The 276,163-nt window shown below is 38.3% G+C and overlaps 5 protein-coding genes, 1 long non-coding RNA gene and 2 pseudogenes across 10 annotated transcripts; 4 read left to right on the top strand and 4 right to left on the bottom strand.

The window, feature by feature from the left end:
- Positions 1 to 37,547: 37,547 nt before the first annotated feature.
- On the bottom strand, positions 37,548 to 65,701 carry SLC40A1 (solute carrier family 40 member 1). Its single transcript, XM_067741228.1, has 8 exons — positions 65,329 to 65,701; positions 64,771 to 64,838; positions 58,963 to 59,122; positions 56,616 to 56,731; positions 51,072 to 51,198; positions 44,550 to 44,792; positions 43,086 to 43,739; positions 37,548 to 41,946 (listed from the first exon to the last, which is right to left on the bottom strand). Exons 1-8 carry the CDS (start codon positions 65,369 to 65,371, stop codon positions 41,633 to 41,635), a joined length of 1,725 nt encoding a protein of 574 aa, XP_067597329.1. The 5' UTR covers positions 65,372 to 65,701; the 3' UTR covers positions 37,548 to 41,632.
- An 8,457-nt stretch (positions 65,702 to 74,158) lies between these two features.
- On the bottom strand, positions 74,159 to 161,870 carry LOC137226414 (uncharacterized). 2 transcript variants are annotated; one of them, XR_010944343.1, is made up of 6 exons: positions 161,756 to 161,870; positions 85,818 to 86,050; positions 84,293 to 84,472; positions 81,712 to 81,837; positions 80,703 to 80,923; positions 74,159 to 75,113 (listed from the first exon to the last, which is right to left on the bottom strand). It is a non-coding gene; the product is annotated as an uncharacterized lncRNA (long non-coding RNA). The 2 variants fall into 2 exon arrangements; XR_010944342.1 differs by having other exon boundaries at positions 161,611 to 161,843.
- Positions 90,276 to 91,623, bottom strand: LOC137225811 (non-histone chromosomal protein HMG-14 pseudogene; annotated as a pseudogene).
- LOC137225948 (mitotic-spindle organizing protein 1 pseudogene) lies at positions 93,670 to 98,466 on the top strand (annotated as a pseudogene).
- An 84-nt stretch (positions 161,871 to 161,954) lies between the features above and the next one.
- Positions 161,955 to 169,584, top strand: ASDURF (ASNSD1 upstream open reading frame). The gene is made up of 4 exons (XM_067741226.1): positions 161,955 to 162,207; positions 167,471 to 167,524; positions 168,643 to 168,718; positions 169,368 to 169,584. Exons 1-4 carry the CDS (start codon positions 162,118 to 162,120, stop codon positions 169,436 to 169,438), a joined length of 291 nt encoding a protein of 96 aa, XP_067597327.1. The 5' UTR covers positions 161,955 to 162,117; the 3' UTR covers positions 169,439 to 169,584.
- Positions 169,460 to 174,450, top strand: ASNSD1 (asparagine synthetase domain containing 1). Its single transcript, XM_067741219.1, has 3 exons — positions 169,460 to 170,923; positions 171,218 to 171,399; positions 173,975 to 174,450. The coding sequence occupies exons 1-3, from the start codon at positions 169,460 to 169,462 to the stop codon at positions 174,258 to 174,260; spliced, it is 1,932 nt and encodes a 643-aa protein (XP_067597320.1). The 3' UTR covers positions 174,261 to 174,450.
- On the top strand, positions 171,260 to 259,590 carry ANKAR (ankyrin and armadillo repeat containing). The gene is made up of 24 exons (XM_067741227.1): positions 171,260 to 171,399; positions 178,063 to 178,698; positions 184,872 to 185,309; positions 186,850 to 187,013; positions 187,653 to 187,756; positions 192,603 to 192,783; positions 193,926 to 194,145; positions 195,563 to 195,598; positions 199,736 to 199,937; positions 202,726 to 202,934; positions 205,566 to 205,670; positions 207,023 to 207,264; positions 212,167 to 212,335; positions 224,789 to 225,030; positions 225,202 to 225,355; positions 225,440 to 225,601; positions 238,034 to 238,140; positions 239,815 to 239,937; positions 249,887 to 250,045; positions 250,752 to 250,869; positions 253,237 to 253,346; positions 255,139 to 255,335; positions 257,669 to 257,715; positions 259,208 to 259,590. Exons 2-24 carry the CDS (start codon positions 178,098 to 178,100, stop codon positions 259,450 to 259,452), a joined length of 4,335 nt encoding a protein of 1,444 aa, XP_067597328.1. The 5' UTR covers positions 171,260 to 171,399; positions 178,063 to 178,097; the 3' UTR covers positions 259,453 to 259,590.
- Positions 259,591 to 260,739: 1,149 nt separating this feature from the next.
- Positions 260,740 to 274,522, bottom strand: OSGEPL1 (O-sialoglycoprotein endopeptidase like 1). Of its 4 annotated transcripts, none has more exons than XM_067741221.1 (9): positions 273,284 to 274,501; positions 271,731 to 271,971; positions 267,405 to 267,792; positions 266,408 to 266,612; positions 266,183 to 266,331; positions 264,928 to 265,058; positions 264,733 to 264,804; positions 263,171 to 263,277; positions 260,740 to 261,637 (listed from the first exon to the last, which is right to left on the bottom strand). In XM_067741221.1, the coding sequence occupies exons 2-8, from the start codon at positions 271,949 to 271,951 to the stop codon at positions 263,199 to 263,201; spliced, it is 1,245 nt and encodes a 414-aa protein (XP_067597322.1). In that variant the 5' UTR covers positions 271,952 to 271,971; positions 273,284 to 274,501; the 3' UTR covers positions 260,740 to 261,637; positions 263,171 to 263,198. The 4 variants fall into 4 exon arrangements, 3 of the variants coding, with proteins under 3 accessions (XP_067597322.1, XP_067597323.1, XP_067597324.1); XM_067741222.1 differs by having other exon boundaries at positions 266,408 to 266,435; positions 273,284 to 274,498; XR_010944341.1 differs by lacking the exon at positions 264,733 to 264,804 and having other exon boundaries at positions 273,284 to 274,515.
- Positions 274,523 to 276,163: the final 1,641 nt, after the last annotated feature.

Below are 276,163 nucleotides of genomic sequence, written 5' to 3'. Positions count from 1 at the left end.
ACACACACACACACACACACACACACACACACACACACTTTCTAAAACTGTAACACTTTCTTCCATTCAACACTGGCTTCAGTTCTGGACAGGTACCTTAAGAAACACAAGAATCAATCTTGGAAAAGTGCAAAGATGAGAACTGTACATTCTCAAGGGAATTAAGAAGTTACCAAAAGAAGGTGTAAGCAAAGATTAGACCCTCAGTCTAGAAAAATGAAAGCTGACAGTGAATCATTTTTAAATCGTGACTAAAATAATATTATTTTCTCAAATATGGAACATAGAAGCTGAAAGAACAACTTTCTAGGAAAAATAAAAGATAATACTGCATAGTAAGTATAAAACAAAATTATAAGGAGCTTATACAGGTTAAAGATAAATAGGTTCTTTGACGGCTTAGATAAACTTGATAAATGAGATAAAATGGGTTTTTCAGAAAGAAAAATTACTTAACATTTGGGGGGGAACTTTATCAGTTTTTAAAGTACTTTCATACACACACATGTTTTTATTCAAGTCTTAAAAAAATCAGAAGTTAGAGCTGTTCTGAGAACATTCTGAACATTTTGAGGCCAGTATTACAAAGGTATCCAACATCTTCCACAAAAGCTCCTTTGAGATGCTGTCTGATACTGGGCTGGCCAGATATTCGCTCTAGAGGCATTTCTATTCTTTATGACCAGAGGTGGATTTACCATGAATCTAATGAAGCTTTAAGCTTTAATCACTTCTCTTGCAAGGGTTTTTTCCCAGTCTTAATTGGAGCCCTGACAGTAGGTTCCCATGGTTGTATGTTTTTGTCAAATAGCAAAAGTAAGTTGTTATCATCTGTTGTGACTTTTTTTCTTCATTCTGAATATTTATTTTCGAACATACTCTGTATTGGAAACTTTATATTCTTTTTCTTAAATATGGAATGTGGTGCCCCTCCTGCTTATGAGCTATTATTACTAAGTCATAGCATCCTGGTACCCACTGCAAGATCATAAATATCCTCTTCTTTGTCTTTTAACCTTCCTTCTCCATCAACACTCAGCCTTTGAGTTTCAGCTGTTCCTTGCTCTCTCCTCGGTCATATTTCTCCTTTCTGATGACCGTCTCCTCACAGGGAATGTCTTCCCAAGGAAGACTCAGAGTATCAGGTAAAGCTTTCCAGTTATTCCCTTTCTCTTCCCTGGACCAGCTCTCCTCCTTTTCCTCAACCTTGGAGAAGGTTCTCAGTCTGAGAGAACTCAGTTTCTACTTGGAACTCTGTCTGCTGTGTCCTCCCAGCTTTGCCCTTTCATTTCAGTCACTCGCCCTTCTCCTGTTCCTCAGAACCTTTCTTGCTGCCTTTGCCCACACTCAGCACCTTCAGCAGTTATGGTCTCCTTTAGTGGTTTCTCTCTTCTAAATTTCCATTCCTTCCCCAAAAGTAAAAAATACACTAAAGACTGAAAATGTCTTTTATCTTGAGTTGTTTTGGCACAAGTGTCCCAGAAGGAAGGGAGAGAGAAGATGTGTGGCAGTTACTCCTGGGCCAAACTTGGGAGCAGTGCTTTCCCCTGCTGTGGATAAGTTGCCAAAATAGACACTGGGAAATGAAAAAAAAAAATTTTTTTTTCCTTCCATGAAGTGTGGTTTCCCGCACCTGGAGCCTGAGCGAGGCAGAAAGTGTGGGGATGTGCGTCACCTGAGGTATCCATTTACACACATGCACACAACCATAGAACATGGGTCAGAAGTGTTAGGACTGACTTCAGGAGCTCAGCTACGAAATAAAGATTCCACTGTGTCTACCCTAAACTACCCACCCAATATAGAAAAAGGGAAATTTTTATTTTACAAAGATTTTAATAATGCAGGATTCAGCTCAAAGAACTGTAATACTTTGAAGTTTATCTAGAAGATATAACTAAAACATAGACTATCTCAGTCACTGAATATTTTAGTTATCATGGTTTTTTCTGGTTTAAGCAATACTAAATAGTGATTCTGAAAAATGTTTAAAATATGTTACAGTGTTACAGTGTCTTAATTTTTCCTCCCAGAAAACCGTCTAATGGGTTAAATCAGATTTAAGTAAAGACTTTAATAAAGAAGCATTTAAATGAGAGTCCAGGGCAGGATCAGCATTGTGGTTTAATGGAAACACACAGAGTCTGCCAAGATAAAAAGAGGAAGGGATTTGACCTTTGCCTTAGATTTCAGTCTAGGAATTTGCAGTACTTTAATGCTACATATTTTGTTCAACCAACAAAAAGCCACAATGTTTATGGAAGCTCAGGAAAGTCAACTTCTTCTCACTAGATATTCTCAGTACAATAAAATATTAATGCTGTGCTAAAATTATAAATTTTCATATATACAAGAGCAAACTGTGCTGATTTCCTAGGTGCAAAAGATTTAGTAATTAAAATAAGTGAACTTATGGGTAAACACATGCCCCTAGATATTTTTTCACATCTGTCATTTGCTAGCTTCCCAGTGTCAATTTGAGTGCCCCTGTACTGGGATATCTCTTTGGGGAGAAGAAAACTACAGCCTACACAGAGTAACAAAATCCTGTGAATTCCTGACAGTTCTAACATTTTTGACATAAAGATTTTTAGTTAAATATGTATGCCTTGATTTTATCCTACCCATTATCACCACCTTGTTCATTCACTCACTTTCAGTAGCTCAACAGTATACATTCACTGAAAATGCTGAATCACAATGCTATGAGGTATTCATGCAATCTCCTGCTTAGGATTACCCATAATGAAGAAAGCTCAATGATGATTGGCTAAATAATGACCAATATAGAATTTAGTCCACTATTTATATTGCCTATCTTTCACTCCATTCTTGGCTGAGTTCCATAAACCTACATTGCCTCAGGCATGAGGAAACAAAAATACAGGTCAGAGTCTGCAATATTAGACCAGGGCTTACACCATAAAAAAAAAAAAAAAAAGGAAAGAAAAAGCTGAAGCCAATGACAAACATGAAAACAGTTTCCCAAAAGGGTTGGACTAGCTTCTTTGAGTCATCACAATAAAAATGGACTAACATTCAGCAGAGTCATCAATGCCACTTACGTCACATGCAGACTAAAAAAAAAATCATAGCCCAAACATCATGGAACACAAAGCAGAAAAAGTTGGGTACATCCACCCTCTTCATAGCAGTGGCCACAGCAATCATCTTTCAAATCTCAGAGAAATATCCCAGCAAACTGATACTCAAATGAGTAAATATTTATTCTACGCATTAAAAAATAGTTTCATATAACCTTATGTGTCTTTTCTCCTCACTGTACCTTGCTGTCCTTTTACTCTATTACCTCTGTTTGGCATATAGTTGAATTTTACATATGAATAAACAAATGATGGAAAGAAAATTTAATATCTTGGGATATGATACCTAATTCTAAAAAATAAGAATTCTTAAGTATGCTTGAATTGGGAGAATTTCCTGGGGCAGTGGGGTGGGGGGCTAAAGGACGATGTATTTTTAGTGCACAAAAAAGTTTTCATTAGATATTTGATTTCTTCATTTATTCAGCAAATATTTTTTGTCTATCATCGGCACACCAGGAATTGTTCTAGGTTTCTGTGATTCAATGATCAACAGCACAGGCTTGGACACTGATCTCATAGAATTTACATTCCAGGGTGGGGGGGAATAGTTAAAAAATAAAAATGAGCACAAAACTAATGATATAGCTATGATTGTGATTGGGGCCAAAATGGTACTTTTTGGAGAAATGGAAAGGTGAGAGCCAGATTGTACAGAGCCTTATATACCATGTTAAGGATTTTCTGTTTTATCCTAAGATAAATGGTAAATATTGTGAAATTTAAAGCAGGAATATACCATGATTAAATTTTCATTTTGAAAAGAATACCCTAGGAGTCTAAAAGTAGAAAGGATTAGAAGAGATGAGAAAAACACGATTATGGCAAGAGTGGGTGAGAGTAAAGGTCCAGCTGGGAGGCTACTGCTGTAGTTTAGGCAAAAGATGATGGCAGTTAAGCCACAGGAGTAGCAGTGGACACATGGAGATGTGACCAGATCCAAGATTCATCCGCAAAGTGCAAGATGCTTATCAAGTAGATAATAGTCAACAGTAACATCAGCATTTCTGTCATGAGCAACTGGAAGGATGGGGGATGGGAAGACTGAGAATATTAAATAAAGATTAGGTTTGAGGGATAAGTAGGTTTGAGGGATAAAATCCATGAGAGGTAACCAAGAGGAGATAGCAAGTAAATGTTGTACATACAGTTTTGTAGCTCGGAAGGGAGATCTGTGACGGAGAAAGCAATCTCTGAGTCATGGTGAATACATAGTATTTTTTATAAGCTGTGGAAGTGAATGAGATTTCATGGGAAAAGAATGTGGGGTAAGAAAGAAACAGGGTCCAAGACTGATCTTTGAAGAACTCTAATTGCTAAGTAGAGGATGAGGCTCTACCAAAGGTGAATGAAAAGGGTTGGCCAGATGGGGTAGAAAGAACACTAGATTGTGTGTTACACTAAGTTGTGTGTTACAGAAGCCAAGAAAAGAGAGAATCTCAAACAGATAAAGTGATCACGCAGGGAAGTCAAGTAAGAGGAGGATTTTGCAATGGGGCCACCATTGAGATCTTAGCCAGGACAGTTTGAGTGGCATGGTAGATTGGAGAGAACTGAGCTATGAAAGGGAAGTGAAGGCATTAGGAAAATGTGCATACAATAACCCTTTCCAGAGGCCTGATCATGGACAAAATTTTGAGGTTCTATTCTTGGTTATGTAGACTGCATTTCTCCATTTGTGAAATGAGGGTGTGAATATAATCATATTCAGAAAATAACTCAGAAATGCAAGGGAAAAGCCCTGTGATTGGCATCACTCAATTCAGTTGATTTCAAATAATATTTATTGAGCATATGATAGATCCTGGGACACAGAGATGAATAGGACAAGGTGCATTCTTGCCAAGAGCTTATGATTCAATGGAGGAGACAGAATAAAACCCATAAATTTTTTAAAATGCAGTAAGTTTGAAGATGAAAGTATGCGTGATGTGCCATGAGAGAAAAGAAGAGGGGCATATAGCCCAACCAGAAAATCTGAGAAACTTTCTGGAAGGGAAGACACGTGAACTAAGCTGTGGAGAAGCAAATAGGAATTAGCCGAGTGGTAAGTAAAGATACACCACGGAGGGAATGTATGAACATAAGCAAAGGCCCAGAGAGGTGGAACACAATTTAAATTCTGTGTACACCCTGTCCATGATTTGCTCAGAGCATCTGCAAACACGTCAGCTACTAGAATGTAAAGAGGAGTGTGAGAGTTAAGTCTGGAGAGGTAGACAGGCCAAGCTCATGATGAACTTGTGTGCCATGTTAAGAAGAGTTGACTTCAGTAACTATCTGGATTCAAATTTAAGATCAACCATCTATTAGTCCTGTGACTTTGGACTATTTCCTTAGACTCCCAGAGCTTCAATTTCCTCAATGAGAGTTTTTATTTTTAATTTCCTTAAATGAGAGCTTAAATAGTACCTACAACCTAATATGAAAATTTCATGAACTCTCAATTAGGGTTAAAAATTATCTGAGCAGGAAGCAGCCTTAGACTCACCCAATCTACTTATTATATATATACAGAAACTGAGTCCCAAGGAGATGAATAACTTATCCAAGTTCATGCTTCGAAGAAGCAGCAGAGCCTACGGCAAATCTAAATTCTATTATATGACACTACGGAACATTCCTTTCTTCCAGGAGTTAAAAAGAAGTTTGAAGCAACCAAAAAATCAAAGGGGTGGCAGAGGACAGGATTTCAAATGCCAAAGTGTCAGTAGAGATGACATTTTCTGATGATGAGCAACAAACTGAAGGTTGAGAATTAAGACAGGGACAAGGCTGGGATGTGCTAGTCACTTTCTTTCTTCCTGGTGCAAATCACCATGAACTCACAGCTTGCTACGTATATCGCAAGAGGCATGGGTTTTGACAGAAGCCAGGCTAGGTTCATATCCCTGTTCTGCAATTTATTAGCTGTGAGACTTGAGTCATCTCTTTTCTGTATCTGTAAAATCTGAAAATTATGCCTCACTGATTCTTTGAATAAGTTAGTATATATGGACATGCTTAATATATTGCCTCACACAAAGGAGGCACCTGAGTATTTGTTTTCTTTATTCCTTCTGACAAAAATACAAGGCAGACCACCACAGGTACAAGATGAGCCCATTTAATGACATATACCCAGACAATTTATTCTCAAGATCCCCCAGGGAATATGGACGTGGATGATAGACTATCTTATAGACTATTCTCTATCTTCTAGGTTTCATACCAATCTACTAAGTCCTGGACAGCTGATGACAGATTAGTCAACAGCTCAGAGACCAAAGATCAGAGTCTGAATTGACTTGGTGGAGCTTTTAGCTAACAAGAAAGGGACATGTGATGGGTTAGTAGGACAGGTGTGGTGTCTACGATAGAAATAAATGCAACTGAAGGTAAGAAAATGAAAATGGGTGAAGTAGAGAAAGAAGTTGTCAACCAACACGTCATGGTCTCAAACATAAAAATGCTCTGTGTGGGCAGCCATAAAATGTTCTCTCTGTAATTATTAACAGCTATGGCCTGAAAATTATTTTGAGTTCATTCCAATGTAAATAGTAAGACAGGAAGAGTAAGCACTTTTCTTTTACTGCATGACCTTTAAGGAAGAAAGCATAAAGATTTGCTTAAAGTAGCCATGGAACTAGTTCCATCAAATTCACATGACTGGGTACACTCCAGCCCTCTGATGAACACAGCAGAGAACGAACCCTAGGCCGGGGGTACGTGAGGATTTGAACCATGTTTCATTGCCGCTTCTTTTCTTCCCTGAAACTAGCTGACTTCTCTGTTTGGGGCATGTGGTAACATACACACTTCCTGTTGAAACAGCCAGGCAAAAACAAAGGCAGACTAACCTCTCCCCATGCTCTTAATCTTGAGCCTCACAAGTATTTTATTTGCCAAAGTCATACCACATATCAACTCTCTTCACATTTCCCAGTCTACAGTTTTCTAAACCTTTCTATCACAGGCTAGGGGAGGACAAAAATGAATCTCTCTATAACTCCCTCTCCCTTTTTCTGCTTAAGAAATTCTGATAAGAAAAAATTAGGAAATATAGATGAGTCTCATTTACTTTTCAGCTATTCACTGAGTACCTCCAATGGGTCAGGTGCTCTGCTAGGTACAGGAGACACAAAGATAATAAGACATGGATCTTGCCCTCGGGTACTCAGCCTAGTACAGAGACAGACAGGAAAACTAGTCATTGTACTGCAGTGTAACGAATGTAATGAAAGAGGTAAGCAAGGGATTAAAGGGGCTCATCAAGAAAACATTCAAGGCAGATCAAGAAAACATTCATGAAAGAGTATTTTGAGTTGAGTCAAGATGAAAGAACAGGACTTTGCCAGAGAAAAGGGCATAAGGTCAGATGTAACAACACGATAAACACAGGGATGTATGAAAGGACCTGCCAAATTTGAGTATCTGCTAAAAGTTTGTTATTGATGGAATAAGGGTACAATAGAATGGAGTAGGATTGGGGAAATGAGGCCAGAAAAGGGGGCAGAGGCTAAATTATGAAGGGTTTTATATGCCATGATAGAAACATTTTAACTCTATCCAGAAGGTCATAGATACCCATTGAAAGGTATTAATCCAGGGAGTGAATAACTAGATTTAACCTCTAGAAAGGTCATCCTCAGCAGGGTGGAGGTGGAGACAGGATTGGATGCGGTGGAGAGTCGAGATAGGATTTCCAGTGAGAAAGTCACTGTGTTGGTTCATGTGAGTTATGATGGGAACCAGAACTAGAGGACTGGCAATGGGAATGGAGGAGAGGAGGCATATTTGAGAAGTATTTAAGATTAGCCAACTAATTAAATGTGTAGATGAGGGCAAGGGAGAAGTAATGGTAGATGAACACCAGACTGGGGGCTTTGGCTTCTGGGTAGGTGGTGGTAAAATTAGCTGAAGTAGAAACATGAAAGGACATTAAGGGGAAGATTTGTGTGAATTTATTTTTTAAATTTTTATTTATTTATATTTTTATTGTGTCAAGAACACTTAGAATGAGATCCATCTCTTAACAATTTTTTCAATGTAAAATACAGTATCGTTGACACTATATGTACGATGCTGTACAGCAGATCTCTGAAACTTAAATCATCTTGCTTAACTGAAACTTTATGCTTGTGGAATAGTAATTCCCCATCTTCTCCTCTCTCTAGCCCTGGCAACCACCATTTCACTCTTTCAGTCTATGAATTTTACTATTTTAGATCTTTCATGAGTGGAATCATGCAGATTGTGAAATTAGAATCTCAAAGAGATATTAGCACTCCCATGTTCACTGCAGCACTATTCACGATAGCCAAGATGTGGAAACACCCTAAATGTCTATCCACAGATGAATAGATTTAAAAAAATGTGGCATATACATACAATGGAATTTTATCCAGCCTTTAAAAAGAAAGAAATTCTGCTATATGTGGCAATGTGGATGAATATTGAGGACATTATGCTAAGGGAAATAAGCTACTGTGAACTTCTCACAGGATACTAAGTTGATGCTGTCCAATAAGTACTTAGATATACATCAGCTGAATCTTCAGCTGAAGTAGAGAAATTTCTGAAGAAAATCAAGACAAATCATAAAGTTAAGGAGGCAATCAAAAAATTGTACATGACATTCTCTGCCTCTAGAAGTCAGATTTGCTTAGGAAATCAAGTAGTAACTAAAGAACTTTAAGAAACATGTTTTCATTTTATTATCAAAACAGGAACAGAGGAAGACTGGAAACAAAATTGAGGAAAACACTGTATGTTATACATGAAAGTTAAGAGTGTAAATCCTGAGTTCTCATCACAAGGAGAAATATCTTTTTCTTTTCCTTTTCTTTTGTAGTTATTTGAGATGATGAGTATTCACTAAGCTGACTGTGATAATCATTTCATGATGTATATAAGCCAAATCATTATGCTGTACACCTTAAAAATATAGTACTGTATGTCAGTTACATCTGACATACAATACATCTTCCAAAACAATTTGAAGAAGATAGGCTGATTAACCTGGAGGATGAGAAAGATTTCCTAAGACGAAAGACTGAGATCCTAGTGGACACCTTGACAGATTTAAATGAAGGCTAATAGGCCAGGAGAGACTAATATGAGAAAGGGTGCTCCATGTCTAACTGCTCTTTCAGAGGGTTTTAGAAAGGGGGAAGATGGGTCAACTGCTATCAGATCAGAAATTGTGCCCTCCTGTAACAGCTCTGAGAGGGCAGAAAACGATTGAGAAGCATCTCCTTAAAGTCACAGAGACTGCAAATCAATTGGGGAACTTTAAATATTTAGAGAAGTGTACACAGTGTTTACAGAATATCTGGACGGGTATGATGGGGGAAGATAAGGAAGATCAGCGTAAGATGCTCAGGGCATTACTGGGTAACGAAGCAGAAACAATGAATAAGCAGAAACTCTGGGCATGTATGAAGTAGAAAAAAAGTTAGGGTTAGAGGTAACATAGTTGATCGGTAGTGACAAGAGCAGTAGAAGCAGTCAACAAGGAGCTGAGTCACCATTATCATGGGCTCAATATTTCATACTGAGGAAGCCACAAAATAACCCAGTCCCCAAGAGTGTTTCACCTCCATGTGGGCCACTTACAGGGCTATTCCTCTTTCCATGAAATTTCTATTACATTATTTCTACAAATATATTTATAATTAAACTCCCTCAGTACCTGGGGGTAGTCTGAGATCATACTGTTCTCTCTTTTTCTGGCAGCCAAAACTGCATAAGATACCGCTCCAACTTTTTTAAGCAGTTAACTACACACTTCTTTTAGTGTGACAGCCAGAAATGAGTGAAATAGGTCATAATGTCCAACAAGAAGTCAAGAGAAATGATCACCCTCTCCACTCTGAACATCATCCCCTTTTGCTGGCAGCCTCATTGCACTGCTCGTAATGACTTTTCTGTCCATTAAAAGCCTCAATTCTTTTATTATTTATTTATTTATGAAACATACACTTATGGAACTTCTATCATCTACCAAGCACCCTATACGAAAGGAACTGGAGGATGTAAAAGAGAGTAAAAGCAAACACAGTCCCCTGCCTTCATGTAGTTTAGCATCCAATGGGGGAGACAGGCACTGAGCCAATAATCACACTCATGAAAGTATCATCTATCACACATGAGGGAGGAGGTGGCCCAGGACCACTCATGCTCCCCGTAAGACTGCCTTCCCTTGTCTTCAATCCCTCCAGTGGCACGAAAGAAGAGGGTGCTGCACAGCTCCCTCCCAAGAGAGGCTTATAATCTCTCTACCACTATCTACAATTTATCCCAGTTTCCTGCAGTTAGCACAAAAGGTCCAGGTCTCTCAGGAGTTCCCACAAACCCAAACCCCCTAACTCCTTAAGGCTCTGACTTCAGCCCCACCCTAACTCCTACTCCTCAAGCTCTTCTGCTCTCCCCTGAAGAATGCCCAGTCCAATATCAATTCAAATCCCCCCAATAAATACATAAAGAAAAATAAAATCCCCAATGTCCTCAAAATTTCCATGAATGTTCCTATCACCTTTGTGTTCCACCCCAAATCTCCCGCTCCCCTGAGGAATCTGCTTTCCCTGCAGTCGTCTCTGGTGGTGGCTCTTCTATCTCCCTGGGCCTGGAGGGGCGAAATGTGTCCTCCTTGCTCCTCTTCTAAATCTTTTTCTTTCTCTCATTCCTAACCCCTCCCTCCTCCCCCCCCCCCCCCCAGGCTCCCGCTTTGAAATTCATGTCATCAGATTATACAACCTATTACCTTCCTTACAGGACCCTTTGGCTCACCTGCCCCTCTTTCTTCTCACCTTTAAGCTTCTTCCAACACCATAACCCCACCCCGCTCTCTTCCCTGGACCTAGTCCAATCAAAGTTTTGGCCCCCATCGCTCCATGGCAACTGCCCTTTTCAAGATCGCCCATAACTGCGGCAGTGCTCAATCCAGTGGTCAGTCACAGTCCTCATCTGGTTTTGCTTGTCCTCAATATTTGGCACAGGCTGACCGCTACTTTCTTGCAACATTTCTATCACTTGACTTCCAGAACCTTATACATCCCTGGTTTTCCTTCTAATTCACTGGACCCTCCTTCTTACTGTCTCCTGCTCATCCTTTCTCAACTTCCTCACTCTAAATGCTCGGGTCACCTTGGACATTTCTTCTCTAGTTCACTTGCTCTCTGGATGATATCATCTAATATTTTTATTTTAAGTGATGTTTACATGCCAAAGACTCACACATTTATATCTATAGTCCAGACCTAGGGTAACCAACTCATCCCAGTTTTCCCAGGACTTTCTTGGTTTTAGCATCAAATGTCCCATGTCCCAGGACCTCCTCAGTCCCAGGCAAACCAGGATGGCTGGTCACCCCACCCAGACTTCTCCCCCAAACTGTAGATTCGTAAATCCAGCTACCTACTCTCTAACTCCACTTGGATATGTACTAGGCATCTTAAAGTTGACGTGTCCAGACTGACCCTTAACCTTTCCTCTCAAATCTGCTTCTCTCATAGACTTGCCCATCTCAGTAAACGGTGACTCCATTCTTCAGGTTACTTATGCCATTAACCTTAATGTAATCCTTGATTTTTTTCTTTCTTCTGTAACTCATCTTCAATCTGTCAACATATTCTGTTGGCTTTCCTTCAAATGTATCCAGAATCTGACCACTTTCCTCAATTCTACTGTTATTACCTTGACCAAACCACCATCATATCTTGTCTGGATGAGCACAGACAAGTTTAAAACTGACATCTCTGCTCTACTCCCCAACCCCCATCCACACAGAGTGTTTATTGCCCAAACAGTAGCCAGTGCAATCCTTTGGAAACGTATGTCAGATCACGTCCTTTGCTTAAATTGCGTAATTACTCTCCACCCACTCAGGCTGAAAGCCAAAGTTCTTACATTGACCTTTCAGGTCCTGCTTCACCTGACCCCTCTCTGTCTTCATCTCCTGCTATCTGCATGTCCATTTACTCTCTTCCAAACATGCTGGCCTTATGGTTGCTCTTTAAACACGTCGAACATGCTTCTATCTCAGGGCTTTTGCCCTTACTCTTCCCTCTGCCTGGCGTAGTCTGCCTTCAGGTATATGCAAGCTTCACCCTCTAGTTCAAATGTTGCCTCATTAGTTCCTCCCTGACTATTTAAAATAGCGTGCACTTGTGCACACACATGCACTTCCTATCTTCTCTCTCTGATGTACTTTTCTCCATAACGCTTAACACCAATGGACATCCTTTATATTTCACTTGTTGATATCTCCTCCATCACTAGATGACGATCCTTAGGAAGGAACTGTTTTATTCACCACTATATCCTCAGCACTTAGAACAGAGCCTGGCACACAATAAATATTCAACAAATATGTGTTATGTAAACAAATGAATGAACTATAAATTGAGATAAGAGCTCCAGAGGGCAGGACTGTACAGACTATGTAATGTGTAACAAAGGAATCTCAGCCTAGAGAGTTAGGGAGGGCTTCCCTATGGAAACACACCTTGAATGGAGACCTGAAGGATGAGTAGGTATTAACCAGATGAGGATGAGAAACATTTCAGACAGAAGGAACAACCTATGCAAAGGTTTTGTAGCAGGAGACTTCAAAGTGTGTTCAAAGAACTGAAAGAAAACCCATATGCCTGTGGTACAGAGAACAAGGAGGATATTTCTAAGACTAAGCTGGGCAGGTATACAGGGGCATGGTTTTTATCTTAATGTCTTAATAAAAAGACATTAGAGGAACTTAATCTGGGGGTAGATGTGTATATGACCCAATCATATTTGTGTTATGAAAATATTTACTCAGGCTGTTGTGTTAAATGGGGTGAAGGGGGCCAGAGTAGAAACACTGAGACCAGATGGACCATAGCAATAGTATGGGTGAGAAATGATGGCCCTATAGACTAATAAGGTAGTAGTGGAGATGAATGAGGGACAAATTCTGAGATTCTAGGAGTTAAAATGAACAAAGTCTTGAGAGGAGTTAGAGATAGGGAGGAGGGAGAAAGAGGTATCAATGATGATGCCTAAATTGACTAACAGAAGAGAGAGTAGTAATATTTGCTGATTGGGGGGTACTGGAAGAGGAACTGGCTTGAAAGGGATGGTTTAAGAGTTCCATCTTGGACATGCTAAGTGTGAGGAGACTTTCAGACATCCAACTCCAAGAGAAATTTGTTGAGCTATTGGACACACAGCACTGGAGCTATGTAGAGATCTGGGCTGGAGAACAGTGTTTGGAGACTATCATTGTTAAGATGGTAATGAAGCCTTGAAATTGATGAGACAGCTGATTTTTTGCATGAGTTCCTACTAAGCCACATCTTTCCACCTCTGTACTCACACAGATAACTTTTCAGATAAAAGCACAATTATAATTTTACTCTTAATTTCGTTGTGTTAGATTCAGATTATTGCTGTCACCTGTTATAATTTTTTTAAGATTCTCATTCTTGGTTTCCCTCTCCTCTTTCAGCCTTGTATATCCTGCACTACTAATGATAATCAGTAGCAGCAGCAGCATGGCATGAATGTTTCTAATCCATTAATAACCACATGGAACCAAACAAAATGTAAATGTTGTTTTTGGTACCCCACTTGGGACCTCCCTCCAGAGAGGCACTAATAGAGGCAAATCCATGTCAGATCAGTCACAGCAACAGTCCAAAATTCATCCAGCTATTCAACAGCCCATGATGTCTCCCAAGGATAGCATGAGAGAACTTGTAAAATTATTTATGCGTCAGGCAACTTCAGAAGCATTACAAGCATACTCTTAAACCTGGTGCTTAAATCCCAGTTCCTTTGTTTGTGACAAGTTTGAGCAAGTTGCTGAAACTCTCTGGGTTATAGTTTCCATTTATAATATACTGATCACAATATCTGTCCCACAGATCTACAGAGAAGATTAAGTGAGATGATGCATGCAAAACACCTGGCACCTAATATATGTACACAGACAGGAGCTTGTTTACTTTTGTGTTATTATTACTACTACAATTTCCCCCAAATCTATGTGCATCTAATTTACTACCAGGTTATATCTTTTTTTTTTTTGATAACTTAGTGGGCTCAAGGGAGGATCATAGCCTTATTCCAGCAGATAATAGCAACATAAGAAATCATATTTGTGCAAAGTTGGTCATAAGATGGGTGAAAAGAGTTGTCCAGGAATAAACTACCACTGAGGAATATTTTCAGATACAGCATAGGGGATGGAAGGACATTACTGGTTGAGAGTGAAAATCAAATTTAACAAAGTTTCTTTTTGTTCAAATGCTGGAAAGCATAGACACGTACCTTTATTATCAATTTAATGCTGAAATATTTACCACTAGCTAAATGTCTTAGGTACCTAGAAAAATAGGGTACTTACAGAAATTTACATTGTACAAAATATTGAATTTTAGTGGAAAATAAAACTTATAATGGAATTTTACTGAAATCTGGTCTTTTTCTAAGAAAGTATGCACAGGGAAAGCCAAAAGGAAGAGCACAGCTTTTGGAGTCAGACCTAGGCTGGAAATCTAGCTCCCTACTTACACACCGGGTTGCCATTAGCAAGCTTTGCCATGTGTCTAATCTTCAATTTCCTCATCTACCAAATGTGAAAACTAATGTCAGCGTCATAAGGTTTTTGAGTGCATGAAATGACTTACCATATGCAAAGTGCTGTATACAAAATAAGCATTCAATAAATGTTAGTTCCACCTTCCTAAACACTGCTAGCTACGCAAAGGTAAACAATAGGGAAATAAAAGCCTTATTTTGTTCAAATGAACTGCACTGCACCCAAGCTATTCTAATAATACACTCTACAAGCTTCTTACTATCTTTCATTTCCAGCACTTATCTTCACAAACCTATCTTGGGGATCCCACCATTCATTACAGCCAAGAGAAGACAATGAAACAGTATCTATTTTAAAACACTTGCTAAAAGCTCCAGAAAGGAAAATCTATTTCTAACGATTTTGTGTTTAATCCCATGACACTTGGTAGATGAAAAATGAATCTCATTCTTTGATTGTAACTGTTCTTAGAAGTCACTGCATTTAAATATATATATATATATTAATCAGTATAATACATGCATGTGGTGACAAAGCAAAAAGGACTCATGATGAAAGCAAAAATAACATTCTCATCCTTCTCTTCTCACCTTCAGTACACACCCTAGAGACAAACTCTTTCAGTTGTTTCTGTTTCTAGTTTTGGTGGTTGCCTCCCTAATTCTAGATATCATGATTTTATCTCTGTTTTGATTCATCCACTTTAGACATAGTATCTAGTGAATCCCGTATATGAGAGCTTAAAATTTAGGTCACTTACTCATCTCTATTCCTCTCAATGTATGTTATCATTATTTATAGTTTTTCTGTTGGTTATCTTTACATCTTTAATAATATATTTCAACTCTAGTTTTTATTCCAACAGCTTTGGCAGTATCTGTGGCAGCTACATGTCCTAAAAGCATAACGTAATGTAAGCTCCAGGAAGGTAAGGAGTTCTGTCTTATGTTTTTCCTTCTGTTTCCCAAGTGCCTAGAACAACACCTACACCCAGTAGGTTCTCAGTAAATATTTGTCAAGTGAATGAATAAATGACTATGCTAATGGTATCAGTGTATTAACATCCTTACCTTTCCTTCTACACGTCCTTTCTCCCATCAGCTCACTTAATTTTTTACATTGTAAAATTATTAATATTTATATATTGTCCTGTAAACACAGTAAAGCCTTCTACATTTTGTCCATAAGTGACTTAGGGCTACTTGTCTTTGCTTTCCCCAAACGTTGTTCAGTTTATTTAGTAAGGAGGCCCCTACACACCAACTGCCTACGTATTGGTTTGGGGAAGGGCGAATGAAGTACCCACTGGTGGCTATGGTTTCATCACAGACCTCCAGTGAATCCCTTGGTTTCAACTCCAGTTCTCGCTTGCTTGTGGTTGATCCTGAGGCCAGAGACTCTGGGATTCTGAAGAGCAGATCAGCTCTTATCTCCTTATAGTTCCTTATCTATAAAACTAAGGCTCTTCCAGCCTGTTTCATTCACCAAGACATTCCTGTTCATTTTCAGTCTCCCAGAAATTTGTTAAAATCATTTGCTTGGGAACTTCCCTGGTGGCGCAGTGGTTAAGAATCCACCTGCCAATGCAAGGGACACTGGTTCGAGCCCGGGTCCGGGAAGATCCCACATGCCGCAAAGCAACTAAGCCCGTGCGCCACAACTACTGAGCCTGTGCTCTAGAGCCCGCGAGCCACAACTACTGAGCCCACGTGCCACAACTACTGAAGCCCACGTGCCTAGAGCCCATGCTCTGCAACAAGAGAAGCCACCGCAATGAGAAGCCCACGCATTGCAACGAAATATAGCCCCCGCTTGTTGCAACTAGAGAAAGCCTGTGCACAGCAACAAAGACCCAATGCAGCCAAAAGTAAATTAAAAAATATATATATTTGCTTGTTGAATTGGTTCATCCGCACCTTGATTTTCTTTATTGCTAGTGGCTTATTTCTTTTTGTGCTTTTCTACTTTTATTTCAGTAGATGTTAATATGAAAATGTGTACCTCATTTGTCATCTTAAACCAGAAATGTTACAAGTAATTTCTTAATGTTTTATTTCATTTGTGTGTATGTGAAAGGGATGATAGAATACACATGATTTGCTGTAGGCAATTTCTTTTTGCCTTTCCTGCTCTAAGTGCGACTGCCCACGTGAACAATAACATAGTCAATATGTGATTGTTGAGTCTCTTAACTTTTCTTTCTTATTTTAAATTGAACTCCGAGATTTATGTTAATTCCATGATTCATCTTTTTAAGCCACGTTAAAATCTTTTTTTTTACCAAAATGCATTTAAAAATAAGAAAACGCATTTAAAAAAGAATATCTCTTTCCTCCCACGCACACTATGGATGAGGACAAATCCTACTTCAGAGAGGAATAGACAAGAGGAGAAGGGAGGAGGGGTGAATGAGCCACTGTGTCCTAACTTCCTGCTTATGTGGCCATAGAGCCAACGTACTGACTCAGCCAATATTTTCCAAAAGGGGATGAGGCTGGAGAATTCCAGAAAAAGAGGTCCAAAGATCACCTACACTTATCACACTTCCACCTGAAGAAAAGCAGTTCTCTTACCAAATACATTCTTTCATCTAACAAACATTAGTTTGGAAGAAAGGAGTCTCATATTTATTGATCATACCATGTTCTAACTCTTCTACCTGTATTCCTTTTTTTTCATGGTTACAAGAAACCATGAAAAGGAAATAGGTATTACAGCAGACTCTTGTCATTTGAAGATTTAACATCGGAGATTTTGGCTATTTGCCAGTAACTCCAAAAGTTTAGGACTTGGCATTTTTCTAAAGGATTCACTTGAAGCTGATGCCCCCGTGGAGGCTGAGGTTGCAGAGCAAATGATAAACCAGTGAGTGAGATGGGATTATTGGCGAGCATCTCTATTTCACTTTGAGTTTGCTTTTCTCACATCTCTTTCCTATCTGTGTAGCTCTCCAGAAGCGTTCCAGTAGTCTTCTTGCATTTAAGGCTTGCATGTCTCAAGATTATCCCTTGAGTATTTCAAGGGTCTATTATAATCAAGACATAAATTAATGTGACAATGTTTACCCAGGAAAAAATGGCAAACTGGGACTCGAGACCATTTTTCTAGACTCTAAAATTCATGCTCTTCCTTAGCTCACCCACTGAGCTTCCTCTAATGCTGGGGACAGAAATGCAGCAATAACTTTTGTCCCCACCAAGTCTGAGGCCCCATAAGGAAGGCTGCACCTCTCCCAGCAGCAAACTGGGCTTCAGGCAGTTTATGGGTCCTGTGAAGTTCAACCTGTCAACAAGGAGGCTTATCTTTTCTTTGTTTGCAGGAAGATACAAAGCTAACTCCCTCCTGAGGACCAACAGAATAAGATGAGCAAACACAAGTCATTCAGTTGAATCAGTCAAATGACCAATTTAATAACAGGTAAAGATGTGTGACCTGAAGAGAATATGTATTAATCGTGAAAAATTGACAAAGAAGCCAAAATCGAGCTCAAAAACAATGGTCTTAAGTTCTGCCAAATTCAGAGGGAGCCCATGACTTAGGCAGCCCATGGTTCACCAGCTGCATGACCAGCTGGCAGAGTTTTCTACAATTCCAATGTTCTCATCCATAATAAAGTGAAACTTAAAAGTCTTCCAGTTATTTTTAGCAATCACTAAACCAGTGTCTTTGGGCATGGGAAATATTTTGTCAATGACCAAATCTGCTTCTCTCTCCAAAATATCTCATCAACATGTTTCCTTCAAACCAATTAGCTCTGTTTCAGTAAGAAGAAGTTTGCCCAGAATCTCTTTAAAGAGATTAATGAGATCAATTCTTCCATAAAACTACCAGCGTATAATAGGGCCCTAAGTGCCCATCCTCTGACTGAGGCTCCAACAGATACTTGTGAGTTTTTCTTACTTTGTGTGGCATACTCTACTTGATATGAATGTTTTGGTTTGGTTTGCTTTGGGGGATTTTTTTCCTCCAAGAAAAAAGTTCAAAAATAATTTCTTAAAACCAGATAGCATCTGGGCCTCAGGCAGCTTAGTTAGCTGAGATGCCCCTAAATAAGTATTATAATCATTTAGAAAGTACCTAGGCCAGATAATCAGTGAGATTATTAGTGTTTTCTCCTAAAGAACACAGTACAAAGAAAAAATAAAATCTAATTCAATTTGCACAAATAACAACCCAGTACATTCATGAGACACTTCAGAATTACAGAGTAACTTCACATCCATTACTTCATTTAGTCCTTACGAGGTTCTTGTGAGATAGATATTATTCTCTTATTTAACAAGTCAAGTAACTTTCCTGAGGTGACACAGATGCTATATGACCAAACCCAACTCCATTTATTATATATATTATTCCTTTACTGAGGACAAACGTGGTGCCCATACTAAGTGAGGTGCTGGGGTTACAACAATGAGTGAGACAGTGTCTTTCTTCACACTGTGTTTGCAGTGTGTGTACACATATTCTCAGTAAAATGTCTAACACTTGCTGGAATGAGCTAGAAAGCAGTCTTTTTGCCAGCAGACAAGAAAACTCCAGCCAGGCATGGTTCCAATTCAGCCCACCTGCCCTGCTTGGGCTTTGACCTTGATAGATCATAAATCATGTGAAAAGATGCTCAGGGCTCCCCTGGTGGCGCAGTGGTTGAGAGTCCGCCTGCCGATGCAGGGGACACGGGTTCGTGCCCCGGTCCGGGAAGATCCCACGTGCCGCAGAGCGGCTGGGCCCATGAGCCATGGCCGCTAAGCCTGTGCGTCCGGAGCCTGTGCTCCGCAACAGGAGAGGCCACAACAGTGAGAGCCCCGCGTACCGCAAAAAAAAAAAAAAAAAAAGATGCTCAGTCACGGTGCCAATTCTGTTCAGATCCATAGAAGTTACCAAGAAAGCTTTTCAGCAACCTGATTTATCAGATTGTTGTTATGAGAGCAGTTAGTGTCACATCCATTGTGCCAGGTTACATCAGTGTCCAAGCTCCGCCCTAGGAAAAAGTAAGGGCAACTCTTGAAGTTGCAGTCACTAAGAGGAAATCATGACCTGAAAGAGGTCACATACAACCACTTATACCAGTTAGATGTGAATAAACACTTTTTTCTGCCAATATCTAAAATGGGATATAGTAACATGAACTAGTATTCACTCTGATGTCCCCTAAATTCCACTGAAATATTGTCAGAAAATCAATATGTAAAACTTTCAAACCATTGGCCAAAGGCACAGATAGCGGTCTGATTAGTGGAGAGTTATGCCAGCAGGACATGTAAAACCTTACAAATGACCGGGACCTGTGTCAGCTTCACCCCTTCACCTCTTCCACCTGCCTGCTTCTCTGCACTGAGACACCCTCCTCTGGTATATTCAGGAACAGGTTCCGTCCCCCTATATCTTTCCTGAACTATATACCCAGGAGTTGCTCCTCCCTACTCTTTCAAGTTCTGGCATCTGGCATGATTCATTTTGCAGCTGGGAATCCTCTAGAACTTGCAGTCAGAGTCCCCTTTGAGGGAGGCTGCCACTCCTTCCCATGGGACCAGCAGACAAGACAGGCCTATCTTGTTTCTGCTCAGCCCACGTGTGTGTCACGGCCCCAGCCCCACAAAGCTGTATGATGTATCAGTCTTATCCAAACTGCCTACATAGCTAAAAACACTGGGCCAAGAGAGGAGTAACCTAGTTCAAGAGAAATAGTCCAGGAGAAAAGTACCCCAAAATTTTAAGCCCTTATAGCAATTCCTAGATGGACGCTCCCCAGATCCTCACCCTGTTGCCCAACCTGCCCCTATCTGGTGTAATCTCTGCACTTTACATAACCTCTACTATGCAAATCGCCACCTTTGGCAAACCCCACTCTTAACCACAGTGGTTACCCTTCCCTCACTGTTCATTACCCCCAAATCATTCCATCCAAAATAAATCCCCGAGGTGTTCCAGCTCGACAGTCCAGAGTGGCATGTGGAAGTCTCCATCACGCAAAGCAATCCAGGGTAGATGTGGACATGTCACATCCAGGTCCACCCTGAGAATTTCCCATTTATGAGAGCTACAGACACTCCCCTTCCTTCAGATATCCAGGAAATGGCTGTTAGCTCAGATACACACATCTCTAAAGGACAAACTTTCACTCTCAGAGATGGTATAGCCAGAGTTTAACCAGAAATCACAGAATAGTGGCCACAGACATGTTTTATTTAAGCCCTTACGTTAAAAAAATTAATCAGTTTCTGGAGTGGACAGAACAACCCCCTGCCCCCAAGCTGTGCATGTCCTAATCCCCAGAACCTGCGAATATGTTACTTTCCAAAGCAAAAGGGACTTTGCAGATGTGATTAAGTTAAGGATCTTGAGATAGGGAGGTTATCCTGGATTACTCAGATGGACCCAATACGATCACAGTGGTCTATACCAGGGAAAGAAGGAGGCAGAAGTGTCGGAGTCAGAAAAGGAGATGTGATGAAAGGAAGCAGAGGATCAGTCCGAGAGATATTAGAAGATGCTATGCTGCTGGCTTTGAAGGTGGAAGAAGAGGCCACAAGCAAAGGAAAGCAGGCAGCCTCTAGGAACTAGAAAAGGTGAGGAAATGGATTTTCATCTAGAAATTCTGGAGGGAGCACAGACTGCCAACACCCTGATTTCAACCCACAGAAACCAATCTCACACTTCCAATCTCCAGGACTGGGAAATCGTAAACTCATATTGTTTGTACCACTTCGTTTGTGGTCATTTGTTTCAGCAGCAATAGAAAGCTAATACAGTTTCCAACATTTAAAAATCAGAAGTTTTGACATTTAAAAAAAATACTTCTTGCCTTTCTTAGAAATGAAGACATCTGTCTACGCTTGGCCTACTTTCCATGGCAGAAATCAGCTGAGGAGCAGCTGCCTCTTTTAGAAAGAGAATGGGGCGTAGAGTCCTCCATCATCCCTCCCTTCCCTGCGTTCCCAGATGCCGAGGCTAAGAGCCAGGTGTGGATTACCATCCTCAGGTTGCTTTCGTGAGTGATGGCTGGTCTGCTTCAATCAATGCTCAGGCATCGCTGTGGTCACACCGTTCTTCCTCTACCTTTTTACTGACTTGAACAGTCGCTTAAACGGACAGCCATTCCAAGTTTAAAAACCTGCCGACGGAAGGCTACTGCTTTTATCTTCACCTCTGAAAAACACTGTACAGAGAATTGGAACAAACCAGGGAAAGGAGGTCAGTGTATCCGCAGGCAAGCCAGAGAGTGGAGCAGAATCATCCTGGTGACACCAGTGAGGCCCCATATCTTCTTGGGTTCAGACAGACTTATTTTGACAATTTTATACATGGGCGATTCATAGGAATTGCACACACACATAAAGATTCTGCAGACTATGATCACTTGAAAGCCCTGGCTTTGTTTAGTTTGAGAGAAAAGGAGTCTAAATTCGATTTTAGAATTTTTGGCCAGTGACGGCTACCATGTTTTATAAAATCATATTTTAAATCCAGTGGATGTCAGCCAGAACCTAGCTTGTTTTCTCTGGGAAGAAAAGCTTTGGCCACAAACAACTCCTAAAGGTCTTGCAAATAGAAAGGCATAATTCTGAATGTACCTAAAAGGGTAACCAAAGTATCTCTGCCTTGGAAGCACCCACTCAACAACTTGACTCCCCAAAAATGTTTCCACTGTATAGGGAGAATATTTTGCCAAGCCTGGTGCAACCATGATGAGCTGTAAATGTCTAAAGTTATTTTTTAAAAGGCTACTTTATAAAATAGTAGTGGAATTTTTTTGCAATAACACTGAATATCAAAAGTCAGCACAAACAGTACCTTTCCAGAAATCAAGATCACTTCCTCCGTCAAAAACCCCTATTCAGAGCCTTCCCTGTGAACGGGTAACTTCATCTGGCTTTGTTTTTATAACATTTTATAACACCTCTGACGGTTCAACTATGGAAAGGCCAATGATTGTGAACTGGCCAGTTCTATTATTAGGCTGGTTGAAAAGAGTCTGCAGTCCCGAATAGTGGCAACAGTGGAAGAGATTTATTCTCCAAAACTGGCTGTTCCCTCTCAATGTAAACTCTGGTCAAAGAACTGCTGTCTCTGGGAAATGAAGCAGATTTGAAATATGAAGCAGATTTGGAAAATGAAGCAGTTTTAAATTGCTTATGTGAATACATTTTTTTTTCCAGAGTGAACTAAGTGGTACATGAGATTTCAAAGTACAAGCCCTGAGGAAACACACTGTTGACCTATTTGCTTATGGACCTGGAAGAGCTGTAACAAAGTACACAAACTAGGTGGCTTAAGCAACAGAAATTTATCGTCTCACAGTTCTATATCCTAGAAGTCTGAGATCAAGGCGTTGGCAGGGTTGGTTCCTTCTGAGGGCTGTGAAAGAGAATCCATCCCATGCTTCTTTCCTAACTTCTGGTGGTTTGCTGGCAATTTCCGTCATCCCTTGGGTTTGGCTGCATCACCCAGATCTCTGCCTTTATCTTTACAGGTATTCTTCCTGTGTGTATTTTTGTCCAAATCTCCCCGTTTATAAGGACCCCAGGCATATTGGTTCAGGAGCCCATCCTACTCTAGTATGATCTCATCCTAACTAATTACATCTGCAGTAACCCTATTTCCAAATAAAGTCACATTCTGAGCTACTGCAGGTTAGGATTTTAACATGAATTTTGAGAGAGCACAATTCAACCTGTAACAGGACCAAATCCATATTTTATGTCAATTGGACCAATCGTTTAGAAAATCATACTAACAGAAAAAGAAGTTTTAAACTAAGGCTTTTCTCTCACTTTTCTCTTATATGCCATCCTCTCTGTTCTTGGCATTTGGAGGAAGGATGTATATTTATGAATAATAGGCCTTTATCAGGGTAAAAGCTATAGAAAATTTTGTTCAATATTTAGATGTTGTAATTAGATTTTATCAGAGACTCATTTCCAAGAACTGGAAATTAGTATTATTAGGCTTTATTTTAAGAGCTAAAGTAAAAGAATGAGAACATTTTGGATAAGATAGTTAATGTTGTTTCTTAAAATGGAGATAACTTGGGCTTCCCTGGTGGCGCAGTGGTTGAGAGTCCGCCTGCCGATGCAGGGGACGCGGGTTCGTGCCCCGGTCCAGGAAGATCCCACATGCTGCGGAGCGGCTGGGCCCATGAGCCATGGCCGCTGAGCCTGCACGTCCGGAGCCTGTGCTCTGCAACGGGAGAGGCCACAACAGTGAGAGGCCCGCGTACCTCTCTTTGGTACAAAAACCTGAGAGACTTTCGCCCCACGGTGTAACCTTTGCCATTGTTGCCCTTCCTCCTTGAACCTCCTTGGCTCCCCTGCCTAGCTCTCCAGTTTTGATTCTCTTCCTGCCTTATTCTCACTCTTTGCCATCTTCAGTGTATCACACTCGTTTTTCCAGCCACTAAGTGTAGAATTTTCTCCATATTATACTCCAATCCTGTCCCCTTTCCCTGCTCTATCTTGTGAGTGCATTTACTCTTTGGCTTAAGTGATCAATTTTAGGTGCCTGATTCTGAAGCTGGTATTTCTAACCTTGACTTCTCTACCTCGCTACAGACTCACATGTCCAGTTGTTTACACCTGAAACTCAATACCACTCCAACTGAAAGCATCATATCATCCTCTGCCCTGAGCCATCTTCTCTCCGTCACATTGTTCCTGTTAATTTCTTATTCTTCTACTCAACCAGGCTTGGAAACTTATGATCATCATATATGTCTGTTCCAATTCTCCTATATCCACTCTTTCTAGAAATCCTGTTGTCTCTACCTCTGATTTGTAAATGATCTTCCTCTGACTTGTCCTAGTTCAAAGCCCTCATCCTTTTTCACCTGAGTGGTTTAAATGGCTTCCTGTTATCTCAGACTCTCTCTGCTCCTTTCTAAAGTATACCCTGCTTCCACTTGCAAAAGTTCAGCTGAAAACAGTAATTGATTCCCCCATTCTCTATAAATCTTAAACTGAGGCCAAAGTTGTAAACTGGCATTTGTGACTGCTCTACTATGGGTATACTCTTCTGGTTTCCTTTATTTCCAGCCAATGTTGTACAGGTACCCCCTTCTTTGGCCAAACTAGACTACTTGCTTTTTATTAAAATGGATTTGACAAAAGTGGATCTTTCCAAACAGTGCATTCTTTAAGGCCAAAGACTTATTTATTCCATATTTCCATGAAGTCATTTTCTGATAATCCAACAAGGTCTCTGAGGCTTAGCAATTTATTTGGAACCTCTATTGTTCCACTTAACACAGCCCTGACAGAGGGATGGACTCATGGTATATGACAAACGTTTTAACTGACTTTCTTTCCCAGTAGGTCTTGCCTTAGAGTTATGGGCATGTTTGTGTTATCCTGTCTACTAGATTACAAGGCTAAGAAAAGTGAGGATTTTGTTTTATCCATCTCTCTTTGCCCCATATGCCCTTCCAATGTCTTGTTCTGGGCTTTAATTAGACAACTAATTAAAGACTATTAATTTAAACTATAAATGATACTGGAAAATCAACTTGACATACCAAGAAATTGTGTTATAAACTTCCCAACCAATAGATGAGCAGAAGTTTGAAATTATTATTTGACCTAAAATCTGTTTTGTTAAGTTTACATTGATTACTATATTATATAACCTTATCTTTGAAATACAGATTTGTGCAACACTCTTATGAAGCTTCCATGGGCTTCTAATGACTGAGGACTTAGAAGAGAGGGATGAAGAACAGCAGAAGGAAACTTCATGCACCCCTGAGCCCTGTTGAAAGTGAAGGAGAAGAAATGATTCTAAATCATAATCTCAAGAATGTCCCCATGGGGCTTCCCTGGTGGCGCAGTGGTTGAGAGTCTGCCTGCTGATGCAGGGGATGCGGGTTCGTGCCCCGGTCCAGGAAGATCCCACATGCCACGGAGCGGCTGGGCCCATGAGCCATGGCCACTGAGCCTGCACGTCCGGAGCCTGTGCTCCGCAATGGGAGAGGCCACAACAGTGAGAGGCCCACATACCGCAAAAAAAAAAAAAAAAAAAAAAAAAGAATATCCCCATGACAAAATTTTCACTTGTACCTGTTTCTGCTACTCTTTCTCTTTTTGTTTGTTTGTTTCTGCTAGTCTTTAGTACAAGATTTCCTGCAAGAGAACAAGGCTTGGTTTTTGTCTCCTAATTACTTAAGTTGAACATTCAATAATAATAAAAGTTGTTCTCCCTTGTATTTCCTCACAGGCTCACAGTAAATCATCCAAGTCTATTTTTTACTTATCCTGGTGGCTGAGTTCATCTACAGAGGAATGGGAGGCTTTGCTTTCTCCTCCAACATGATATCCTTGGTATCCCCTGAGCTGGTGTGATATTCAGTGATAATGATGTTGGAATTTCTAAAAATGGAGAGAAATTTGACACAATGGCAGTTTTCAGATACCTTGCTTGAAAGAAATGCAGTCTAAAACTACAAGTTTACAGATATGGACAATATTCACCATTTTAATTTATTTGTATAAGAGGCATAGGCATAGCTTTCCACAGTAAGCTGCTATAACCCTGGATACTTTAAAATGTAATTCAAGTTGCAAAACCTGACACTTTTTTTCAGAAATGTCTATTAAGTAAAGATTACTGAGAAGCTATTGTATGTAAACAACTGTTTTATAGATCCTATTGCATAAGATTACCAGCCACAACTAGAACCGGTTGGGCAAAAGAACTTGTCTAAGTCTTCCGGAGACTGATACCAGCATTTAGGATAACTGCAGTTTAGAGCAAAGGACAGTCAAAACCAGATCAGTCCTGGGTGCTTGGATTAGCTCAATGCTTCAGAGGCTGAGCTCTAGAGACAGACGACTAGGCTTCAATCCCAACTCCATTCCCCACTAACAGCACAGCTTTAGCCAAGATATTTAACCTCTTTAAGCATCAAATTCCCACGTGTGAAATAAGGATAATAAGTGTTTCCTTCCTCATAAGTTTACTGTGAGCATTAAGTGAGACTGTATAGAAAGTGCCCTCTCCAAAGAAGCCACTCAAGCTGCTTTAACTATTATTATTCATAGCAGTAACTGTCAAATTAAACCGATAATTATGGTTGGGTTTTTTTGGTTTTGTTTTTAGGCTATAAATTATCTGGATTTCTTTGGCTTTTTAAAAACAGCTATATTGAGATATAATTCACATACGTTTCACCCATTTAAAGTGTACAATTCAGTGGTTTTTAGTATATTCACAGACTTGTGCAACCATTACCACAATCTGATTTTAGAACATTTTTTGTTTTTTGCCTAATAAGTTACCACGTCTCTTTCTTTTTAATTTTTATACTCTAACTACCTTTTTAGAATTCTTTCTACAGTCCCTGTAAGGCTATGGTTGAAGAGTAGAAGGAACCATTTTATTAAGGGAACTGCTAGGATTTTTGAAGTTGGAGAGGTGTAAAAATTTAATCAACATGAGGACAATGCTGGATGATGTCTGTGTCCCTGGCTGTCTCACAGGAGATCTAAGATCAGTTAGGCTGGTAGGACAGAGAAAAGCAATGGCCTAATTATTATTTTTTTCAAGTTAGGTTGTAGGTTGGCATGTAGGTTGGACTCATGCCCTGAGAATGAAATGAGTTCCCTTACGCAAATGTACACGATATTGTTGAGGGCTTAGAGAAAGGGAGTATATAATTTTATACCCCTCAGTGGTGTAGAGGGGAGAAATAAAGTGTCACAGGATGGGGCATCATAAATCTCTTTAAAATTCTGAGCTCTGAAGAACAGCTCTGGATTAAAATGTGCTTTCAGGTACATGCTTTAGGAGAGGAGCACATTGTTGTTTATTTCATCACTTGGCTAAATGCAGATTAAATAAGACCAACTATTCATGACTAGGTATTTGAGGGAGAAGGCTCTGCTTAGTGTTAGCTTGAACAGGGCACAGAATGTAAATACCTGAGCAGAAAATTAAACCCTAGTGATGGTATTCCAAGGCCATGCTTCTGAAGTTGAGGTGAGATGGGCTGAACATGAGATTAAATGGCAAATGAAGGAAAACTGGAACCACTTCACAAAATTGCCTAGTTCCTCCTCTGTTCAAAATACCCACAAACACACATCAATCCATATTCAAACTCCTTGGTTCATACACACAGACTGAAAGCATATTAGACTTTGGATTTTTTTAAGAATTTTTTTAAGAGTGAATAGGTTCAGAAGAAGCTGAACATGTATGTTGTTGCCAGACGGCAGAAGTTTCTTGGATTAGCTCAGGCAACAGCTGCATAAATATTTATGTTGGCTGCCTGTCCCATTCCACTTCTTTGCAGGAAAGAGTACATTTTTTTTCCAGTTTGGTTTATTGCTTGTATCTTATGTGGGTTGACTGAAGAACATTATTTCTAAAACTAGAAGTGTTCCAAGCATAACTATGGCTTCTGGCAGCAAAAGAGTACCCACCAATTTTTCTCCATTTCTGTCTGGCTATTCCTATTCATCCTTCAAGACTTAGCGCAGAATATTCAGTATCAAAAAATGAAAAGGACCTGTGTGAATAAAACTATAAGTCCTTATTAAATAACACAAAGAAACACTTGAATAAATAGAATGATATACCTATTTAATGGAAAGGAAAATTCAAAATTATGAAGAACTCGATTTTTCCTAATTGGATCTATTCTCTATAATGACAGTCAAAATCTCAGTAAGCTTGTTAGGAATTCTCAATATGACTCAAGTTCATCTAGAAAAAAAAGAAACGCTAGAAGAATCAGGAATATTCTGAAAAAGAATGAGAGAACTTGTCTACGCATAAGGTAAAGCTAGAATTGGTACTGCCCCATGAATTTCTAGACTCTAGTGGGTGTAACAGAATAGTCTAGAAATAATCCCACATAACATGTGAATTTGGTATCCAATAATAGCTACTATTTAGTGAGCTATTATTATGTGCTATGTATTCTTCTAAACCCTTTAATATACTAATATGCAGTTCTGACAGCTCCAGGAGGTAAGTACTATTATTATACTCATTTTACATATGAGAAGTCAGGTTCACCCAGTAAGTAAACAGTGAAGCCAGAATTTGGACCCAGGCAGCCTAACTCCAAGACCTATTCTGTTAATCTCTGTACTATGCAGTATTTTAAATCAACAAGGGAAAAAGATCATTCAACATAGGCAACTAACAGAAACCCTACTCCACTTTTGATATTACAGCTAATTCTAACTGTATTTGTTTGTTTGTTTGTTTTTGGCCGTGCCACAAGGCTTGTGCGATCTCAGAGTTCCCCAGCCAGGGATTGAACCCAGGCCACAGCAGTGAAAGCCCAGACTCCTAACCACTAGGCCACCAGAAAACTCTCTTTATAGCTGATTCTAGATGGCTTAAATATTTAAAAATAAAAATATAAAAGTAACAGAGGAAAATTTGGGCTTTTATAAATCTCAGTGTGGAGAGGTCTTTTTACAGCCCCCACAAAAGTCAAAATCAAAATAGAAAAGATCGATAGACCTGACTCAAATATTTTAAAACCATAATTAAAGTCAAACAAAGAAGTGAATTAAGGGGGTCAAAGGTAAAAAAAATAATAATAATGCCAGCCACAAAGGGTGAGAAAAAAAGAATGTGAATTGAATAAATGTATATATGACTTTGGAACCTACATGCTTAACACTCTAATATACTGGGAAAAAATTAAGGGGGGCGGGGAAAAGAGGAGCTTAAAGTTAAAAAAAAAAGAAGTGAAATAATAATCATAGTATGCATGACAGGCAAACATTAACATTCCTAGCATACAAAGATCTTTTACAAATCAACTAAATGGTGATAAACGTGCCAATGAAAAACATACACAAGTAATTCACAAAATAAGAAAAATAGGTAAAAACATGTAAAAAGATGTTTAAACTTATTAATGATTGAATAGGTGCACATTAAAAAGAATTTTTAATTTATCAGATTGGCAGAGACATAAGAGATAAAATTCAATGTTGACAAAAGCATAGGAAAACATGGAATTTGAATTGGTACAACTTTTCTGGAGAGGAGTTCAGCATTTGTGAATCAAAATTTCAAATGCGTATAACCTATGATCTAGCAATTCTTCCAGAGACCTATCTGTGGAGATCATTGCCCAAGTACCAAAGCTATATATACAATGGTGCTATGTTCAGCATTATTTAAAACAGCAAGAAGTTGAAAACAACTGTACTTTGATAAGCAACTAGCTAAATAAAGAAATAAAATATATGGAATACTATATAGCCATGAAAATTTGTGATGTAATTTTAAACTCATTGATCTGGAGTAATATGCAGGGCATATTATTGAATGAAAAACAAATAAAAATACTGATTAACAATTGGAATATGGCCACATTTATATAAAATTATGTCTATAAACACACACACCCACATACCACATACACATCACACACACACATATATGCCTAGAAGGATACCCACCAAAATGTCAATGGTGATTATCTTACAGTGAAGAGATCTGAAGTGAGTTTTACTCTCTAGTCTATATTTTCATGTATTATTTGGATTTTTTTTTTTGGAATTTTTAAACAAGCCAATAAATACCACTAATCAAAGAAACAGAAGAGACACAAATAAAGCACTACCTTTCCCAGGAAGACTCCAACCCAGGTTGGTCTCAGTGTTGCCCTCTGACCTCTCATAACACCCAATGCACATCTCAACCACAGAAAATCCACTTGACAATACAAAGATATTTATTGGTCTGTGTTACCCCTCCCCACTAAATCATCAGCTCTTGACTATCCCTGATATCCTATTTATGCTGTTCTTCCTGTATTAAGCTCAGAGGTTGGCAAGGGCAGGCACCCAGTTGCTCAACTATTTGGGAACTCAAACAAACATTTTGTAAAGTAATATATTGTTCAGGACAGTACTGTGAATTTTATGAGATTAAGATATGGCTTTTTCCTTTGGTTTTTATGAGATAAATAGATTGTGGAGAAATGCAAAGTAATGCCCTTTTTTAATGGACCTCTACCTTTGAGCAAGATACAGGGTCTCAATGAATTAACCAACATCCTTCAGAACCCTTCTTGTGAGTACTGCTGTTTAAGTTGTGACAATGCCTGACACTGATTTGCTACTGGGAACTTGTCTACTTTTCTGGAACTCTCACGTTCTGCATCTGCAAACTGGAAATGAGGATAATTCACCCAGCAACAGACATCTACCTCCAACGACTGTGGCGATGAGGAATTGCTAACAGCGTCTGCTCGAGGACCCTGCCTTAGGCATGCTTTATTTCAGCTCCAAATTTTCCAGTGAACTCTGTTGCTATTTTGACATTGAAAAACAATGTTTTGGCACTGAGCAACACTCAAAAAAGTTTCACAATAAGCTCCTCTTATCAGCTTGTTGACTTCGTCATGTGAGGCTTTCCTCTAACCAGATTACAAATACATTCTGGGGTTAGTGCTTTTGAACTATAGTAACAGATATGAATTGCAGGTAGACATAGTCTCTAATAACTATTATCAGATATACATGACATTTTAAATACATGAAAAGGGGAGTAGATAACATATCAGATACCCCAAAGGAGCCCTCTAACTGAAATTAGTTAAAAACAGAGATTCAAAAAGTCCACATCTGGGCTTCCCTGGTGGCGCAGTGGTTGAGAGTCCGCCTGCCGATGCAGGGGATGCGGGTTCGTGCCCCGGTCCAGGAGGATCCCACATGCCGCGGAGCGGCTGGGCCCGTGAGCCGTGGCCGCTGAGCCTGCGCGTCCGGAGCCTATGCTCCACAACGGCAGAGGCCACAACAGTGAGAGGCCCGCGTACAGCAAAAAAAAAAAAAAGTCCATATCAAAAGTGTTACTGTATTCATGAACATATTCTAGAGGACGGTGTTAGTTTTGGTGCTGATGGTGCTACTGTTGCTTTAAAAAGCAGCAGACAGGACAGAATGGAAGTAAGTAAAAAGTTACAGCTTTAGCCCTCAATACACCAACTAGAGACAATCACTTCACATTATTCTCAGGTGTTCAGATAGTTACCTCATCATTGGGCTTGTTTTCCTGTGTTTAAGGTGGGTGTGATTTTCACACGCTCCTCCAGCCAATGAAAGTACCAGTTTTAATGATCACATGAAAACTATGACTCTTATTTTATAAATTGTGACACTGAGGGGTGAGTCAAGGTCTTTCTTAGTGTTTGTTTACTTAATCTTTTGGAAATTAAGCTTGGAATTTCAACAACGTGTTATGCACGTGTCGTCATTTTAATCTTAACATATTACAGAAAAGTTTATGACTTATGCACTGCTAAGCCTTTATTTACTTAAAATCAATGGTCCAAAAGTTTTAAGAAATGTAAAACATTGGGGACTATGAATGATACACTTCCAGGAAAAAGAAAGAGAGAGGAAAAGTTAAAGAAAGGATGTTTAGAACTAAGAAGAGTGAAAAAGGAATTCACTTTGCTGTACAGGAGAAACTAACACAATATTGTAAAGCAACTATACTCCAAAATTGAAAATGAATGTAAAAAAAAAAGCGTGAAAAAGGAGTACCAGATACAAGTAACCTACAAGCTGTAGTCAACAGAATTGTATATGATAATTTATAGCACATTATGGCACATATTTATAGTATAAATACGACAATTAACTTAGATATAGTTCTAAGGTCACACAGTCTTTTCCTTCCACTTTACACAAATATACTTTTCACTTTCAAAAGAAGGCACTCTGTTACATATTCAGTCAAGTCAATGAGCGTTAGCACATCACAACAATAAACTTTTGAAAAAGTCTGCTCATGCCTTCCTAAACTTGTATGCTCAAATCAACAAATTAGTCTCTCGAAAATTCAAACAACGGGCTCACTGGGAATTGTATTTGAGAAGAATGCGCTTATTAATAAATGTGTAGATAAAAGACTTAGGTAACTACTAGAATCTGCTAGAGAGGTCGACGGTAAGCCAGCTACACCTAATTCTCCATAGTGATATGTCTCTATTCCTCGATTTCGCAACCTAAGACGCTAACTCTCAAAGACCCACTATGATGGATAAGTAATTCACCTCCCATTACTCCCTGCTTTTTCCCTACCCCTTCTCCCAGCTTTTGTTGGTTACTCTGTACTTCTTAGCTCTTTTATTGGTTACATAATTCATATAATAGGAATTATTTTGTAATTTCATATAATTGCAAATAATATAATGCATATAATTTCAAATAATATGCTTAAATTCCCTTTATTTTTCCATTATTTTAGACAGTATCTTAATTCTCTTTCTGTATAATGGGGGACTAAGAACGCTACACTATCCTTTACCTCTTCTTTACCCCCATCTCCCAGCTTTGCCAACTACACCAGGGCTTTCGAATTATAGTATTTAGAGCATTTACATTTACAGCCACCCTGTCCTTGTTTTATAACTTGTATTTAAGATTCTGAGCTTTGTTTAGAGGTTAACTCTAAACATTAACAACCAACAGCCAATAGAACATTATTATTATGTCAATATTATTCATTTCAGAATCAAGTACTGTGTTTGAACCTCAGAAGAAAGAAATGTAATCCTTTGTAAGGAAAACTTTGCCATTCAAAGAAAATGATTGAAGAATCAAAGTAAAATTAATTCATTGGAATCATGCAGAGTTTACTTTGTTTCGTATATGGAAATGACTTTATTGCACAAGTTTTTTTCTGAGGTTTCTAGTTGCCTTTTCTTTCTATTAGCTAAGAAACATATGAACCCTTCATCATATTATTAAAGTAATCCAGCTCCTTTTCCTTCTCCTCGCTTCTCCTCTCCCATTCATCTCTTCCATTTTTCTGCTACTTCTTACTTGATTTCTTGATAGAAAGGTATTTGACATCCTGGATTAATCTTTAAGGTCACCTGTTTTTCTCCCATTCTATATTTTTGTCTCATTGCTCTACTTTTAAATTCATCTTTTTATTGTATTTAGGGGGGCAATATTTTAAATTTCCAATCATTTTCTCCTGTTCTCTTTTTGCATACAACCTTGTGCTTTCTTAATAGATATCATCCTTTTTTGAATCTCTCTGAGGATATTAACTAGAATTGAAAAAAATCATTTTCTTACCTGAATTATCACTCTTTCTTTTTTGGTCCGTCACTTTCTTTATTCATCATTGTTCTATTTTTTCGTGCTGTTGCTTTCCCCCTTGTATCATCAGTGGTTATCTGTTCATACTTACAAAAGAAAGTCTAGGTTGACGAATTCAAGGAGCCTATGTCGATTCCCTTCACTGTTAGTAGGTTGTTTTTCCTCAAAAGATATCACTGACTGAAGATTTCAGGGCAAGTGGGCGTCATGTTGATGGGTAGGCTTCTTTAAGATACTTGGGCAAGAACAATCTGGGTAAGAGCAGGAGGTTTTTTCCTGGAGCCCACACCCCCACTAGGAGCTCTCTCCAGGGCTAATTAGCACTGCATACAAGCTCAGCATTGGTGGGAAGGAGCAGCTGTTTTATATACAATCCTCCTGGCCATTCCCCTCACTGGAAACCCAAGCTCTTCCAGGAAAGGTGGCTTGCACCTGTGCTGCAGCCTTTTGTGCTAGGGCTTATCTGTCAGTACGTTCTCATTTGCTTTCCTTATGTTAGAAATTTACCTTTGATCTGCTAATGATTCCAGCCTAGCCTGTTTTCAAAAGAACAAGCTGAAGTGTTTTGGTACTCTTTTCCTGTCATATCAGTGGTATTTGAAGAGGAAGAATGGATAAATATATGTACTATCCTGTTTACTATCTTTGACTAAAAACTTGTGCTGTGAATTCCTTCCCCACTCTCCCCGACACCCTTCATTCCTTCTCTCCATCCTTCTGTCCATCTTTTCCTCTATCCTTTTCTTTTACAGGTAAAAGAAACTTTCCTAGAAAGTTTCCTAGACTTTCCTAGAAGTCTAGGAAATGATATTAGAATTTAAAACAATGATAAGATATATACCCAGGAGTGGAATTGCTGGATCATTTGGTAGCTCTATTTTTAGTTTTTTGAGGAACCTCCATACTGTTCTCCATAATGGCTGCACCACTTTACACTCCCACCAACAGTGTGTGAGGGTTCCCTTTTCTCCACATCATCACCAACATTTGTTATTTGCTGTCTTTTTGACAATAACCATTCTGACATGTGTGAGGTGATATCTCATTGTGGTCTTGATTTGCATTTCCCTGATAATTAGCGATGTTATGCATCTTTTCATGTGCTTGTTTGGTCTTCTTTATGTCTTCTTTGGAAAAATGTCTATTCAGGTCTTCTGCTCATTTTTTAATCAGGTTGTTTGTTTTTTTGATGTTGAGTTGTATGAGCTGTTTATGCTCTTGGGTATATATCTGAAGGAAAAGAAAACACTAATTTGTAAAGATACATGCACCCCAGTGTTCACAGCAGCATTATTTACAATAGCCAAGATAGGGAAGCAACTTAAGGTCCATCAACAGACGAATGGATAAAGAAGATGTGGTACATCTATACAATGGAATATTAGTCATAAAAAAGAATGAAATTTTGCCATTTGCCACAATGCAGACAGACCTGGAGGGTACTATGCTTAGTGAAATAAGTCAGATAGAGAAAGGCAAATACTGTGTTTTCACTTACATGTGGAATCTAAAAAATAAAATAAATAAATGAATATAACAAAACAGAAACAGACTCACGGATATAGAAAACAAACTAGTGGTTACCAATGAGGACAGGGATGAGGGGAGGGGCAAGATGGGGTAGAGAATTAAGAGGTAGAAACCATTATGAATAAAATAAATAAGATATAAGGATGTATTGTACAACACAGAGAATATATCCGATACATTATAACAACTTTAAATGGAGTTTATGCTATAAAAAAAATTGAATCACTATATTATATACCTGAAACTAATATTATATTGTAAATCAACTATACTTTAATAAAAATAAAAAGCAGTGATGGGAATTTTCCTCTTTTTTTTCATAGAGGTTCTTTATAATGTCCACAATAGAAACTTCAGCTATTTTCCAAAGAACTGAAACTAAACTTAATTCAGTGTTTTTTTTTTTCTCTCCTAAACAGGTCTCTCTGTACACTCCTACTATCAAAGAGAATATGTCACATTTGAAGAAAAAAATTAACAGGTAAAATTAATTGGTATATTTAACTAAATAGTTCATCCAACATGACACATTTGTATAAGAATAATTCATGTAACAATAAATTATGTCAAAACAGAAAATATCCTTAATTATTCCTCATATGAATTTAAGAAACACTTTGTTTGGGACTATATATTAGGTACTGGGCTAAGAGTGCTAATCCCCTATAAGATAGGTATTAATATTCCCATTATGCAAATGAAGAACAGAAGTTCAGGGAAGTTTAAAAATTTGCCCAGAGCACAGAAGCTAGTAATTAGCAAGGCGAAAATTTGAACCCAGGTCTCATTGCAATTCCTACCCATCACCCTGTTTCACCTCATATAGGTATTAGGAAAGCCCCAAAGTATCGTAAGCACTGCCAAAGGACCAACCAAGACATTTAAAACAGGTGTGGCAGCTGTGAATATTGGAAAAACTTTAGCTGTCTGTAAACACAATCAGAAATTTTCATGTTTAGTCAGTCAATTAACAGAGTTATACCCACTTCACTATGTAAGTTAAAATCTGTTTGCCATAAACAAATAGACCCCCTTAAGGATATTAAGGATTTTCTGACCTTCCCCATTAGGGAAAAAAAAAAAAAAAAAAAGCTTGTGCTAGGGTTGTGTGGTATGGAGGAAAGAAGACAGCCTTTGGAGACAGACAGAAATGGTTCTAGATTCTATTCTGACACTTACTAGCTATGTAGGTGCATGACACATCCTAAGACTCAGTTTCCTCATCTATAAAACAGATAATAATATCTTCTTCACTGAGTTATGGTGAGGATTAAATGAATAAAATGCTACAAATAACAGATGTTTAAATATTATTTCTTTTCATCATAGTGTCTTTCACTTAAATACCTTAGAATTAATAAATAAGAAGATATGTATATATTTGGTCAATACATAGTACTAAATAAAAAGTAAATCTATCATAGGACAACCCTTCTTTCTGGAATACATATGTACATTAAGCTCAAATATTCCTTTATGTATGATTTACTATGTGACTATGTCCTGTTTATTAGGGATCGTTTATCATAAGGTCTATAGTTCTTCAAAACATATATTTCTCCTGAAGTGTTTTAGTCACTATGAAACATATTTATCCTCTTGCAACTTCAATCTGTTTAATTAGATTACTTTTGTATTATCATCACTACAACTGCGTACATATTAAGGATAACCACTCTCTAAGACAATTTTGAAAATAACTACTTCAGGAACTTTGCAGTGCACTTTTATCCCAGTAAAATGCAATAAGGAAAATGTTCAAATAGGAGAATATGTAATAACTTACATAGAGCTCAGGGTGAAGAACCTGGAAAAAAGTACTTGAACTTTGATCTCTCATTTGCCCATTGTTTAGATAAAATACTTGCTCCCTTTTGGACTTGGAAAATGTAAACAAGTATCCATATAAGGGTTAAAAGTCGTTTAACTTTCAAAGTGTGCCTAAATGCAGCCAGTTCAGACTTGTTTTTGATAAAAGTATATGTGTTGTCACAAGGTTCTTCTAACGTTTCAACTCTATTCTTGAATTGCTATCTTGTAAAACAAAAATGTTCTGGTAGCAAAGATTACTCTGAATGGTGGATCAAGAGAAGAAAAAGGAGACATTATAAAAGGAGAAGCAATGTTTAAATGAACTAATAAAGAGTTTCAAGTAAGTGTCATTTGGGGAGAAAAGGTAAAACTCCGTGGTCTTTTGTCTTGGCTGAAAGAAATATCAGATAAATTTACTTCTCAATCACAATAAAATTAGACTCTGTAATTTGTATACCTATGTCACTGTTTTTAAAGTTTTTAATTACTATGTCAACAGCCTTAATGCAAACATGACTTTAATATAACGCTCTGAACTTGGGGGAAAAATATACATTGATTGATCAATCAACAGATATAGACAGAAAATGATATAATCTTGGTGAACATACCAAATGATGATATAAGAAGTTATTTTTGAAAATTTCATTAAAAAATTATATGGAAGTATACACTAAACTGTTCACGGTGGGCACTGAGGATTTGGGGAGTGGGGTAGGAAGAGGGGAGTTAAACAATTTAAAATTCTGTGCTTTTTCTTTTTTTAAAATAGGAGCACATTATGTTTATACTTCAGACAAACTTTAAGAGTGGTTTTTAATTAGATTGTCATTATCCTTTAACCCAACTGTATAAACAACACATGGAATACGGAACTATGGGGCAGAATTCTCACTGACATCAATATGGCAGGTAATAAATGCATAGGTTATTTGATCTTAAATGATCTCCAATAAAAGATGTCTAATCGCCTAATGTTTTTCACCATAAATGTTTGCTGAGTTCTCTCTTGTTCTCTGTACTCCGTCACTTTTGTATATACACCTCCTTTTATCTACACTTTTTCAAATACCATTTTCTTCCTCACAAACTATTCTCTTAGAGAAAAACTTTTAAAAATGGCAGCCCATGGGTGGCTTATAGGTAGACCACAGATGTATTTGGTTTGGCTAGAAAAATGTTTTCAGCATTTTTAAATTAGTTGCCAGTTTTGTGTGACGCCAATTTTGTCACACAAAATTCCAGATTCCCAGCTTCTCTTGAAAGATAAAAGATATGACAAGATAGACCCACATTCCGAGTTGCTTAGCTGTTCCTTTGGCCTGGGTGTGTGCTCTTCAGCTCGCATACCCTGTGACCTCCCCAGCAGCACGTCCAGGGATTTGGCTCACCTCTTGCATTGTTTTTATGTCTTATGGTGAACAGGAAAATTATTTCTTACTTATACCCTTCTTTTTCTTTTATTTTTTTAAGTTGGGGGGTGGGCAATGAAAGAAACATCAAGGAAGCCAGATGTTTCAAGGGAAAATAAAATGGGAGAAGGCATATTTCTTTATGGAAATGAATACAGCTTTAGGGCTTCCCTGGTGGCACAGTGGTTAAGAATCCACCTGCCAATGCAGGGGACACGGGTTCGATCCCTGGTCCGGGAAGATCCCACATGCCGCGGAGCAACTAAGCCCGTGAGCCACAACCACTGAGCCTGCACTCTAGAGCCCGCGAGCCACAACCGCTGAGCCTGCGTGCCACAATTACTGAAGCCCATGTGGCTAGAGCCCGTGCTCCACAACAAGAGAAGCCACCTTAATGAGAGGCCTGTGCACCACAACGAAGAGTAGCCCCCGCTCACTGCAACTAAAAAGAAAGCTTACATGCAGCAACGAAGACCCAACACAGCCAAAAAATTAATTAATTATTTTTTTAAAAAAATGAATACAGCTTTTCCTGTGCAGACAAAGGATGTCTATGTGGAAAGAATCAACTTTAATAACCACAAGAAACCTGCACAGGAATAGAGAAGAACACGAAAAAATGTAATAATTTGTTTTTAAGTGGGAAAAAATAAGTGATACTTTTGTGAAATGCAATTACACATTAAATGAAAGACTGTTTTCCTACATCTATTCACTTCACTCATTTGTTTTACCTATTGACCCTGTAGGTATTTGAGTTTGTTTCCCCATTTAGAAACACACCCAGACAGACGCACATCATCTACCCAGCCCTACGATGCCCTGGGGCAGTACACAGCAAAGGCTGTCCAGTCCAGCAGTGATTTTTCCCCCATCCCCCTCCTCCTCCTGCTCTGAACTGCACTTTGCAAAGATAAGGGAGCGCCTGTAAAAATTTCTATTAACTAACTCCATTTTCCTTCCTTCCACACAGGGCCTCTCTCAGTAGCCCCCCAGTTTGGCAAAACATCCACATTAAGAGCTGAGACCCTCCTTTGCTAAGATGGTTCTACTCATTTTACAAGGTCACAGGCCTTCAATTATAGCTGCAAACACTCAGGGCAGATCTCCAACCCTAGCTCGACCCCTGTGGGAGGAAGCGGATGACCTGTTCAGGACAGCAGCCAGACCTAACAGAGGCACCTACTGTCTGCTCAAAAGTCAGCAGCAGATAAGTAGCTACAGGGTGATGGCAGAAGTTCTCAAGCTCCCACATTTGGGGGGAAAGAAAAGGAGCCTCTGATCAACCGTGTTTGAGTCAAATCTGCATCCCCAAGACCAATCAGTTTGGGACACAGATCAAGTGTTCAGGAAACATTTGCTGAACACAGAATGTGGCTCTACTCTTTCTGGCCGATCATGAGGAACCTATCTTTAACTCCCTGTCATTAGTTAGATCCAACTTCTAGTAATACTACAACTTTGTCTTATAGCCCACAAAGTGCTTCTACAAGAATTATCTCACTTGACTCAATCAGGGAAGTTGGGAGGTAGGTAGGGTTGGTTTTATAATATCATCTCCAATTTACAGAAGAGAAAACAACTCAAGAGAGCTTAAAGTGACCTCTTCAAAGTCAAAGAATGAGTCCTGGGCCTCGTGTTTACTATACTTTTATCCAAGCCACCATAAACTAGACATATAAGCAGGGAGACAAATCTAAAACTGTGAATTATTATGAAACCGTAGGCCTTTAGAGAGAAACAGATGTTACCCAAAACAGATGCTCTGTAACAAAAGCCATATTAAACAAATGGGGAATGCAATTAAGGAAAAAGAAATCAAGATTTTTTAAAATGTTTTTATACAGAAATATTTTACAAAGATTTTACAACATAGCAAATCATTATGTCATACTATAGAAAGGAGAAAAAGATTAAACCTCAAGGATAAAGAAAGTGCTCAGAGCAACATATTGCAGTCTCCATGAAAGTGCATGAACAGTTAAGGCAAAGTACCCCACTGGTACTGGCATGTTGCAAAATGACTTGTAAAACAGTTTTTACTTGTAAAATATATATACAAAAGGGTTTTTTTTTCCTCCATTTTTCTCAAAGATGTTTGAAAGGGATACATTTATGAACAGTCTTGCTCTACAACTAGGTAAAAATAACTCCTGGGTACAAAAGAGTAAAAGTAAAAATGCTCTACCAAGCATGTTAAAAGTAAATCAAATGATTTATAAAACAAAACCTTTCCAAGTTTGGGCTTGCTTTCTACATTTAACTTGCCAGGCTGAAGGCTAATTCCCTCATATTCCACGACAGAGATCATTAAGGATAGCAACGTGAGTTAAATCCAGAACTCGCCCTTCGTGTGACTTTTAACTTCTAGTTTCTATGGCCGAACCACTGGCATGTTTGAAGTCCTCATGCATTCACTGCGTTATAAATCTACTCTACAGCTTTGCTTCTATCTTCAGCTTACACAATAGCCATTTTATGAAGTGTTACATATGCTTAATACAATATTTTGCCCTAGCTGATAAGAAAAATACAAAGGTGGTCTCTAAAGTTAAACCATAAACCCTATTAGAGAATTCTAGTTAACTATTTCATTTTTCCACATAGAGGTAAATCCCTTAACATCAATCGGATCAATAAGGATAATACTGGTTATCAAATTTTAATCTTCAAACTTGGAAGAGAATTTGTTTTTATAATATAACTGAGAATAAGATTTTTTAAAAAAGTAAATTAGCTAGACTTGAACAAGAGTGTTAGGGAAAACTGACATACCTGAATTCTAGTACAGATAATAAAAATCTGCCAAAGAATAACTTAATTCACATGACTAATCACTCTTTTATATAAAATTTTACCTACTCATGAGAAATAGGGAAAATCAGTGTTACTATTTTAGTCTCCATATTTAAACTGAGTTTTCCTTTCTCTATTTTTTTTCCACCCTTAAATATAAGGGAAATTAACCAGCTCATTTCTGCTGGCTCAAGTTTCCTAACTAGCTTTTAGCCCTCAAGGTATAGCTGTGGTAAAACCAGAGAGAGACACCGAGCCATTTATTGGAATTCTGAAGTACAAAATAGGCACATGTGCTCTACATAACCTAGTAACAGGGATAGCAACAGTTAAACTGTCTTACACATCCGATGTATTAGTTTGATTTGCATCTGTAACTTCTTTATCACTATGACCACAGACAAAAAGTTGGGAGCCCAGACTTTTCTGGGCAAATCGGAAATACATGATGTGGCCCATTGCCACAAAAGAGACTGAAATCAATACGAGCAAGCCAAAAGCTTCAGGATTTGGAGCCAGGATGACCATGATGAAATGCAGAAGATCAAGAAGATAGTTCATGGAGTTCTGTACACCATTTATAATGCCTCTCTCAGATTCGACTACATTTTCTTGCAGCAACTGTGTCACAGTTAAATCAAAGGACCAAAGACCTATAATAAAAGATAGTTTTTAGAGACTTAATTTTAACTTATAGCTGTACATTTCAGATTTACAGATTAAAAATCTGTTGACATGTGCAAAATACATACTTAACCCTATTACCTTCAAGTCACCATATGTATATTTATCATAGCCTAGCCTTAGAGAATTATTTTTCATTAATAAACACTGAGTTAAATTGTTTCAAGAAATTGTTTTTACAGCCACAAGACAAAAATAAGTCTAAAATACAAACTTCTTAATTCTGTTTTTCTGTGATTATTCATACTGTGAAAGCAAAACTCTGAAATCAGAGACATAATAAATCCTATTAAAATTACTAGTATTTTTAAAGTTTAAAATGAGTAGACCTAATCTATTGTTATCGTTGAAGTGTAAGGAAACTTTAAACCATTAATACATTTACTGTTTGGGTTCTAAAGCCCCTACAATAAAGCTGTCTTGCTTAAATATTAATGTCTTTGATAAATTAATGAACTGCTTTGTATCACAGGATAAATATGGTTTCATTTCAAGAACGATTTCAGGCAGAGATAATTCATCAGTACTCTATTAATGATTCCTTAAATTTTACTTTGTAAGAGGTCTTTACATTATGTTTCCTTCCAGAGCTATAAAATCCATTTGTTCGGCAAAGTACACAATAAACAAATGTCAGCTAGAGAAGACCTTTGAAGGATTTTTTTTTCCCCTAACTACTGTCTTATTTTTTTTTTAATTTAAACCCCAACCCCTTTTTTTTTACCTTGTCCCATTGACATATTTGTTAAATTACAGTCCTTTTGGTAAAGTTATAGCAACATAAAGACTCTAAATTACTAAAAGTATAATTATTATTGATAATATCTTTTGAAAAATTAAGTAAACTACATTAGAAGATATCCATTTAGTAAAAATTTTCAAGGCCTAACCATGTTTTAAGAAGGTATACACACACACAAATATAGATTTTTTTAACTATAAAATAAAAATTTCATAATAAGTGACTGGATTATACATAAGGATAAATAGTGGATCTTGCTTAAATTAACATTCAGGGAATACTTTAGACCACTTACTGTTGAATTATCTGAAACCACACTGCAAAAAGACACTTTAGTTCATTAATACACAAAAAGAGATTTCTTACCGATTCTAGCAGCAATGACGCCTGCGAACAGCAGACTGACAGAGATTATAGGCACAGATTTAGGACTCATCTCTGGGACAATGTTAGCAGGATCAGATCCGTTTGACATGTGCATATCAGTTGTAGAGATGATTTCAGATATTTTTGTAGGTGTAATTGAAAGTGGTTCTGTTTGAATGAACCTAGAACGGATATCTTCAAAAGGAGAAACAGACAAGTCCAAGGGGCTTCCAGGCATGAACACGGAGATCACACACAAGATCAAACAGGAAAGCTGTGCAAATCCTGAGATCAGACCAGTCCGAACCAGGCCATATCTGTGACGTAGCCATGTAAAAGCCACAGTTCCCATTATTCCAGTTACGGCTGACGCTCCCATCAAAATACTGAGGATGGACCCGCTCAGCCCCTGAGTGTAGGCGTACCCTGTAGTGATGCAATCAAAGCCCAGGACAGTCATATAGAGGAAAGCAAGACCCATGCCTGCCAGGAACACCGGCTGGTTGTAATAGGAGACCCATCCATCTCGGAAGGTGCGGAAGGGCTCAGCCATCTGGGAGGCACAACTTAGCTCTTGCTCATGTTCAAGTTCATGGATGTCAGGGTCTTTCTCACCCATTAGATGAGTTCCTTCCAGGGATTTTGGCTCAGTTTCTGTTAATAAAAGACATTATTATTTGAGGGAGGGGACATGGGGGAAAAAGCCAACTATCTTAGTATTTTTTCTTCTCCCCTCTCCCTCACCCGTGGAGGGTATCACCCTTGGATACCCTTGGCTACTACAATATAAAATGTATTTTCTTTTACTCATCTAAGAATTCCAGCTGAGGAACAATCTCCAAGTATTTGTGTTAAAGAAACAAAATACTATTGATACTTCTCCCCTCCTCTCTTCCCCTCTCTCTCAGAAATTATAATCCCACCAAAGTAAACAGCAGGAAAACAGATCAGATAACATATAATAATTGTCTGGGGAAACACAGAATCTTATTTTCTGGGACCATTTTAAGATTACATTTGTTCAGAAGACCAACTTCCTCTTCTCTTCTTGAAAAATGCCCACCTCATGTCCTCACTCCCTTCCACTGTCTTACAAATGGCGTGTTAACTCCCTTCTTTATAGACGCCTAGGAATTCTCTTGTTCTCTTTCTCCCACTGTTCTTCCCATTCCTATGGCTCAATTTTGCCCAGCCCTCCCTCAATGAATTGCCCCTCTGTGTCTGCTGTTCCTGTTAAGGAAAAGGGTCAGGGGTCCCATTCCAACTCCTTGAGGTTCAACCCGGAGTTGCTCCTCGGACCGTCAAGAGCCTGGGTTCTGACTTACTACCACATTGATATATTTAACCTCATGCAGGCCTTCAGTGGCAACTAAACGTGATATAAATTCAAAATTATTTCGGCCTTAACCAATGTTTAAGGTCTGAAAATAAGAATAAAGGGATTAAACATTTTGTTGAGTTTACCTTTGTATACATTCAGCTGTTTCAACTCAGTTTCCTCTTTAGGAGCAGCTTTCACAGCTAGAGCAGGGGTTTTCTGATAAACTTTCCAGAGCAGAAAGTACTCCACACACATGGATACCAAATTCCATCCCGAAATGAAACCACAGCCAATGACTGGGGAGCCAAATGTCATAATCTGGCCTACAGCCATGGGGGCCAAGATGTTGGTTAACTGGTCAATCCTTCGTATTGTAGCATTCATATCTACAGAGGTAGGCGAAAGAGGCAGATAAGTGTGCAAATCTATCAAAGAGAGACTGCCCACTTGCATAGTACAACTCATAAACTAAGAGTATAGACTCCTAAGATGTAAACTTCTAAAAGCATTCTGCAAGCAAACCATTTTGTTAGAAAATCATTTGTTGTTTGGATCAAGTCATATTAAATTTGCCTCAAAAATCGTGATTCCCTTGGGATTATATAAATGAGCCTGACATCAGCTTTTAAGAAATGAATTCGATAGTAACTCTACATTCATTTATTTCAACAAGCATTTATTAAATGCCTATTATGAGCTAGGCACCATTCCGGCACCATAGCAAAAAATGAAGAATATCCTTCCCTGTCTTCATGAAGTTTACACTCCCAAGGGAAAACAAAAATAATAAATCAACAAGCATGTAAATACAGAGCATGTCAGATGTTCATGAAATATTGTAGTGAAAAATAAAGCAGAAAAAAAGGGCATAGAGAGTGCTCAGGGGAAGGGGGAAATTTCAGTTTTATATATGGCAAGGTCAGGGAAGAACTCACTGAAAAAAAGAGAGCATCACAGCAGAGGCGTGAAGCAGCAGGAGGCAAAAGAGTGAGTCATCCGGATATCAGGGAAAAGACGATTCCAGACCAAGGGAAGTGCAAAAGTCCTGGGGCAGGAGGAGTTTGCCCAGAGGAACAGCGAGGAGGCCAGTAGGGCTGGAGCAGAGTGAGGAAGGGAGAGGATAGGAAGAGATGTGGTCAGAGAGGAGAGAAGATTGGCCCAATCATGTAAGGTCTTAGTCTATTACTCAAACTTCAGTTTTTACACTGAATGACTCAGGAAGCCTTTGGAAGTTAAGGTACAGAGAGGTGGTATCACAGGACAAATTTTTAAAGGTTTATTTTGGCTGCTGTGATGAGAAAACAGTGTAAAGTAAGTGTGTGTGTGTGGGGGGTGTAGACAAACACAGAGGCAGGGAGACAGGCGGGAGATGACGTGGCATGGAGCAGGACAGTAGCAATGGAAGTGGAGAAGTAGATACTGGATGTAATTTAAAGCAGAATCAAGAAGCCTTGAAAACAGATTAGGTATGTTATGTGACAGAAAGAGAAGTATTAAAGTTTTTACCCTGAGCAACTATTGGAAGGACAGAGTTTCCACTTACTGAGAAAGACAAGACTTCAGAAGAATCAGGTTTTGGACAAAAGAATAAGCATCTGGTTCTAGAGATGTTGATACATCTCTAGAGGCCCCGTCAAGCAGACAGTTAGTCATATAGGTCTGGGGTCTAGGGAAGAAGCATGTGCCAGATTTGGGAGTCATCGGCATCTTGAGTTTTGAAGCAATGACACCGGATGAGATCACCAGGGGAGTGAGGGTAGATGAGAAGAGACAAGGTCTGAGGACTGAGTCCTGGGCATGCCAATGTTCAGAGGTCACAAAGATGAGGAGGAATCAGCAAAAGAGGAGAAAAAACAGGAGAGCAGGGTGTCCTAGAAGCCAAGAGGTAAGAGTGTTTCAAAGAGAGGGGAATAATCAACTGGTAAGTGACGCTGGTAAGTCAACTTACTCCTGTCAGGAGCACTGACAATCAGCTCTAGATAGGTCACATGGAAGGTACTGAGGACCTCAAAAAGAATAGTTCTGGTGGAGCAGTAAGGGCAAATGCCTGATTGAAGTTGGTTTAAGAGATTGGTGCCAACTCCAGGGGACACCATTTCTATTATATTTTAAGTGAGTGGCACCCCCTGGATTCACAATGTGAATGTTGCCCCCCTGGCATTATGGAAAGCAAGGCCCTGACCAAGGAAAGAAATTGGAAAGAGTGAGCAAAGATATTTCTTTTTGTTAAGTTTTGTTCAAAAGAAGGACAAAGAAATGGGGTGACAGAGGGGTAAAGACAGGGATTTTTAAGATGAGAAAAGTTATAGCATGTTTATATGCTGATGCAAATGATACAGTAGATGAGAAGGGATGGAATCTGAATCTACTGCACAAGTGGCAGAGCTGTTCTTAGGAACGCAAGCAATTCAACAGTGTAGGTCACGTAAACGGTCTCAGGTACAAGTAGGAAGAGTGATGTGAAGGTGGGAGCACACGAAAGTTCTCTCCTTATTTTTCCATTTTCTCAGTAGAATACAAAGCAACGTCATCAGTGAAAGTGAGGATGGGAGAGGAGGTACTGAATGTATGAGGAGAAAGGAGAAAGTGAGAAATAGTGCTTTAGGAAAGTGGGAGAAGGAAGGGACCAAAGAAAATAGTATGATCATCTGGCAGCATGAGAGGGCCAACTTGAACCCAATGGTCATGAGCTTTAAGAGACAGCAAAGTTGTACGTTTTTTACCAGCCATGTGCTACTGTGGAGAGCTGGATTTAAGCAGGGTCTTATGAAAGGAAAGTGACAAAAGGAGAGGAGGCCAAGTGAGCTGAGGGTATACACTAGGAGGCATTCAAATGGGTGGAACAACTGACCTTGGAATTTAAGCTGGGTAAGGAGGAGAGACAAGAAAGGTCATGAGCAGTAAAAAGGTCGTGGAATTAATGGCTTGTAGGTGCCAACCAGGTTGGAGCATGGCTGGGGTACCAGGAGGAGTGAGCTGGAAAGACAGGAGGTATAGTTCAAGTCTTGGATGCTGGAGATTGAGATTATGAAAAGGGAGGGTTTAGTGGTGATACCAAGGTCTAGGGTATGACCATGGGAATGTAGCTGAGTCAGAGTAGAGGACAAGATGAATAAAGGAGAGGAAGTCAAGAAAATAACCTACTTTCTCATTCTCTATCTCACGGAGTAGAGTGAAAATTATTGAGACAAGTCCTCATCAATCATGTGGGGTGCTTTAAGGGAAAAGCAGTATGTGACTAATAAGTACATTAATAGAAAACTGCCATTATTCTTTCTCTAGTTCTTCCTGGTCCTCAACTGCCTTCCAATTAGTCCTATGTGTGCAGAATGCTTATATGATAACAGGAGAACTTTGACATATTTCACCTTTCGCTTGAGAGGCAAAGGCGGTTTTCATTGATCTTACACACAGCCATTTTTTGCCATGGCCTCATTAACTTCCATCTGCCCCTACTAATAAGTTCCTAACAGGGAAGTGTAGAATTGATCCAAATAACTCAATAATCTGAATCCAAAAATCAAGTACTAATGAAAATATACTCTTGGATCTGAAGGCCCCAGAACAAAAACAAAATTTAGTTAAAATGATTTGTTAATCTTTCACTACCTCCATTTTCAAGTGCTCATGAAGCTTCCTAATGCCACAAATTTCTATCTTTTATTTAGAATTTAGAAATTTCTATCTCAGGAAGCTAATAATGTTTAGATGTAATGTAGTGTCAGAAAACAGATTTTATTTTTCTGAAGCAGAATGAATGAAATAATAATTTTGAAAAAGACCCAATCATTTTACTGTTAACAGCCTAGAGAAGAAATGGTCCTCTGAATGTGTAAACATATTCTTTTTGCAGGTTTGTATTTATTCTTACACAAACACACAAATCTGTGCTCATTTAATTCCAATTTAACTGTTTTCAGCTACAGCTGTGGCACAGAGCATGACATTCAGTAACTACTTACTATTATAAAAGGTATATTACATCTCATAGAATAATAATAAAAAACAGATTTGCTGAGCAAATAGTAGCTAGCAGGTTTGTCTACCTCAAATATGAAATCAATTTTCAGTCAATAGAGTTCAAACAAGAAAGTTATCTGTCGTACTTGATCAAGCCAACCAGTAGATGTTTCATTAGAATGGTGGACAAGAAAATCCTCAGAAGCTATTAATAAAAAGTGATTAACAAAGGAAATGAAGAAGAAAATAAAACAACAGATGGAATAAAAACTCAGGCAAAGGAAATGAGTTTCAGAAAGGTTTGACAGGTTAAGGGTCATGGCTCCAAAGAATGTTTTAATAAAACACTAAATCAAGTACCTAGACAAATTAGTTAACAGATTAATTAACAGTATTCATGTGGGAAACGAGCATCTTTCCTGGAGCTGTCTAAATTAGATGGTAACAGCTATATTTTGACCTGATGCTACTGGAGTCATAAAACTTTTCAACCTTCCAGGGAAAATTTCTCTTGTTCTTTACCCTCGGTGATACAACTTCCAATTTTAAAAACTACTCTGAAATCAAGAAACATTGGGATGAGGAAATGGGAGCAATTAGCATCCAGCTCACAACCTTCCCTCTTTATGGGCACACCCCTCCCCCATTACCCCCCCCCCCCCCACACACACACACACCTCACAACGCACACCCTGCCCCGTCTCCTGCTTGGTTTCTAACAGTCTTTGCTGGCAACCTCAAAAATTTCTCTTCTACTTTTCCTTTACCCTCCTCCTTTTTTTCTGTTCTGTAACTCTGCCTTCTAACAGGAATGGTACCAAAAACCCATGGTTAGAGCCTTGCTGACCCTCGGGATGGAAGAAGTTTCTGTTTCCTGTTTTGAAGCATGGTTTTTAATTAATTTTAAAACAAACATGGAGGTCAAAACCTGAGGAAAAACAACATGGAGGTTTTCCTTCATTAGGCTACTGACCCGTTCTAGGGGTTGGATTTGAAACAGCACCGCTTCCTAAGCTAATTCGCAGTGGACAAGAGTTCAACAGGCAGCTTACTTCCTTTCTTAAATTTGAGAAACTCCAGAAGGTTAGAAAATAGACTGGTTAGCCTGGATTTTTCCACTCTGCAATAATTCCTCAAATAAAGAAGGACAGCTGAGAAATGGCCAGTCATATTTTTGTTATTTTTCTGGAATATCACTTTGTAGTCAGAAAGATCCCAGAAAGTTATGTGAGAAAGAAAATCATCTTAAAAGCCACTTTTTTCCCCAAATACATTTCAACAGATATATATGTGATCTGTTTTCAAAATATATCTTTTTTGTGCCCTTTGAATTTTAAAACATGGACATGTATTACATCTGTAAAATTGCACACTAAAAGAGAAAGTAAATAACAGGGAAAAAACACCAAAAAAAAAAAAAAAAGGACAAAGTCTTATCTTTTAATTCCACGTGACAAAAAAGAGAGACGGAATTATTTCCTATTAGTAAATGATCACAGGAAGAAAAATCAGTGAGAATCACTACTTTAGCTCCAGAGAGAATTTCCTGCAATCCAGACTCACATGTGTTAATAAATTCATCTTCCACACTCACCATCCTCTAAAATCACTGTGGTATTTCTATCTGGAGCAGTATTATTACTGCTACCACAAAGTGATGACTTTTAAGCAAATCCTTCATTTTCTTCATTTAGACCTTCCACAGATTTTGTACCCTTTCTCTCAACCTCCTTTCTACCATTTTTTTTTTTTTTGAAACCACGTGTCTAGTCAAACAAAGTTGCTTGCTGACCCCCGTACTCAATCTTGCCTCTGTGTCCTGATAAGCCACTGAAGTCATCAGGAATGGTTTCCTTGTCAGTCAGGATGGTTGGGAAATGTGTTTGTGATACCCATTATCTCAATGACCAGCAGAGTTGACTCAGCTGACCTGATCGGTAGATAGGTGTAGCCTTCCTCCTTTACTCTGTGTAATTTCAATCCAAGTTGTGTCTGGGTGCTGTACTGGGGGGCAGGTGGGGAATATCGAGTGAGGTAGGTCATTCTGAGCCCAAGTAATCTTGAGGTAATTGACGTGTTGCTTTGTAAGCACTCTTCAGACTTTCTTTGCTCCTCTTGTATATGTTTCCAATGGACAACTAAGATGCAAGCTTTTTAAAAACCCATGTTCTATCCTGTATTTCTTTAGTATTCATAATAGCAGTTACATAACACCACACATAATGTAATAAAAGTTACCAATTATGGCTTTAAAGTTGAAGGAATTCAATTCTAGAGTCTCTCCTAGAATTAAGTTGTTTCCATTTGTTTGGATAAACACAATATCCATAGTATAACCAGTAAGTACGGGTAATAATATCCACAGTATGACTGTTAAAATCACAAGTCAGATTTTCACTGTTCTAAGTATTAAGAAAACATTTAGAAACAATTAACAGAATTTCAAAGAAAGAGCTCAAAAGAAATGTTCTTCTATTTCAGGTTTGCATAGAATAAAAGAGAAGGTCACTATCCTATAAATTAGCTTCATAACAGTGAGGTAAATCTTTGCACTGAGACAGATAATGTTGTAAGAAAAAGACTATGACTTCAATTTATTATTCTTAAAAAGTACTCGGAGAAAAAGGCTTAAGCTTCATTTACTACCACTGATTTAAAGTGAATCCTGATAAAACCCATTTGGTAGAAAGAGAAAAGCAAATTACCTGCTAGTTTGCTTCTGTCGTTTCCTGCAACAACAACAATCCAATCCCTTTGGATTGTGATTGCAGTAGCAGTACTGGCCAGGTTTGCAATATTTGCAATAGTGATGATCAGGATATAGCATGAAGTCTAAGGAATTACAGGAAAAAATTATTAAAATGTCAGTTTTACCATACTGTACCTACCTCACTGTACAATATAGTTTAAAATGGTCTTTGGTAACATAATAATAAAATTTTTATTTTAATTTCATTTCATAAAATCATAAGAAATCATTCTACTTTGTACACATGAAACAATAAACACCAGTTGTCAAGTTAAAGGGCATAATGTCTTTCTAATCTGTATCATGTGTGGTACGCATAATACAAAAAATTTTAATAGTCATATGCACATTTATGTCACATAGTTATCATAAAGTGTTAACATAGGGGTGGTTTTTAATTTTCCCCACAAATATGTCCTTTGGAAAAAACAGTGACGGGGAAGTGAGAAGACTTGAATTTAAATCAGAGTTCTGACACTTTCCAGTTGCATGACAATGGGCAATCAGCTATCATCACTTTGTCTTACTTTTTTCATCAACAAAATGAAGGCAATACACTAGAATATTTCTTGTCCTACCTGGCTTTGAAACTCTACAATATCAATCCAAATATACCTAAGCAGATTAAATAGGAACATCAAATTCACTGCTTTCCACTACACCCATCTCTCTCCTCTTTTCCATCAAGCTATCATGAAATCAGAGTGTGGGAAGTTATCTAGTCCACGTCCTCAAACAGAAATACCACTTATTATTAGGAGAACACAATCATGACTGATTTATATACATATATATATACCATTTCTTAAATGGTGTGAAAAAATTACAGGTTAATACTACTGAGCTTAAAACTAGCAACTGATTTATGTAATAAACTCTTAGAACTGCCATTAAAAAACAAACAGGAAGGGGCTTCCCAATACTACTGAGCTTAAAACTAGCAACTGATTTATGTAATAAACTCTTAGAAATGCCATTAAAAAACAAACAGGAAGGGGCTTCCCTGGTGGTTCAGTGGTTAAGAAACTGCCTGCCAATGCAGGGGACATGGGTTCAAGCTCTAGTCCGGAAAGATCCCACATGCCGCAGAGCAACTAAGCCCATGCGCCACAACTACTGAGCCTGCGCTCTAGAGCCTGTACTCCACAACAAGAGAAGCCACTGCAATGAGAAGCCCATGCACCACAACAAAGAGTAGCCCCCGCTCTCCGCAACTAGAGAAAGCCCGCACACAGCAACAAAGACCCAATGCAGCCAAAAATAAATAAAAAAATAAAATAAAACAAACACGAAAACAACCAATAGAATGAAATTTAAATTCAAACAATACTTAATGAAAGCCTGTTAAGGGCCAAAAGACAAAACAAGACAAAAATGGTAGGGGATATTAAAATAGACACAGAGATAAAAATTAACAGGCCCTAATTCTTAGAAAGGTATAAACTTCCAAGACTGAACCAGGAAGAAATAGAAAATATGAACAGACCAATCACAAGTAATGAAATTGAAACTGTGAATAAAAATCTTCTAACAAACAAAATCCAGGACCAGATGGCTTCACAGGTGAATTCTATCAAACATTTAGAGACGAGCTAACACCTATCCTTCTCAAACTCTTCCAAAACATTGCCGAGGAAGGAACACTCCCAAACTCATTCTCTGAGGCCACCATCACCCTGATACCAAAACCAGACAAAGATACTACAAAAAAAGAAAATTACAGACCAATATCACTGATGAATATAGATTCAAAACTCCTCAACAAAATACTAACAAACAGAATCCAACAACACAATAAAAGGATCATACACCATGATCAAGTAGGATTTATCCCAGGGATGCAAGGATTCTTCAATATATGCAAATCAATCAATGTGATACACCATATTAACAAATTGAAGAAGAAAAACCATATGAACATCTCAACAGATGCAGAAAAAGCTTTTGACAAAATTCAACACCCATTTATGATAAAAACTCTCCAGAAAGTGGGCATAGAGGGAACCTACCTCAACATAACAAAGGCCATATACGACAAACCCACAGCAAACATGAATCTCAATGGTGAAAAACTGAAAGCATTTCCTCTAAGAACAGGAACAAGACAAGGATGTCCACCCTCACCACTATTATTCAACATAGTTTTGAAAGTCCTAGTCACGGCAATAAGAGAAGAAAAAGAAATAAAAGGAATACAAATTGGAAAAGAAGTAAAACTGTCACTGTTTGCAGATGACATGATACTATACATAGAGAATCCTAAAGATGCTAATAGAAAACTTCTAGAGCTAATCAATGAATTTGGTAAAGTTGCAGGATACAAAATTAATGTGCAGAAATCTCTTGCATTCCTATACACTAATGATGAAAAATCTGAGAGGAAAATTAAGGAAACACTCCCATTTACCATTGCAACAAAAAGAATAAAATACCTAGGAACAAACCTACCTAGGGAGACAAAAGACCTGTATGCAGAAACCTATAAGACACTGATGAAAGAAATTAAAGATGATACCAACAGATGGAGAGATATTCCATGTTCTTGGATTGGAAGAATCAATACTGTGAAAATGACTACACTACCCAAAGCAATCTACAGATTCAATACAATCCCTATCAAATTACCAGTGGCATTTTTTACAGAACTAGAACAAAAAAATCTTAAAATTTGTATGGAGACACAAAAGACCCCAAATAGCCAAAGTGGTCTTGAGGGAAAAAAATGGAGCTGGAGGAATCAGATTCCCTGACTTCAGACTATACTACAAAGCTACAGTAATCAAGACAATATGGTACTGGCACAAAAACAGAAATATAGATCAATGGAACAAGATAGAAAGCCCAGAGATAAACCCATGTACCTATGGTCAACTAATCTATGACTAGGAGGCAAGGATATACAATGAAGAAAAGACAGTCTCTTCAATAAGTGGTGCTGGGAAAACTGGACAGCTACATGTAAAAGAATGAAATTAGAACACTCCCTAACACCATACACAAAAATAAACTCAAAATGCATTAGAGACCTAAATGTAAGACCAGACACTATAAAACTCTTAGAGGAAAACTTAGGAAGAACACTCTTTTACATAAATCACAGCAACATCTTTTTTGATCCACCTCCCAGAGTAATGGAAATAAAAACAAAAATAAACAAATGGGACCTAATGAAACTTACAAGCTTTTGCAAAGCAAAGGAAACTACAAACAACACAAAAAGACAACCCTCAGAATGGGAGAAAATATTTGCAAATGGACAAAGGATTAATCTCCAAAATATATAAACAGCTCATGCAGCTTAATATTAAAGAAACAAACAACACAATCCAAAAATGGGCAGAACACCTAAATAGACATTTCTCCAAAGAAGACATACAGATGGCCAAGAAGCACATGAAAAGCTGCTCAACATCACTAATTATTAGAGAAATGCAAATCAAAACTACAATGAGGGGCTTCCCTGGTGGCGCAGTGGTTGAGAGTCCGCCTGCCAATGCAGGGGACATGGGGTCGTGCCCCGGTCCAGGAAGATCCTACTGCCGCGGAGCAGCTGGGCCTGTGAGCCATGGTCACTGAGCCTGTGCGTCCGGAGCCTGTGCTCCGCAATGGGAGAGGCCACAACAGTGAGAGCCCCGCGTACAGAAAAAAAAATACAATGAGGTATCACCTCACACCAGTTAGAATGGGCATCATCAGAAAATCTACGAACAACAAATGCTGGAGAGGGTGTGGAGAAAAGGGAACCCTCTTGCACTGTTGGTGGGAATGTAAATTGATACAGCCACTTTGGAGAGCAGTATGGAGGTTCCTTAGAAAACTAAAAACAGAATTGCCATATGACCCAGCAATCCCGCTACTGGGCATATACCCAGAGAAAACCATAAATCAAATAGTGCATTGCAGCACTATTTACAATAGCCACGTCATGGAAGCAACTTAAATGCCCATCGACAAATAAATGGTTAAAGAAGATGTGGTACATATATACAATGGAATATTAGCCATAAAAAGGAATGAAATTGGGTCATTTGTAGAGACATGGATGAATCTAGACTGTCATACAGAGTGAAGTAAGTCAGAAAGAGAAAAACAAATATCATATATTAATACAGATATGTGGAACCTAGAAAATGGTACAGATGAACCGGTTTGCAGGGCGGAAATTGAGACACAGATGTAGAGAACAAACGTGGACACCAAGGAGGGAAAGCGGTGGCGTCAGGGGTTGGTGGTTGTGGTGTGATGAATTGGGAGATTGGGATTGACATGTATACACTAATATGTATAAAATGGATAACTAATAAGAACCTGCTGTTAGAAAAAAAAAAAAAGAACAAACCAAGCAAAAATCTAAACATCTTATAAATGTCTACTAGTTGCATTAAGTCAATTATGTAATCTGTTCCCTGCATTACCAAATTCTGTATATCAGTTTTAAATCAAATGCAGCACATTGTCTCTACACTGCATTCCATACTCTATTTTACACATGAACATGTTTCTGAGAAATTGCATTTAAAAAATGAAAAATGTAATACTATTTTTATAATTTCTTATATTACAAAAACAAACATACACTCTCATAGAAAAACTTGGTCTATAGCACAATATTATTTTCATAATGTATATAAAGTCCAAGTTCAGTCTGACAATAGAAACTCTCCTTCCTACACTTTTCAAACCTTCTCTGTGTGTTGCATACATCCATCACTCAGAGAAACTGTGCTTCCCCTATTTTCATGCCTTTATGAATGCCAGTCCATCATTCCAAAAATAAATTTTAAAAACGAAGAGGGATTGATGGGAAGATGGATGTGCCAATGGATAAATATATGATAAAGCAAGTATAATAAAATGGCAGAAGTAGAAACTAAGTGGTACGTATATGGGTGTTCAGTGGAGAATTCTTCTAACTTTGCTGAATGTTTGAAATATTTCATAATGAAATCTTGGGAGAATAACATCCTATTTTCAAGGCCCACCTAAATGGCCAACCCAGAACTCCATTTTTCTCGAAGGCACTTAATCATGCTACCATGTATCATAGTTATTATGTGTCACATCTAATCTCCCTACAGGATCCACACTTGAATCATTTTTCTATCATTCAAATGCATCTAATACAACTTACACACAATAATCATTCAACAAAGCGGAAGGAAATACTTTGATTACAGACTGAAAATATCACTGTTCTTTAGTAATACTACTAATAAAATTATCTTCAAATATTACAAAAAAAAAGTATCCTACTGGTTTTGACATGCTATGTTTAAATTTTAAAAATTACCTTTCCATTCTGAACATGTTCTAATTTCCATGCTGTTTTTTTCTCTGACTTCCATTTATTTCTGGTATCTTTAAATTTGTAAATATACAGTTATTAAAAAAAAAATTAACAGGCCCTATTTGTGAAAAGACACTCCCTCAAAGAGTTTTCACCTTTTACCACTAACAGACATTCAATTTTCTACCATCAAGAATCTTGTTGAGAACTTACAAGAACCCATCCATGGTACATGGTCAGAAGGTCTTTTTTATGTAAGAAAACCATCATCAGGATGATTCCACACAGGATGACCGAAACATTCTGGATCACCAGTGAAGTCTGGGCCACTATACAGAGAGAGAAACAAAGTTCATACACCAAAACATCTCAAAGGAGATGTTTTTATCCATACATCACTGTTCTACTGTATTAATACATGTGCAAATTACTATAAGAAATAAAAATATTCCTGAAGTAAATTCTGCCTCAACTATTTCCAGTAGGGCCCAGCATACCACATCAGACCAGTAAAACTTGCAGACAGAATAAAGAACTACCCCTCATTTTTCCTGTTAGTTGAAGCCATTCATAATGACCACATTTTCATTTTCACAGTTTATTCACTTTAAAGTTTACTGTCATAAACAGAACTAATTAACTACATAAACAAGCTCCACCTTTCAGGGCTTTGTAGCTTAGGCAAAAATAAGAACATGTAGGAGGTTATGGAGGAGGTTAAGTAAGAGGTCATGGAATCCATAACCTCCTAGAAGGCAGGCTGAACTTGGTAAGATCGTATGGATAAATAGGAAGGACATATAAAAAATTGCCAAGAACAAAGCAGCAGTGTGTACCTTTTACTAAAGTTATTTGCATTGTGATGAAATTCTAAACTACACCTTTTCTCACAGAAAATGCCAACTTCCTGAGACTGAGGCACCCATGTAGATAAAGGGCTGGCGTAAGGACAGGTTAGGATACCAGGTAAGGACACCTTGTAGTCTTTTCTCTGCCACTCACGAGGGAAGATGATCTAGGGAAGAATACTTAATATCTCTTATGGCTGTGTCTATAAGGCGGGGATATAATACATACCTGCCTTCCTTACTTTACGGGGTCATTTTGATGCTCAAATAAAATACTTTGAAAGCACTTTGAAAAATACAGAGGGTTGTATATGTAAGGTATAATTACAGCTCTTGCCTTTAAGGACAGTAAAGCTCATTCTGGCTTGGAACATTATATCAAAGCCTTGAGACAAAACAAACTGCTTTCTGAAATTAATTTGAAATAAAATCCCAACATATAACTCACTCATTCATTGCACAAGGCTATTAAATATCAACTGAGTGAGGTTCTTGGCTTTCAGGACCCCACAGACCAGAGGAAAGGTAGACATGTGAAAGGATAATTATAAGAGCATAAGTGCAATAGCAGAGGTATTAACAAAGCTTCATGGGAGTGCAGGAAAAAAAAGTGTCTCTGGTTAACTCAGCCTAGAGACATCAAAGAAGATTTTCATGGAGGTTGTCCCATGAGTTGATTACATAGGATAAGTGCAAGATTGCTATCCCACCACACTCTTCTTCATCCAACTCAACATTCTATCCTAAACTACAATTTCAGTGCTCAACAGTCATAAGGTTAAAGGTCTCTATGTATAACATTCCCACGTTCCTCTGTATAATGATGTAAAGAAGTAGAAATTGTTTTTCCAGGATACAAAACCTTTTTCTATATGTGTTTTGGTCTATCGATTCTCAAAATAGAAAAATGTCCATCTTGGCCATTTTACTAACAGCATCAAGTCCTGGAATATGATAATCCAGTCGCTCTCTATCCGGGGGCAGTTATCCCGCACTGAAAGAAACAGATACCTCAGTCTCTCCCCAGTGTCTAGGATAGACATGGCCAGGTCTTAGCATTATCAACTGAGGAACTAAGGAAAATTTTGCCCTGAATTAATATACAAATTGCCCTTATATTCTGAATAATTAAACTGTTCATTCACTTTCTCTCTTTCCTATACAATACTTAATGATTTCAGTATTAATGCTCTAGAATAAATGTTAATATATTATCACTTCTTCTTTTTTCTTCAAAAATGTATAATTCAGCTCTCTGTGATCCAGACTCAGGTATTCTTTTCTGAATCCATTGTTTTCACTTCCCCTACATACTTGCCTATATAAAACACAGTAACCCAGAGGATAGATGTTAAAGCTGTCCCAGGAACGTCACATTAAACGAACTCCAGTGCAAGTCATGGTTAAAGGATGCCAGAGTTAGGTAAACTCTTAATGTTTAACATGGTTCGCAGAAAAGTGCCACAGTGTTAATCATTAACATTTGTAATTTACGAACAGCCAAAAAAGATACCCCACAAAATCTATAAACTCAGTATCCTGGCATCCCAACTTTGGGCAGGAGCCCCAGGACCCTCCATGCAGAGGTGCTGCCACTGAGCACCCCATCACTCAGGTGGCGGCTGCAGACGTAAAGTGGGTTAGTCACAGAGGTTTCTCTCTAGCTCAGGCACTAGTCCCACAAACACAAAGGCTTTTATAACACCACTCACCTTTAAGTCTGGCATTCTTATCCACCCAATCACCAATGATGGCTCCTAGGACCAGAACAGACCCTGCCACCACCAGCCCGTAGACTGCAGTCAAGAGAAGGCTGTTTCCATAGAGCTCTACCAGAAACACAGACACTGCAAAGTGCCACATCCGATCCCCCTTGAATAAGAGAAGATAAAAGGTTCTGATAAAACGTTGTACATTGCTAGTCAATTATACTCAAGAAGTTGCTTCCTTAACAAAAGGGCACTTTCCGGCTACATTATGAGATTCTCAAAGTCAACAATTCCTCTATGGATTGAATGTAGTCAGGTGTTAAAACTGTTTGTCCTGGCACAATGGAAAATATTCTTGCCCAGATACTAAGTAAACCCAAAAAAAGCATGATGTTAATGAAACAAACGTACTCCCTATCATTCTAGAAAAAAATACAGTTTCCAAGCCCAAGGAGGTTTTTCTGAGATAAAACCTGTTCCTTTTTGTATCAGGTTTCTAGCCAGGCCTGGGATTTACCTATCCTGATTTGAAAGGCATAAAGGAGTTTGCTATTGAACCAGAATGAAACAAGTATAGTTTACAAATATCAGTTATGCCTTGAATGTCAAGAAAGAGCCAGTTTCCCAATTTGTAAAATGGTAAGAATGGACTATATGACCTCTCAAGTTTCTTTTATCTCTAACATTCTAAAATCTATGTTCTATTTTCATAAATAAATTTCAAAGTCATAAAACAGCAGAACAATCAGAAAGATGAAGTTAATATGCGCAAATTCTGGCACCATATGAATGAAGATGTTAGAAATCAATACATAAGTAGTTATTTAGTTATTTTCGACGCAGTAGTTATTTTCAACACAGACGAGTTTTGAAAGGGGAAAAAAACTATTTCTTCACTCCAGAGTATACAGGGAATTTTGGAATTCACTGCTGCAAAATGTGGAATAACAGAAGCTTTTAAATGAGTCAGGCAAATTAATGTGTAAGAAATCTATAATGGACCTTGTTATGAGCTTTTAGGCTCCATTCCTGACTTGTTAGGTTAACCTAAAACAGGACAACAATGTTCTATCATAACCTATCCCTAAGAAATCACTACAGGAAACTGAATTCCCAGGCTAGGCTCCTTATGGATTGGAAGAAGTACTACACTCCTAGTTCCTTCCAACGTCTCTTAACATCCTCCTGACAAATTTAATGCGTAAGGAGCAAAGTATTATCCTAGTATGGCAAATGCTTTTAAGCATTTAATAGAGGCAAGACAACAATCTTATGCATCCGAAGTTAAACTGATGTGCATATTCTGTAGCAATCATTTACAATAAACTTCATGTACACCAGTATTTCTCAAGTGGGGGGTGATTTTACCCTCTAGGGATCACTAAGCAATGTCTGGCGCTATTTTGGGTTGTCCCATCTGCGAGGATAGATTTGCTACTGGCATCTACAGTGCCCCACAACAAAAAATTATCCAACCCAAGATGTCAATAGTGCCAAGGTACAGAAACTTTGGTGTAGAGGATTATGAACATTGTTTAGAACCACAATTTAAAATTAACATAAGATTAGGGCCTTGAGGGAGAGGGTGAACATGGCCAAGTAAACGTTAAAACAGACACTGGAAGCCAGTGGAAATACCATACTTGAAAGACTGATTCTCACTCGATGGTCTGGAATGTGAGCTCTAGAACCTTCTGCACTCTCAACCCTCAGCACAGTGCACAGCCCAGAGTAGAAACACAACAAATAACTGCGGAATCAACAAAGGAGTGGATGTGCAGTGGATCCCGGCTGTAAATGAGTACAGAATGAGACTTATTTATGAACTATATTGTTCTGCTACATTAGATTTGCTCCATGAATGTTCAAGAAGTCTGACGCTTAATCAGTACCATACTTCATCTTTCTGGGACAGCTTTTGAAAGTTTGCTTTGAAAATAGAAATCTTTTCCATTTACGTTGGAATTCCATTTCAAATACCCTTGTACTAAATGACTAAAAATATATATACACATACAATTTGTAACCAATAAAAAGACAAGTTTACACATTAAGATAAAAATGTCAATAAGAATTGGGGCTTCCCTGGTGGCGCAGTGGTTGACAGTCCGCCTGCCGATGCAGGGGACAAGGGTTCGTGCCCCGGTCCGGGAAGATCCCACATGCCACAGAGCGGCTAGGCCCGTGAGCCATGGCCGCTGAGCCTGCGCGTCCAGAGCCTGTGCTCCGCAACGGGAGAGGCCACAACAGTGAGGCCCGCGTACCGCAAAAAAAAAAAAAAACATGTCAGTAAGAATAACAAATTAAGCTATTTTCTTAATCTTTAACATGAGAAACAAATTTAGATTTGATTAGAATAAAATGGCATGAGGTGAGGGGAGGTACTTTATCCTAATCTCTATTCCTCTGAAAAGACAAAAACATATGAATGCCTCAAATGATAGGCTGCCTCCCTGAGTGAATTTCCTCTTTCTTAACATAAAGAATAAGAAATATTATCCCACTACTATTGCTTCTTCCTTTTTGAAAAAAATTTATTTTTATTGAAGTATAATTGATTTACAATGTTGTGTTGGTTTCTGGTGTACAGCAAAGTGATTCAGTTATGTGCTCTTTTCCATATTCTTTTCCATTATGGTTTATCACAGGATATTGAATATAGTTCCCTGTGCTATACAGTAGGTGCTTCTTTCTTTCTTTGTTGTTTTATTTTTTCGCTTTAAAGCAGGACTTGAAACAAGTGCTACGAAATGAAAGTTTTCTCTCTTGCTTATGCCCTGTATGGCATGCCTCCTCCTTGATGGACAGGAATAAAACTGCTCCACTTGGGACTTCCCTGCTGGCTCAGTGGTTAAGAATCCAACTGCCAATGCAGGGGACAGAGGTTTGAGTCCTGGTCCGGGAAGATCCCACATGCCACAGAGCAACTAAGCCTGTGTTCCCACAAGCCACTACTACTGAGTCCACGTGCCACAACTACTGAAGCCTGCGCACCTAGAGCCTGTGTTCTGCAACAAGAGAAGCCACTGCAATGAGAAGCCTGAGCATCGCTACAAAGAGTAGCCCCCCCTCGCCGCAACTAGAGAAAGCCCGTGCACAGCAACAAAGACCCAGTGCAGCCAAAAATAAAATAAATTAATTAAAAAACAAATAAACAAAAACTGCTCCACTTGCCCCAATTTCCAAAGGGTTTAGGCTTTAAGAAGTAACAGACTCTACACTCACAAAGCCCAAGAATCAGGTAAACTCTCTGTAAAGGTTGACTAAGTGCAATCTCAGGCCCACCCAGCCGTTCCTTCCTAACATCCATTTCCTGTCCACCCACAAGCTCTCATCATACTTTGAAGATTTGTTTACATGTTCATCTACCTCCAGTGCACTGAGAGCCAAAGGCCAAATGAATGTCTGTGAATGAATGATCACAGTCATTAATGCACTGAATACTTTTTGAGAGGCTACTATGTACTCAGCAATACTGCAGGCACTAGAGATTCAGCAGTGCGCAAAAATCAAGATTCATGCTTTCATGCTGCTTGCATCCCAGTGAACAGAGACCAAAAACAAATCTAGAATAGGTCAGGTGGTATAAATGCTATGAGGAAAAATGCAGTAGGGTGGGGCAGGAAGGTGGCATTTTGCATGAAGTAGTTAAAGACCTATGAGAGAAACCCAAGGAAGTAAGATCGGGTACCATGCAGACATATGGCGTATAAATGGAGACAGTCCATAGCATAATGCAGAAGATATCAGCACTGGCCACCCTTTTTCACTGCCTTACACTGTTAGTTATTCTTTTGTAATTAGGTATATGTTTTTAAAGCCCAACCTGAATTATATTATAAGCTCCTTGATGACAGGATCCACTTCTTATCATACTTTGTATTCCAGTAGTATAGAGTAAAATATATTGATCCACTGGCAGAAAGACATGAAGTCAGAAATAAAAAGTATTCAACCTCACACAAACCTAATGCAATATAACCTTCTACCCTAACACCTCTATACTCAAGTGTATAGGAAACCATGACTCGGCAGAGTCAGTAGGGTAATGCCTAGATAGGCATGCACATGTATGTATATACATATATAATAAATAAGCAGACCTCTTTTGTTGTAATAAAATCAGGCAAAGTGTCAAACAGGAGACAAAACTCAAAAGATTGAATTAGAGAGCAGTCCTCTTTTACACTCCTCCACAATAAGTGAAAATCCACTACAACTTACACGACTACAATTGCTGTGTTTTGTTTTGTTTTGTTTTAATCCAAGTTTCCCACAAGAACTCCTTTTGCTCAATTTACTGTAAGACTGGAGTAAGCATCTGTCACTTTTCTTGTGTTTTCCATTCATGACAAAAAAGATCCTCCTGGAACAACCACAGTTCCACTCCTTTGGCAAATCTGACCTGCCAACCTAATAACGAAAGGTCGCATAAACCTTAAACTTAATCAGTGTTTGGAAGTTAGGCACCTTCTTCCCCTAAGAGATAGGTCCAGACCACAAGGTGAGAATTTCAGATACTATCTCCATCACTTACTGGGTTTTCTAAAATACTTAATACTTACTGAATTAAATTGGAAGAACAATTTAATTGGATTTAAATTAATTAGGGGTAGTTTCACTCAATTTCTATTCAGAATCATCAGTTATTGGAAATGAAACTCACGCCAAGTCCACCTTGTTTACATGTATTTTCAGAGTCATCCCTGTCTAAGCCTCTGGGGAGAAAGAAGCTGGCCTTTCTAAAAAAGCCATCTTTGAACTGCTATTTCTTAAAGAGCTGATAACTTAGCTTAATAATTTCCCAAGGGCATGGGTACAGATTTCCTCATACAATAGTTTGCATTCATGTCTTAAGAACGATCCAAAAGAAGTTTCCAGTTTAAAAAGAAAATAACATTCACAAAATTTACTCTCAAAATTCTTTCCCCTTACTTACGGTTCTTTTAAATTAAATATCATACATGAGGCATGAATAGAATTTACACAGCTTTATTGCTTTTAAACAGTAAGACCAATTGTTTAATTTAAAAGATTCTAATCATCATTAATTAAATACACATCTAGCATCCCTTGGGGATTATTCTTTTGGGTTGAGGAGTGTTGATGGAGGAATCCAAGCCCACAGAAACACTGGGACTCTTCCAAGACCATGGAAGAAGTCAGAGGGAGACTTATGAGTCAGTTGCTGATTTTCGTTGGATGATGGTTTTTAAGATAGACTGAGATGTCCCACACATATCTAGCTACAGATAACATTTTAAAAGACCAGAATTTACACCACTCAGATATTTGTTCTTGGGGTCAATTATATTTAAATTAACCTTAGAATGCTATTTTTAGCCTAACTCAGTCACTCCCCTATTCTACTGTATTTTCATAGCACAGTAGGCTGGAACTTATAATTTTAACAAAAGAAGAAAACAGAGAAATATCTTAAAATGTGAAAAAATAGAAGGTCCGTGAGACATCCATCCATTCTTAGTAGCAGATATTACCATTTATTAACCCTTGTAATGCAAAATACAATTTACAAACAATGCAAATAGTCCTGTCCTTGTTAATCCTGTTTTTGGATAGCTGCCAGTCTACATAAAGTATGATAGCTCAATAATTAATAGCATTTACTAACACCTATGGGAAAATATCTTCGGTGAAAATAACTTTTTTGTTAGAGCATGTATGTTTGGTTGATTTATTTCTTTAGCTGCATGACAAAACTGCAAGATGGCTTAATACAACTGGCCCAAATGAGAGGCAACAAGAAATTGTGCAAGCATGTTGTAAGAATTACTGTAGATTTTCACTTACCCATGTAGATAGAGAATGACCAAGGTAGAGAAGGAATTTTGCAGAGGTCAGGTAGTTTGCTAAGGATCCTGCAAAGACACACAGTAGGCAGATAAAAAGCGTATTTAGTCACTTGAGTGAGCTGAGATTGGAATGCTTACTCATTTGTCCTTATTAAACATAATTATTAAAAACTACTTTGTGGGGCAAACCATGTACATTTCATCAAGTCACCTAGAAATTGATGGGTCGATGAAAAATTCAGCACGACCTCTTGGTCAATAACTGCATAACTTCACATACAGTGAAAAAAGCTCTTGTTTCAACATTCTTTAACTCCATTTTATTTTTGACAAGATAATCCAAACTACCCAGTCTACTTCTCCATCCTTGCCTGTGTGCACGCCCCTTTCCCCATACCTTGAAATGCCTTTCTTCCTTAACCCCCAACAAAATATGAGTCGAACGAGCTACTAATCACACTGGTTAACAGCTGAGCCACATTCCTCCAAAACCTGCGTGGAGGTGCCGGTCTCCACTGCGCAACCTGTTTCTACCACATGCGTTCGGTCCACTCACCACAGCATCTTCCCAGGCGGTTTTGCTCTCTTGCCCTGGTCATGACACCAGGCGCCCCCCGCTTGCTCTTCTGCTGCTACGGCTGCCGCTCCTGCTGAGGTGCTTGTTAAGAGGAGTGCAAGGAACTGAAGAGAGCACCGTTGAAAACACAACAGCTCTGTGCAAAAAGCCTCCGACGACGACTATACCAAAAAAAACCACAAAAAAACAAAAGGAAAACGGCCCGGGGGTCTTCTTTTGGTCTTCCTTCCAAACTTAGCCAACACTGTAGCTGAAGTTGGAAAGGCAAAGCCTTATGGAAGCGGGTGGGAAGGCTCAACAGGCCGGCCGAGCTGCGTCGGGTGCCCTGTTTGTGCTGCCGCCACCGCCGCCACCTCCGCCGCCGCCGCCGCCGCCGCGGGCCCGGCTCAGGCCGGCCCTTATACGAGGCCTGGGGCGGAGCTCCGGCCGCCGCCGCTCGGGCCGCCCCTCCCTCTCAGGGCCATCTGGGCGTCCTCGCAGCGCGAGGCCAGGGGCCCTGCCGCCCTCCACGCCCTTGCCAGGAGTCGCCGCCCGCCCGCGGCGCAAGGGTCCGACTGGCCGCGAGCAACCCGCGAGCCTGCGGGGACCGTCGCCGGACGAACTCTGCTCGCCGGGTTTTCCGCCCTCCGGGAGGCCGCGAAAAGAGATCGGGGAGGTCGGGCGGCCGGGAAGGGCAGGACCGCGCGCCCAGCCGGCGGGGCGGCGGGGAGAGGCGAGCGGCAAGGCCGGGGCCGAGCCGCGCTTCTTTGCACCAGCTGCCTGGCCAGTCGGGGAGAGGGCGGCCGCCAACGGTCGTCGTGCAAAGCACCAGCCCAGGCTTGGGGGTGGGGGAACATCCTTTTTTTTTGTTTTGTTAACGAAAATCATTTTTAATATAGGTATCTAAATAAATATAATCCGTGTCACAGTGGCCGCTTTCCTGGCCTTCCCATTCCGGCCCGCCTGCGGCAGAGAATGTCTTTTCTTCCCAGGACTGCATAGCGGGGCTTCCCTCAAAGAGCTAGAATCAAAGGGCAGGAAGGGGCGCAAAGATCAGAGTACAGCCCTCTTCAGAGGAGTAAACGGAACCTTGGAAAGGTTAAGTCCCGCAGCGACTCAGGCACCCAGCTCTAGCCCAGAGCTAGGGTCTCCAAATCCTTCCTGAAGATGCAACCAGGAGGAAGCAGCCCAAGCGTTTCCTTTACCAACCTTGCTTCTCTCTCAGCGCCCTCTGGCCCTCGCCCGCACCCACGCGTCCCTTCCCCACCTCTCCTCCAAGTGGCTTAGTATAGCACAGGCAGTTACCAGGAATACCGGTTATCCCAGTTGTGTCCCTGTCCAGATAAAGCCATTCGGTGGCCTCCCGGAGGGGCCAGTGAATGACTCTGAAGAACACCAGACTTGAACCTTCCTTGACTCTTCCACCTCCACCCCTACCACCTCTGTGCCAGAACCCCTGGAGTCCCTATAGCCCCCTGGTTACCTTACCCTTCTCAATCTCCTCAAAACCGGGGGACTGGATCCTACACATTGAAACTCCAACGAGATTCCACACCCTGAGCACAGGCCGGACTGACACCCAGTAGTGAAAGGAGACACACGGGAATATATGCCCTGTTATCTAGACTGGCAATTAGGAGCCGCAGAGTTCGAGGGGCGGGGTGCAGCTGGATTCAGTTGGGATGTGGTCTGGAGGTCAGAGATAGGGGATTTACAGTTTAGGTACTGCTGTTAACTGCCTTTGTCCTTTTCAAGCCTTCTTTTTTTTTTTTTCCTTTCTTTCAAAACACTTTCAAGTCCTTTCTCTTCTCTCCTGGAGAAGTTTGGTTTGTTGTCTGAAGTTGGAGAACAGGGTCATGTAGCCACATGTCCTTGAGAAGTAAACCAAGGCACACTCATATGAGGCACCTGCAGAAGGAGGGAACAGAGGAATCAAACCCCTCCACATTATGGCAACCTCTTACTGGAGATGAATTTTGTGGACAGGTCCTCAAGCAAGGCACAGAAGATAATATTTGCCACAGAATATCTCAGCAACAAGGACCTCCAAGCGCTTTACATTAATTTTTACTTGCCATAAGGGGAGCGCTGTGCTGCCTCCAACTTCCAGGTAGCTTAAGGGAGATTCAGTTCGTTAAAAAAAAAATGTCTTCCGGTCCACACTGTCTGAGAAATGTTTGTGGGAATAGTAGCTAAGTCATGTATATCTCGAAATGTACTGTGGAGACTCTGTTTTCCATTGTCACCAAGGAGTCCTCAGAAGCCAAAACTGAGAGAATGGCGGCAAAAAGAACAGGTGGGAGACTATAGTGAAGCTTGTGGAAAAGAAAATTTGGAAAGAAAACAAGCAAGATCCATAACACCAAACCTAGTAATGTGTTTGCGCTTTGGCAGGGGAATCCTAAGTCCTTATTAATGGGAAAAGTCAAGATATATTAGTTGGGGCTTATAAAATGGAAAGGAATTGAAAATGAAAATGGAATAAAAAATCCTCAAAATACACGCAAAATGCAAAATGACAGTAATCTCCTGGCCTTGACAGTCTAGATTACAAAGCACCACTTAAATCACAAGACCCAACTGGCTATTCCTCCTTCTGAGGAATGACTTGGCTGGCTGAAAATTAAGATTACTTTCAAAAGTCATATGTATTTTTTCCAGAACTCAGACAACACAACCTTCCCGTCAATGTAATCATAACTAAGGAAGCCATGCAAGTTTTAAATCAGTTTACAAAAAAAACAGATGCCCTAAAAACCATTTTCTAGTTCATTCTCCAAGTTTTTAAGTTAAATAGGTTAACTAACTTTTTAAAAATTACAGCCAGAATAAAATGTGCATTTTAATTTAAAATTAATAAGTATTTATGGTTGCAAAATAAAAGAGGTTTATTATTTCATTTTTAAGTTGCTTTTTCACTTACCCATCAGGCATCCTAAGTTTCCTCTGCTGTATCTGATGTGCTCACCAGGACAAATAAATGCGGATTAAGCAATGGACACCACTACACTGCTCTAAAGAAAAATAATAGGGTTATCATCAGCTATTACAGGAAGAGCTCAGATCCAGGACAGAGCTTCTGTTGGGTCTGAAACTTTTTAGCCTAACATAGGAGTGATAAAGCCACGTTGCCATTCAAAAGCCTTTCTCAATGCTGCAGGCATATCTCAAGAACTGTTTGACGATTCTCCAACCTGTAATTTACTGGATCCTTGAGAAATTTACCTTCAGACATCTAATTTAAGTTATGGACATCTAATTGAAAAATAAGTATCCTTCTACGTTTGCATTTTGTTTGAATATTTCAAATAGATTTGACCTTGCAAAGGTTCTCATGAATGCTGACCTCTCATCTCTCTCTCCGTCTCTCTCCCTTTCTCTCCATTTCCCTCTCTCTGTCTCTCTCATACACACACAGAGATACACTCAGTAGTCTGCAGCCTCTAGTTGTAAAATTAAATGCAGAATTCAGAAGATTCCAAAAGAAATATATTCCTAAGGCAAATCCATAGAGACAGAAAGCATGAGTGGCTGTCAGGCGCTGGGGTTTGGGGAAGAGGAGAATGGGTAGAGACTGCTTAATGGGTGTGGGGTTTCCTTCTGGTGTGATGAAAATGTTCTGGAACTAGGTAGTGGTGATGGTTGTACAACATTGTGCATGTACTAAAAGTTACTGAAATGTATACTTTCAAATGGTGAATTTTATGTTATGTGAAGTTTACCTCAATTTCTTAAAAAAATAAATGTATTCATATATGGAAAGTTCGCCATTTTTCAGTAGTAGTATTCATTGGGATAAATGTAGATAGAAAATCTTAAAAAAAGAAAGGATTTGGAAAGAGGAAAAGAGATATCTGGTCCATCACACTCACTGAAAACTCAAAAATCATGGCACAAAATTTACTGTTTAGTTTCTCCACGTGCAGCCAGAAAATACCTACAAATTTCATTTAATAAATGTTTCAGTCTCTCAACTTTTGCCATATGTAGTTTCTTTTGCTGTCTAATCTAATTCTCTCATGTTACAATGTAAGGCCCATTCTCTTGTATGCTGTCTTTAGAAACAGAAGGCAGACACTTAGCATCACCACAATATTACCTTCACATTCTCCAAACCTTGATTGGCCTTACCCAGCCTTGCCTTCCTCAGGCTAAAAAAACAGGGATGGATTTCTCTGATTTCTCAAGATTTTAATTGATCTTCTTGGAGCCCGTTTCAATTGCACCATTTGCTTGCAAGCCCCTCACAGCACGGAGGGCCTCACCCATCTGAGCAGAGTTCCCGGGTCACACACGCTCATATCCTTAATCATCTGTCTCAGACACTCCACACTGCATCCCTGTTTCTAAGCAGCACCTTGAAGATGATTCCCACTAAGCTGGCCATACACTTATGCATGACGCTTGCATTCTGGACTCTTAGCAAAAATTTCAGAGTTCCTTAATGTTCCCTTTGTGACACAGTCCATGTGTCCAGTGCAAGAGTCCCTGTTTTCCAGCCCCCTCCTCACTCCAATCTTTTACTGATGTGATCGTTGTCCTGCTCTTCTATTTTGTTTGTTTGTTTCAGCAAATACTATTTTCATACTGTTAATTTGTTCCTTAAGAGTTTCGTAAGATGCCCAATTGTTAGAACATGTCAATTATGAGTGCAGCATAGTAAAAGATAATGGTGTCTCACAGCCATAAAATCCTGACTAATGGTATCTCTCATCTTGGGTCCCTTGAATTTGTGCACACACAGACCCCGTAATACGGAAGACCCTAATATGATAAAGAAGACCTTTATCATGCGCCCTGGACACAGCCCTCTTTTTTGATGCAATTAGAAAATACTGACCAGAGTTATTATTTCATCATTTAAGGATAATTTAAAATACAGGGGCTTCCCCGGTGGCGCAGTGGTTGAGAGTCCGCCTGCCGATGCAGGGAACACGGGTTCGAGCCCTGGTCCGGGAAGATCCCACATGCCGCGGAGCAACTAAGCCCATGTGCCACAACTACTGAGCCTGCACTCTAGAGCCTGCGAGCCACAACTACTGAGCCCACGTGCCACAGCTACTGAAGCCCGTGTGCCTAGAGCCCGTGCTCCGCAACAAGAGAAGCCACCGCAATGAGAAGCCCGTGCACCGCAACAAAGAGTAGCCTCTGCTTGCCACAACTAGAGAAAGCCCGCGCACAGCCGCGAAGACCCAACACAGCCAAAAATAAATAAAATAAATTTATTTAAAAAAATAAAGAAAGAAAGAAAGAATAAAATACAATAAGAAGGTCCTCCCAAGGATGTCTGCCAGAAAAGTTTCACTGCGTTGTTATCTGCATTGAGCTGCATGTATAACAAAAGGCGCCATGTATGTGGAGCACCGTGGCAGATATTAAACAAGGGGCTTATGAGATATTATCTTGTCTCATCTTCACAACACCGCTATGAAGTAATACTATTGTTATTCCCATCGTACACATAAAGAAACTGGAGACTCGGAGAGGTTAAATAACTCACCTAAGGTCACTCAGTTAGAGAGGGGTAGAGCTAGGGTTCAAGCCTAGACTTGACTGATTGCAAAGCCCTTGCTCTTTCCACTTTGTTATTCTTCCTGTCACCTCCTAATAAGCTTGGGACAACACAGGTGATGCCAATAAGCATAAATAGGCCTTTTTCTTCTTTTTGGCTCCCTTAGAGATGATGGGGACTCAGGCACCAGTAGAGACTTAGAACTAAGCATTGATGGTGGAGGCCACTGTAAAACTGTGTGTGTGTGGGGGGGGGTGAATTGGGGGTAATTCCATCTCTTTGGTGGGGTGTGAACCGCCTAATACCAGGAGCTGTTGGATTCCTTTCGCATGGTGCCCATTGCCCAAGTCCAGCTGATAGTACAGCCCCCCTTTCAGAGCACTGTGTGGCTATAAGATGGATAAAATAACATTAAATAGGTTGGTGAAAAGCTCAGTTTTATACTTTTAGGCATGAAAAGGGGAGACTAAAATAAAAATAAAATATTTGGGGGGGTTCCGTTTTTATTTTTAGACTGCGTACTGCTGAATTTTGTAATCAGTATTGAAAGTCAGGGCTTTATAAAAATGTTTTGTTATTTCAAAAATAGTCTAAAGGAGTTTCTTGGAACTGTGAAGGGAAATGGAATTTTAAAAGGGGGCTTAATCAGTATAGATTTTACATGATTAAAGAGGTTATTTTTAAGCTACTTGGAAAGCAACATAGATACAGATTCAGTATCAGGTATAGGAGATTGGGGTTTTTCTATAGTGTCAGAAGAAATGCATTTTTGAGAATAATTTTTCATATTTAGAAAATGTTCTACCTAGGGGAATAATAATATTTGCATAGGTCTCTTTAGTCTACAATGTGCTTTGATGTTTTCTTACTTAATCCTCTAATAACTGCAGAAGGTTTTTGATCCCAGTGATCATGGACGTCATACATCAAGTCAATCCCAGAAGTCCATTGCCTATGTACACACACACACACACACACACACTGTACATGTCCCTCTGGAAGTAGGAAAAGTTTTGAGTGATGGGGGCTTGTAATGAAGGATATCATGGGTTTGGAAAGGGGACTGGGTTAAGGAGAACTTAAGGGGCTGAAGATAAAAGTGAACAAAGAGAGGAAGAGAGTAGGCAGCATGGTACGTCAGAAACAAGGTTCCGATTAGACATCAGAAGACAAAGTTGCTAATAGCAGCTTTGTGTCCTCGGGCAACTTACTTTACCTCTATCTAAGGTCTGTTTTCTTATTTGTAAATGAGTGCTTTAATTGATATCTGAGATCAAATTCATCAAAATTGTCTGTGATTCAATAACAGCAGTTAGCTTTAGTGATTTTTATTTTCCTCTCAATAATTTTCCATATAATGAGCATGTAATTACTTACATACTTTTATAATGAGCATGTATTTCCTATATATCCAGAAACAAAAAGATTAAACTTTCTGTGGTTTAATTCCTTCAACCACAGGAACGTTTCCTTTTATCAGTTTATGCCTCTTCAACCTTTGAACAGGACTAACTGTAAATTACCTTCAAGGACAATGATCCATAAAATACTAATTAATAAAGCTTTTAAAAACTCTTGAGTTGCAATAGTGCGTTTAAAATAAATCTCAATAAATTTTTCTGCCACATATATGGTATTATTTTTTAAGAGGAAAATGGATGATAGTTTTCTTTTTTTTTTTTTTTTTTGCGGTACGCGGGGCTTTCACTGTTGTGGCCTCTTCCGTTGTGGAGCACAGGCTCCGGACGTGCAGGCTCAGCGGCCATGGCTCACGGGCCCAGCCGCTCCGCGGCACGTGGGGTCTTCCCGGACCCGGCACGAACCCGCGTCCCCTGCATTGGCAGGCGGACTCTCAACCACTGCGCCACCAGGGAAGCCCTAGTTTTCTATCTTTGATATTTCACTTGAATTGATTTCATTATCATACCTCTGGGGAATTTTGAGGTATTCATTAAAGGAACATATGATCCATGTTTATTTGTAGACTACTTTATTTATCTACTAGGTCCAAATATTCATAAGCTAGAAATAATATCACCAAGTAAGAGACCTTAGTTTGGTAACTCTTTTGGTGCTCTTCACTTAATTTTTTTTTTTGAATTGTTTAGTCCATCAGCTATCTGAAATGTAACAATGGGTATTTGAAGTTTTGCTTCCTGAGGAACATTGCATTTACATGTGAAGATTGGTTTTCAAAAATATATAAAATATGCTGCTAGAACTGGTGGACAAAAATATTTTCAAGGCTATCACTCTCAAAGAATGGGTCCTTGAACTTTTAGTTTTCATTTGATTTTGGAAGTCCGGCTTAGGCTGACTTCAGCTTCTTCAAGGATTGTTTTCTTAGTTTCACCTGACCCTCCGTCAACACTGACTGTGAGTCTTCCCTTTTCCATCCCCACCCTTTCCTTCTGATAGACATTAATGGCCAATTACTGTGCTGTGGCAAGCTCAGCATCCCATTTCTTGTGGTCACAAGGTATGTACTTTTAGTAATTTACTTTGTGTTCTTAGCATTAAGATGCATCCCTAAGAAGTCACATTAGAAGACATTAATGTTTTGACTAATTTGAAACTGCAAATGAAAAACACCTAGGCCACAATTATCAGTTTATGAGAATCTAGGTATCATTAAATGAGTTTAGTTGTTTCTTCTTAGTATCGATTACTTAGACATGCCTAATTTGTTTTTCTTTGTATGAGCAATCGATTGCCCTTTAAGGTAAAGTGGACTGATGTAGAATGATGATTAATTGTGTCACCTCTTCATAGGGTGGACCATCTACACTAAAGTCGAACAATAAGGATAAAATGGTTTAGGAAAGGTTCAAATTTGTGTCATAGGAATCTCTTCAGTCTACTGAAAAAAAAAGTCTCATTAAGTAGTTGACCAGCTCAAACAAGACTGTAATCATAGCAAATTAAGTGTATTCATTTACCTATTGTGAGCTTATACTAAGCTGATGAATAAATACTTAGGAAATAATTCCTCACTGAAATCTCATGAATTATATTACATTGGTATTTATCTTTATTTGATTGTGCTATATGGCCCCAGGGAAAATCTGGCATATTTTCTCTTTCAAACTGTTGACACTTTTTAAAGTAAAAGTATTGGGTGGGCCAAAAGGTTCATTTGTTTTTTTTCTGTAAGATGGATAAAGTAGCACTTAATTGTCGTTAACTTCATTCGAAACAATTTTGTTAGATTGTATGTGACAGCTGTCATATCAGTGTGCATTTTAAAAAAAGACTTATCAAAATTGGTGAATTTTTGTGTAGCCATTTTAATACTGAAGATGGAAGAAAAAAGCAACATTTTCGGCATATTATGCTTTATTGTTTCAAGAAAGATAAAAACACAACTGAAATGCAAAAAAAGATTTGTGCAGTGTATGGAGAAGGTGCTGTGACTGACGGAATGTGTCAAAAGTGGTCTGTGAAGTTTCGTGCTAGAGATTTCTCGCTGGACAATGCTCCACAGTCGGGTAGACAAGCTGAAGTTGATAGCGATCAAATCGAGACATCAATTGAGAACAATCAACGTTATACCAACGGGAGATAGCTGACATACTCAGAACATCCAAATCAAGCTTTGAAAGTCATTTGCCCCAGCCTGGTTATGTGAATCGCTTTGATGTTTGGGTTCCACATAAGTTAAGCAAGAGAAAACTTCTTGACCGTATTTCCGCATGTGATTCTCTACTTAAACGTAATGAAAACATTCCATTTTAAAAACAAATTGTGATGGGAGATGAAAAGTGGATACTGTACAATAATGTGGAACGGAAGAGATCATGGGGCAAGCAAAATGAACCACCACCAACCACACCAAAGGCCGGTTTTCATCCAAAGAAGGTGATGTTGTGTATATGGTGGGACTGGACGGGAGTCCTTTATTATGAGCTCCTTCCGGAAAATGAAACGTTTAATTCCAACAAGTACTGCTCCCAATTAGACCAACTGAAAGTGGCACTCGATGAAAAGCAACCAGAATTACTCAACAGAAAACACATAATCTTCTATCAGGATAACACAACACCGCATGTTTCTTTGATGACCAGGCAAAAACCGTCACTGCTTGGGTGGGAAGTTCTGATTCATCCGCCGCATTCACCAGACATTGCACCTTTGCATTTCCATTTATTTCGGTCTTTACAAAATTCTTTTAATGAAAAAAATTTCAATTCTCTGGAAGACTGCAAAAGGCACCTGGAACAGTTCTTTGCTCAAAACGATAAAAAGTTTTAGGAAGATGGAATAATGAAGTTGCCTGAAAAATGGCAGAAGGTAGTGGAACAAAAGGGTGAATACGTTGTTAAATAAAGTTCTTGGTGAAAATGAAAAATGTGTCTTTTATTTTTACTTAAAAAAACCAAAGACACTTTTTGGCCAACCCAATATATGACAACTCTCCTGATTTCTCCTGTTCACTATTTCAGAGACTGCTTGGCTCATCAATGCCATTTGTTCCAAACTGCTTTGCAAACCATAATAGTATATAAAGACCCCATGGGACAAAAGTCCCAGAAGTTCCCTAACTATGCCTTTTGGTCAAATTAAGTAGCTATTATCTTCATGTAGAAAAAGATCATAATAGTTGTTTTGATACTTCCAGTTCAAAATACTTTCATGTCTGTAAAAAGACAGTTAGGCTTACACAACTAAACCTGAAAGTCTAGCCTTATATATAAACTGATGGCTCAACAAACAAAAGAGTGGGTAACCATTTCTGGGGTGTTTATAAGGATTACCGGTCAAAACATTTCTCTGATAAATTTCCCTTTGTCTATATATGTCCAGGTCAACTCTGGGTATAAATACTGTTCAACTTATCCCTGTATAACTATCACCTCCTCAAGGGAAAGGAAACATCTCTACTGAAATCCATTTATTTTGAAATTAAAAGAGGAAAGAAGATCCTTCTGATATTTAGTCCAGATCTTTGAACTTAAATTTTAATTGCTGGCTCTGCTGTTAAGAAGTTAGACACTGTTTTTTAAACTATTCCCAAGAACAAGACTCTAAATGCCAGATGGAATTAACCTAATGGTCCATGGATCCAAGATTCAGTCTCCAACTTTGGGACAAAAGGATAATTTGTAGAAGATGATAGTGGCTTGCCTCTTTGTCTTTAAGGAAGTAGTAAGGCATAGCAGGAGGACACGCTGTTCCACACTAGACAAACCTGAGTTCAGTCAACTCTACTTCTTATTAACTATGTGATGAGGTTACCTAACTCTCTGGACCCTCAGCTTCCTTTTTGGTAAAATGGAGACAGTAATGTCTCTTTCCATAGTCAACGTAGGGCATAAATGAGATGCAACAGACATACTGCCTGGTACATGGTGAGCCTCAATTACTTCATCAGAACTTAGAGACAGACACCTTAGAAACCTGTTAGATCCATCTCTTCACTGGTCTCCACATTTCCTCAATCTGTGTTTTGATTTTGTAACATGAATTTATCATCACTCCCTATCTGAAAAAATACTCCATTTGTTTACACTCAGTATTTTATTTGCTTTAAAAGTTCATTTTCAAACTTTCAGAAAAGAACCCTGATTAGAGTCCCCAAAAGTTCTTAAGTTCATGCTCACTTGATCTCCATCCTCTATAATTTCATTGTCTTCAATCATTCCTCCTTTAAATCTTCATGTTTACATATTAAAGTCCTAATTTAGGGGTTAGAAATTGTTGAAAAATTTTGGACCAAGCTTCCTCCTGATCTTTTAAGGAACTGGGTAGTGCTGACTGGCCAAACTTCCTGGATAACTTCACAAACAGGAACTGGGGTGTAAAACACATACACACAACCTGTCCTAAAAGCAGGGGTGAGAAGGGCGGTTTATACGTTAGCCACTGAGTTGAATAACTCATGCCATTTCACCCAAACTGCAGGAAGACGTGTCTGTCTTGCTTAACATTGTGTTTCTGGTGTCTAGCACAGTGATTATCACATGGCAGCTGCTTAAGAAATGTTTGTTGATGGAATGAATGAATGAATGGGCAAATGGATGCCATTAAGAATCCCATGTGTATGCTTTGGTAATGTACTGTCTGTTACAAATGCCTGGTTATATCAGTTAGTAATGCTTTCAGCTGCCAAGTCAAAATACTCAGAATACTACCCAATATTGGCTTAAATAAATGAGGTATTTTCCCCCCTACAGTTTGGAGAAAAGTTGTTGCAGGTATGTTGGCTCAGCGGCCCTATGATGTCAGGTTTAGAGTCTCTGAGAGCCTCTTGGACTTTTCTGGCAGGCAAGATTGTTGGAGGAGTCCCAAGCATCATGTCCTCGCATGACCATGTTCAAGAACAGATGTAGCCAATGGTACAGGGCAGAGAGCTTCTCTGAGTACCCTGTCTCTTATCAGAGAGGAAAATATTCCACAGGAGACCCCTAGGGAATTGCCCCTTATACTCCATTGGTCAGAACTGAGTTTCCTGCTCACTCCTAGGCCAGAAACTAGAACCACTTTCCCTGAGATCATTGGATCTCCAACTAATATCTAAATAGGGATTCTGTGAGCAAGGAAAAAGAAATAGGATGAAAATGGCTTTTGCTATCCTCAAAATTACTGTAGTATCAGAACCATTTTCAGGGCTTGTTAAAACTCAGTGTTTTGTTGATATTCCTTGGCTATAAGTAGACATAAAATTGGTGCTTTTAGTTACCACTGATAGAGCTGAATGGAAAATTAAGGCAATTTTAATTAATTTGTTAATGTTAATTACATAATTTAATTAAAATGCTGTGTATAATTCAAAGAAAAGGAACTAATAATCCTTCAGATTTTTCATCAGTACCTGTGATATTGCTAGCATTTCTGAAGAAGTGTATTTCAATGGCTTTTTGCCTTCATAAAGGGAATGAAATCTATTCCAACAAATAGAAATAAATTAAGATCTGAACTGATTCTGAAAACTTGTCTTTTATTGTGAGCATAAGAATATCTTGAGTTTGTGTTTGCCCTACTAATCAGTGACCACGAGAATAAAATCATGAATCAAAAGGTGAAAAATTCAAACAGTTTTCTAGTATCGTAGAAGCTTTAGATACTATATCTAGTATACAGTATCATAGAAGCCCTCAAAAAAGTGGAATCCAACCTTTTGAAATTTAATTTAGTTAAACTGTTTATGAAAATACAAGCTTGGTCTCAAAATACTGTTTTCAGTTTAAACCAAAAAGTACAGAGTTTTAGAAATTAGTAGTCCATGTAGTAGCTATGACTTAATAGGGTTTTACTGCTTTGTGAGATTCTCCAGACTATTATTACTAGTGAGAAAAATGTTGCATAGTTTTCAGATATACTGTTTTAGGTGATAGGTATCAAACATCAAAAATACTAAAAATTGCCTGTGTTATAGTAAGATGTCTCAGAGTAAGATGTCTCCTCAGGAAAAAAAAAACCCACCTGTTTCCAGTAATTTTTAATGAGTGTTAAAGATTATAAATTGGATAAAAGGATAAAAAAACTTAATTTGTTAATTTCCCATTATAACTGTGCTTCCAAATGTATCTGTATTTAAATTTTATTAAAAACAGACATATATCAGAGTAAGCCTGGCTATCGAACCAAAACACTCATCTCATCTCTACCTTTTAAAAAAAATAGCCAATTCAAGGTTATTTACTTTTAAATGTTATATGCTGTAAAAGGCAACTACTAAAAATATCTTCAGTTATTCATCAGTAGACCTTCCACTTTTTACACTATGTGCCAGGCAAAAAGGAGGTAGTAATATAAGTCACCATCAACCATTGACTTGTTTTACCACTCCAGTACATACTAAGCATGCACTAGATATGAACGTTAAGATATGAAAGTTATCAGAAACTTTTCAGATATGAAAGTTAAGTTTACAAAATATAAGATTTTCGTGGATGGGCTTCCCTGGTGGCGCAGTGGTTGGGAGTCCGCCTGCCGATGCAGGGGACACGGGTTCGTGCCCCGGTCCGGGAGGATCCCACATGCCGCAGAGCGGCTAGGCCCGTGAGCCATGGCCGCTGAGCCTGCACGTCCGGAGCCTGTGCTCCGCAACGGGAGAGGCCACAGCAGTGAGAGGCCCGCGTACCACAAAAAAAAAAAAAAAAAAAAAAGATTTTCATGGTAAGACTGGAACAATTCCACAGAATACAGGATGGGTGACACTCCTATAGTTTCCTAGCAAGTAGATTATATAAAATCTGAAAAATTTCAAATTTGGTTCTTTTCTATCTGTTTACTCATTCTTTTTTTAGAACTTATTTTTCACACTACAACGTACTGGGTGTTAGATCCTTGTAAGAACGTAAGAGAATGTCATTTCTGAACCTGTGCTTATAAAATGATGTCTATCTCAATCAACTTGTCAACTGAGCTTTAAAATCCCTGGCTGGCAGTGGGTGGGTTCATTTGTTTATTTTTGGTTGGTGAATTTTTCTTTATATAGTTTTTAAGTAAGGCACAAACCCAAGGAACAGGTCCCATTGCATGTGAGCATTTATAAATGGGATCTGAGGATCATGATTGCTATGGGTTGAACTGTCGTCCTGCCCCGCACCACCCCCCCCTGCAAAATTCCTATGTTGAAGTGCTAATCCCCAGTAACTCAAAATGTGACCTTTTTTGGAATAGGGTTATTGCAAATGTAATTAAGATGAGGTCATACTGGAGTAGAGTAGGCCCTTAATCCAATATAACTGGTATCCTTATAAAAAGGGTAAATTTGGACATAGACACACAAGAAGAAGAATGCCACCTGAGGCATCTACAAACCAAGGAACACCAAAGATTGCTAGCAAACCACCAGAAGCTGGGACAGAGGCATGGAACAGAGTCTCCTTCACAGCCTTCAGAAGGCCGCAACCCTGTTGACATTTTGATTTCAGACTTCTAATCTCCAGAACTCTGAGACAAACAAATTTCTGCTGTTCTAAGCTACCCAGTTTGTGGTATTTTGCTGCAGCAATCCTAGCAAGCGAATACAATACGTAATCATAATTAATTAGAAACATCTGAGGCTGTCTTAGGGGTGGAAAGGCTGTTGAGGGAGATTACACCCTCCTTGGAAAGGAGTTGCCCCTGCTCAGGGGAGGAAGGAAGGAAGGAAGGGAGGAAGGGAGGGAGGGAGGGAGGGAAGAAGGGAAGGAAGGCGGGAAGGAGGGAAGGAGGGAAGGAAGGAAGGAAGGAAGGAAGGAGGGAGGGAGGGAAGGAAGGAAGGAAGGAAGGAAGGAAGGAAAAGAGAGATTGATTGTCAGCACCATCTAAGGAAAAGAGAACTACCTGACTGGTAGCCCAAGAAAGATCACAATAGTAGATATGAGAATCATTTGCCTTTGCCACATTTACTCAAAAAATCCTTTAAAGCCATCCAATTCACTTTCCTTTCACTTAATTCTCACCACATAATCTAGAATTTACTAATTTAATATCACAGATCACATAGTGCTGGACAGAGGGAGTAATAGGGAGTATTCTTTTCCCTAGAAAGGATATGCCTCTCTGCAAATTAAAACAGTGGTAGAAACCAGCATCTCTTGAGTTTAGCAAATATAACCTACTTATAATAATAAACAATAATAATAGGTAACACTGAGCACTTGCTATGTACCTGACACTCCTCTAAACACTTTACATATACTAATTCATTTAATTCTCACAGTAAACCGTGAAGTAAGCATGATTATTATACCCATCTTACAGACTAGGAAATTGAGGTTTAGATCTCTTGGGGAGCATTTTACTAAATTTCTAGACCTGAGTGCTAAGAAACTAAACGCTTGACCAGTAATGATCCCCTAATATGCTCTACCTTCTTATACCTGGCTTGAAATAGACATTCTCACCAATCATATCACCACACAGGTAGTACCTGCACAATCTCAGCAACTCTGTACACAGTTCAGTTCTCTCTTGAGAATTAAGATAGCAAAAAAGAAATGCAGGGTTTCCCTGGTGGCGCGGTGGTTGAGAGTCCGCCTGCCGATGCAGGGGACACGGGTTTGTGCCCCGGTCCGGGAGGATCCCACATGCCGCGGAGCGGCTGGGCCCGCGAGCCATGGCCGCTGAGCCTGCGCGTCCGGAGCCTGTGCTCTGCAATGGGAGAGGCCACAACAGTAAGAGGCCCGTGTACCGCAAAAAAAAAAAAAAAAAGAAATGCAAACAGAATCTGTTATATCTTCTCAGATCACCTATGGGTGAGTGATTCTCCAAGCTGTCATCTACCTAGCATCCACAGAGTACAGATAGTATGGAATAGCTTAACTATTCAGGGTGCACAGATTTTGTGCAATTTTGTGCTCACACTATTATATTACTGGGTTAGAAGCAGTGTTGTATACCCAAGATATCAGCTTTGCAAGGGTGAATTTCTTTTGCAAGTGCTACATATTTGGATTGCAAGTAATTAAAACTCACCACACAGTGTAATAAGAGTTTTCATGCATCCCTTGGAACCACTGTAATTCCACAGAGTGTATGACTAAAAGTTAAATTAGAGGTGCCTGCTTCTCTTCTATAATCCTCCTGATCTTTAATAGATGAACTGAAAATAAACACCAACAAAGTGTAAGCACAGAACAATTCCCTATGGTTAACTTTTATCTTTGACCAACAAGACATTTAAATTTTGTTACTCCAGTCAGAAGAAGATTTTTTAGGAGCTAAGACTATGGAATGAGGCCTCGAGTATTCCATTATATTATCAATGTTAAAGAAATAAACATAAATTAATCAAAACAGAGAGCAATGAAACAAGAGGTAAACTGAGGAAAAACGTGAGGCATGGCTTGCCAATCTCACTATAAAGAGTAGTTTTTACCTCATAAACCCTGAGGCAACCAAAGAACCTAGGAGAAGAAAGAAGAGGAGCTGGTGCTTACACTGAGGTGGAGCGGAGGGGAGCGGAGAGCTGCTGCCACAGGTCCTGAGCAGCGCTGCGGAGGGCCATCCTTGCTGCCTGTGGACACTCAGGCAGCTCCTACTTGATGGCAGGCATTCTCCAGGTTCTGAAATACAGAAGTGAATAGAGTAGACAAGCTCTATACCCCCATGAAGCTTACATCCACTATGACAAACTCAGGGTTTGGGATGCTGATCCCTTATACTTCCCGAGAAGAAAAGTGTGGAGGGGTGGATACAGATAGAGAACTAACATCTACTGAGCACACACTACGTATGAGGCTCTGGACTGTACCCTCAGTCCAGAAAAATCCCGATCTCCTGCCTACTTTGGATCCTAAATAGAAAAGACTACACTATGGACTATAATCAGTAGTCTATTTAATTAACAATCATAGAAATACTTAGAATCTTCAAACTGAGGCCGTCTGGGCACATGGAAGACATTCAATACTTTTTTTTTTTTTTTTTTTTTTTGCGGTACGCGGGCCTCTCACTGTTGTGGCCTCTCCCATTGTGGAGCACAGGCTCCGGATGCACAGGCCCAGCGGCCATGGCTCACAGGCCCAGCCGCTCTGCGGCATGTGGGATCCTCCCAGACCGGGGCACGAACCCGCGTCCCCTGCATCGGCAGCGGACTCTCAACCACTGCGCCACCAGGGAAGCCCTCAATAAATACTTTTAGAATGAATGCATGATTAATCATAATTTTTAAAACTGTCAAATACTCAGCTTCGTTATTACTATTGATATTTATTGTATGACAAGAAGTGATCTGAAACTGTATAAAAGACACTGTTTGTCTTTCCCTCTTAAAGGGAACAATACCTAGATATTGCCTAAATAAAGAAAACACTTAGAGAATTTAAAGTAGTCCAAGGGGCTATTTTAAGCAAACACTTCAGTTTCTTACATCCATGAGAATTCCTTATAAACAAACAACATGAAGTCACATGAGGTACTTCACCTGAGCAGCATCAGTTATCACAGCATAGATTCCAGGGGTGGCTAGCTGCCCCTTATCTTCAAAACGAATGATGTTGAGAATCTAAGAAATAAACAATGGGGATTGTTCTCCTTTCTGAACTCAAAGGATATACACTTTGAAGAGACATAAAGGGGAAGAATTTCATTTGCTTAGTGAAAACAAATGAAATTGTCCAGTGTATTTATTTGCCTTCTCACGGGAATAAGTGAGCCATGTCTAGACAGGCACAGTATAGAGAAAAGTTTGCTGACTGGTTAGATAATTTCAATGGAAGAAATTTAATACTGAGGAAAAGGGCTTCCCTGGTGGCTCAGTTGTTGGGAGTCCGCCTGCCGATGCAGGGGACACGGGTTCGTGCCCCGATCTGGGAGGATCCCACATGCTGCGGAGCGTCTGGGCCCGAGAGCCATGGCCGCTCAGCCTGTGCGTCCGGAGCCTGTGCTCCACAACGGGAGAGGGCACAACAGTGAGAGGCCTGCGTACCGCAAAAAAAAATAAATAAATACTGAGGAAAAGAAATATAGTTGCAAAATCCTCTGTTCAAACATGAAGAATACTCAAATATAGCATAAATTTGTGATTAAAGAATATGAATAGATGTTAACTGTTCCTATTTTTGATAGTAGTACACATTTTTTCTTTCCACAGCTTCATGATACTATATTGCTGCTTAATTGCTTCCTCAGTAGTCTTCTTTACAGCCTACCAAAAACTAAGGGAAAAAATTTTAATTACCACTATTTAGAGTAAAAATTTTGATTAACCTTCCTAACAAACATGGAAGGGGGAACCAACAGCAAGTCATCTGGATGGGAGTGGAGGAAATCATCTCTGCTTAGGCTGATGTTTCTTTAGACCAAGTGAAGATGTTGGTCATCCGGAACATGAGGTAGAAAGCAAGGAAATAAGCAAAAGCCCATGTCATGAAAAGTGGGCAATTTCTGTATGTTAGGAGTCATAGCTTCATGGTAAAGCTTTATTATTTTATCTGAATTGTTGTAGATTTTCAGCAAGAAATATTCACAATAAAATATAAGTTCAAAACACATTCCAGAGACATGTGTAACTATATAATCATCTCTCTTAATTATCCCTGCTAATAGGAAACAAAGTGGTAAAGATCACCCCAAATATCTTTGTTTGAACACTACTTTTCTGTGGATTTAATGGGGTTTGAGGTATAACTGACATACATTTTACTAGTTTCAGGTGTACAACATAATGATTTGATATTTGTATATATTGTGAAATGATCACCACAATAAATCTATTTAACATCCATCACCATATATACTTACAGAATTTTTTTCTTGAGGTGATAACTTTTAAGATCTACTCTCTTCAGAACTTTTAAATATGCAGTAGAGTATTATTAACTACAGCCACCATGCTGTATATTATGACTTACTTATTTTATAACTGGAAGTTTGTATATTTTGATTCCCTTCACCCCTGCCTGTAGCAGCTACCAATCTATTCCAAATATCTCTTTAAAAGCCATATTAATTGGGCTATGAATATAGTATAGTATCAACATATAATATGAAAAGTTGATGAGCAATAAGAATTACTACCTTGGGATTGTTGCTTGTTGCTGTTTCTCTCATTCTTTTGAGAAGTTTATGCCCAGTGTGAATGGAAACTAAAGAGACATAATGCATCCTTAGGAATGAATTTGGGTCTGAGGGAATATGAAAGTTGAGAAGTTTCCATTTCTAGGGTCTCTTTCACTCTCAACATTTAGGAATCTGTGTCTGGAAGACAAAGAAGTTAACAGGTGATCACTGGATTACTTATTACACAGAAAAGTGAAAAGAAGTTTTCTAAGAACATTTGATCTTCAAAGTCAGAAGCAAAAATAAAATAAATTTATGAGAGGAAGCCAACCGGGGGAGCACACCAATGGCAAGTACAAACTGGCTTAGAACTAACTGGCTCAAGAGCAGAGGAACATTTGTATTTCAATGAAAAGAAGAAAAGAAAGTTTAAAAGAAAGGTGATAGTATATTTGATCTGCCAATAATTTAATATTTGAAAACTTCCAAAAGGGCATTTCTATATATTCACATCAAAAAAAGTCATGGTCTCACCCAAATATCCATGCACAATTGTATTTTTATGTACAATACACAAATAGTCTAAACAAGTCTAGCTCTAAAACATATTTCTCAGGTATATTTCATGACAAATTCCCAGGCTGAAGGCCAGGGTAAAACCGAGGAGGCCACTGCCCCTTCCACGATAATCATGTGAGTGGCTGCAAGATGATCAGGTGAACACAGAACGTCTATGAACTTCTTGTAGGCAGAACTAGATATTATTCATCTTTAGAAACTCAGCACCTACTACAGTGCTTGATACACAGTCACTACTGGATCAATGTTGGCTGATTAATTAATAAATGCATACCTTATAGGTGAACAATCATAGGCAGATACCTGGATTGGGAATAAGTCACCGACTGAAATTCAAATTATGTTGGCAACTTGTTCTGTGAACTTTCATGAGTCAGCTTCTCTCCATTCAGTTATCTAGGAAAGAGGCTGCCTATTGGAATGTTTAATGTATCGAATATGCATTGAAGTCTTCATATAAAAGTACCAAATTACTCTTTATTAACTAAAGAACTCATTCTTTGTACTTACCAAAGTGCTTTTAATCTTGAAAGCACTTCCAGTAATGGCAAATTACTCCTAATATTTTTCTAAAACCTTGACACATTTTAAGGACTAAAAATATATCTATAGCTCTCATTTGGAATTATTACTTTACCCAGTTCCAGATGGCTTCACTGTAATAATTTTTAAAGCCTTTCTCTGGTCTCTTACCTTTTTCAGAATTAATAAAATATTTTCATCAAAAGGACTTCTAGATAAAAAGGAATAATGTAGAGGCCCTTACACTCACTATTAAGTTCAAGGTCAATAAGACTTTAACTCTGTTCATTGTATCCAGATTTAGATAAATCTGAAGAAACCTTTTGCCATTATCCAGAGATTCTCAATCTCTGGACCATTACTAGCCCTGGCGACATAGGTCAATTCTAGTACTTAGGTGGCTCAGAATCACCAGGGGACATCCACACTCAATGAAACAAACCTGAGTCCTCGGGAATCACTGAACTCATTCAGTTCTTCTAGCACCTGAGAAGTCAGGGGGGGTCCATCAACAGGACACACTCAAGGACCCCTTGTACTTCTGCTGCTCAAATACAGGCCAGTCTTGGCTACTGGTACTTCAGCCATTTCCAGGCATCCCGCTGAGGGTCGTTTGTTACGATAGCACACTGAGGTCCAGTTTCACAACTGGTGCAAATCTACCTGTCTTCAGTGCTGAAAAGAGGAAAAATGTTAAGAGAAAACCAAAAAAAGCAGAAAGCAGGAACCAATAACAGATTCAAAAAATGGTTATGTCTAACAGGCCCTTTACATGTAAATATATTAGTATTGTCTTCCCAGCTCTGTATTTAACATAAAACAATGATCATTTTGAAAATGAAACACCTATATTTAAAGCATATAACATGAGGACATTAGCTGGAAAAGAAAAAAGTTGACAGGAACTTTTGTTGGAAATTTGAAAAGGACTAAATATAGATCTTCATAACTGTTGTAAAAATATTTAAAATTGTATGATTGACAAAAACAAAAATCAACCTCTCTTTTCCTTCTCTCTGTCTCATACATCAAAATTAATAAATTCCCCCCGAAGTATAAATTATTTCAAAATACAGACTATTTGTAAACTTCTATTTACAAATAAAATACTGAATACATGTTTTGTTATGTTGTTTATTGTTTATTGATTAAAATGCACTTTGCTGGATTAAAATTTTATTTTGTTACACATACATTAATTTAGGGAAAAAAGAGATGAATGCTTTACCTCCTCTAATTATTGCTTCTTCTTTCTTAGCCTTCCAAAGGAGGGAAACATAAAGGATGAAACTTAACAAGATCAAATGCAAAAATAGCCTGTACTTCATCAAAATCGCTTATGAATACCGCATTTATGAATATTTATGTGAATGTTCATAGGAAGCTATGTTTTCCTTGTGATTCCTTAGAACATTTCCAGAACTATTTTTTGTTTTATAGATATTCAATTAATATTGATTAAACACCTTCAATCAACATAATATGAATTTTTCCTAAACTTCAATTAACTTATCCCAAATAAATTAATAAACTTTAAAGTGTTTTTGAAAAGTACATGGTTCTTATACAAAAATAATTTACCTCAATAAATAACAGTGGAGTGACGTCTATAGGTAGGATATATATCAGCAATACAGAGATAACAAGAGAGACTAAACACAGATTACCATCCATGACAGTTATTCTTGGTTCCCAACCCCCTTATTCTTTACCACAAAGACAAAAAAAGCTAAAGACTCATTTTCCCAAAGTCCCTTACAAGGAGATGTAGCCATGTGACACAGTTCTGGCCAATGAAATGTAAGGAGTCTGTAGGGTGTGTTTAGGAAATTATTCCTTTTCTAATATAAGGAAAGCCAGATATGGCTAGCAGCTGCCCTTCCCCTCCTTCCTGCACTGAAAGCTGAAGTAATGGCTGGAGCTGTGGCAGCCATCTTGGAATCAAATGGGAAAGAATAAGAAAATCACAGTGATGCTGGTGCTGACATCACTGAGATGCTGACATATTGCCCTCAGCCACCTCCTCCCAGATTTTGTGTCATGTGAGAGAAATAAAACCCTATCTTTTTAAGCCACTATCAGAGTCTCTGTTGCTTAAAATTGAAAGCCTTTGTAACTGATAAAGCATTAATAAAAGTATTTTTTAAGTACACAAATAATGACTAGAGGTTCAAAGAAGGAAATTACATAAAGTAGAAAAATATAGGAAAGGCCTTGAAAAAGACTTGGCATTTGTTAAAAGCATAAGAGGCTGGGATATGAAAGTAGGGTGAATTTCAGGTAAAAATTATGCTATGGGCAAAAGATTTGAGGAAAATGTAAAAATTATTCTTCTTTTATTAAGCCATCTGTTCACAAGGTCATTTTGCTTAGTTTTATTTAAGGCTAAAGATTGATTTATATATTTAATGCTGCCAAATATTAACACATTCTCAATAATACTTGCAATATCACAAAAATAACTGATTTATTTTGGCAATTTGGTGAAAAAATGTCCCCAAAAGTATAAATAATGAAGCATTTTGCAATTTTAAATTCCACATGAACTATTTTAAATGCTTTTTGAGTAACTTATACTTATTAGAGTTTATTTTACATTTATTTTGTTTTTCTTTCTTAACTGTGTTTTTATAAACTAGGGAAACAACATCCTAATCCCATTTAATCATGATAAATTATTATTTATTACAAAAAGAAACTATCAGTAGCCAATGAATCACTGCATTCTTCATAAACCTGATTATTACATATACATTCTAAAAATAAATACAATAATGAGCTCCTTGCCTCTGCATAGATATGGGCCTCATAATTATAAAACTGTGCAGGCTTCAGGTCAAAGCAGTAGGTCAAAGTTCTGATCCTAACCAATCCAGGACAAAGCTGCTGATTAAAAGAAAAAATTAAATAACAACAAAAATCCTATCCCGGTGCAAGGGAATGCACTTGACAAATTGTTTATTAGATTCAAATGTCTTTGCTCAGCATGGGCAAGTTCATTAAAAGATGAAAATGAAAGCCCGATGAGCTTGTAAAAATGAGAGCTCTCCAAATTTAGTTCAAGGTTGAGGATGATCAATTTGGTTATTTGTTCAGTGTGTAAGAACACTAGATAATTGGTGTTAGAGGGAAAGATTGGTTTTTATTCTCTGAAACAATCTCTATATACATAATTTTGGAATTACTCCAATTTGTACATTGTCATATTTCTGGAAGTATGCTTAATTATGCAATAGTAATAACTATGGATGCTTTGTGAGAAGACATCAAGACCAAAAAGTCTGTTGTGTATCGGTCTTCCCAAGCAAATTAAATAATCTTAATAAGTTATTTTAGTACAAGTTAAATATTAAGATGAGTTATATAAGACAAATAAACTGATGCATAATGGCCTCTAAGACAGATATGTATTTTTTAAGTTCTGAAGAGTTCAAAACAGAGATGACATTAAACATGCTAACATAAACTCCTTGTGCAGAGTAAAGCTGCAAAATGTTATGTGAAATTATTTTTAATAAATCAAACTATTTTTATACTGAAGTACTAAAAGGGTACCTGCTGGAAAGATGCTTAATTTTACTATGTTAACTAATGGGAATATAAAATAATTTAAACAAGAAAATAGCTACGTATTTGTCATTTTAATTCATATTTATTTTAAAATCCTTAATCCTGGAACATATACAGATGTGTATATATGTGTGTATGCACATATGTATGTGTGTATGCATGTATTGGTTTTATTGTCCATTCATAGCTTCAGAGACCTGATCTATTTGCAGCTAAAACACATTGGTCTTGGGATCTGACTCTCAATAGTATCCTAGGGTCAAAGACTAACTTATTTTACTTTTAAAACATGTTTAAGCTTCTGAAGATTATCTGTATTTGCTTGTGTCAGTTACATATTGAATCTTATTCAGCAAACACTGCACAGCTGAGAAAAAGTAGCCCAGACATACAGGACATACATATCGTTCTCAAACCTCCCTGACTGCCAAACTTAACTACCACCAGAAACACCCTATTTTTAACAAAACCAAGGAATCATAGTTTGTTTCTTTCAAACTTTCTTTACCAACAAAAACAAATGGTCCATGTTCTGAAGAGAAGCTGGCAAACCTCCCAACAAGGCAGCCAGCAGCAAGAGAGTATCCTGTCCCCATGAAAGAAGCAGGGGGTTTTCTGTCCACCCCAGGCTGACAGGTATGGGGAAGGCCAGGCAGAGCCAGACAGAGCAGATCCAAAATCTATGCATGCCCATCTCTCTCTCTCTCTCTCTCTCCCTCTCCCTTTCTCCCACTCTTTCTTTTCTAAGTGGCCATCTATCTTTAGTAATCTGGACCATGAGGTAAAACTGATTTCAGTATACATGAGGGAAAACCTAGTAAATTAATGAATTCTATTTTGATACCTAAAGAGTTTACCCAGACATTTCTAAGCTTTCCTCATCAACTGCAAACATTACTTTTCTGTTTTATTTCTCTCAACCTAAGGATGCTAATCTTTCACATACCATCACTTTTGGCGGGGATGGGGAGATTTCCATTATCACTGCCTCCTTGGCGAGAAGTCCACACTCTGAAGTCCAGCCTTCTTCTTTCCTTTCTTTTCAGTAGACTTTATTTTTTAGAGCAGTTTTAGGTTCACAGCAAAATTAAGCAGAAGGTATAAAGATTTCCCATATACCTCCTGCCCTCACACATGCATAGTGGTCCCCATTATCTACATTCCCCACCACAGTGGTACATTTGTTATAACTGATGAACCTACATTAATACATTATCACCTAAAGTCCATAGTTTATATTAGGGTTCACTCTCGGTGTTGTACATTCTGTGGATTTGGACAAATGTATAATGACATTTTAATCCTCAGAAACTGTACAAGTTATTCTCCATTACAGAGAGAAATTTTTATAAATATATATATTTTTTAAGAACTAATTCTTAAAGCCAAGTTATCATAATCAAATTGCTTCACCTCTTGGTGGATTCACAAAACTTCACATTGCTGTTGCCAATAACCTGTTTTCTTTCTTTTTTTCTTTCATAATTGAGATTTTATTGGTTGTTTTGAGGATCAGTACACAGACATTTCAATTTGTACACAATTCTCAACATACGTACCAAAAATCTAAAAAATCATGCAGTTGTGATTCTTTTCTGAACAGTTATTCCAGTGACTTTCCAGCTTAAAATTTAGGGGCAAATTTTCCTTCACAGGATATCAAGTACCAATATCTTCAAATATTGATATGCTGTTACATCGTAAGTTCCACTAATTCACATTTAATATCATATACACTACATACTCAAATTGTCAATCGTTCACAGCACATTAACAGTTACTAGAAGAACAGGACTACCACGACCAAAGATGTTACAGAGTGCACAAAATTCTGCCCAGGAGAGCCAAGATCAAGGGGTGAGTGGTTTGCTTTAGGAAACAATTCTACCAAAAACCACATCGGAAGAGAAGTAATTTAAAGTGTTTAAGACATTAAGTGCACCACTGACTCCAAACTGCCATTTAGTATGCTTTGTATTATAGGATAGAAAAGCTACCCTCCATCTGTGGAATGTTAAGCTGACACCCAAAACAATCAAAGCCTCCCATATTCAATATCCCACTATTTTCTGGTTGTACCAAAAAATAAACAACCAGCAAATGATTTCACCTCTTAAAAAAAAGCATTTACACTTAAAAAAATGGAATGAGGTGGGATTCCCTCCTTTTAAAAAATGTTTCTAGAGCTACTAAAAAACCTGCATTTACAAAAGAGTTGATAAAAATATTCCTCTGGACTGTACAAGAAGGGAGACAGGGGCCCCTGATAGGACCAGGTGTGTGATATTAATCAGACTTGGCTTCTTTCTCTCCTGCTTCGTCAGAAGCTGGGCTCTCCTCATTTTTAGTCTCTCCATTTTCTGCAGGTAAGTCGTTTTTAGTCTCTTGGTTAACCACTTCAGCCTGTTTTCCCTTTGCTCCCCTTTTCCCTTTTGTTTGCACTTTTTTGTCGGAAGATTTATCCTTTCCTGCCGCCTTTTTTGGCTTCGTTTTCACTTTTGCAGGAGCCGGTGTAAATGACAACCTCGCCGACCTCCTCTTGGGCTCCTCCTTCGCCGTCCCCTCGGCGCAGCTGACCTTCCTCTGGGGCATCGTGGCGGCGGGGCGGGCGCGTGCCCGGTGCCTGGGGGCCGCGGCGCGCCGAGAGCCTTCGCGAAGCTGGGGGGCTTGGCCGCTGCCGCCCCAATAATCTGTTTTCTAATGCCTCAAATTTTTTTGACAGAGTTAACTGGAAGGCTTAGTATTTATTTGGGATTTTGGTTTTGTTTTGGCTTATTTTGTTTACATTTTTTTAAGCAACAGAATAAAATAGCCGAATTGAAATAATATTCTACTAAATTAATCATTTGTTTGGTTGAATTAATTGACCAATTTTAATCATGACAGTGTTATTAAATACAGTGTAAAGTGCCCTGACTGAAAATTAAACTTGCTCGAAATATGGAAATTTTCGAGCTCGAAATATGGAAAATGTAATTATATGCATTACCTGTATACAGCAAAATTTGCATATCATTAATATACCCTCATCAGACAAGAAGGTAATGCCATGCAGGCCGTTTAAGTAACCTGACAATACAGTGCGCTTTTAAAAGCTTTGAATACATGGAACTATACAGAATAATATTTATGTTACTAAACAGTGTGTAACGATGCGTGGCTCTTGAGTGCCACATCAATTGTTATTTAGGTTTTTAGCTTGTTCAGATACGATTTCTTACAAGGATCAGGAAAGAAGCCAGACGGAGATCATGTTAGGCTGATGCTTGTCCCGGCAGATGGTCAAGTACCTTGTGTTGGTTTTCAGAGCCCCCTTCCCTTTGCCTGACCTTCCCTAGGTGTATTCCCCATATGTGCCTCCCTAGTGCCTCCCACCATACAACTTCTCTCACTATCAAAGCAGCCTCCCACCCCTCACCTAAACCTGCTCCAGGAAATGATGGCATAGACTCACTTTCATGTATAAATAGCTGACAAAGCTTCACTTGTTATCATTCCTGAGTTATATAAATTTTAGGTAAACAACAAATAAGCAATGAGCATATTTGCAAAGATAAGCAAATAAGCATATTTAATTCTTAAATTTCAGGGTCCTGGCAAGTGAAAAAAGGATTTTTGCAGGATGGTGTGGGAACAGGGCGGGCGAGGGGTGGGTGTCTTCTCAGCGAAAAGGATAGGGGAAGCTTAGTAATCTCAAATTATTTTCAGAATTGCAGTAAATATTCCTATGTACTTAGGTCAGGTGAAACATTTCCCCATAAAATGTGACTGCTGGTATTTGCTTATATCAAATAGCTGAACAAGAGTCTGACCTACAGCTTGATAACTTAAACCATAATTATTTACCAGCCTCATTTTATCCTGAGTCACACCACCCCCCAAATTACGGCAATCTAGAGATAAATATTTGGTTGTCCACTGCATGTCGATGTTCATCTGTCATCTTTCACTCTATCCCTGTTGCCTATTTTACCCTGTCAACCCGATGCCTTGGCTCATACACGAAAGAGAAGAATTCCATTTTCTCATCCTAGCATTAAAAGAACGAAAATAGTAACTTTGTACTAGGCTAAGCAAGGAACAGGTCGAGAGACAAAGGGCCGGAAAATATGTGAGAATTAAGAGAACTGCCAAGAAAGTACTGAAGTCTCCTGATATGATGAGGCTGTTTGCTAAATCCTTCCAATGCTTGATGAACTATATAAAGAAAGAGCAACTTCCAGAGCAGCATTAGCCAAAATTCCAGTTCCTGTCTCTTGTCTCTGGCAATGGACCCAGAAAACAGTGTAAGATGCATCCACCAGGTCTGACAGCAGCTGTACAGCTAATGAGAGATGTTCACTATGTTTAATCATATATGTTCAGTTGTGAGCACCAAGGGTCACTGGCATTTTAGGCTGCATTCCTCCCATGTAGTTTCCTTCCTCCCTCCCTCCCTTCCTCCCTCCCTCCCTTCCTCCCTCCCTTCCTTCCCTTCCTTCCTTCTTTCCTTCTATTTTAAAAATATTTTCTATTTTCTTGTTTTCTATCACTTCAACCCAGTGGCCGTTCAGTGACCCCTACTGTGGTTCTGTTTTCCAGGAAAGGCCACATAAACAGGGCAAGAGCTCCCAAGAATTTATGGGGAAAGAGGAGCATTGCCTTGAATGGGTAGGAAGTTTTAAAATAAGCTGTGTCTGGGAGAGTCTAAAGGGTTCTCCCTAACCCAATGCCACTTCATTTCCATGACGGAGGCTACCACAGGTTGCAGGTTAAGAATTCAGATGAACCACACATGGGCAGACCTCCTGGATGAGGTAAAGAAAGACATCTTTTTTTCTGACAAGCCTCAATAAACCAGAATAAAGTTGTAGGATGTCCTTCACACAGACTAACAGAAACAAACAAAAACAACGTTTAATAGAAAGCAGCATAGTGCAGCAGGAAAAGCAGTTGCTGCGGAAACAGGAGGTGGGATTCTAATTGCTAGTGAGCTGTATAGCCTCAGATGTGTTGCTTACTCTGTGGCCCTGTTTCGCCAACTGCAAATCAAGTGAGCTGTGTTCAGGGATCATGGCTTTTTTATTGTTTAAACACTTCATGATACTAAGACTAGAAAAGTTGATTTAAACATCCTATGTGTATTACATTTCTATTGCTGCGTAACAAATTACCACAAATTTAGCAGCTTAACACAACATACATTTAATATCTCCTAGTTTCCACGGGTCAGGAGTCAGGACTCAGCAAGGCTCTACAGGGCTGCAGTTTAGGTATGGACTGGGGCTCAATTCTCATCTAGAAGCTTAGTTCTCATATGGAAGCTCAGCTGGTGATCTGCTTCCAAGCTCATGAGGTTGTTGGCAACATTCAGTTCCTGTGGTTGTAGGACTGAGGGTCCTGACTTCTAGCTGGATGTCAGCTGGAGGCCACTGTCAGTATCTAGAAGCCAGCTACAGTTCTTTGCCAAAGGGCTTTCTCCAGAGGCCCTCTGATAGCATGGCAGCTTGCTTTTTCAAAGCTAGCAAGGGAGAAAGAGAGAGAGCCTACTAGCCAGATGGAGTCTTATATGATGTAATCACAGAAGTAACATCCCATCACCTTTGCATGTTCTGTTGGTTAAAAGTTAGTCACAGGTCCCAGCCACACTCAAAGGGAGGGGATTAAGCAAGCACATGAACACCAGAACGCAGTGGTCAGGGGGACCACCTTAAAGTCTGTCAGCCACACTTCTGTATTTTTCCCACACTCTGTCCTTCAGCAGATCCTGTCAGTTCAACATTCAAGACACACTCCAAATGTGCCACTTTTCATCGCCTCCATTTGCAACCCAGCCTCCCTAGTCTACGTCATCATTTTCTGTCATTAACATTACTGCTAAAATCTCTTAAATTGTTTCCCTCTCTCTTGCCCTATTAGCTTAAAACCTTCCAGTGGACTTCCTGTTATATGTGGAATAAAATCCAAATGCCTTACTTGCATGACCTGGCCCCTGACCACTTCTGTGATCTCATCTGCTTCTGTTCTCCACCTTTTCTCACTCCACGTCTGCTACCACCAAGCCCATTCCCACCTCAGGACCTTTGCACATGCTTTCTCCTGACAGAAATATTCTTCCTTTAGATCTTTACTTGGTGGTTCCTTCTCTTCATCCATTCCTCACTCAAATGCCGCTTCCTCACAGACCTTCCTAACCACTCTATGTGAGTTAACCAACCCTTGCCCTATTCCAGGCATTCTCTGTCCTGATACTCTGATTTATTTTCTGCATAGAACTTACTGGTATGTGAAATATGTGTTTTATTGTTCAAAATTTGTGTCCTCCACTTAGAATGTAATGTCCATGAGGACAAGTCACTGTATCTCCAACAGTGCCCAGTATCACAAATACTGAATGAAGAAAACATAGAAAAACCAAACTCAAATTTTTAAAATTGAATAATATTGGTTATCTGGAAGTTTACTATATTGTCCTTAATTTTTTCAGTTTGCCATGGACCAATGACAGGTTTATCAGTAACTGCCTCCTATTTCTGCCCAGCTTTTTGAAGACCATTACCTTATTTTATCAACTCCATAGCAATCGTTTCCATGAGGAAGCCCCTGTACTGAGTCCCAATAGCTGGTGAGTGCTTGGGAAATAGATATCTTGAGTGACGGACTCACAAGCTTTCAATCAAGACGTACAGCAGGCAAGCGCGAGGGGCGGAGCCTGCCCGGCGAGCGCGGAGAACGCGCGGTGTGAGCGCCCAGGAGAAAGGAAGGCGCTCCAGTTCCGGGTCAGGCCCTTCGCCCTCCTCCCTCACCCTCTGGCCTCCGGCAGGGCGAGTAACAGCGGCGCCGGGGCGGCGGCGGCGAATCTGAATGCGGTGAGGGAGACCATGGAGAAATCTCTGCTTGAGATTTCAAGAATTTTGAATACTGGATTAGATATGGAAACTCTTGTCTATATGTGTACGGCTCTGTGAACAAGGAATTAACCCAGAAGCTTTATCATCAGTTATTAAGGAATTTCTCAAGGCCGCTGCAGCATTAAAGGCTGCTGAAAATACGACGAGCTGACTTTCTGAAGAAATCCTGATGAGATATGTCAAGCTCTGCAGGAGGACTGAAGATTGCATTGTAGTTAAGAATGTACAATGAAATCACTGCATGTAGCAATGTGGAAACATTGTCCTTTTTAAAAGAATGATAAAACCATAGCTTTATAAATCAGTGGAAAGTGGCTTACGGAGAAAACTATCAGTTGTGTTTACACCACATCTTATTTTCTTTTAGCAGTTCTAATGCTTTGGCACTGCTGTGTTCATATTCATGTGTTCCTTATTTATAGCTCTGATAGCTTTAATTTTCTAAGCAGTCTATCAGATGTGCACATCAGCTGTGCCTGGTTGAAGTATAGTGAAACCCATCCGTAGTAATGTTGTAGTTATGACTTGTTGACATTTCCATTATAAACTTTAATTTTGAATTGTTTATGCAAAATAACTGGATTTATGTTGTATTAGGCTGAAAGTTGACAATTTCAGCTACCGTTGTGGATTTTGACTTAGATTCAGTATGCATATCAGAATCTTGTTTTTTATAAGAGTATGGAAAAACATTTGTAAACTGCACTTTAACAAAGAATATTTAGTTTTTTTAAACATAAAGTTTGACTGGCAGTTAATAGTGTGAAGCAGATCATATTTGTATTAATTGGAAAATGAAACTTAGAAACTTAGATTTTAAAAGTAATAACAGTGCTTAGCTTACCATTATCATTTGAATCATTTAAATTTAGTGAGAATATTAATTGAGAATGTTTTTCTTTCTAATTTTTATACTCTGTAAATAACGGCCTTAAAAATAATAATGCATAATGAAACAATTCCAACATGAAAAGTCTTTTTTACTTTCAATACATAAAAATAATTTGAGTGCTAACTTAATATACCTTGAGTGGTTATCTAGTAAATCACTAAATAGATGGTGTCACTCAATGAAGAATGTTATTATTTTCTGAAGGAATAAAGATTTCCAGTAATTAAACATAAACTAAATAATCAAGTGTTCTGTATCAGGAATTCTAAATGTGCCTTTCTAAGATCATTTTTATGTGTCATTATTTTTACCCTTAAAGTTTTAACAAATCGAAGTGATGGGTCAAAGTAAATTTTAGAAAACTTAGCATGGATTCTGTTCCTATAACAGAATCTCAGTGGAATATTTTTCCCAAGACTAATACAAATTTAATCTGATTTTTTAAGACTTTGTTAGCTTCCATTTAAATGACAGTATAGAGACTTTCCCGGAAATCCAGTCCAGTGGATTTAAATGATAGTATAGGGACTTCCCCGGAAATCCAGTCCAGTGGATTTAAATGATAGTATAGGGACTTCCCCAGAAATCCAGTCCAGTCCAGTGACTCCACCTTCCAATGTAGGGGGTGCGGGTTTGATCCCTGGTCAGGAACTAAGATCCCACGTGCCGTGGGATGCAGCCAAAAATTTAAAAAAAAAAAAAATGATAGCACAAGCATATACTCTTTGGTAGCATTTTTTGTTCTTCAGACAAACCAAAGTGATTTTAATAAGGCTTAGTAATATTTAATGGCAACCTTCTGTTCTATTTAAAATATCTAGTCTTTTGACCACTTTGACTTTTTAAATACATGACATCTTAACCAAATGCACTGAAGGTCTATTATAGGGAGAACTGGTTGGGAGACAATAAAAGTTTTGATTGTAAGTCATTCGTTTAATTAAAAAACATTGCAAATACTGCATGTTGTTATTTATATAAAATCAGAAAAAGGACATTCTTGTCAAGTTCCAAAATTTGTATATACTTTTAGGTCATAAGAGTTAATAGTTTTATTTATGACTTTGTGGATTATGTTATTTATGTGTGAAACAAAGCAGGAAAATATACTGAAAAGGAGTTATGTTTATAGAGGACTTTTTTAATGTGTTACATTTCTTAAATGTAAACATATATTTCTAATGCGTACTTAAGTAATGTTTAAGGAAACCAAAGTAATGCATTGTTGTGCATGTTGGCAGTGTCAAAAATAAAACCATTTTGGTGGTAAAAAAAAAAAAAAGACGTACAGGAGGCAATGACCCAGGCATTAGGAAGAGACACCTCTTCCTCATTTAGGAGAAACTCCTAAAATCAGTCATTTCTATCTTTAGTGAACAACTGATATGCAAAGGAGGTAGGATGATATGGTGGAAAGAACACTGGTCCAGGAGCCAGGAGACCTGAATTCTAGACCTGATTCTGTAGCAACAAAAAGCAATTTAGCATGTCACGTATTTGCCCCGAGCCTCATATTCCTCATCTATAAAAAGACAGAGTTCAGCTAGATGACTTCTAAGATCCTCTCGAATATTAAAATATTTTTTGAAATCTATGAGTTCCACCAATCTATAAGATTCTATAAAAGGGCAGCTGCTGAGTTGAGTTACTGAGCAAAAGTCTGACCAACTAATTACAGCACCTGTAGAAAGGAAGAAAAATGACCAACAATGACAACAGTAACAGCAACAGCAAAGATGGTTCATCCTGTTCCTCAGAAATTTGTCACACTGTCTTTCCATTAACAGTCCTGTTATAGCTGCTGACACTCGTCTTCCAGCCTAGTCATATGTTACCATCTCAACAATAAACACCTGAGCCAAAGGACTAGTAGTTGCTTCAGTTATCCACATCATATTCTAAAAGCTCCTTATACTCCAGCTACCCAGTTTGGAATTCTGGCAGCACAGAGGAAAACCTTCTTTTATCTAGTCCACAGAAATAATGTATTAAGACAGAAAACAGATTTACCAATTTGAGGGCCAACAAACTAGTTGGATGACGTAGACATGGCTTTCTAGAAAGCTTTGGGAATCTTAATTTTCTAGTAATGATATGTGGCCTATATACATAACACTTCAAAGTGATTCCACATGCCATGTCACTTGTCTTTCCTATTTAAGCTCATTTGCAGTCCATACTAACACATTGCATGATACTCTAATAAAAGCAATAGTAAAAGGTTAAAGTTACTTAAGAGGAAATTCATCTTTTTTTTTTTTTTGGCTGTGTTGGGTTTTCGTTGCTGTGCACGGGCTTTCTCTAGTTGCGGTGAGCTGGGGCTACTCTTCGTTGCGGAGCATGGGCTCTAGGTGCGCAGGCTTCAGTAGTTGTGGCTTGTGGGCTCTAGAGCTCAGGCTCAGTAGTTGTGGTGCATGCGCTTAGTTGCTCCACGGCATGTGGGATCTTCCCGGGCCAGGGCTCGGAGCCATGTCCCCTGCACTGGCAGGCAGATTGTTAACCACTGTGCCACCAGGGAAGCCCCGTTTTTTAGTTTTTATGGGTTGCGTAGTATCCATGTGAATTAAACAAATGCCCTCCTAAAGAAATTAACGTTCAATTTGATTATGCTTAATTTGCTTGAGTTTAGACCAGTTATAAAGACAGCCTAGGGTAGGTTCCTCAAAGATAAAACTATCAAATTTGGCCTTCTACTTTAGATAGCACTGTGGTTTGACATAAATAATGGACCTGAGAAAAACACACAGGAGCAACTGACACAAAAAGACTTACAAAATCTGGCAGACAATGCAAAAGTAATGCTTCTTGGAAAAATAAACTTGCTTTTTAAAAAGCCCTTGAAATCAATTCTAAAATAAGAAACAAAAAGGCAAATATTTTATTTCACAATCTTCAAATATTTCATGACTGCGCCATTGGAGTTTCTGATTCATTCCAATGACCATCTTCCTCTGCCTTTGCCCTCACTTTGAAAGGCTTCAAAATGTGTACAGACCACCCAGGCAGAGTTGATGTTGAAGTTGGGAAGACCACACTTCCCTGCAGGCCGCTTCAGTCTGCCATCCACATGCTAATGAATAACTAAAACAAAGTATATGAGGCCTGAGAGAAAAATGCAAGAAAAGTTACAAATATAACACTTTCCCATGTAATTCAGACAACAGAGAAAGAAAGAGAAGGGGACTGATGTGGCGAGAAGGCATAAATGTGAACTGACCAGGTCAGAAAGACCTGTGTTGGCAGTGAGAAGTGATGTGAAGTGTGTGTGTGCTTTAATCACTATCAGGTGAGTAGATAACAGCCTCCATCTTCTTGTTCATTTTACCTGCGTGTTCACAGATTGGTAACTGAGAGTGCAAGACAGATGTTCTCTTCCAGAGGATCATTTTCAAATCACAGCTTATTCATCACATGGAATGATTCTAGAACACTCTAAAAGGTGTTCATCAAATTAAAATGCCTCAGCTCTCTCATAAGGGCATCAAGCACTGTTGCCATGGCGACAATGCTAATGTTGGAGGTGGGGGAACCCCACTGTGATGATGTGGTTAATTTAAGGCTGTAGGAATTCACTGTGATCATGTGCCCCAAAGTGTCTGGATGTTAAGATTATTTTGAAAGCTCTAGAACGTGCTATTGTAAAACTCTCAATTTCTGCCTTCTAGATTGAAGTCCTACAATTGTTTTTGGCCAAAAAGAACCACTCCCAAGAGTCTTTTACTCACACAGCTGAAGAAATTTCCTTCATCTTTCTCTGGGGCCTGGATTCCAAGGCATGGAGATGCCAAGGGGCAAGGGTGAAGCATACCTGAGATCCAGTCATTTAATCAACTTTGGGCTCATGCTTACACCAGTGACCTGACAGCTTGACTGTGTTTCTGAGAGAAGAGCTGAGGGAAGGGACAGTAGTGTTCCTTTCCAAGGCCACAGCAATGGTGTGAGCAGTGATTCCAAAGGACACCTGAGGCTGCTGGAGCAGTGACCTTCACAAAAGCCACTGGTGGCAAGGCAGCAACAGACTGTGATACCAAAAGGCTGATGTGGGAGAACCTGAGTTCTTGCTCTCAGGCACATTTGATGTGGGGCTTTGAGACTCTCCCAGTGGTATTTGCAGAAAGAAACCAGGTGAAGGTTGGACTTGGGGCAGTCACATAGGCTGGAAGTTTGTGTCATAATAATTTGGATATAAAGGGGGAATTGTGACCTTATTTTAGTCATAGGCTACAGAGACCAGGGACATACACTCCAACATCTATATAAGCTCCTTGAGGGCAGAGGTCTCTGTGGCTTAGTTTATTTACAAATATGGGTAAAAGTTGGGTTTGAGGATTAAATTCATGTATAATTTATACAAATATAGTTTTATATTTGTATCATATAAATTTGTTGTATTTATATATTACTGTGTTTATTATATATTTATATAAAATTTATATACGATACTTCTATAAGAAATTAAATTACAGAGATATAAAAATCATTAAGTATCTGGCCATAAGAGATCAAGAAATAAGTAATAGTGTACAAATTTATATATTTACTCCCCAGGAGAGAAGGAAGAAAGGGAGAGAGGGAGAGAGAAAGAAAAAGAGAAAGAAAAGAGAGGGATGGGGCTTCCTGGTGACGCAGTGGTTGAGAGTCCGCCTGCCAATGCAGGGGACACGGGTTCGCGCCTCGGTCCGGGAAAATCCCGCATGCCACGGAGCGGCTGGGCCCGTGAGCCATGGCCGCTGAGCCTGAGCGTCCGGAACCTGTGCTCCGCAACGGGAGAGGCCACAACAGTGAGAGGCCCGCGTACAGCAAAAAAAAAAAAAAAAAAAGAAAGAAAGAGGAATGGAGGGACAGAAGAAGAAAGAATGACTGCATGAACAAGCAAATATTCCCCTGATGTGTCTAGAGAACAACAAGAATCCCTGAATATGCAGGGGAATGTTATTAGAGAAATAGTACAGAAAGTACCCAAGTAAATAAAACAACTCCATATGACACACATAAATCCACCCCCTATTTTAGTTGTTGACACTTAACACTTTAGTTCCTACATCCACAAATAGTACGTGACTGACGGAGCCGCGCAACAGGAGCAGCCGCAGGTCATCCCAGATCACAAGACCTTCCTGGGCCTCTCACTGGGGCATGCCTGTGTTTCCAGCCTTTGACACGGCCCCGAGGAGGCAGCTAGTGGGAGACAAGATGGTGGCTCAGGCTCACGTACATAGCAAGGCAAAAACAGACTACCTTCCTCTTGTCCACTGCCATTCCTCTGAGTGCTCTGTGGAAAGGTGGTGTCCTGATCCTACCTATAACAGCAGGGTTGAGCAACGCTGATGTGACACAGGGTCTGCCCTGGCCCTGCTCCACCCCCATGATATCCTGTCATACATTCAGTTAGAAATGCTGGCTTCCGGTCTCTCTCCTCACTACACTACCCTGCCCACCTCTTCTCAAAAACACCCAGATATCTAAATTCTATTAAACTACAACCATATGTATTTCCCCTATGTCATAATATATAGAAAACCACACCATGTATTATCCGGCACCGAACTGGTCTAATTCTCCAAAGTGTTGGTCAAAAATGGATGTGGGGACTTCCCTTGTGGTGTAGTGGTTAAGAATCCGGCTGCCAATGCAGGGGACTCGGGTTTGAGCCCTGGTCCGGGAAGATCCCACATGCCGCAGAGCAACTAAGCCCGTGCTCCACAACTACTGAGCCTGTGCTCTAGAGCCTGTGAGCCACAACTACTGAGCCCACATGCCTACACTCTGTGCTCCGCAACAAGAGAAGCCACCGCAATGAGAAGCCCGCGCATCACAGTGAACAGTAGCCCCCACTCGCCACAACTAGAAAAAGCCTGCATGCGGCAACAAAGACCCAACACAGCCAAAAAAAAAAAAAAAAAAAGGATGTGGATCAAGGGCTCCTAGTGGAAATTCCTCACTGTGTTTATACTGAGTGGGAGAATCATCTCCCTGCCATTGTCATTCTGGAAGAAACGTAGTAGTCACCTAAGTAGAGCCAAAATAGGAAAGGGAGAACATTGGTATTAAAGAAAAACTGGACTTATGAGGTCACTCCTGGCTGGGACAGTGCTGGCCACAGAGCACACACTCATCCAATGTGGGGTGAGTTGCTCAGTTGATCCTGGCTGTGGTCTTGACTCTACTATTTACTAATTGAATCAACCTAGACAAGAATCACAACTTCTCCAGTACTCAGATTCCTCACCTATAAAATAAGAAAATTAGGGCTTCCCTGGTGGCACAGTGGTTGAGAGTCCGCCTGCTGAAGCAGGGGACACGGGTTCGTGCCCCGGTCTGGGAAGATCCCACATGCCGCGGAGTGGCTGGGCCCGTGAGCCATAGCTGCTGAGCCTGCGCGTCTGGAGCCTGTGCTCCGCAACGGGAGAGGCCACAACAGTGAGAGGCCCGTGTACTGCAAAAAAATAAAAAACAATAAAAAATTTTAAAAAAATAAGAAAATTAAACAAAACTTTTTTATTTTTCAGAAATTGAATCTTTTCTTCAAAAAAAAAAATCTTACGTGTGAAATCCAGCTGGGTAAACTGATACAGGAGTACCTGCATATGTGTAGGGATGTTGGGGTGAAAGGGAGCAGAACCTCTTCCACCGATCCCCTCGTCCTTCTGCCATCACAGAGTTTGAGGATAATTGTGACCTCTCAGCTATTCCTCCAGGAAATCTCTAATATTTGATGTGCACTTGCACCCTCTTTGGTGATGCAATTATAATGTTGCAACAGAGACAACTACAGAGCAATACAGACTGTGTTCTTCCTGCTGCTGCAGGGCTCTCCAGGGTAAGGAAACCCAGTCATTGGGGTTCTGTAACTTTCCCATTCCCACCCCTCACCCTTTCGCCCAGAGCACCTGTGCTTTACCTATTTTACCTATTTCAGGGCCCTGTAAAATTTCTTTTGAAAAAAAGATTCTGTTGCTTTAAAAGTTCAAAATCCTCTATTTTAAAGCAGTGGTTCTTAAGCACTTTTTCACCTTAAAGCACAAGAAAGATGGCATTGCCATGCACCTCACAGTCCCCTGAACATGCCCAGAGTGGCAGGCAGCATCTCCACCCCTCCTCCCACTCAAGGACACAGAAAGGCTTGCGAGAGGGTGAGAGTGATGTTACTACAGGGTTTGTCTTGAATATATGTATTTGTTCCTCCTCTGTGGCTGACATGATTGCTGTCCCCACCACTGTAAACAAGAAATATATAGGACACATTAATATTAACTTTACAATTCTTTCTAAATGATGGGGTTTAAAAGAGATGAGAATCACCAATACTTGGAGGAAGATGAGGGGACAATATGCAGGATTTAAAGAGATGATTTGATGTGTCTTTGTTTTTAAAGCCTGTTATGTTTAAAATGTGTGTGTGTGTATAAACACATATATAAAATACTGATATTTTAGTCATTACCTATGACCAGTAATAACTGAGGTTTTTCAAATAAAATTGCTCATATAAACACAATCTGCATAATCAATAATCAAACTTATAAATGAATCAGAGTAAAATCACTCATTACTATATTTGGGGCAATGCAGCCTTTCCTCTGCCCCACAGTTCTCCCCAATACTTTATGCACTCTACACAGTACTGGGGTGGGATGTACCCCACCACCCCAAACCCAGAGAGTGTGCCTGTTGGCTCGGAGAAGCTACAGCTTGGAGCTAGAGGGAAATATCTGTGTTTGAGGCACCTCCCTGACCCACCTGGAGTGTGAGGTGAGACCTGGTGCTCCACTAAATTCTCCTTTATAACTTAAATGTGAAAAGGCCCATCAGGTGTGTCAACAGGGTGACTTGGGTTATGATCCAGGTATTTTATTCAAATTCTTTCTTATAACTTCAAACCTTACATAATATCAATTCTGGGTAAAGTATGATTATCCACATGCCCAAACAAAGACAACCTGATCTTTTTCTTTTTTTTTTTGATGGGGGGATATCATGGAAATTTAATTTAAAATCAACTCATTACAAATGTATTAGAAGTAAAATCAGTTATTTTTACATCAAATATGCTACTGAAATTTATATACTTACTATAGTAACATATATACCTCCCTTCCTTGCCCCTTCCAAAATAATTTTTTTCAGAAGTAAAATATCTCCTACACTGGGAAAAGAGTACAATTAATTTTATTGGTATGTGCCAAACTTTCCATGTAAAATTAGAGATGAAATTACAGTAGCTATACTTAAATTTTTGTAATTTTTAGTAATTTCATTATTAAGCTTACATAAAAAGTACATGAAGATAATTTCATTGTAATGTATGTGATTTTTAATACCAAAAAGGTGCTTTTAGAATAAAATAGAATCTGAATTTGCAGGAATCATGGAGATCATTTTGTATATTTTTTAAAACCACTTTACTGAGGTATGGTCAGCATGCAAAACGTTGTACCTATTTAATGTATACAATTCGATGAGTTTGGAGTTAAGTGTATACCCAAGAAACCATCATTATAACCTATGCCATAAACATATCCAGCACTACCAAAAGTTTCCTACTGCCCTATTTATTTCTTTATTATGATTAAAAAAAACACTTAACTACCTCCTGGCTCTCAACTCTACCCTTTCAGCAAAAATTTAAGTATTCAGTACGGTATTGTTAACTACAGGCAACGCGTTGTGCAGTAAATCTCTAGGTGGATCTTTTATAACTGAAACTTTGTACCTTTTGACTAATACCTCCCTGTTTTCCCCTCCCCCCAGCCCCTGGCATCTACCATTCTACCCTCTGCTTCTAGGATTTTGACTATTTTAGATTCCTTATATAAGTGGAGATCATTTTATATTCCCCCACACATACCTGCATCTCCTACAACCCTCACCTCTATTCCTGCCAATCAAGCCCCAATTCAATGAAATTACAGTATAGAAATAAGCAGTGACTAAAATTTGTCAACTAATTGGCATTAACAGAATTGGGACCCAGATTTGTGTCACTGATATTTAGTTTGGGGATGTTTCAGCTTTAAAGGTGTGAGAAGAACACTATAACATTCTTTGGGGGGTTTATTTATTTTTTGTTTTGCTTTATTACAACAGTCTTTATAGAGATCTAACTATTTTGTTTGAGATTTTTGGGTAAAGTAGTGGGGGATTGAGGCCCAGGGACTTGGGGGAAAGAAAGCAGGGGAAAATGTATCAAATTTGAAGGGAAGCTGAGCCCAGCAGCTGGGACCCAAGGAGAGAGAGCCAACTGGAAGACCTCCTGATGGAACATGGGCAGGGAACCTAGGGGCAGGGATTTTTGACAGACAGCTTTCAAGTCCTTTAACTCTTCTTATTAACAACTGTAATCTAACATCTGCCCTTTTTTAAACTGAAGTATAGTTGATTTACAATATTATATTAGTTTCAGGTGTACAACATAGGGATTCAAAATTTTTATAGACTGTACTCCATTTATAGTTATAAAATATTGGCTATATTCTCTGTGCTCTACAGTGTATCTTTGTAGCTTATTTATTTATTTATTTTTATAAGCTTTTCTCTGATTTTTTTTTTTTTTTTTTGCTTATTTATTTTATATACAGTAGTTTTTACCTCTTAATCCCTTACTCTATCTTGCCCCTCTCCCTTTCCTCACACCACTGGTAACCACCAGTTTGTTCTCTATATCTGTGAGTGTGTTTCTGTTTTGTTAAATTCACTAGGTTTTTTAAAATTTTGTAGATTCCACATATAAGTGATAACATACTGTATTTGTCTTTCTCTGACTTATTTCACTCAGCATAATACCCTCCAAGTCCATCCATGTTGTTGCAAATGGCAAATTTTCATTCTTTTTTTACGTAGTATCTGCCAAACAGTAACAGTTGCTTAGAACATGAAGGGAGTGGTACTCTCCCATGAAGAAGAGGGAGAAGGCTCGACATGGAGTATGGTGACCAGATGACCAGTGACAATCAAGAACTGAGAAAGTAGTTAAATAAAAAGTGACAAATGACAACACAACAGGCAAGACTCCAGGGAACTCTCAAAAATACCCATAAGGGAAATGAGTTTCACGTGAGCAAGCAAATGGGTGTTCGCATAATTTTTATTTGGATATTAATAGAAAGGACAATCGCAGAAGGCCAGAAAATATAAGGCACTCCAGTTACCCTTGGATTATCTAGAACATTCTACTCACAACTAGATTCCTTCTTAATGACTCTGGAGTTACATCATGACTAAGTATAACTTTCTAAAAGCCTGACAAGTGGCAACAACTTGCTAAAACCGGTCTATTTTCTTTACTTGAGGAAGAGAAGGTAACTATTTGTAATTGGAGTCCTTACATCTTTTGTACCTCTGTGTAACCTCAGGGAATGAGGGAAAGGAGCTCAGAGAGAGATGAGAACTAACATTTACTGTCAGTAAATGTTACTCAGTAACATTTACTGAGCACCTAAGTCCCAAGTACTTTACAAACGCTGTCCTCATTTAATCCATAGCAACCTTCTGAAGGAGTCCTTATAAATCCTATTTTATAGATCAAGAAATTAGGGTTCATGGTTAACTCACCTACCCGAGATTACTGTGTTTCTCATGCTTGAGTAAAGAATAGACCCCTTTTATAAGAATCATCAAGAATATGCCAAGTCTCTGGTTTAAAACATATTGATCCAAAATATGTTTTTTGCTCTTTTTTTTTTTTTTGTGTTACGTGGGCCTCTCACTGCTGTGGCCTCTTCCGTTGCGGAGCACAGGCTCAGCGGCCATGGCTCACGGGCCCAGCCACTCCGCGGCACGCGGGATCCTCCCGGACCGGGGCACGAACCCGCGTCCCCCGCATCGGCAGGTGGACTCTCAACCACTGCGCCACCAGGGAAGCCCCAAAATATGTTTTTAAAGGATCTTTTGGTTATAAATTGTAACAAAAAAAGAAAAAACCTTTTACTCATGTACGGGTAAACAATAATTTAAAATATCACCATTGAACTGAAAACACACGCTTCAAAATACAAGGACCTGAAAATAATTTCTTCAGACCCCTAGGTATCCACAGATTCTTGAGAAACATTACTCTTCTACCATACTCTCATTTCAGGTATCAATAAAAGGATTGGACAGTGCTCTATATCATAATAAGTAGAATGTTCGATCATTAGAACTAATTTTTAAGCTTACAGTTGGCCACTAGACATAAAAATCCATATTCCTGATTTCTAATTTGCATACACATTTCTACAATGTATACCTGCAACTTTGCAAAGCTTTGTCAAAATGAGTCAGCCTCAGAAGATCAAAGTCACCCTCCTGCTATATAAGGCCATTACTTTTGGACCTCGTTTCCCCCAGGGTGTATCCTGCTCCCGTGAGCTTGTTCATCAGCTTTGAACAGGCTGAGACTCTTGTTACCAAGCTGATCTGGCCTTTCCGCCCCTCCCTTCACAGATCTGCCTTGTTCTAGGCTCAATTTGAACAAACCAGTTACAACTGGCTCTCTATATATCCTACCCTTCAAGAGCAATTACATATACAAATTCCAGGGTTCAACACACATGATGCAAGCTAAGTCTAAGAACAAATAGGACCCTTCAAGCAGGAACTTCCTTTATCCCAGAAACTGCGCCAACCACCTCAACAATGATGTGATTTGGCAGTCTTCCAGGGCTCCAATATGAGCCCTCTTTGCACTGCTAGAGACGGATATCACAGCTAAAAGCAAAAGATCTACAAGTACAGATGGAAAACACATTGTGTAAAAGAAGCACCAGATCAATGCCTCCTTCTTAGGAATTCAGACTTTATCATCTTCTTGAATCTCTCTTCTAGATATAATTTTTTAAAAAGATCTATGCTACCTAGATGTTAAATACCATTAGACATAACAAAGGGAGAATTATTTCTAGTTGGGAACTCCGGACGCTTTTCCACTTGGGATTTCATTTGCTCCCCTTTTAGATAACATAACTAATTTCAGTGGATTCAAGGACCTGATCTATTAGTGGATATTTGAATTACAGAGAAACTAGGTGAACTACCCTACAAAACTAACATTTTTAACACGAACTTATGGCCAGTCAGGGACTAGGCTGGATGCTTTACCTACTTATCTCATTGAATCCTCAGTAGCTATGTGAGGTAGCTATTACTGTGCAATCCTAAAATCTCCATTTCACCTAGACAACCAAATACCGCAGGGCAGTGGGGCCTCTGGAATCTGTCTATGTGGCCTTGGGAGGCACAATATAGGGGAATTTATGAAACTGTCTTGGAACTACACAGCAAGCACACTGTTTCTAGATTGGATATTTAGTTGCTGTAGTTGGGAGAGGTGGCTGACAGTGATGTGGAAGGACTCAGCAGCCCCCTCCCCAGTCCTCCAGACTGACCTGCTTCTAGTACTGCTGCCTTGTGAAGACAGTGGGAACCAGCACTGTAGGAGGAAGGATTCACCTTGCATCTTAGGTAACTGCAGGAGTGAATGCATAAGCTAAAAATACATTTGATAACTTAAAAAAAAGGAGGTAGGGGAAAGTCTAAATTGCATTTTCCCTAAAGGAAAGAGCCGGTCATGAAACTATAGAGACGTGAGGTTTTCATGGCAAAAGGGGAACTGTGGTTCACACCGCCCAAGAGTATGTTTTCAGTTGCTTTCCCTGCATTACCGAAGGATTGACTTTCTGACTTAGGACGTCTTTTCCATCTAAAATGTCAAAACATACGGGTTCAATTCATGGTGTCAGCAGAAAACGAAATCCAAACTATTTTTCTTCTCTTACTATTAAGAGCTGAGCCAGCTGTTCTCATGTGCCCACTTGGGCAGGGAAACTGGAAACAAGTGTGTGGGAAAAAAGGACTGGTGTCAAGGTTCACACAGGCCTGCAGAGGCCATCGTGCTTTCAAGTTGCATTGATTCCCATGTTAATACTGGAAGCCTCCCTAAATGATTTAAACTGAAAAAAAGAGTTTGGATTTTACATGATTCTTTGACCTCTATCTAGGGAAAATAATAAACATTAAATCAGTTCTACATGACATTTCATTTCTTGTTGTAAATGCTGGCAGAGCAATTTACCAAAAAAAAAGCATAGCTAACAGGTTTCTTTCTTCCCCTCCTTCCTTCCCTCACTTCTTCCTTCCCTTCTTCCTTTCTTTCTTCTTAACAAACAGGGACCCAAACAATAAATTTGTTTTCCGATACCCATGTATTGGCTATTAAGTTAGTTAAGAAAGATGAAACTGACAAAACGTTTTTTTTCCCCTAAATACTGAACTCCAGTCAGTGACTGAGTTGCTTTCCGTTCGGGGCGTGTTTGTTTTCGACCTGTGTGAGTCTGCAGTCTTTAGGACTGATATCTGGCACACGTCACTGGAGGTGTTAGTGAGAGTCCCGAGCCTGTAGAAGGCTGAAGCATGCAAGGCCGGGATCGCCTCTCTGCTCTCCACCAGCCAGCTCCACTTCCTGCAATTCTTTTCTAACGTGCTTCTTTGTTGTTCTGTAAGTGTTGACCAAAACTGTCAAGATTGTTTGCTATCTCAAATCCCAAAATATCCATGACCTTAAACAGAACATACATGATTTCTAAAAGGGGAATGGTAGCATTGATGGCAAATTTTTTATACAGTCTTTTCCTCCCAGGGAATCAGAGCTACCTTGAAAGAACAACTCAACAAAAAATGTTATGTTTTACTGGGGAGTCAGAGAATTATAATTTGAATAAGACCCAGTTAAATCAACCAACTGACAGATATCAAGTTCACAACTTCTAGGCTGAATTAGAAATTAGATTTCTACCGTCCCTTCCCCTCTCCCCCAATAGTAAAATGAGCCAATAATAAAATGAGAAACTTACAAACGTTTATCACCTCAAGCAAAATCTCAAGGATAGTTTAAACTTTTACCAGAAAAGGCAGACAAATCTGATGTGAGAAAGATGAGGCTGCTGCCCACTTAGAAATAAAATAAGGTATCAAACCAGGAGCTGGCCCCAGAAAAGATTTTGAAATGTGCATATTTTGTGTGCTTATTTCCCCAGTGTTTCCGGTCTGCACTTTCCAGCCTCTTAATAGCAGCCCTTCCCCCTTGCCCAGCTGCTGCGTGGTATGCACCAGTTTCCTGCACACCACTCAGCCCTCTCCAGAGCTATACTCAAGTAGGGACCATGGAAGAAGGTTTCAGCCAGTGTTTCACCACTGGGTCAGTTTGAGTAAAGTTGTTAATCTCATGAAGTGTGTTTTGAAGATAAGAGTCATATCTAATTTAATTACGGAATAAAAGACTTTTCTTTGTTAAAAAAAACTTCCGGCCTCGTTGTCCAGGTTTGGGATTGTGGTGGAGGTGCGGGCAGACAACTCCCTATACTTCTCTCCAGACTGACTTCTGTGCTTAGGTGGATCCAGGCCCAGCAACAGCAATGAGTCTACATAAACATGTCTCATTCCATCTGCATTTGAGAGAACTGTGTGTGTTTTGTGACACTGGTACTTTGCAAGCTCCATTTCCCTGGCAGAGTAAAAACACCTTTTGTAAACTGTCTTTTCTTGAAAACAGTAATAGTAAAGCATTCCACCAAAATGCTTTCATACTCATCAGCCTCACAACAGCCTGGAAGGTGGACAGAGTGGGCCTTGTTTCCCCATTCTACAGATCGGGAAATCAATGTCCAGAGAAACGGAGGACCACGGTAAGTGTCAAAGAACCCTAGTATTCTCAGAATTCTTTCCTCTGCACCAGTCGGTCCCAAACATAACATCGGAATCAGATTCCTGGATCCCACCTCTAAGAGGTCTGGAATAGGCCCGGGAATCTGCATGATTGCAAAGGGTTCCCCAGTGATTCTGGTGCTCAGACAGGTTAACCCTAATGAGGCAATAATAAGCAGGCAGGTAAGTAGAGGAAATGGTGAGATAGCATGGCGTCTCCTGCAATCATCTCCGCAATCAGCTCTGTGTTCAGTTGGATGGGGTCTTCGACAGAGCAGAGCTCGAGAGGGTAGGATAGAGATATAAAGAAAGCAGAGAATCCAGATTTGAGAAAGAAGAAAACGGAAGATTAACTCCAAATTCATAGTCTAGAGTCCTATCTACACAAAACATTGATTCAGATTCCCCCAGCACACAAAAGGAAGGAGTCCAGACTTGCTGCTGACTATGTTGATCCCTCACACAGAGCTAGTGTAGAAAACCTGTGGGAAAGTGCTTCCAGAAACCCAGAGAGTCACCTTGGAGGACTGAAATCCCTCCTTCAATTCACTGCAGAGCCACTCAGTGTCTGGAAAGCACAGAATGTTCTTCTTCACACCAACGTTTTAATAAACATATAACTTTAAATCATCTGTTGGATTGTGTTAGATGTGAAATGTAAAGATTATCCTCAGAATAAAAGGCACTCACTCAACAGCAGGAAATCACCTGCAGGGTGGCTTTTTCCATCAATTAGCAGGGTGTCTATTGTCCCAAGGAGAAATCTGATGAAGAACAAGGAACTTGGCGCCAAACTGCCTGGGTTCAAATCCCAGCACCATGACTTAATAGTGTGTAAACCAGACCGAGTTACTTTACCCCTCTGACCTTCAGTTTCTTCATGTCATTGGGTTACTGTGAGGATTAAATAGGCTAGTCTACAACAAAGACAGGGACTTAGTAAATGTTATTTATCAGCTAGTACAATTACTGTGCTTAGTTTTAACAGGCAATGAATAAACAATAGAGTATTTGTTATTTCAATTTTAATGAGACATATATATTCACCAAATCTATCAGTGTTCTCTGGGTACAAACACTATAAATCTACTCTGGCTAACAAAAGGAAGTGTTTTGGAACTTGGAACAAATTGGAAGTCACAGGATGGCTCACAAAATAGAAGGAAAGTTGAAGAACCAGGTCTCAAGGACAGACCCACACTGTTATGGAGATGTAGGTACCCGGGAACCAGATGACAGTCTCTTCAGAGCCCTGACCTTGGGATGAATGAATCACAAGTCATTATTTCAGATGGTGTGTTACTCATTTAAGATTCAGATTCCAGAGCAACTATTGGCCCAGTTGGGATCATGTGCCATCCCCTGCCTAGGAAACAATGGGACATTCTAATTAAGACTCCCATTAAGACTCCAAGGGAAAGTAAGTAAAATCAGAGTACTGTTACTAGGTGGAGAGATGCATGCTGGGCAGGCAAAGAGGACGGATATCCATCATTTTACCATCTGGTTATATTCAAAAGTCTTTTATACAATGGTTAGTTGGCATCTGCCTACATTTTGCAACAGATACCAAGATATGTGTGATGAAGTCCTCTGGCTGGCCCCCAAAGGAAGCCAGTTTAACTTACAATGTGCCAGAAACATTAATAATATTCTTTAGTCAAAGCTCCCCAAGGATTCTTAAGCCTGACCTTAAAATCTAAGCCCTTCCCTTTCAAACCTATGTAAGGGAATAAAGACACAGACCTACTGGAGAATGGACTTGAGGATATGGGGAGGGGGAAGGGTGAGCTGTGACAAAGCGAGAGAGTGGCATGGACATATATACACTACCAAACGTAAGGTAGATAGCTAGTGGGAAGCAGCTGCATAGCACACGGAGATCAGCTCGGTGCTTTGTGACCACCTAGAGGGGTGGGATAGGGAGGGTGGGAGGGAGGGAGACGCAAGAGGGAAGAGATATGGGAACATATGTATATGTATAACTGATTCATTTTGTTATAAAGCAGAAACTAACACACCATTGTAAAGCAATTATACTCCAATAAAGATGTTAAAAAAAAAAAAAAAACCTATGTAAGTATGGAGGAAAACAGGCTTAGGAGCACATGGACCATCTGAAGGTCCTGGGGGCTAGCTATATTAATTCCATATTGATGTAGCGAGGAAATAATACCCCAAAAAAGGGGTGGGCAGGGCCTGGATTCTGTGGCTCATTGGAAATAGCAATAGGTGCTTCCAAAGGGATATAAAGTTTTCAAAAAGTTGAAACTTGACTCATACAAATAAAAAATTAATATGTTTCAAAGGTTTTATTCAATGCATTAATTAATGAGAGAACGAGGAAAATGGTAAAACTGGTACACAGACCATTTTGAGGATTAGAATATGATTTCTATGTTAAATATTAAACTGGTGAATATTTTACTGAAAAATGACATTATAATCACCATAATCACTGGATTGTCTTTTACACCAGACAAAAATCATTTGCATTTCTACTGGAAACAAATCTATAAATTATCATGTAACTTCCTAAAGTCTGAGCCTTTAATCAATAGAATAGTGAGCCTCAAATACAGGTGCATGCCTCAGAGATAACTGAAGAATCCTTGATGTGGACAAGGGCTGGAGGAGGAGACATGCTGCACTCTCTTGGCTTTGTTTCCAAGCCCTGGATAATTTTTTTTTAAACAAGGGGATGTCAGCAGGGAATGCAAGAATTCAGTGGCAAGGAAAGTGCTCTGACTGCGAGGGTATCACAGGTAGAAGAGGTCTCTGCCCAGTGTCAGGGAATAAGAGGGGAGGCCTTGCTTTATACAAGGAGTTCCTATGTCAGGTGTTCTTGAAGAAAAAACCCATAATTAACACTTACAGTAGTGACAAGTCGTGGTGGGTACTGCATGAATAAAGAAGACCACCAAAAGGTTTGTGTGGATTACATACTAGAATAATTGTATTATTAAAATGTTTTGTTTGATTAAATACCCTTATTGTCTGTCTGATGCTACACAAATTTTTACTGTCTACTAATGAATTATTTAGGCTTCTGTTCCTTTCTGGATGTAGAAAGCATTTTTCTTTCTCAGCTCCTTAGTTTTTGAAATTCCCAAAAATCAATCTTTTGTCTTTTAAGTCCTATAGCTGAAGGACAAAGCAGCAGAATTCCAACAATATCTGTTTTAAAACTACCATTATAAGTTTATTATCCTAGAACTGAAATGTCTTCATTTTTAGGAAGTCATATTTCTCAGGACATCAAAATGGAATGGATTTTTATTTTCTAGAATTGCTTTCTTCTGCTACTATCTGACACAGGGAATGGATTAGATGACCTCTAGTATCCCTTTATATTATTGCAGTCCCAGGATTCTATAGTTACTAGATTTCCCAATAGTCATATAACACATTTCAGTGCCAGATCATTAAAACTATACATTGTGGCAGATTCTAACAATTCATCTTTTAAATTTCCTGATATCAACACATTTAAAATATAAAATATGTGCTAAGAACACTTACCATACTTTGCCAGCTAAATTACAGGTACCTTAAGAGCTGGGATCCTGTCATCTTGTGCAAATATAAGTCTAACATGGTGCTTAGCATATCATAGATGCTCAATAATTATTTTTAAGTGAATCAATGAATATTGTTAAGTTAAATATCCAGAGGTAGAGATTCTGATTAGAAAAAGTAAAATTATTGTGTTGGTCTCCAACACAATAACTGAAAATCAAAAATTGAAAATCACTCTGTGAGAGTATTGACAAACTGCACATTTAAAAAATTATCTTTGCCCATTTAAGAATAGTTTATATTTTAGAATATGTAAAAGAAAAGACAGAAAATAGAATCTTTTGCTATTAATTGCTACATCACAGGTAAATCAACGACTCAAATATTATCTATCTATCTATATGTATGTAACTGAATCACTTTGCTGTACATCTGAAACTAACACAACATTGAAATTAACTATATTTCAATAAAAATTTTTAAAAGAAAAAAATAAAATAAAGTAGATAAACAGCAAGGCCCCACTGTATAGCATGGGGAACTATATTCACTATCTTGTAATAACCTATAATGGAAAAGAACATGAAAAAACTAACACAATATTGTGTTAGTTTCTGCTATACACCAGAAACTAACAAAATATTGTAAACTAACTATACTTCAATAAATAAATTAACTTTAAAAATATTGATAAGGGGCTTCCCTGGTGGCGCAGTGGTTGAGAGTCCGCCTGCCAATGCAGGGGACACGGGTTCATGCCCCAGTCCGGGAGGATCCCACGTGCCGCGGAGCGGCTGGGCCCGTGAGCCATGGCCGCTGAGCCTGCGCGTCCGGAGCCTGTGCTCCGCAGCGGGAGAGGACACAACAGTGAGAGGCCCGTGTACCGAAAAATATATATATATTTATATTGGTAAGATCAGAAGTCTATATAGTAATCTTTTCCAAGATGTTTCTTCAGCATCTTTTGGAGCATCTAAATTATTTTTTGCTGTGTTCGTATCTCATTTCCTTCTGATCATTATCTGCAACTACCACAAAATGATGAAGCTTTTTGTGTTTGTTTTGCTGTGTTTTTGCCAAAAAGCAGTAAATAATTAATTTCCAACCTTCTGGGTCACAGTTTTTGGGGAAAACATTATTCTCCTCTTCTAAAGCTACCTAAGTTCTGTTTCAATGTGTTTTCAAATGTGTGTCTTTTGGAGAGCCCTTTCAAAATGAAAAGCAGATGGTGAAAAAAGTTCTTTGTCTGAGACCAAACTATAAAACTGCTGGAAATCTAACTGCGGTTAGGTAAAATAATAACATTTCATGTTAAAAGCTGACTCTCAGGAAAATGATTCCATTTTGTTTGGAAAACACTGTCAGAATTCATACTGATGGGCTCAGGCAGTATAATTGCTAACTATCTCTTTTCTTGCTTTTGCAAGGGGTCATAGAGAATGAAATTGGAAAAAAATACATTTTTGGATCTACAGAAAAGTTACTAATCCATTCATCCAATAAATGCTATTTCCATCTTCTCAGACACTGTTCCAGGTGCTGGTGATAATTAGTGAACTAGATACACACAAGTTCCCAGCCCTGAAGACTTTATAGTCTCATAGCTGAGACAGACAATAAACAAGTAAACAAATAAGTCAAAAATATAATTACAGATTTTGGTAAGTAACATGAAGGAAATAAATGGGTTCATGATAAGTAGTACTAGGGAGAGGGAACCACTTTAGACAGGTTCATCAGGAAAATTCTCTCTGGACAGCTATATTGATCAGAACTCTGCGTGTTCTAAATAACAACTCCAAAAACAAACAAACAAACCAAAAAACAAAACAACACAAAAAACTGGCTTAAACAATAAAAAGAATGTAATGACTTGTCTGGGTAAAGGTCTAATTTCCTGCAGAGTTTGGTCTAGCAGCTCAAAGTCCTTCCAGAGGATTTTCAGCCTGCCACCCATCTGTGCTTTCCTCACTGATGAAGTCATCCAGAGGTTCCACACAGTCGCTGCTCTATACTCCTTACCCCAGCACCCCCTTCCCCTCACGAATACACAAATATGCCCCCATTCATGACCATAACTACCGTTCAAGAATCTAGGGAAAGAGGGAGGTCTCTTCGAAAAGCTCTCAATCAATAGAAAGGAACTTTTTTTTCTCAGAAACCCTAATAAATGTCTTCTCACATCTCCTTGGCTCTGAGTGTGTTACAGGCCCATCCCTAAACCCATCACTGTGGCCAGGGTAATGGAATATGCTTACTGACTTAAGCTAATTGGGACCACACCTGGAGTTGGACATGGGGTCCATCCCACCTAAACCACAAGCTTAAAAGTGGAGTAAGGTTGGAACTCCAGAGGAAAATTGGGTCACTCTTTTACCAAAAGAGGGATGGATGGATGTTGGGTGCAGAACAACAGATGCCTCTATAAGGAGGTGAGATTCAAGCTGAAAGCTTAAGAAGCCAGCCATGTGATAAGTCAATGAAGCAGGATTCCATGCACTGAGAATAGCAAGTGAAAAGATCCAAGACAGAAGAGGAAGTGGCATGTCAAAGCACAGAAAAGTATAGGTATTTATAAGATAGACAAGCTATGATAATTTAATCAAGAACTCGTCTAACCACAAAAGCTAACTGCATTGAGTCTGCTTTCCCATAATCAGATATTATCCCTCATATAGTAAATAGCTTCACATGAGCCATTTTAATAATATAATATGGCATAAAATGTCACACAGCGTATAGCTAAATAATTCTATATAAATTCCATATTTGAGAGTTATTCAGGCAAAATTAGGGTATGTCTGAGTGAGAAAAATCTCGAGCTACTTGGTTAAGATTTGTTTGAATTATGGGGATAGCAGCAGCAAATCCAATTGCTCTTCTAATACCTGTAGTAAACTGAGAATAAACTACTGTAGTAAACTATCTCAAGTCTCTCTTTAAATCTACTGAAGCTCAATGGAAAGAGTTGCACTAAATTTGACATCAGATGGGGCCTCAATTCAGCTCAGCCACTTAGTGGTTGTTTAAGTCTGAGCAAGTTGCTTAAACCTTCAGAGCCTCATTTTGATCATCTGTAAAGTGGTGAACTAATACCCACCCTTCAGAAGTATTCTGAGACTCACACATAATGCACATGATAGCATCTGGCACAAAATGCTCAATAAATGTGATAGTTTCCTCTTCTTCCTTCCTTTGGAAATCTTAAGTTGAAATAACAGTCACTGAGTAAAGAAAAACTAAATTAAGTAAAATGTATTTCTTCTGGCAAGAAGACATTAACTACAGAATAGTTTTAAAACTAACTTAGCTCTCGGGGCACATACTGATGAATTTCCCAAGAAACAATGTACAAATACTTGACTCTACCAATTTTTAAAATTCAGTTGTACTAGTGTAATTGGTGCTGAGATTTATTAAGTCCTTAATGACCCATACCTCAAAGTAGAGACCCACAGACATATAAAACAAACTTATGGTTACCGAAGGTAAAAGGATAGGGGGAGGGATAAATTAGGAGGTTGGGATTAACATATACACACTATTATACATAAAATAGATAACCAGCAAGGACCTACTGTATAGCACAGAGAACTCTACTCAATATTTTGTAATAACCTATAAGGGAAAAGAACCTGAAAAAGAATATATATATATATATATATATATATATATATATCACTGAATCACTGTGCTATATACCTGAAACTAACACAACACTGTAAATTAATTATACTTCAATGTTTTTAAAATTCCTATAACCTGAATTACTTTCTGCAATGATAACAATAAAAACAAAACACAGATAAATGAGATAACAGTGGATAACAGAAAAAAAATTGTATTAACTTATGTACTTTTTGGAAGAAACAGAGTTTCGTAGAAATTTGCCACCTCAAAGCTCTAGGAGAGATTATTGGGAGTGAAGTGTTGGAAGAAGGCAGGCGAATGCTTTCAGTGGACTGTTGGAAATACATAACTTCTAGATCTCGGTTCAGCAGCCCTCCTTCCCAACCCAACCCCGCGCCAACCCTTCTGAGAACCAGCCTTCACTGGAAGCCTCTGGAAAGGCAGGATGAGAGAAAGGAAGAAGCAAGCATCTCTATCTCTTCCCATGAGTCTAGAAAACTGCCCTTCCATTGATGCTTCTGGCCAAGCCACTCTCTGTTTCCATTTAGGCCTCCTGAAGAGAAGGAGGGCTCTATTTTTTTTCTTCATTTAAAAAAAAAATTACATTAGAAATATATCTCCCATACACGCCCATCAGAAAAAGTGTATCAAGTAGAAAGTTAAAGTCCCACCTAATCTTACCTCCCAGAAAAATCTATTTGAGGCAGGACTTTTTGGTCTTTTTACTATGATTATCATAAAAAGATAGATGATAGGTAGACAGAATAGATATAAAATATGTAGTTATAAGGAGATCAAACTGCCCTATAGCCTACATTTTTTTCACTTAAGAAAGCAAAGATATTCTTCTATATCAATATTCATTCATTCATTTAACAAAAATTTATTGAGCTACTACACACTAGATGCTGTTCTGGGCACTTGGGATAACATACATTTAGATGACGAAATCATCATATCTAATAAAAGGAATTTTTCTAATTCAAACTGATGACTTAACTATGCCTTATGTAAACTTTGTTTTGTTGACTTCAGGGACTTGAATATTCTCACCTGATATGGGCCAGTACAGTTCAGAAAAGAAAGACTTCCTCAGAGGTCCAAGTGTCAAACAGGAATCTAACAGAACCACTGTCATTACACCCTCAGAAACAGTTTTATATTCTTGCATATCCCACTTCCAAGATCAAATTGATCCTGTGTTGTTACCACCTTCCCCTAACTGGAGGGTCGGGGGGTAGACAGGGCAGATCCATTGTAGCACGCTCAGCTCAGAGACCTTATTTGTCATAGGATTTCCTGGTCCACCTCTGAATTCTAGAGACAAATAGGAGAGGAAGCACAGTATAAATTAAAACACGTAACTTCAGTGCTAGAGGAGATATAAAAACTCAGTTCCTGACTTTCATTTTCTATATAAGGAGACCCACAAATGACGCCAGAGATACTGACAATCTGCATTCATTTAAATTGAGTACTTGGCTTATATTAAATTATTGAATCATATTTCCTCACTTGCCTTTATGCTTAAGATTACAGAGCAAGATAACGGAGACAGCCTCTAGCAGCCCTAACTAGATCCGCCTCTTACACAAGCTATTCGATGGCGGAGTCAGGACTTAAACCCAGACAATCCAACCCCAGAGACAAAGCTCTTAATTACAACCTTCTATTACCACTTAAAAATGGTGACCTTTGCAAATTTCACCTCCCTAAATCTGTTTCCATACCCTACCCCATATCCCTCGTGGGGTTTTTGTAATTATTGATCAGGCATGTATAGTACTTTATCTAGAACTTTAAAGAATCTGAGATTTCACCCTACTTCCAAGCCAAGAAGTTAGTCATGGATGGCAGCAGAAGACATGAGACTCCTGAGTCAGAGCAATGAACGGTTTATTTCTCACAGCAACAGCAGTGACAGAATATCAGCATTAGCAAAAGCTCCCTCAGCTCTATTTCTGCAGGGTAATGCAAAGAAGACCAGGTGTCACCTATATATGCAATGGGCTGTGTTACAGAAGAGAAACCTCAAGTACAGTGAACTCAACTATTTTATGATGGTCAATAAACCTGATTTCTGCTCAGGTTTTTGTATGAACATTTGCTTCCATTTCTCTCAGGTTAAGACCTAGAAGTAGGAGTGCTGGATCACGTGGAAGGTGTATGTACAAATACCCTTGAAGACAGTCAGGAACAAAGGCAGGCAGTGCCTCTGCTTGCAAGACCTGCACAAACTTGAGAGACCAGTTAGATGGTATACAGTGTTTAATAAAGCATATTCATTATTATCAAAAACATTATTGCCTGAGACCAGCTCTAGACAAGCTATTAGGTCATTTATTTATTCCAGGGAAAGAATCAAGGATCCTGAAGGGTTGTTACTTCCTACCTGCTTCCATTCCTCTAAGTTTAAAGCATCATTCTAATGGGAGATATCCATTTTGGGTAGAAAATAAAACCTTCTAGGACATCACAGATAGAGAGTCAATAGGTAATACTTCGTTGATAGTGGCTGCTTTCCTGACACTTAACTTCTATAATATTTCCCCACATAGAACTATTTAGTCAAGTGAAAAAGTTGAGGATGTCTATGATTACAAGCTTCACCTCAAGCCATACTAATAATCTTCTGTTCCCAAGTACCTGTAGACAGCAAGCTTCTGTTCGTGCCCGTGAAGCTCCAGCCTACTCGTGACCTTCCATTTCTGCCCTACAAGTTTTGGGTATGCTTAGCCAGTCCCTAGAGTTGTGTAAACCGATTTCTTACAAAAGTCCATGTATAGGCATATCCACATCCGTACATAAACATACACCCTACTAGTTATGCTTCTCTGGCCAAACCCTGAATGATGCATAATTTAGTACCAGAAATGGTTCCAGGGGAACAGAATTTAAGGATGGGTTCTCTGAATCAGTCCTGGGTTTTCCGGAATTGGTTCTCTAATATGATTAGGTTTAAAGGTGCTAATGATCCTGCTTCCAGTGGTAAAGTGGGCATGGGGAAAGGAGAGGGCCAGGTAACTGGGCTGTTCAAGGTATGAGTTGGAAACTGGACTTTCAACTTTTCACACAGACGTTCAACCAGTTCCTCCGTACCGGATTCACGCCTCACCCCACGTTGTTCCTCCTCTGGTGCCCGCAAATCCTGAGTCTATTGAGGTTTGCAGAGTGAAGACCTCCCTGCAGGCCCCTAAACTGGTAACTCTCCCACTCTGTTAAGTCAGTTACCATTCCCCTATCTGATTTCCATCTCCAAAAACTGGCGAAATCTCTTGTATCTTCTTCCACTCTCATTAGCCTCTTATTATTCATTTACTTTTAGTGTCATTTGGGAAGACAAAAAAGTTAAAATGTGCATTCCATCAATGGTGTTTAAGTGGAACCCCAAATTCTTATTTTAGGTGTATGTCAAGACTAGATCCATTTTCTCATCAACATTAGAAAGTATTTATACAGAGATGTGAGGTTTTAACCACATTTCCAGTTGCTTGCTTGTTTTGCATGTTGCAGTTACTAGGTGACTGAAGGATTATGCTATTGTGCATTGAAATTACTCCTGTTGGATGGCTTCCTTGTATGTTTTGTGAAGAAAATTAATTCAAAATAGACCCCAGAGCTGACTAGAGAGCAAGGCAGACCCACACCCAGAGCCTCAAAAGGTCAGAGTGCCAAGCATGAACTCTGTGGAAATCTGATGTGGAAAGTGTGTTTGTCAGGTGGTGAAGGACGGGGAGAGCTCTAGCGGGTCAGTGAGGTTGGCCTGAGGGAACTTAGCACTGCTTCCAAGAGACGCGGGACACGAAATTCAATGGGACTGCTCCTCTACTTTTTTAAGGTGGTATTGTCGCCAATGGCAAAATGACAATAATTTTAAGGTAGGAGGTGACTATATTTTTCCTCTGATGTGTATGTTAGAATTTTTCCATAATAAAAATTAAAATAATTTTAATAACAATTAAAAGATGATGTGTGTCTCCTGATGAGAGGGAGACAGAGCCAACTGGCCATTGTTTTAACTTGGGAAAAATATTAAACCTAAAGAAAAGTTGCATGAATATATATCCATGACCCAGATTTGCCCTCTTTTAACATTTGTCTCTTGGACTCCCTTGCTCTCTCATACTCGTTTTCTCTTTCTCTGTCCAGATAGATGGATAGAGAAATAGATTTTAAGGGTAGGTTGCAAATATCACACCCTTTAACCTATAAATACTAGAGTTTCCATCTGGTTAAAAAAAAAAGATATTCTCTTACATACACATAGTTTACATAAACTACAAAAAATTTAACGTTGCTACAGAATTTTATCTATTCTTTTTATTAAAATCTTGTCAATGTGCACAATAATGTCCACGAAGGTATTTTCTTTGCCATCCAGAACAAAACTGTCAGAATCGTGGATCAGCCACCGTCCTGGGTCACCCCATTCCATGAGTCCCTGTGTCCCCAGTCAGGCCCTGCAGCACAGGTGAAGGAAGCCGGGTGCCTCAGGCCACCCTCCCCACCACCCCAGGCTTTGTCTTTAGGGATGTATTTCATTGAGTCAGCAAGAAAGCCTTCCCTCTCCTCTGAGAAGGAAAATTTCTATCCAAGAAATGTTTCTGTACAATTAGAGAAAATTAATTATTCCACATGCTACCACATCCACTGAAGAGGATGGTCCCTGGTCTCTGTTTCTTGTAACCGAGGATGTTTATTCCTTCTAAACATATTTGCTCTTCTAGTAGCCAAGTTCTCTCTTCTGTTGGTGTTATGTTTGGGGTTTTGTTTAGGGAATCTCAGAAGTCTGGGCTTTGAGGAAGGAAGGAGTCCGCTTCAGCCCTTACTGAGTCCTGTTCTGGCCTCTCAAAGGTGACCAGGGTCTGGGAAAGAGGCTGACCTTGGCTTGGCTCTCCCTGCCAGTTCAGAGGTATGTAGACAGATAGCAGAAAGCAGGGAGGCTGCTGGGTCTTGTTCACCCACCTGGATCAAATGAAAAGAAACTAGTTCTCAGCGGCCCTGTTCACAAGTGAAAGACCTTCCCTTTTTCCCTCATAGCAGAGAAGGTAAAAAGAGCTCTGTGTGAGAGATACATGTGTGTGAGTATATGCATGGTAACCTTGGCTACCTGACTGTAGGATTCTCTGTACTCAGGGTGGAATGAGCGTGGTAAAACCATATCCACATCTCCTTTCCTCTCTCTGTCAGGAGGAGGCCAAAGAAAGGGACCAACAGTCTGGGAGGCAAAAAAGAAGACTCGGACAAGCAATCTGTATATAGTTTCATATAGCACTCAGCTCACTTTTCACCACTGGAGTGTGAACTGGACTCCAAGACTGATACATAAAATTGACTCCTGGCCTGGGCCGGCTCTCCCCACCTCCTCTCCACTCCCCCACCGCACACCAAGTCAGCCCAGCTCTGAAGTGGGTCAGGGACAGGACATTCTTCCTGAAAACTGTGGCTTCTGCATTTTAGAGAAGGTCCCCAGTATCACTGGGCCCAGAGCTACGTACACACCTGGCGGGGGGTTTGTGTGGTGGGCAGTACTGCTATGTTAGATTTTGGGAGGGCTCAGGGCCCAGCCTAAAATTAAGGTAAACTCACTTAAGATTCTGTGAAGTTTGTAGTGTTCATCTGCCTGGGAAGCAAACTTTAAACATGACAAATAGGACTCCCTCTGAAATGGGCACCCTAGAAAAGGAAAGCCCCTCCCAGCGGAAGCTGTTCAAGATGCCCGATTTGATGCCACATGGCTAGGTCAGAGTATCACTCTGCAGAAGTGTTCACGATACAGCCTCTCTACCTGGGGGAAAATGAGGCAGAGAGTGAAAATATGGTTTGGAATTTAGTAAGTAAGGAGGAAGGAAGAAGAATAAAAAGAAAATAATCCAGCTGGTCAGAGGAATGGGAATGTTCCCATTATCCCCAGTCACGTCCCTCCCCATACACACACAACCGGAGCCAGGTCCCACCTCCTTGAGCCTCATCAGGCACTGTGAGCATTCTGATGCCATTCTGGAGGAAATGTACAAGGGTCTTATCTTTGATCACAAAATAATGTATATATAGGAATATCATCAGGCGTGGCATGGCCCTCTCTCCTCTCTGGGGAAGGTGACCTTAATGTGTTCCTTCCAGCTACGCTTGACGACAACGTGCAGGGCATGCACACAGTTTGATCACCAGGGTTGAGGCACTGCCTTGTGATTTTCAAGCTCTTGGTCAATCTCTAGTAGATCTCCAGAGACACCTACAATTCATGCAGGACTGGGAAGTCCTACTCCTTGCTCCCAGGGTTCAGTGGTTATAAGGTTGCCTTGGACCCCACTTCAATGCTTTGAAGCCAAAGTAGTCAAAGATACCAAGCAAGTCCTCATTTTAATGCATATCCATGTCATCTGGATCAAAGCCACAGAATTCCAAAGGGACTGTCTTCAGGCAAAGAAGATATCAAAGGGATGGAACCTTAAAGAAGGAGGCGAAGGTAACTTGCGGGGCCAATGAAAGGTAAAGTCAAAGGATCTCCTTAAGCCACCTGATGTACCACCACCAAAATGCAAGCCTGGGGCGAGGAGATGGGGCAAAGTGCATCATCCTGTCTCCATCCCAGTCTCATCACCCTGCCCAAGCTCCCAATTCATGGGCCTAGAATAGCAACCTTTATCTTTCACAGAGACAGCCAGTCTCATAGAGAAAGTAAAGCCTACAGATGGCAAGATTAATTCCAACTCTTAATAATATAGCAAATAATACTGCACATCCCTCATTTTATTTGATTCTCATAATCTGAAGTTCAGAGAGACTGAATTACCCAATAAGTGAAAAATCTAGTACTAGAGAAACTCAGATGTGACTGACAGTCTTGGAATCTTTGCCATGGACCCACAGACCCTAACGAAGGGCTGAATGACTGGTCTGGGGACACATCCAAAGTCATCCCTAGTCCCCAGGTTTTTTCTTATCTCTAGAGATACACAGGAGATGAAGCAATCAGACAGGACTGAAAAACACAGGAGGCTAGTAAGGAAGGATTCCCTAATGCTACTCTGCTTCTAGCACTGTTTCTCCTTTCCAGGATCCATCCCATATGAGAAAACAGGAGGGCAAAACTCATTAGCTGAATATTGGTGGGAGAGATGAGGAGCCATTTCTCTTTTGAAATAAAGTTTTCAAATGCTTCATACTCACACCTAGGGCTCATAGTGTTGCTCAATTCCAAGGGTCATGGTTCACTTTATATAGAGTTGCACTCCAGGAGGTGATATTGACATAGAATATGATGGGAATGGGGCTCCCTGGAGTTCAGGATCCCAAACCTGACATCCCACACCTTATACGAAGCCAATCAAAATGCATGAATGGGCTGGCAGCTTGGGATGAAGTGACTCTGGTCTACACATTTTGGGGGGTTGGTGTTTTAATGTTATTATTTGTCATAAATTTAATGGGCAAGAAGTAGTATGTTGGTGTTTTAATTTATAGTTTCCATAAGTTTATTAGCCATTTATATTTTTAATGAATTTCCTGTTCACTACCTTTAGCTTCTTTTTTATAGGATTTCTTTTTCTTTCTTTCTTTCTTTCTTACTGTTGATTGGCAGAACTTTTAGAATTTTAAACTTTTGTCTCTTATATGTTTCAAATATTTTTCCCAGTGTTATTTGTAGTTTACCTTTGTTTTGGGGTCTTTTACCATACAGAAATTTTACAATTTTATGTATCAAGTCCGCCAAACATTATCTTTTTGATATTGTTAAAAATTCAGACGGTTTTAAACACCAGACAGCTTAACAACAAATAAGTGGCCCAGGAGAGGACTGGGTGAACTAGAAAGCATTTTTTTAATAGTAAGGAGCATTACTTCTTTTAAAAATGGAGGAATCCTCTAGATTATGGATATGGCTGAGCTGATTTTCATGCTCTCTCTCCCAGAGCTCTGGCCAAGGTGCCACAGGCCTTGATGGAAGGGTATGTGCAGTCGTGCTGGGCTCGAGGATTCCTCAAAAGCACACAGAAGCTCTGGAAGGAACTTTAATGACTGAATCGTAGAAGATGTGACTTGCACAGGCTGAAAGTGGCCATTTCTCACCCGTCCACTTTGATGCAGAAGTACTAGTTCATCCAGCTTTGATGCTTGGATAGCAAGTAGTGCAACGTGAAGATATCTCATCAGTAAATATCTCTAGAAACTGAGAAATTGCACTGAAATCCATTTGTGGTGATTGTGAGTAAATACCTTAATTCTCCCTCTCTTGTACCCACTCTCCCACCCTTTGCCCAGCTCACCTGTACTCCCTCCAGTCTCATCTTAAAACTTCCTTTAATTTCCCTGACCTCTCCCTGTCCACCTCACTCACCCCTCATCTGCTTTGATGCTCTTCATATGTGCTTCCACAGCAAAATGCACCTTCCATATCGTAGCATTTATCACTTCAGAAGACAACTGGCTGCTTACCTGTCTACCTCTCTAACTACATCACACGCTACTTAAGGTAAAGACAGATGACTGCCTTGTTCACTGTTATATTCCCAGCACCTAGCCTAGCACAAAGTAGAAGCTGACATTTATTTGGGGCATGAAGGAATAATGTGTGGACGGCTCTATGGGAAGTACTGAATCTGCCTCGTATTTTCAGTCTGCACAGGAATTTAGAAGGCATGCTGGATGAAAAGTGGTCTTCCAGGCTGGGCCAAGAAATGCCTTCTGGTTTGGCAGTGACTCAGCCTATGTCTCTAACAGAAATCTGAGAACTATGAAAACAAACATGTGGTCATTTGAATCTCTCTCCCTGTTAGCTGGGGAGGGCTCAATTTTCATTCCAGAGGATTTTACATGTCACTCTTATTGTTTATTTTGGGTTAAAAAAAAAAACTTGAAAAGGAATCAAATCTCTAATATGGAACACAAACTGCTAAAAAACATCAAGAGGCCGGGACAGGGAGGAAGAGATGGAAATAGAAAAAAGACAGTGAAAATAAACTGAATAAAACAGCGTTTCAAAGCACATTCTTATTCTGAGACAACAGGGAGCTGTCTGACTCTGGTTCTCATGATGTAAAACATTTGACAAGTTTGTTGATCTTCATGAGAAAAAAATAAAAGCAACTTCTTGATTTGAAACTAGACTTTTTCTTAGATACCAAGTGGAAAACAAATGTTATCTTTCCTCTTCCTCAGCAGGGATCTCAGCCGAAAGAAAAAGAAAAGAAAAAATTCTGACGTTTCGCTTTCATGAATAGGATTGCACTATACAGGCTAAACATAAATACTAGGAAACAGCAAAAAGATTGGATGAACATAACTCCGGCTTCAGAATAAAAAGCAAACCTTTACCTGTTAATCTTAATGATATTTTTAAAAAACGTTTTTAATGCTCTTAGAAAAAAAAAAAGGGTGGTTCTTCTCTATCCTAGCTGTGGAGGTACTAATAGAGACACTTCAGGGGTATCTGTGTGGCTGACCCCTTCCCACTCTCTCCCTCCCCACCCCTCCCATGGGCACACACCTGCTTCCACCATTGCCCCACAGGAAAGATGAATCTCAGGGACATGTGATACTCTCTCCCTGACAGCAGCTGATTGAATCAGGGCCAACATCTTCCCCCACTATACCAATCAAACATATTCTCTCAATCTGAAGCAACAGACAGACGTTGACGTCAATTTGACTTTCATTCATCCCCCTTTACAGTCAGAATAAATTTCTGCTGCTTGAATCACTAACTTAAATACAATTCCATTGTCATATAGCAAAGAAATAAAGAGGAGGAGAGAAAGAGAGGGAGGGAAAATAAACATACTGAGGGTTTCCATGCATTAAGATAAAAGTACATTAACCCTAGATAGGTTCTCAAACAAAGCGATTCAATACATTCTGACCTACTGGAAGTCGAATCTCCATTATTAGGATCGAATATCTATAGATTCTGAACATATGTATTACAAAACAATTTACTGGTCTTGAAATTTCTAAAATGGTTTCACAGCTTCAATAAAAAAAATTGTATTATATCAGTCAGTCATTATAAAATTATCTATGAATTTTGATATGAATCCAGACAGAAAAAAATGAAATAACTCACTTCCTTTGGGAAATATGGAATAAAACTGAAGGCAATAAAGCCATTTCCAAGAGTATTTAGCTATTTTTAATATAAAAATCCATTAATAGGTAATGATATTGTAGACAACTGAATTCTAGGTGAGCCAACATAATTAATTACAAAAACTATACTCATTTATTCAAAATCATTTATTGAACTCAGCTATATGCCAGGCCCTCTAGTAGGCAATAAGGAATACAGCAATGAACAAAAGACATAAATCCCTGCCAAATGGAGTTTACATTCTAGAGGGGGAAGAAAAACAAAATTAATAAAATATGCAGCAATGAATATTGCTCATGGCCAACAGGAAAAATGTTCAGAGATCTTAACCAGGCAGTCAAGTTCTGCAGCAGATGGGCCTTGACCACTTTCCCACCCTCCTCTCCCACCAACACCCACACCTCCCCTACTCCAGTTTTGCAAACAGGCTTATCATGACTTCAAAGCCATGTCTCTGAGCTTCTGCTGAGGCTGTTTCTTTTGCCTGAAGTTCTTGTTCTCCTCCGGTGTCTGGTAAATTCGTACTCATCTCAAGAATCTATTTGAGCTTTGTTTCCTCTGAAAAGCCTTTCCTGATTTCCTCAGGTAGAGTTAGGTCTTTTCTCTGAGCCCCATATTGATTTTCCATTCCTCAGGAAAAATATTTATCACACAGTGGTAAAAATGTTTCCTTGTCCGGTTTCTCCTCTTTTTTTTTTAATTTTTTTTTTTTGCGGTACGCGGGCCTCTCACTGTTGTGGCCCCTCTCCCCTTGGGGAGCACAGGCTCCGGGCGCGCAGGCTCAGCGGCCACGGCTCACGGGCCCAGCCACTCCGCGGCATGTGGGATCTTCCCCGACCGGGGCACGAACTCATGTCCCCTGCATCGGCAGGCGGACTCTCAACCACTGCGCCACCAGGGAAGCCCTGGTTTCTCCTCTTGACTGAGAGTTCTTTGTGATTAGAAACAATTTTATTCCTCTTTGTACCCTCAGTGGATAGCAACACTGCCAAGTACATAGTAGTTACTTAGAAGTCTTGGTTGAGTGAATGTTGAACAGATTTTAAATACTGGCGTAAGAACATTCAGCAAAATACTGTCAGAGAGAAGATAAGAAAAGGAGTCCCCAGTGTACTTGTTCCTATATATGTACCATTCTGCATATCGAGTTGTGGCTCACATTCCAAAATCAGACAATCTAACCCAGGCACATCACTTATCTCAGAAGGAAAGATCTCTGAAACCCTTGGTGGTTGAACATGTACATAGCATGAGCTATTTCATACAGCATTAAGACTTAAAATACATTCAAAATTAGCAATGTGAACAACTAAATGGAAGAACTTAAGCAAGTGGTTTTTTTTTTTTTTTTTTTTTTTTTTTTGCGGTACGCGGGCCTCTCACTGCTGCGGCCTCTCCCGCTGCGGAGCACAGGCTCCGGACGCGCAGGCTCAGCAGCCATGGCTCACGGGCCCAGCCGCTCCGCGGCACGCGGGATCCTCCCGGACCGGGGCACGAACCCGCGTCCCCTGCATCGGCAGGCGGCCTCTCAACCACTGCGCCACCAGGGAAGCCCAAGCAAGTGGTTTTAATTGGAGACATTTAGCAATGTCTGGAGTTATTTTGGGGGTCACAATTTGGCGGATGGAGCTGCTACTAGCACTTAGTGGGTGGAGACCAGGGATGTTGTTAAATATCCCACAAAGTACAGGACAGTTCCCCATTACAAAGAATTATCCAGCCCCAAAGATCGATAGTGCAGAGGTTGAAAAACTCTGACCTAACCCTTCCACCTCAAGAAATTATAATATTTTTCCTCAAGTCACTATAATGACATTGAAAGTTATGATGGGCTCTTATGTAGATATGAGTGCTTCCCTAGTCAACTGCTAAGAATGTACAACTTCTAAAAATAATTGTAAAACGTTGTACTCTGAACTGAGAGAAATGTTATCTCAGGGAAAAGGGAAGGGCTGGGCTTTCATGTTCCACATTTGATCAGTAGCAATTTGAACTCTGCTAAAACAATTAGATAATAATAATCATCATACTCGATCTGAGAAACATTTGGATGAATTATTAATAAACATTAATCAAATCATTTTGCTGATAAAATGGATGATTACTTTGGAAAGAACCACTTGGCTACTTAGCAACAAGATTATCAACCTTTGTAACATTTTAGCTACACATACAAGACTAGAGTAGTTTCAAGATAAGGAACTACATCAAAGCAGAACGAGAAAATCTGAAAGTACTCTAAATGATGACACCTAAGGTTAACTAGCCACCCAGACACAGAAATGTGTCACGAATCTGGTGAGGGTGGCAATACTCCAACCCTTGCTACTTTAGTCCAGTGACACAATAGCAATGTGGTACAAAAGCAAATTTCTACTTCTGGCTCCAACTTCTTGCTGACCATATATTTGATTGTCTAGAGGTGATCTTCACTTAGATTTCCCTTTGACAAACAAAATACAACATTTCAAAACCTGAGCGTGTCATCTTCCCATAATAAAATGGAAGCTTCATTATTTTCAATGGCATCACCCAATTTCTGAGCACCTGGACTCAACCCTGTTATCTTACATTTCACTGTGTATATACTTCAGCCTCATCATCCAACAACCCCCTGATCTGTATCATGCACTGTCTTTTGAATTTGGTCCTTTGCCCCATTTATTCCCTTCTATATCTGCTTTTAAACCACTACCTTAATGTGGGTCCTTATCAGTTATGCCTAGATTTCTATAAAAACCTTGGATGGTCTCCCATCTTTATTGTCTCCTTGATCCACTGCTTCACATGCTATTGTAATAACAAGCACCACAAGAATACCAATGACAATTCTAGGCTGCTGTAGTTTAGAGGTTTATAGCTCAGGTTTTGGAGTCAGACTGCCGAGATTACAAGCAGTTAAGTGTATTAAGTCATTTAATCCTTGTGACAACCCAATGAAGCAGCTACTATGATTATCTTCATGTTACAGATGAGAAAACTGAAATGTAGAGGGTGGAAATCACTTGCCCAAGGTCACACATCTAGTAGCACTGAGCCAGGATTTGGTTGCAGTGTGTGGGACTCCACAGGCTGGGCCCTAACCACTGTACTACCCTGCCGATCCTCCAGCCTGTTATTACCCAGGACTTGGTGTGCCCTACACCTATGTCATGAAGCCACTCTCCATATATCTGGATTCTATGAAACCAACTCATTTACTCTTTCTGTGTCACTTTTGCACATAAGGGACTAGTCACCTTTATTTTGTATATGGTAGTGAATTGTTTTGCAATTATCCTCAGGTTACTCCGTATGTTTATATTTTGTCTCTTCACCTAGGATTAAGTGTTTTTGTAGAGCTTAGTTATTCTTCTACATTCTTCCAAAGTGCCTACTCTAACACCCATGAGTACTAAGTGCTTTAAGGCTAACCTTTTAATTACTTACATGAAAATCCTCTACAAATAAAAAACATAATGAATGTAGGTGGATATCTTAATTCTAGATATTATGAATATTAAAATCAAGTTGGAGATTTCCTAAAAGATAATCAAGGCAAGCTAGATTTGGAGACCCTGAAAATAGTAAACTGTTACAGCTTCATCTGTTAATACCAAATACAAGAGCTGAAAAACCAAAGATTTTGTTTCCCCCATTAGTAAAACTGGCCTAGTCATTCCAGAACACTGCCTAGCTTGGGGGTCCACATGACACTGAAATCGCAAGCTAGGTTAGAAGTCAGCAGTGGTAGACAGTTCTTACTCTTTGTACAGCAGCAGCAACATCTGGGTGACAGTCCTAGGGAGAAGAGAGACTAACACCATGCTCCCTCCAGCACCACTATCATCACTGTGGCCACCACTTGGAAATCTTTCATTGGAATAATAGCTGCAGTGAGTCATTATCACAGGTCTTCAGTCTGGCTTGCTCATATTCAGAAAAGGGAAAGAGACAAGAGGCTTAACTCACCAATCAATATAAGCTCAGAGTTGTTCAGTGCAGATCATACTTGTCTGTCTTGTGTACCTAGAACAGACCTGACTCAGAGGCACTCAACTTGTTGAATTAATGATTGGCTTCAGAACTTTATATTCTCTTTACATAACAGTAATGATAACAATAATATCTATCATCTATTGGATTGACAGCATAGCATGGTTGTTACAAACCAGCTCTCTGGAATCAGACTCCCTGAATCCACAAACCAGCTGTTTGTCCTTGGGAGAGTTACTTAACTTCTCATACTCCCAGATTCTTTACCTGGAAAGTAGACCTAATAAGAGTAACTACCTTCCAAGGGACTTTTGAAAGGATTAAAGTCGAAAATAATGTTACACGCTTAGTATAGTCTTACACATCTTAAGGACTCTAAAAATTGTAGCTATTTTTGAGTGCCTACTCTGTGTCAGGCATTACAGCAGGGTTTCTCAGTCTTTGTGTGATTGACATTGTGAGCCAGATAATTCTTTTTTGTGGAGGGTGTCCTGTGCATGGCAGGATGCTTAGGCCACCCCTGGTCTCTACCCAGTAGATGCCAGTAGCATCTCCCCAGTCATGATAACCATAACTGGAGAGCAAAATCAGCCCTGGTTGAGAGCCACTGCACGAAACTGAGCTCTCTACAGGTATTTTTCCTGACTCCTCAAAAATACTCTGACAAGGTAGGATGCCAATGGAATCCTCTCTATTTTATAAGTAAGAAAGTGACAGCTCAGACATGTTACCAACTTTCCCAGGGTGACCCAACCTGCCCAGGTTCAGCTGACGCCACAGTCTTGATTGTGTTATGCCTCCCTCAGGTAGGTGATGCTTGTCTTCACGCCTCTCCCTTGGCTTTCGCACCCACAAAGGCAATTCCTATAAGTAGAGGTCGCAGGAGGACCTTCAGAGGATAATAGTGAAGCCAAACCTCACTTCTACAGAGTCATGAGATGATCTCAGGTATCCTCATCTCATTCCATAACTCTTGAACCACAGTATTTCTATGCAGAGCTACAGAGTTTTGGTAAATCCCACCTGAAGTGGGTAAATAAGCAAAAATGGCATTACTCTAAAAACGCACTCAAAAATGTGAATTAAAACTACACAAGGCCCTATTATTAATTCCTTCCTCTTCCTCAGTTCCCCTGTAAAGTCCCTCTCCAAGTAACATGCATGCTTTTCTACTCAGCTTCTCCTTTTTGTTTCTACAAACTCTATCTTATCCCTCGACCTCACTAGACACCAAGCCCAACATGCTTTAATGGCCCTCCCTCTACCACTCCAGTTCATTTAGCACCCTACTGCCAGATCAATCTTCCACAGTGATTAACTCACCAAGTTACTATTCTACTATAAAAGCACTAATAAATCCTTATTTTCTAAAGCATCATTTAAATTTCACTAATTGACATTCAAGTTCCTTGAAATACTCTCTCTCTCTGCCCCTTGCCATGCTGTCTCTCCTCCTCCTGCCAAAATCCTAGGTATCCTACCAATTGGCTGAGGGGAACACTGTTTCTCTGTGCCCAGAGAAATCCTGTGGCTTCCGTGTTTGGCCATACTCCCTCTTCTCTATGCCTGTCAAAATTCTGGCCACTCTTTTAGGCCCAGCTCAGGCTGAAGCCCCTCCATGAAGTATTCTCTGACCATTGCAGCCTCATCAAGACCTTTCTATTTCAAGGTGTTCACAGCCCTGATAGCGGTGAACACCATACCACCTAGCACCTTAATTTAAATCTCTGGTATCTGCTAGAGTTTCATGTTTGCCTAAATGGATTATAATTCTGTTGCATGCTGGCACCATATCTCACATTTATGGGCTGTGCTCTGAGAAGATCTTCAGTGAGTCCTTACAAATTGACTCTGTGGAAGCCTTCTGCTGTTGTAGGAATAGAGGTAGTGCTTCACAGACGTGTGCGCTCCTGACCTTATCTTGTCGTCTGGGACTCCACCCTATATGAGGTCACCTCATACGGTTCACTGCCACTTGGAGACAACATTGCCAGCACACCTGCTTTCTGCCAACTCACTTCCAGCCTGAACCCTCTGTTGGCCCTTTGCTTTCAAGATTCCTGGTCTCCTTTTCCTCTCAGCATACCTTGACTTACTTCTGCATCATGGTCTTTGACACTGACGTTCTTCCTTGGGAGTAAACCCCAATCACCATGCTGAAGTTAGCTATTTATGGCCTCTTTACTGGTATCTCTGGAAATGGAAATTATGACTTCATCTAAGCCAATGATTCCCAAACATAACTGAGGCTAAGGTCACTTGAGTGCTTATTAAATATTTTGATTCCTGGGCTCTGCTCCAGACCCACTACCTCAGAATATCCAGGATATGGGTCTAGGAACCAGAATGCTTAATAAGCATCCCAGGTGATTCTCAGGATCAGAAAAGTTGAGGCACTAAGCTACTGGGTAGTACTTTACCAGCTGATCTAATGAGATATTCAGGCCTAGTTGACAATCAGGAATTAGGCATCCTGTCGAAAGAAATCATTGATTTCAAGGGCTTAGCAGCATTCTTCCTTATCAATTTCCATTTTTCCAGCTATTAATATAAGGAAATATGTTCTACTAAATGGACCACTAATGTAGAAACTAACAGTATGACCTTGAAGAAGTCACTTAAGAATTCTGAGCTTCAATTTCTCATTTTTTAAAAATAAATAAATTTATTTATTTTTGGCTGGTTGGGTCTTCATTGCTGTGCGCAGGCTTTTCTCTACTTGCGTTGAGCAGGGGCTACTCTTAGTTGCGGTGTGTGGGCTTCTCATTGCGGTGGCTTCTCTTGTCACAGAGCACGGGCTCTAGGCGTGCGGGCTTCAGTAGCTGTGGTTCATAGTCTCTAGAGCACGGGCTCAGCAGTTGTGGCACATGGGCTTAGATGCTCCACGGCATGTGGAATCTTCCTGGACCAGGGCTCGAACCCATGTCCCCTGCATTGGCAGGCAGACTCTTAACCACTGCACCATCAGGGATGTCCTCAATTTCTCATTTATAGAAAAAGGGAGAGTTGGGCCAGATCAGTAGTTCTTTCATGGATGAACATTAGAATCACTTCAAGTTTTTAGAATACACCATTCCCAGGGAGTCTAATTTAACTGATCCAAGTGATTATGTTGTATAAATGAGGTTAAAATAAAGTGAACTGGGTGATTTTTACGATGCCTTCCAGCTCCGAAATAACTCTTTGATTTAATAACTCTACCATTTTTTAATTCTCATGTCGACTCTAGATGTTTATTTTATGTCATATGAAAAAAACATACATACTGTTTTTTATTCAACTTTTTTTTCAATAACATCTTTGTTAGGTATTTGATGTTCATATAGGAAACAGGCTGAATAATTTTTAAATATCATTATGAGTTATTACTACCATGTAAAAATATTCAGGAGTATAATAAAGTCTTTTAAAATCTGTAGACCCAGACATAAAGAGCAAAAACTCAGCTGTTAATTAAATCAAAGATAGGGATATGCCTGTCTGTTCCTTCAGTATTCAAAGTAATATTTATTGCTGAGTGGCTGCTTTCTACCAGCCCCTGTGCAAGTTATTGGGGATACAGCAGTATATGAGAAACAGTCCAAGCCCACATGGAAAGATAAACATTGTGTAAATGTTACAAATGTGATTAGGATCACAGTGGAATACAGAGAGCTACAAGAACGCATAAAGAGTACTTAACTTACTCTGTGCAGGAAAGGCTTATAGGAGGAAGTGGGAGTTAAGGTGAAGCCTGATAAATGAATTGGAATTACTAGTGCATGTTGGGTGAACAGCATGTTGGAAGGAACTGGGGTAGAAAGAGCTTGCAGTGTACTAGAAACAAAAAGAAGACCAAAGAGGCTTGAACTAGTAAGCAAAGGGGAAAGTGGCACAAGTGGAGGGCATGTAAAAGAGTTCAGAATTTATTCTACAATACCCAAGTATGAAAGTTCAGAATTAATTCTAAGAGCCTTGAATATTTTAAACAGGGTGCTGAAGTGATCTGATGTACATATTTGAAAGTCCTTACAGTATTTGGAGTACAGAGATGCCTGAGTGGGTACAGGGAAAACAGGCTACTGGAGTGTAAGACAGACTAAAGTGGTGTGAGCAGAGATGGAGAAAGGTGAATAAATTCAAGATACCCATCTGAGGAGACTCAGAAGGGCTTGGTGATTGATGGGCTGTGGGACAAGGGGTAACTTAATGAGTCAAGGTTTCAGGCTTGAGGAACTGGGTGGGTAACCATAAATTTACAGAGATAAGGAACCCTGGAGGAGGAGGAGGTTCAGTGGAAAACATGGGTTCAGACTGAGACACATTGAGTGTGAAACATCTGTGGGTCAACCAAGAGGGAGTCTTTCTCTTTCTTTCTTTTTTTTTTTCTTTTTGGCCACGCCATGTGCCTTGTGGGATCTTAGTTCCCTGACCAGGGACTAAAACCAGGCCTGGCAGTGAAAGCACCGAGCCCTAACCACTGAACCACCAGGGAATTCCCAACCAAGTGGGGGTCTTGATTAAAGTGGGTCTGAAACTAAAAAGAGAGACCTGAATTAAAGTTGCAAATTGCAAGTTGTCAGCACATAGATGATACCTGAAGTCACCAGAGACGGACGAAATCACCTACTACATGAGGGCTATGGTAGGTGCTAGGGCAATACTAGATTCTTTGCACTCAAGTAACTCACAGTCCAACAAATATAACCACATACGAACAAGGCCTGAATTTTAGTTCAACTGCCATGAAAACTACACCAAAAATCCCTATTATTGGTCATAGTAGGTATACCCCCTTTTTCCTTCTACCCTCTGGAGGTTTATCTCCCAATTCGACCCCAAACTAGAAATTCACCTAAAAGTAGACTAGCCTATACTTTGTTCTAATAAAGTGGACTTCAACAGAGAGGACTTCTTAAATCATTATGCGATATCACTTAAATCTTAAAAATAAAATTTACAAGTTGAAATATATTTACACTAACATCACACCCTTTTAAATATCAGTGAATGTGAAAATCTAGGGAGCAAATTGCAGATTTTGAGCTTGGTCATTCTCATGGTGATGTGAACTCTACAGTTTACAGGGCTATGATCACAAAGCCCAAGGTCTGTTAAGCCTGTGTCACATGAAAATAAGTCCACTGTCTAAGGGGTTCTTGGGACATGGTCTACTTTTAAAATGTACTTTGTAGCTTAAAAGAGCACTGCACCCAACAGCTAAGGCTTCTGTTTGAAAGTTCACTTGATACCAGAAATAATTACCAATAAACCTAATGGAGATTGACATTTCTGAGATTTGAAACTTCTCTGATTATCCTTTTTCCTTCCACCCTTCCTTTCTTTCTTCTTCCACTTCTTCCCTCCCTCTCTTTTTTCCTTTAATCTCCCCTCCCTTCTTTCTTTTTTCTCTCCTTTTTTTTCATTTTCCTTCTTTCCACAAATATTTTCTGCCTCAAAACTTTTATGGAATGAGACAAGGCATACATATATAACCTACATACAACAATGCTAATTGGCTCCTCTGTGCAAGGCACTTTGATAGAACCACAGCATAAATATCAGAAATGGAAGAGACCTCACAGACCATTTTATGCAATTCATCCATCTACAAATCAACAAAGGTAAACTTTCTTGATGTTCCACTGTCGTGCTTAAGAATCATCTTAAAGTTTATTTGGCCATCATGTCACACTTCACACAATAAGGGCAGACACTCTTTTTATTATTTTATTATGTCATCAGGCCTAGGAACCACACTAATCAATACAGTTACTACGTATGTGGAAACTGAGCCCTCAAAGTGTGCTGAGTCATAATTGAGATGTGCTGTAAAATACACAATGAATTTTGAAGACACTATGAAGCAAAAGACTGTAATATACCTCATTAATAATAATAATTATGATATCTCATTAATAATAATTATTATTAATACCTCATTAATAATGTTCGTACTGATTACACAGTGAAACGATAATATTTTGGAAATACTGAGTTAAATAAAATATATTATTAAAATTAATTTTACCTTATTTCTGTTTACTTGTTTTAACGTGGCTCCTAGAAAATTTTATATTAAATATGTGGCTCACATTTGTGACTCATTTTACAGTTCTATTGAATAGAACTGTTACAGAATAATAGTTGACAGATTAAAAAAATTCCTTCACATACCAAAAACAAGCGGATCACATGTCCTAGAGGGCTGAGAATTTACCAGTCATAGCTCAATAAGACCCAAGAATTTAATGAATTGTCCAAGGTCACATAGTTTATTAGTAGAGATGATACCAGGACCCAGTACTGTTTGCTTATTGATCTTTTATCATAGGACGGTTCAATGAACAAAATTGTAAAATGGTCTTCAATGGCTACAAAACTGATTTCAGTTGAATTCAACAAATATTTGAACGCCTCATAGGTATCGGGCATCGTGGTAGGCAGTAGTGATTGGAGGGTTTAAGTTTTATCACTTGAATGTCTGAGGAACTTCCCTTCAGTTCTAAATGAAAAACAAAATTACTTTCATCATCTTTTTATCATATTCATAACTTAAATATGACTATATCTGTGTGGGCATGTTTTCTTAATTTTCAAATTCTAAACTGAATATTTGATCAGTGTGAAGAAGAAACTATTAAAAATTCCCTAAAATGCAAAAATATGTTAATAAAACTTATTTTGACTACAAGGAATATACATTATAGCCGTCACCAAAATTTTTTTCCTAAAATAGTCTTATTAATTTGGTTATAATTTAGTTAGCTTAAAACTGAAACATACTGAGATGCACTATTATATTCTTTTCTTAAATAGCTAGATTTTAACATCTATTGATTTTATTATATGGTTATGTGGTTTATAAATGCTCATCTGTTACTAAATAGTAAATTTTAGTTTTTCACTATGGGCAACTCATAAATTTTTTTGGTGAATTTAGAGTAATTGCACTTTATCAAGAGTAATTGTTGGTTGTACAGGAATCACTTCACTTGCTTTAAACCTCTGGACACTATTGCTTAATTCCATTTTCTATTAATATCTTGGCTTCATCTATTTGTCACTTAGGTGATTAACAAGTAAACCCATGCTTGTAGCCTTGGAATAAATTCCACTTTGCTATGGTCTTCTTCCAGTTTAACAATGGATTTCATTTGTTAATATTTTAATTAAATATTTGCATATATTCATAAGGTTGGGGAGCTTAATTAGATTTTGGTATTCAACCATGCTAGCTTCATAAATTAGGAGTTTCCCTATAATTTTTTATGAATCAGACTAGTTAAAATACAGGAATTGTCTATTATTTCTAGGTTTAAAAGAAGTCAGTAGTGAAAATCACTCTGGCCTGGTGCCTGTTTAAATAGTATTTCTTCAACAATCTTTTCCATTTCTTCTATACTTATTAGTCTTTTTTCTATTTTCTTCCTTTTCTTGGGTCACTTTTGTTCATTTATATTTCATCAGAAATAGTTTTCTCTAGATTTTCAAATTTATTGCCACTGAATTACAGATTATATTCTCTTAAAAAGTTTTCTTTTGATCTCTTTCATATCTCCATATTCCCTTTCTAATTCCTAAATTTATATCTTTTTTTTCCCTTTTCCTTAATCAGGCTTTTATTAATCTTTTCTGAGAACTCAGCTTTTTACTGTATTTACTTTTTTAAAAAATGTTGCACAATTTCAAATTTTATCTTTATTAAATCTCCGTTCCTACTTGCTTTTGGCTTGTTTTGTTACAAGGCATATCTGTTATTTGTTATTCATTACCTGAGGTCCCTGAGAAATTCTGTTTAATAGGGATGGAAAAATCTTCAGATCCCACAATCATTTCATAATGACCCGACCACTATAAAATTTGTCTCCACTCAAACATCTTTTTCCTTCCTTGCCCCCATGAACACTAGGATCTATCCTCAATCATGCAGGGTTAGCCTCTGGCTACTGGTGATGTTGGAAATGCCCAATGTTAAAATATACAAAACGAAAATGAATTGCAAGGTGATATTACTAACGTTGCAAAGTGATGTTTCATGGATAGCTGGAAAAGCTTTGCTTAAAGAGAAGATCAGCAAGGCTCATTTATATCACAATAGATGATTCAAAAGAGGCTGCTTTGAGTACCAAAATATTGAGTCAACTTTGGGAAAACTGATGAAGCATGAAGTTCTCAAATATGTATGCAAAATTGGCTGTCTTTGACCATTTTGGGCCAATCAAATGTGAAATGAAAGATGTCAATCAGGCTCTCATAAAATGTCTCATAGAGTGTATTGCTACACTGTGTACATATGTGGGTGTACAGTAGTCAATAATCCTATAAATGATAAAGCAGTATTGTTCATACAAACAAAACATGCCTAGAATCATTAAGGAAATTGTGATATGTCAATCTGGTGCCAGGCATATAAGAAAAACAATAATTATACAAACTATATATGTATACAGACATTGTTGGTACATGAAAAGGCTATATGGAAATAGTTTCATTTTTATTTATTTAATTTTTTTTTTGCGGTACGTGGGCCTCTCACTGTTGTGGCCTCTCCCGTTGCGGAGCACAGGCTCCGGACGCGCAGGCTCAGCAGCCATGGCTCACGGGCCCAGCCGCTCCGCGGCATGTGGGAATCTTCCCGGACCGGGGCACGAACCCGTGTCCCCTGCATCGGCAGGCGGACTCTCAACCACTGTGCCACCAGGGAAGCCCTATATGGAAAGTTTCATTTTTAAAAAGGCTGAATACAATAAAATAATAGTAGATAGTAGTGCAAACTATCTACAACTAGTTAATTTATATATTATATGATTGGGTATGCATATATATGTAGAATATGTTGGTTAAAATGTTAATTAACTTACTGTCATCCAAATAAAAGGTAATTAAATGTTCTAAGTGTTAATTAAATGAATAAATTATTCTGTTAAATTTTACACAAAAAATTAATAGAAGCATAGTTCTAACAACATTTTGACAATAACTGAGGGACTATTCAGTGCTAGATTCTTCAGGATATTTTTCATGCTTACAAAAACATCATTAAGTAGGAGTTATTTTTCCAGAGGAGAAAACCTAGGTTTAAAGAGAGTACGAACTTGCCTAAATTCACACAGCAAGAAAGTTTAAAGGGATGTAAAATGCAAATCTAGGTCTTTTTGGTACCACAGCCCCATTCATTTCCTATGCCACATTGCCAAACAGGCTGCTACTTCTGAAGTTACTGCTTTCCCGTCTGTTAATATAAAACTATAATAACATGCTCTTCTCCCAATGGGCACATCCTCCATCCTCCAAAAATATTATGTTTACATTATGACTTTAGTCTTTTTTTTTCCAGAATCTCTGGGAATGCCCAGATACTTCTTATTTTTTATATTATTTTATAATTTTTTCTTCCAGTTTTATTGAGATACAGTTGACATACAGCACTGTATAGGTTTAGGGGGTACAGCATAATGATCTGACTTACATACATCATGAAATGTTTATTATAATAAGTTTAGTGAACATCCATCTCATAGATACAAAATTAAAGAAATAAAAACAAAATTTGTTTTCTTGTGATGAGAACTCAGGATTTATTTTCTTAACAACTTTCGTATATAACATACAGCAGTTAATTATATTTATCATGTTTTACATTACATCTCTAGTACTTACTTATAACTGGAAATTTGTAACTTTTGACCACCTTCATCCATTCTCCCCTCCCCCCCCACCCTTCTCTGGTAACCACAAATCTGATCTTTTTCTATGTTTGTTTAGTTTTGAAATAAAACTGACCTAAAACACTATATTAGTTTCTGTTACACAACATAGTGAGTTGGTATTTCTATACATTTCAAAATGATCAGCACAATAAATCTAGTTACGATAAGTCACTATACAAGGATATTACATATAGACTATATATCCCACACTACACATAGCAACATATATGTGATTATTTTAAGTTGCTGATCCCTTACGTTCAAAGGTATTTTAACAAGCCTGCATTTTTTCTCCCCACCCCACGCTTACTGTTTTTTTTAAATTTAATTTTATTTATTTTTTATACAGCAGGTTCTTATTAGTTATCCATTTTATACATATTAGTGTATATATGTCAATCCCAATCTCCCAATTCATCACACCACCACCACCACCTCCCGCCACTTCCCCCCTTGGTGTCCATACGTTTGTTCTCTACATCTGTGTCTCAATTTCTGTCCTGCAAACTGGTTCATCTGTACCATCTTTCTAGGTTCCACATATGTGCATTAATATACGATATTTGTTTTTCTCTTTCTGACTTACTTAACTCTGTATGATAGTCTCTAGATCCATCCACGTCTCTACAAATGACACAATTTTGTTCCTTTTTATGGCTGAGTAATATTCCATTGTATGTATGTACCACATCTTCTATATCCATTCGTCTGTCAGTGGGCATTTAGGTTGTTTCCATGTCCTGGCTATTGTAAATAGTGCGGCAATGCACACTGGGGTGCATGTGTCTTTCTGAATTATGGTTTTCTCTGGGTATATGCCCAGTAGTGGGATTGCTGGGTCATATGGTAGTTCTATTTTTAGTTTTTTAAGGAACCTCCATACTGTTCTCCATAGTGGCTGTATCAATTTACATTCCCACCAACAGTGCAAGAAGGTTCCTTTTTCTCCACACCCTCTCCAGCATTTGTTGTCTGTAGCTTTTCTGATGATGCCCATTCTAACTGGTGTGAGGTGATACCTCATTGTAGTTTTGATTCGCATTTCTCTAATAATTAGTGATGTTGAGCAGCTTTTCATGTACTTCTTAGCCATCTGTATGTCTTCTTTGGAGAAATGTCTATTTAGGTCTTCTGCCCATTTTTGGATTGGGTTGTCTGTTTTTATAATATTGAGCTGCATGAGCTGTTTACATATTTTGGAGATTAATCCTTTGTCCATTGATTCATTTGCAAGTATTTTCTCCCATTCTGAGGGTTGCCTTTTCATCTTGTTTGTAGTTTGCTTTGCAAAAGCTGTTAAGTTGAATTAGGTCCCATTTGTTTATTTTTGTTTTTATTTCCATTACTCTAGGATGTGGATCAAGAAAGATCTTGCTGTGATTTATGTCAAAGGGTGGTCTTCCTACCTTTTCCTCTAAGAGGTTTATAGTGGCCGGTCTTATATTTAGGTCTCTAATTCATTTTGAGTTTATTTTTGTGTATGGTGTTAAGGAGTGTTCTAATTTCATTCTTTTACATGTAGCTGTCCAGTTTTCCCATCACCACTTATTGAAGAGGCTGTCCTTTCTCCATTGTATATCCTTGCCTCCTTTGTCATAGATTAGCTGACCATAGGGGTGTGGGTTCATCTCTGGGCTTTCTATCCTGTTCCATTGATCTATACATCTGTATTTGTGCCAGTACCATATTGTTTTGATTACTGTAGCTTTGTGGTATAGTCTGAGGTCAAGGAGTCTGATTCCTCCAGCTCCATTTTTTTCCCTCAAGACCGCTTTGGCTATTCGGGGTCTTTTGTGTCTCCATACAAATTTTAAGATTTTTTGTTCTAGTTCTGTAAACAATGCCATTGGTAATTTGATAGGTATTGCACTGAGTCTGTAGATTCCTTTGGGTAGTATAGTCATTTTCACAATATTGATTCTTCCAATTGAAGAACATGGTATTTCTCTCCATCTCTTTGTATCATCTTTAATTTCTTTCATCAGTGTCTTAGAGTTTTCTGCATACAGGTCTTTCGTCTCCTGAGGTAGGTTTATTCCTAGGTATTTTATTCTTTTTGTTGCAATGGTAAATGGGAGTGTTTCCTTAATTTCTCTTTCAGATTTTTCATCATTAGTGTATAGGAATGCAAGAGATTTCTTGCATTAATTTTGTATCCTGCAACTTCACCAAATTCATTGATTAGCTCTAGTAGTTTTCTGGTAGCATCTTTAGGATTCTCTATGTATAGTATCATGTCATCTGCAAACAGTGACAGTTTTACTTCTTCTTTTCCTATTTGGATTCCTTTTATTTCTTTTTCTTCTCTGATTGCCATGGCTAGGACTTCCAAAACTATGTTGAATAATAGTGGTGAGAATGGACATCCTTGTCCTCTTTCTGATCTTAGAGGAAATGCTTTCAGTTTTTCACCACTGAGAATGATGTTTGCTGTGGGTTTGTCGTATATGGCCTTTATTATGTTGAGGTAGGTTCCTTCTATGCCCACTTTCTGGAGTTTCTATGATATATGGGTGTTGAATTTTGTCAAAATCTTTTCTGCATCTATTGAGATGTTCATATGGTTTTTCTTCTTCAATTTGTTAATATGGTGTATCACATTGATTGATTTGCGTATATTGAAGAATCCTTGCATCCCTGGGATAAATCCAACTTGATCATGGTGTATGATCCTTTTAATGTGTTGTTGGATTCTGTTTGTTAGTATTTTGTTGAGTATTTTTGCATCTATAATCATCAGTGATATTGGTCTGTAATTTTCCTTTTTTGTAGTATCTTTGTTTGGTATCAAGGTGATGATGGCCTCATAGAATGAGTTTGGGAGTGTTCCTTCCTCGGCAATTTTTTGGAAGAGTTTGAGAAGGATGGGTGTCAGCTCTTCTCTAAATGTTTGACAGAATTCACCAGTGAAGCCAACTGGTCCTGGACTTTGGTTTGTTGGAAGATTTTTAAGCGCAGTTTCAATTTCATTACTTGTGATTGGTCTGTTCATATTTTCTATTTCTTCCTGGTTCAGTCTTGGAAGGTTATACCTTTCTAAGAATTTGTCCATTTCTTCCAGGTTGTCCTTTTTAGTGGCATGGAGTTGCTTGTAGTAGTCTCTTAGGATGCTTTGTATTTCTGCGGTGTCTGTTGTAACTTCTCCTTTTTCATTTCTATTGTTATTGATTTGAGTCCTCTTCCTCTTTTTCTTGATGAGTCTGGCTAATGGTTTTACAATTTTGTTTATCTTCTCTAAGAACCAGGTTTTAGTTTTATTGATCTTTGCTGTTGTTTTCTTTGTTTCTATTTCATTTATTTCTCCTCTGATCTTTATGATTTCTTTCTTTCTACTAACTTTGGGTTTTGTTTGTTCTTCTTTCTCTAGTTCCTTTAGTTGTAAGGTTAGATTGTTTATTTGAGATGTTTGTTGTTTCTTGAGGTAACAGTGTATTGCTATAAACTTCCCTCTTAGAACTGCTTTTGCTGCATCTCATAGATTTTGGACTGTCGTGTTTTCATTGTCATTTGTCTTTAGGTATTTTTTGATTTCCTCTTTGATTGCTTCAGTGATCTCTTAGTTATTTAGTAACATATTGTTTAGCTTCCATGTGTTTGTGTTTTTTACCTTTTTTTTCCTTGCAGTTGATTTCTAATCTCATAGCATTGTGGTTAGAAAAGATGCTTGATATGATTTCAATTTTCTTAAATTTACTGAGGCTTGATTTGTGACCAAGATGTGATCAATCCTGGAGAATATTCCATGTGCACTTGAGAAGAAAGTGTAATCTGCTGTTTTTGAATGGAATGTCTTATAAATATCTATTAAATCTCTCTGGTCTCTTGTGCCATTTGAAGCTTGTGTTTCCTCAGTAATTTTCTGTTTGGATGGTCTGCCCATTGGTGTAAGTGAGGTGTTAAAGTCCCCCACTATTATTGTGTTAGTGTCGATTTCCTCTTTTATAGCTGTTAGCAGTTGCTTTATGTACTGAGCTACTCCTATGTTGAGTGCATATATATTTACCATTGCTATATCTTCTTCTTGGATTGATACCTTGATCATTATGTAGTGTCCTTCCTTGTCTCTTGTAACATTCTTTAAAGTCTATTTTATGTGATATGAGTATTGCTACTCCATCTTTCTCCTGATTTCCATTTGCATGGAATATCTTTTTCCATTCCCTCATTTTCAGTCTGTATGTGTCCCTAGGTCTGAAGTGGGTCTCTTGTAGATGGCATATATATGGGTGTTGGTTTTGTATCCATTCGGCAAGCCTGTGTCTTTTGGTTGGAGCATTTAATCCATTCAAATGTAAGGTAATTTTCAATATGTATGTTCCTATTACCATTTTCTTAATTGTTTTGGGTTTGTTTCTGTTTGTTTCTTTTCTTCTCTTGTGTTTCCCACTTAGAGAAGTTCCTTTAGCATTTGTTGTAGAGCTGGTTTGGTGGTGCTGAATTTTCTTAGCTTTTGCTTGTCTGTAAAGCTTTTGATTGCTCCATCGAATCTGAAGGAGATTCTTGCCAGGTAGAGTAATCTTGGTTACAGCTTCTTCCCTTTCATCACTTTAAATATGTCATGTCACTGCCTTCTGGCTTGTAGAGTTTCTGCTGAGAAATCAGCTGTTAACCTTATGGGAGTTCCCTTTTATGTTATTTGTTGTTTTTCCCTTGCTGCTTTCAATAATTTTTCTTTGTCTTTAATTTTTGCCAATTTGATTACTATGTGTCTCCATGTGTTTCTCCTTGGGTTTATCCTGTATGGGACTCTCTGTGCTTCCTGGACTTGGGTGGCTATTTCCTTTCCCATGTTAGGGAAGTTTTTGACTATAATCTCTTCAAATATTTTCTGGGGTCCTTTCTCTCTCTCTTCTCCTTCTGGGACCCCTATAATGCAAATGTTGTTGAGTTTAATGTTGTCCCAGAGGTCTCAGGCTGTCTTCATTTCTTTTCATTATTTTTTCTTTATTCTGTTCCCTGGTAGTGAATTACACCATTTTGTCTTCCAGGTCACTTATCCATTCTTCTGCCTCAGTTATTCTGCTATTGATTCCTTCTAGTGTAGTTTTCATTTCAGTTATTGTATTGTTCATCTCTGTTTCTTTGTTCTTTAATTCTTCTAGGTCTTTGTTATACATTTCTTGCATCTTCTTGATCTTTGCCTCCATTCTTTTTCTGAGGTCCTGGATCATCTTCATTATCAGTATTCTGAAATCTTTTTCTGGAAGGTTGCCTATCTCCACTTCATTTGGTTGTTTTTCTGGGGGTTTATCTTGTTCCTTCATCTGGTACATAGCCCTCTGCCTTTTCATCTTGTCTTTCTGTGAATGTGGTTTTTGTTCCACAGGCTGCAGGATTGTAGTTCTTCTTGCTTCTGCTATCTGCCCTCTGGTGGATGAGGCTATCTAAGAGGCTTATGCAAGTTTCCTGATGGGAGGGACTGGTAGTGGGTGGAGCTGATTGTTGCTCTGGTGGGAAAAGCTCAGTAAAACTTTAATCCACTTGTCTGCTGATGGGTGGGGCTGGGTTCCCTCCCTGTTTGTTGTTTGGCCTGAGGCGACCCAACACTGGAGTCTACCTGGGCTCTTGGTGGGGCTAATGGTGGTCTCTGGGAGGGCTAACTCCAAGGAGTACTTCCCAGAAGTTCTGCTGCCAGTGTCCTTGTCCTCACAGTGAGACACAGCCACACCCTGCCTCTGCAAAAGACCCTCCAACACTAGCAGGTAGGTCTGGTTCAGTCTCCTACGGGGTCACTGCTCCTTCCCCTGGGTCCCGATGCACACACTACTTTGTGTGTGCCCTCCAAGAGTGGAGGCTCTGTCTCCCCCAGTCCTGTTGAAGTCCTACAATCAAATCCCGCATTCAAAGTCTGATTCTCTAGGATTTCCTCCTCCCGTTGCCAGACCCCCACGTTGGGAAGCCTGACGTGGAGCTCAGAACCTTCAGTCCAGTGGGTGGACTTCTGTGGTGTAAGTGTTCTCCAGTTTGTGAATCACCCATCCAGCAGTTATGGGATTTGATTATATTGTGATTGCACCCCTCCTACCGTCTCATTGTGTTTTCTCCTTTGTCTTTGGATGTGGGGTAACTTTTTTCGTGAGTTCCAGTGTCTTCCTGTCAATGATTGTTCAGCAGTTAGTTGTGATTCTGGTGGTCTCACAAGAGGGAGTGAGAGCATGTCCTTCTACTCCACCATCTTGAATCAATCTCCCCATGACTTTAGTCTTGCTAATTAGAATACATCATTGGAATGCTTAATTGTATACCCTAATATGGACATTTACAAATAAAAATAAATAATTCCTCCTGAGTAAAATAAAAGACTTGGAGTTTCTTATTCCCTTGAAGCATGCGTTTGAATGAGTCACTGAATTTTTTTTGACCTACAAATTCCTTACCTATAAAACAGCAAAATCATACCCACCTCACAGAATTGCTAGAGATTAAACAAAATGTCATACGTTAAAATACTTATAAACTGAAAATCACCTTACAAATATACTAAGATTAGTATTTTAGTTTCCAGGGTTATTTTATACTGTTTCTGCCAAGATCACTAAAGTTGTCTTATTCCCACAATTCAGCTCTTCAAAATAGCATTGTAACAAGATATAAATACTAAAGACTCTACTTAAAGAAGGGGTATGTGGGATTAAATACATAACACTAAATAAATAATCACCAAAACTAAGATAATTTCTGAATGTAATGTGCTCTCACCTAAACAACTTAAAATTTTTCTGTGACATTTTCCAATTTTTATCCTTTTACGTATACAATTTTCATATAATAGTTTCATTCAACATTATTTTGTATCGCTACACTATTCCATGTGTCTAGATATCTTGTGTACATTATAATGACTGCATAGTGATTCACAGAAATAAAACCTTAAATTAACTAACCCTGACCTAGAATTTAAAGTATTTTCAGTTTTTTGCAATTAATAATTCTGCTATGAACATTTCTTTACACATAGCTTATTATTTCACTTTTAAATTATATCCTAATCAGAACAGTGGTGTGTCAATACTGTTGAACAACTGCCCTCTGGGCAGGGGTTGGGGGGAGAGGAAGGTAGAGTAGAGAAGCCTCCATTTGTCTCATGTGCCAACTTACGTGGTGTACCTATACCAACCATGGCCGATTTCAAACTCCAATGGGCAAAGATTGAAGCAGAAATCAGGGCAAGAGCAATAATAATCACAAAGCAAAATTTAAGACGTAGCAACAATCTAACAAAATGAACATGAGCCAAAAAAAAACCCCATGCCCTTTGACCCTTTAATTCTTTTTTTTTTAATTGTGGTATAGTTGATTTACAATATTATATAAATTTTAGGTGTACAACATGGTGATTCACAATTTTTAAAGATTATACACCACTTATAGTTATTATAGAACACTGGCTATATTCCTTGTGCTATACAGTATGTTTGTGGTGACGCTTTAATTCTGTAACTGAAAATTTAGCTTTAGGAAGAGTGGTGGTTGAAACCAGCTTAAACTGGCTAATGATTAAATTTTTAGGACTTTTATAAGCTGGTTGTTAAATATGACCATTATTTTAAATTAATTTGCACAAATTTACAATTAAATAAATATTTTAAACAGAGACAATAAACACTAAAAATTCATCATATCCTAATTTTTTTTACTATATTTTACTATTATCTATGCTCTTTAGCTTTTTATATCTATAGTGTACAACTGCATATTTCTTTCCAACTCTGCATTCAGTGATGTCATGCTGGTCATAAGGAACAAGGTATTAATAACATTTTTTTTAATTTAGTATTTTAAATGTTGAGTTTAAGAATTTAAAGAATGTCTGGGAATGTCTGGGTTAGTATGGGAATGTCTGGGTTAGTATGGGAATGTCTGGGTTAGGCATCAAACAAATGAAGGAGGAATGAGTGGGATTCTGGGTGCAGAACACCTCAAAACATAGCCATATTAAATGCAGGGGAAAAATGTTGCATTAAACATATAAAAAGGGATTAAAGGTCAGAAATAATGTACATGAACAAGAATAATAAGTAATGATGTATGCAGTACTACTTATAAAAGCAAAGGAATGGAAATAACCCAACAGTCCTGAAATAGAAGGATGACTGAATCACCTAAGGGACAACACATGATGGGGTACTTACTGGGCAGCTGTAAAAGGAAACAAATATGTATTGCTTTACATTATTGTGAAATCATCTCCGGGATATAATATTAGGTAAGAACATCAAAGTGGAGGAAAGTATGTATAGGATGTTATTGTTTATCTAAAAGAAGGGGAAAAGATATGAAAAGTTACATAAACATTTGTTTATAAATAAAATTTAAATATAATTTTTAAAAAGAACTATTATTAGACTTCAAGCTTCCCTTTAGGTTGTAGAAAGCCTGAAAGAAAATCACTCTGCCACTTACCATAACAAAAAAATGAATGATCTGCAAAATCAGAACTTTTCTTGAACACATTGGAGAACTGAGTTCACAGGGCAACAAACTAAGCCGAAACATAAGGAAAGTTAGGATCCCTCAGGGGGAGTCAGGACACATGCACTTCTTACCTGGAACAGACCCCACCAGATGCCATACAAGCCAAGAGGAAAAATTCAGCTAATGTTTTCAATGAATTGCTGCAAAGTGTGAGAGTATACAACATCTGGGAGACCATAAATACGAGGGAAATTTGCAACTACTGGTGCTCACAAGTAAGATGTGAGCAAGCCTTCCTCATGGTGCAGGCCTGGGGGAGGGACAAACTCTGAAAGACACAAAGCTCAAAAAGAAACATATAACTTGAACAGTCCTATAATCTATTAAAGAAATTGAAACAATAGTTTTTAAAAAACTGTCCAACAAAAAAAAAAAACTGTCCAACAAATTCCAGGCACAGATTACTTTGCTGGGAAGTTTTACATAACATTAAGAGAAGAAAAAATAATATTTATATAAACTATTACAAAATACAATTAGGCAGGAACACTTTCCAACTGATTTTCTGAACCCAGCACTACCCTGATGCCAAAATCAGAAAACAATACATTGCAACAAAATAAAGCTGCAGACCCGCAGCTCTTATGAAGCTAGATGTAAAAATCCTCAAGGAAATATTAGCAAATTGAATCCAAAAAATATTAAGAGGTAATACATCATAACCAAATGGAGTTTATTCCAGGAATATAAGACTGTTTCAACATTCAGAAAGCAATCAAGCTAATTCATCATATCAACAGACTAAAGAGTGTCAGGAAGCTTAGGGAGAGTGAAACCCAGAAGAAAGATCTGAGTATAGTAAAATGCAGTCTGAGTGAAGATTCATGATTGCCACCCCAAATAGTCCAGCAACTCTGTAACCCAGAAGTTCCTGCAAATATTTCAGAGAAGGGACAACGTTTTTGCACCGGATAAACTAAAGGTACACGGGATTGCTTCCTAGTTTAACTACAGTTAATTCTTCTCCTAAAGGAAAATTTGCGTTTCTGATTTATTTCCCTTTTCAAAGTGCTGTGAGGATAGGGAATTATAATATTATTTCCATACCACCACTCACCAAGAACAGCCCCAGCCAGGCATTATTATAGCACACATTTTCATGTGTCACCTCTAATCCTCACAAACTGGAGAAAGCAAGAAAGCAAGAGAGACAGAGGAAGGAGGGAGGGAGAGAGACAGGAAGGAAGAGAAGGAGGAAGGAAGAGGGGGGGAACTGTCTATTCATAGAAAACTAATTTTCTGCATAGAAAATCCTGAAGTATCTACAAGAAAGTTACTAAAACTAGTAAGTGAGTTTAGTAGGGTCACAAGGCACAAGATCAATCTATAAATCAATCATATTTCTACATACTAGCAATGATAAATAGGAATGTTTGATATATATTCTAAATATATAATATAATTGAGATATTATAAAAATATTCTTTCTAGGTGAAATGTAAGACTGTGTCCTTAGAGATGAACTGGGTCTCCAATTATAGAACAGCTTTTAAAACTCTGATTCCTGGAAAGTTTATTAGTAACTTCTGTTTGAGTATTCTATATCCAAGGGTGTCTCAAAGTTAATTTATGCTTCTTCTTTTTATCCTAGCTGTGTTTAAGTAATCCTTTAGGGAGCATCATAACATTCTTATAATGCAGGTGCTTATTATCCTTATTTTGCAGATGAGGTAACTGAGGCATAGAGCTCTTGAAACTTGCTCAAGGTTACACAGTGAATTAGACCTATCTCAGATTTATAAGTTAGGATTTCACATTTTTTAAGACTAGAATTTACTTATCCTGGGGTGTAGAATAATTTTCTAACTACATGGAGGAGGAAACAATGAAATGTTATGGGAGTTTTGTTGCTGCTATTGCATTTTATTTAGTTTATCAGTAGGGATTATATAAACTTTATGATGAGGCCCTTTGGTCAAAAATTCTAATTTTAGAATTAAGAACAGCTAGTCATAAAGAGTAAAGAAAAAAATTTGATACTGTAGAGTTCAGAAGCAGAACTTCAATAAATGGTGTTTGGGATAACTGGACAGTTATCCCAAAAGAATCAAACTGTATTACTTTCTCACACCACATAAGAAAACAAACTCAAAATGGATTAAAGACTTAAATGTAAGACCTGAAACCATAAAACTCTGAGAAGAAAACATAGGCAGTATGCTCCTTGACATCGATCTTAGCAGTATTTTTTTTTGGCTCTGTCTCCTCAGGCAAGGGGAACAAAAGCAGAAAATAAACAAATGGGACTATATCAAACTAAAAATCTTTTGCACAGCGAAGAAAACTATCAGTGAAACAAAAAATCTGCTTACAAAATGGGAGAAGACATTTGCAAATGATATATCCAATAAGGGGTTAACATCCAACATATATAAAAAACTCATACAACTCAAAAAAAAAGCAATTAAAAAATGGGCAGAGCAGGGACTTCCTTGGTGGCGCAGTAGTTAAGACTCCGTGCTCCCAAGGCAGGGGGCCTGGCTTTGATCCCTGGTCAGGGAACTAGATCCCACACGTATGCCACAACTAAGAGTTCACATGTCACAACTAAGGAGCCAGTGAGCTGCAACTAAGGAGCCTGTGAGCCACAACTAAGGAGCCCACCTGCCACAACTAAGACCCAGCACAACCAAAATAAATAAATAAATGAATAAATATTATTTTTAAAAATGGGCAGAGGACCTGAGTAGACATTTTTCCAAAAAAGACATACAGATGGCCAACTAATACATGAAAAGATGCTCAACATCACTAATCATCAGGGAAATGCAAATCAAAACTACAATGAGATATCACCTCACACCTTTCAGAATGGCTCTCATCAAAAAGCAACAAATAACAAGTGTTGGCAGGGATGTGGAGAAAAGAGAAACTTCATGCACTGTCAGTGGAAATGTAAATTGGTGCAGCCACTATGGAAAGCAGCATGGAGGTTCCTCAAAAAATTAAAAATAAAACTGCCATATGATTCAGCTTTTCCACTTCTGGGTATTTTCCAAAGAAAACAAAAACACTAATTCGACAAAATGTGCACCCCTATGTTCACTGCAGCATTATTTACGATAGTCAAGATATGGAAGCAGGGCTTCCCTGGTGGCGCAGTAGTTTGGGGTCCGCCTGCCAGTGCAGGGGACACGGGTTCGAGCCCTGGTCCAAGCCCTGGTCCAGGAGGATCCCACATGCTGTGGAGCGGCTAGGCCTGTGCACCGCAACTACTGAGACTGTGCTCTAGAGCCCACCAGCCACAACTACTGAAGCCCGCACGCCTGGAGCCCATGCTCCACAACAAGAGAAGCCACCACAATGAGAAGCCCATGCACCGCGACAAAGAGTAGCCCCCACTCGCCGCAACTGGAGAAAGCCTGTGTGCAGCAACGAAGATCCAATTCAGCCAAAAATAAATTAATTAATTAATAAACTAAAAAATATATATTTAAAAAAACATGAATGGATAAAGAAGATGTGGTATACATACACAATGGAATATTACTCAGCCATAAAAAAGAATGAAATCTTGCCATTTGCAACAACATGGGTGGACCTACAGGGTATTTTGCTAAGTGAAATAAGTCAGAGAAAGAGAAATACTGTATTATCTCATTTATATGTGGAATCTAAACCACAAAACAAACAAACATAACAAAACAGAAACAGACTCATAGACACAGAGAATAAACGGGTGGTTGTCAGGGGGGTGGTTGGTGGGGGGATACAGGAAATAAGGGAGAGAGATTATTAAGAGGTACAAACTTTCAGGTATAAAATAAGTAAGTCATGGGGATGCAATGAGCAGCATAGGAACGTAGTCAACAATATTGTAATACCTTTGTGTGGTGACAGGTGGTAACTAGACTTGTCACGGCGATCACTTCATAATACATGAAAATATCGAATCACTATATTATATACCCAAGACTAGTATGGTATTGTAAGTCAATTATACTTCAATTTAAAAAGAGAGAGAAAAAGGAAACAGAGCTTATCACTCTAATAAAGGTCTATAAAATATTACACCAGCTTCAGATAGCTGATTTCAGGTATACTTGGTTCCCAGTAAGGACACCACTTTCCCACTGGTTCCTTTGTTGTTCTTCTCTTAACATGTAACCTTCTTCAAATATCACAAGGGATATAATATTTTAGTTACTATGCTTAGAAAATTCATAAATATTTTGTTTTTTAAAAACAACAAAATTTATTAATAAAATAATTCCTTAACTGAATAGATGAAAAAATGGTTCAGAGTCTTGTGGTCTTATGATAGAAATTTTATTCCTAGATAAAAGTTTAAATAGTTTTAATTAAAGTTTAACTTTAATTAAACCATGTATCTTGAGGAAGAAAACCCAATTATAGGTTTAAAGTCATGGAGAACTCTTTACCTAGTTAAGTTTTGTTTTCATTTACCTGACTCTAAGTAAAAGTCATAATTATAGCAGTAGTATAATTTCCAGTTGTTTTTTTTTTGGCCACACCCTGCGGCATGTGGGATCTTAGTTCCTAGACCAGGGATTGAACCCGTGTTCCCTACAGTGGAAACGTGGAGTCTTAACCACTGGACTGCCAGGAAAGTCCCAATTTCCAGTTTCTTTTTTTAACAAAATAGTCTCCCAAGAGTTTTAACTTCCTGACATTCCTCTTACTCTTTCATTTCCTCCCTCTTCCTCTGCCCTGTACAATATTCTTTCTTCTGCAAAAGCCATCCACGAACCTTCTTTCAAGAGGCCTCAATCACACAAACCTACATTGATAACATTAAACCAGCAGTGGGTTTGGCTTTGGTCACCCAGAATTTAATCTCAGCCTTCCTTGGACACTCAACTTCCATTATAAAATCATCAAGAGGTTCAGACACATATCTGTGTGCTGTTTTGTTTTGTTTCACTAGGGCAAGCCAATAACTACTCTATAGCAATGCTTTTAACACCAGAACCACAGAACCTACAGGCAAATAAATGCAGGTAAACTGAACAAACTTGCTTGTTTACACTGTGCTAATACTTGCAGTATTTTCCTGACTAGTGCTTCACAAAGGAAGAAAAAATACAAAGGCAAAGTTACGTTGTTGCCATAAACAGATTTTGCTTAACAGTTTTGTAAGAGTGAAAATCAGAGTGGAGTCAAATTACCCAGCTATGTTGAAGAATTCTGCATTATAATGAGGGCATTCTATAAAGAAAAACATTACCTGAATGTATAAATATTTATCATTGATACATCATTTAGACTTCGTTTTTGTTGATTCACTCAGGTGGACACATTTCTGCACATTTTAAAAGCATCGAAATGCAAATTTGGTAACAGTAAAGGCCTAATCACTATTTGCAACTCTTCTGACATTAAAAATTTCATAACTCTTTTATTTAACTGACTCAGTCATTCACTGCGATCTAACTCACAGAGATGGCTACGTTTAATTTTGCTTCTTCAATAATGTAGACCAGGGACTTCCCTGGTGGTGCAGCGGTTAAGATTCTGCACTCCCAGTGCAGGGGGCCTGGGTTTGATCCCTAGTCAGGGAACTAGATCCCACATGCATGCCGCAACTAAGAGTTCGCATACCACAACAAAGGAGCCGGAGAGCCACGACTAAGACCTGGCACAACCAAAATAAAAATAAATAAAATAAAATAAAAAACTAAAATGTAAAAAAATAATAATAATAAATAATGTAGACCAAGACTTTTTAAACGTGTCCTTAACCTTTGGGAAAGTAGATGGACTACGGCAACTGCATGGCAGAAGTTATAGAAGCTGCTAATTTTGATCAACCTTTTACATAGTTGTTGGGCATGTAAAGATACACTAGGCAGGGCAGCATATGAAGCATCTTTCACTGGTGTCATTCACGAGCCACAATGGGCACTACATTGTAAGACAGACCCACCAACAATGAAGCCTTCAAATCCAGTTGGTATAAGAGCGGGTTTGAGACTAGGGTGCGGTATATGAGGCACCTAGGGTGGAAAATTTAAAGAGGCACTCACTTGCAGCACCCTGAGAATGACTGCCTCTTTAAATTTTGCACTCTATGTCCTCATTTACCTCATCCTAATCCCTACCCTGCAGAAAAGCGCCAAAGTGATGTTGTCTGTACGAGCCAGGAGCACCTGATCTCCACATTCCACAGCTGAAGCGAAACTTCATAACCAATCTTATGTCAGGTAGTAAAGGTTTACTCATCCCCAGCCCAGTGCCTGGAGACTCAGCTATTTCCCTTGAGGGACCAAGATCAACCTGATGCATTCACTTCCGTACTAGAACTAAGTCGCTGCGTCCCGCCAATGCCTGGGTGATAGAGACCCCATGGTCCCCCTTTCAGATCCTAGAGGCTGCTTACAAATATCTCTGGCCAACATCTTCTGACAGAATTCCCGGTGCAAATTACCTGCTTAGATTGCAATATTACCTTGCCCTTGATTTCACCTCCTTGTGATTTGGTCCTAGAGGCCGTCCCTCTTCCCATCCCACGTGATTCCCAGTGCCTTCGTCTGCTCCTTGAGACTGCTCTTTGGCCTGCTAGTCCAGGCTTCTTAGAGTCTGTGGCTCAGTCTGTCTCTTTTCGATTGGCTCCCAGTTATTTCTGTCCCCATCAGAGTTAACAGAACCATCCAAATACTGTGACAACCGAAAGTGCCTCCACATAATTTCGAAAGCCTCAGCTGGGGACAGTCCTAGCCCAGCTGAGAATCACTGGAAGTAGAAGAGAGAGTATATCTTTAATGAGAAATGAGTCAAGCATTCCAGAGCCTGGCTCTTTCCATTCCATTGGTTCATAAACCTTGCTTGTGTTAAAATCATCTGAGGGAACTTCTGATTTATTTATTTAACACACACTTAGATACTGCTGACTATGTGGCTGAAACTGTTAAAAAAAACACTCTACAAATATTAACTCATTTAATCCTCACAACAACCCTTTGAGCTAGGCACCATTATTGCTCTCATTTTACAGATTAGGAAACGGGCTTGAGAAGTTTAATGACTTACCCAAAGTCACACACCTAACATATGTAGAAGCCAAAATTCAAACCAGACATTCTGGTTATAGGGTAAATGGTAAGCACTTAGTTATGCAGCAGACAACCATGTCCCATCCACAAAGATTTGATTTAGTAAATCTGTGAAAAGGACTGAGAAATCAGTATGTAACTGAACAAGTTTTTCAGACGCTTTTATATAGTAAGAATGTCACCCTTCTACTAACTGTTATTTGGGGACCACAGCACTGTTCCACACCTTATTTGGGAGAGACCAGACGGAGACTGACTTATGTGGCTAGAAATAAATCTGTGTTAGATTACATTGAGTAAGCAAGGAAAAACAATGTTTGGGATATTATTTCTTCAAAACCTTAGAAGCCAAGCTAATAATACACATCACTTTTACAAAATGGTCAATATTGAACTATGTATTATTAAACAGAATGAAATATGTTAAGAATGTAGCATCAGAGGAAGAGTATAAATAGCATTAATAAATATGAAATTATTCTATGAAGTAGGACACACAACGGCAATGGACTTAACTGAAAGATGCATGAAAGAAGGAAGAACAGCCTAGCTATTCGTATCCTGGGCTCCAGACAGGCAGCCCTAAACCAGTCAGGCAAGACAAATGATACCAAGTAACCCTAAAGTGTGACTTTAAGCAACACAGAAGTTACAGCAACTGAGGGGGGAAGATAGAAGTAACTGGATAAAAATGACAAAAACAAGACAAAATATGAAAGAACTTTGAAAACGTTTTATCACCATACTAGTATGATTATCACTGTATTGTTTAATATTATGTCATCTTGGGTGGCCTCAATAAATAAAGAGAAACATCAGAACCACAGCAGAGCGATAAGCAGCAGCTCTCCCAACACCACCCCTCCCAAAGCGGGGTGAACAACTGTAGACCAATCAGCAGTGTTTCTGGTTACTCAGTAGGGAAACAATTGTGGGTCAGAGTCAACTCAAGGATTAACCAGAGCTCCCACTCTGCCAGACACTGCCATAGAAGGTAAGGTACAAAGAAGCCTAATACACTGGGAAGTTCATTCTCTTTAGCTTTACAGATAAGCCTCCCCATCACCTCCAAACACTAGTTAAGATGACATCCTATGTGTCAGTGTTAGGAAAGGGATGTTCCTAGGCTCCCACCAGATCAATTGTAGTGAATCCTAAAGGTTTTGGAAAATGGAGCCAGGAGGTGGGTTAAGAGAATGCCAAATTTTAGTTTTTAATTAACATAAAATTTGGCAGTAACGTTTTTAAAAAATAATTATCTTGTGAATAGGACTTCAAAACTGAATGTACTTTGCCAAAATTTTAGCATATTTCAAAATTTCCTTTCGGGGCCTGGTATTACAAACCAAGGCAAATAAGATCCACTTTCATCAAACCTTCTCCAACTTGCTATACTTCCTCAAGTTTTTGTCTTTCACTGTGCTCTTTCATATTCTGAATAAAGTGACACTTTAGGACTCTTTTTTTCCTTTCAAAACAAGACTCATTCCATTACCTTACATGCTCTCTTATTCCTGCCCTTAATGTGGTCATATTAATTATAACTTTTAACCAATTTAATAAGTTCTGTTTCATAGGAAAACTGGAGGTAGATTATCGAGAACTATCATATGCAAGCATTTTAGCAGATGAATAAAGCTTATAAGTCCACATAACACAAGTCTCTACAGCCACACACATTCATTTCACACCTTCTGAAAGTGGCAAAAATGAACATGTATATTAACATGACCCAAAAGGATAGCCATTCTATAGCATACAAAAGCAAGAAGCATATAAACTTAAAATTATGCTTTTATTAATCACTGTTTCAGTATTCAACTTTTAAAATAACCTAGTTATCTAATGATTAATTAATAATTTAATATTATCTTAGGGTTTTAAGTTACCTAAGGATTTTGGAATTATATTTAAATTTAGAGTATAAAACATAATTACTGTTGAGATAAAAAGTTTGTCTTAATAAGTTATCTTAGTGAACACAAATTAACATTTTTCATAAACTTAAATATTTTCTAGCAATAATGCTAGTTTATTTAATGAGTAAATCAATATAAGTAGTTTAGGAAGTTCAAATTAGCTAATCTCTTCATGAGAAAACAAATCTACATGTTATTCTTAAAATATGTATTTATTTTACTTAACATTGATAAATCAGAGAAAAGACATATAATTGCCTTCTTTTCTTAAACCAAAATTATTAATCCAGGCTGATTTCTCCAAAGACTCACCTTAATTATATAAACTTGGATTCTTCAAATGTTTCTAAGCTAGCAGTTTTTGTAAGAAGGACTTTTTTGTTTTTTAAGTTTAGCACACTTAAAGCATTAGAAATTCTGGGCATTTTTTTTTTTAATTTGGGGGATTTATGCAAGTGCATATGTACGTCTATAGACCAATCAGAACAAAGTTCCTTTAATTTAAGAGGCATTACAATGGAATTTATTAATACCCTACAGAGTAGGAAAACATTTTACTTTTACTAAGCAAAATATAAAGGCTGTTATAAATTATAGACACAGACACCTAGAAAGCTTATAGCTTCAGCTTTACAACCTCAACCCCAGGTTGAAAGTAAACACAGACACACAAAAATTCACCAGTTCAGATCTCAAAAAGCTATTCTTCCCAGTGGGCACAACATTCTTAATCAATCTGAGCTCACAAAGGACAAATGAAAAGACTAAAAACCTGGATTCTTTGTCATCTCACTTCTAATAAAGACTAGATAGCCATCATTCAACAGGTATCACCAAATGGTTAGGCCGTAAAACCAAATTCTCAATCATTGCTACCAATGCAGAATAACTTAGCTATGCATAAATCAGAAACAAAAACAAATATTTTTTTAAAAATCAGTAAAAAGGAAAAACAGACAGTGGTTAGTTCTATAACTGCTTTGGATTTACTCTAAGAGACAATAAAAGATATTCCTGGGTTTAAACAACCCATGAGGTACGCTTCCTTAGCCATAAAGTTTGGCTCCATCACATGAGTTCACTTGAGCATCTCTGTGGAAACTTGAGATTTCCTACGTTAAAGTATAATTTTCAAAAACAGAAAACCATGTCTCCTGTGCAAATATAAAATGAACATTTGTCAAAGTTTTATTCAACTCATTAATTAATGAGCGAACAAGTAAGATGCTAAAACCAATTCTAAGAGTACATGAGAAAGTAGACATATATTCATTTTAAAAATTAGGGTAGGATTGCAGAGCTAGATGCAAAACTGTTTAATATCTTACAGAACAATAAGTCACAATGTGTCGGGTTATCTGGTGTATCAGATACAAATTATTGCATATCAGCCAGACAAAAATCTACCTGTTACCCCCCCCACCCCCGCCCCTACAGAATTATAAAATAGCCCAGTCAACATAAAGTCAAGCTCAGCAAAGCTATGAAAGAACACCTTGGTAAATTCTTGCCTATTTCCAAGTTTTGGATAATTTTTCTCATAGGAGTGAGATATTGCAAATATTGCATGGGACATACTTATACTAAAAATTTATTCATTTATCTGCATTTTTTTTTTTTTTTTTTTTGCGGTACACGGGCCTCCCAATGCCTTGGCCTCTCCCGTTGCGGAGCACAGGCTCCGGACGCGCAGGCTCAGCGGCCATGGCTCACGGGCCCAGCCGCTCCGCAGCATGTGGGATCTTCCCGTACCGGGGAACAAACCCGTGTCCCCTGCACCGGCAGGCGGACTCTCAACCACTGCGCCACCAGGGAAGCCCTACAATTCATTTTTAACTGGGAATCCAGTATTTATCTTTTAATCCTAATAACAAGTTAACAAAAACTTTACCTAGTCTGCACAGTTCCATTGCCAACAACGTAGCTCTTAAATTTGTGCCTGGCTTCATATTCTTGCCTAGATAATAAATATTAAGCAGTATTTCTACAGCGCTTCTATTCTTTATATTTACCACTGGGGGGCGCATATAACTCACAGCCTACCGGATGCCACGTGGTGAAGAGCGTTTCAACACCCCATCCACTAGGGGAACGTTCAGGAACCTCTCAGATTTCACAACCAGGCTCTGGTAACGTGCTCACTAATCATTTGTGCGCACGCGTACAACTGCTCCCAGGCCCGATCCGAACTGCGCAGGCGTAAGAGAGTGAGCGCGCAGGCGTAAGAGTGAGCGCGCAGGCGTAAGAGTGAGCGCGCAGACGCCATTGGTAGGACTCACGGAAAAGGGAAAGGGAGGGGATGGAGCCGCTGGGAGCTCAGACATTTTGGGACTCTGGACTGGAAGCGGCTAGAACGCTCTCCGGGCTGAGCATCCTGCATATTTGACGCTCCGTGGAGATGCCTAGCCGAGGTGCGCGACCCGAGGACGGCTCCGGGCTGGTCCCTACCGACAACTCGACCCAGCACAAGGAAGATCTTAGCAGCAAGGTGAGTGTGGGACAAGGTGACAAGGCCCCCAGGCTCGGGACGGGGCGCCGCTCCCCCCCCCCAGAGAAGATCCACGGCGGCCGCGTGGTCCGGTCTCGGCTTTGTCCCGCTGCTTTGACAGCTACAGTTAAAGGGAGACCTTGAAACTTGCCCCAATATTAGACCCATGTGGCAGTAGGGCGGGGGTTTAGTTTTTTGTTTTTAAAATTATGATTTTTTTTAAGTTTTATTTTAAAAATTATCGTACAGTAAAATTTGACCCCTTTTCCTTTTCTCTAAGTTTAACACATGTGTGAATTTGTGTGACCACCACCACAATTGGGATACAGAATAGTTCCATGACCCCAAAAGTCTCCCTTTATAGCCGTGCTCTCCCCAACCCAGAACCTCGGGCAACCCCTGATCTGCTCTGCATCACGATAGTTTTATCCTTTCCAGAACATCATGTAGATGAAATCATGGCGTATGCGTCTCTTACTCAGCATAATGTCTTTGAGATTCATAATTGCTTTTTTTCTTTAAAAAAAAGAAAAGGTACAAAGTTTATCATTAGAGATATAGCACAACAACAAGTGGGAGACCACACAGAGAAACGGTTTAGTTAACATAGAGGCAAGGCAGAGATGCACACCCGGAGAGCAAGGGTGTGGATGTCCCCCCGTAATGAGGAGGAGCGCAGTAAAGAGGTGGTGAAGTCGTTTATATAGGGCAGTTCTTCCAGGTCTTTGTTTACCTTTGGCCCATTGTCTGGTTTCTTTTTCCACACCTGCCCTGCCCTAGGATCCTCCCCAACATGCGTGTGCAACTTTTTTCCAAGGTGGATTACAGCCCAGAGGCCTATGGGACGGCCATCACATATTATGGGGTGGTGCCCCCTCCCTTTTGACCCCCAAGGAGCCTTTCTGCGCATGTGCAATGTTTCCCTTGCCCCAAGGATGGGAAATGTATGACCTCTTGATCTTTTCACAGGGTTTAGTCCCGCTCTGTCCCTGCCATAAAAATGTCCATTGTCCAGTTATTTACTCTATTTCTGTTGCTGGTTTTTATATCGAGGTGCAGATCTCGAAATATAGACAAGAGTCCGGTCATAAATATGTAGTCCTGGAGCCCGTTTGTCTCTTGCTTCAGGAAATGTAACCAGGGAGCTGGTAATTAAGTCCGGTCTGAAGCCCATCTTCTTCTCACTCCAGGAAGTGTGAACAGGAGGCCAGTTGTAAATGTCTAGCCTGGAGCCCATCTATCTCCTGCCTCAAATTCCCCCTGAGAGATGTGAACCCCAATACATCTGTATTGGGAGGTTGAAGGGCAAAGGTCTGTCTTCTGCAGCTTCTTCATCTGACAGGGGGCTCGTAGACCCTACCTAGTTGGGGTCACAGAGCTCTCGTCCTGTCTCATTAAGGGGCCCATTGACTTCTGTTGGTTTTCCAAGGAGTGGCTGGAATCTGCATCACTGTCATCTTGTCTGGGACACCGTTGTGTCCTTAGAAGGAACAAACTAGACAAGTAGATTAATAAAAGGCAGGGGCCAAAGATCAGTAAAAGAATTATTGTAACCAAGGGCCCAAGCAGGAGTAAGAACCAGGTTACATTTGATAGCATTACCTTAACTGTAGTCCAGATAGTGTCAGCGCTTGGGTTACCCTGTCCAAAGGAACGAAGCCATTGAGCACGGTCATATAACTTTTTGATGTCTTTTTCTACTAACCCAGTGTTATTGACGTAGGTGTGACAGACCTAGTTAGTAGTTGGAGGAGTGACAACCTGAACGTTAATAGACAAAATAGATCTCATTTCTTTTCAGGAGATAAAGCCTGAAACCCAATCTGGACCTGATGCTTTGGGGTGACTTGTAGCCAGGTAGCCAGTTGTCTAGTTTCATTTAAGTAGGTTTTAACTTTTAAGGTGGTATTAACACATAGATAACAGGTGCTATTGGTCTGAAAATTTTCTCCTTAATAGCCAAAGCAGGTGTTACCATTAATGATGTTAGCGTTTTCCTGGGTATGAGAAGATGTAAGAATTTGGGCTCATAAAATCTTTTTCTGAAAATATCTGTCTATTTGAAGGGCTGTCCTACCAGTTTTTCCCAGAGCACAGAGTGCCTCATTTCTTTTTCTTTTTTAAAAAATATTTATTTATTTATTTTTGGCTGTGTTGGGTCTTCGTTGCTGCGCGTGGGCTTTCTCTAGTTGCAGCGAGCAGGGGCTACTCTTCGTTGTGGTGCGCAGGCTTCTCACTGCAGTGGCTTCTCTTGTTGCGGAGCATGGGCTCTAGGCTCCCGGGCTTCAGTAGTTGCAGCACACAGGCTCAGTAGTTGTGGCTTATGGGCTCTAGAGTGCAGGCTTAGTAGTTGTAGAGCATGGGCTTAGTTGCTACGCAGCATGTGGGATCTTCCCGGACCAGGGGTTGAACCCGTGTCCCCTGCATTGGCAAGCGGATTCTTAACCACTGCGCCACCAGGGAAGTCCCCCAGAGTGCCTCATTTCTGATCTCCACCCTGAACTTCTTTCAGGAGGTGTTGAAGGTCAACAGCTGCAGTGGCCATGATTTAGTCCTTGTAGAGGTAGCTGGCAAGGGTCAGTTACCAGTCGGCAGGGCCCCTTCATGGTCATAAGTTTAACTATGGTTTGGGGGGCATTTCATGACTATTTCGTCCCACAATGCTAGGAATGCTCGTTCCCGGGTCTGACAAAGATTTCGTTGACAGGCCACTCAATGTGGTGTTACTGGACTAGGCCCTGTTAACAGTAGCCAAAAACCTCTGGACCACCTGTCTTACTAATCCCTTATGGTCCAGGTAAATATTCCCTCTTGTTGCTTCTTCACATATTTAGAGTTACAGTATTAAAATCATTGATCTTATATGGAACTATGTATCATCATTTTATCAGAGGCTCAGTCACACATTTGGTAATGTAATAAGCAACAATTTTGTAAAACAGGCAATATAGAAAACAATATAACTAGCAGTACTAGTAAGGTCATAAGTAAGAATTTAAGTCAAGAACTTCCATTAGGTGTTGCCCAGTATATACCCAGGTTATCTGACTTAGTCTGTTCTGTACCAATCCTTATCTTTCAGGGAAATTATATATTGGCATTGTTCATAAGGCATTTGCCCCAATTTTTTAGCGTAACTAGACTGATTATCCTTAGTATGATTTAATTGTTCCCAGCATAGAGGAGCTGATAATGCTGCTGGGAACCTAAGAGTTTCCAATCTCAGGAGGGAGCAGGTAGAGAGAAAGATAAATGTTTTAATTTTACCCACAGGTGTAAATTACCAAATTGTTGTAAACGATAAATAACTTGAGGAGAAGAGCTTCATTATATCTTCAACTCCCAGGTTTCAGCACCATCTGATCTCGGAGAGGCAGCAGTGAGTGATGGCATGAAGCAAGATCTTAATTCCCTGCCCAGGAATTGAACCTGGGTAGCCTGGATGAAAACCAGGAATCCTGACCACCACAATCCCTGGCTCTTGCCCCCAGTGAAAAATGCGTTTCTCACGGAGGCAAAACTGTAAAAATAGGTACAAAGTTTATTATTAGAGACATAGCACAACAAGTGGGAGAGCACACAGAGCAAGTTTGTTTAGTTAAGATAGAAGCAAGGCAGAGATGCACACCCAGAGAGAAAGGGTGTGGGCATCCTCCCTAAGGAGGAGGAGCCTGGTTTGGTTTTTTTCTATGTACTCTTTTAATACTTTCAGAAATACTGCTCACCTTAGATCTGCTGCCTGTATTCTCTGTCTCAGAAAATGTCACCACCATCCATCCAGTTGTCCATGCCAGTAACGTGGGAGCCAACCTTTATGTACATCAGGAAGTCCTATCAGTTTTATTTTAGAGTCCCATCTGAAATATGTGCCTTTATCACCATGTACATACACTCTTAACCATCCTAAACCAGCCACTTTCATCTACCGTAGGGAATCCTGCAAAGGTTTCCTAACTGGCCTCTCCTCATCCATTGTTACCTTCTTCCAGTGTGTCCTTCACTTTAGCCAGAGCTGCGTTCCTAAAACAGGTATCTGATTATCACTGTTCTGCCCCTCCCTCGCAAAAGGGAGCCAGTATAATATAAATCTTAACTGCCATAAGCAGGGAAAAAAAAAAAAAACTTTAAAAATAAATTTGAGATGAGGATGGCTATAGCCTTTGAGGTAATAGAGGTCCTAGATAATACTTTGGTTCTGTCCCAAACTGACAGTGGCATCTTGGGCAAGTCTCTAATCCCTCTATCACAGTTTCCTTGTCTGAAGTACTAAAGTATACCTGCCATTCCTAAAATGAATGGGAAAGTGCTGTTCAAACATAAGCCTCCAGGAGGTTGTACAAATTCAATCTTGGAATTCAACTCAATCTCTAGTCAGTTACTACAGTGACTGTCAGCTGGAGAGCAGAAGGGTACACATCTGTGAGGAATGAATTTTCAAACCACACACAGCCCACTCTGATTACTACCATAGCATGCCACTTATACTGATGTATGACAGATCCGTGAGGCTTCCGAGGTAGGTCAAAATTATAAAATATGCTTTTAGAGGCTCTAGTGATACTATATAATCAGTCATGTTCACAATATAGCTACCTTTACTGAAAAGAGTTTAAAAGAAACTTAGTTGAGCCCTCTTCTACTAATAAAAAGTGAGACCTAGTTCAACAGTGCCAGCCTTGTGCTAACCTTTGAGATGTAAAGCAAAGATGGAAAGTGATGGGTTGTGCTACCCCAGGTAGGGCACTTACTGCTACTTCCTTCCTCTGAACGTCTGGCTGTACCATTTAGTACATAAATCATGAGAAGTATGGGAATGGGGCCGGGGGAGGGGGAGTAACCCACTCTTCATTCCATTTGGTATTTTTTTTTAAAGCTAAAATATAATTTAAAAGAAATCATTGAAAAATTGGTATTACTTTTGGGTTTTGGTGCATACTGTCTTTTTTTTTTGGTACGTTCTCTATTTTAAATAAACGACGTAAATCTTACTTAGTAACTATGGCTCTTCCCTGAATATGAATGCTGGTTACCAATACCCTGTCTGGGCAGTGAGCCGTCTAACACTTTGTAAGTCTAATCACTGTTTCTTCCCTCAGCTTTCCCCCACCTGTACTTCCGCACAGCCGCTGTTGAAAAGAATCTATATATTTACAGACTGCCCATTTGGACAATCAATACTTATCCCATATCTTTAATTTTAAAGAGTCCTCACTGAGCATACTTTGATAACCTCTGATTTAAGAATGTTTTCTTATTTTAATAGATTAAAGAACAAAAAATTGTTGTGGATGAACTTTCTAACCTGAAGAAGAACAGGGTGAGTTATTAGAGTTATTCCAAACAGTATGTGGGAGGGTTTGATTATATCTTATTAACTATATACAAAAGTTATAAGAACTACATATAAGATTTATATTATATTAAAATTTACAAGGTTTCAGTATCTTTTTAGTTAAATTGCAAAAGTGAAGTGTCCGTGATTTTTTAATATATATCATATATAGTTATATACATATTAACCATAGCTGTTGATAATCTTTTCCCCATCATATGCAATTGACATTACCTTTGAACCAAATGATATTAATTGTACTATGTTATCTTGCAGCCATAGTCACTAATGGTATTTATTTTATACTTGAATTGGTGTTTTCTTTTGAAATAAATGAACTTTAAATCTATTGAGAAGAGTAGAAACTATTCAAGTGAGTGTGAATAATTGTTTAAAAAAAAAAAAAAGATAAATGCTTCCCCTTCCTTCCCCCCCCACCCCAGGTTTTTTACTCAAAGCTTCCAAATCTTTAACATGGTTATTTAACTCCATTTCCATTAATGTATTCACAAACAAGCAAGCTACTGTTTCATGGGTCATTTTATACTGCCAAAACATATTTTAAAGTTAAATGATTTGAGCCCTTTAAAGCATTGTAGAGATTACTTGGTAACTGACATGTTAGACATTTCTGATACAGGTACGGTACAATTGATACAAACTTTCTAGAGGGCAAATTGGCATAATGTATCAAAGTTTTAAAGCTATGTAACACTTTGATCCAGCTGTTCTATTTATAGGAATTGATACCTAGGAAAGTATCATGAGAGTGCAAAAAAATTTAGGTACAAAGACATTCATCTCAACGTTGATTTATAATGGTGAAAAGTTGGTAACACTTAAATGACCAAATAAACTGAAATATTACTAAAGAAAAATGGTATTATAGTATATGCAGAGAAGAAAGAGTTTTACCTCAGTGTTAATGGTAGCAATTTCTAGATAGTTGGATAATGGGTGAGTTCTGTTTGTTTATCTGTATTTGCTAAGGTATTGTTCTGAACATGTTACTGAAGTTCAAGAATAAGCAATAATAGGGTTCAGAGTTTTGACATCTACTTTTTAGAATAAATCATGATATTAGCCTAAATTATGTTTTGCAGAAAGTATATAGGCAGCAACAGAACAGCGACATATTCTTTCTTGCAGACCGAACAGAAATGCTTTCTGAAAGCAAAAGTAAGTTTTTTTGGTACATTATGTAGAAACACACAGAAATTCTTTTGTGGGCTTTCTGTAGAAATTCATGATGGTGCCTAAATTATACTGTCTACATCTGAATGTTTAAACATATATCTACATCTGAATGTTTAAACATATATCTAAAGATGGGATGGTGGTATACCTGTTAATAAAATTAATGCAATAGTTTGGTTTTTTTCAAGTTAGCCTTCCAAGGATGAGTCAACAGTAAAAATAAAATCAAATTTAAAAAATATAAGATGTGTTAGGAAGCGCTAATAATTAATGTAAGCTTTAGAGTTTTAGACAGATCTAGGTATGAAATATTGTTCTACCACTTTCTACCTTTGTGATTTTGAGTGAATCACTTTGAGCCTCCAAAGTCTTACGGGATTTAAATAAAATAATATGTATATTTAATGTGCATAGCCCCATGCCTGGGTCAAAATAAGCATTTAACAAACAGAAACGGGTTCCCTAAATACTAAACATTCTTCATTAGAAGCCTGTTGTAAATTATTATTCGAACTAACATAGTACATACATGTTTTGATCTTGGAGAATAACCTGTTTTGCCCTTTGAATTACTAGGTAAAGGTTCAAGAATTTTTATTTCACTTAGTATGTCTTCTCCCTTCCCCCACAGATACATTGGATGAGCTGAGGAAAGAATACCAAGAAATAGAAAACTCAGAGAAGACCAAAATCAAGAAATAGTCAACTTGATTTTACATAGCAATGTGTGGCATTTGTTGTGCAGTAAGCTTCTCTGTTGAGCATTTCAACAAAGATTTGAAAGAGGATTTACTGTGTAATCTTAAACGGCGGGGACCCAATAGTAGTAAACAGTTGTTAAAGTCTAATATTAACTACCAGTGTTTATTTTCTGGTCATGTCCTTCACTTAAGAGGTGTGTTGACTGCCCAGCCTGTTGAAGATGAAAGAGGCAATGTATTCCTGTGGAATGGAGAAGTCTTTAGTGGAATAAAGGTTGAAGCTGAAGAGAATGATACCCAAATAATGTTTAATTATCTTTCCTCTTGTAAGAATGAATCTGATATTTTGTCACTCTTCTCAAAAGTCCAAGGTCCTTGGTCTTTTATATATTATCAAGCATCTAGTCATTCTTTGTGGTTTGGTAGGGATTTTTTTGGCCGTCGTAGCTTGCTTTGGCATTTTAGTAGTTTGGGCAAGAGTTTCTGCCTCTCTTCGATTGGCGCCCAAACATCTGGAGTGGCCAATCAGTGGCAAGAAGTTCCAGCATCTGGAATTTTCAGAATTGATCTAAAGTCTACTTCCATTTCCAAATCTGTTGTTTTAAAATTGTATCCTTGGAAATATAACTCTAGGGAGGATGTTATCAAAGAATGTGTTAATAGCCTAACTCAAATTTCAGCAAATTTGCCAACATTTGTATCAGTGGCAGCAAATGAAGCCAAACTGTATCTTAAAGAACCTGTTGTCCCTTTAAATATGATTTTGCCACAAGCCGCATTTGAGATCCATTGCAGTAGCATTTCCAGCGTCCCACCGTCAAGAGAAACCCTTCAGGTCTTTCTTACTGATGGACACATGAAGGAAGTAGTTCAGCAGTTCATTGATGTCCTGAGTATCGCAGTCAAGAGACGTGTCTTGTGTTTACCTAGGGATGAAAACCTGACACAAAGTGAAGTTTTGAATACTAGTAATAGGAAAGCAAATGTTGCAATCCTGTTTTCTGGGGGAATTGATTCCATGGTTATCGCAGCGCTTGCTGACCGTCATATTCCTTTAGATGAACCAATTGATCTTCTTAATGTGGCTTTCATGACTAAAGAAAAGACCATACCAGCTGGTTTTAACAAAAAAGGGAGAAAAGAGAAAAATAATTGTGAAAAACGCTCTGAAGAATCTTCTACAAATGTCACTGCTGCTGCTGCTGCTAATCCTGGTGAGCAATTCAACGTACCAGATCGAATCACAGGAAGAGCAGGGCTAAAGGAACTACAAGCTGCCAGCCCTTCCCGGATTTGGAATTTTGTTGAAATTAATGTTTCTCTGGAAGAACTGCAAAGATTAAGACGAACTCGAATATCCCACTTAATTCAGCCCTTGGATACAGTGTTGGATGACAGCATTGGCTGTGCAGTCTGGTTTGCTTCTGGAGGAGTTGGTTGGTTAGTGACCCAAGATGAAGCAAAACCATATCAGAGTAGTGCAAAGGTATGACACGGTATTTCTGCTCAGGATTTCTGAGACCTAACTTTGACCCTTAAAGCTTTTAGCATTTAAGTTGCAAGAATATAGCGTATTTCAGTTGCATTTAAACTATAACACAAAGTATATGACTTTGTAAAAATTGGGCCTATTTTACTATTTTATGACTTTGCCTTATGGCTTTTCTCTGAAGATGTTATCTTTGGGGTTATCATTTTTTAAGTTTGACTTTTATCTTAGTTATTTTCCTTACTGTATAGTAGATAACATTTTTTTATGGATTTCTTTAAACCTTTATAGGTAGTTCTTACTGGAATTGGTGCAGATGAGCAGCTCGCAGGTTATTCTCGTCATCGAGTCCGCTTCCAGACACACGGGCTGGAAGGACTGAATAAGGAAATCAAGATGGAACTGGGTCGAATTTCTTCTAGAAATCTTGGTCGTGATGACAGAGTTATTGGTGATCATGGAAAAGAAGCAAGGTAATTCCTATTATCTATCTGAGGGTTTTTGGGTAATCTTGTAAAGACAATAGACAGTAAAAGGAGATTTTTAGGTTCCTTTTTCTTTGGAGACTTGTTCAAATGAATAACAGTAGCAGCAATATCTTGGCTTTATATTACAAACACAGTCGGTCAGAAGCAAAGCTGGAGAAGAGCCAGAGGAACAGTTTTTCCAGAACTCATTCTCCAAGAAATGGCTTTTCAGTAATTTTCAAATATGATACAATGACATGATTGCTTTTAAGACTACAATGAAAGACTGTAAAACTTGAGGTAATGAAATACTGAGAGGTGTTTAAGGGGCTTTGTTTTGTTTCAGATGTTTGCTTTCCTCCCAATAAGGGCATAGTCCTACTCCCAAGCTTTCTCCTCCAATGTTACAGAGCCTGACTTTGTCTCTACAGACATTTCTGTATGTACAGGCATACCTGGAGATATTGCAGATTCAGTTCCAGATCACCGCAAAAATGCGAGTCACGTGAATTTTTTGGTTTCCCAGTGCATACAAAAGCTATGCTCACACTGTACTGTAGTCTATTAAGTATGCAGCAACATTATGTCTAAAAAAAGAAAATGTATATACCTTAATTTAAAAATACAAAACAAAAAGCAATCACAAGGTAACATCAGAGATCACTGATCACATATCACCATAACAAATATTATGAAATTTTTGAAATATTGCGAGCATTTCCAAAATGTAACACAGAAACGTGAAATGAGTAAATGAGTAAATGCTGTTGGAAAAATGGCACCACCAATAGACTTTGCTCATTGCAGGGTTTTACAAACTTTCAGTTTGTAAAAAAAAATAAATAAGGCAGTATCTATGAAGCACAATAAAACAAGGTGTGCCTGTATAGATCCATACTGATTTAAATGGTGGTTCCGTTCTGGTACTGGATTCCTCTCTGTCATATGTTTTTTGAACACAGTTTAGTCATATGTTGCAGATTACCTAAAAGTTTCAGAGATCAAGCCACTTTCACGTGTATATTCTTTTTTAGTCTTAGGGGTTTGTGTTTACCTACAACATATTTCTGATGATAGTAAACAGGTGCTTGAATACAACTTTTTAAAGCATTAAGGATAAAAGAAGATGTTTCATTTAATTATAAAAAGCAGAAATTTGTTCAAGTAGGTTAATTTATTAAGTGATGGTTTTATTACGAGAGTACGAGCTTGCAAGAACAAGGAGTCCAAATAAGCTTCGTGGGAATTGGAGCATCATAATACACGAACTCCGAGACTTCATTGTTTCTTGTCTCTACCTTGTCATTCCTGTGTTGCCAGTTCTGACATGTAAAATTATCATAATTTTCAAAATTTCATTATAAAGAAATAAGTAATGCCACAATACAAAGTGTGTAAAATGTTTTCCTTTTGAAGGGTATATGTGTATGGGAGAGAGAAAGAGAAATTCAGTTCATTATTTCAGCTAGGTCAGAGAAAAGGGAATTTATTTTATTCAGTAAAAGCAGTTAATTCTAAAGACCCCCAGGATTTCCCTGGCGGTCCAGTGGTTTCAGACTCCATGCTTCCACTGCAGGAGGCGTGGGTTCGATCTCTGGTTGGGGAACTAAGATCCTATATGCCGCACGGTACAGCCAAAAAATAAAAAAAAAGACCCCCCGCCCCATGACATCCTTGGGTAAAAATGGATGTGAAGGATGTTTAAAACAGCAAATCAGAATTGTAATTTAACAACTACCATTATAGTGGCTAGATTTAAACTGATTTATTATGGATTTTGGCATACATATTAACTGTAATCTATTAGCTTCTCTTATTTAAATTTGCTTTCACAATTCATTTTTATAAAATATTTTTTATAACAAATGCCTTTACCCTTTCTGATCTTTCTACTTAAGTTAGAATGAAATGTAATGAAATAGAAATACTAGTGTAATTGTATTGCATTTTGAGGAATTGGGAAGGAAGGGGGTGAGATTAGAGTATTTTAAATGAAAAAAAGAACAGAATTTGCTAGAAAATTAGGGAAGCCAAAAGAGCAGAAAGTTTTTTTTTAATCTAATATTTTGTCCTGTTACACCAATTTGTCACCATTTAAGCAATTTAAATGTAATTATAATTTTGATACCATAAAGTTTTGCCATGAGTAAATGTTTCACAAGTTCAGGAGAGTAGAGCCCTTCTATATTGGTTTCGTATCCCTAAAGTTCAATATCTTTAGATAGTAAAGAGCAGGCACAGATTGAATAATTAACTCAAGACCATGCTTATTTTCAAGGCATCTCCAGAGATTTCTTGTGAAACAATTTGAAATTATTTCTTGACATCATAGGCTTAATTTGTTTATCTATTGAGGGAAAATTTCTTTATATTTTAGCATATGTATTAAAGTTAGACAAGTGTTGTGACTAAATTTTAGCCATAAAATTGTATAAATAACTAGAATATTTTTAATCTAGAAAAATAGTGCCCTCAAAAATAAATTTATACTGTAAATATTAACATACTGAAGAAAATGCAAAAGGAATAATCACAACAGATTGATATTTTTCTTTAATAGTAGCTATACTTTTTATTTTAGATTTCCTTTCCTGGATGAAAATGTTGTCTCCTTTCTAAATTCCCTACCGGTTTGGGAAAAGGCAAACTTGACTTTATCTCGTGGAATTGGTGAAAAACTAATTTTGCGTCTTGCGGCAGTGGAACTTGGTCTAACAACCTCTGCTCTTCTGCCAAAACGCGCCATGCAATTTGGATCCAGAATTGCAAAACTGGAAAAGAATAATGAAAAGGCATCTGATAAATGTGGAAGGCTCCGAGTCATTTCCTTAGAAAACCTTTCTATTGAAAAAGAGATTAAAACGTAATATTTCACAGTGTTAACAGGATTTACTGAATGATGATTTAAAAAAATACTCTGCTGCTTTATTATTGTATAATGTGGCTGTAAAATTCATTATGTGGATTTTTACTTTGTAGCGTAATACAACCAATTTAATCAAATTGATACTCCAGAGAAAGAGGTTATACTTGAAAGAACAACCTGGATATTTTAAACTGTGGTATTAACATTGTTTTGAACTCTTACATGGTAATTTCCCACCAGCAGCACTAAAAGAAGGCAGCGTTTATTGACTCTTCATGGTAGCTATATCCAGAAATAACTCAATTTGTTACTGTTGTTATTTAACAGATAAGAGAACTAAGGTTTAGAGAAGCTAAACAATTTGTTTGAGGTTCACACTCCTGAGAGACATGTGGTACATCTCTTTAGGCAGCTCACTGTCCCACTCTGAGAACTTCTGAAGACTTTTAAATATTCTCCTGTCCCACAGATCTCTAACCTCCCTCTTTTTTCCCCATTCTCAGCTCATGACCTTGGCTTTTCAAAGAGAAATCAAAGTCATCCAGCTAAGAACTGCTCAGCTTTCCAACACCAAAAGTTCTAACTTACCTGTGTGTGCACTCATCCTTTTCTTCCTTCTTGCCTTTAGAAAGAGAAATATATGCATCCATCCATCAAAAAGGCTGTGCCTCCACCTCTTCTTTGTATCCCAACCCTTCCTGCCTTTCAGGAACCTTACACTTGTCTCTCTAGTATCTTCAGCCTCTTTATAGTATCCTTCGTATAATCATTTAAAATGTTCTAGTCTATACCAATTTAAAATACACATCCTTGGTCCTACATCTTCCTGTACTTACCATCTCTTGCCTCCCACCCACACTCACCCTTTCCACCTTTTCACTCAACTTCACTCCATCCTGACATCCACCCACAATATTCAGTCATGACCACCATAACGCAGGGTCACATTTTGGATCTATCCCCAATTAGGTTTGACACCCTTTCTGGATCTGGACATACTTTGATTCTTTTAATTATAGTGGGAAAGAAATTTTAGGAATTTACATACATTACTCATACTTCATAAGTGCAAACATGCAGCTCTCTTAAAGAAGGCAGTGACTTTTTGACATCTCTTGATCTGGGAGAGCAATCACAAATTTATTAATATTCACTACCTCCACAGCAGCTAAGGTAGTGACATAGTTGGAATAAGAGAAATTCTGCCTTCAAACAGTGACCAGAACCCTCCCTGTTGCTAAATTCAGGGAAAAGTTTCAGTTCTTCTCTCCCTTGACCTAGAGCAGCATCTAGTGAAGTTGGCCATTCTCTTCTCTTGGCTTCTGTGACCAATCTTGGCTTTCCTCCTGCTCTCCTGACTGCTCGCTTTTTGTATTCTTTCCTGCCTCCACCCTCTCCACCTGACCTTTACATATTAAATTTCTCAGGTCTCCATCCTGGGTTCTCAATTATCTATTCTCTCCCGTGGTGATTTCAGCCACTCCCCTGGCTTCGTTTACCCTAAGCCTGCCGGAATGTATACATCTAACCCAAGCTGCCATTTTTAGCTAAGACCTATATATCTAAGGCACATCTGACATCTCTACTTGGTTCTCTCACAGGTACAACTGAACTCTTAATCTTGCCCTGATCCCCCATAGCTCCTGACAGAAATTGAGGTGTCACCTGGATGACCATCTTCTTTTTAAACTCTGCCACTATTCGATCTGTTCCCAGTAGGCCATCTCATTATTTCTCAAAGCCATCCACAGCCCTCGCATCACCACCACCACCACTCAAACCTGCACCTGCCCTCTACTGCCATCAATGTAGTGTAAACTCTTAGAATAAAGTTCAAAATCTTTAACTCAGCAGCCTGCATAGTCTGGCCCTCACCTACCTCCTCATCCTATTTTTGTGCCCACATCTCTAGTTCTCTATGGAGTTTTGTTCAGTTTCTCAAAAATTTCAACTTTCTCCTCAGCTCAGTTCTTCATCACCTGTTGTTCCCTATGCCTGGAAAGCTCCTTCTCCAACTCTGCTTGGATAGCTCTTGCTCATCTATCAGGCTCAGCTTAAAAGATCACTTCCTCAGGGCAGCCTTTCCCATGAAGGTTAGCTTTCATTCATGTACTGTCATTACATCTTACATTATGGTACTGTTTAAATGCAGCTGTATGATTATCTGCGTAACTGTAAGCTCCTTGGGGTTTTACAGCTGCCCTTTTCCAGCGTCCCCCAGCGCCTGGCTTATAACAAGCGTTCCATAAATGTTTGTTGAGTAACAGAATGATGATGGAGGTGGGATTCTAACTCAGGACTACCTCAGAGCCTGAGGCCCTCGCCTCCGCCGCTCTGTTTCTGTGCTTTCTCGTAGACAAATAGTGAATGTAGGAAATGACAGAGATGCACGGTTCGCAGAGCCCCAGTCCGGACTGAGTTCTAAAGGGGAGGGGTGGGGGTGGAGTGGGGCATCTGCCTTGGAGGAATCTAAGCCGCGGCGAGCATCCCTGGCACCGGCGGGAGGCCCCGCCCTCGGAAGCACAGGAGCTCCCCCTCACGGCGCGACCCTGCCGTCCCAGGCCCCGGGTACCAACGGCTTCGGCCCGCGCCGGGGCGGCGGGACTTCAGCAAAGGCCCGGGCTCCCAGTAGAGCCTGGAGGCCGCGTGGGGCTAGCAGGTCTCCCCAGGCCCTCGGCTTAGGAGAGCCCCTCCCAGCCCTGCCTGCAGCGGCTACCCTCGGCCTCGCCCACGCGGGGCTCCTGACGTTGGCTTCGGGCCCAACGAGAGACCGGTCATTCAAAACAACCACTGTCCTCGGCCCCCGGAATACTCCAAGGACCAGCGTGGATGCAGCTCCCCTCTCCTGGACAAGCAAACCATAATCTCAGAGTTGGTTTCTTCCCTTTTCTTGTCCCTTCCCTTTTCCTGTGTCCAGTGGGCATAGGTCTTGAACTTGAGGATGGACAGACCTGGGATGGTTCTGATTCTGAAGGTGTGAAACCTCAGGCCTATCCTGTAACCTTCCTAGTCTCGTTTCTGCGTCTATAAAGTGGGGCTCCCAGCGCCTATCTCACTGAGCAGCATCTAACTTTTTCAGAAACGGAAATTCTCTGGCTCCACTCCAACCAACTGGATTGGAAACTCTAGGGTAGGATCCAGCAATCTGTCATAACAAGCCACAGGTGATTTCAACACAGGTTAGATTTTGAGAACCACTCTACAGAGGGGCCAATTAAATGAAATAAATATTGTGTATAAAGAACTGGGCAAATAGTAGATGCTCAATAAATAGTGGTTATGGAAAACCACACAAAAAAAGGAAAAGCCCAAGCATAGATAAAAGAACAGATTGGTGATTGCCAGAGGCAGGGGGTGAGGTGGGCAAAATGGGTGAAGGGGGTCAAAAGGTACAAACTTAAGTTATAAAATAAGTAAGTCTTGGGGATATGATGTATAGCATGGCAACTATAGTTGATAATAAAATCTTGAAAGTTCTCATCACAAGAAAAAAAATTCTGTAACTATGTATGGTGATGATGTTAACTACATTTATTATGGTGATCGTTTCAAAATATATACATATATCAAATTATTATGTTGTACCCCTGAAACAAATATAGTGTATGTCATTTAAAAAGTTTTTTTAATTGAAAAAAATTTTTTTAATTTTTAATTGAAAAAGAATTTTTAATTGAAAAAATATAGTGGTTGACCATGGAACAATTAACGTGATAAAGATGAAAGGTACAGATTTATTTCTTGAGAAATTCAGCTTCATTACTCTGGTAAATTTTATTGCTTTTCCTTTTTATTCATTGCAGAAACTTCAAAAAGGACACACTAGAATTAATTAGAAATGTTAAGATTGCCCAAAAAAGGAGCACCTAGATTTGATCAAATTCAAGATGAAGAAACTTACCTGGAGAATTTAGCAGTACAGAGAAATGCTTCTGCTTTTTTTGAAAAATATGATCGGAGTGAAGTACAAGAGTTGCTGACTACTGCACTAGTTAGCTGGTTGTCTGCCAAAGAAGATGTCCACTCTCAAGTAGACATCCCGTGTGGAATTATGAGTCAAATAAATAATGTAGCCTTCTCCACTGCAATCCTACTGACTCCTGTAGACCCTACTGCCCTCTTAGACTATAGAGAAGTCCATCAAATCATAAGGGAATTGGCTGTTGGAATTTATTGCTTAAATCAAATTCCTTCAATCAGTTTAGAAGCTAATTATGATCAGAGTTCTTCTTGTCAATTACCTCCAGCTTATTATGATACCAGAATTGGGCAAATTCTGATCAATATTGACTACATGTTGAAAGCACTATGGCATGGAATATATATGCCCAAAGAAAAACGAGCTAGATTCTCTGAATTGTGGCGTACCATCGTGGACATTGATCCAGATGGGAAGCCTCAAACAAATAGAGATATTTTTGCAGAGTTTAGTTCAGCAGGTAAGAGAATTTAATTTGTTTTATTTTTATTAGAAGTCTTTTTTTAAAATTTAAAAGTAATTTATCTGTGACTCAGTTTTATGTATTTAGCCATGTTTCTTGAAAGAGGTTTTTCTGAATTACAAAGTATCTTTTCAATAATTAATAATTAATTTTTTTCAATGTCACCTTCTGAAGCTTGGTTAGGACCTGTTAGGTTAGGACCTTGGTTAGAAGTGTTCATTTGCTATTTACTGTTATCTGTTGCTAGACTTCTGTGAAGTTCAAATGCTTGGGAGTAAGATTTGCTTGATGACACTAAGGCAGCCTGACTCACCTGCTATGGGTTGGGTTTCCAGATGTGTTTCAGGCTCTGTAGCTTTTGTGTGTACCAGCAAGCAGTACCATCTCTTGGAGATGGTATCTCTGTGTCTCAAAGACAGTTTAGATAGCTAATAGCTCTCATTTCTATGCAAGGTAATCAACTTCTGTTGAGAGCAGACTCCAAGAGTATTGAGTATAGGCAGAAATTCTACCCCTCTGGGTGAGAATTAGTCTATGATGTTGGTGGAATCAACAAATGTCACTGGATAGGTGCAGAGTACCTACGATTGGAGGATCACTGGCTTCTAAAAGATTATAGCTGTAGCTGGAACCGAAAAATCTCTTCTTGTTGTTCAGGTCCTTGGGGTGATTAGGGTGAAGTAATGCAAAATGCTGCCAGTAATGTCTAGTAAGTTCCATTAATTTCTGCATTCCCTTGACCGGTCTGGTAGTTCCTCTTAAAGGGTACTGGTACTTTGGCACATGCAGATACATTGTTGAAGAGAATATGGCATGGTCAAAGTCTTGAAAACATTTGTTAGCGTTCAACCAGAAGTGCTATCATTTCTGGTACTTTAGGACCTCCAAGACTAGTTGAGCTCACATAAATGAAATGTATCTAAATTAAGGTGTCATTTTGATGTCAAAGATGATAGAGTAGTTGATGACTCTTTTATCCTGGAAGTTGTCTAGTAATCTATATTCACCACTCACTGGAAGACAGTAGGGAATATGGCACAAGCCAGATAATGTTTCTGCCTACTTGCATTGCCCAAGATGTGTCTATAAGCTACACCGTTTGCCCTTCTTGATTGAGATGATGCCAGGAGCTTTGTGAAGATCTGAGCTCCATGGAGGTTAAGGATCAGCACGATTGGATGGTGGGTTTTAACGTTAGAGCTTTGACAGTCCTGACAAAAATTGGGTTTGCTTTTCTTCCCTTTTTACAAAGATTACTTTGAGACTCTCATCAGAAAGGAGGTGGAACTAATGAACCATCATTCCAATCTGGCATGTGTCAAACAAAGCAAAAGCCAGAGCTGACAGATTGACTGGTAAAGAAACAATGAGCCCTTTTTAGATCCAGATATCTAGGTGGAAACTCTTATACAAGTCAAATTCCAGGAGAGTAATCCAGGTTAGAGGTGCACATTGAGGATTCAGTCATTCATATGTTAAAGTCACAAGAGCCTTTGAATCATCCAGTGAGAGCATCAATAGTAAGAAGAGAGATGGCCAGGGCAGGAGGGAGCACGTGTCCTGTTTTGTATCTATGGACAAAGGGCTCCTACTTAGTTGATGATAAAAATCAGTTATATCAAGCAGCTTTGTGGCCCAACATCTGGTCTATTGAATCTAGCTGTCTGTCATATCTGAGGCCACCCTCTATGAGTGGTGCCTCACAGTGGTGCTCCTGGTTGAAGAGATCAGAGACACATAGAAACATTCGAATCAAGCTGTAGGTGGAGTTGGGGAGCACCCAGAGACTAAAGTTATCTGTCTTCCATGGCTTACATTTTCAGGGGTGACATTCAAAATAATTAACCACCAGCACAGCATGAGCACTGACCAATCAGAACAGACATCAGCAATAATGCTGGAACAGGATCTCAGAGACCTCCTGCTTGGCATATGTACCCTTTGCTGGATCATGGAGCTTTCTAGGCTATCCCAGGGAAGGGAGGCATTCAAAGAGCTCAGGGCTATAGCAGTTTAATTTACCACACAATATGGAAGATTTCAATATTTTAACAATGTGGCCGTATTGGTACGTAACTAAATATCGGTCCCAGACATTTCAACTTAATTCTCCTTTTCTGGATGGAAATACATGTCTTGACTATTATGATTTTTCGACTTAATTCTCCTTTTCTGGATGGGAATTCACGTCTTGACTATTATGATTCTACCACTAAAATATCTCAAAATCATCCACTTTGCTTTATCTCAACTACAACACCCTGATACAGAACACTCTTTTCTCTAGCCTTACATACTGCAACTGCCTTCTGGCTGCTCTCTCTGTCTATAACCCCTTTTCCGCTGAATATGAATGAGGCTGGAAACCTTTCAGAGCCAGTCACTCTACCACCATGTGCCTTGGGGAAAGTGCTGTGTATGTTACACTAAAGCGCTTTGTAATATTGGCTGCCGGACAATCAAAGAAGAGCATCATATGGGGATAGAGATTTTTTTCTCCCTCCACCACACTTCAGGAGTCTGCTGAAGAACCAGCAGCATCAATATGCTTCAGGCACTGTAACAAAGGTATAGTGCAAACAATTGTAAATGACCAAGCAGCACACACTCGAGGTGTGCTGGAGCAGGGTTTTCAGGGGGAAACTCCCAGAGGCAGCAGCAGGAATAGGTACAGGTTCCCCATCATGCACCACATCTGGAGCATCACTATGAAATCCTGCAGGGCTAAGCATCAGATTCCGGGAAAGGGACCTGGACTCTTAGAAGGTGGGGCTTTTATGCTGCATGCTTAAGGATATACAGGGTCAGACACCAGCATACAAGTGCAAAGTGTATTAGCCTAGGTTACCCCCCAAATTAGGGCCTGAAATGAGGGCTTAAGTCAGAGTAGTTTATGTGAAATGACTCCAAGGAACAGGAGTGAGGGACAGGAAAAGTGGATAGAAAAGGAGGAGTCATCAATCCAAGGATAATGCTGTTGAGCTTTCATCACATGAATAATTAGGGACGGTTTTGCTGGGAGTCTCTTGGGAGCCACATAGACTATGCTTCAGGATTGTCAGCCCGAGGGATGGAAGAGGAGAGCATGTTTTCCCTGACTTCTCTCCTTCATTAGTCAAAGGTTCCATGAGAGTTAACTCCCTCATCTAGATTTGTTCATCCGTCAGAATGGTGGAATGGGTTCTGTCAGGAGTCCAACACAGCAGTGGCAGAGGAAACCCCAGGGCAAAAGTAAGGGCCACATGGTGCAGTCAGGTTACATCTGTGTGGAGCTGGTCCATGCAATGACAGCTAGAGTGAAAAATACTGTCTGGGAGGAAGTGAGGTAGGGAACAAAAGGTGTCTGATATAGAGTATGACTTATGGAAATTTGGCTCTAACCCTGTGCTCTCAGCTAAGTCCTTGTAGTTGCCGCTGTATGGTGGCAAGACAGTGGCGAGACTTGCTATTTCATCTTTCACGTTTGGGGAAACAGCACCTCCTCTCTTCAAGACTGGGTTCAAACCTTGCAACTGACCATGTGATTGCCTTAAACACTGTGCTACAGTGAATTTCCGAGGAACTCTGCGGGAGGCCAACTATTTTTTTGGGAGGGAAGACTGCTGGGAATCACTGAGGCCAAGTTAAGCTTCACCTGTTTAATACCTTTTGCACTGTATAAAACCACCAGCAAACACCACCTTTAAAAAATGGTAGCAACAGCAGTGGAGAATAGAGCACTCCAAAAATCTAGTCATATTATCCAGTTTGCTGAGAAGGGATACTCTTTAGGGCAAGTCCCTTGATCTGATGACCTTATTTAAAACCAAAAGCTGGTAAACTGAAATGGTTCTTTTTTTATGCCTCTGCTCATTCCTTGTCCTTTATCTGGAATGCCCTTCTCTCTCACCCCACTCTTCTGCATTCTTCCCCAGGTTATTGCTACTCATTTTTCAAGACCTGATTCAGACACAGCCTCCTCTATTCTGTACACATTGTACCATTTTGTGTTGAAATTATTGGTTTCATCTCTGTCTTCCTTAATAGATTTTCTGTGCTTGAGAACTTGAGAGCACACAAAAGTATGCCTTTTTTGTCTTTAAATTCTCATCACATCTACAGTGCTTGGCATGTAGTAAATTTCAATACATGTAGAAATTAACAGATGGTTAACAGAGTGTAAGAGAAAAGGAATTGAAGGCAACTCTCGGGTTTTTAGTTTGAGGAACTGATAGATAAATAGTGCTTTTAACTGTGATAGGGAATGAAAGAAAAGCAGATTTGGGGGAGAGGAAAGGTGGATTTTGTTCGGAAGTGCCTCTAGGACATTCAAGTAAAGATATGTGTTAGGCATGGAGAAAGAATCTGGAGTTAGGAGCAAAACCAGGGCAGGAGAGAATATTAAAAGAAATTAGCATAGAGGTTAAAACGACGGAATCTTGTATTTCTCCCCTTCCCCCCCGCCCCCCCTCCCGCCTTCCAAATTTAGTTATATCCAATTTTTAGTTAAGTCCTCTCTCGTTTTTTTACTTCATAATGACTTTGTACATATCTTCCCAGCTGATTTGCATAACATGCTATGATCACATTTCCTTTCATTAATAACTTCTAATTTTTTGTGACATGAACAATTGTGCATTCTTCAAGAAATTCGCTTGGTTTTCCATTGTACGTGTCAATTCAGCCCCAAACTTTTGAGCAGAAATATCGAGCTCCTCTCAGTGAAGTGAAATATCAGGTGGTGCAGCAGTTCCATTTTCTCCTTAGAGATGTCTCTCTCCACACTTTCACCCTCGTACTCCCATCTGAGCTAATCGATTATTTTCTCTAGGCACTTTACTGCTCTTCAAAATCCATCCTCCCATTCTCCATCCTTCCTCCGTCCCTCCTCCGCCTCCTTCCTCCTGCCAGTGTCGGTCTTTCACCTGAGAGGCCTTCCTCACCAGTCTGGTGATCCTTGCTGTTTGTTCCATCCTGGTTGAGGAGTGAGGCAGGAGCCCGCTTGCTGACTAGTACACCATGCTGTAGAGTGATTAGGAGGAAACCTTGCTGTTTCACTGGGGAGACTTTCCCCAAATGCCATATTTGTAGGTCTCTTCTCTTTGATTGGTCTGTTTCCTCCTATATCCTGCTTGGAGGGGGCAATGAGTCTGGCGCCAGAGGAGGGGAATGGTCTGTGGAGCTCCCCATTCCCTTCTAGTTTTTCAGCCTTTCTGCCCTTCTGGGGTGAGAATTGACTTGCTGCATTTTGGCTCCCATCCACTCAAGCCACAAAGTTTTAGAGGAATCAACAGTGCTCTAGCTTGTGTTTAGATCTATTTTAACTGTCAGAAATGCTTAATTTCTTTTTAATCTCAATAATTTATCTTACTAACTCTTTTGCAAAAGGGAGATGAATCATAGTGGCCATCTTAAAAATCCAAGAGTATTCTGGCTTTTTTAATATGTAGATTTGAGGAAGAAAAAAAGGAAAAAGAAGGGGGGAGGCACGTTGATGAATTATTTACACTTTAAGGCACATATGTTACAAACTCCACATTTTCTATGAAGTCTTATTTTACGGTTCTAAGCCGTTTTTCTCAAGCTTTGATTAAGGTTGTAAATATCTTAAAAAAGACAATTTGACAACAAGAAACAATTTAATTTCATCATAAATGGGAAGAAAATGTAATATAAAAATTGTCATTCATAATATAGAGTAAAATCAAGTTTCAATTCTTGTTTCATCATGATTAGTTGGTAGGAAAGTTATTTATTGTATATGTTTAGCTTCTGTTATCATCAAAAAGAAGAAATATGTAATATAGGACCTGAAAAAGCAAATATACTTTATGCCCAAGTAAGAAGCTGATTCTCTGCTTAAAGGAATATCACATTTCTTGTTGTTCTTCCATATTTTCTTTGATTAAAGATGGGACTTACGTTATTATGTTTCCATGGTGTTGTATTTCTCCAAAGAGAATGAAAATCAATTCTTTTTAATTCCGCAAGCTTCCATCTTTCTTTACTCTGCTTAGTTACCACGTATCTATCTGCTTTTATTCTTTGACAATTTTACTGGCATTTCATTATCCCTTTGCTGTCATTTCGGTAGAATTTCAAGATGAAACCCTGTCTTCAGTCTACTCTGTTTATCCAGAGACCAAGTAAGAAATTTTCACAATCTAAAATCTTTCTTTTTTACTGTGAAGGTTTGATAGATATTACAAAGGATCCAGATTTTGATGGCATCTATGATGAAGACATGAATGAAGATCCAACATATAATCCCAATAGCCCTGAAGAAAAAGCTGTGTTTATGAAATATGCTGAAAATATTCTACTAAAGTTGACATTCAGTACCACACAAGTTCAACAGTGTGAAAATGTTTTTATATTTGAAACAGCCTATTGGCTTACTAATGCTGTAAGATATAATCAGGATTATCTTGACATTTGTACCTACCAGAGATTACAGCAAAGGTTATATCTTCAAAAAAAGATTATTCAAAAACACTTTGAGAAGAAAAAAGAAATCAGGAAAGGGATAGGATACCTAAAATTAATATGTTTTCTGATTCCATTTCTACTGAGTTTAAAAAAGAAGATGAAAGTTCCATATTTAAGTAGTCTGCTTCAGCCTTTTTCAGGTAAGAGTATCACCAAAAATTATATATAAAATATAGCTATATATTGAACCTATATGTAAATTCAATTTTGTTTCTAGTATGTGGGTCCCAGCATGTAACCAAGCTGTAGCCTGTTAAAAATAAAAAGCAAAATGTAATGTCTCCAAAGTAATTAAAAATACTTGGTATATTCACACAGTACATGGTATATATTTATATCAATTATAAGGACTGTTGAAAGACTTAAAATGAGTTCTGAGAAAATAGGGAAATATGCTATGTTCACGATGGGACAACACTATATTATATCTCATTCAAATTATAAGTTCAGTGCACTTCTCAACATCCCTATTGTGTTTTTCATGAAAGTTTAGAAATTGATTCTGAGATTAATATGGAGCAGTAAAAGATCATGAATGCTCTTACATTTCTGAAAAAAAGATGAAAACATATTAAAAACTTTAGTAATATATTGGTATTAAAACAAAGAAATAGACAAATATTAGAGAATAGAGAGCTAAAATAGGACCATGTTTACATGGAATTTGACAGGAATGCAGAGCAGACTATTCTTCCCACCCAGATTAGCACACAATTTGTGTATTTTCACTGGTGCTCAAACTTGTAGGCTTATTATAGTGGGCTTTCTATTCAGATGGCAAATTTTCAGTAGAAATTTTGCAAGTCACTTAATGAAAATTTGTATCATGAGAATTATGATAGTGAAGATTATAATCCATATCTGTAAACTATTTAAAAATGGACTCATGACAGCTTGTCCAGGATGGGGGTGGGAAGAATGTCATGTGTATGGAACTAATATGCTTAAAGAGGATGTTAGCAATATCTGTAATGTCTTATTATTTAAATTATTGGAAACAAATATGACTAAATATTAATAATTAATTTCCAGGTGGTGAGATTAAGGTGTTATATTTTTCTTTGTACTTTTCTAGACATTTTGCATTTCTCAAAATACATTATATACCTTATATTGATGAAACTATATTCTGCTAACAAGTCAAAATATTGAATAAACCTAATCCTTGCCAGGATTTTAGAAAATTATTTTTCAAAGTAAATTTTATATGTGTAGCTTCATTACTTTCCAGAAAAATGGGCTGATTATTTTTGTCACGTGAGAGATACCCACCATTTTCTTTATAGTATCTCTCTTTTCCTTAACTAGCTCAGGTAACTTTTGTTTATTTAACTAAAGATTCTCCACAGCACAGAGTTTCAAATCTTTTCTGATAATTGGGGGTAAAATATTAGTCTTGAGCTCATATATAGTAATCAATAAGTAAAATAATGTTTTGATTATTCTTTTGAAACGCCTGTACAATGAAACTACAAAAAAAGACCAAAATGTATGATATAAATATATTTTAATATTTAAAATATACATTAAGAGCATGAATAAATAGACTGTAATTGCCAAGATTTCCATTTCACATAGAATTTTTTCACTTTATGAGAAAGAGAATTTAGACCTCAAAAATATGATTGCCTATATGCTGTTATTCAATTTTTAAACAAAAATTTGTTTTCATTTTTGGAGACGACAAGGTCAAGACAGAGCGAGAATTGCCTCCATTCATTTATGGACGAGATTTTAAATGCCAGAATTTTCACTACAAAGAGGATCAATATTTTCATGTTCATGGAGGAATTGAATTTGATATCAGCACTCCTTCAATTGAGAATGCTTTGGAAGATTTTAAGGTTTAAATTATTATTGTTCCTGAAATGGTTTGTCATTTCACAACTCTTTTATCCTATTCTCCAACCAGAAAGATTCTCTGCTGGTACAGGCACTAGGCAGCTCTCCAAATGATTATCTTCACAACTCACTAATTTCTTCAAACATTACATAACGTATATGAATTAAGTGCAAGTATATCTAAGGTCTTGTGTTAGATGTCAGAGATAAAATGATAAATAAGCTAGGCACAACTATCCTTGCAGAATTTACAGACTTCTAATGGACCACATTTGCCCTAGAATAGTTAACTGAAGAATACAGTAGAAGTCCCTGAACATTAACTACATATTCTTCCATTTTTCTCAAAGATTAGTATTAGAACAGAGATCCTCAAGAGTTTGAGAACAAAATTTATCTGGAAAACGTAATACATTTCAATTGTCATTGTTTTTCTACCTTCTCCATATTATATTCTTTTTAAAAAATTTTCCTCTCTAATCCAAATTAGGGATTGGATATATTCAGTTATTACCAGGGTCACTTGGGATTTTTTATTAAAAATTTGTCCTTTACAGGTATAAAATTTCATCTAAAATAAGTTAACAATTGTTTAGATTTGTTTAAAGATTTTTTTTTTAGTAACATAACTTGTATTTTAGAACAATTTAGAAAAAATACGGGATTGTGCTGCTAATACGTTTGCAGAAGATTCAGGATACAAAGAATATTACTCAATACCAATCATGAAATTAAATGGAAAAAGGTAAGGAACTTTTAGTAATTATTCACAGTAACACAACTTGTTGAAAGCAGAAAACCGGAAAGTGTCAAAATGCAAAGGCTAACTTAAAACCTCAGGAAGGAGATCCTAGAACAATAATAACCCCCGTGAATGACTACGGACTCTGTTACAAAGTATTAAATGTTATATTTATTACTTCATACACCTTGATACGTTCTGTGTAATAATCCTTAGACATTGTAATTTGTTCTTACAATGAACACAGTGGTTAAATGGGGATGGAGGTGGGGCTCAAATCCTATGGGCCCACTGAAAAGCAATGGACTCGGCATATACCCCTTTGTTTCCATAACGAATATGATTTTAAATCCTCTTCCTCTGCTGGGTCTTGTTAAGCCTGTCATCTCTTAGAGCACCATGTTTCTCTCAGTATTTTTAGGCTCTTTTATGTATGTTCTTGGATTTTCACAGCTTGGAAACTGAAATTTGTAAATAAGGGAAATAGAATGCAGAGGAAACATTTGAGTTGGAGGTAGAGACAAGATTTTAAAGCATATTGGAGTTTGTTTTGTTTTTCTTAAAGTCATGGAAGTAGTTGAGAGGCTAGGGCCATGTCAGGAACTCTGGAGAATAGAAACCTTTAAGGGGGGTGGGGAGTAGCAGAGGAGAGAGCAAAAGAGACTGAGAAGGAATGATAGAGGTAGAGGAGAAATGAGAAAGTATGACAGCATGGAAGCCAAATGGGGAGAAGTTTTAAAATATGGTAATAGTTAAAAGCGTCAAACTCAACAGAGAAAAAGGCCAAGTTGATTTAAGACTGAAGAAAGCCCTCTAAATTTGACAATGACTTGATAAGAGAAGATGTGGTTATAGAAGGCTATGTGTAATAAGTTGAAGGATAAAGTCGGGGAGAGTTCATGGGATGTGAAGAAGTAAAGACAAAGATTATAAATTTCTTTCAAGATGCATGGCAGTGAGGAAAATAAGAGGAATAAGGCAGAGGGAGAAGCAGATAAAAGATGAAAGGTGGATCTTTCCACGGAATACTGCCTGGATGCACACAAGGTACTAGAGCTAAAGTCAAAGACCATGTGGCTAACAGCCTCCATGATTTTGAAGGGAACTAAGAAGTAGATCTCACTCCTCTGGAATGGACTGTTGGTGTGCATCTCCCTGGAGGAGGAATCTCTGAGGGACCTAGCACCTGTAGACATACTCCATGTACGATTCTTGTCAAGCTGGAGGCTCTTCTAAACAAAAGTTTATTCTCCCAGGTTCTAGTGTCTAGGGGGACATGAATGATCCTGGAAATGCAGGGAAAGAGCTGGAATGAAGGCTGTGCTTGATGAGAGGTTGTTGTGGGTGAAGGAGTATCGTTGGTGTAAGCACCCTGCCATTGCACCCTAAGGGATCCAGTCATATCGCTGCAGTGGGATCTCATAGTGGAACTGTTTCTCTAGTTTCTGACGAATGCACAGCATTTGGTTATCAGTGTTGGCAAATTGTAGACGGATTTGAATTTTCAGACTTCAAAACTAGCATAAGCTTGTTTCCCAGACCCAGCCAGCATGGAGTAAAAGTGAAAACCACAAGAGGAGGAGTAGTATTTTCCTGGCTCCTGAGCCAATTACCAGTGAACCTTCAGTTCCCTATAAAATCTACCCCCACAGAATTATTTCTAGAAATCTTGTATTTCCATGGGTCAGCACTCTCAGCTACTATGACATTTTTTCGGTCTCCTCCTTTCCTGCCTGGGCTCCCTCTAATGATCCACTGCTGGAACTCCAGAGCCCAACAGCCCCAAGAAGGCAACTCGATACTGATGTCACTGTTGTCTCTGACACTGCTGCTCCTGGTTACAGAGCTGGCATCACCCCTGGGCTGACTCCTCCTGATGTCTGGTAGATAGCACGCATCAAATGTGAGATGTGTTGAAGCCAATTCAATGACATAAAGATAATTTCTTTCCCAATTTTATTGGTTTCAAACAAGTGCTGTCTTGAGCCCCTAACAATTTGGTGCAAAAACAGCTCTTTCAGTCATTTTGCTTACAGTTGTTTCTTTCTATGTAGGGATCTTCTTTCTGTGTTGGTCCTGGACCAGAGAATAATCTGAATGATGGAAAACATACCATCTCAAAACCTCCCCTCTTCTTTGCTTTTAGGGGCACTGTTATTGGGGCTGAGCTCATGTATCGTGATGTTCTCTTTCCTCAGAATGATTTACTTCCTAGGAGACTCCCGGTCCCTAATGAAAATAGGATCATTCCCACTGGCCTTCCTGCCCTGCTTGGCATCTAAGTCCTAGATTCATTTTTGGCTCAGGTTGTATTCTTCCACCATACCAACATCAAAGAATAGGAGCCACAGTCAGATACCCAGGATTTGGCAGTCCATGAAAGTAGAAGAACTCATGAATTATGAAGATGACAATGATTGGAGCAAATAGATGAGTTGATACTGATACTAAAATGTCCTACTTGGGGGAGAGCATACCAGCATCATGATGCTGTTGTGGATGTTGGGAGGCAGGTCAGAAAACAACTTGACGTGACAGTGGCGTGTCAGGGAAGTGTGATGTTAGAGGGTCCTACTGCAGTCCCTAAGCTGAGTGCAGATGCCCAGGCAGAAGACTATGGAGGGAGTTGTTTAAAAGTGAGGCTCCGCTAGAGCCCCTGCTGATGCCTACACTTAAAGTTTTGAGTAAGAACAGTGGTGTGTCACTATGCAGTACTTGGATGAGGGCTCACTCACAGTGCTGGCCATCTGGGCTTTCTGTGCTTCCAGTACTCATCTCTGTGTGGGCCAGTGTTGGCCTAATGCACAGGTTGTGTATCCAACTTTGCAGGGGTGGGAGGGGTCACAAAATTCTGAGGTCAGAGACTTTTTCAGGGTACGGTGATCTTCACCACCGGTTGCTTCTCCAGTTTCTAGGGTAGGACAGCTCCCTGCTGGTTTTGGATGTTTGATTGGTATTGGATGATTAGACCAACTTTCTAAAAGAAATCAGCCTACCCTCCTTTGGTATTTGTTAAATTCATAAGTTTGTTTCATCGCTTGGGCAGTTATCTGGGAGTACATCACTGAGTACCGGGGCTCCAAATGTAGTCAGCAGCTTCTGATTCCATAGCAATTTCCCACAGCCAGAGCCAGCTCCCTAGAGAAGTACATGTAAAGACAGAGGTTTCTGACACTGGGATTCTCTTGGAGCAAGATGATGTAGAGCTGGGCCAACCAAAGACCAAAGGACATCCTTAGTGTAATCCCTCATGCCTAGATCTATGGACACAGTCTTACGGGACTTGGGGTATCTGTATATGGTGTCCACTCTTATCAGTGTGTATAATACCAAGGAAAGGTGAGCCGTTGTCTTCCAGAAATTTAGTTTAGTCATCCAGTGCAAATCAAGTATCCAGGTCTGATCCATATAGCTCCTTAAGGCCTATTAGCCTATCACCACTATGATCTGAAAGCCTTCAAATCTGGGTGGGGTTCAGAATACCTGCTCCTCAATTTCGGAGGCTGGAGTCTAGTAAGTTAGGCAAGTTCCCATTGATGAAGGTGGACAAAGTGACGAGTCCACCACCTGGCCTGGCACTATAACTGAGAGGTGTGGGTAAAGAAGCCTTTAGTTTATATTCTCGTAGTCTGGTTTCCTTTGGGGGAAGAAGATGGTGGATATGAAGAATGACAGCCTCAAATAAATGCTAACAGGTCCTCAAATATGTCTCCATCTATGCAGAGGTCTATTATATTCAGAAAACTGGGATTGAAGTAAAGGTCAAAAAAGAGAAGGTATTAGCCCCTGATCAGTTCATAATAGAGTGTTTTCCTAAGATCTTCCTTTAACTGATCCATGGGGCCCCGTGATTCCACCTTAGCCTATGGGCAAGGAGTTTCCTTAGCATAGAGAGTCACCGACTCACTTTCCTGGAAATTAGCATAATGGAAAAAACTTCTCAGCATCCTTAGAAGAACTAATAGTCCCTGAGCAGCAAAGTGAAGAGCCTTGGGAGGGGATCACCACTGCCAAGAATACTGTTTTTACAGCAATCAGTAGTTGCCTTTAGAGGAGAAACCCAGGTAACATTAAGAGGCTTCCCACTGGCAGAGGTGGGGACAGCAGCTGAGACACTCACCACTGAAATCTGCCAATGGGGAAAGGTAATTCGTGGCAGAAGTGGAGGAAGGCCACCATTTTCTTTTACCTGTGATGATAAGCAACCCCAGGGAACAGAGCCACTCAAGATGTCATTTTTTCATTCCAGAGTGAGAGGGGACTGGACCTATTGCCTACCTATGATTCAAGGACCTGGTGGGTTGGGGTTTCTCTAGCCCACTGTGCAGTGAGTAAAAGTCAAGCAGCCATTACCCAAAACATCATTCCAAATCAGACTCATGGTCCACTCTTGAGAAAGCAAATGTAGACATAACTAGATTAAAGGAATTAAAAAGTAAATTTGTAAGAGGAGATTAAGCAGATGGTTAGAAGGTAAACCTAGGAATCTTTCAACCAGAGTTAGGACTTTCGGTGACTTTTAGGCAGTGCCCCTAGTCAGTGGTATAGGAAAGACAGAGTCAATTAAAAAGGTCAGTATGGAGAAGATACTTGTTATAAAAGACCTGATTAATAACAGTTGATAACCATGTCATTAAAATACAATCAAGTACATTTTATAAAAGACCTGATTAATAACAGTTGATAACCATGTCATTAAAATACAATCAAGTACATTTTAAACTATATTTTGTATTTGTTATAGAAAATCGTAATTGTTATAGAAAAAGTTTTGCCGGCATAGAAAAAATGTAACAAATAACTTCCAAGTCAGAAAGACTTAAATTGTTTTCTTTATTTTTTTTAATAGCTACTATGTGATCAGTTTTGAACTTGAAACTTTCTATCAGCAACTATATAAGACACAGTGGTGGGGAGCCATAAATGAAATAGTGAACAATCTGAGACTGAAAAGACTTCCGCTGACAGATGCTCAATTACATGAACAATTTAAGAAAAAATTTGGTTTCACAAAAGCTATGAAATGCAAGGTATTTCAATGATTACCACATAATTTAGTGTAAGAAATTATAAATAAGTATATGTCTCAAATTTTTATCATAGGGATAAATAATAAGTTAAATAAAGTCTTCAATATGCAGTTAAGATTCCACATTTTAGCAGCTGAAAAGCTCTACAATTCTGGATTACAAACTTCTGGCCAGGTTACAAAACAACCTGTTTATGAATGGAATTGTGATTAATATTAATAACAGCTGAATATCTATTGAGTGCTTATTTTGTATGCCAGGCATACAAATACTATAAATTCTTTGAACAAATTCTTTCAAGGCACTGGTACTATTGTTATCAATCCTATTTTACAAATGAGAAATTTGACATGCAGCGAGTTAAGGATCTTTCCCAAATCACACAGCTAGTAAATTGCAAAGGCAGGCTTCGGTCGTGGGGACTAAATCTAAGGAGCAAACCTGGCATCCTGAATCAAACCTCTGTATCTGCTTCAATATGCCTTGACTGACAGCTTTTGGAACTGATAAATTAAGTGGTGAGCTCACCAGTTTCAAAGGATACATTGGCATTTACTTACCATTTATTTGTTTTAATGTCCACAAATTTTAAGCTTTGATAAACTATTAGTTTAATTTAAAAATATTATTGCAAAGCAATTATATGCCAATAAAGATGTTAAAAAAATTGAGTAGTCAGAACATCTAAAAGAAGAGTGTAACATTTTCACCTCTCCACTTTGAGACATAGAGCAAAGAAGACAAACTGTATTCCTATAGCTATATATTTCAAGTCTCTAGACTTCTAAGTTAGATTGTTCTTAAATCAGAGAAGGAATTCGATGTCCATTTGCTTTTTAAATATTTCAGAAAGATATTTGTTTCCTTGTTTTAATTGTCTCCAGAGAAGAAAGATTTACAACTTCTCCCTTAAAAAAAGGACAGGAAAAAAAAAAACTTCCCCAAAATATTTTTTAAAGTTCTCAATGTTTCTTTATAGCTCTAACAACTTCCTTGCCCACAGATCTTGTGAAAATTCTACTGTAATTGCACACCAATCATGTGATTATAATAATATAGTTCATTGTACTTTTCTTCCTTTAACTAAATAAACTTCAGGTGTATTTTGAAAAAACTAATTCTGGCCTTCCTAATAATTTTAGAGTATCCCATTTGGTATGAAGTCTGCTGCTGAAAGAGGATTATCTGCTGTTTTCCATACATTTAGCCGTAAAACTTCAAGTTCGACGATCAATGTTTCAGATGAGGCAGGTTATGCTATTTTCCATCAAGCTGCTCTACACAACAGAGTTCCAATCATATGTCAACTGTGCAATGCCAACTTCAATGTTAACCAGAGACGCTTTATTATACTTAGCCAAGGTACCATAAAGTTTTTAAATCTTAAAATGTTTTTCTTTTACTTACCCCTATTCGGCATTAGGAATGCATGTTGATTTTAGCACAAGGTTAAAATTTAGTATTGGAACCTAGAGCAGAGCTGAGGTTTTTGTTTCATTTATCTCAGAGAGGCTCCTTTTAGTTCTCTAAGTATCACTTGTTGCTCCCTTATGTAGTAAATATTATTTGTTTATTGTGTTTCCCTCATTTGAATATAAGCTCCATGAAGGGCAAGGATTAGGTTTAGTTTGTTTGCCATGGTATCCTAGTGCCCAGAAGAAAACCTGGCATTGGTAGGTGCTTGAGAAATATTTGTTGAATGAATGGCATGATGGATGAATTCAGGGTAACCTTTGATAATCACTGACATAATTAATATACAGTGATGTACTGTAGAAATTCTGAGAAAAGGGAGATAAATAGACATCCCAGCAGAACATCCATTTCTTATCCTAGGCTCTTAACCAGGTAATAGTTTCTTCATACTACATAAACTTATATTTAATAACAAAAAATTCCTCTATAATCATAATTTTAGGATTAATGACCCTTTAAGGCTAACCTGGTTTAAACTTTAAAAAGCAAATTTTCTTGATTATTATTGTAGATATACATACATATTTATATGTTCATTGGGATAAATTTAACCAGTATAAAAATAATGAAATTGAAAATAAAGTGGCAGCCCTCCACAACTGAAGAGGGAAATAAAATGTTGGGAATAGCTGATGCAATAACGTTGGCAATAAGAAATGGCAATTTTATATTTTAACTTGCTGCCTTAAGAGGCTGTGTTTAAGTTTCACACCAACACAAAATGTGCTACTTTAATCCTGTTGACTACTGATAAATTTCATACTCTATCAGTATAATTAAAATGTTTTGGTATTAAGATGCTTCTGTTACTTAATTAAAATATTCAATACACAATGAACTTAGTTAAAATAGAGCAAAATTCAGTCAAAATGCAATGGGAGGCCTGTTATTTAAAGATGTGTTTTATTTTAATTTTTTTTGGTGTAAAAAAACCATTGGTAATTAAAGTTTCTCATTCATCCAGTGACTACATAGATTTCCATTTGCTAAGAACTGAGTAGAGTTTGAAGTATGGAGAATGTCTATGTGTTATTACTTAACCAACACAAAACTGCCCCCTGTGAGTTTTGGCCAGCCACGAGTGAGGCAGCGTTTCTGGGTCTGCTCTGATGCAATGACAGACGCATGCCCACACCCAGATGACTTTGCCCAAAATTACACTCAGTCCTGCTGGATGTAATCCTGTCACCTGCATCTCAAAATAGTCATTTTGTTCTCCTTCATATGAGTCAATGTTGACTAATTTAGGAAACCTTTTGCATATTAATAATCATACTTCTATGTATATTCCCTTTTAAAACAGAGTCATCAAAACTAGACATGAAAAACGAAAGAAATGGTAAGACATAAGTAAAATACTTGGTGCATTTTTAAAAGTTTATATATTAAAACTTTCCTTGTAGTATATAATCTTCAAAATGCTGTCACATGAGAATAACACAAAATGATTTTTATATACATTTTGAAGTATACATTTTTTCTACCCATGATTATTTATTCATCTTTTTCTTAAGTTTTGGGGGATGGTTCTCTTTTTTTTAACCTTGGAATTTGCAAATTATCTCTACTTATTTTTGTAAAATCAGGCCCCAATGTGGGTTTTATGCCTAAAAAAAGAGCAGTTAATATTATTTAGATATGCTGCCATCTAGTGACATTAACAATCTGTGAGGTCTGAGGAATGAGTCATTCTTGCTGAGGTGAGAGACTTGACCTAAGTATTGTGTATGATGAAAACAGAAAAAAATTTAAAGGATACACCTTCTATATCTATATCTAAAAGGCTATACCTTCATACTCTATATAGGCTAATTCAAGGAGGGTTTATTTTTCAAGAAACCATTTACAAAGACCTGAATTTTGTAAGGGGAGGGCAATAGTTATGCAAACCAGCCACCTTCCATTGGTGGAAGAACAGCTAACGTGAGATGACCAGAGAGGATAAGTATCCTGACCTCATCATCCTCCTTCTCCAGTCTCCTGCCAGGGCTCCGCATTGGCAGTTACTGACAAGAAGCCAAAGGACAGGGGTTGCAAAATCTGCAGAGGCAGAGAGCAGGGAGCTTCTTAGAGGGAGGTGAGTGGGCCTGGAGGGGGAAAAGAAAGCTTATCTACAGGCCCACCTACCCTGTAGGAATTTGCAATTGAGTAACAATAGTACACCTCCTGCATCATTGCTCTATTTTTTCCCCTTTTTCTTTTCTAAATATTACTTATGGCTACCTTGTATAATATTATTTATTTGTTTATTGTGACTTCCTCCATTGAATATAAGGTCCATAAGGGCAAGGATTTGGTTTACTCTGCCATAGTATCCTAGTGCCCAGGAGAAAGCCTGGCGTTAATAGGTAGTTGGGAATAGTTGCTGTGTGAACGCATGATGGATGAATGCAGGGTAGCATTTCATAATCACTGGCATTATTAATATACAGTGATGTACTATAGAAGTTCAGGGAAAATTCAGGGAAAAGAGAAAAATGGCTTTCAGGTCCCATTAGAGCATCTGTTCTTTAGACCAAGGTTCTTTCTCTATCCGAGAATAATTTCTTCAGACTACATAAACCCCTCCAGAACTTCCCTGATTCGAGCATAACTAGGACAGTGTTTCTCAGCCTCAGCACTACTGACGTTTGGGCTTGATAAGTCTTTGCTGTAGGGGCTATCCTATGCACTGTAAAATGTTTAGTAGCAGCCGTGGCCTCTACCCACTAGATGCCAGTAGCAACCCCTACCACAGCTGTGACAACCAAAATATCATCAGACATTGCAAATGTCAAGGGGAGACATTTCGTCCCACTGTTATTGGATAAACTTTCAAGTATGTAGGAATCACACAGGTATCTTGTTAAATGCAGACTGATTCAGAGGGCTGGCTGAGAGCCGAGATTCTGCATTTCTATTAAACACACTTTAAAGGAGTAAGGGGGGCGGGTGTAAGAATAGTATTCCTGCCCCTGGGTTGTGCTGAAATATTTTTTGAAGGAAGGTAGAGAAGAGAAGGAGAGGGTCAGTGGGGAGGTTAGCATTGTTTAAAACAAACAACCAACCAAACCAAACCGAACAAACAAACTTCAGTTCATTTTGATATGTTTCTCCTGCTGAGCTAATTGCATTTCATTGATTGAAATGAACCAAAATGTTCTGTAGTCCTATAATTAGGTCTCAGTCTTTTGGGGAACTTGTGCTCCTGAACCATGAACTTCAACTTGCTTCTCAGTCCCTGCCTGCCCCTTAGGTGGATCAGGATGGCTGAAGGGGACTGTAATTGGGTACTTCCCTTCCCCCAGGCAGGTTAGGCGCCGATAAAACCTCAGCAGGTGAGGCTCCTGAGGACCGACTGGCCTTGTTAAGAAAATTAGAATGCTGTGGTGTATTTCCAAATGGTTCCTTTCCCCCTTCCCCTGCTGGAAGCACAAGGGGGTATTTCCTCAATATTAACTGTGAGGACCTGGTCGAGCTGGAGGTAAAACTCTCTAGAGCATGGGGGCCTCTTATGACTGGGCCCCCTGGAGTTTCTGACTATCAGACTTGTCCACGCTGAGCCACCAGCAATTTGTTAATTACACATCAGGTTTTCTGACCCTGCCACTGGTTCCTATAGAGGTTTCTGCTCTTGGATTTCTGCTCCAGTAAGTTGTGATTCTCTGTATCTGCCTGTCTATCTCTCTAGTTTTGGGAGCAGCATTTTTGCCCTGTGACCTCACTTCTCTAATGGATCTGAGAAGAGTTGTTCATTTTTCAGTTTGTTCAAGTTTTTACTTGCTTTTAGGATGGACTGGGGACTTTTAAGCTCCTTACATGCCAGACCAGAAACTGGAAGACTAAGCAGTAATTTTAAATAAATAGATTTGGGTCAGATGTTTTAGATTATCAAAGGCTATGATATAGAGCTTAGACTACTAAGGCAGGCAGGAGGCCATTGGAATTTTCTGAGTTGGGAGAAAAACGGTGCTTCACTGAGGAAATACCATTTTGGCTGGTGAATAAATAAGACTTAGGTAGACCCCAATCAGAGAAGTGTTGTTTGGGAGAAGGAAGCTTTCAGACAGCAGAAATAGCCCAGGGTGACCAGATAATTCATCATCCAAATCAGGGAGTTTGAAAATGGAAGGGCGGTATTACTAATTATGCTGGGGCAACAGGCATAGACCAGTACTTTCCTGGACGGTCGGTCACCCTACATTTGAGGAGCTGCAAGAAGGCCAAAATAAAGAGAACAAGGTGTGTATGTTGCCTTTCTTTCTTTCTTTCTTTCTTTCTTTCTTTCTTTCTTTCTTTCTTTCTTTCTTTCTTTCTTTCTTTCTTTCTTCCTTCCTTCCTTCCTTCCTTTCTTTTTCTTCCTTCCTTCCTTCCTTCCTTCTTTCCTTCCTTTTTCTTTTTGGAGGGGGGATGGTTCAGGTTAAGTTGGAGCCAGTGCATCCTTTTCCTGTACTAATGATCAGGTGGCCTCAAGAAGTCACCAAAGAGTTTTAAACAAGGAGGTAAAAAGATCAGATTTACATTTTGAAAAAGTGGATTGGGAAGGGCAAGAACAAGGTGGGGATATCAGTTTGGAGATGATTACGGCCTTAAGTAGGGTGGTGATGGCAGTAAAGATTACGTTCTAGAGATATTTAGACTTGGTGATGGGGACTGGTTATGAAGATGAAATGAGAGGAGTCTTTCAGGTTTCTGGTTTGTAGAACTGGCTGGATGATGATATCTTTCACTGAATTAGGGAGCGATTGAAAGAGGATCAGGTTTGGAGGAAAAGATAGGAGTTCAATTTTGAATATGATAAGTTTGAAGTGGTGTGTGGAGATGCCTAGTGAGATGGTAGATCTGGAGCTTGGGGAAGAAATCAGACCTAGAGACATAATAATGGGGGCCATCAACTTATAAATCGTAGATGAAACCATTGAGAAGATAAAAGTCTTAAGGCTCATTTAGATATCAGGACAATGAAAAGGTCCCAAAGGAGACTGCAAATAAGTATCCAGAGATGTTGGAGAAAAATAAGAGTGTCTCATATCACAAAAGCCAAGGGAAGAAACCTTTTGAAAACAGAAGAAGTGTTCAACTTGAGAAGTAAGATGAGACTTGAAAAACACCCACTGGATTTAGTGACATAGAAGCCTTTTATGAGCATATTTTTTTCAATTTTAAAGAACCTTATCTCCTACTACAAAACATTTGAATAAAATGGAAAATAATTTAAACAAGAAATAGTTTATTTTATGACTTTTATACATTGACTTAATTTTTTAAATATTTAAAGTGTTATTTATTCTTCTTAACTTATAAAGAAATATTTATTTTTAATGGTCAGACATCCTGAGTTAAATAAAGAAGTATGGAGTTGCCTAAGTAAATCCTTTTAGTGATCTTCTTGGAGCTTTTATATCACAATACTAAGCTCTGTGGTCGGACATTAAAAAGGCATGTTTTCAGAAATGTTAGCTCTTTGACCATTGAAGTAATTATCCATCCATTCTAGGTCCAACACCTCTACACCTGGCAGCACAGGCTTGCTCATTGGAAACAACCACCTGTCTACTTTATTTCAAAGCTGATTACACACTTTCTGAAAAAAGAGGCTGGATGCCAATTCACTTTGCTGCTTTCTATGACAATATCTGCATCATAATTGTTCTCTGTAGGAAGGATCCTAGTTTACTAGAAGCTGAGGCAACAGCTGAGTAAGTTATTAAGCATTTGTAAAAATATAAATTTCTGCTTTCATGGCTTGCCCCAAACACTGACACTAAAAGGACTGGTTGTTATGATTGATTTGAAAGGCTATGTTGGACTTACTCTGCTGTCCTTTCTAGTCACTGTCTTCTCCTACCACTTATCTTTAGAATTTATAAAAAATGGGAACTTCTGTTAACCTATGCATATTTTCTGGAAGAATAAGGAGTAAGCCCTAGGAAGTTTTTCCTAACCTTTTCCCAGAGGTGTGGTTCTACAGATAAGTTTATCAGGTTAACTACTGATACTTAGTGTCCTGGAAGAAGCATGAGACAAGGGAGGAGAAAGTTGTCCTAAATTGGACCTTATACAACCAGGAGGCAGCCTGAGGGCTCCAGACCAAGGTGGATAGACAGTGGACAGTCGGAGAAATATCTAGTGGTATCCAGAATAGAAAGACATTAAAAAAAAAGAAAATAACTTTGCAATAGGGAAACATCCCAAACGGTGTTCTGTTTCACAGCTTAGCAACCTTTAGGGTGGAGGTAAACCTTCTCTTGAGGGTACATTCTTGGCTAGTAATCTAAATACCAGGTTATTATTTTGGTTTAGGCATAGTTTCACATATTTTTGGGTCTTCAAATAACTTGTTGATTATTATTCAGTGTAGAAATAAATCCTCCCTAGGTTGGGGCAGAGATGTGTGTGGAAAAGCTTTCAGGAAACCAGGGTCTCTGGCTAATAGATTGTCTGGCAAATGCATTCTGGAAAGAGCCATGGAATGTGGAGACCTGAGTTCAGTTCCTAGTTATGTCATATTTTGACAATATGTCTTTGAGCAGAAGGGAGCTAAAAGACTGGGTGGATTGTAAAAGGTCAAACAATTGAAAATCAGAGGTAGAAGTAAAAAGCTATCTGTGAACTTAAGGAGGAAGCAAAGGATTCATAGAGAAGACAATTACCAAGGTTGAGATCTATGTGGAGCCAATGAGGAGTGTGACCAGGCTGGTGCGTATGAATGTGGAGCACAAATGAAGGTATGACAAGGACCTGAGAGATCAGGACCCAGATGGTAGTTAGCATGGGTGCTGAATAGAAGGAGGCATATTGGCGAGGCAGCCAATACATGAGCTAGGCTGGCGGAAGAGGACCCACTTGGCAGGGGGCTGTGGCACTGTGGAACTGGAAAGGGTCATAATATAACTTGCTAACATATTTTTCAAGTGAGGAATATCAGAGTGATGGTGTTAGAAGTCGGAGTTATCTTTATTCCTACCACTGAGTAGGCGAAAGACAGGAACAGGAGGAGAACTCTCCTGTTAGAATAGAAAAGGGAGAAAATGAAGAGATGTTTACTCATAAAGGATGAGTTTCCCCCGGGCCCAGGAAAAAGAGGAGAAGCTTGGGGCCAGCTGGATATTGGTGAGCGTTCAAGGACAGGCAGCAAGAGAAAGGGGCTTCATGAAGAGAAGAAGGCATGGGTATAAGGATAGAACATAAAAGTAATGTTTGAGGCAATGTGATATGGTGAAAAAAGGCAGGGGGACTATGTATGAAGACTGTGCTAATAAGCACCTTATTCATCCCTTACACCAAAACTGTCAGCTGATTTTTGTTACTCTCATAATTTTACCGACAAGAAAGTAACCCAAGTTGCTTAAGGTCACATTGCTAGTCAGTAGACCTGTTAGTTAAGATACAGTTGAAGTTGCCGTGACAAAGCTAGCCCCAAATATCTGTAGTTTTAAAAAAGATAAATGTAGTTCTTTTTCATGAAGTCTGGGTTGGTGGTCGAGGGCTGGCATAATGGCTTGGCAATATGAGAGACCCAGACGTCCTCTTGTTGCTTCTTCACATGTGGTTTCCATATCCTGGTACAAAATGGCAACTCCTGCTTTCATTATTATGCCTGCATTCTAGCCATGAGAAGAAAGAGAGAGGAAAAGTAATGGCACACTCCATTTCTCTTTAGGGAATTGGCCAGGTAACTTCTACTAACATCACACAGGCCAGACTCAGTCATGTGGCCATACCTACCTATGTGAGGGGGTAGGAAATGTAGCATTTGTCTGGACTACCATGTGCCCAACCAAAAACTCTTCACCATCTAAAAAGCAGATAGTGGGTTTTTGAGAAAAACTGTTAGTTTCTGCCACACTGAGGAAGCTGGGATTTGAGAAGTGGACATGAATTGTAAAGAATGGGTTAGCAACTGCATAGCACAGGGAGATCAGCTTGGTGCTTTGTGACCACCTAGAGGGGTGGAATAGGGAGGGTGGGAGGGAGATGCAAGAGGGAGGAGATATGGGGATATATGTAAATGTATAGCTGATTCACTATGTTATAAAGCAGAAACTAACACACCATTGTAAAGCAATTATACTTCAATAAAGATGTTAAAAAATAATAATAATTATAAAAAGAAATGGGCTGGAGCACTACCTGAGCCTCAGTTTCATCATTTGTAAAGTGGGCTGATAACACTTGCCTTGCTTTTTCCTTCACTCATAGAATTGTAGGGAGCCAATGAGATAGGATAGTCTAAGAACTCTCTACATTATCAACTTCCAAATGAATTGTAATGCATGATAATCAAGTTGGGAGGGAAGGTAGGGGTAGCCAAGGCAAGGGGGGCAAATCTACTGACATGTGGAATATACAGAACAACACTATGTAAGGAAAAGAAGATGATGTATAAATCAGACTTCCTCCAACAGCCATTTGGATAGTTTTACAAGAAGTAAATTTGACACTATGTGTGTGCTCAATTATTATGACATATTCCTGGATTTTTAGGAATCAGTGTACTCCACTGTTACTTGCTGCCACTTCGGGAGCACTGGACACTATTCAGTACCTACTTTCTGTTGGAGCTAACTGGAGAAAAACAGATATTAAAGGAAATAATATAATTCATTTAGCAGTGCTAACCTTTCACACGGAAGTTCTCAAGCATGTAATAGAGTTAAATATTCCTGAACTCCCAGTTTGGAAAACTTTAGTAGGTGAGTACAGAACACATAATCTCTTTATAAATAAATGTTCTGATCATTATTCAGTTTAATTATTGGTACTTATTCTGAAATAAAACAAAGTAAAGCATGCATCATATTCTGAGTTAAAATCAGAAATACAAATAATACTGGACTATTTTTGTGTGTGTAAAAGTAGTTTTATTTCTAAATTAAAATAAAAGAATAAACCCAGACGATATTTCACACAATTATATTTATTTTTATTTTCCAACTTTCTCCAAAAGTCCAGCCATCCTCGGCTCCATTAAAAAAAAAAAAAAAGAGGTAGGAAATAAAGTTTGAGTGGAAAATATAAGATTCCTTCCAATTCATTCCTCACATCCTAATTTTAGAGACAGATTCAGCAACATCTTTCCTCATATTTTGATAATGTTTTGTGAAAAATTCTATTTGAGGTTTTCTCCCCCAATTTATATTCAATCTAGCCAGAAATACTATAAAGGTAAGAGTTACTGGCCAACTGAATGTACACATCTAATTTTACTCCCTCTCAAGACCCTACTAAAATTATGTAGAGATTAAATAGCAGCAAACAAGCATTGAAGAGAAAACAGGAAAAAGCAATAAAATACTGAAAGCAGACAGGCAAGTCTTAGGACGTAGCAGACCAGAGGGATCATTCCAAGCCAACTCTGGGAAAGCTGAGAACGTCTCAGATTCACACCATAAATCCCTAATAGGCTGGCTGGAGAACTAGCAGTGCCAGTCAGGAGTGCTCTCTGCAGAGGCTAACCAGGAAAGACCTAAAGATCTAAAGCAGGGATTCTCCCCAACTAACAGGAAACTGGGAATCTGACCCAAGAGAAAAGCAAAGGGAATTTCAAAGATGACAGCAAAGGGAAGTCCCAGAATGGAAACTGTGTACCCAGACCAAAAGGAAAGTGTGGGAGGAATAACCAATAGGTACAAAGAAAACTAAGAAGATGAAATAAACTAAGGAAATTATTACCTCCAGGAAAAGCAAAAGTAAGGAGACACAAGGCAGTACACTGCAGTACTTAGCTGTGAATAATATCTGTATAGGCATTATAATGTAAGTGTTGAATTTTCATTTAACTAAAAACTATAAATATAGGGAAGGGGGGGAACAGAGGAAATGGCAGAGCAGTGTTGAAAGAGCTAGTTTCCCGTTTATCATGACATGAAGTCAATGATGTCTAAAACTGATATAGCCAAAGGTAACTGTGTATAAATATTTAGAAATGTGGAGATATGTAAATCACAGAAGGTATAGGGGAAGAGTCCAAAGTGGCACTATCTGGAGAGAGAAATTCAGAAAAGTGGAGAGGGTGGGGTAAAGAACCGTTATATTTTGCTGTAGGCTTTTTAGTAACATTTAACTCTGAATCATGAGCATATATTACTTTAATAAAACTAAAGGAAAAATTAAACAAATTGGAGAATGAGAACTGATATTTCTCCCAACAACTCATTTTAGGATGGGATAAGATAAATAAATATTTAAGATTTTCAACCGACTGATGCACAAAGTCTGAGTAACTAGTTTCAAAACTGGCTCAATACCTGATTTTGGAATTTACTGGGTGCTGGGAACACATTCCAAGTATATCAACCCAAGAGATACTGGACGGGGTTTTCAGTGTTTATTTGTATGCATATATATCATTATATCTTAGTCTTTTGAGAGGTAACTAAGAAGACTATCCTGCTGCTTTTGATAAAGGCTAACACATTTGAAATGCAGTGGTAGGACCTTCTGGCCCCTAACAGTAACAGCCTAATGGCACAAAAAATTCTTGACAGCCACTCCTTCCTACAACGATTGTTGGGAAGTCCTGATAATGACATGAACACAACAGTAACCATGAGCGTCTGGCCACTGCTTCTTTGCTTCGTGCCCTATAATAGCTCTTTCTCCTCACACTACCCATTTCCACGATGAGTAAAAGAAGAATTAGAGTTTATTAGAACTCCCCGGGATTAGCTCTTGGAGTGGAAGCTGAAATTTAAAAGAGAGTACCATGGAGTGAACCAGCTAGGTAGGAGTCAGGACCAGATTTGTTGTTATAGGGGCTGGGTAAAAAGAGATGAGCAAAGATATTTCTATGTGGTTTTGCTTGAACCAGAGATATTGTTTAGAATCATGTATATTTGTATTACTTCCTGTCTGGAGTATAAGTTCATTCAAGATTTTTTTTAAAGTATCTTCTTCAAACTCAGGAAATGTATAAAGCTTTAATGGATATTAAAATTTTATTGACAGTAATGTAGTTTACTTTGCTGTCCTTGAAAACCCACACTCAAATTTTATTCAACAACTGATATCAGGCAAGAGAGAGGTATACTATTTTCCAAGTGAATTTGAACCATGTGGCCAGCCAATCTAAGTCATTCAGACCAAAGATAAAAAATTTCAGAGTTTTTAAATACTAATTATATAGATTATAAACTTCAAAGAACATGGGTGTTCAATCCGTTTAAGCACCTCACATGCACAGAGGGGAATTTAATGAATGCAGTTGGTGGTGATGTTGGTGACCTCAACTCATGGCTTCACTTGGCCTGTACAGAAACAGAATCAATCATTCCATTACCTCTTATGAAATTACAATGTGTATTTTTCTGTTGAAAACTTACCAGAAATGTTGCAGTGTGAAAGCTATAAACGAAGGATGATGGCTGTCATGTCTTTAGAAGTAATCTGCTTAGCAAATGATGAATACTGGAAATGTATTTTGGATGCAGGTGATGTGAAATCTATTAACTATCTTTTGCTTATGCTATTTTATGTAGGGATTTATTCAGTCAATCACTTTAAAATGTATTTTTAATTATGGAGAAAACTTTTTAGTTGATTTTAACTTTCTATTTTTCTAAGATCATTTCCTTTACCTGTAAACCTTATATTTTATATTCCAAGTGGAAGCTGCACAGGATCAAAAAACTATATAAATCTCATTTCTCTAAAAGTTTGCGAACTTAAAAATTATATTAAATTACTTCATCATACTATCCTATGTTTACTTTCACTTAGAAATTATCCCTATTCTTTTTTGGTACACTTTATTTGTAAAAATAGCAGTTGCAGTGTCAGGCCTGGGTTTGTAACTAGCTCTACATTTAGGACTTAGGCTAGTTGCTTACTCTCTCTATGCCTAATTTCCTCATTAATAAAATAGTTACTACCTCACAGGATTGTTTTGAGAATAGCACTTCCCATTATAACTTTCTGAAATGATGGAAATATTCTATCTACACTATCCATTATGGTAGCCATTACTCTAATGTGAATATTGGGCACAAATGAGATGCTTCATAAATATTTGTTGAATGAATGAAAAATTTATCATAGGTAGTCCCCTAATATGTTCCTAAAAACATGTACAAAAAGCTCTTTGTCCAAAAAAAGTGAACCACAGATAAACAAGTCATGATGGAGGTTTCATTTAAGGTAGCTAAATACATATATACATCCCTAATTATACCCATGATATTACCAGCATGTCATGTGTGCTCTTTAACGTTTTTCCTTCACATTGAACTAAAGTAACAAACATCCAACTGAAGCCATATTTTCTATTTTCACCACGCCCAATGATTTTCATCTTTGAACAAACTGTAATTAATGAGGCTAAGACTGCTTTATACTACATTCAGCACTTTTCATTTTTCAGTTGATTGTATAAAACATGAGTAAAACATAATAAAATGCTCAAATAATTATACAAACAACTGCCACACAAAGTTGATGCAGTAACCAAAACTGAACTCTACCATATGGTAGCTCAAATCATTTATATATCAATGATCTTAAGTCAAAATTCAATGTTTCAGCGGTGACTTAGTATCACCAATATGAAATGTATGATTGTGTGCTATGTGAAAATCAAATGTGTAAACAATGAGAGCCGCCTACACTATAGAAAAGAAAGAAAAGTACATTTGCGTAGTTTCAAATGATAATTTTATAAATATTTTACAGAATTATTTGCTGTTTATATGGCAATGCCCATAAACATTATTTAAATCTTACCATGATAAATTGACTACAAATAGTTACAAACAATTCATGCTTTTTCTTGATCTTTTCATTGCAGGCACCATTCCTGCCTTAATCAATCTATTAAAAGGTTCCAAAATAAAATTACAGTGCAAAACAGTTGGGTTATTGAGTAATATCTCAACCCATGCAAAGATAGTGCATGCTCTAGTAGAAGCAGGAGCTATTCCAGCTTTGATCGACCTACTGGTTTCTGATGAACCCGAACTACACTCTCGGTGTGCTGTTATTCTATATGATATTGCTCAACTTGAAAACAAGGATGTTATTGCCAAATATGTAAGCTCTTTTCATAGAACATCATTTTGACTGACTAATTCTCTCATATAGAAGCTAGAAAGATACATACCCATTTCATTATGCAGTGGCCCTCATAAACTCTCAGGGAAGAGCTCCAATCTTAATGAGGATGGCAAAGAGAAAACCTGCCACAATCCCATGAGTGCCAAAATTAGACAAGAGCAAGATAGTACCAGAGCAAGCACAGCAAAGGGTTGTCTGTTTTCCCTGTCCCGAAGTCTCACAAGGCAACAGAGTGGGCCCAGGTAGATCATACCTGCACATTGGGTTTGTGTCAAATCTGAGGAACGCTGAGCTTAAGAAACCTATCACTTTGGTAGCAACCAGTAAGCAAGCCTATTCTTTGCCTGGCGGTAGACGTTACCACACCTTTCAAGAATGATAGCAGGATGAGCCAAGATCCAGTAAGTGATAAACAGCATTAGGATATGAGTAAAGGTTGTACTTGCACATGTACCACTTCTAGGGCCCACATCATGGGGTAATGGCATTATAATGAGAAAAACCACAGGCAAATGAAGTGAACAGTAATTCAAGGAAGTGACACATAAAATCTTGCTAGCTCCAGTTTGGCAAGGTCTGGGGAGGAGTTTATGTTACATAAGGAGGTGGTATCATCTAGGATAGCCTAGATGATATTGTGGTAACATCTCCCAAATATCAATGCTAAAAACAAATGAAGATTTATTTCTCAGTCAAAAAGAAAAAAAAAAAAAAGATAGCTACATAAAAATCCTGAAAAATGGCCCAGGTAAAAGAGCTGTTACAATCTTGATACACTCCCAATACTGGTAGGAGTGCAAGAGACCAAGGGAAAACTGTTTCTCAACAAAATTATCTGGTAAAACTATCACCTGGGACAACATGGAAGACAGGTCAACTGCTTATTTAGCTCTGGGGGATGTGGTTGCTTCTTGTTGTTTATGAGAAGATATTAAAAGAAATAGTGCCATCTTGGCTATTTCTATTCTGGCTGGTAAATGTAGTCTATTTGTGTACTAGAAAGAATTAGAAGAAAAAAAAATTTTTTTTTTGTGAACACCCAGCAATCTTTGCCATGCTGTAGTTCTTCAAATAAAACCCACCTTATTATGTCTATTAATATTTTAGGTAAGATCTTTTAAAGATATTTATAAATAAGGTTATTTTTATAGTTTTTGTCAGGTGACACTTCTTCATTATGGACTGAGTCATTTAGCATTATAAAATATACACTTTTTGTCAAGTGCAATACTTTTGCCCCAAATTCTGTGTTGTCCAAAATTAGATTTGTGATCTTTGTGTTCTTTTGTGCTCTCATGTTTAATTTGGCTTTGCTTATCGTTTTCTTTTTAACTTTTTGGAGTCATTTTACTTCTTGCTGGTTGTTTTGTTATCAATCATTTGGAAAATATATTAGAAATTTTCCCCTCCCCCCAGGCCCACAACTAGAGTTAGTCAGTTAGTCTTATTCATTTAGACCTCACTTTAGACCTCTCCAGTGATTCTGATCACCCAGAGTTAGGATAAATGTGTCCCTTGTATGCAGTATATTTGGGTTTGCTTTGTCATTCACTTTTTATTGAATATAGCTCATTTACATTTATTGATGTGATGTTTAATCTTAGTTTTGGCATATTTTGTTATTATTTTTGGTTCTCTAAAAATCTTCTACTGTATGAGCAGTGTTTTCTTCCTCTTTTTTTCTTTATCTTTAAATTCCAGGACTTACACATCAGTGTTAGTTACCTATTTTTCCTGGGGCTTGGTGTGACTTTTCAACATGTACATTCATCTTCTTTTATTTTCAAAACGTTTTCTTGAATTCATGTCTTTAAATATTTTTTCTGTATTATTCTTTCTGTAAATTCATAAACAAGTACTTTTTGAGAGTTTATTGTATGGAAATACACTTCTAGATGTTAGAGTTATAGCAGTGAACAAAACAGACAAAATCCCAGCCTTCATGGAGTTTTTATTCCAGTTGGGGGTAACAAGACAATAAAGAAAATAAACCAAATATAGTATATTTGATGAGAAGAGATGTTAAGGAGGAAAATAAAGCAGGGAAAGGGAAGGGGAGAGCTTGGCAAAAAATACTTCACTAAGAAGCTGGCATTTGAAAAAGGGAGAGGGGTGGGGGAGGGATGGATTGGGAGGTTGGGATTAGCAGATGTAAACTGTTATATATAAGATGGATAAATAACAAGGTCCTACTGTATAGCACAGAGAACTATATTCAATATCCTGTGATAAACTATAATGGAAAAGAATACGAAAAAAGAATGTATATATGTGTGTGTGTGTGTGTAACTGAATCACTGTGCTATACAGCAGAAATTAACAAAACATTGTAAATCAACTATACTTCGATAAAATAAATTTAAAAAAAGAAGTTGGCATTTGAGTACAAACCTAAAATAGATGAGGAAGTGTGCCATGTTTTTCTGTTGGGAAGAGCATTCTAGGCAGAGGAAACAAACGCAAAGTAAATGAAGTGAGAGTATGCCTGGCATATTCAAGGAATAGCAAGTAAGCAAAAGTAGCTGAAGAAAGAGAAATAGGAGACACCTTAGCTGGGTAATGGTGGACCACATCATGTAGGGCCATGTGGATAATTGTTAGACACCCTGGCTTTTTCTCTGAGTATGTTAAGCCATTGAATAATTTTGTTCTGGGAAGTTCCATGAAGAGATTTATATCACTCTACCTTCTGTGTTGAAACAGGTGGGTAAGGGTGGATGCAGCAAGACTAACTAAGAAGCTATTTTGGTAATCCAGGTGACAGACAGTGGTGTCTTGAACCAGGGTGGTAATAGTGGAAATGGTGAGAAGTAGTCATATACTGTATTATTTTTCTGGGAGTTGAGTCACCAGGAGCTGTGGGAAAGCTGAAAGATCTGGAGGGACCTCAAAGGAGACTAAGAAGGAATGGCCACTGAGGTAAGAGGAAACCTGAGGAAACTGTTGTCCTATCAGCCAAACGGGCAACATGTTCAAAGAGGAGAAGAATATCAATAGTGTCAAATGCTGTTGTAAGATGAAAGTCAAAAGTTGACTTGAATTTACTGATCACTGAATTAACTTTAATTAACTAATTAAATCTTAACTACACTTCTCTTTGGGAATACCAATTATTTGTGTATTATATCACCTTTTCCAGTTTTATACAGCTATCATTTTCTCTCTAGTCCTTTTCCACTCACTGTTTTATTTCATTTTTTTCCCCCTCAATCCTATCCTCCTTGTCTCTTGCTATGTTTTCTGGCCTTATTTATTTTTGTGTAGATTACAGTTTGGCTTTTATATTTTTCCACATCTTTCCTGAGCTTTTCCAGCTCTTGTTTCACCTCTCCCTGTCTCAAAAAATCTTCCCTGAGCACTGATGTCTCTCCTGTGCACCCTTGTTTTATAGAGGTGATTGCCTAATTTTTTTCATTGATAACAATTTACCATTTTCAGTTAAAGTTTTTCATCTACTTTGTGGCATATTTTTCTTACAAGCATTCTTTATCTGTCATAAGTTTTTCCTATTTTTAATCTTATAATATATTTGGACAGATCCTGTTCTGCTTCCTTTTTGAACATTACTCACTTTGAATTAGATAAGTTCTTTCTGGTCTAGCTATTTGCAGGAAATGCATGTGGGAAAGGGCCCAGATCCATGTTCTAGGCTAGCAAGAATATGACATATGCTACAGGGTTGTATGCATGGGTCTGTTCAGCTTCACTTTCCCTTTGCCAGCAGAGACTGTTGCATAGTACTCATAATGTGGATTCTATTTCCTCCACAATGCAAAAGTCTATCTCTTCCTTTTTATCTCACCAATAAGACTACTTGTTCCAAACCTCTTATTGGTATCATTCTTTATTCGTCCTTGCCTTCCTTAATTTTTGAAACTTTAGGACAAATTGGTCCAGGAAAGATCCTGCTGCCATCCTCCATACCCATTCCTCTTGTTCCAGACAGGGATGTGTGTGTGTGTGTGTGTGTGTGTGTGTGTGTGTGTGTGTGTGTGTTGTGTGTGTGTTGTGTGTGTATGTGTATGTTTTCCTGCCCCTTAAGGTAGAGCCACTTACTTTGGAAAACTGTGTTCTGCCAGTATTTCCTGTAGCCGGTGGCCATGGGAGATCTTGCGCATCCCTGTTGGCTACTCATAAACATTTATTATGGTTCAACATTACTGATGTCTCCTAGCTTTATTGAAAATGACATTACATTTCTGTTTCTTATCTTCTTTAATATCCTTTCATTAATTCTGTTAGTAGGGAGAAATGCCATCTTTACTCCACTTAAAATTAAGAAACTATATTAACATTTAAAAATAATATTTTGTGTTGCATAAATATAATTACCAATTACCAGTGCAATGTATACAATAGCAAATATTTCCAAATGGGCACTGTATTCAATTGGTATTACTTAGTTGTTTCACTTTTAGATACTTAAATGTTACAGTGAACTTGCAGCCTCAAATTATTTTGGTATAGAGGAGACTATTTGAAAATATATTTATAGAGACTTCCCTGGTGGTCCAGTGGTTAAGACTCTGCACTTCCAATGCAGGGAGCATGGGTTCGATCCCTGATCGGGGAACAAAGATCCCACATGCCATGTGGTACGGCACAGAAAGGAAGGAAAGAAGGAAGGAAGGGAGGGAGGGAGGGAGGCAGAAAATATATTTATAGAATACTTTCCTTAATATTGAAGCATAAGATATGCTCAAAGTTGTAATAACTGTCATTTAATGTGCCATATCCGTAGACACATTTGTTTATGGGCAGTTTTTCTCTCCTAATTAAGCAGATATTTATAGCAAGAAAGATTATAGACTTGTGTTTCTAAATAAAGATAGCATACATCTTAAATAACTTCAACTAAATCTTTTTGTTTATTTTTAGAATGGAATTCCAGCTCTGATAAATCTTTTGAACTTAGACATAGAAAGCGTGCTAGTAAATGTAATGAACTGTCTACGGGTATTATGTATGGGAAACAAAAACAATCAAAGAGCAGTGAGAGACCATAAAGGCATCCCGTATCTTATCACATTTCTGAGTTCTGAGTCAGGTAAGTCTTTAGTTCTATATACTTTAAAGTGACCAGATATATTAAGTGAAGCAAATACATGTTTGGACTTGTCCTTTATGATAGATGTCCTGGATTTATCTTAGGATGGAACTAGACATATGTAACATAACCTAACTTCTGAAACACTTAAATTTAAACTGCTGGATTTATAAAAGGAATTGACTCTCAAAGCCATAATTTTTAAAATGTTGAACTAGATATTTTTATAAATGGAAATATTGGCATGAGTAATGAAAATAATGTAGTTAATATGCCCAGGGACTCAAGTAGATGTCTCCTTGTATGAATAAGACACATATTGATCATTGGAAGCTATTTTTCAAGTTACAATAAGGACTTCAGATTTGCTGTTAGATATTTGATATCAAAATTCAATGTCATCAGATCATTAGGTTAATTAATGATTAATTAATTAACTTCAGTGCCTATAAACATCAGGAACACCAGAAGCTATGAGGCAGTTTCTGCAGCTACTGCAAATGGTCTCTCAGGTTCTGTAAGAATTTTCTCATTCCAAGTGAGCATATACATAAACTTAAAATCTATGGTTTTCCCCACATTTGGGGGAATAAAAAATTGGGGAAAGGTTGTATGTTTTTCTTCCTGCTCAGTTTATCACCTATCTTTCTATTCTAGTCCTCTAAGAATGAATACAGAATAAATATGTTGGCTAAAATGTAAGACAAGGTTATGGATAAGGGGATTGTTGCAGAAGGCTTTCTTTTACTTTAGAACTTCAAATTTAAGCAATTATCATCTTCTAAGGACCTCTATCATGTAGTGAAATCATTTGAAAGTCCTTTCCCTTCATTACAAATTCCTAAAGTCAGGGAATAGGTTTTCCCTATCCTTTTTCTTCCTCCCAACCCCAGATGCTTGAACAAAGCACAAATTGTAGAGGCAATTTGGATAAATAATAAATGAATTCCTGAAAGAAAGCTATAGAAATGAATTACCAAAATCATTTCTTTTTTGGGCTCTTGCCTCATCTGAAACCTAAATAAAAGTAACATCCTATATTGTAATCTGTACTATCTCTTCACTCCAAGGAAGATAAATACTTTTGAAGAAATTTTAATTGTTTTTCTCCCCATTTATAATTTGTAAATTCTACACTTCTAATTTTAGTGCTTTAACAAATGATTCTCCTGTATATTAGCTGTGCTATTAAGTTTTAGGGGATTACAAAAGAGTTTTATTAATTCCAATATCCTCTTAACTCTTCTGAACCACTCTAAGATTTCATGCATTAAGGTAAAATGGCCCCAAAGTAGATTCACATGCAGTTTCTTAAGACTATGGACTTGTTAACATCTCCTTAACATCTCCAAGGGGTTCCTCAACCTTTGCTGAGTTTGGTTTGTTTGAGATCTTTGCTTTACCATCTTTAGCTGTTTGTTCCATACTCTTCCCCATATGTATGTACATGCATACATGTTTTTGTTCCTACAGTGCTTCTTATTTCATCTTTTCTAATGCATGCAATTGGCCTGTTCTGTGTTATTAACAAAGGTTTATATAATAACGCAACACCACCATGGAAATTCAAATATGTGGTAGAAAGTATATGAAATGATTTTCAACTCCAAACTATCTGAGCAAAATTTAAAGAGTAACCTCATCCTTCTGAAAATGATTATTCATACATTTCACTGCAGAAATATGTTTTCTCCAGATTCTCTGGGATGTTATGTAATGTATAGTATGAGCTCATTATCTTCTAAAATCTGGAACTTTGGAATTCTGAAAGGGTTTTAGATAGAAAAAAAACCCCAAAACCCTTCCATAATTAGGCTTCTTTCACCCAACTCTTAATGTTGGAGTTCCTCAAGCTTCTGTTCTTGGTCTGCTGCTTTTTTCACACAGCACACGCTTCTTAAGCAATTTTATTTACTCTTAGTAACTTCATTACATTCATAATCTATTCTTCCCAGTTCTCTATCGAAATCCCTGACCTCTCCTCTGAGCTTCAGAGCTAGTCTGGATTATTGAGGTGTAAATAAAGACAGCCCTCTCCCTTTAGAATTTGGGTGCAATTCATAAATAGACACAAGAATGTAATGGAGATCAAAACTTCAGTAACAGCTGGAAAGCTTGCTTTGAGAAAATAGCAAAAAGATAGCACCAAAAGGAAGCTAAGCCATGCATTTGCAATGACTCATTATTTTATGGGGGTAATGAGTAACATTCCTGAGTGGGAGATGAGAGTAGGAATTTCTACTTTTTGGACTGATGCAGCAATATGGGGTAAGAGAAAGAATGGTTCCCTTCACACTCTCTTAATTTTATTACCTTGTTAGCTGAAAAACATCCCAAGTGTTACTAGAGTGATCTATCTAAAATACAAAATTGATTATATCTTTCCCTTCCTTTAAATTATTCAGTGGCTCTTTGTCACCTATGATAATGTCCAAAGTTTTAGCACAGCCTATCAGCCTTCTAAACTTCCAACTTGGAAAGGAAATAACCTTCCTGTTATTTCCTGTCACTCCTTTCCTCTCTTATTTTATTCTCAATTAATATTGAACTTATTGCTATTTCATACTTCTGGCCTTTGAGCTTGCTCCACAAGGCTAAGGACTTTGTTTTGTTGGTTCGTCATAGTTTCCCAGTACCTAGGACACTCCTAGTAGCCACTCAATAAAATATTTGCTGAATATATAAGTGATTGAATGATAAAAATATTCATAACAAAAAAGTTAATATATTTGACATAAAGTGAGTATGTAAATTGATATGAACAATAAGGCCTTAATAGACAGACAATTAACCTGAATAGAAAGTCTATGAAAGAACAAATGCTAAATTTAGAGAGTGTGGTTGCTTGAATTTAAAAACACCTTTTTGTACAGTTTTAACTTCTGGAAGCATATTGATGTCTTCACATTAAAAAAAAAAACTACATTAAATCTACAAGACAGAAGGAGGAATCTAAAATTGAATACAAACAAAAACAAATGAACCCCATTATATATCTAATGAATTATATAGCTAGATTAAAAAGAAAAAAATGAACACAGGTAACTTTTTTTAATTTTAAAGTAGCTTTTTAAAGTAACTTTGAGCACAGTGCTTTACTATACAGCTTCAGTCTAGGGGAGAAAAATACATATCTTGAATTCTTCTTAGTGGATTTGTATTTCATAGTGATATGGGTAAAACAGCTCTGAACCTGTGTTATAAGTATTGTAGGACTGACCAAATCAATAAAGTGTTAATATTATTGGGTTCTCACTGTGAAAAGAAATATACAGAATGTGGAAAGGCAATAAAGAATCCTGTGGGGTTGGACTGGAATTGGAAAATTGGAAATATATATATTTTCCTAGCCTTGTCTGCTTAAAGAGTCTAGTAGCAATGACACTTCAGTAGCAATGAATATACCTAGTAACAAATCTTTATTTCTAAATACCATTCCTCATTAAAAGAAACCAGAGCTTCTTGGAGAAATGGTTGATTCCGGGGCTGGGGCAGAGCAGGTACATGGTAAGTCCAAAACATCGTATTGTGGCAGAAAGTAAGAAAATGCGCCCCCCTCAAATGGAGGTGTATCTAAAGGACACAGGGGTCAACTTGAAGGAACTCCCACTGGCCCTTCAAGTTGGACAATCTTGGACAATTGCCAAATCTTGGACAGAGAATCAATACAAATAATGAAATTAATGGATTATAACTCATTGAATAAAATAAAAATCCAAGAGCCCATCTTGATGATAAGTGGATAAACAAGGAAATAAATAAATAGAGAAGTAGGGAGAGCTCTTCTTTACAGTAGAATGCAACTGATAAGTATGAAGGGAGCAGTAGATTTGGAAAATAAACATTTTGCAAACATCATAGTAAAGATTGGTTTGGGCAAAAATCAGTTGTTGCCAAATCTTAGGAGAGTTCTCTGACTTATTTTTGCAACTTTTCTCTGAATTTTATTTTATTTCATTTTTTGGCTGCACTGGGTCTTCGTTGCTGCATGCAGGCTTTCTCTAGTTGCAGCGAGCAGGGGCTACTCTTCGTTACGGTGCACAGCCTTCTCATTGTGGTGGCTTCTCTTGTTGCAGAGCACAGGCTCTAGGTACACAGGCTTCAGTAGTTGCAGCATGCAGGCTCAGTAGTTGTGGCTCACGGGCTCTAGAGCACAGGCTCAGTAGTTGTGGCGCACGGGCTTAGTTGCTCCGCGGCATGTGGGATCCTCCTGGATCAGGAATCGAACCCATGTCCCCTGCATTGGCAGGAAGATTTATAACCACTGCACCACCAGGGAAGTCCCTCTCTACGTTTTAAAGAGAACAATTACAACTTGTTACTATGCATATATGAAAATGTTTAGATTTACTAGTAACCCAAAACAAAGTGAGACACCATTTTTTTTGCCTATTTATGTATTTATTCTTAATGATAATATCTGTACTTAAAAAGTTACAGTGACATTGATACTCTCATACTCTGGTTATTGGAGAGTAGGATGCTATTATCATATCATTTGAAAAGCAGTTTTCTGGGGACCAGGTCAGGTTCAAGACAGCAGCATAGGAAGATGCTGAGCTAACTTCCTCCTGCGGGCACACCAAAATTACAACTACTTGCAGAGCAACTATCTCTGAGAACAACCTGAAGACTAGCAGAAAAGATTTCCCACAACTAAAGATATAAAGAAGGAACCACAATGAGATGGTTGAGGGGGCAGAGACATGGTCTGGTCAGGACCCACACCCCCAATGTAGTGACCCACAAGTGGGAAAGATATCACGGCCCCGTAAGTCCTCCCAGGGTAGTGAGGAGTCTGAGCCCCATATCAGGTTCCCCAGCTAGGGCATCCTATGCAAGGAAGATAAGCTCCCAAAACTTCTGGCTTTGAAAACCAGTGAGGCGTATGTTTGGGAGAGCCAGAGGGCTGTAGGAAACTGAAACTGCTCTTATGGGTGCATGCAAAATCTCACATGCTCTGAGGCCCACTGCAGAGAGGCAGCAGTTTGAAAGGTGCCTAGGTCAGACCCACTTGCTCATCTTGGAGAGGCCTCTTGGAGAGGCAGGAGGCAGCTGGGACTCCTACTGGGGAATGAGACACTGAGGCAGCTATTCATGTGATCTTCTACTGTGCTGACACTGATGCTGGCAGGCACATTTTGGAATCCTCCTTCTAGCCTATTAGTGCTAGGGGCCTGCCCCACCCACCAGCTTGCCTGCATCACTGGCTTCGCAACTATCTAACCACCAGAGCCTGCCCTGCCCACCAGTGTGCCCACAGCAACCACACAAGGCAGGACCTCTCAGTCAGCCAGACCAGGAGCCAGTCCTGCCTACCAGTGTGCCCAAAGTAGCTGGCCCCACTACAGCAGAAGGGGGCATATAGCCCACATAAGGACACCCTTTGAGCATCTAGCTCTGGTGGCCAGAGGGGAGCATGCTGTTGGACTCCATAGGACATCTCCTACATAAGGCCACTTCTCCAAGATTGGGAGAGAGAAGGAACCTACCTAATACATAGAAATAAATTTGGAGACTTAGGCAAAATGAGGAGACAGGTGAATATGTTCCAAATGAAGGAACAAAACAAAACCTCGGAAAAAGAACTAAATGAAACAGAGATAAGCAATCTACCTGATAGAGTTCAAGGTAATAATCATAAAGATGTTCACCAAACTTGTGAGAAGAATGGATGAACACAGTGAGAACTTCAACAGAGTTACAAAATATAAAAAAGAACCAATCAGAGCTGAAGAATACAATAACAGAAATGGAAAATATACGAGAGGGAATCAATGGTAGAGTAGATAATATAGAAGAATGGGTAAGTGATCTAGAAGACAGAGTAGTGGATTCACACAAGCTGAATGGAAAAAAGAAGTAAAAAATTTTTAAATGAGGATAGTTTAAGGGACCTCTGGGACAACATCAGGTGTACCAACATTCACATTATATGGGTCCAAGAAGGATAAGAGAGAAAGGGCAGAGAACTTATTTGAAGAAGTAATAGCTGAAAACTTTCCTAACCTGGAGAAGGAAACAGACATCCAAGTCCAGGAAGAACAGTGTCCCAAACAGATGAACCCAAAGAGGTCCACACCAAGACCCATTATAATTAAAATGTCAAAAATTAAAATCTTAATCTTAAGAGCAGCAAGAGAAAAGCAATTAGTTACATATAAGGGAACTCCCATATCAGTTGACTTCTTGGCAGAAACTTTGCAGGCCAGAAGAAAGTGACATGATATATTCAAAGTGCTGAAAGGAAAAAACCTACAACCAAGAATACTCTACCTGGCAAGGTTATCATTCAGAATTGAAGGAGAGAGAAGAGTTTTACAGACAAAAGCTAAAAGAGTTCATCACCATTAAACCAGCCTTACAAGAAAGGTTAAAGGGAGTTCTCTAAGCAGAAAAGGCCACAACTAGAAATAATAGAATTATGAAAGAAAAAATATCACTGGTAAAGGCAAACATATAATAAAGATAGTGGATTAACCACTTACAGAGCTAGTAGACAGCTTAACATGGGGAGGGGGTAAAATTTTAGAGCTTTTAAAATGTGTTCAAACTTAAGAGATCATGAACTTAGAATAGACACCTATATACATAGGTTGTTACATATGAACCTAGTGGTAACCATAAACCAAAAACTTATAATAGATACACAAAAAATGAGAAAGGAACCCAAACATAACACTAAAGATACTCATCAAGTCACAAGGGAAGAGAGCAGGAGAAGAAAAAAGGAACAGAGAAGAACTACAAAACAACCAGAAAACAGTTAACAAAATGGCAATAAGTACATGCCTATCAATAATTAATTTAAATGTAAATGGACTAAATGCTCCATACAAAACATATAAGGTGGCTGAATGGATAAAAAACAAGACACATAAATATGCTGCCTACCAAGACTCATTTTATTTTTATTTATTTGTTTTTAAAATAAATTTATTTATTTTATTTACTTATTTTTGGCTGCATTGGGTCCCTGCTGCAGCGTTCGGTCTTTTCTCTAGTTGCAGTGAGCAGAGGCCACTCCCCACTGCGGTGCACGGGCCTCTCACTGCAGTGGCCTCTCCTGCTGCGGAGCACACACTCCAGGCGTGTGGGCTTCAGCAGTTGCGGCACGCAGGCTCAGCAGCTGTGGCCTGTGGGCTCTAGAGCACGGGCTGTAGAGTGCAGGCTCAGTAATTGTGGCACACTGGCTTAGCTGCTCCACGGCATGTGGGATCCTCCTGGGCCAGGGTTCAAACCCGTGTCCCCTGCATTGGCAGGCGGATTCAACAACTGCACCACCAGGGAAGCCCCCAAGACTCATTTTAGATCTAAAGATACACACAGACTGAAAGTGAGGGGATGGAAAAAGACATTCCATGCTAATGGAAATAAAAAGAAAGCTGGAGTAGCAATACTTATATCAGACAAAATAGATATCAAAACAAAGACTGTAACAAGAGAAAAAGAAGAGCATTACATAATGATAAAAGGTATCAATCCAACAAGAAGATATAACATGTATAAATACATATACACCCAAAATAGGAGCACCTAAATACATAAAGCAAATATTAACAAACACAAAGGGAGAAACTGACATTAACACAGTAATAGTAGGGGACTTTAACACCCACTTACATCAATGGACAGATCATCAAAACAAAATCAATAAGGAAACATTGGCCTTAAATGATACATTAGACCAACTGAACTTAACAGATATATATGGAACATTCCATCCAAAACCAGCAGAATACACATTCTTTTCAAGTGCATATGAAACGTTCTCCAGATATATAGCTTGCTAGGCCACAAATCTAGTCTCAACAAATTTAAGAGGATAGAAATTATATCAAGCATCTTTTCCGACCAAATGGTATGAAATTAGGAATCAATTACAGGAAAAAAAATGGGAAAAACACAAAAACACGTAGAGACTAAACTACATGTTAATTAAAAAAAAAACCAAAAACAATGGGTCAATGAAGAAATCAAAGAGGAAATCAGAAAACACCTTAAGAAAAATAAAAGTACAACTTTGCAAAATCTATAGGACTTAGCAAAAGCAGTTCTGAGAGAGAAGTTTAGCAATACAGGCCTATCCCAGGAAATGAGAAAAATCTCAAACAGTCTAACCTTACACCTAAAGGAACTAGAAAAAGAATAACAAACAAAAAAATTAGTAGATGGAGGAAATAATAAAGATCAGAGTGGAAGTAAATGAACTAGAGACAAAAAAAAGATAGAAAAGATCAAGGAAACTAAGAGCTGGTTGTTTGAAAAGATAAACAAAATTGATAAACCTTTAGCCAAACTGATCAAGAAAAAAGAGAGAGGGCCCAAATAAATAAAATTATAAATTAAAAAGGAGAAATTCCAACTGACACCACAGAAATACAAAGGATCATAAGATACTACTACAAACAATTATACACCGACAAATTGGACAACCTAGAACAAATGGATAAACTGAATCAGGAAGAAATAGAAGCAGACTGCTACTAGCAGTGAAACTGAATCATTAATCAAAAAACTCCTAATAAACTAAAGAATTCACAGGGGGATTCTTCTTCTTTTTTTTTTTTTTTTTGCGGTACGCAGGCCTCTCACTGTTGTGGCCTCTCCCATTGCGGCTCTGGACGTGCAGGCTCAGTGGCCATGGCTCAAGGGCCCAGCCGCTCTGCGGCATGTGGGATCTTCCCAAACCGGGGCATGAACCCGTCTCCCCTGCATCAGCAGGCGGACTCTGAACCACTGTGCCACCAGGGAAGCCCCGTGAATTCTTTTTTTAATAAAAATAATGCTATGAACGTTTGTATACAAGTATTTTTTTAAGGTTTTTTTTAAATTAATTTATTTATTTTTGGCTGCATTGGGCCTTCATTTCTGCGCACAGGCTTTCTCTGGTTGCAGAGAATGGGGACTACTGTTCGTTGCAGTGTGCGGGCTTCTCATTGCAGTGGCTTCTCTTGTTGTGGAACATGGGCTCTAGGTGCACAGGCTTCAGTAGTTGCAGCACATGGGCTCGGTAGTTGTGGCTCACAGGCTCTAGAGCGCAGGCTCAGAAGTTGTGGTGCATGGACTTAGTTGCTCCATGGCATGTGGGATCTTCCAAGACCAGGGATCAAACCCGTGTCCCTTGCATTGGCAGGCTGATTCTTATCCACTGTGCCATCAGGGAAGTCCCTTCACAGGTGAATTCTATCAAACATTTGTAGAAGAGTTAATACCTATCCTTTTCAAACTATTCCAAAAAACTGAAGAGAAAGGAACACTTCCAAACTCCTTCTGTGAGGCCACCGTTGCCCAAATGCCAAAACCAAAGAAACTACAAAAAAAAAAAGAGAGAGAAAATTACATGCCAATATCCCTGATGAACATTGATGCAAAAATCCTCAACAAAATATTAGCAAATTAAATTCAACAATACATTAAAAGGATCATACATGATCAAGTGGCATTTATCCCAGGGATGGTTCAATGTCCACAAATTAACCAGTGTGATATACCACATTAACAAACCAAGGATGAAAATTCTATCATCTCAATAGATGCACAAAAAGCTTCTGACAAAATTCAACATCCATTTATAATAAAAACTCTCAACAAAGTGGGTATAGAGGTAATATACCTCAACATAATAAAGGCCATATATGACAAAATCACAGCTAATATCATAGTCAACAGTGAAAAGTTGAAAGCATTTCCTCTAAGATCAGGAATATGACAAGGATGCCCACTCTTGTCACTTATTCAACTAGTAGTGGAAGTTCTAGCCACAGCAATCAGAAAATAAAATAAATAAATAAAGAGACTCTAAATTGGAAAGAGAAAAGTAAGATTGTCACTGTTTGCAGGTGAAATTATACTACTATATATAGAAAACCCGAAAGAGGCCACCAAAAAACTATTAGAACTAATAAATGAATTCAGTAAATTTGCAGGATACAAAATTAATATACAGAAATCCATTGTGTTTCTGCACACTAATAATCTATCAGAAAGAGAAATTAAGAAAACAATACCATTTACAATTCCATCAAAAATAATAAAATACCTAGGAATAAATTTAACCAAGGAGGTGAGAGACCTGTATTCTAAAAACTGTAAGACATTGATGAAAGAAATTGAAGTTGAAACAAATAAATGGAAATATGTACCAAGCTCGTGGACTGAAAGAATTAATGTTGTTAAAATGGCCATACAACCCAGGGTAATCTACAGATTCAATGAAATCCTTAATAAAATATCAATGGCATTTTTCACAGAGCTAGAACAAATGATCCTAAAATTTGTATGGAACCACAACAGACCCAAATAACCAAAGCAATCTTGAGAAAGAAGAACAGAGCGGGAGGTATCACACTCCCTGATTTCAAACTATACTACAAAGCTATAGTAATCAAAGCAGTATCATGCTGGCACAAAAAGAGCCACATAAATCAATGGCAAAGAAAGAGAGCCCAGAAATAAACCCATGCTTATATGGTCAATTAATCTGTGACAAAGGAGGAAAGAATATACAATGGGGAAAAGATAATCTCTTCAATAAATGCTGTTGGGAAAACTGGACAACTTCATGCAAAAGAATCAAACTGGACACTTTCTTACACTGTATACAAAAATAAACTTGAAATGGATTAAAGACTTAAATGTAAGACCTGAAATTTTAAAACTTCTAGAAGAAAACAGGCAGTATGCTCTTTGACATTGATCTTAGCAATATTTTTTGAATATTTCTCCTCAGGCAAGTGAGACAAAACCAAAAATAAACAAATGGGACTAAATCGAACTAAAAAGCTTTGCATAGCAAAGGAAACCATCAACAAAATGAGAAAACAACCTACTGATTGGGATAAAATATTTGCAAACAATATATCTGATAAAAGCTTAATATCCAATATATATAAAGAACTCAAATGACTCAACATTACAAAAACAAAAAAAAAAAAACAAAACCTAACAATCCAATTAAAAAGTGGGCAGGGAACCTGAATAGACATTTTTCCAAAGAAGATATACAGATGGCCAAGAGACATATGAAAAGATGCTCAACATCACTAATCACCAGGGAAATGCAAATCAAAACCACAATGAGATATCATTCACACCTCTTCAAAGGGCTATCATCAAAAAGATAGCAAATAACAAGTGTTGCTGAGGGTGTGGAGAAGAAAGAACCCTCTAGCACTGTTGGTGGGAATGTAAATTGGTGCAGCCACTATGGAGAGCAGTGTGGAGATTTCTCAAAAAATTAAAACTAGAACTACCAAATGATCCAGCAATTCCACTTCTAGATGTTTACCCAAGGAAAACTTATACCCTAATTCAAAAAGATAAAAGCACCCCTATTTTCAGTTAGCATTATTAACAATAGTCAAGATATTGAAGCAACCTAAGTGCCTACTGATAGATGAATGAATAAAGAAGATGTAGTATATATACACAATGGAATATTTACAGCCATAAAAAAGAATGAAATCTTGCCATTTGCAGCAATATGGATGGAACTAGAGGGTATTATGCTAAGTGACGTAAGTCAGACAAAGACAAATATCATATTACTTATGTGTGGAATCTAAAAACCAAAACAAATGAACAAACAAAATAAAAACAGACTCACAGATGCAGAGAACAAACTGGTGATTGCCAGAGGCAAAGGGAGTTTGGGGGTTATGCGAAATAAGTGAAGGGGATTAAGAAGTACAAACTTCCAGTTATAAAATAAGTCACAAGGATGTGCTATACAGCATAAGGAATATGGCCAGTAATATTGAAATAACATTGTATGGGAATAGATGGTTACTTTTTGAGTTGATCATTTCATAATGTATTTAAATATCAAATAACTATGCTGTACACCTGAAACTAACATAATATTGTATATCAACTATACTTCAATTTAAAAAAGATGAAAAAGAGGAAAAAAAGAAAATAAATTTACTGCAAATGTATTAAGTTATTCCAATAGTTCCTAGGACTCTTATAATAAGGGAAAAAAATACAAACAGGAAGGAAATGTGCCAAGATTTCTCCTAAGCATTGTTTAAAACAGTGAAAAGTTGGAAACAACACATTATTTTTTAAAATGCAAAATGTTTAAGGAAATGTGATACACCCATTAATGGAATATTTAGGAGACACTGATGTTCATAAAGAATGGGAAAAATTTTATGGTAAATTAAAATGCAGGATACTGTGTTTATAGTACCACTATATTAAATATGTAACACTAAAGTTATCTATATTTACATATTATATATATTTATAAAAGTAGTGGATGAGATTAAATGAAATGTTTGTGCTTGGGTGGTGAAAGTCTGGACAGTTTTATTTTTTCTATTTTTCTTTATTTTCTAAACTCTATAAATTTGATTTTCAAATATGGGAAACTAGTGATATATGCTGCATTTTTATGTTCTTACTTTTTAAAAGATTTATTTAACTGGTTCTTGAATTCATTTGAAGATGTGTTGACAGCTGTATCTTCTGTTACAATTGCTGAGATTGCACGTGACAATAAGGAAGTTCAGGATGCTATGGCTATGGAAGGAGCCATTCCTCCTCTGGTGGCTCTTTTTGTGGGAAAACAACTTGGTGTTCAAGTGAAGGGTGCAATGGCTGTGGAAGCACTGGCAAGTTACAACCCTGCTATACAGAGAGCATTTCTGGAAAAATCACTAAGTAAATATCTTTTAAAACTCCTCAAGGTAGGAATTTTATGATTCTTTTTCATTTTTCTTAGATAAAGCATTCAATATTGAATTTAGTTAAGTGAAAAGAAAACTAAAACCAATTCTAGAATAAACATTTTATCAAACATAGATTCCTACGGTATTCAATAAATCCTCATTGACTGAATAGAATACTTTTTTAAATAGGCATTTCAAATAGATGTTAAGGAACAAGGAGCTGTAACACTTTGGGCCTTGGCAGGACAAACACTAAAACAACGAAAGTATATGGCAGAACAGATTGGATACAACTTTATAATAAATATGCTTTTATCACCATCAGCTAAAATGCAGTATGTTGGTAAGTTATTTTCTATGCATAAATCTGTACAATATAGAATCAGACATTGGAGTATCACACATGTTTCTTGCTTATTGTTGTCAGGAGGTGAAGCAGTCATAGCGCTAAGTAAGGACAGCAGGATACACCAAAATCAAATATGTGAAGGGAATGGAATTGCACCACTGGTTCGCTTACTAAAGATTAGTAAAATAGCTGAAGGAACACTTCTGAGTGTCATCAAAGCAGTGGGATCCATCTGTATCGGTTTGTACGTTTATTCTCAGTTTTAAAAATATCAGTAAATACTTCTCTTCCTCTCTATCCCTACTGTTGCAGCCCTTAACGATATTTAATCTGTTATTATAATGTTTTTATTTCTCCAAGACCTTAATGAGTAAAAGTGGTGTAGTTAAGCATATTGTATCAGTCTTGCTCTTGAGTTCTGGTTAGAATGAGAAATGAGGACCATGAGCCTTGGCTATTTTGACTTAAAGGGATCTCCTTTTTTAAGTTAAGAGAAAAATATTTCTTATTTTGAATCTCAGGAACTATACGTTTTTGAAGATATAGAAGTGTTTCTAGTGCTGTGGCACATTTTTCGATTCCAGTCTCTTTCCGTAGTGATTCTTTGTTTACATAGTGGCCACTAGGTCTAGTTGTTCCTTTCTTTGCAGAGGAATTAACCTTTTGGGATATCTGAAAAATGTTGTGGAATTGTTGGTGATTGACTTACCAAAAATAAAAAATCAGGTTCTTTGCTGACCTGCATGAATGTATGGGGACTGATTGAGACTGCTTCCTGTAGGCAAGAGAAAAAAAAAACCTAAAACTTTATTTCTAGTCCATTGTATTTCCAGAAAAAATAAATTAAAAATTCTAGCTGAAGAACATAGGACTTGGTTTCAAAAATTTTTTTTTCCTTTTTTCTTAGAAAAGCTACTTTACTGAAATTCACTAACTGCTTGCAGGCAATCAAGTCAGGCAAGATAATTTTGTTGTTGTTGTTGTTGTTTTAGCCAGAGTCTATGGTATAAATTATTTCTAAAATTCTAGTAAATGATAATACAAAGATAACTGATATACGTGTGTGTTTTCAATTTCTTCTCATTAGTTTACTTCAAAGCTGTCCACATTTGCCATAGACAAGTTCCTGCCATAGACAAGAACTACCAGAAAAAAACTCTTGCTTTCAAACTCACCAGCTTAGACTCTTTACACACACATACCCCTTCCTTTTTCTTCTTCATCATGTTTATGTTTTCTTCTATACCCATGAACATATAGAACATATTTAAAATAGCTGTTTTAACATCCCTGTAACTAGTTCCAGCCTATCTGTTATTTCTGGGTCTCTTGCTATTGGCTGATTTTTTTCTTGATTATGAATCATATTTTCCTGCTTCTTTGCACACCTAGCGCTTTTAAAATGTGAGTGTTTTTTAAAAGTGCTATTGAAATACAGTTTACATATAAGAAGATATTTAAATAAAATAAACAATAGAATAAAATATTAAATACATTATTTAGAGTGTACAGTTTGATGAGTTTTGACATATGTATTCAGCACTGACACCATCAGCACAATCAAGTAAGTGAATATAATCATCACCTCCAAATGTTTCATTGTCCCTTCCTAATTCCTCCCTCTTTGCACCCCATCCCCAGATAACCACTGATCTGGGTTTTTTTTCTTATGATCTGAGAATGGCTTTATTGTATTTTACATATTAAAACATAAGCTTCTGATTTTTTTCTTTAAAAAATAATGTGCTGATTTGAATTTATGACATGGATCCTAACAGCACAAAATTACTTTTAAAATTTGATATTAAATGATCTTACCACTGATTTTTCTATAACTATAGATTAGTTTGCATTTTCTAGAATTTTATGTAAATGGAATTATACATGTGTACTTTTTTCTTGCTTCTTTCACTCAGCATGATTATTTTGACATTCATCCATATTATTGTATCAAATATCAATAAAATACTTCTCTTTCAATGCTGAGTAGTATTCCATTGTATGGTGTGATGGTTAGTTTTATGCCTTATGATATACGTACATACATACATATACATCCCGTTGGTTCTTTCTTTGGAAAACCCTAATGCTTATGGATATATTATGATTTGTTTACCCATGCACCCATTGAAGGACATTTGGATTGTTTCCTGTTTCTTGCTATATTGTAAATAAAACTGTTACGAACATTTGTGTTCAAGTTTTGGTATAGACACATTTTCATTTCTCGTGGGTAAATATCTAGAAGTAGGATTGCTGGGTCATATGGTAGGTGTATGTTTTACTTTTAAAGAAACTGCCAGATTGATTTTCAAAGTAGTGTTACCACTTTGCACTTCTACTAGCTGTGTGTGAGTTCCAGTAGCTTCACATCCTCATCAACATTTAGTATGGTAATTTTATTATTGTAGTGGATATGTAGTAAATCTTATTGTGGTTTTAATTAACATTTTCCTAATGACTAATGATGTAGAGCATCGTTTCATGTGTTTATTTGTCATTTGTATATCTTCATTTTTTTTCAATGTTTCTAACAAAACTTCTAATTTTATTTTATTTTTTGTATTTTTTTAACATCTCTATTGGAGTATAATTGCTTTACAATGGTGTGTTAGTTTCTGCTTTACAACAGAATGAATCAGTTATATATATACATATGTTCCCATATCTCTTCCCTCTTGCGTCTCCCTCCCTCCCACCCTCCCTATCCCACCCCTCCAGGCGATCACAAAGCACCGAGCTGATCTCCGTGTGCTATGCGGCTGCTTCCCACTAGCTATCTACCTTACGTTTGGTAGTATATATATGTGCATGCCTCTCTCTCGCTTTGTCACAGCTTACCCTTCCCCCTCCCCATATCCTAAAGTCCATTCTCTAGTAGGTCTGTGTCTTTATTCCTGTCTTACCCCTTGGTTTTTCATGACATTTTTTTTCCCTTAAATTCCATATATATGTGTTAGCATACGGTATTTGTCTCCCTCTTTCTGACTTACTTCACTCTGTATGACAGACTCTAGGTCTATCCACCTCATTACAAATAGCTCAATTTCATTTCTTTTTATGGCTGAGTAATATTCCATTGTATATATGTGCCATATCTTCTTTATCCATTCATCCGATGATGGACACTTAGGTTGTTTCCATCTCCGGGCTAATGTAAATAGAGTTGCAATGAACATTTTGGTACATGACTCTTTTTGAATTATGGTTTTCTCAGGGTATATGCCCAGTAGTGGGATTGCTGGGTCATATGGTAGTTCTATTTGTAGTTTTTTAAGGAACCTCCATAGTGTTCTCCACAGTGGCTGTATCAATTTACATTCCCACCAACAGTGCTAGAGGGTTCCTTTTCTCCACACCCTCTCCAGCATTTATTGTTTCTAGATTTTTTGATGATGGCCATTCTGACTGGTATGGGATATCTCATTGTAGTTTTGATTTGTATTTCTCTAATGATTAGTGATGTTGAGCATTCTTTCATGTGTTTGTCGGCAGTCTGTATATCTTCTTTGGAGAAATGTCTATTTAGGTCTTCTGCCCATTTTTGGATTGGGTTGTTTGTTTTTTGTTATTAAGCTGCATGAGCTGCTTATAAATTTTGGAGATTAATCCTTTGTCAGTTGCTTCATTTGCAAATATTTTCTCCCATTCTAAGGGTTGTCTTTTGGTCTTGTTTATGGTTTCCTTTGCTGTGCAAAAGCTTTGAAGTTTCATTAGGTCCCATTTGTTTATTTTTGTTTTTATTTCCATTTCTCCAGGAGGTGGGTCAAAAAGGATCTTGCTGTGATTTATGTCATAGAGTGTCCTGCCTATGTTTTCCTCTAAGAGTTTGATAGTTTCTGGCCTTACATTTAGGTCTTTAATCCATTTTGAGCTTATTTTTGTGTATGGTGTTAGGGAGTGATCTAATCTCATACTTTTACATGTACCTGTCCAGTTTTCCCAGCACCACTTATTGAAGAGGCTGTCCTTTCTGCACTGTACATTCCTGCCTCCTTTATCAAAGATAAGGTGACCATATGTGCGTGGGTTTATCTCTGGGCTTTCTATCCTGTTCCATTGATCTATCTTTCTGTTTTTGTGCCAGTACCATACTGTCTTGATTACTGTAGCTTTGTAGTATAGTCTGAAGTCAGGGAGCATGATTCCTCCAGCTCCGTTTTTCATTCTCAAGATTGCTTTGGCTATTCGGGGTCTTTTGTGTTTCCCTACAAATTGTGAAATTTTTTGTTCTAGTTCTGTGAAAAATGCCTGTCGTAGTTTGATAGGGATTGAATTGAATCTGTAGATTGCTTTGGGTAGTAGAGTCATTTTCACAATGTTGATTCTTCCAATCCAAGAACATGGCATATCTCTCCAGCTATTTGTATCATCTTTAATTTCTTTCATCAGTGTCTTATAGTTTTCTGCATACAGGTCTTTCGTCTCCTGAGGTAGGTTTATTCCTAGATATTTTATTCTTTTTGTTGCAATGGTAAATGGGAGTGTTTTCTTGATTTCACTTTCAGATTTTTCATCATTAGTGTATAGGAATGCCAGAGATTTCTGTGCATTAATTTTGTAGCCTGCTACTTTACCAAATTCATTGATTAGCTCTAGCAGTTTTCTGGTAGCATCTTTAGGATTCTCTATGTATAGTATCATGTCATCTGCAAACAGTGACAGCTTTACTTCTTCCTTTCCGATTTGGATTCCTTTCATTTCCTTTTCTTCTCTGATTGCTGTGGCTAAAACTTCTAAAACTATGTTGAATAAGAGTGGTGAGAGTGGGCAACCTTGTCTTGTTTCTGATCTTAGTGGAAATGCTTTCAGTTTTTCACCATTGAGGATGATGTTGGCTGTGGGTTTGTCTTATATGGCCTTTATTATGTTGAGGAAAGTTCCCTCTATGCCTACTTTCTGGAGGGTTTTTATCGTAAATGGGTGTTGAATTTTGTTGAAAGCTTTCTCTGCATCTATTGCGATATTCATATGGTTTTTCTCCTTCAGTTTGTTAATATGGTGTATCACGTTGATTGACTTGCATATATTGAAGAATCCTTGCATTCCTGGAACAAACCCCACTTGATCATGGTGTATGATCCGCTTAATGTGCTGTTGGATTCTGTTTGCTAGTATTTTGTTGAGGATTTTTGCATCTATGTTCATCAGTGATATTGGCCTGTAGTTTTCTTTCTTTGTGACATCCTTGTCTGGTTTTGGTGTCAGGGTGATGGTGGCCTCGTAGAATGAGTTTGGGAGTGTTCCTCCCTCTGCTATATTTTGGAAGAGTTTGAGAAGGATAGGTGTTAGCTCTTCTCTAAATGTTTGATAGAATTCTCCTGTGAAGCTATCTGGTCCTGGGCTTTTGTTTGTTGGAAGATTTTTAATCACAGTTTGAATTTCAGTGCTTGTGATTGGTCTGTTCATATTTTCTATTTCTTCCTGATTCAGTCTTGGCAGGTTGTGCATTTCTAAGAATTTGTCCATTTCTTCCAGGTTGTCCTTTTTATTGGCATGGAGTTGCTTGTAGTAGTCTCTTAGGATGCTTTGTATTTCTGCAGTGTCTGTTGTAACTTCTCCTTTTTCATGTCTATTTTTATTGATTTGAGTCCTCTCCCTCTTTTTCTTGATGAGGCTGGCTAATGGTTTATCAATTTTGTTTATCTTCTCAAAGAACCAGCTTTTAGTTTTATTGATCTTTGCTATCATTTCCTTCATTTCTTTTTCATTTATTTCTGATCTGATTTTTATGATTTCTTTCCTTCTGCTAACTTTGGGTTTTCTTTGTTCTTCTTTCTCTAATTGCTTTAGGTGCAAGGTTAGGTTGTTTATTCGAGATGTTTCCTGTTTCTTAAGGTAGGATTGTATTGCTATAAACTTCCCTCTTAGAACTGCTTTTGCTGCATCCCATAGATTTTGGGTTGTCGTGTCTCCATTGTCATTTGTTTCTAGGTATTTTTTAATTTCCTCTTTGATTTCTTCAGTGATCACTTCGTTATTAAGTAGTGCATTGTTTAGCCTCCACGTGTTTGTATTTTTTTACAGATCTTTTCCTGTAATTGATATCTAGTCTCATAGCATTGTGGTCGGAAAAGATACTTGATACAATTTCGATTTTCTTAAATTTACCAAGGCTTGATTTGTGACCCAAGATATGATCTATCCTGGAGAATGTTCCATGAACACTAGAGAAAAATGTGTATTCTGTTGTTTTTGGATGGAATGTCCTATAAATATCAATTAAGTCCATCTTGTTTAATGTATCATGTAAAGCTTGTGTTTCCTTATTTATTTTCATTTTGGATGATCTGTCCATTGGTGAAGTGGGGTGTTAAAGTCCCCTATAAATGTGTTACTGTCGATTTCCCCTTTTATGGCTGTTACTATTTGCCTTATGTATTGAGGTGCTCCTATGTTGGGTTCATAAATATTTACAATTGTTTTATCTTCTTCTTGGATCGATCCCTTGATCATTATGTAGTGTCCTTCTTTGTCTCTTCTAATAGTCTTTATTTTAAAGTCTATTTTGTCTGATATGAGAATTGCTACTCCAGCTTTCTTTTGGTTTCCACTTGCATGAAATACCTTTTTCCATTCCTTACTTTCAGTCTGTATGTGTCTCTAGGTCTGAAGTGGGTCTCTTGTAGACAGCAAATATATGGGTCTTGTTTTGGTATCCATTCAGCCAATCTGTGTCTTTTGGTGGGAGCATTTAGTCCATTTACATTTAAGGTAATTATCGATATGTATGTTCCTATTCCCATTTTCTTAATTGTTTTGGGTTCGTTATTGTAGGTTTTTTCCTTCTCTTGTGTTTCTTGCCTAGAGAAGTTCCTTTAGCAGTTTCTGTAGAGCTGGTTTGGTAGTGCTGAACTCTCTCAGCTTTTGCTTGTCTGTAAAGGTTTTAATTTCTCCATCAAATCTGAATGAGATCCTTGCTGGGTAGAGTAATCTTGGTTGCAGGTTTTTCTCCTTCATCACTTTCAATATGTCCTGCCACTCCCTTCTGGCTTGCAGAGTTTCTGCTGAAAGATCAGCTATTAACCTTATGGGGATTCCCTTGTGTGTTATTTGTTGTTTTTCCCTTGCTGCTTTTAATATGTTTTCTTTGTATTTAATTTTTGACAGTTTGATTAATATGTGTCTTGGCATATTTCTCCTTGGATTTATCCTGTATGGGACACTCTGTGCTTCCTGGACTTGATTACCTATTTCCTTTCCCATGTTAGGGAAGTTTTCAACTATAATCTCTTCAACTATTTTCTCAGTCCCTTTCTTTTTCTCTTCTTCTTCTGGAACCCCTATAATTCGAATGTTGGCGCGTTTAATGTTGTCCCAGAGGTCTCTGAGACTGTCCTCAGTTCTTTTCATTCTTTTTTCTTTATTCTGCTCTGCAGTAGTTGTTTCCACTATTTTATCTTCCAGGTCACTTATCCGTTCTTCTGCCTCAGTTGCTCTGCTATTGATCCCATCTAGAGTATTTTTCATTTCATTTATTGCGTTGTTCATCATTGTTTGTTTCATCTTTAGTTCTTCTAGGTCCTTGTTGAGTGTTTCTTGCATTTTGTCTACTCTATTTCCAAGATTTTGGATCATTTTTACTATCATTATTCTGAATTCTTTTTCTGGTAGATTGCCTATTTCCTCTTCATTTGTTAGGTCTGGTGGGTTTTTTTCTTGCTCCTTCATCTGCTGTGTGTTTTTCTGTCTTCTCATTTTGCTTATCTTACTGTGCTTGGGGTCTCCTTTTTGCAGGCTGCAGGTTCGTAGTTCCCGTTGTTTTTGGTGGCTGTCCCCAGTGGCTAAGGTTGGTTCAGTGGGTTGTGTAGGCTTCCTGGTGAAGGGGACTAGTGCCTGTGCTCTGGTGGATGAGGCTGGATCTTGTCTTTCTGGTGGGCAGGTCCATATCTGGTGGTGTGTTTTGAGGTGTCTGTGGACTTATTATGATTTTAGGCAGCCTCGCTACTAATGGGTTGGGTTGTGTTCCTGTCTTGCTAGTTGTTTGGCATAGGATGTCCAGCACTGTAGCTTGCTGGTCGTTGAGTGAAGCTGGGTGCTGGTGTTGAGATGGAGATCTCCACCATTTGATATTATGTGGAGCTGGGAGGTCTCTTGTGGACCAGTGTCCTAAAGTTGGCTCTCCCACCTCAGAGGCACAGCACTGACTCCTGGCTGCAGCACAAAGAGCCTTTCATCCACACGTCTCAGAATAAAAGGGAGAAAAAATAGAAAGAAAGAATTAGTAGAAGTATAAAGAAAGAAAGAAAGAAAGGAGGGAGGGAAGGAGGGAGGGAGGGAGGAAGGAAGGAAGTAAGGAGGGAAGGAAGGAAAAAAGAAAGAAGATAAAGTAAAATAAAATAAATTAAGATAAAATATAATAAAGTTATTAAAATAAGAAAATAATTAAGAGAAAGAAAAAAAAAAAACAACGGATGGATATCGAGCCCTAGGACAAATTGTGGAAGCAAAGCTATACAGACAAAATCTCACATAGAATCATACACATACACACTCACAAAAAGAGGAAAAGGGGAAAATATCATAAATCTTGGTCTCAAAGTCCACCTCCTCAATTTGTGATGATTTGTTGTCTAAAGGAGGGAAGAAAGGAAAGAAAGAACGAAGATAAAGTAAAATAAAATAAAGTTATTAAAATAAAAAGTAATTATTAAGAAAAAAAAACGGACAGATAGAACCCTTGGACAAATGGTGGAAGCAAAGCTATACAGACAAAATCTCACACAGAAGCATACACATAAACACTCACAAAAAGAGGAAAAGGGGAAAAAATAATAAATCTTGCTCTCAAAGTCCACCTCCTTAATTTGGGATGATTCGTTGTCTATTCATGTATTCCACAGATGCAGGGTACATCAAATTGATTGTGGAGCTTTAATCCGCTGTTTCTGAGGCTGCTGGGAGAGATTTCCCTTTCTCTTCTTTGTTCTCACAGCTCCAAGGGGCTCAGCTTTGGATTTGGCCCTGCCTCTGCGTGTAGGTCACGGGAGGGCGTCTGTTCTTCACTCAGACAGGATGGGGTTAAAGGAGCAGCTGATTCGGGGGCTCTGGCTCACTCAGGCTGGGGGGGGAGGGGCACGGAGTGGGGGGCGGGCCTGCAGCGGCAGAGGCCAGCGTTGCACCAGCCTGAGGCGCACCGTGCGTTCCCCCCGGGGGAGTTGTCCCTGGATCCCGGGACCCTGGCGGTGGTGGGCTGCACAGGCTCTCCGGAAATGGGGTGTGGATAGTGACCTGTGCTCACACATAGGCTTCTAGGTGGCGGCAGCAGCAGCCTTAGCGTCTCCCGCCCGTCTCTGGGGTCTGCGCTTTTAGCCGCGGCTTGCGCCCATCTCTGGAGCTCCTTTAAGCAGCGCTCTTAATCCCCTCTCCTCGCGCACAAGGAAACAAAGAGTGAAGAAAAAGTCTCTTGCCTCTTCGGCAGGTCCAGACTTTTCCCCGGACTCCCTCCCGGTTAGCCGTGGCGCTGTGTTCATGCCGTCAACCCCAGTACTCTCCGTGCGCTCCGACCGAAGCCCGAGCCTGAGCTTGCAGCCCCGCCCGGCCCAGCGGGTGAGCAGACAAGCCTCTCGGGCTGGTGAGTGCCGGTCGGCCCTGACTCTCTGTGCGGTAATCTCTCTGCTTTGCCCCCTGCACTCCTGTTGCTGTGCTCTCCTCCGCGGCTCCGAAGGTTTCCCCCTCTGCCACCCGCAGTCTCCGCCCGCGAAGGGGCTTCCTAGTGTGTGGAAACCTTTTCTCCTTCACAGCTCCCTCCCACTGGTGGAAGCCCCGTCCCTATCTTTTTGTCTCTGTTTATTCTTTTTTCTTTTGCCCTACCCAGGTACGTGGGGGGTTTCTTGCCTTTTGGGAGGTCTGAGGTCTTCTGCCAGCATTCAGTAGGTGTTCTGTAGGAGCTGTTCCACGTGTAGATGTATTTCTGGTGTATCTGTGGGGAGGAAGGTGATCTCCCCGTCTTATTCTTCCGCCATCTTCCCGGAAGCCCTGTATATCTTCTTTGCTAAAGTATCTGTTCAAATATTTTGCCCATTTTATACATTGTGTTGTCTTGAGTTGTAAGCCTTCTTTATAAATTCTAGATACAGCTCTTTTCTTGTTGTTGTTAGATGTATGTTTTGCATAAATTTTCTTCGAGTCTGTGGTATTTTTCCATTTTTGTAACAGAGTCTTTTGAAGAGGTGAAGTTTTAAATTTTGATGAAGTCCAATTCATTGATTTAAAAATTATTCAGTTTGTAGGTTTTGTGTCCTCTTTAAGAACTCTCTGCTAAACCCAAGATCATAAAGTTTTTCTGTTTTCCTCTATATTTTGATGCATGATACATTTTGAGTTGGCTGAGATTCATTTTCTCACATATGGCTGCCCAACTGCTTCAGCATCATTTATTGAAAAGATTATCTTTTCCTCCATTGAATTAGCTAGGCACTTTTGTCAAAAATCAATTGACTAGATATTTGTGGGTCTATTTCTTGACTTTTTATTCAGTTCTATTTAACTATTTGTCCATCTTTATGTTATACTCACTGTCTTAATTACTGTAGGCTTACTGTAAATCTTGAAAGCAGATAGCATTAAGTCCTTCGACCTTGCTGTTTTTCAAAGCTGTTTTGTCTGTTTCAGTTCCCTTGTATTGCCATATAATTTAATAGATTAACCTGCCAATTTCTAAAAAAGATCCTTCTGTTATTTTGATGGGAATTGCATGGAATCTATAAGTAAATTTGGGGAGAACATGCATCCCATTAATACCACGTTTTGTAATCCATAAACACGGTATATTTCTCCATTAATTGGGCCTTCTTTAATATCTCCCAGCAATGTTTTATAGTTGCCAATGTACAACTCTTGCACATTTTTTTGCCAGTTTTACCTTAGGTATTTCATATTTTAAAATCATGCAGAAGAAATTTTGATTGACTGCTGGGCATTGTGAGTTTTAACTTGATATATGCTGGATCTTATTGTTTTCCTTTACTTTCCTTTCCTTTCCTTTAGGCTTTATTCTGGCATGTAGTTATTTTACTTGGGATCAGAACCTTTTGCACCTAGCTTTTAACCTTTCCTAGGACAAGTCTAGAGCAGCCTTTACGTTGGAACTAACTTAACTCTGTGCTTTTGGGATGATTCCTTTCAGAGGACTCCATCTCTTTGTATAGTCCCGTGTATTATGAGGTATCTACACTCCGGCCAGTAGGAACACAAACCATCCCTAGACAAGTGTGAGCTCTGAGAATTGTTCAGCCTACTGCTTGTAGTGATTCTTTTCCCAACTTAATTTTTGAGTTCCATTCCATTATTAACAAGTGAAGATTCAGTCAGAGCTTTGAGGGTGTTCATCTTATAACACCACCATCATCATTGTAATCATCATTATTAAAAATAGTAATTTTTTTGAAACCAACCTCCAGCATCTTCACCCCTTGAAATCTCCCTACCTACTCCTTTTCCACCTACTCTGAAGTGAGCAATACCTCTTCTGTGCTTCAAGTGTAGTTTTCTAACCTCTGTCAAAGCACTTATTGCATGGTATTGAAATCATATATTTAAATAGTTGCTCACCCTATAAAATATAAACTCCTTGAGGGTAGAGATTCTAAGTCCTTCTTTTAGCCCTACCTCCTACCTCAGTGCCTGGTGTACCAGGCATTCAATACCTGTCGGTTGAATGAAGATTATTCATGTAATTAGTGTTTGTGTACATCCCCTGGTGGCCAGTGTGGGGGGAGTAGGGGACAAGGAAACCAAAGTATTCTTTGCTCCTTCTATAATATTTCCCTTAGTCCCTTCAAACTTCCCCAGGTCATAATAAGTAGGTGGTTTCTCTTTATTGTTCATAAAGGAGCCCAATCTTGTATTTATATTTAAGTATGTAAACCCACTGCATATGTGTTGTGACATTTATTGGCAAAAGAACAAAATTTAAATTGTTTGTGCATGTCCACTAGAAAGAGATGATCTGAGTTTCTTCATTGAGATTAGACCTGCAATTTAAAGTAGTATGTGTAAAAGGAAGAGTGATTATCTTTTTAGTATGTGTATTTAAGGAATCCAGAAATTTAACCAGGTGATTACTCGAGTTATTTTTATAAAAAAAAACTTTTTATGGGCTTCCCTGGTGGTGCAGTGGTTGAGAGTCTGCCTGCCGATGCAGGGGACATGGGTTCGTGCCCCGGTCTGGGAGGATCCCACATGCCGCGGAGTGGCTGGGCCCATGAGCCATGGCCGCTGAGCCTGTGCGTCCAGGGCCTGTGCTCTGCAACGGGAGAGGCCACAGCAGTGAGAGGCCCGCGTACTGCAAAAAACAAAACAAAACAAAACAAAAAACTTTTTATGGAAAACAGTAGCAAGTATAAGCTAAAGTACCTTGTACATAATAATTTTTTAATAAATGATAGCTATTACATTATTATTCCCTGATAGTCCAGCACTTCTAATTTCTTTGTTCTGTGACTGTTAGAAAACCATCTACACTTCTAACAGTAAATTTTCCATGTTTATCCACTTTGCCTTTTAAAAAATTAATTAAGGAAAAATAGTGTCAATATAGCATTTCTTTTTGTAATTTACCAACCATATTACGCTAGGACACATTATCAACCAAATATGTGGAGCTATGTTTGACTTTACCATTTTCAAGATGGAAAAAATATTATCTCATGGAGTTGTGGATTCTTACAGGTGTCGCCCATACAAGCAATCCCATTAGTCAACAGTTTCTTGTAGAAGAAAAGGCCTTTCCAGTACTTATCCAACTACTGAGAAATCACCCTTCTCCTAACATTAAGGTATATATAAGATTTTTTTGTGTGATATAGTAAAAATTAACATAAATGACTTTTTAAGAATAATTTGTATCTTTAGGCAAGCTCACAAGTATAATAAAAATATTTAACCTTTTAAACAAAATCTTAGAAGTTTAAACAAAAAAGTTGCTACAAAGATAGTAGCAAAGATACCACTAAATTTTATTAAAATATGGTTTCTTCAAATATAATAAGAAAGTCTCATGTCTTTACTCATCAAAGAAGTTTTATTCCTCAGATATTTGATTATCCATAGAATTTCTTCCCTACTTCCTCAGATAATGGTTGCTAAAACTGGGTGGGGATAATGAGGATGTGTGATTTATGTAGCAAAATTTCTCAAATATAAGTGAATCCTGTCAGTACCACACCATCAATACAGCCCTGCCGTCTACAAAGCAGTCTGTGTTGTCTGGCAGCAATAGTTATCTCAAGGGTGGACACTGCTAGGTATTAGTATGAGTTGTTGAGGAGTCATTCACTCTTCCATTTACTTCTAGTAAAATGCCTTTAATAAAACGACATTCACATCTATTCAAATCCTTTACCAAGGTTTTAGAAATTCAGGACGTCTATACTTGGCCAGACAGAAATTATAAGGACAAGAAATATATTTTCTCTTCAAAATTTGGTATGTGTTTTGCTGGAAATGAGAAAATAAAAATAATATAGGAGTAAAATATATAAGTAAACATAGCGTTGTTTCTTTTAAGGAATGTGTTTATTATCAGAAAAGATGTCATAAGTTATCTGGCTTTTCTTGCTGTGAAAGAGATTATTTCATTACAGGAGTTGATTGGGGAAACAAAAAGAAGAGGCATATGCTAGCAATTTTTTGGCTTGAATTATACATAAAAACTGCAACGACTTTTAAAGTACAAATAAATTTCACAAGATGAAGGAAAATGCCACACAAAAATACATTTTTATTTTAAAATGTGCATTTTCATGGCCAGTTTACTTCAACTGCATCTATCTGTATTTCAGTATACATTTTCACTGAGTTCTTAAACTTGTTAAAACAAAACATAAATATATTTTAATACTTTTCCTCAAGTAAGATTCTATAGTAATTTTGCAATAATAATCATGCTTTTCAAATTCACACTTTTCATAGAAATGCATGGTGTAGTGCTTTAAAAATTTGTCTACTGAGCCCAATAATAAACAAGGTTCATTAGCAACCTCCTTAAATGACTCCAGAGCTAGAAGAGGAAAACTTCCTCAGGTCTACCTGCCAGTGTTTTGCTTCAATTAATTCAATGGTCAGTAGCTAACAAGCAGTTCAGAACAGCTTTATAATTCATGCTAGGAAATTAAAAAAACCTTTTTTTAGATGTAGAAGGAATGCAACTATGCACTTAAGAGAAACTTCTTCACAAGTCCTGCAGGCCCTTGTTGCCTCCCGCTATGCCCTCAAATGAAGCTTTGTGATTGTGCAGCACACAGAAGGATATTTTCTCAGCTGTTAAAAATTATAAGGGACATTTCTCCAGAAGTTGTAAATGCCACTCTCTAAATACTAGTCAGAGAGATGGAATTAATGGATTTTATGGTATCTTTGAATTGGTATATCCTATATAAATATTTGTATAATGAAATATGTCATTTGATAAACCATGAGTGAAAAATAATTTTTGAAAATCACATTTTTAGGTTGAAGTGGCATTTTCCTTGGCATGCATTGTCCTAAGGAATGATCAGTTACAGAATGAATTACAAGAAAATGAAGGATTTAATTATGCTGATGTCCTTTATCTTCTTCACTCACAAGATAAGGTAATAACTATACAAAATATTAGAGCTCATTTAGAAGAAAATGATTTTTAGACTACATCCTCAAAATTTCATCAAGTTTCTTTCATGGCAATATTCAAATGTATTATTTAAGAAATGTAAAATCTCTTTGGTGGGTTGTTAGTTTGTAATGATGGAATAATATTGTTCCATATTTTTCACAGTTGTCATATTTCATCTTGAAATAAAACAATTTTTTTTAATGTGCAGAGTCTCATTTTTTTAATATCTTTATTGGAGTATAATTGATTTACAATGTTGTATTAGTTTCTGCTGTATAACAAAATGAATCGGCTATATGTACATATATCCCCTCCCTCTTGTGTCTCCCTCCCACCCTCCCTATCCCACCCCTCTAGGTGGTCACAGAGCACCGAGCTGAGCTCCCTGTGCTATGCAGCTGCTTCCCATTAGCTATCTATTTTACATTTGGTGGTGTATATATGTCAGTGCTACTCTCTCACTTTGTCCCAGCTTACCCTTCCCCCTCCCTGTGTCCTCAAGTCCATTCTCTACGACTGCATCTTTATTGCTATCCTGCCCCTACGTTCATCAGAACCACTTTTTTTTTTTTTAGATTCCATATATATGTGTTAGCTTACAGTATTTGTTTTTCTCTTTCTGACATACTTCACTCTGTATGACAGACTCTAGATCTATCCACCTCACTACAAATAACTCAATTTCGTTTCTTTTTATGGCTGAGTAATATTCCATTGTATATATGTGCCACATCTTCTTTATCCATTCATCTGTTGATGGACACTTAGGTTGCTTCCATGTCCTGGCTATTATAAAGAGAGCTGCAGTGAATATTGTGGTACATGACTCTTTTTGAATTATGGTTTTCTCAAGGTATATGCCCAGTAGTGGGATTGCTGGGTCATATGGTAGTTCTATTTTTAGTTTTTTAAGGAACCTCCATACTGTTCTCCATAGTGGCTGTATCAGTTTACATTCCCACCAACAGTGCAAGAGGGTTCCTTTTCTCCACACCCTCTCCAGCATTTATTGTTTGTAGATTTTTTGATGATGGCCATTCTGACCTGTGTGAGGTGATACTTCATTGTAGTTTTGATTTGCTTTTCTCTAATGATTAGTGATGTTGAGCATCCTTTCATGTGTTTGTTGGCAATCTGTATGTCTTCTTTGGAGAAATGTCTATTTAGGTCTTCTGCCCAGTTTTGAATTGGATTGTTTGTTATTTTGATATTGAGCTGCATGAGCTGCTTGTATATTTTGCAGATTAATCCTTTGTCAGTTGCTTCACCTGCAAATATTTTCTCCCATTCTGAAATGTAGCAATTTTAATGCTTGGTGAAGAGACAAAAAACAAATGTTTTTGGATGCATCAAACTTTAGCCTAATTTTATGACCTTTCAAAACTCAGTCATCCACTTCTTACCCAGTATTCTAGAGTGGTGGTTCTCAAACTATTTGTAATAAAGGAATAGCCTTTTATGCATCAATCTGTTATGGGGAAATAATTTTAAAGCAACCAAATGTATGTATGTATTTATTTATGGCTGCGTTGGTTCTTTGTTGTTGTGCGCGAGCTTTCTCTAGTTGCGGTGAGCGGGGGACACTCTTTGGGGGGGCCTCTCATTACGGTGGTTTCTCTTTGTTGCAGAGCACGGGCTCTGGGCATGTGGGCCTCAGAAGTTGTGGCATGTGGGCTCTAGAGTGCAGGCTCAGCAGTTGTGGCACATGGGCTTAGTTGCTCCGCAGCATGTGGGATCTTCCCGGACCAGGGCTTGAACCCGTGTTCCCTGCATTGGCAGGCGGACTCCTAACCACTGCGCCACCAGGGAAGTCCCTAAAGCAACCAAATTTTAAATTTTGAAATAATTTTAGACTTTCCATAAATTTGCAAAAATAGTACAGAGTGTTCTGGCTATCCTTCATATAGCTTTCCTGGATGTCAACCAGGAAATTAACATCGATACAATAGTATTAGCTTATCTGCAGACTTCATTTTAAATTTTGCCAGTTTCTCACCAATGTCCTTTTCCTATTCCAGAATTCAATCCAGGATCCCACATTGCATCTAATTATCATTACTCTTTAGTCTCCTTTAATCTGTGACACTCAGTCCTTTGTCTTTCATGATTTTCTGTCTTTCATGATTGTGATATTTTTGATGAGTCCAGGCCAGTTATTTCGTAGAATGTCTCTCAATTTATCTGATGTTTCTCACAGTTAAACTGAGGTTATGCATTCTGGCAAGAATACCGTAGTCTTCACTCACTTTCCCCGTGCATCATTTCAGGGGGTACACGTTGATATACCTTATAACTGGCAATGTTAACTTTGGGTGCCTGATTAAAGTGGTGTCTGGCATATTTCTCCACTGTAAAGTTATTGTTCTTCCCTTTGTAATTAACAAGTATCTTTTTTTTTAACATCTTTATTGAGGTATAATTGCTTTACAATGGTGTGTTAGTTTCTGCTTTATAACAAAGTGAATCAGTTATACATATACATATGTTCCCATATCTCTGCCCTCTTGCGTCTCCCTCCCTCCCACCCTCCCTATCCCACCCCTCCAGGCGGTCACAAAGCACCGAGCTGATCTCCGTGTGCTATGCGGCTGCTTCCCACTAGCTATCTACTTTACGTTTGTTAGTGTATATATGTCCATGCCTCTCTCTCGCCCTGTCACAGCTCACCCTTCCCCCTCCCCATATCCTCAAGTCCGTTCTCCAGTAGGTCTGTGTCTTTATTCCTGTCTTACGCCTAGGTTCTTCATGACATTTTTTTTTTCTTAAATTCCATATATATGTGTTAGCATACGGTATTTGTCTTTCTCTTTCTGACTTACTTCACTCTAATTAACAAGTATCTTGAGGTGAGACGCTTTGAGACTATGGAAATATTCTGTTTTGCATCGTACTTTTGCTCACCAATTTTAGGATCCACTGATGTAATAATAATTACTCTGGCATCTGCCTAATGGCGATTATAAAAAAGAATTCCCTTCTTTATTAATTTATTAATTGGTATTTAACTCTAAGGAAGAGCTGTTTCTTTTAAATATCTATTCTCAGTTTCTATAATCCTGTTGTCAAAGATTTTTGTGGACTAACACTGGTCCATGGGCCACACTAGCCCTAGAGAAATAGAGAAACTGCCAAACTTTTGTTATCTACAGTGCATTTAGCAATAAGGGGAGAAAATTGCCAACTATGTCTCTCTCAGTTCTGGGAGATTTTGAGGAAGGAATAAGGATTGTAAGGGGGAGAAATGAAGTCATTGCATTAATTTTTTTAAATACAGAATTTTACTCTAGTGCAGTACACAAAAAGATAGAGAAGTGCTGCTGTAATATGGGCAAAAATAGGATGAGAGATTCATGTCTGACTGACTTTCTAAACTACATTTCTTCCTTCTCCACTCTGTTCCTTCCACACTTTACTCTCATTACCCTATTCCTCAGGGACACCCATCTTCTCCCTTTCCTTCTACTGCCCGTTCCACTCTCAATCATTCTACTTTTCCTCCAAGATTGTTACCACCTGCTTCACTGTCTGGACACTATTCCTTTGTACCTAATACTTTTCTTCTTGCCTGTGACCAGGTGACTATTTTGTAAGTACATATTTTTTTTGTTAACTTTGAGTTTTATTTTATTTTTTTTATACAGCAGGTTCTTATTAGTCATCAGTTTTATACACATCAGTGTATACATGTCAATCCCAATCGCCCAATTCAGCACACCACCATCCGCACCTCCCCGCGGCTTTCCCCCCTTGGTATCCATACGTTTGTTCTCTACATCTGTGTCTCAACTTCTGTCCTGCAAACCAGTTCATCGGTACCATTTTTCTAGGTTCCACATACATGTTAATATACGATATTTGTTTTTCTCTTTCTGACTTACTTCACTCTGTATGACAGTCTCTAGATCCATCCATGTCTCAACAAATGACCCAATTTCGTTCCTTTTTATGGCTGAGTAATATTCCATTGTATATATGTACCACATCTTCTTTATCCATTCATCTGTCAATGGGCATTTAGCTTGCTTCCATGTCCTGGCTATTGTAAATAGTGCTGCAATGCACATTGGGGTGCATGTGTCTTTTTGAATTATGGTTTTCTCTGGGTATATGCCCAGTAGTGGGATTGCTGGGTCATATGGTAGTTCTATTTTTAGTTTTTTAAGGAACCTCCATACTGTTCTCCATAGTGGCTGTATCAATTTACATTTCCACCAACAGTGCAAGATGGTTCCCTTTTCTCCACACCCTCTCCACATTTGTTGTTTGTAGACTTCCTGATGATGCCCATTCTAACTGGTGTGAGGTGATACCTCATTGTAGTTTTGATTTGCATTTCTCTAATAATTAGTGATGTTGAACAGATTTTCATGTGCTTCTTGGCCATCTGTATGTCTTCTTTGGAGAAATGTCTATTTAGGTCTTCTGCCCATTTTTGGATTGGGTTGTTTGTTTCTTTAATATTGAGCTGCATGAGCTGCTTATATATTTTGGAGATTAATCCTTTGTCCATTGATTCGTTTGCAAATATTTTCTCCCATTCTGAGGGTTGTCTTTTGGTCTTGTTTATGGTTTCCTTTGCTGTGCAAAAGCTTCGAAGTTTCATTAGGTCCCATTTGTTTATTTTTATTTCCATTACTCTAGGAGGTGAATCAAAAAAGATCTTTCTGTGATTTATGTCAAAGAGTGTTCTTCCTAAGTTTTCCTCTAAGAGTTTTATAGTGTCCGGTCTTACATTTAGGTCTCTAATCCATTTTGAGTTTATTTTTGTGTATGGTGTTAGGGAGTGTTCTAATTTCATTCTTTTACATGTAGCTGTCCAGTTTTCCCAGCACCACTTATTGAAGAGACTATCTTTTCCTCATTGTATATCCTTGCCTCCTTTGTTGTAGATTAGTTGACCAAAGGTGCATGGGTTTATTTCTGGGCTTTCTATCTTGTTCCATTGATCTATGTTTCTGTGTTTGTTCCAGTACCATATTGTCTTGATTACTGTAGCTCTGTAGTATAGTCTGAAGTCAGGGAGTCTGATTCCTCCTGTTACGCTTTTTTCCCTCAAGACTGCTTTGGCTATTCGGGGTCTTTTGTGTCTCCATACAAATTTTAAGATTTTTTGTTCTAGTTCTACCAATGGTAAAAAGTGCCATTGGTAATTTGATAGGGATTGCATTGAATCTGTAGATTGCTTTGGGTAGTATAGTCATTTTCACAACGTTGATTCTTCCAATCCAAGAACATGATATATCTCTCCATCTGTTGGTATCATCTTTAATTTCTTTCATCAGCGTCTTAGAGTTTTCTGCATACAGCTCTTTTGTCTCCCTAGGTAGGTTTATTCCTAGGTATTTTATTCTTTTTGTTGCAGTGGTAAATGGGAGTGTTTCCTTAATTTCTCTTTCAGATTTTTCATCATTAGTGTATAGGAATGCAAGAGATTTCTGTGCATTAATTTTGTATCCTGCAACTTTACCAAATCCATCGATTAGCTCTAGTAGTTTTCTGGTGGCATTTTTAGGATTCTCTATGTATAGTATCATGTCACCTGAAAACAGTGACAGTTTTACTTCTTCTTTTCCAATTTGTATTTCTTTTATTTCTTTTTCTTCTCTGATTGCCATGGCTAGGACTTCCAAAACTATGTTGAATAATAGTGGCGAGAGTGGACTTCCTTATCTCCTTCCTGATCTTAGAGGAAATGCTTTCAGTTTTTCACCATTGAGAATGATGTTTGCTGTGGGTTTGTCGTATATCACCTTTATTATGTTGAGGTAGGTTCCCTCTATGCCCACTTTCTGGAGAATTTTTGTCATAAATGGGTATTGAATTTTGTCAAAAGCTTTTTCTGCATCTACTGAGATGATCATTTTTCTTCTTCAATTTGTTAATATGGTGTATCACATTGATTGATTTGCATATATTGAGGAATCCTTGCATCCCTGGGATAAATCCCACTTGGTCATAATGTATGATCCTTTTATTGTGTTGTTGGATTCTGTTTGCTAGTATGTTGTTGAGGAGTTTTGCCTCTATATTCATCAGTGATATTGGTTTGTAATTTTCTTTTTTTTGTAGTATCTGGTTTTGGTATCAGGGTGATGGTGGCCTCACAGAATGATTTTGGGAGTGTTCCTTCCTCTGCAATTTTTTGGAAGAGTTTGAGAAGGGTGGGTGTTAGCTCTTCTCTAATGTTTGATAGAATTCACCTGTGAAGCCATGTGGTCCATATATATGCTGGTTTGGTTTGTTGGAAGATTTTTAATAACAGTTTCAATTTCATTCCTTGTGATTAGTCTGTTCATATTTTCTGTTTCTTCCTGGTTCAGTCTTGGGAGGTTATACCTTTCTAAGAATTTGTCCATTTCTTCCAGGTTGTCCATTTTATTGGCATAGAGTTGCTTGTAGTAGTCTCTTAGGATGCTTTGTATTTCTGCGGTGTCTGTTGTAACTTCTCCTTTTTCATTTCTAATTTTATTGATTTGAGTACTCTCCTCTTTTTCTTGATGAGTCTCACTAATGGTTTATCAATTTTGTTTATCTTTTCAAAGAACCAGCTTTTAGTTTTATTGATCTTTGCTATTGTTTTCTTTGTTTCTATTTCATTTATTTCTGCTCTGATCTTTATGATTTCTTTCCTTCTGCTAACTTTGGGTTTTGTTTGTTCTTCTTTCTCTAGTTCCTTTAGGTGTAAGGTTAGATTGTTTATTTGAGATTTTTCTTGTTTCTTGAGGTAGGCTTGTATAGCTATAAATTTCCCTCTTAAAACTGCTTTTGCTGCATACCATAGGTTTTGGATTTTCATGTTTTCATTGTCACTTGTCTCTAGGTATTGTTTGATTTCCTCTTTGATTTCTTCAGTGACCTCTTGGTTATTTAGTGACGTATTGTTTAGCCTCCATGTGTTTTTTACGTTTTTTTCCCTTGTAATTCATTTCTAATCCCATAGCGTTGTGGTCAGAGAAGATGCCTGATACGACTTCAATTTTCTTTACTGAGGCTTGATTCGTGATCCAAGATGTGATCTATCCTGGAGAATGTTCCGTGCTCATGTGAAAAGAAAGTGTAATCAGCTGTTTTTGGATGGTATGTCCTATAAATATCTATTAAATCTCTCTGGTCTATTGTGTCATTTAAAGCTTCGGTTTCCTTAATTATTTTCATTTTGGATGATCTGTCCATTGCTGTAAGTAAGGTGTTAAAGTCTCCCACTATTACTGCGTTACTGTCGAGTTCCTCTTTTATAGCTGTTAGCAGTTGCCTTATGTATTGAGGTGCTCCTATGTTGGGTGCATATACATTTATAATTGTTATATCTTCTTCTTGGATTGATCCCTTGATCATTTTGTAGTGTCCTTCCTTGTCTCTTGTAACATTCTTTATTTTAAAGTCTATTTTATCTGATATGAGTATTGCTACTCCAGCTTTCTTTTGATTTCCCCTTGCATGGAATATCTTTTTCCATCCCCTCACTTTCAGTCTGTATGTGTCCCTAGGTCTGAAGTGGGTCTCTTGTAGACAGCATATATATGGGTCTTGTTTTTGTATCCATTCAGCAAGCCTGTGTCTTTTGATTGAAGCATTTAATACATTCAGGTTTAAGGTAATTATCGATATGTATGTTCTTATGACCATTTTCTTAATTGTTTTGGGTTTGTTTTTGTAGGTCCTTTTCTTCTCTTGTGTTTCCCACTTAGAGAAGTTCCTTTAGCATTTGTTGTAGAGCTGGTTTGGTGGTGCTGAATTCTCTTAGCTTTTGCTTGTCTGTAAAGCTTTTGATTTCTCTATCGAATCTGAATGAGATACTTGCCAGGTAGAGTAATCTTGGTTGTAGTTTCTTCCCTTTCATCACTTTAAGTATATCATGCCACTCCCTTCTGACTTGTAGAGTTTCTGCTGAGAAATCAGCTGTTAACCTTATGGGAATTCCCTTGTATGTTGTCGTTTTTCCCTTGCTGCTTTCAATAATTTTTGCCAATTTGATTACTATGTGTCTTGGCGTGTTTCTCCTTGGGTTTATCCTGTACGGGAATTGCTGCGCTTCCTGGACTGGGTGGCTATTTCCCTTCCCATGTTAGGGAAGTTTTCGACTATAATCTTTTCAAATATTTTCTCTGGTCCTTTCTCTCTCTCTTTTCCTTCTGGGACCCCTATAATGCGAATGTTGTTGCGTTTAATGTTGTCTCAGAGGTCTCTTAGGCTGTCTTTATTTCTTTTCATTCTTTTTTCTTTATTCCATTCCACAGCAGTGAATTCCACCATTCTGTCTTCCAGGTCACTTATCCGTTCTTCTGCCTCAGTTATTCTGCTATTGATTCCTTCTGTTTTCATTTCAGTTATTGTATTGTTCATCTCTATTTGTTTGTTCTTTAATTCTTCTAGGTGTTTGTTAAACATTTCTTGCGTCTTCTTGATCTTTGCCTCCATTTTTTTTCCAAGGTCCTGGATCATCTTCACTATCATTATTCTGAATTCTTTTTCTGGAAGGTTGCCTATCTCCACTTCATTCATTTGTTTTTCTGGGGGTTTATCTTGTTCCTTCATCTGGTACATAGCCCTCTCCCTTTTCATCTTGTCTGTCTTTCTGTGAATGTGGTTTTTGTTCCACAGGCTGCAGGATTGTAGTTCTTCTTGCTTCTGCTATCTGCGTTCTCTCCTTTCTAATTTTTCAGTAAGTCCTGGCCTTCATGGGCGAGGAGGGGCGACGACACGTGTCACCACTCCCTCTCGGACTACTTTTCTTTGTTGCTGGAGTTTTGCGGGAGGGAAGGGAGAGGGCGGAAAAGTTGGAGGCTGGGGCAGTTGAGGCCCATGAAGACCCAGGAGAGGGACTGCAGAGAGTGTTCAGGCCACCAGCTCCTGCCCTGCCATCCCGGCCGCCGCTGCTGCCGCCTGGGGCCCGGGGCCTCGGCGGTGCTTGCTCTGCTCCTGTGCTATGAGCTCTCGGGAGCCGCACCAGTACATAATTTTTATTATTGAAAATTTCAATCAGAAAAAGAACGACAAAGTAGCATAGTGAACTCAAATATTCCCATGACCTAGCTTCAGCAGTTATCAACTCATGGTCAATCTTAGTTATATAGTCCCTCAATTCCCCTATATTACTTTTGAAGCAAATCTCAGGCATCATATAATTTTATCTGTAAATATTTCAGTATGTACCTATAGCATTTTTATATGATTAAGAGCAGCAGAAGAAAACTCACTAAGATTAATGGTTCTCTCACACTAAGATTAATGGTTCTCTCTCTCTGTACTACTATGTTCAAATAAAATATTATAAATAAGATTTAGTGATAGGATTGTAACTTTTGGGTCTTTCTAGAAGATGGACCATACTTGTTAATCTTTGGCAAGTGGACTGCCAAAGGGAGAATTGCCTTTTGCTCTGTTTGCCCACTCCCAGAATGTTAAAATGCGATTTTTAAAAGGAAATCATTTTTCTTTTATTCTCCCTTAGAATATAGTACAGTAGAATTTTTGTAAAATTTGTACTTACTTTAAGAAATGACAGATATCTCACAATGCATAAAATTCAATATATATCATGCTATACAAGAGAAGTTTTGATTTATCAGCTCTATTTCAAAATATTGAAAGAAAAATATGTTGAAACAAAAGTTGAAGGTTAATGAAATTGTGGAGTTTCCTATTACCATTTAGGTATTCATTTGCATAATCAGTAATCTAACATTCCATTTAAAAATTAAAATTTTTCTCTTTTCTTCTCCTTGATACCACAACCTAATTCTCTGTTTTATCTGTTCAGTAACATTCTGGGGTAACTCTATTATCTGTTTTCCCCAATAATGTCATATTTTACTCCCAGAGATACGAATGAAATGTATCTTAATATGCAAGAATTCAAAACGTATTACCCTTGAGTAACATGACAAATGAAGTAAGTTAAAGATAATGCATGTTTCTCCTATTTCTAGGATATTTGTTTAAGAGCAGGCTATGCGTTAACCCTTTTTGCCTTCAATAGTCGCTTTCAACAATACTTAATATTGGAAAGTGGAATAATAACCATATCAACTTTTGAACCTTTTCTTGAATCAACATTTGAAACTGAGAAGGCAATGGCAGCTTTTCAGGTATAAAATTGAAGGTTAAAACTTCAAATCAATATGTCTTTTTAGTGAAAACTGAAAAATTAGAATAAACTTTGGATCTGGAAAAACGTTTACTGCTTTTGTAAAATTCACAGTATTTTTGACACCAGTCCCTTCCTCACTTCATAAAAACTCCATTATCTATGAGGATTTCTTCATTTATATAGAATTTTACAAGTCACAAGGCACTTTTGTCTTTATATCTCATCTGATGCTTATAACAACCCTATCAGATTGATAGAAATATAGTATTATTTTCATCAACCCTATTTTACAAGGAAATAGGTAGAGAAACATGGTAGTGTCCAAGACAAGTTTTCTAACTGCAGATCTTTAGCTGATCACCTAATTCTTCAACCATGTAGACAACCTTATGTATCTGGATTCTTCTTGGTCTTATTCTTCTTTTTCTATCCTATGACCTTTAGAAGTATTTTCTATGAACCCATACTTCAACAATGCAAAAGTTGCAAACGTCGTAGAAAGAATAATACAGCCTACGATGGTCACTGCAGTGATCAGATAGGGATATGTACTCTAGGTCCTCCCCACACAGCTCGCTTCTCATTGAATCATACCAAATTACCCCTCTTACTTTTCCGAGAAGTATCCCCTCAGAAATAAAAGGTTAATTACAGAAGCTGAGTAGAAAATGTTTAATGATTCTATGCCTCTTTTTTGTTTTTAGATTATTATATTAGCTAAAGTCATTATAGATGTGGACCACATTACTTTGACTGCAAGAGGTGTTACTATTTTAGTTGATAGTCTGTATTCAGTTCATTCCACTACTATTGCCTTGACAGGTAAGAAATAACTAGAAGCTAATCATATCCACCTAAAACTGTTTACAAAAAAATTTTTTGGTAATCTGAGCAATAATAAAATAATAAGCCTGATATTCTGTCACACAGTTTGAAGAATGAACTCATATAAGTCTACACGGAACTCCAGAGTTAAGGCTACATGGAACAATGAAAGACTACTGTGCACCCCAAATAGAACCTTTCTGATTTCCTAATTACTTTTTTGAACCCCTAATTACTTTTTCCAGAATGTAAGATGAGAATTCAACTATGAGCTACCAACAACAAAATTTGTACACTGCTTTATAATAATACTGGCAGATTTATACTGATAACCTCTGTCTGGTTTCCTTTTGACTAATTGTGCATATTTGTCTAATATTTAAGAGTTCTCTACGTTGCTATCCAATACAGCAAAGCAAAATGGTCCAACAGAGTTCTTGACATAGTTAGTGCTAATTGTGTGACTATGTCTATCTAGACCTAACTCTCCAGATGATCAATACATTAGTTCTCTTGATCTATCATGCTCAGTACAACATAAAACAGTATCAAAACGACAGCCATATGGAGTGACAACTACCAAAAAATAAAGTATTTGTTTTTTTAACTGAAATGGATTACTGAACACAGTGAAGGAATCTCCACTTGCTGCCATAAAATTACATTTTTATGGAGTGTATTTACTTGGCATGGAAGGTAAATTCAAGCAAACAAAAACTTTCTGATGAAAACTAGGAAAAATACATGTTTAAAAGAAGTTATTAAATATATTTTTATCTAAATAACATTCTTAATTCAATGTCGTAGTAATTCTATGACTCTGAAAAACAATTGTAGTGGGTTTCAATTTTACAAACTCTTCTGTGCAAGAAATGCCATATTATTCTAGCTTTCAAATATTAATTTTCCCAGGCTGGTAGAAACAATCTCAAAAATTATTGGGCTTTCTCTGCACTCCACCACTGGAGTCATATGCATCTCCAGAGCCATATGCATGTCTGGGGTATCTCAAGCAAAGCCAGATATTCAGGCCTCAGGTATAATGTAAAATAAATGACATGCTCAAGTCCAAGTTGATATGGTTTCCAGATGTTCCAAAAGCATAAAATTTTGCAGAGACTGAGATGTCTGTTGCCAAGTGTCCAGTTTTCCTATGTACACCACTTAGCCATTCTTCACTAAAAGCTCCTGCTATCTCTGTTTTAGTCTTAGATTCTCTGCCCTTCCCCATTGGTTCCCCATTTCTTACTCCCTATCTTTAAAGACTCCTCTGTCCCTTCCCCCTGGCATAATGCCTTCTATAAACTCAGGCTTTTGAAAATATAAGCCTGAAAGAAAGGTTATCTTTAGACAATTTTTGCTCTAGGCCATACAACCCAGCCCTCCTCATCCTGAGGCAATAAATACAAAGGGCTTCCTGGCTTATAATGGAGGCTGGAAAAAAATACAAGGAGAACAAAAACTCAGTTAATACCTCAATAAAGTATCCATCCACAAATGTAAAAATACATTTATGTCTTAAAATTTGTGTTACACCTATTCCAACACAGCAACAATACTGTGAAAGAATATCACACGGAAGCTCTAAAAATAAAACACGAATTCGAATGAAACAATCTTAAGTTCGTAGCTGCACATTTCTTTAATTACTAGATCAGTTTATTACTTCAATCTCAAAACATTTCTTTTTATGGCAAGAACTTCAGTGATCATAAACTTCAATAAGTAGTACATTACTTGGTTTTAAAATACCATTAAGCCCTGAACTCAAAGCCATCTGAATTGCAAAAAGGACATTAAATTTTCTTACAGTAGTTCAAACATTATGTTCATAGTCATTAAAACAAACAAACCATAAAAGCTCAAAACAAAATATATTCTGAAGCCAAGAGGAAGAAAACCTCTGATTTTTCAAAATTCCCCACTCTTAAATAAACCTATTTAACTTTTACTATTTGTGACAGAAAACCAAACCATAATTTTGGGGAAAGTTTATTCTATATTTAACACACATGCTTTTTCTCAGCAGGTCTTCATTAATAGAGATGTCTTGAGACTTAAACCTCTTTAAAGATTTTTTTGATGTGGACCATTTTTAAAGTCTTTATTGAATTTGTTACAGTATTGCTTCTGTTTTATGTTTTGGTTTTTTGGCCGCAAGGCATGTGGGATCTTAGCTCCCCGACCAGGGATCTAACCCGCACCCCGTGCATTGGAAGGTGAAGTCTTAACCACTGGACCGCCGGGGAAGTCCCTCAAACCTTTTTTAATACTTTAATATATGCAAGTGAATGAAAGCACAGTATATCAGTTTATACCAATTAAATAACACAGGCATTTTTTTTCTTGTTGTTTAATTTATAGGGAATTTAATAGCTACCCTGGCTCATTCTAGAGGTGGTATTCCAGAAGCATTTACCACATTAGGGACAATCCAACGGCTCTGCTATCATTTGTACTCAAGGCAAGAAGAGGTAAAAAAATAATAATAATAATTAATTTGAAAATAGAGTATTCTAAAATATAATTTGCCTCTCTCTCACTTCTGCAGGCTAATTTCTCCACAGGTTGAGTCTCATATAATAGTTCATATTGGGCTTCCCTGGTGGCGCAGTGGTGAGAGTCTGCCTGCTGATGCAGGGGACATGGGTTCGTGCCCCGGTCCGGGAAGATCCCACATGCCGCGGAGCGGCTGGGCCCGTGAGCCATGGCCGCTGAGCCTGCGCATCCGGAGCCTGAGCTCCGCAATGGGAGAGGCCACAGCAGTGAGAGGCCCGCGTACCACAAAAAAAAAAATTAAAAAAAAATAAAGAAATACCTAAAAAAAAAAAAAAAAGTTCATATTACTAACTCAAAATTTGGTTATTTTTCTAGTACTACATTTGCCATTCACAATTGTGGTTTCCACAAAATGTGCAAATTCATTTTAACTTCAATCTTTAAGATTCAGTCTACAAATAAGTACATGGATAATACAGAAATTTATAATTATTTATAAAATATTTTATAATTAAAATCGTTGTCATTTCTATGATTATTTGTAGTGAATGAAAGTGGAATCCATTGGAAAATTTTCCTTACCTGCCAAACAGGGTTAGAGTGAGGGTACCTGAAGACCAGGCTGGCCACAGTAGTGTTTTGCCTCTAAAACACTACTACACATAGTAGTGTTTCCTTTGCTTTTCCCACAGGATCTAAGGCAGTATTTCTCCAACTTTAGGGTACAACAGAATCACCTGGAGGACTTGTTAGACCATAGACTGCTGGGCTCCATTCACAAAGTTTCTGATCTAATACATCTGGTGTAGGCCCTAGAATTTGCATTTTTAACAAGTTCCCAGAAGCTGAGGCTGCTGGTCCAGAACCACTGTTCAAGGTGTGGAAGATTTTTGGGCATATACAGCAGTCAGATGCCAGTGTAAAGACCACTATGTCAACCTTCTGATACCCTGCATGGGCCTGGTTTATGTTCCTTTCTTTGACATTTCTTATGCCACCATGAACAGATTCTCCTAAGAACTTCCCAGGAATATACTTTTATTAATTATATGAACAACCTAATTACTTCAGAGTCAAATGCAGAGGGTATTTCCTTCAAAGAAATAATTACTTTTTCTGGAGTCCCATGGCCTGATACTTGTGCTTGTTTCTTTGGTTTTGCTGTGGAAAATTGAGTTGCCTCCCTGTACGGCTTATTTTTAACTTACTTTTATGCTATACTCTCTAACTTGGTTTCCTATATTACAATCACCTGTGCAGTTTTGAAAAGTCCCAATGTTCAGTTCAATGCACCCCAAAGTAATTAAATCAGTTTCTAGGGGGTGGAATACAGACATGATTTTCATAGTTATCCAGGTGGTTCCAATGCACAATGAAGACTGAGACCTACTGTCTTAGTTCAAACTCAAAGGTTCTTACTCGGGCTGCCCATTAGAATCACCTGTGGCTCTTTAAAAACAATACACAATGTCAGATTCTACTGAGAGAGTCTGTATTTAGTTGGTGGGCTTTTTCTTTTTAAACTCCTGGTGATTCTAAAAATGCAGTCAGGACTGAGAACAACTACTAGAAATCAATGGCAATTGACAGCCTTCCCTAAAAATATTGCTGCTATGCTTCTATCTATAGAGTGCCATCAGTTGACATACATATTTGCTATACATAGCTACAGAGACTTTCCTATGAAATATTTAATGAGAGCACTGGGTTAGATATTTTAAGAACAAAGCTCAATGGTTAAGGAGAAATTGTTTCCTCTTCATTTAGGTTCGCATGGCTTGCTCCAGTGCTCTTGGCTACTTAACTTACAATGCAAATGCTTTCCGAATCTTATTAAAGGAATGCAGGAATAAGCCTAATCAGTTCCTTCGTATAACAAAGAATATCAGCAGAGATGCAAGTATAAACCCAGCATTTTTAAAGGAATTTCAAATGCAACAAAGAGTGGGACTTCCTTCCTTAAGGTATTGTTTCTATATTTGAAGTTGCAGTAGTAAAATTACTGAGAGGCATTTTTAAGGAAGTTTAAGGAAGATCAAACACGGGGAACTGTCCTTGTTATGAATCTATGCATTGTAAAACAAAGGATAAACTTCATTCTAAATGTCCATTGCCAAAGCCTGTTTTAATTCCGAGTTAGCAACAGAACTGTAAGTGCAGACAAGAATACAACCTGATCTTGGGGATCCTGTCTGGCCAGGATTATTCATCCGCCTTTCAGAAAAGTTTCTGGAAGACTGGTTGCCTCCAAGTCTGATCCAGGAAGCCATTTTTTTGTAGACTGGGGTACATTTGAGAGCTCTGAGGCAACCAGGAATGCCACTATGACCTTGGCATCAAATGGGACTCTTAGACTTGATCCAAAGCTAGGCCAAATTCCCAGGGCAGAAACAGGGCTAAATCAGACCCTGTGGTTCAAGTTATGGCAAAGTTTGCCAGGCATTTATTCAGATGATTTTGCCTCAGTGTTATAGTTCTATCATGAACTTAAGTTTCTGAAAAAAGAGAGGAGACTCTCCTTACAATGGACATATTTTCTCTTCTGTAATTGTAGCTGAATTACAAATCTCTGCAAATAGTGCTATTTACATATAGGAAACAGAACTACTCAAGATATATTATTAACTCTACGATAATAGAAGAGAATAGGACCCAACAGCATATCATGGTTCTATAAGTCAATTTTAAGTATAGAGAAAAATGAGTATATCTTCAGAGTCACTTTAATTTGAATTCTTTGAAAAACTGAAAACCCCAAACTGATTATCTCATTTTATATAATAAGCCAGGGAAAACTAAATTACAATTGCTTTAATTGACAATGTTAAAAGTAATATTTACCAATTCAAAAAATTAGTTTAAATAATGGAAGTATTATTTTACAGTCACTCCCACAGCTAGCCCATACGGCAACTTTTTGGGAATTAGAGAAAGATGCCCCTTCCTCAGTACACTTTACTGCCATCCCCTGGAAAATGGTTGTAGTAACCATTCAAATCTACAATGACTGTAAGGTGAATGGCACCCTCTGGAGTTGTGAACACTCAACTTTCAGGATTATAAGCAGTAACAAGTGGTCAGTAAACTTATAGGAATGGCTACCAAGTGAGGTGGAACTGGTAAGCAAATAACAATTACTCCCATAACTAATAATAATTCTATGCACTCTCCTTAGAGCATTTACATACACTATTCCCTTTAACTTTCATAAAAATCCTGTAAAGGAATTTGATGTAAATGAAACTATGGGAAATGCACTAAAAGATTAAGTTCCACAAAATATTCCTTGATTCCACTACTGGAAACATAAAGTAGATTGATTTTGGTTGGGATCACAACATCATTGTTTTGGAGTATATTCCACTTCTCTATTCCCACACCCCTATTCAGCCCCAAGAATGGCAGATTAGAAGTCTTTGGATGTATAAATTTTGAAGTATGTAGAGAGCCATAATTTTACTGTTAACTGACCCTCCATGAAAGTACTCTGAGCCTAAGAGTAGCTAGTTTCACGTAACCCTATAGCCATGAAGCTGGCCTATTGAATAGATTGGGGCCTGTGCCTCATTAAAGTTGACAACAGCAAATGTTCCTCATCAAATTAACCAGGAACACATCTGTGATAAGCAGTTTTAATATTTTAACTTTAATCAAGACTTACATTTTATTACCAGGGAAATTGTGTAATACCATATTTATATGTTACATGTACAGGATGATGATTAAAATAATACTTCTTTTAAAGCCACACACATCATATTAACTTAGGTATACCTTGTTATTCTTTGGCTTGAAACATTTCATAGGTATTACATTGCTTTGAAAATAAAGTTTAAATTTTCTCTTATTAATACATAAAATGACCTAATCTTTATCCTCCAAGCTTATCTCCCATCATGTCTCCAGATACCTTTAATTCCAATCACACCAGACTACTTAGTGCCCTTTGAACTTGCCATGCTGTTTTATAGTATTGTAACTTTTCATATCCTATTCCCTCTATCTGGAATACCTGCCCCCCACCTCATCCATTTAAAGACCTATTTTCTTCAGAGTCTAACTGAAGTGTCTCTTCTTCCATGGAGCTTTCCTTGATCACTTCAAGCAGAATTACTCTTCCAAATGTTTTGGGTGATAAGCGAGTCAACGAGTGACAGAATATAAAACACCTACAGGTAACATGCATAGTTAGTACAGGTAATGTATAAATTAGACCATTAGGCACTGAACATGGTACCTGGGTGTACTAAGTCTTTATATATATCTAGTTTTTGTGATAAAAATGTTTTCCTTTCAGTCTGGAGAAAAATGGAGGACCATCCATAATTCCTGTCTTTAAAAAAGGTAATTGATTTTTCTTTTATACTTTCTAGCCCTGACACTTTATAATTGTTCATTTCTAAGAATTCAAAATGTAGGGACTACCAAAAATCATGTTTACCTGTAAACTTATGCTTTTTTAATTCTATATACCTAAAATATCTTCCCATTTACAAGCCCATGTTAATCATTCCCTTTAAGACTTCCCTACTAATATCACTTGACAGAAATCCCTCTCTGCTTTTTCCCCACATGTAAATGACTTTAATTACGATCTTGCTATTATTCTGTTTCATGTACAACTTGTGTATATTATAAGTTCTTAGGGCAGAGACCACACTGTTTCCACTGATACTATGTAGTTTTATACAAAGTTGGCAGATGATGGCTGAGTGGCCTAGGCCTGCGAGATCAGAGTCTAGATCTTATAATGTTACTCATCAATTCCTATCAGACACGTAATGGGGAAAATAAATTACTTACTGGTTTTATGTATATGCTTAGTGCTTGTTCATGCGTGCATAATATAGGACCAAAATCAGTCTTACTTGGTATATTACCTTACTGTCAAAAGCAAAAATAGAACCTTCTGAAATCAAGATCACTTTGCTGGAGTCACAAATGGAAAGAGAGAGAATAAGAAAAGGAGAGGGAGCTTCCCTGGTGGCGCAGTGGTTGAGAGTCCACCTGCCGATGCAGGGGACACGGCTTCGTGCCCTGGTTCAGGAGGATCCCACATGCTGCGGAGCGGCTGGGCCCGTGAGCCATGGCCGCAGAGCCTGCGCGTCTGGAGCCTGTGCGTCTGGAGCCTGTGCTCCGCGACGGGAGAGGCCACAACAGTGAGAGGCCCGCGTACAGCAAAAAAAAAAAAAAAAAAGAAAGAAAGAAAAGAAAAGGAGAGGAAAGAACTTCATTTATTCAGGGAGATATGAGGGAAGCTAAGTATGTGTGGGAGGCTATTATTTCTGAATATCATGGGTAGAAGAACATCTGGTTTTTGTATACCTTCTTTAGTGTAAGAGTAATTTACATAAAAGAATAAAGTCAGTTCCATTATTTCTTCACTTTAATATTGGTTTGTGAATAACAATATGTATACCAGTAACGGTCTGATAAAGTTTTCACAGGTTTGTGGTAACATAAGAAAAAATAAGGACAATCAAATTTCTTATAAAGTTAATTTCATTCAAGTAAAGTCCTCCATTTTGAGATAATGCCTTTTACACTTTCTATTGACATTAAAATATCCCATCTTTTACAAAACGATGTTTAAAGTAGCTGGCATTTGTTCTTTCACTAGTGCCAACTTGGCCTAATAAAAAGTTGGCAACTGTATGTTGATCCCCACAGATTTTTGCACTCTGGCATCATCTCAAAGTCTGGAAGCTACTGATCTGTTCTCTTAGTATGTTTTAGTGAAGAAAACAGAAATATATAGAACTAAAAGCAATGAGACTATACCTAGGGTTCTTAGGCTTAAGAAAGAGGCACTTAATTGTGGCTCTCTAATTTTTAGGAAAAGAGCACCGAAGAAAATTAAAACCCAAAATTCAACCAAGAGATTCTTTGACTTTTATACCTCCTGTAACTAACTTCATGGGACTCTTCAAAACAAAAAAGACCACTGTTTCTCACAGTATTTTTTCCTTTTCATCTGCAATTTCATCAGATATCACAACTGTATCAAGACCAAGAATAGTGCTTTTGAGCCAACTTGGGAAACATGTACAGAAAGCTAATCCGGAGCCTGCAGAAGGCTAATTAAAAACATTTTAGTGTAAAAGGATTCCTGAGCAATCTTTTAAAATTTTTTATTTTTAATTGTGGTAAAATATACATAACTGAGTAACCTTTTTGAATGGAAGTTCTTGATATTGATACTTAACAAATTTTCCTTAGCATGTCTACTGGAATTTAACATCAGGTCAGAAATATGGTTTCAAAAAATAAGTAGAAGTTTCTCTAATAGAATGCCTGCACTTAAAACTATTAAGATATAGGGGCTTCCATGGTGGCGCAGTGGTTGGGAGTCCTCCTGCCGATGCAGGGGACCTGGCTTCGTGCCCTGGTTTGGGAGGATCCCACATGCCGCGGAGCGGCTGGGCCCGTGAGCCATGGCGGCTGAGCCTGCGCATCCGGAGCCTGTGCTCCACAACGGGAGAGGCCACAACAATGAGAGGCCCGCATACAGCGAAGAAAAGAAAAATAAAGAAAAAAAAAAAAACTATTACGATATAGCAACTCACACAAGTGGCACAATTAGTGTATATATCAAGTGTTAGAAACATTTTAAAATAAGAAACATTTTTAAATTGGTATGCTGGGCTAAAAAGACCTGATTCAAAGTAGCCTACATGTTAACACTCACTGTACTACCTTAAGATATTTAATGATAAATACTACAGGTACACGAGTCTTCTAAAATCTGAAATGTATGCTTTTAAAAACATTTTACTAAAGAAAAATCTGAAATCATTTCCCATCAAGCACAAAAGTATGGCTAAAAAGTGTGGCCACCACTGTTGACCATTCTCCATATGTACAGAGTATCTTTGGTTTGCAGCTGGAATAGATGACATTCTTTGTGGCTTAGAATCATGTGATGTCTTTGCCCAACCAGTATTGTTTCCAGTAGGTGCAAGTTTTGATGTATGTCTGCTTCTCACATACAGCAGCAAATGGATTTGATATAAAAGCTAACTAGGTTTCAGTGGGTCCTTTAAAGAGCCACCGTTTTTCTCTGTCCACTTTGCTCAATTGTCTCTATAGTCTACCTGGGCTGCAGTGAACACATACATTAATTAGCAGTTATTTTCTCCAACATGCCTTAACGTAACAGTAATGATGGTGGTGACTGCAGCTACAGGTACTCAGGGCTTTCTGTGTGCCACAGTCCAAAGCCTGTGCTCTTAACCACTGTACAATAAGAGACCTCTTTAATCTTCAAATCTGATTCAAAATTATCTTAATAGCTCTGAGTCACAACTTCCTGGTGGAATTCTGAGAAGAATGGCATATTTTATACTAGAAAGGGATAAATAATTCAAATGATACAAACCTGTGTCATTTATTCAGCACTGTTAATTCATATCATTGGAAACATTAAGCCTCTCTAGACATTCAAAAGATAAAAGCCTTTAGACAGCAAACTTTGAGCTTTAAAACTGGCTTCAGGTGGTTTCAAAGTTGATGATCAGGGTTTTTTTGCATTCAATAACAGACATTTCCTGAGTATCTAGGCCTAGCCGGGCCAACCTACCACGCTTAAAACTTTACAGTATTTCTCCTTAAGTACAGCCCCAAAGTACAGATTATGTTTATTACCCTGCACTTGCTTTTTATTTTTAAAAATTATACATAAGATGAGAAAGGCCTCAATATATAGAGAGTTTCAGCAAATTGCCTGCCTCTTACCTGTACTATAAGCTAACTGGCACACATGCTTACCAACATAGAGTTCAATGTTTCTCCCTTTCTCTTCCTTCCTTCTGGCTAAATACTGAAAGACCTAAATATATGGAATGCTTCCAGAATTTGCTTGTTTTTTTTATCTGTAGTTTACCTGATTTATATCATGAACTTAATTTTGACGTGTGTTTGTAGCATCTGGAATAGTTTTGATACTTTGAAATTTTAAGAACTTAGATTATAGATATTCCTATTTTATTTATTTATTTGGCTGCATTGGGTCTTCGTTTCTGTGCGAGGGCTTTCTCTGCTTGCGGCGAGCAGGGGCCACTCTTCATCGCGGTGCGCGGGCCTCTCACTGTCGCGGCCTCTCCTGTTGTGGAGCACAGGCTCCAGATGCACAGGCTCAGTAGTTGTGGCTCATGGGCCCAGTTGCTCCGCGGCATGTGGGATCCTCCCAGACCAGGGCTCGAACCCGTGTCCCCTGCATTGGCAGGCAGACTCTCAACCACTGCGCCACCAGGGAAGCCCGATATTCCTATTTTATAAAATTTGTGATGGTGGGAAAAAATTTTGGTCAATTTTCTTCATTAGTTTATATGCACTCTTATTGTAACAGTCAAAGGAAATACACTTTCTGTGAATTTAGATTCACATGATACAGAATACAAATCCAAATGTAAAAGGTGAATTCACAAACTAATAGTTTCTTCTAAATTATAGTTACAAACCAATTACATCATACCTATACCTCAACATCAAAGAATGTAAGCTTTATAAATGTTGCTGTTTCTATATGTTCTCTCATATAAATTATACTTCCAGGATAAAATGGAGGATCATAAAGCAATATCCTACGATCACAATTCTAGAAAAAAGAATTACTTATGGAATTTCCCAAAAGGGAATGTCACCATAAGGAAGGATTAAAATAAGAAATCTTTTCATTCTCGATTTTTATCCTTAACCTCTAGTTTCTCAATAAAGCAAGTCACTGATTAGAAAATTAACAATTTGATCCAGTATGGATGATGTAACATAGCAAAATCTCTCAAAGGACATTAAATAGTTAGTAGTATCATCCTTATATTCAAAGGACAGTACATTCAGTTATTTTAATCTGGGCAGGAAAAAAGTCATAAACTGTTATGATATCTGCAGTAAAAGTCAGAGTCAAAGGACATTACCCAAAAATAAAACAGCCCTTTTCACCTCATATATTTTCACTGATTAAATATACTTTCTAAAATAATGAATGTGAATATATGTGGCCAACTAAAAAGTACAATATACACTCGAGGGATTACTTGCATGTCATATTTCTTTTCTTTTTTTTTTTGAGGTACGCGGGCCTCTCACTGTTGTGGCCCCTCCCACTGCGGAGCACAGGCTCCAGACACGCAGGCTCAGCGGCCATGGCTCACGGGCCCAGCTGCTCCGCAGCATGTGGGATCTTCCCGGACCAGGGCACGAACCCGTGTCCCCTGCATCGGCAGGCGGACTCTCAACCACTGCGCCACCAGGGAAGCCCATGCTTCCCTGGTGTCATATTTCTTAAAATGTCATATTTCTTAAAATCCCATTTTAAGAAATGTATAGAAATCCCATTTGCTCCAGAGAAGATACCGAATAATATATATATTTTTATAATTACTAACATATATTCTTTTGTTTTGACTTAGAATTCTTGAGTTGACATGACTTTGACCTGGCTACCTTTCTAAAATTGCTCTCTCATTAGAAAAGTCAGGCTAATATATCCTGATATGAAAAAGGGGGGTAAAGATCTATGCCTGTATAATATGGGGCCAGGATTTAGCAGAATTGCTATATTTTTTCCAAGGTTTTTCTTTCTACTTGCCAATATCAGTATATTCTTTTTCCCACAAGATGTTTTATTTGGTTTTTGATAAAAAAAAACCTATACTCCCTTATAAGACTATAACATATTATTATAGTCTCTCAGAAGAGCAGGTTAACCATCAAACATAAAAAGGATAACAAAGAAAGTCTTGATGAACAATTAGTATTATATATTTGATATACAAAAAAATCAAAACTTTACTACTACCTTTAGGGATATTTTTGAAAAGCAAAAATCAAATCTTCATTTTTAATCGTGGTACTTTTATGGCAGCTTCTCCAACTTCTTTTGATATATCTGCTCCAAGAGGACATCTGCATCAAAATCAGACAAATCACATTATTTCAAATTATTTTACATTATTTGTTTACTGATCTGTTACTAGCTCTGCAAACTATCTGCTTAGAATTCTGACAAACAATATATGTATCTAGTGAATAACTGACTATATGTGATGGTGGTTCTTGAATCCATAAAAGTACAATAGGACCTCAAACCAGAATAATGGGTGAAGGAAGGCTAGAAATCTAAATTGGACAATTTTTTAAAACCACTTTGAGGTATAATTGACATGTTAAAAGCTATACATATTTAATGCATACAATTCAATGAGTTTGGGGTTGAGATGTTTTTGAAAGAGTTCTCTCTCAAATACTGTAAATAAATAAAAACTTGAAACAGAAAAAAATAACAAAAAGTTGCCTTATAATGCTCTACAAAGCTAACAGGGTAAAAACAGTTTACCATACAAAGTCAGACCTGCATTTATTCTAACTTCAGAAATTCTCCAGGTTTCAAAAGCTAGCTTGCTCCTTTTCTACCTTCCTTTGTCACTGGTGGCAGGAGAGGTCTTAGATCCTACCCTCTTTCTCTGTTCTTCCTCAGTAAATACTTTTGGCCTCAGATTTCTGCTTTTGTACAATGTTGCCCTATACAAAGCTTCAAATGGACCCCAACCTAAAAAAAGCCATCATCTCCAGCCTCAACACTGCCCACAAGAAGGCAGTGTTGGATCAGATGGTAGATTCTACCTGAGGCTAGGCCATCAACTTAAGGGATTCTTTCTACTAGTAGTTTAGTCACTACTAACTAAACTGTTCATTTATGATCAGCCTTAATAGTCTATGGTTCACGTAGGTATAGTTATGTACTAAAATGCTGAAAAGTTTAAAACAGCAGATGAAACACTGTTGAAAATAGAATTGTTAGATTATGAAACATAATCATGCTTTACTGTTTTTACTATTCCAGAATTAGCTTAAGACCAGAACTTGATAACAAACTGAAAAACTGTGCTACTCCTAGGAACTTTGATTTGGGAGAGGAAATAAGGCTTGCAGAAAACAGCTATCTTTTGGCCATTTCTCAGCTGCCTGTGGAGAAGTATACTCACGACCCAGTCTCCCAGCTGAATGCTTCTTGCACATTTTCCTTAAGTTTCCAGCACGGCAGCTGATGCTGAGATGGTCCTAACACTGCAAAAGTCCAGGTCATGGACATGGTTTCCATTCTGGTCCCCAATGAGGGAATTCATCATCCTTACCCACTGCCTGTTTCTAACCTATGCTTTGTCAACATTTATATAATTTAAGCTATAACAAAAATATTTCTTATAAGGTATCTAACGCTTAGGTTAAATGAAAAAAATTAATGTACTCTTTCTTCAAGTACCACCAGAGTGTCAATGAAAACCTCAAATATAAAAGCAAAATCCAGGCTTTGACTTTTACAATGCAACTTGCATAAAGATTATGAATGGTACCACGTACTTTGGCTCATAGCGGATGCCTTCTGTGCTGTGTAAAATGCCCAAGCCAGCACGCAATCTTTCAACACCATTCCTAAATAAGAATCAATAAAAATAAAATAACTAGCCCAAGATTTAAAGGAAGAAAATTTAGCATGATGAAATGGCAATTAATATTTACATAATTATGAGTGAAGCACAAACATCCATGGCCTACCACGCAATCATAACGCCATTGTCAGTGCACAGTCTGGGAGGAGGACACAACAAAGTGCATTGTGTTGCATCTGTCACGATTTCCAGAGCTTTTCGGATATGTAAGTTACTTGCAACGCCTCCAGATACAACCTGAAAAAGTTGAGAAAACCAAAATTAACAATATCACACATGAATATGAGCTAAGCTGTGAGCTAAACCCGGGGAAATTACCAGCATTATACAATAAGACAATATCACATTTTGGTAGGTGGGTAATGAGCAAGTGATATATCTATATAATAGACATTTGCAAAGGAAACAAAAGTCACCAACAATTTCAATATTACCATATGATCACTTTCATTTTTGTATTTTCTTCTAACCCTTTTCTCATTACAATCATAGTACAGTATTTTAGACCCTGCAGTTTTCACTTATAAGCATTTTTTTCATTTTACTACATAATTCTTAAACTATTACCTTTGATATTTGTGTAATATTCCATTTTGTGAACCTACCATTTAAATATTTTTCTCGCTTTACAATTTTCCAAAAATGAAGTTTAAGATACACAGGCAATTTATCAAGGCTTTTAAGCACATTTAAAGGGATTTCATCAAAGGAACATAAATCTGAAGGAAACAGCCTATTTTTCCTTCAATAATGACAGCAGTTATACTGCATTTTGTTTCATACTGTAAACCCTCTTTTAAATTCAATAAGATGCAGCCTTGAACTTTTTTGCCGCACAGGCTGTACAGATGTCCTATAAAGCTGCCAGGCCTGTACAGGGAATGGTTGTTAAAAGTTTTGTTTTGTTTTGAATTATTTATTTATTTATTTTTGGCTGCATTGGGTCTTCGTTGCTGCACGTGGGCTTTCTTTAGTTGCGGCGAGAGGTCTCCTCATTGCGGTGGCTTCTCTTGTTGCGAAGCACGGGCTCCAGGCGCGTGGGCTCAGTAGTTGTGGCTCACTGGATCTAGAGCACAGGCTCAGTAGTCGTGGTGCATGGGCTTAGTTGCTTCGCGGCATGTGGGATCTTCCCAGACCAGGGCTCGAACTCATGTCCCCTGTGTTAGCAGGCGGATTCTTAACCACTGCACCACCAGGGAAATCCCAATGGCTGTTAGTTTTTATTCTACGTGATTTCATACTGTCTGCGATAGCATATGGCATAAAGATCTTTTCATCCTATGCTTAGGGTCAATTAATCTCTGGGAAGAAAAGTAACATACTGTAAAGGATTACTACTATTCTAAAATTACAAAACTTACCAGTACTGCATTACTTTGACATAACAAGTCTCTCTGCTTGCAAAATAGAATAGCACGATGTGTTCTTTTTGCAATGTGGCAGGCTACTGTGTGCTGTACTGCAGCAGCAATATCTGCAGCTGAAGACAGGATTTGCCCCTTCTCAATACCTGCAGGAATGAGCAGGTATTTTTAGGTACAATCCAGTATTACTTATTTGTCCAACTTTACTAATTAGAAATATACCTTCTTCTTTTTCCTTTTGCATTATCATCTTATCAATAATGTGATGAAGTCCAGAAAAAGAAAAGTCACAATTTTTAGCATGTTGCATGGGAGGTTTGAAATCAAAATGCAGTTTATTTCCCTGTTTGGCCAAATGTTCTATAGCCTTCCCACCACTCATGGTGGAGCACTCTGGATGTTTTATTAAAGAAAGTCTTCTTGCTACCTATCAAAAACAAACAAAAATTTTTGTAATGTCATGAAACTGTACATTTTGAAACCAGGGTGCAAAGGAAATGAATTTTACCCTGGGTGAATAAGACATGCAATACTTTTACAAACATGGACCAGAACTGGTGGTCAGTCAAGACAGACAATCTTGCTGTTTCTGACAACCTGATCAATAGTGGCCAATCACTGCCTTCCTATCTACTTTTGCTCTTCTACTGGGGATGGAAAATAGGTTTGAAAATGACAATGACTGCTTAATGATGAACTTCAAAAATAAGAACCTGTCCTATTTCTTCCAATCATTTCAGCTGTTGGCAACAGGTTTTTTTTATAAGGCAGTAGGCTTTAAGATTCTAAAACAAAGGAAAAGAAATCTGCTTGTCAGTGGTGTCAGCAATTGTAACATTTAATAATAGAACTTTGTGCATCTTTAATGTCCTTGTGTTATCTTTATATATCCTCTTATTTCACTTTTTAAAGGTACATTACACTTCACAAAGCACTTTCTTTCATATATTATGTTATTTGATTAAAAAAAGTGTATATACAAACTATTTGAGCCTTTATATACTGATGTAAACCTCATATCATTTTATTCAGAATGGGTAAGAAGGGATCTTTTATAAAATTATGTACTACTCTTTTTTTGTTTACTACTGCACATAAGTTTTTTTAGTCTAATATATTATTCAGAAATATTTAGATGAATAGCAGTAGTGTATCTATTACTATTTAGCTGAAATAGATACCTTAACAAAAAAGAATAGAGATATTAATTCTTAATTACCTTGTCAAGCATGTCACCTGGCGCTATATCCAAAGACTTTCCAAGAAGCAGAAAATCTGAAACTCCTCTAACTAATGCCAAAAGACAATGACCTCCTGAAATCAAAAGAACTAAAAAAGGAAATTCTACTTTATTTGTCAACCTAATAGTAAGTGCATGAGCCTCCATATGATGAATGGGAATGAAGGGCTTTTTTAACTGGTCTACCAGTTGTAAGCTAAATGATAAGCCTACACCCAGGCTTAAAGCAAGTCCTGGTTTTATGGTAGTTGCAATTGCTGAGAGTTCACTTGGAGAGACTTTACTGGCAGAGAGAGCTTCTTGCACTATGCGTTGAATATTTTCTCTATGAAGCTGTTGAGCTACTGGAGGAATAATCCCACCTGTTCTGAAAGATATAAAAAAAACAGCTTTTTATAATTTTAAGATTATAAAAATAGAGAAAGAAAAAGTATATATTATGGCTGAAGGCATGTTTTCAAATTAACCATTATATAGCTAAACACATTAGTAAGTCAAGTATTTTCAAATTATGTGTGCCTTATAATGTACAGTACATTATAAGAACTCACCATGCAGTGATTAAGGATGTTATTTAATGTCTCTAACTTTTCAAAACTGTATACAACAAACTCCTATGGATTTGTTTCTTGATAAATGAAATCACCAAAATAATTCTGAGAAGCATTCTAAGGAACGAGTCTTGAATAAGGAAAGGACAGGATAAAACTGGATTTTAGGAAAATTAATCTATCTGACTGGAAGAAAAGAAATACTAACAGAGAGAAACATGAAGACAGTTTTGTGAAGAAGACGAGTTTATTTTTAAACACACTGCACTTGAGCTCATGGTAGGACAGCAGACAGCTTGAAATCCTGAAATAAAGTTTGGGAATCCAGTCTTTAATTGGATTGGTAATTTTGATTTTTGGTCCATATAGGACAAGCAGTGGATGACCACTCCAAATGTCAAGAATAAAGAATTAGAAGGCAAAGTTGTTAGCAAAAAATTAGCCAGCATGTGACTGATCAGAGAGGCAGAGCAAAAATATAGAGAGTCTGCAAGATATACCTCTAATCTCAAAAAAAACCCCTTCAAATATTGATGTTGTAAGATCTATATACACGGCATTCAATGAATATTTAATAGTTAAAATATGTACTGTGTCAGTCAATGAGGGCAATATTTAAAAGAAATGATCTTATTTCAACACATCCATAATATAATACCATTTTCCTTAATTCTTCAAAGAGACTTTTTCTCCTATATTCCTCAATTCTGTTAATGGCATCAATAACCTCCTAATCACTTGGGTTTCCAGGCTTATCTTTATCTCCTTTCTTTCCCTTACTTTCCACTTTTAATTAAGTTTATCACCATTGATAAGGTCAGCACTGTCCCACTGCCACCAAGTTCGAAAAGCTCTCATTAACTCAGTCTATTCAAAGCCTTCTAACTGTACTTCCCTAGATACATTCTCTGATCCTTGGAATTGTTCTGTATGGTGTTGCCAGAAAAAAAGCACAGTGCTGACCTCATCACTCACCTACTCAAAAGCTTTTACTTTCTTGGAATTTGGGAGACTTTAAATCCAAATCCTCTCCCTCCTACTCATTTCTTCCTCCTCCCACTTGCCTACTCCCCTTCCTTTCTGTGCCTCTTCTATGTATTATCTTCTAAGGATTATGCTAAGCATCAGAGACAGAAGAGATGAATAAGACCATGGCTTTATTCTCAAAGAATTAATTATGATTAATAAAATCATTAATTAATAATCAAATAATAATTTGTAGACAGTATGGAAAGTGGATGATTAAAGAACAAAGCTAATAAAGAGGCAGTGAAACCATTTAGCCTCAAGACTGGAGCCAAGAGTCCAGGCAAGAGACAATAAGGGCTTGAACTAAGTGGAAAGTGGGAGGAAAAGTTTCAAGAAACATTTGGGAGGTAGATTTACTATGACTAGGTGACTGATTTGGGTACAGAGTGGTGAGGGAGAAGTCAAGATTGTCCTTCAGGTCTCTGGCTCGAAAGAAAGAACTCCTCTTCCAAGCAATCCTCTATTATTGCACTTGCCATGCTGTTTTACAATGACCTATTTACCTATCTGCCTTCTTCACTTTATAGTAGTAAGAGAAGTACTATTGTTACTAGTAATAGGTAGGTTTTTTTGAGCCCTTGCTATTTTGTCAAGACTGCACTAAATGCTTTAAAAGAATTCACATTTAACCTTCACAACAATATTATAAGCTGGTTGTCATTATTATCCCCATTTCACAGATAAGGACACTAAGACATAGAAAATGGTGCAAGGTCTCAAAACTAGTCAGTGGCTGGGCTTCTCTGGTGGCGCAGTGGTTGAGAGTCCGCCTACTGATGCAGGGGACACGGGTTCGTGCCCCGGTCCGGGAAGATCCCACATGCCGCGGAGTGGCTGGGCCCGTGAGCCATGGCCGCTGAGCCTGCATGTCCGAAGCCTGTGCTCCGCAACAGCAGAGGCCACAACAGTGAGAGGCCCGCGTACCGCAAAAAAAAAACCAAAAAAAACTAGTCAGTGGCTGAACCAGAATGTAAACCACTTTATATGGTAAGCTGCTCAGAGGAAAGGATCATATATATGTACCCACAGTGCCTCAGATGCTGCCTTGCAATTGTAGGTATTCAATAAATAATGAGATGCGCTGAGGAGATGGTACCAAATAGTTTATTTGCTTATATATTCCTCTCAAGTGACTCACGCGCTAGCTAAACTAAGTGTTTGCCCAGTACCTTCTCACCTCTTTGCCTTTGCCAGTGATGCTCTCTCAGCCTACAATATTCTTTCCATCCTCTTTCATTGAAGGCCTAACTATCTCTCAAGGCCACTGACCCCTGCAACATGTCATGTGCTATGCTGGGCACTAGGCATAGTGTAGTGGTTAATACAGACGCAGCCCCTGTCACCATGGAGCTGAGAGTCTATTGGGGGAAAGACTGTACATAAGTAAACAAACATAAAAATTATGAAAAGAATTATGAGGAAAATATGCAGGATATGGTATATAGAATAAACAGGGTGGGAGTACCTAATTTAGATTAAGTGGTTAGGGTAGGCCTTTCTGTGCAGCTAACATTTACATGTTCAAATGTCCAATACACCCCAAAATAATGAAAGAACTGTAAAACTGAGGCATGGTAATAAGTTATTGTCTGCACTACTTCTTTGATACTCACTTTATGCTGCCTTGCACTGCTAACTTTCCTTGTAGGTCTACATAACATGTCTCAAAGATTAGGTTAAGCTTCTTAAAGGCAAGGACTTGTTAGTATTTCACTGTGCCTTATTAAGACCTAACACAGTCCCTTTCGTATAATACGTAACCATCAGAGGCCTACTCTGCCTCTTCACGTATACTATTTCTAATATTCTGTATTATTTCTATTATGCACCCCACAATCCTATAAGATAGACATTATCTTTCCCATTTTATGGATGTGAAAACAGAATCAGAGAGGATCAGGAACTTCCCAAGTCAGAACCAATACCAATCACTAATTCATGATTCACACACAGGTTTGTGATCTCAAAACACCAAACTTTTTCACTATTCAGATGTTGTAAATTAATGGCTTGACAGCATATCTGAACTGTATGGTATTTTAATAAATCTGAATTACCTACTAATTTTTAAAATCTGGGAGATATTACCGTAACATTCTGGATTTCCATTTTCTCTTGAAAATTCTGATAATCAAATAACATAAGGCCTACATTCTTGCATGGCAACAACTGGCTGGAGCTGAGTAGTGACCTATAGATATTTTCCACATTATACCCAGCCTACCTATTTATGTAACCTGCCCGGTGGCCCTCTGGAAAAATCTGAGTTTATACACCTGGCACCATTCTGTGCTTTAATACAACAGTATATTGTTATTTAAGTACCAATATGAATTATATGTGTAAATGTGAATAGGATTTTCTTTTGCAGTGATTAACACAGGCTAGAAGTCAGGTCATACTTTCCTAGGACTTCAGTTGAGACCATGAAACATAACAGGTGGACAAAAGAGAAAAAGGCATGAGGGGAAATCATGGATAAATATTGGAGTTTAGTTTCTTTTTGGCAACAGGATTAGCTAAGGTTGGGACCTTATTGTGGAGCTCCTTAAAAGCCAGGTTGAGGGGTTTAAGGTTTTTCTACGGCAGTTATTAGAAACTTTTGCATGAAAGAAGAAATTAGTTCTTAAAATTTAACTTTTGTATGTAATAAATACAAAAAAAAAATTATTTCATTTTATTTTTCCAAAAAAAAGTGGAAACTACCGAGATAATGTCTACTCACTTTAAATGAACTTCGGTTTGGGAATGTATTGCTTCTCCCAAAACATTTCCGGTTTCATCCACCACAGCAGCTGCTGTATCATCACAACTGGTTTCAATTCCCAAAACTAGTTTATGAAGAAATAGTTTTCCAGGATGAAAATTAAAACTTCTTAGAAATTCATACATATTCCTTTTTGATGGTTTAGAAAAAACTCCTGCTGTCTTATTCAATATTAGCATATTTACTGTATAGATAATTCCTGGAAAAGAATTAAAGAAACAAACTATTATTTGGAACTGACATTAGCCACTAGCCCATTCAGTAAAGCAAAATTCCAAAAACTTGGTTTATTTTTCAATATATAGTTTTATAAAAATTTAGGAAAGGTTTGTAAAGGTTAGCAAAAAATTTTAGTCTGTAGAAATCTGTTAATATAAATAACAGTATGAATGAATATAATGCTCTTTAAGAGGGAAAACAGATATAAAATTTTTATTATTACTATTACTTGCATGCTGTTCTTACCAAACTATTGATTATTCTTTATAAAACAGCTAATGTTACAGTACAACAGCTGCATGGATAGTCCTTGGAAAAGTGCTATTCATTTTTTATAGCTAAAATTAAGACAAAATGTGGTTTAAAAAAAATCAGTAAGGGCAAAATGGAACTGATGAAAATCAATGCATTCCATTTCCTAGAAACACCTTTCAAAAGAAAAATTTAATCATTTGGTCGGAAAACAATAGTTCACATAAAACACAAAGTAAGATTTAGTCGTCTAAGTTTAGAAACAAGTGTTCTCATAAAGCTCATCTTTTTGCCTGCGCGGCCATGGCTCACGGGCCTAGCCGCTCCGCGGCATGTGGGATCTTCCCGGACCAGGGCACGAACCCGTGTCCCCTGCATCGGCAGGCGGAGTCTCAACCACTGCGCCACCAGGGAAGCCCTCATAAAGCTCATTTTAAAAGAGCATCTCAACTAAAACAACCGTAACCTAATACCTATTTTATCCATTAATTACAGTTGTTTGAATTAAATCTCCATTTTTGCCACAGATTTATCATAATAGGGATCTCCCCAAATCCTCTTTGCCCCCAATAACAGCAGTCCATCATTAAAGCACCCTGGTTTTTTCACACTGCCAAATATCTAGTCTCATGCCTCCCAAATCACCTGTTCTAGAACCTTCTAGATATTTAAGTAGGCTCTTTCCCTATCACACTAATGGACAAAATGGAAAAAAATAAAAGAGCGAATATTGGAACTTTTATTGTTCCACAGGAGCAGAGGGCATCCAGGGATTAGAGATAAGCGACCTATTCACAGAGGACCCCTGCAGAGCATGCAGCCCCAACAGACGCGCCACGAGAAATTAGACTTATAGTCACTAAATCCAGCCAAGGAGGCTTGTGCGAAGCCCTCCTCGTTCGGGCCAGGAAGGATCCCAAGCGAACCCTGGGCACTTGGCCAGCGCTGGTCTCTGCTCTAAGGCGAGGGACTCTGACTGGAACCGCTTTTCCAGGCGCGCGAAAGCATCAGTGGAGAGAGGGCTGAGCTGTTTCACCCACCTTCCTCGTGAACGACAGTAACTAGTACTCGTCTACTTTCCGCAGCAAAGCCGATCGACCGCCCTTTCCTAGGTGCAAGGAAGCCCGAACCTGTCGCCCCGGAAGTGATGTCATCAACACGGAGCCCGCGTCCCGTCGCCAGGGTCAGCTGGTATTCCCCTAGAAGGCGTCACTCTTCGAGTAAATATAAGCACAAAGGCTCTCATTCCCCAGATGGTGCGCTCAAGCAATTCTCCCAGATTTGTAGGTAAGAATACTATAAGGTCACACGGCTAGTGACTGATCTAGTGGAGACCGAGCACAGATTCGACTACATAACATTTAGTTCTAAACACTATGCTACGTTAAAAGAAAAAAAAAATTTTGCCTTAGGCTGCAATTTGGACACCACTGAGAGAAAAGTATGACTTTGCTTACTCTGGAGGTAAAGTATGTACTTCAGCATAGTATGTACCTCCTTGTACCTCTTGTACCTCCTTCAGTCTTTTGTTTTTATTTGTATGTGAACTTGTTACCATTTGAATAGATTTATCCCAATCTGTTTTTCTTCCCGGCTAGGCGCTAAGATTTTACTGAACAAGGACTTTATAAATGCAAGGTTGGACAGGGCTGGCACATGTATCTGCGCCTTGCATGGTGTGAAGCTCTTGGTATGAGGTAGGGAAGTCACAGTTATGGTCTAGTGGCAGATGTGTAATTCATGATTTCCAGATATGTAAATTTATAATTATCAGGACATTAGTAAGAATTTTTAAGGTAGAACTTAGGTTTATCAAAAATTTCATTTATGTGACAATAATAACCATAATTAATAATAAAGTGGCACTTACTATGTGCCAGGCACTGTTGCAGATTAATTAATCCTCACAACAATCGCATGAGGTAGTTACTGTCCTCATTTTGCAGATGAGACAACTGGACCATAGAGTTTGGGTGATTTGCAGATTACACAGCTTGTAAGTGCAGAGCTAGTATTAGAAGTCAGGCCATCTGCTCTGGAGTCTTGTTTTCAAACTGACAGAAGATTAAATAGTTCATATTTTCCCTAGGATGTGTTGTTGACCCAAAAGAGGAAAAAAGAAAACTTAAGACCTAAAGGTTAAGAAAAAGTAGTCATCCTGATTGCATATGATAGGGCAGGAGTTATTTTCTTATACACTGTGATCTATTCTGAACATAAAATCATTCCTGTCTGGCATTGTTTTTCTTGCAACTTGAATTACTTTGTTCCAGTACTCTCCTGTGCTGTTTAGAGTTATCCCTGTTGTGTTTGGTAGTATCAATAGTAGAATCCTTAACTGGGCACTCTTGGCTGGTGCTGAGTCTGAATGCTGCATTATGTGAAAGAGCCAAACTTTAGGACACATTAGGAAGATATTTTATTCTTTGTTTGAGTGCATGTGGGTGGTAGAAAGAAATGGTACTTACACCAGGTCCCACATATTTGGCAAGTGAAGGTATAAAGCTTTCATGTTCTTTATCGTACTGGAGAAGTTATTGCGGGAAAGGCATGCTCTCTGGGGCTTGTCTGAGCTTTCATGCAGATCACATCATATGGTTTGAATGCCACATTCATGGGCGTTCTCAAGAAAATATGGCTTAACCACTGTAACTTCAACTTGAATTGAGAGCTCTGAATCTAAATATGTTCACTTTGTCTCTGCTATTGCTTAGCTTTCCATTTGTAAACTTAAGAGGAAAACTTTATATAGAAGAATCTCTACAATACTCATTCCCTAATTATGTCTTACTAAACTGGATTTCATTTTCACATATCACATATTTATTGGTTCTTTCCTTTGTGCTAGGCAGTTTATTAGTTGTTAGGGATCAAAGATAAAATCCATTTTCTATTTTCAAGGAACTGAGTCTAATAATAGGCAATTACAATACAGCATTATGGAAAATGTGCATTGAGAGAAAAGTTGCAGGGGAAGGCGGTATCCACAGTCTAGCAGGACCATGGTGTGATGACTGGGTTTCAACATCTGATTCTTTTCTTAGGTTGAAATTGGTTTATCAGATCTGGAAGTGACTGGACTCTGTAGTGCTGAGTCACACACTCAATTTGCTAAGAAACTGCTATGTAAAACCCATAATACTAATGTATTAACTTAAGGGAAATGATGGAGGGTCTAGGATAGTTGAGCTTGCTGATCCTTACCTTCTCTGTGTTGATCAAATTACAATGAAAGCCAGATCCAAATTATAACGATTGTTTAGCACGATGGAATGGAAGCAATAGAAATGAGTTTGGTGCTTTTAACAGCTAATATTTCAGGCCTGATGCACCCCTTTCCACTTGAGTCACATACCTGCCTTATGTTCTTCATAGGTTGGATTGTGCTAAAAATACACTGTCATTTGCCTTTCTCTTCTTAAAGTTTCTTTGCTGACAAATATTTTTTGATGTGGAACATTCTTTCATTAATGGTAATACCATCAATCAGGTATCATCTTTGGAATATATTTTGCTTTTTATTTCGTTTGCAGAACGATTATGCTTATTTTACAAATTTACTGCTTTTTAAAAATTGTGTTAAAATATATGTTAACAAAATCACCATTTTAAACAGTTCAGTGGCAATAAGTACATTCACATTGTTGTGCAGCGGTCACTACCATCCATCTCCAAAACTTTTTCATCTTCCCCAGCTGAAACTCTGTATCCATTAAACACTAATTTCCCATTTCCCTTTCATCTCAGCCCCTGGCAACCACCATTCTTTCTGTCCTTATGACTTTGACTACTCTAGGTACCTCATGTAAGTGGGCTCACACGGTACTTGTCCTTTCGTGACTGGCTTATTTCACTTAGCATTAATGTCAAGGTTCATCCAGTGTGGTAGTATGTCTCAGAATTTCCTTCCTTTTAAAGCT

The sequence above is a fragment of the Pseudorca crassidens genome, chromosome 6 (genome assembly GCF_039906515.1).
Source record: "Pseudorca crassidens isolate mPseCra1 chromosome 6, mPseCra1.hap1, whole genome shotgun sequence".
NCBI lineage: Eukaryota > Metazoa > Chordata > Mammalia > Artiodactyla > Delphinidae > Pseudorca > Pseudorca crassidens.
The sequence above is the reverse complement of the archived record's forward strand: the minus strand, read 5'-3'. Positions and strand labels throughout refer to the sequence as shown.

Excerpts from the sequence above, each read along its gene's own strand:
- ASDURF (XM_067741226.1), top strand. The coding sequence starts at position 162,118 with ATGCCTAGCCGAGGTGCGCGACCCGAGGACGGCTCCGGGCTGGTCCCT. Across the intron at positions 162,208-167,470 it reads AGGAAGATCTTAGCAGCAAG|ATTAAAGAACAAAAAATTGT; the intron begins GTGAGTGTGGGA and ends TTATTTTAATAG. Across the intron at positions 167,525-168,642 it reads CTAACCTGAAGAAGAACAGG|AAAGTATATAGGCAGCAACA; the intron begins GTGAGTTATTAG and ends TATGTTTTGCAG.
- ANKAR (XM_067741227.1), top strand. The coding sequence starts at position 178,098 with ATGTTAAGATTGCCCAAAAAAGGAGCACCTAGATTTGATCAAATTCAA. Across the intron at positions 178,699-184,871 it reads TGCAGAGTTTAGTTCAGCAG|GTTTGATAGATATTACAAAG; the intron begins GTAAGAGAATTT and ends TTTACTGTGAAG. Across the intron at positions 225,031-225,201 it reads ATCTTTTAAAACTCCTCAAG|GCATTTCAAATAGATGTTAA; the intron begins GTAGGAATTTTA and ends TTTTTTAAATAG.
- ASNSD1 (XM_067741219.1), top strand. The coding sequence starts at position 169,460 with ATGTGTGGCATTTGTTGTGCAGTAAGCTTCTCTGTTGAGCATTTCAAC. Across the intron at positions 170,924-171,217 it reads CATATCAGAGTAGTGCAAAG|GTAGTTCTTACTGGAATTGG; the intron begins GTATGACACGGT and ends AAACCTTTATAG. Across the intron at positions 171,400-173,974 it reads GATCATGGAAAAGAAGCAAG|ATTTCCTTTCCTGGATGAAA; the intron begins GTAATTCCTATT and ends TTTTTATTTTAG.
- OSGEPL1 (XM_067741221.1), bottom strand. The coding sequence starts at position 271,951 with ATGCTAATATTGAATAAGACAGCAGGAGTTTTTTCTAAACCATCAAAA. Across the intron at positions 265,059-266,182 it reads GTCAAAGTAATGCAGTACTG|GTTGTATCTGGAGGCGTTGC; the intron begins GTAAGTTTTGTA and ends CAACTTTTTCAG. Across the intron at positions 264,805-264,927 it reads AATGGCGTTATGATTGCGTG|GAATGGTGTTGAAAGATTGC; the intron begins GTAGGCCATGGA and ends ATTCTTATTTAG.
- SLC40A1 (XM_067741228.1), bottom strand. The coding sequence starts at position 65,371 with ATGACCAGGGCAAGAGAGCAAAACCGCCTGGGAAGATGCTGTG. Across the intron at positions 59,123-64,770 it reads GTCATTCTCTATCTACATGG|GGGGATCGGATGTGGCACTT; the intron begins GTAAGTGAAAAT and ends CTCTTATTCAAG. Across the intron at positions 43,740-44,549 it reads ACAGCTGAATGTATACAAAG|AAACTGAGCCAAAATCCCTG; the intron begins GTAAACTCAACA and ends TTTTATTAACAG.